Source organism: Neopelma chrysocephalum, unplaced genomic scaffold, assembly GCF_003984885.1.
Source record: "Neopelma chrysocephalum unplaced genomic scaffold, ASM398488v2 Primary Assembly neopelma1_44, whole genome shotgun sequence".
NCBI classification, from domain to species: domain Eukaryota; kingdom Metazoa; phylum Chordata; class Aves; order Passeriformes; family Pipridae; genus Neopelma; species Neopelma chrysocephalum.
In genome coordinates this window covers 10,808,841-11,097,198 of record NW_020897703.1, presented here as the reverse complement: position 1 = coordinate 11,097,198, position 288,358 = coordinate 10,808,841, and the positions used below count along the sequence as shown (strand labels likewise).

General features: G+C 37.5%; 3 protein-coding genes across 16 annotated transcripts in view; all 3 read right to left on the bottom strand.

Annotated features, from left to right (window-relative positions):
• CCDC141 (coiled-coil domain containing 141) overlaps window positions 1–1,000 on the bottom strand; it is a 79,099-nt gene extending 78,099 nt beyond the window's left edge. The window contains exon 1 of the mRNA XM_027678449.1: window positions 828–1,000. The gene's annotated coding sequence lies outside the window, so the exon portion shown is untranslated. The remainder of the gene's footprint in view (window positions 1–827) is intronic.
• Window positions 1,001–13,647: 12,647 nt separating this feature from the next.
• On the bottom strand, window positions 13,648–68,291 carry SESTD1 (SEC14 and spectrin domain containing 1). 4 transcript variants are annotated; one of them, XM_027678448.1, is made up of 20 exons: window positions 68,167–68,291; window positions 65,003–65,062; window positions 64,238–64,340; window positions 55,976–56,055; window positions 52,669–52,777; window positions 49,260–49,350; window positions 47,145–47,258; window positions 37,558–37,671; window positions 35,309–35,406; window positions 34,897–34,952; window positions 32,225–32,427; window positions 28,457–28,579; window positions 24,928–25,122; window positions 24,188–24,302; window positions 22,936–23,095; window positions 20,227–20,308; window positions 19,779–19,901; window positions 18,717–18,908; window positions 16,842–16,963; window positions 13,648–14,390 (listed from the first exon to the last, which is right to left on the bottom strand). In XM_027678448.1, the coding sequence occupies exons 4-20, from the start codon at window positions 56,028–56,030 to the stop codon at window positions 14,261–14,263; spliced, it is 2,082 nt and encodes a 693-aa protein (XP_027534249.1). In that variant the 5' UTR covers window positions 56,031–56,055; window positions 64,238–64,340; window positions 65,003–65,062; window positions 68,167–68,291; the 3' UTR covers window positions 13,648–14,260. The 4 variants fall into 4 exon arrangements, with proteins under 4 accessions (XP_027534249.1, XP_027534246.1, XP_027534247.1 ...); XM_027678445.1 differs by having other exon boundaries at window positions 32,216–32,427; window positions 68,167–68,290; XM_027678446.1 differs by lacking the exon at window positions 64,238–64,340 and having other exon boundaries at window positions 32,216–32,427.
• A 44,540-nt stretch (window positions 68,292–112,831) lies between these two features.
• ZNF385B (zinc finger protein 385B) lies at window positions 112,832–279,277 on the bottom strand. 11 transcript variants are annotated; one of them, XM_027678442.1, is made up of 10 exons: window positions 238,814–238,857; window positions 238,569–238,637; window positions 165,705–165,835; window positions 151,865–151,929; window positions 151,001–151,111; window positions 137,682–137,844; window positions 118,334–118,579; window positions 117,093–117,271; window positions 115,898–115,999; window positions 112,832–114,278 (listed from the first exon to the last, which is right to left on the bottom strand). In XM_027678442.1, exons 5-10 carry the CDS (start codon window positions 151,109–151,111, stop codon window positions 114,060–114,062), a joined length of 1,020 nt encoding a protein of 339 aa, XP_027534243.1. In that variant the 5' UTR covers window positions 151,865–151,929; window positions 165,705–165,835; window positions 238,569–238,637; window positions 238,814–238,857; the 3' UTR covers window positions 112,832–114,059. The 11 variants fall into 11 exon arrangements, with proteins under 11 accessions (XP_027534243.1, XP_027534234.1, XP_027534237.1 ...); XM_027678433.1 differs by lacking the exons at window positions 151,865–151,929; window positions 238,569–238,637; window positions 238,814–238,857 and adding exons at window positions 246,976–247,278; window positions 278,972–279,277; XM_027678436.1 differs by lacking the exons at window positions 151,865–151,929; window positions 238,569–238,637 and adding an exon at window positions 200,496–200,729 and having other exon boundaries at window positions 238,814–238,858.
• Window positions 279,278–288,358: the final 9,081 nt, after the last annotated feature.

Below are 288,358 nucleotides of genomic sequence, written 5' to 3'. Positions count from 1 at the left end.
TCAGCAGTGTATCGGAGATCAAGGAACTGGCAAACAGCTTAATATTGCAAATTCAGTGCAATGGTAACAGCAAATTCACAATTTGTTTGCTTACAAGGACAACAACATTTAAAAAAATGCACACAGTAAATCAACCTGGGAAGCAATGACAACTGAAACATTTCAGTCCACTGGTCATTAATTTTTCAGGTCCCACTCTTTCATCCCAAAGCATTCTCTTCCCTATATCCCTTTTTTTTTGGGTCTTACAGGATTTCCACCAAGTATGTATGGTATTTGTACCTAACACTTGTCAAAATAGTACCTAAATCTTTACTATTTATCAAATGATAGAAAAAGATCCACCAAATTTAACTAGGGCTTACCAACCAAATGTTATATTGCTTCAGCCTCAACTCTAATTTTAAGAAAGCTCATATAAGCTTTAAATTTAGAACTCCAGCTTCTAAATGTTATATAAACAACGACCATTCTTTCTAGCATCTGTTACTTAAAAAATTGTCTTCCTGTTCTTCACCTGGCTTACATATAAGATAAAGAGGAATTTACACTTTTCCTTAAAGTGACAGCTACTGAAAAGACTGTTAGAAGTGACTTGATGACTATTCAAATGTAAATATGATGGCAAAATAAAAATAGTGAAAAGTTGAACTGTTGAATGGGGTGAAGAAATTAAACAAAACAGAAAACAGTACACAGGTGTGAAGTGCAAAGTGATCACATCTCATTCTCTCTCAGATCCCAAGTGAAGACACAAGCATATCCTCTTAAGTCTATGGAGACTCTCCACTTAGGTTTTCTCAGAATCAGCTGGAGAACAGACTTACCCCATCATCACCCCCGGCAAAGCTCAACATTTCTGCCTCACTGGGTGTTGTCCAAAACAAATGCCTATGGAGCTCTACTCTGATGAATGCAAAAGTGAAGCTGTTCTAACAGCTCTCAGGTGGCACACATATCAGTCAGCTTGTCAACAGAGAAGACGGTGGCCCAGTGTATTCAACTCCGTCAGGAGGGCGAAGAGACATAAGAGATTTCATTAGTCCGTTTTTCAGGCTCCAGCAACAGCAGCAGCAGCAGAAAGAGAACAGTTTATTACAAAAAATTAGTATGCTCCCTTGCCCATGCATGTAAGGAAAGCCAACAGGACTTTTGTTGCTAAATTCCTTGGGAGCATTTGAAATTCCTTCCTGATGTGGTGTGTTAGCACAGTGGAGTATGCACTCTGCACCAAATATAGATGTGAGACAGGCTACTCTTTCTCCCTTTAAAGAAGGAATATTAAGATACAAATTGTAATGTACATCTAAGTCTCAAGGCAACTACAAACTGTACTGCTAATAAAGTACAGTGGCACTTTTGCCCCATGTCATTCATTTCTGTGTTTAACTTACATTTACAATTTAGCTGTATTAAGACTATTTCCCTTTAATTTTTTCAATGTTTATACATAAATATAGATGTATGTATTGAACTTGTGAAATAAAAACATAAGTTAAAAATCACACAGACTGTTCAAAGAGACAATTGAAGCAGTGTAACTGGGTTCTTAGGACCACCTTTTAAAATTGAAAAGCCTCTGTTTAGTCTTATAAAAAGCAGTCAGCCAGCAACGATGCAAACAGATCAGTATGAGTCATTCAGTTAACAGGGGACTAATTAAATGGATACAATCATGCTAACAACACTAAAACATAAAAGCCATATTGGTACTATTGTTAGGAAAAGTTGATTTAAATGGACACAAATTTCAGAAAGCTAAAATTAGAACAAGTAAAAGCTGTTATACAACCACCTTTCTACTAGCAAATTACTTTAGACCTCTGATACTGGGGAGGGTTTATCCAGAAAAGAAAAATTCAGCAGAGGAGTTGAATTTTAAATATTAGAGAACCATGAGGCTTTATAATCCTTTTTAAAAGTCATTTATCAGCAGAGTGATAAATAGCAGTGCTTTGTTTTATTATAAAAAGATACCTCCATCTTGAATAACTGCTACTTGAAGGTTCACACTGCTGAGCATTCCTTTGTATGTTGTGGTCACACATGTCCCTCTTTCAGATCATGGTACCTCAAATAGTGAGAATGTTTGAGGTCCTGCCTCTCCTTTTCAGGTAACTACTGAATTATGCAGCACACATAGGAGAAGTTAAAACCAGGAAGTATTGGCATTCCAGCCCCACCCACCCCAGCTCACTTGCCTGGAACTGGGTTGTTAAACAAATGTGTGCTCCGTCTGACACCCAGTATTATGGGAGTGCGACTACAGGGTATGAGAATACTCCCTTGCTGCTTACAGTTTAACTAACCCTTGACAAAGGATAGCATATAACACTTCGGAATTCAAGTCCTACAATTAAAAACAAAACAAACCAATCAACCAACCAAACAACCCCTCCCCCAAAAAAGACAACCAAAAAACCAAACGAAAACTACTTTTTCCCCCTCAATACTCTTTCAGCACTGAAGAACAGGGAAGATGGATTTACATGCTTCAGAACCATTGTTTGACATCCACAGCAAGAGCTCCTGCTGCTGTACAATCATCAGCAACAGGTGATTTGTTCCTTGTTCTGGGTGCTCAAACTGCATTAGATCTGAATGCTGCTGTCTGCAGTGGTGGTTCTGTGCAATAGGAGTGCTTCAAGGGACAGAAACTTGGTACCAAGAATTTATACAGATCAGCGTTCTTCACACTGCTTCCAAGGGACACTAATGAGTGAGATGTCTGCATAACAATGTGTACTACAAGACATCACAGAGGGAAACATTAGACTTAATCCTGCAGGGAGATCATCTGGAATGAATATACACTTATCCTAGTGGAAAACGTTGAGGAAATATAGCTGCAAAGTGTTTTTTTTCTAATACTGAAGTGGCTTTTCTTGTGGTCTACCACACAAAGAACCTCTCAGCTTACGAAATTGAGTGCAGGCTGCTGAGATATAATATGATCTTTAGGACAGCATCACCTTTCCTGTGTCAGAGCTGGTGGGTTTGATTTCTTCTTCCAGAATCTGAAGAGTAGGGTTTTTTCCTCCCTTCTAAGGCTTTGCCACCAGCTCCGTAGCTCTTGATTGCTGAAAAGTTGACACCTCTGACTGCTTTATGCTGCTAGGGTGGGTGGGATAGGGATGAGAGCCTGCAGCTGTTTTCTTAAGGAAGAAGTGACAGGACAAAGGAGAGATTAAATGCTCTCATTTTCATCATACAGCCTTCAGCTTTTGTTTGAAACACTACTCAGGGAGTGGCAGTGTTGTTCCAGCCTAATAATGTGCCATCGGTCACCTTACTCCAGAGTGTCCTCACAGCTGGACCTCTACCGTTCCAGGAACTATTCCTTCTCCACACAAAAATATGCAAGAATCCAAGGTGTTCTCATGCCTTTTTCCATTAGAGCACCAAACAGTATCTCGACTAGGACCATAAGAAATAGAGAACTGTCAACTTGGTGTTCTCCGCATCTGGCTCCCTTGGGCACTAGAACTGGGTATCCCACACAGTGAAAGTTGAACAGGGAGCTGCTACAGGAAGATTTCTGTCACAGCTCAAGGTCCTAAAGGAATTGATTTCAAAAAGCATATCAACCCATGCTATCAAACCAGAGATAGGTGTCACTTTTTCACACCACTGCACCCAGTGCTTTAACATCACCAGAAGCCACTCTTCCCTGAGAGATATGCATAAAAAAAATCAATATCTTTACCTGGATGTAGTAGGGAAAATCAATAAAGTGGTCTCTCAGCATGTCCTTATTGGATTTATCTGAAGATCCCAGGGACAAGGGCCCTGGATCAGCTCTGGAAGGTCCATATGCCTTTGGAGTCTCCCTTGCAGTTATCCCAGGATCTGAAAGCTCATCTTGCCAGAGCATTCCCATCTGAAAGTTGCTTCAATCTCTTTATACAGGGTACTGCAATGCTATGCCCAAGGTGAATTGTTCTGCGGTCTGCTCTGAGCAGCTTCTGGTTCTTTCACCACACAGATGCCTGATCAGTCACCTCAGGACCTCCGATTTCTCTTCTTGAAATTCAGCAGGAGACAAAAGATTTAGCTCTCACCATAGAAAAATATGTAAAATGAGAGAAAGGACAACTTAAAAAAGGATAAGAAAAAGAAGAAATTAAAATAGGGAGATGGAAGTCAAAAGACTGGAGAAGATTTTGAACCAGAAGTCTTGATGAATGATGAAAGAGAAGCTGAGAGTTGCAAGGATGAATTAGGGACTGAGGATCAACAGTAAGTGCAAAGGTACACAGGGCACTTGGCCCTTTGTAGCAAGGGAACCATGTCAGGGTATTGAAAGAGCTCTGCATGTTTCAAGATCTTGCTACTGATATGTCTATGTTAGGTGTAAGCTGAAAGGGCTTGTCGGAATGTGCCACATGCAGTAGTCAAAAATCTAATGCCAATTTAAATAATATTTAGATTTGAACTTGAGTCTTGAGTTTTATTCTAAAGACTAAATTATATGTAATAGAAGAGTGCTCAGAGCCTAACTAATATGAAATAAATTAACACAGTCAGGAGTTCACCTTAAAAGTGCAGTACTGCTGTAAAACAAATCACTGAATTGACTGTCTGTGACTTGCTGGTGGTGTTAGACCTGACAGGTACAGGTACTATCTGTGACCCTTTTACAAATACACTTTTACCATAGGCCATCAGCACCAGTGCTGATCAAGAAAATAAGCAGTTGCTCAAATGTTTCTTTCCCAAGAGATTGATCTATCACAGACTGTCCAGTAACACATTCAGAATCCATTTGTTAGGATAAAAGTCTTTTCCTGTAAATCATGGGAAAAAAATTTTTTGACCACTTTTTCCAATTTCTCAACCTACCTTCTGAAGTATCAGTCCTCCAGTGAACTCTGCAGTCAGCTCCTTTCATTAAGGATCCCCATTGCTTAATTACCTTAAACTTCACACTTGAAAATATCACCATTTTTGTTTGAGAAAACAACAAAAATTGAAGTTTAATGATACAGTGGATACAAGGTTTTCTGGTATAATCTCTTGTGATCTCACCGTGTGGAGACAAGAGGCAGGCAAGCACTATAGTTGAAATTTGCTGTCAAAACCAAAACTGCACTTGGGGACCGTCTATATGTAATGGGGTTGGGGCAGAGGAAATACCAAATCAAATACAACTATAAACTTCTTGGATTTTTAAAACTGCTCAGAGGTCATTGCTTGGTCTTTAACCTAACATAATTTCAATATTAGAATGTAGGAGACAGAGCCCTGTGGGATACAGTCTCAGACATCACTTGCCCGATGTTACGGCCTGAGAGCAGTACTGTGTCCTCACTGACAACAATAACATTGCCAGAATGCTGAGGTAAAACTCTCATAATGCAAAATAACTTCCAGATTAAGGTTCTGACTGGTCATATTAAAAATAGGCTGACATTTTTACAGCAGGTTTACAGGAGATATCATGGTGTCACTGCTGTGCAGGAGGTTTTGCTCCTGTCTGTTCTTGTCCTCTAATCTGCAAGTGACTATAAATCGGTGTTACTCTTTAGGCATGTTGGAGGCCCTGGGATAAAAAAAAAAAGAGATGTATATCAAGTAAATTTAAAATAACAGCAATGCTAATGTATTTACAAATCTTTACTGTTTCATATTTGTCTATTTTTGCCCTGGTTCTTTAAAAATCATGTAGTACATTTTACAGTACTCTTCCAATTAAAAAAAAAATCTTAGATAATTTTCTTAAGTTGCAAGATGGAATAATAAATTTTGGGGTTTTTTTACAGTTATACAGTTACTGTGGGTTTTTTATTTCATCAGCTAATTCAAGAGAAAGTTTATTTTTTAAACTATTTCACTGCTTCCATTTTTTTAACTCACAGAGCTTGAATCCAACATAAGCAATTCCAGGAGAGGGTTGAAAGATTAAAATCCACATTTCAATGAGGAATCACAGAACTTGGCCTAAATTAACAGAAACTTCTGAGTCCTCCATCTTGCTTTCATTACATGGAAGTCTTTTCAGAAGCAGAGAAACATGATGTATCTTAAGTCATCCCTTGTCAACAGAGCAGGATCTGCAGTAACTATGTTTTAGAACCTTGTTTTCAGTGTTCAAAGGGATAAAAATAGCATGCAAGAGTACTTCACGGACTGCATATTTTTTTGTCCATTTGATCTGATATTTAGTAAATATCCTGTAATTAAACTCCTTTCTCTAAGTTACTCTGACTGTGTGAATATTTCTTTTTGCAAGGTATTTGATTAGCTGCCTTCAAAGGATGAGCTTGATCTTCCAAAACATCCTTACAGCCCACCTATTGACACCACATGATTTTTATAAATATTTTCATTGTAAATGAAACTCTTAAAAGTCATCAAATGGTTTTCCATCCTTTCTTTTTTTGCTTACTACTGCTTTTCATCACCTCAGTGTTCTAAGATGACAATTATTTTAGCTGTGCTTTTTATATTCTCCAGGTGTGTGCATGATTTCCATGACTATTAATACCTCACCCATTCCTAAATATTGATGAAGTTTCCTTTCTAGCAGTGCTAGGAAGCAGAGAATGCATCTGTCATCCCCTCCCAACACACACTGGCAGTAGCAACCATTTCATCCCAGATGTAAACTCTTCTTTGGAAACAATGAAAAAACTCTTTAAAATGTCTGTTGGATCACTTGCAAAGTCTTTGATGAAATTGTTAATGAAGAAGAGAGTTTAGTGGTAGACAGGTGGATATAGCTCTAATAAAATCCAAAAGACAAAGCAATACCTTGAGAAGAGGTAACAGCTAACAGTGAACAGCAAAAAGAACTAAGTTCACATTTCTGCCACCTGCAGGAGCAATGCCTTGGCTTCTTCACATGACTGGTTCTGCAGAGGCAATGCACCGAGAAATGATGCCTGCAAATGGCAGCTACCTGACAAATTGGCCACATGCAATGAGTGGAAATAAAAAGCTAACAAGGCTCATTGAACACGTGGCTCACTGCACCCTTTTGATGCTGTTGTAAGCAAACCATTAACATAAACCCTGGCTACCTCTAACCATAATACTATGTTTCTTTGGATATGTTAGTCTTGGAGAGGAGGAAGGCCATGTTCTGAGAGGCAGTGAGTGATATAAAGCAGACACTGGATATCAAGCTCACATCATCACCACAGATATGTGGAGTAGCAGTCAAATGTGTTGAATACATTGTACAATCTTCACACTACTGAGCCGAGCTTGCAGGTATCTGCCATCCAATAGAGGCATGCAGAGCTACATACAAGGGCTCAGAAAGAGAACAGTCTGCACTTAGTACCAGTTTAGACTATGGCTTGTTCCCAAGTCTCTAAAAGTCAGGCTCACATCACACAATCATATTAAATATCAAGTAACCATGCTGTATACTTGCCTGTGGAAATATCTGAGACTCCGTGAAAACTACTTTCTTTCCTAGTAGTATAAAAATCTTAAGAAGAGAATGGAATGTTAGAAAGACACTTATCGCTTGCCCAAGACTTAAATAAATACATAAATTCTGGCACAGTACTTGAGAGAAACGTCTGGAGCTCAACAGCCCACTGAAACTCTGCAGCCTCTGATCCTGTGAGGCACAGGGATCATAAGCAATCCAGGCATGCCTGGAAATTCAGCACTGACGGTGGGAATGTGCTGTCACTTACCCAGCATCTGCCACTCTTGGTGGGAAAATGAACATGGGAAGCAGAAATCCCAAAACTGAGATGGCAACACATACACTGCAAACCAAGCATAACGTATCTGAAAATTATACCTCTGAAATTAACACATTGACCCCTTCTGCCAAAATGGAGAACATTAACAAATTAAAATCAGGGGTATAAGAAGTATTTGTTCATGCTTTGTTCTGATATAGAGTTTCTCAGCTAACAGGTCTTCCACTAGTTCCTCTAAGAGTCTGTTCTTACAGCTAAGACAAGATTCCCCCTCCATTTTATTTTCATAATTTATAGATTATTAGAATTAACATTTGGTGTAAGATCTAGGAAAGGGCTCAATACAGGTTTTTAAAGCGCAACGTATAAGCATTTATATCCATTCAAATAGAGCCAGTGATTCTCAGGATTTCACAGAAGTCTCAGGGCTATTCTACCATGTGCTGTCACAGCCTTATTCCGTGCACAATGCATATCTACACAAAACTGCCCAAGCACCTTGCCACGTGTGTTCTAAGAGCCACAGCTATCATGAAACCTTGGTTTTGTTATTTTCTAATCTACTTAACACACGTGCTGCCTTCTGACAATGACAGTATTGTAGCAGAGCTGACAAGAAGACTGGGATGTGTAATATCAGGATACTCAGAAGAGCTAAGTGTATTTATATGGTCATAAGTGGAAACCACATTTTAGAAGGCTGTGCAAAGCAGTCAGAGGTCATTTTGGCCACATATAGCCAGTGCAATGTTTTGTTATAGACGTTTGACAGATAATGTGTGGCTAAATCAGCCTTCCCAAAGAGAGCTTATTACATACTTAGTATTAGAAATCAGAGATAGTTTCATTGGGTCTACTCCGACATTTTAAGCACAGATGTATGACCTTAGTAAATCAACAGGATATATTACATAACTTAATAGTATTCCTCCACTTCACATACAAATCCAATGTGCATTAAGAGGTTTCCTGATGGGAGTTGCATCAATGGTGTCTGATGGCCATCAGCAGCTACGCATTGGTGGAAGAGCTAAAAGGCTTCCTAATATGTAAAAAATACCTATTTTAGATTGTAGAATTATTTTTTTTTAAGTGTTACAATTTTAAATTAAGTTTTTAAGTGCACTTACTTTTAAGCACATTTTGTGTGTTAGTTACCTGTGCACAAATAGATAATTTTTCCTGTAGCATTCAGTAGTCACAACACATTTGATGTTTTGATGCTGGCATTAAAATGCCAATGAAACAGCATTATTATTTAAAAACCTGGGGTTTATCTGCAATAAAAAGAATGTTGTCTATTCATTACTAAAGTAAATTATCTGCACAACTCTTGCTAACACAACCAATTGTTTCCACTTAACAACCTTCTCTCAAAATATTCAAAAATTATACTGATTCAGGTTTCCTTTGCTTTACTTTGTGCTTCAGAGTTGGAAATGTTAATCTGTCTCTTTGCTCTTTGTCCTATAAGCTGTAAATATTACTAGTACTTGGAAAATTACCTGAACTTTTCCAATTGAGCTTAAATTAAAAAAAAAAGGGATTTTACGTTTTCTTTTTAATATTTTCCAATATTTCCAATATTTTCCAATATTCCAACATATGAAATTTTAAGAAAGCATTTTTTTCTTCACCTCTCTGCTCCAAAGGGGAATTTAAAACCTGACTCAGCCTTCCTCTTGTCTCTATTATATTCCCATAATTTTTGCTGTAATAGAGATCTATGTATACTACTCAACTGACAAGAAAAGAGAAAGCTGTTACCTTAATTTTCATTCCTATTTTGAGCTTAAGTGTATCTTTAATGTTTTACATATATTAAATATTTCTTAATATATCCTGTCTCTATACATTTTTGTATCAGCATAACTAAAATTTTATAGTCACACAAGCATTTATTTTGATGAATATATTTGATTTTGATTAGTATGTTGTCTTCCAGTTTTACAGAATCAGAGGTATTCTCACGAGTTTCTTTGATGATTCACCTTCATGTTCCAAATTATTCTTGGAGTCTCAGAAAAATGGTCCTAAGCTACCATGTGTTTGGGAGATCTGTATAAAGGGACCCATTAGAAGTGGGAAACCAATCTCGTTTTGGCGCGATTATTTAGTCTTACCTGCATTTCCACACAGTAAAATCTCTACAACAAAACTACCTCCACTGAGCATCAGATGAAAAATATCTTGAAGTACTCCTTGACTCCATATCCTTGCAAAAGGTATGCAATTATGAAATTTTTAATAGAATTTTCAATTAAGATACAGCCTTGACAGGCAAAAGTACTATAATGATTTCCTCCAGTCTTTAAGTGGAGGAAACAAAAGTGGGGACAATTGTGGGAATCAATAATTTTAAAATTTTATCCCAGTGTATTTTTCTAACATTTGATTTTGATTCACAGAAATAACTCTGTAATTGCCAGTTCTGTTACATATTATGGAATTGTGGGCACACTAGAGAAGACTCAATCTACTGAAATTCAAAATGACTGTGCATTGGAACCACATGTAGTATAACTGCTTCATTATTTGCCTTTGTATCTTACTTCACTTTTCCACAAACCTAGAAAACACAACAGGTATCTCTCCAGGGACATCATTAATTAATTCCCTTGCTGGAATGATGCTTTGCAAAATTCCAGATACTCAAACAATTTTTGGCTCTGCAGTTCACATTCAGGTACTTTTGCAGCTATTACTTATGTATGGATTGTTATCCTGTACACTTAGACCAACCTTTGATTATTTTCTTTAAAATAGAACAGAAATCTAACATAAGTAAGCATTTTTACAGTCCTAACTCCCTTTTTACTGGTACAAGAATCTGGAGAGACATGAAGAATTGATTTTGGAAGTTAGGAGTCACCAAATCTTTGCTTTCATCTGTTTCTCAGCATTTTAGCTTCAATGCTCACATAATGTGCTATTACACAATTTCATCTGTACCTTTTGGGCTTCTTTTCTTCCTCCTTTTTAATAATCTCCTTATAAAGATTAAAATTATCCTGTAGAAAGAATTCAGGAAACCAGAGGTTATTGTAACACCATTATATGCCATTACTGTTGCTGAAAGCCCACAACAACCTTGCCTTGATCGTGACCTACTGACATTGTTTTTTTTTAACTGGGATGGAAAAAAACCCCTTCCCCCTATCTTTTTGTCAGCTGGCACTGATATTCTTAGGCCAGCATGATGGAATAAGAAGTGCTATACAATCCCACTGCGCACATAGCCTTTTTCCACCCACTGCTGTACCTCCAGAGTAACTTTGAATACTAAGTCAGTCAGTCACACAAAGCTATACAAGTCTCCGTGGTCCAAAACTGTTTTTTTTTTCCCCAAGAAAAATGCAACCCCATCAATCCTACTCAACACAATATGAAGTTAAGCAGTAAACAGCATCAAACATTCTTCCAGAAACTAATACAAATGCCCAAACACCTATCACCATTAAGAGTTTGTGGGTATAAGCATTTTGTATGAGTACCAGGCTGTGCAACTGATGCCCTAGCAAAGAAGAATGGCACTTACCAAGGTGATCACCTTTCCAATTCACTGTCACAAAAAGCATACTCAGAATTACGTTACTAGAAAGAGTTACAAAATACTTATCATATTTGAAACATTTCAAATACATCCAAACTTGGCTAACAGGAACTTAGAAATTCTTGGTATTCATTTCATTACCATGAACAGAATTGATTTCATCACTTCCAAGTCATCAGTTGTAATGTACCTAGGAGTATAACAACTACAATCCTTACAATCAATCCTTACCTATTCTGTTGGTATCTCCCTATCTCACACATAGCAGCACTGTATCCTGTGATTTCTGTTTAAAAAAAACCCAAACATATTTGCATCTTTTAGAACTCCCCTGTTTGAACCATTTTTGCAACCAAAAAGTGCAGAGCAAGAGCAACAGGTAGAGCCACTGCTACTGTTCACAGTAGTATGTGCACAGACAAGTAGCAACAGATTACTTGAGCACAGGTTTTTTTGGCTTTTTAGCATGTCTCTATATATCTCACTGACTTTTTGTGCTATTAAGGGTTGTACATTTCTGAAGATTCAGTAGCAAGTACAACCATAGATGACAGACTGACTAAGAGTAAAGACCAGCACAAAAATCCCTCTCTAAATTAGTTACATTCAACAGTATTCTTAACACATGATGTTTATTCCATTCTTTCAGTAAGATAGGAAGTCTCAGAGTTCATAGGAAGGATTTAGAAATGTCTGGCAGATTCATGCAACGTGACCTAGAAAACTACTTGCCATCATGCTTGATACATAAAAAATGGGCAAATTGCAAAGTGATGGTAAATAGCACTTTACCAGCCATTTGATTTCCCTAAAGGCAAGGAATTCCAGAAGGGGAAAGGAGCAAAGAGAGAGAGAGAGAAAGCTGGTATAACCCAAGGTGCTGTTTTGGAAACTCCATTAAAGACAAGAGGGTGAAACTCAAGAGTCCACTGGCCCCTAGGAATGTTGAACGACAGATAAGAGCAGCGTCAAGATTGGACTGCACACACAGAGCCAAAAATAACATCAGGGTTATTAGGGTGAGCGGTCACTAGTTCCAAGTTGTGCACACAGCTGTCACAGGAATGAGTTAGGAGCTTCTGATACTAACCTGGGTTGGCATAAGTTATTGAGCCTCTAAACAAATACCAAAGTAAAATAAAATAACCTTAGTGTTTGTAACGCTTGCTTACTCTAATATTTTAATGAGATTTTATACTGCAGACCATTACTTACTGTAAGCAGATTCAAATTAAAAATGCTGCTGAGCTGGAGACACAGTGTTTATTAGTGACTATATTAATTCACTTTTGTGTTTGAGCTTTTCATTAAATATAAGTATACTTTTCATGTTTGAGTTCCTTCTAAGTGAATTTAACTCCTCCAAATATTAGCCATAGCAACAGCAGCTTTCTCAAATGCAATAGAGCAACTAAAATAAATTTGAAAATATTATATTGAAAAAGTCTCATTATAAATAAGGTCTGTAAAACTTCAGTTGGTTTTAAACTAATATTAATGTATATTGTACCATTGCATCAAATGCAAAAAAAAAATATTGGATTTTCTCTGCCAAAATACCTCAAGAGGAAAAATACCTTTATAATTGAATTTACAGGTAAGTCATTAATTTGGAATCACTGGTTTTTTTATAGAGAAATTGCTCTATTTGAACCATCACTTTCCTCTGGGGAAAATGTAGAAAAACTAAGACAAATGAGTAAATATAATATTTGAATGACAGATCCATCAAGTAAATCTATAGAGTAATAACAATGTATGTAGGAAGAGAACATTATTTTTACTGTGAGCAAAGTATAGCGTGATAGCAACATAAAGTTCTTTAAACTTACAGTTGTTTGTTTCACACATAGTATTATAAAATGGTCAGATACCACACCATCTTCCAGTAAATCTAATATTGAATGTATCCAGATTACATCTTGAAGATTAAGAAGTTAACCGAGTAAAGCACACAGCTGATTTTGTTTCAGTCCAATTCCCTGCTCTTAGTAAATTTCATTTTATTACTAATCTTATAGTTTTAAGTTGGTTATGAACCTCATGTTTATTTTTTTCATTAGATGAAAAGCTTTAACCTCGCAGGTACTCACAGGGATATTCACATTATTCAGGATTCTCCATTCGAAGGGAAACAAAACACTTTGAAATAAAGCACAGGAGATGTGTGCCAGTCTTACACAGGAACAAAACTATTATTAATATAACACTGACTTAAGCAAATACTATCATACTTTTGTGCAAGTACTGCGATCAGAAAGGAAAAAAAATAGCATGAACTCTTGCCCCTATTAATAATAGTTCAAGAGCAGTTCCCTTATAGCTACAGTGTATTAGAGTATTTCATATGAAAATTAGACAAACTTTGTAAATATACTGGGGGAGTAATGGCTTTTACTACCATTTATCACAGACCAGAACAAATTTATATTAGATTTTAAAAAGATGATTTTTATTAAGCACAAACAGCTTTTAATACATTATCAATACAAATAGGAAAACATCTCTTTAATGGATTTCATATATCAAAGATTTGATGGGCAGGTTGCATACTGGCACAATAAAAATGACCTTTTTTTAAGTATTTCAAATTAAAATTACAGAGTTACCACTGCCTACGCTGCAGGAACTTACCTACAGTCTAGAATTACTACATCACCTGGGCATGGGGGAAGCAAAGAACTATAATTTCATAATATGGAACTTCTAACACTTTAATTAGCACCACTCAAAGCTTGCATCAGCTGTCTGACTAAGAAGCAGCTGACAGGTCAGGTAAAGCTTTACAGCAAATTTCAGTGCAAAGTTTACAGTTCCTTTTCATAAGATACTTGGAGTCTATGGTTTCATAGCATGTTAAATAATTATGGCTTGATAGATGTACAGTATTAAGATGCTGAGAACATTTACTTCAAAAAAAAGATGAGACTTGTAACGGCTGTGAAATGCATTTTAATATATTATGCCAAATTCTGTAATATGCAAACAACATGCTGGATTACAAACTTAAGTCCTATTATGAATTCATAGACAAGGGTCAGTATTAGCTCTCTGGGGTAGTGGCTTCTGGTTGTCTCAGCTGCTGCTTTTTCAGGCTAACTAGCTTCATCTTCTCTCTAATGTGTTCCGCTGCAGAAGCCATGTCACTTGGGCTCCCAAAGTACTGCTCAGACCTAAAAAAAACCACAAACCAAAAAAAGTTTTTAGCAAAAAGTATGACATATGAATATACCTGTGAATGGCACTAGAAAACACAAAACAGACAATAAAACAGCCATTTTTTCCTCTTGCAATTTAAAAGCCAACTTTAAAGGGCTTTGGGGACTCAGCGATGAGACTTGACGTCAAGTCATTGACTTGATGAATTTATTACAAATACTCAATGAGCCTTTTATACCCAAAAGATACTCTAAAAAGAAGGTTGAGAGTGGTGAGACGGGAACAGGTTGCCCAGAGAAGCCATGGATGCCCCATTCCCAGAAGTGTTCAAGGCCAAATTGGATTGGGCTCTGAGCAACCTGGTCTGGGGGAATGTGTCCCTGCACATGGCAGGGGTTTGGAACTGGGTGATCTTTAATGCCCCTTCCAACCCAAACCATTCTGTTATTTGAATAGCAGGGCACTATTCTGTATGTGCAACTAGATACTCCTCAACACTATTTTTTACCTCCCTTCTCTGGTTACCCCCCAAGTCAGTCTAACAATTTTGCATACTGTGACAATCTATGAAATCTGTCTACACATGAATTCTGAGGCTATAAAATTGCTGCACTATTGAAGGACTCTTCAAATGTTGTCAGCCACATGCTGTCAAATTATGCCATCTACCTCTCAAACTGAAAAGAACTGTGTAATTCAAATACAACAAAGAATAGCTGAAATGTTAGGGAAACAACTAACCAAACTGTCAGCAAAGGGAGGATTTGAACAGAATATGTGTTTCAGAAGAAGAGGTATCGAATCTAGTTAAAAAGTACAGAAGCTGTAAACTTTGGAAATGGTAGTAGGACAAAGAACTTTCAGACAGATGTAAGTTGATTCAGACAGGCGTAAGTGGACAGAAAAGTTAGACTTGTTTGACTAGGGAACTCCAAAGTCAGACTGCACAACTGCACATCACAGTATGGGGAGATGTTTTTCCTGACACAGATTAGAAGCCAAGAGCAGGACAGGGAACAGTGACCTGAACTTCCAAAAAGATACTGATAAAGGTCTGAAGAAGTGAACAGGTTGATGAAAACGCCCCCAAGCATTTTATGACATTTTGTATGTTCCTAAATTTATTAAACTATTTCTAATAATGAGTGAATCCTTTGCAAATTGTTTGTTAAATGCTTCAAAAATAGAATGCTTGGGAATGATGAGCAGGGGATCCGGAGATGTAGGAGAGCTAAGATACCATTTTTGAGAAGGTGCTGAAATGACAGAGGGATCAGAAATAATATTCAGGATTCAGTTAGACAGCTAAAATACAGGTGTGTATATATACCTATTGCCATAGGAGTTTTGCATTAAGACTCTAAGTGTGGCAAATGCCTTGTTTGTTTTTACTTTAATAGTCTATCTGCAAATTACATCCATTTTAATAAATAAGAGTTGCTACTGTTATCAGGTCCCTAAAATCTGCTATTCAGAAGTTCAACAAACACTTCTTGGTCTGGTTTTGGGTTGTTTTTGTTTGTTTGTTTTTCTTCATAGCTACAAAATCCTCCACTATTTTCAAACATTAAAAGGGCAGTAAAAATCACTACTAGTTCAGGCCTGAGTCCATCTTCAGGCTTAGCACTCCTTATTGAAGGAAACTACACTGCAGAAGAAATATGGTATTTTGGAAATAATATGACAATAAACTTCCATGACCAGCTTCCTGCAGATCAACTTCAGGTAACCCATAACATGGTTGCCTAATACTATCTCATAAGGTTTCAGCCTCTAATTCAAAACAGTGATTTCAAACCTCTTTCATTATGGTGCGAGATCCTACACACCCAGGGATTCATTCTATGGCTTGGTAATACTCAGGTAGAAGTTAGCTACAAGCTCAGCATAATAATGGACACATCTGTTTCATTAAACACAGAGAACTGAGTTTTATTATGGCTGAGATTCCAAATTGAATTTGCTTTTGTAGCTCAAGACAATCACCAGTTTTAAACTAGTATGAATAGCTCTTGAGGGAAGTACTGTTTTGTTTACTGATTGAATCAAATGTAAATTTGTCTTCAATATACTGGCTTAAGACTTAAGATAGATAGAATTGCAAATAAATAAATCAAAATACCATAATTCTCATCTGGTATCTTTTTTTCAGGGAGAAGAGATTGGGACTGGTCATTCTTCTGTTACTTCTACATACTGTGCTGGTGCAAAGACTGCACAAATCTAATAATCATTCAGTGTGAAAAGGTCACTACTTTAAAAAGGCAGCACATTAATACTCATTAAAAATTCTTTCCCATCTTTTTATAGAAAGCAGGCAGGTCCAATCTCCATCTTTCCAAAGACAACATGCCTACTTTTTCAATTTCAGCAATAAGCCTTCAGAATTCTTCCATATATGAGTCTATTATGAAACTTCACCAAAAACATTATTCAAAAGGCATTAGAAAAAACATTCTGCATACCCATCGGGATAAACTACAGGCACTGTTAGTCTGTCCAACAGTGATTTCCCAACTGCTTCAATTTCATCAAATTGCTCCATTTCATTAAAAGCTTCAGGCTGCTCTGGACATTCCTGCAAAATCTGTTTAAAATAAAAGTAAGAAAATACAGAATAAAGTAAACAAGGGATAGCATGTAGTTTTTTAAGTTCCATTAACTGGCAGAGTGAATGGTTTTTCAGTATCTTCACTATCACATTTACATGAGGTTAACTGACATTTTCATATAATTCAAGAAAAGAAAATATTGATTAAGCTACATTAAGACGATAGTTCAGGGAGAAAAGGTCTTGCTGGACAATATTCCAGCCACAGATATAAAATGCATAAAAATCATAACCTACATCATTAAACATACCAGACAGCCATATAAAGTGGAAAAAACACAGTTAATGAAGAGCCCCTTACAAGACATTTCAAAAGTAAAATCCTCACCTGGCACAGAATAGGTGGGACTAAAAGAGTCTGAACACAAATCCTTCCTGATGAGATTGTGACCCAATACTAGTACTTAGTACTGCTTTTTCCTTCATTTCTCCCTTTGCCATTTCTTAATATCTATGTTGTTTTGGAAAAAAGTAACAGTGTATCTTCCACACAGACTCAGTAATATGTCCCAGTAGTGCTAGGAGAATTATGTTTTTGAACATGGCTGGTTTTTTTCAGCCATCCATTTACTTTTCTTTAAATTTATGACTGCCTAAAAACAGCAATTAACTACTACAATAATGAAAGAATGCTCATAATATGGATTGTGAGAATCTACTCTTTTAGGAGTTTATGAACCACTGAAATCTAATTTGGTATCAGGTAAAATTTTTTTTAGCTGTCTCTGACAGCATAGATGATATATTTCTGCTTTTGTGAATGTCCATCAACTCCCAATGCCTGTAAAGTCAAAGTATCTTCCATTCATACAAATAAGAAATTAATAAAACCAAGGAGCATATGAATCAACTTTGAATCCATGCTCTTCTTCAATGACAGAATGAATTTATTTTACCATGTGTAAAGTTGGCTTTATTTGCAGTTACATGCAATTTTATTGTCAATATTCGAGATACATATTCTAAACTCCTTTTCTATAATGTATCCCTTCACAGAAAGAACAGTTTCTGAACAAAAAAGGCCCCACCTCTCATGACATACATTAGTGGACATTGTCTCAAATTCAGGCATTTGAAAACTCTCAACATTTTCCCCCTTCAGCAAACTGTTACTGAGTAACAACTATTACTCAGCCTCCTCTGTGGCTTCTCGCATCACCTGACTGGGCGCAGCAGTGAGACATTTGGTTACGGGAGTTTGAAAGCCATACCAAGGTAGAGGTGTGTTCAAAAGGAAGAAAGCACAGTTCAAACCCCTCCAGGTGCAAAATACAAGATGTAGAAACTAAACTGGCAAGAGTTGCCCTTATTTACACTGTGTGTGAAAAGGATACTCCATTCCAAATGCACACAGCTTGAAGGGCAATACACCTTTAACTCTCCAAAGAACTTAAAGGACGTGACAACTTCGTATTATGCAAATCAAGAAGTGTTTCTGGCTTTTAAGAATAAGGGTCTCAAAGACACAAAGAAATGGTTTATGATCAAAGTTCCCCTTTGAAGAGGGCTGCTGTTCCCTTTTTGTTAAGCAGGCCCCCCACCAATATAGGTATGTGAACAACAATGGCATTAAGTACCTGAAATTAACAGTTAGAAAAGTATGCTTGAATTCGTTTCTGCTTTTTTTTTAGATGGGGTAAAAAATACACACTGACAACTTCACTTTCCTTAAATTTTGTTTGCTTAAATTTGGGTACAAAATTTTTCTTCTTAAAAACACAACACTCACCTTTTCAGCACTTGAATGAAATGCAACAGCTGTTTCCAGCCGGTGTACTCTTTCTTCAGAAGTCACTGTAAACTGTTTCCACACTCTGTTCAGTCTTGGAAGTGTGTCCCCTGAGGACCTTGAAGTGCACCGCAAGGACTGGCACAGAACAACAGTTGCCTGCAGTAACTGCCTCCCATAATCATAAGTACTCTAAAAATTGGAGAGTATGGGAAAGAAAGTGCATGTAAAAACTCTGCACTTAACAGCAGCTAAATAAAGCAACAGCAGTCAAGTTTATGAAAGCTCTGCAATTTAGGGCCACAAAGTATACTGAACTAACCTGGTCTACTAGAAAACACTGATGAAATATGAATTAAATTGTGATGACCAAAGACTGTTTTTACTCTTATAAAAAATAAAATATCTCCTGTTGTCTGGTGTTCACACTGGCAAAAGAACAGAGCTTCCTGAAAATTTCAAATAACTGTTTGGATTTTACACAGGACATTTGATACCTATTGCCAAGATGACTGTTTCACTGGTTTCACTGTCACCACATTTGTAGTAAGCCAGCATCCAGGTGCACTATGGCACATCAGTATAACAGCAAACTACCCTCCTGTCATCGTCAGCTCTTATTCATCATTCCAGTGTAAAAGGTGCAATTAGAAAACATCACATCTGTTAATTAACAAGTCCAAATCAGATCTTCCTAAAAGCAGTCAATGACTGAAAAAGCACCTGAAAAAGGCTCAGTTTATCAAAAGTAATTTTAAAGACTGTTTGAAATATGTCTTTCACAAAAGTCAATCAATTTTGCTTGGTCTTTTGCATTGCCTATATGAAGATTAACTGAGGTACTAAACTTGCAGCATTGCTACTCTTGATAGAACTGCAAAATCTCATTAGGCCTATCACCAATTTCAGCAATCACAATTTTTTCATTAAAGCATTGAGGCAAACCACCAAGACAAGTGACAGCTGTATAATAATTGTCCATATAGATATCAATTCTATTTAGGAGATGATCTGAAACTGTACAGACCCCAGATTCCTAAAAAAAAAAATAACTCATTTCACCTGTGCAACATCAACAAATTTTCGATGTTTCTCCAGTAAAACTTTTGTTTCTTGAGCATCGTCTCCCAGTCGGATGTGTGTCTTCAGCAGAGCATCCAACAGTTCACTTAACCATTCTACTGCCTTAAAAAAAAACAGTCAAAAGAATAAAAACTAATAAATTTAAAAATTAGTCCAGAAGGGTGAGGTAACTTCAGTGCTAGTATATGCTTTTGATACAGGAAAAGTTAAATGAGCTATCACAAACTGGTAGATCGTGCATGCAATTACCAAATACACTATTTGCAGACATTGCTATAGCCTTTATTTTCACTGACATATTCCCTAAATAAAACTACATTTGAAAGTTACAAAAAAACCCAAAAACCTGTGAAATCATCAGCCCCCATAAATTAAACAAGTGAACTACAAAGACCAGAATGATGAAATTCTGTAGGCACTTTCATACCTGAGCAGCATCCTCTTCACACTTAAATAACTGTACCATCTGAAGCATCTTCAGTCGCCGCACATCCACCATATCCTCACACCTTAAACAACAGCACAGAAAGACTCACCAACACATGTATAGCAGACACAATACACTCTGAATTTGACAACGTTTTCAGTGAGAAACACTAAGATATAAGTGCCCATGAAAAGGTGACTAAAGCATTTTTGTGATGCTTACCTTGGCCAAAATATATAATACCTCACACAACAATAAGAAATATGCAATAAACAGAACAGAGCACTACAAGTCACTGAAATCATGATCCTCAAGATTCCTGATATGGCTAAGCTGAGGACAGTAACACCAGCCATAGCTACAAGATCTTGCAGCAGCATTGCAGGTTCCTTACGTTGTTCCACTGGTAAGATCTGCCACATGTGGCTAAGACAGACTTTATCCTACTGAAATTCAGATCAAAGTTGCCTTCACCCTGGCATAATTCTGAATTGCACTGTTCACTGGGGGCAAGGTTTTCTTGATTAATATGATGAGGACTGTTTAAAAGATAATACATTTTTCCATTTTTCTTTTTAGCTTACTAAGATGGTAATATCTTGCAACATCCTTTGCTACACCTGTGAGGAAGCATTTAAAAAATCTAATTCATATAAAAACTAATCCTAACTATCTAACTAATCCTAACTATCTTATTCTGAATTGAGCATATTTTGTAGTTCTTTCTCCAGTTAGAATTCAAAAAAAGTATTGAAAGTTTTTCTCTTTCCATAGTGAGAGCTAAGCTAATACATTTAGCAGAATACTTTCCACTTTTATTTCAGAGCCTACTAAATAGACAGTACAATTCACTCCTGTCCAGTGCAAATGGAATTACTAATGTCAACAACAGTCAGCTTTATAAGCAAATGCAAAAGCCTGTATGCATGATTTTTTCCAAACTAATTGCAAACATAAGCACTTCCAAAGAACAGTTTGTTAACATGCTTCATTTTGTTACACATCCTGTAATGCTTACAGAAAGGAAATGTGTTGCTCTAATAATGCAGAGCAACAGTTTATGGGTTCCAAAAGCATAACTAAAGCAGCAAAATCCCCCTGGAAGTGAGCATTATAATATATGTATATATAAATAACAAGAAATGTGCAATAGAATCTGTAAAAAAAAAAAAATAAAGTATTGTAAAAATTACTATTAAATGCTACTGAGATACTAGTCCTATTGCACTTTTTTCCTCACATACAGGCTAAAGAACCTTGTTCAATCACTCACCATCTGAAAGCTGCTTCCTACCTTTGTCTGGAAATTTTATTGACATTTTAGTCCTCTAATTGATTTCCCACAATTCTATATCCCTTCTGAGAATAGGGACCAGAATTGTGTAACACTTAAAACAGAAATGGACTACCAATCTATACAGTGACACAATGACATTTTTCTTTTAGTTTTCTATTCCTTTCCTAAGGATCCTTAGAGTTCTACTTGCTTCTTACAGTATGATTGAACACTAAAGCAATTTTTGCAAAAGTCTTCCAGTGTTTACTCTTGAGTTCACAGCTGGTTCAGAGTCCATTCCTATGTATATAGTCTTCCCTTCTCCCATGCACATTTCTTTTCTCAGTACTGAATTCCAACTGCCATTTGATTGCACAGTGACACGTCCTCTATAGCTTTTTGCAGCTGGCCCTCTAAACACAAGCACTGATCAAGCAAATAGGATTCAGAGGACGTACTGAAAACAATATTTTCTCTAGGCACTACCAAAACACACTGTTTCTTACACTAAGCTCCCTAAAAAAACAATTTATGAGTAGTAGAATTAATTTGCAAAATGAGCAATTTGACGCTCATTAGACCTTGTTGTTCCCCAGAGGTCCCTTTTTGTTCAGCCAATGCCCTCAAACTTCAGGCACTTTCTATGGACAGCATTACATTGTCTCAGGAGTTCCTGCAGTAATACTGGCAATGCCACCTAATTCTTTCACACTGTTGAGTAGAAAAAAAAGGCAGTACTATAGACAATCAAGTTCTACTACATCTTTTAAGAAAAAATAATCAATGAAATTTTGGAGGAAGAGGATTATGGCATAATCCATCCTTCTTGCAAATTCAACTCTCTTTAGTATTTCTCTCTACTGCAACTTAATCCCCCACTCCCCACTCTATCATTTTCCAAAACTCATAAAAAACAGCATTTTGAAAACTGAACTCTGTGCCTCCATTTTGTATGCTGTCTAACCCGACACGATCTCATTTGTCTTCCTATCTTCAGGAATGAAAATATCATGCTCAAAGGACATGAGGATAAACAAATCTGTGCATGATTAATACATAATATTACAGCTATCACCACTACTGTAGTCTTATAGTTCCATCTCAAACTGCTAACATATAAAACATACCTCTTGCCTCATTTTCATAATTACATATAAAACGAATGTATAATTCTTGAGCATGTACAAGTATAGGAAAGCATTCAAATACTCAGTAGCAAAATACAAAAGGTGCTTGCGTGTTAGGAATATGCTACAACAGATAAGGCAAGGAAGCTTCTGTCCCATTTAAATATACTACAAATATAAATTACAGTTGTACTGCATCCCTTAACTGAAGATAAAACAAAACAGTCTCTTTAAAACAAACAAAATTATATATAAAGTTACCTATCAACACACAAAAATCTTAATGACTAGAACTATTGATCTTACCTTTGTTTTCTAAGCTGCATATCTTCCATTACTCCTTGGATATGGTCCACATTTTCTTTGTTTTCAATGGTCACATCTTTTCCATAGGCCCATGATGCCTGATTAGATATCTGATCAAGAAGACTTTGACCTTTCTCACGCAAACCTTGCAAGCCTAAGTCTAACAAAACAAAATGAAAAAAACCAGTCAATGGTCACTCTCATAATTTTTTTCCCCCCCTCAATGGAGAGAGATAAAATGCAACAGAATCTGAGACAGAAGACTGGAAAGTGAAAAGGGCATTACTATCTGTCTTTTACTGCCCTTTCCAACTCAAGTTTGAGTGAGCATTTGTCTATACTAACAAAGAACTAAGGCTTTGCTATTTTATGACCTAGCAGATAACAATAAAAGCTCACAGCGAGTCAGCTTTTCAGCATATAAATACCTAATTAATGTCTTTCATCCACACAGTTGCATAATACGTAAAATATTTATCACTGCTAAGCAGCTGTAGCCTAAATGTTCTTTCACTGCTGACAGAAGTTACATCTGATACGGCTGATACACTTTTCTATACTGAGATTTGCCAACTCTTAAAATCTGCTGTTACATCTAATTTTTGGCAGCTCTACTATCTGTTTTCCTAAAGGAGTATCTCATTTATGCAGCAAACTGTTATATTCCAATCATTACTACTACCAGATATGATTTTGCTTCAAAGCTCGTTCTCCTACAACTCAATGAAGAACATGATCATTGCACATCTCTCCAACTGAAATATTCAATTCCATATGCTTGACAGTGTAACAACATTCAATGTGCCATTTATTAACAGATACGTTCAAAAGTACTACAAAACACTCAGTATAAGCATTCTAAAAACTGAGTGGATAAAAATCTTAATCATCAAGGGGTCAGTTCTGGAGACAAAAAGATCATCTAAGCACTATAATATCAAGACACTAAGGATGATTAATGGGGGAAAAAGTTTGTTTGCAGACAAAATGCATGACAGCGGCATATAACAAATATATTTATTAGATGTTAAACATTTAGAAGAAAACAGTTTCACATCATTTTACCGGACAGAACTACTGTATAGTACTAAAAGTAGTTCAGTGAAGCGTTATGCAACCAGGAGAGACAGATTTTTTTCCCCCCCAGCTTTTTTTGGTGATTTTTTTAAGAGGGTAGTGAGAGTACTGTTTATTCTCCTGTAATGTGCTCACTAGAATGTGTGCATCTGAAACAAATAAATATTTTGCTTACCAACACTTTTCAATTTCTCTTCCAGTAGTTTTAAAGTTTGTTGAATTGATGCTCCATCTGCTGGTGCTACATCCACACACAACATTCCTAGTAAACCATCCAATTGCTGAGACAACTAAAATGAAGAACAACACAAGTGCTAATATTTAAAAAGAAGTTTGAGCTTCAGATGGCTGGGTCTGCAATCTCCTAAATGCTCAGAAATTTGACTTTTAAGAAATTTCTCTTTTCAGCTATAAGAAAATGAAAGTCAAGATGAAAGATAAACGAGCCATCTGGTTGTAGAATTCCAAGGGCAGGCATCCCTCGACAGTGGGAGAGTGGAAAGCCAAGATTCTACTTTCTTTTTTAAGACAAGTATATGAAAGGAGTATGCCATTTTAAAACCAGAGACTATGAAAAGTACACCAAATTCCAGTTCAATTAATGCATGTACCTCTAATTAAAAAAAACCCACAAAAACAAGAGAGAGGAAAAAGCAACTTTTCAACTAGTAACACTTTTATTTAAAATGCTATTGAAAAGTAAGACATAATATAAAGTACTTACCTTCTAAAAAGGGCGGAATGGATTTACTCAGCATTTCAATTATAATAAATGATAACTTACGGCATTTTCCAAGTGACATTTTATTTCCCCTCACCTCCCTGAATTTTTTTCCAATGTATTCAACATTTACAATACTAAGGCAATAATACATTGATAGGTGAGCCCATGAAAAATGAAACAGAAGAACTTACATCCTGGGCGACGCTGTGGAATTCAAGTGCTGCTTGTAATAGATTCTGCCTGAATTCCAGCTGACTGGCCTGCCGGTAACACACATCACTCAGCTGTTGCTGCAATGCTTTCAATTCCACAAGGTCCTCCTCATCCCCTGCATTTAGAAGAGCTGCTATCTGCTGATTAAGCTCAACATAAACAGCAAACCACTCCTAGAAACACAAGAAAATGAAGCATTAAAAGTACCGAATATAATTTTATTTATTATAAATGGCATACATCCAACTGCAAACTAATAAATAATCAGATTGAAAAAAGAGTTTATTACAGGTTATACTGTTATATAATTACGAGATATCACAGAAGAAGAAACATTCCCAATTTCAAATCAACTCAAAAAAAGTGCTTAATCCATTTTAATGTATGCACTATAAAAACCTGGTGCAGGAATATGGGAAGGTTACAAGGCACGGCTACTAATCCCAGCACAAACTTCCACTCAAATTTTTACTGAACCAAAAGAAGAATTCCACCATTTTTAAACAAATTGCTAAAGCTTAAATGTCTGGTCTACTGAGACAAAAGACCTTTTGCCAAGTGATCACCTATTAAAAAAAGTTGTTGACAGGGCTGTCTAGGTGTTACTTTCAGTGACACCACTGAAAGCAGCAGTAATTTCCTTAAAACATTTGGAAAAAATACTACTGTTGACAAAGTGAAAGTAATCTCTATTTTCTGAATAAAAGAATGTCCATGTACAGAAACTTCAAAATGATCTTGTTTCTTATTTAAAGAGAGCTTTATACTACTCAATTCAAAATGTGCAGTTGTTTTTAACATGCTTTGATTACTGAATACATATATAGGAGTCAGTTATGTTGTCATGGTGGTGTATATGCAGAAGAGAATAGTTCAAATATTTAACAATTCTGAGAGATTTAAAACCAACTTGATACATCAAGATCACATTCACATCATGCATGACTGAGATGCTGGTAAAGCAAAACATGTTTGCTCAACATCTCTTATTTTGCCCTACAGTAAAGTGACCTTCAAATGCCCTAGTGCAATGCACTTCTAGTGCTATGGAACAGCACCATCTATTGGCCTACAAAATCAGATCTAATTTGTATCCTTGTCACGCTCCTATTGGGATGTTTGGAATTTTGCAAATTACGCCTTCAGCTTTTGCATCATTTATCTACAAAGCATGGAAAACAGAGTACAAATACCCATATTCTGAATTTATTTTCCTTTTACCCAAAGGAAGGAAGGAACACAGTGTGAAAAGAGCAAGGAGGGGAGGAAAAAAAAGGTAATGAAAAAGTTAAATTAGCAATCAGCAAAAAATTTAAGAGCAGAATAAATCTCTCATCTGCCCCAAAAGGGGAAACTAAGATGACATAATGTGAAAACATCTTCCATTGTCACACACGTACTATAGATATATAGATTCAATACAGTCAGTTTACACAACATAACTCTTTCACATTCAACACACAAATCCAGGCTACTGAGTGTGACAAGTCAACTATAATACGAGAAGTCAAAAAAATTATAGATTAATAATTTTTATATATAGATTAATAGTTTTTAGTTTTATTTTTTATGTTATTTTTTTATTATATATATTTTCTTTTAGGTTTTATTTTTAGCATTAAAATAAGTAAAAGAATTGCAGTAATTGATTTGGGCAAGCTATCAGTGAAATTCAGAGACCAGCAAACCACGTACAAAAATTATGGTTTTTATCCTTTCCATGGGAGAAAGTTAGGCACAACAGTATGTGACAGCTCAAAACCATGGAGAAAAGACCAATACTTGCTCAAAAACAGCAGTTCTAATGTATTGCTCATGAAGAAAAAAATCAGAAAACAAACCTCAAAAAAACCCACTTAACTACACCTCTCCCCCAAAACCAAACAAAATAAAAAAACACCCTATGGAAATTATTTTTTTCACTGTAGAGTAAATTGAAGTGAAAAAGCCTATCTTCAAGAGAAATCACACAGTTTTTCCAAGTATCTGCAAACTACTATAATCAATGATAAATAGGTGATGAAAGGAAGCAAGCATACAAATTGTCAATTCAATTATTAGGAGAGGAAAAAAGGAAAACAATGAGAGAGAACGTTTACACTCAGCTATTATGAAATGTTTAAAAATCAAAGAAAAAGGTAAAGCACACTTTTTTAGTGCTATTGGGGAAAAAATGGTTTTAATCTCCAAACAGGCATCTAAATTTAAGGTAGCGCAGTAGTCTCCCAATTACTTCTTTTGGTATTAAATAAAATATGTTTTTTCCGATTTATTTCTGCAAACTCTGCCAGCATCTGAGAACTAAGCTGTGTTCCATGTTGCCAGTGCTTTAGTGATCAGCACAGTGGAGGCTAACCTGCAAACTTCAGTGGGATTTCAAGGACTCCATGTAAAGAACAGTTCTCTGTTATAGATACCCAAGTGAAAACAAAGTATGTTCAATCTTGTTTTTTAAGTTGCAGTTTGTAGTGCCAATATGACTAAAAGATACTGACATTTATTTTTGTCAATTAAGTAGGCAAGAGATTTTGTTTTTTTTTTTTTCCAATTAGGATTTTAACTGCAAGATGTTTTATACTTCAGAAGCTACTGGTTTTCAGAGTAGAACACTGCTTGAAGAGCTTAAAGGAACAATACAGAGGAGATGGGATTTACCTGATGAAACACAGACACCTACAGTATGCAGTGCTGCATCAAGCAAGGAAACCATACTCAGTAGAGATGGAGTCAATAGAACTAGTGTAGTCTAGGGCATAGTGTTTCTCAGACTAAAGGTTTGGGCTTGTTTTTTTTCTAAATTACATCAGAAAAATTATAACTCAGTGACTATTTTCTTTGCCATGACTAAAGGGAACTTAGGAAAAGTGGACATAATTGTCGATGTCTACATCAAGAGAAGTCAGAAAAGAGGAATGGTACTGTGAGCAACACTCCCTTTGGGAGCACTGAATATTTGTAACCTAATTAATCATCTGATGCAAAGACAAAATTCTACTGAACCTTAGGAATTATTCAAAATAGAAGCAAAGGCATCAAGTCAGTATAGATACACATAGCATCTTCAAGATTTCATTATGAACATAAAGTATATCTGACATCTTGATCAATGCAAGTGCTAAGCCAGTTTCAGCTACTCGTAAACGTAGTCTAAAAAAGACAAAAATATTAAGTTATTCATCTGAGAAGTACAGGATTTCTCAGACATTTTGGTAGAGAGGAAAAAGTAAATTTACTCATCCTACTGAACATGAAAATTTAAGAACTGCTGTAACATACTAAACCTAAGAAAAATCGCAGATAGAAATTAACATTTTTCTACAATGGAAAAGAAAATAAATAATACGCAAATAGAATGACCACATTAAGTTCTTAAACTGCTCAGATAATTTCCTCTGTAACCCATAACATTGTGTACTGCACAAAGTTCCTAGATCCTCATAACCAAAATACACTGCTCATAACTGCATGAATTATTTTGATACTTGAAAAGGGTATGGGAAATCTCACACTGTGCTGACTCTCAATCTCTTCATGTTTCTGTTGCAAAGCCTGTGAAGCTCTAATGGAATCACCTATTCCCCACTGGGTTCTTAGCTGTTCTGATCCAGGTCCTTCAAGCCAATTGACTACCTGTCAATAAGATAAAGATGACAAAAATAAAATAGCAAATCAATTATGTGAAAACTGATATAAACAGAATTTTTTAATATAAGCAGAAACAAAAAAAAGTATATGTTTATGAGAAAAACAGATATTTTTTAGATCTCTGGAAGTCTTGTAGAATCCATCCACATCCTCAAAAGTTTTAAGTAGAAACTACTTTTCATTAACTTTAGCCTGTCAGCTCCATGAAAACAGTGGCAACTAGGACAAGATTTTTTCATATACACACTTCTCATTTCATATCTCTGTCAATAAAAGAGCTCAAAACACCATTTACATGAAAATGGACCTCTTGAGTTCAAACAAGATTTTTTTTTACCCAAGTGATTACAATGCACAGCTGTATTCAACCTCACACCTGAGAACTTTCTCCTTATTTTGCTGAATATATTAACAGTCAAGTACATGATATATACTTATTCCAAAATTAAATTTACATGCGAACTTAGTATTTTATATAGTTATGTCTTTCTATTTGCTCTATTCAAATAACAGAAACCTGTTACAGAGTTTTAGTGGCCACATCTCATGGAATCTGTCTTTGCAAGGTCACAGCAATACAACTCTGGACTACAGTATTGGATTTCTTTTATTATTATTTTGAAACTATTTTGTTTGATGTAAGTGTTATTCAGAGCAAAACAGTATCTCAAATTTTGGGCTCCTTACACACATTTGAATAATCAGATATCTATGGAAAAATTTCATGATAATTTTTTAAATATCTGGAAAATAGAGACAGCTGCAATGAAACCTAACGCAGAAGTCACTGATAGAATCCTTGAAGTAAGGGAATACAGGAATACCTCCACATTCTGAACCTTAATAAAAAGGCACAGGAAGTCGGCTTCCTCCCCTCAATGTGACTTTTGTTTAAACATGGATGACAAAACAGCTTCACACAGATTTTCAGGAAATACAATACAATACACAATGTAACCCCATAAACATGAAGACAAATGAAACAGGGACTAATGAGACCATTTTTCTAGTGCTGTTAAAGTACAGTGCAACAGTAATCAAGAATGATCATCATCATTACAGACAGTCACTCAATTCACCCCATCTTTCAATCATTATGTAACTGTCTGCCCACCCCCCTGCCTGCCCCCTTTCAGAGCATATATTCTTTGCTCCAAAGGCATCTTGAGCTTTCCTCACTTTAATAATTTCTAGGACAAATTAAGACTACAGTTCTAGGATAATTTTGTTTAAAGAGAAACTTCCTGTTGTGCTCAGCACCTCTGCACAGCTGCTGCTGGTTAAATATGGAACTGACCTAGAAGTGAAGGCACTCAGATGTCCCCCTGTAAGGTCAGTGTGGCCTGGAAAACTTGCATATGGAAATGACAGTTCTCATGCAAGTCTGAAACAGTGTGCAAGGCTCCTGCTTAGCAGTGCCCTCTGTGACCAAGACCACCTCCCCATTTCAAGTTTTCAGCAACTACTGCATTGCCTCTGCAACTTTAGCTTAGGACACAGCTGTTCTTGTGACAGATGCTTGAACTGAGCAGAGAAGAGTTACTACGGGACATGCAGAAAGAAGTGATGTAATTTTTCATAAAATACATTTTTAAATGGTTAATGACTAGACTCCTGCAAGGCCTCACATTAATTTTAGTTAATTAAGGTTAGAAAAATAGTAACTAACACCTCTGCCTAAGGAGGGACAAAGCTATAATTTATCATAATATACAAAGTTGCTCCCAAGCAGTGTTTAGAAAAACTGCTCATCAGAGAACATCTGAAAATCATTGTTGTCTTTACACTGCAGAATGAAAGACAAAGGAAAGGGAAACAAAACTATTGAACAGAAGCAAGAGGGGTAATTAAAAAGAGAGGGTAGGATAGTGAAGGCACAAGGGAAGAGAGGCGGCTAATGATAAGAGGCTTTGAGACAGGAATAAGAACTAAGCAGGTCACAGTAGGCAGAAGCAGCAAATAGTGAAAATGAAACAGGAACACAAAAGCAAGCCACAAGTGGTAGCAATACAAGATGCTATACAAAGAATGAAATAGGATGTAACTATAAAGAACGCTAACAGAAAATCAAAACACTAAAGAAAAAAATAACAGCAACACCAGGGAAAAACTCTCTCTCTGTATACCCATTCTAACTGAAAATACTGCAAGCACGGTATATGACAACTTCTGTTTGTTGTGTCAAAATAAATTCCATGGCATTTTGCCTCTACTGGTTTCCTGCAGTACATCATTAGCTTCTTACTTTTAGCTTTTAACTCCTTCTGTTAGCCTGATTTTCTCCTGTAAACCAAAAGGAAACGAAATAATTTTCTAAATTTAGTAAGTTTTTCCCAAATATTTGTATGCCACTTAGAAAGCTTTTAAATGCACTTTATAAAACTCATTAGTTTTCCTGTGTACTGAGACTCAGTTCACCCGCCATGTAACATCCGTAGCGTACACAGAGCAAACAGTAACTATTTCTACTACAAATATTGCAAAATGAGGCCGTCATGATAAACAAGTCTATTTAAATGCATTAACAATGTCAGTTAGCCAAAATATGTTATAAATCAGCCATCGCAACTTTAACACAGCAAAAAAAAAATCTCACCTGATTATACCCACAACTATGCTGATATGTTCTATATAGGACTATTTTAATCTCTTCTATTTTTATTATTTCCAGCTCAACATACCAGCAGATGACATTTGCTTTTTAAATTTTTTTATAATAATCTGAATTACTACAAAATGAATATTATCTCCTCAGTAGATTTGTATTTTCACTGCTAGATAACACAAAATTAACTAGGTTTTATTTATACCCATATCTGAAACGATGTGAAGTGGAAGTACTTGACTTGCACTCCTCATGCCTTAGAAATGCCAGGGTTGGAAGGTCAAAAGCAATATCTATTCCATTACATTTTGCATATTCAAACTACACAGAATCTTAAAAATACATAAATCTAATTTCAAGTGATAAACAGAAGAGGAATAAATTAATTCCATTTCCTTGATTTTCTCTACTGAGATGATGTTGAAAGTGCTAATTACATGCCTGTTTCCTAAGGACCAAACCAATTCATTATGACCTTTAATACAGAATTGATTAGGAAGTTCATATTCATTCTTGTGAGGGTATCCTTGAAATACAGAGTATAAGCACTTTAACTTAGGTTAAACTACAAAATATTAGACAAATTAAGGAATAAATAATAGCTTATGTTCAGTAACAGGAACTTGAAATGACATAGGCAGGGGAAGGTTTTCAACTCTCAAGCAAAATTCCAGTCACACTCGTAACGTTCCTCTCTTTGCCAACAGGTCAAGCATTTGCCCCTCCAACAATGCAGCCACACACTGCCACAGCATGCAGCAAAGGGACAACATGAAGGTTCTTCAGCACAATGGCAAGAGAGCACATTTAAAATAACCTCCACATATGACAACAGCCTTGGGAAAGTCACTGTGGTAGCCACAATGTAAAGCATTGAGTAAAACTAGCACACTAACATTTGAGGAGTGAAGGGAGGCACTAAGGGTTCACCTCTAATTTTTAGTTTCACAGGAAACAGTCTGTGACTTGAGCTCAAATCTCCACCTCACAGTATTCAAGAACAACTCCAAGCTTACCTGCATTACCTTCTGCTGAATCTCCTCCAGCTGTGTGCGCTTGCTTCGTTGTCTGCAAACTTCCTGGTAGCGGGTATATTGCTCTCTGAGTGAGTCTAACAGCTTCATGACCTGTGGCTGAGCAAGGAGCTCATCATCCATTGGAGACCAGGAGACCCCTCCATCTGAACCATTGAATCGACGCTGTTGTAACTCAGATAGCAACTCATGACCTTTAAGAACACGTAATGATGTGATTAATTCAGATTCAAACCCACCCCCCCCAAAATTAGTAGTAAGCATGCCTGCTTGTAAACCATCCAACAGTACATTTTTGCAGCTAACGATCTTTCATGCATTGGGCACATTTAATGATACAATTTTCATGCAGAACTCTGGTCACAGTTTGTGGGGCTGTATCAGTCATAAAGTAGAAGAAAAGAAAGGTGGTATATTTTAAATATATAAAAGAGATACTGTGATACATGCAAATTGACAATAGCATTGATTAATGTAAAGAAACAATTGTAAGCACATTCCAGAATCTTAAACAACTCTAAGTATTCTGATTCTTCAAAATGGTGAATAGCATCTGAAGTATTTCTCTCAAACAATTTATGTTCTTATATTAAATGAATGCTCTAGAAGCACTGAAAATCTGACCATATAATTTCTCTGTTGTCTTTCAGGATTTTCATAGCAAGTACAACACTTTCATAGAAAGTGTGGAGCTGAATACTATTTTTCTCAATATTTTGCTCTTACTTCTCTCACCTTTTTCTTTGTGCTCTTAAGCACCATATCAGGGTACAGGCTCCCTACACTGCAATGACTTTCATATATGCAAAAATAGTATATTTTGACTATTTAATCCTCTACTTAAACTGTTTGAAGAATGTTCTTTTTAAGTTATGATAAAAGTTTTCAGGATGTAAACACCATACTACCAGTAAACCCAGATCATCAATTTGTTCCTCAAGAGCTCAATGAACAAGTTAAAATAAATCAGTGTTTGGTCACTAAAGGTATGTTGGTGTGAAAGTGTGCCAATTCAAGATCATCAGTTCTGCACATCTTAAAATGCTAACATGCCAGTTCACTAAAAGAAAAAAATTACCACTTGAGTAATTGTAATACCTCAAGGAAAATGCAGAAGCATAAGACTCTAAATTCAACTGGTATTATTTAAACAATCAAAATGCCAAAAGCTTTGGCGATTGCAGCAAACAAGTTTAAATTACTCAGCATATATTACTGCGAAATGAAAATGTTTTAAGAATTCAAATACATTTTGCCATACTATAGAAACAAACATCTTGGATTTCATCCTTTATAATACTACACAGATAGCTGCAGAGCAAACAGACTTAAAGGCTTTTACAAGATATTACAGTTCTATTGGGATAATTTTGAAATTGTATTGTTTCAGCAGTAAAGGATTACCATTTTTCAAGGTAAAAATGTTTTTTTAAACTAAATTCTTATCAAATTCTAAGAACTATATATGTGGATTTGGAACTTGTGAAAGGAACAGTACTTGTAATTATGGAAAACAGAAGCCTTTTATCTAAACCCTCAGTTTGTTCGTATTTATCCTTAGGAGATCAAAATGTTTAACTGGGGAGGGTTGAATTTTTTTTCCACCCCTCAAAATTTCAATACAGTGAGTCTAACAGAGAAAGCTTGCGTCTTAGGAACTTCCATGATTTAATGGAAGTTATGAAACTTAGTAGCTAAAAAAAAAAGTTCATTATGCCATAATTAAGAAAACAGAGAATGCATATAAACTAATGGGCTCAGGAGCCATCTGTTTACACGAAATTGAAGTGTTGTTTGGTCCAAAAATCTTACCATTAGACAAGGACACACAATTAGGCTAAAATCCAGTGACAGTGTCTACAGACAGTTCATATTTTTAAAAACTTCAAAGACCAGAGTAAGAAACTACTGTTTCACCTTTTAAGTCAAAACAATATTATCCCACTTTTAATAAATTTTTCATAGAGGGGGCAACATAAAGCCAGTAGTTCTCTATGACAAATGCTACATGTGATCCACACATTAGTTTATAGGAGACTATAAGGTAAGAATTCTGAAACTCAGACTCCGATCACCACCTTAAATTTATGCTTTCTTATTCCAAAAAGGCACTGATTTAAAAACAAATTTCTAGTCTAAATCGAGTCTATTATACTTCATTGTCAATAGGAAATTCACCCTAAAAACAACATTTAATGCTGAATGAAGAGTCTAAGCAGCAAAAAGTCAGTATGTTGACTGTATGCTTCACTTTTCTGACTGATGATCAGTTCAGAACTAGACTGATGTAAATTGTTAGAATTGTGCAGGAAAATGCAATCTGTACTGTAACCATTTGGTGGCTACTTAGACAGATTCATTCTATAAGGCAAACATATTGACATCATCTAGATACAAAGCATTCTCAAAATTAAACATTAGTTATGGTAATATTGTAAAGATGTTAGTAGGATTGTAAAAATATGTATTTAAAAAGACACATTTGGACTTCTTCCATTTCTTAGCATCACCTTTTTTTAACCCAAAGATTACATTAAAGGATAAGCTTGTCACATTTGAAGACGGCTAAGATAATTATTGTGCCCTCTGTGCTTTCATTTGGGGCTTAAAATGAATTATGTCTCTTTACTGACCAACATTCTAGTTTTTTTGACTTACTATACCTGTCTGCAATACCGTCTCAGGATCAACTGACGGAAGGAAGTTCAAATCTATTGATCTTGAAAAAAGTAACAAACAAATTATTAAAATTTGTATTACAATAACACTAAAAACTTCAACTAAGGCTAGAACTACCTGATGGTGTTAAGAGATCAAGTTTCTTCCCTCACTCAGTGAAGTCCTCACTTTTTCAACTCATTGAATCAAAACAAAAGTGGAGCTGCATGTACTCACTAATCAAATGAGCATCCATCTACACAAAGACTCATGTATCTTGTTATCTATGTTATAAATGTTTAGAATTTCTTTACACATTTCAAAATATTTAAGGCATATAATATTTTCTGTATTACTTGGATTTCAAATGAAATTTTATAATCCAAAAGCGTTGATTTCAGAAAGTGAATCACACACCTCTCTCTCTCTTGTTGAGTTCCTTTATCACTTCCGTTGTTAATTAGAGCAAGTTCATCCAGTAAAGATGTTGATTCTTTCGTGAACTTTTCAAATACCTAAGTAGGAGGCAGGTATTAATTTAAGAAAATTTTAAGTGGCTGTATTGAAGGCATCAGTGCAAATTTATCCACTAGTTCTGTAAGTATACTTCAATTCCTACACAGTATAATTATTTCCCAACATTCAGATGGTAGGGTAGAAACCTAGTTTTGTTAAGGGAACAACTAAGAGCACTAAGATTCCTTAGGGAGATAGTGAATATAACAAAGGTGAAAAACATGAGATTTCTGCAAAGCCTGTAAGTTCTTATGGACATATTTATTCTACATCTTCATTTAATCCTTTAAGAATCAAGGCATGTTACACAAACATCTGACAGCTCACTTGAATGGATTAAAATTTTGTGAAGATTTCAGCTTCTAATCACTATTAAAATGGACTATATTGTAATGAATAAGTAAAGTAAAAAAAAAATGTATCATATCATATATAAATATTATATAGAAAGAAATACCCTCATCAGTTTCTTTGAACACAGGGGCTTCTGATTTCAGATAAGAAGGCCTGTGCAGTCAGACACTGGGTACTGTTCAGACAATTCCTATGTGCCTGACTTCTGAGGGTTGGTTTCAGCTTTGCTTTTTAACAAAACTGAGCATGATTGGGTGCCTTAAGTGACAAGCACAATAACTTCCAGGTCATTTTGGGGTTACTAAATTAATAATCAATAGCTTGCCAGTGAACCTTCCTTAACTTATCTAGGACTACTTAAAATTTCAGGAAAACCAAAAAGGATCTGAGATGGACAAGTCTTAAAAGCCAATTTATAAGAGTGGTTTATAAAATAAAATCTAAATTAATTTGCTAAAAAAGAAAAAAAATCCATAGCATGAACATGTATAAACAGTTGTAAACTACTTTTCAGCTGGTACCTTAAACAACCTTTCTGCCCACTTGTCTAGTTTCAGAATTCAGGAGTTGCAAGGATGAGATTCTTCATTAATATACAAAACAAGTGAAATAAGCCAAGAGAGGAGAGACAGGAGAAAGACATTTTCAGTTGTAGTCTGAACCAAACATAAAGCAAAAGTCCCAGAGATAGTGGAAGTACTGTTCTTATAAATTTTATGAGTGCAGGAATAGCTGAGTAGAAGCCAGATTTGTGTATATCAGACCAAAATGAAGGAGAGTGACAACATGAGATTTCCCTTCCTTCCCTTGTGTCCAGGTGTTCCCAATTTCAAGCATAGAAACAAACTGCCTTGCCCTAATCCACACACACATAAAGCCCATGCAAAGGCCAGTAGAAAAAAACCCACACATCAAGTAGATGATGCTTTCTCTGCCGTGGGTGAGAACACACAATTCACTAAGATTCAGCAAAACAGAAACAAAAGTGGTGAAAGTCCTCAGACTTTGTGAAGGGGGGAGTACTGCTGTGAGACTGGCTGCAAGGTATGTTTGAAGGCCTTAGGTAGTTGCAGTTGCAACACACTGTGGTGTATTCCTTGTCCAGGATCCCACCTGGAGATCCCAGACGAAGACACACATTTTAAGAACAGATTACATGGGAAAGGAACACACTGTTTCATTGGAAATTAAATATTGTTTTGAAAATTCTATTTAAGTAACTGAAAAGCAAGTATCCATGAAAAAAGAGTTTAAAAAGATTCTGGAGAGCTATGCACACCAACAGTTGCTTAAACAATTTGTGTCTATTAATGATTTAAGGGTGTAGTTGCTCACAGACATTTACTGCACCTCTATGTACTGGGGAAGCTGCACTGACAGAGGTTTTTGTGTAAGAGTTTAAAACCTAGCTCTTAGTCCACAGGAGCCAAGAACTACGAGATAACCTTGGAGGATATGCAGACTCCAAGTATTTTCTCTTTGTTTTGGTCTTCTCCTACAGCAGGCAATTTCCCTTTGTAGCAACTATACCATACAGTCAGGCTCTTCTAGAGTTAGTATAAGAGAGCTTCATTAAGGAACTTGTTGGTTCAACAAATTGATTAATTTAGCTTTATCATCCCTTGATGACCAGTGTTAGTTATCACAAGACTATTCATGTTAATGAACTGCACTACTACACATATGCCAATTTCTTGCACACTTAGTAGTTCCTACACAAATAAAAATTTCATGGCTCAAGAATAAGCCATTAAAAAAAACCCCAAATAACAAACCCCAAAACACAGATAACTAACCAGCCTCTTATTCAACCAGTCCATGTGATCGTAGGTGAGAGTTCCTCCAAAATCTTCTGTTAGTTGGCATGGTTCTATATATCGTGTCAGCTTGTTAGCCGATACTAAAATAACCTGCAACAATGAAATAGGTAACTTGTAAGTAATGCTTATATTTTCCTTAAGTATCTGAGAAGTTGGGTTAAGTATGTCTAGAGATACTGAGCAGATCTTTCTGTGATTCAGAGAAAGTGACCAAAATTTTTACTGTTAAATGCGTAAATGAAATATGGCTGGTGGCAGTTAACTTGGGCCTAACTCACAGGTAATTCTCATATGCAGTGTATATCTCATGCATAATCCTGTAAGAGCATCATCTCCACCACCTTGTCTATTTACAGTAGGAAAAAGAAATGTGTTTCCTGGATATCTGTTTTTCTGGTGGGAACTAATGCTTCACGATTAAGTCATACACCATGCAATCCATTTTTAGTGAATATAGTAGCAGGCTATCATCCCGCAAAGCACTTAGTATTTTTATCAATCTCTTGCAATATTTTCAATTCCAGAGGTAAGTTTGTGCCATAAAAGTGCCTGTGTTTACTGAGCAAATATGCTCAGCAAAAGTTGTATCAACCATACTCTTTCCATAAGTAGTCAAAAATTCAAATCTTAGTATGCTTAAAAGCTCGAGTCATTCACCCAGGAGACAAATCTAGCTCACCAACTACATCAGGAAATACAGCAAAACATAGGTCCACTGCTAGTCAGAAGACCAAATTCTTGCATTAATTTCTGCATTCTAAAGGCTCCTGGCTGAGGAGCCTTATTCATATAAACTCAAACGAAAAGTTGGCAGCACAGGTTGTTTCGATGTATAATGTGCTAAGCCTTGAAAACCTGTGGAAAAAAAACCAATCTCTTTGTGGAAGCAGACATATTAGCAATATATACCCAGAAAGCAAAAAAAAAAAAAAAAGGAAAGAAAATTTTGATAACCCATCAGATCATTCACATATTCTTGCAGAAGACAAGAATATGTGGTAAGAGCCAACTGGAAAGAGCCTTCTATTCCAGCTCCATGTTCCTGCAGACATTGAAACTAAAGAATTCAGAGTAGTTCCAAACAAATGGTCTATTATTGTACAGGAAAATCTTTCAGCAACATCCAAACATATCTATTGTCGTGTACTCTTAATGGTACATAGCTGCTGTAAATGGAATTAGCCTGCAGTCTCTTTAAGTAATGCCACCAACCTGCCCAAAACCCAGATGACTCTAGGTCCAAGAAAGAAGAATAAAAAAAAAAAGAAGACCTTTGTTCTTTTGGCACACATTTATATTTTAGGTAATTGTTTACATTCTCTTTCATCTTCATGAGTTCATTAAAAAAAGAAGAAAATTAATTTTGGTATGGAACTGAAGTAAATACGGCAGCTAGTCTAAAAAAAAAAAATAGCTCAAAAAAAATGGAGAGACTGCATTGAGACCACTTATTTCTAATTTTAATTGAGATCCTTCAGGAAGGAGAGTGGGCAAGGACTATGCTTTGTAAACTTGTACCAGGGAGACTTTCTTTTAAAAAAAATTTCTCTAGCAAAGCAAAACCTGCATGAAAAAATAATTTAGCAGTATGAGAAAATAATCCTCTGACAAAAGAACCCACTCAAAAATGAGATTTGGTCAAAACCAAATTTCTTTTGCACCTTATTACAAAAATCGGGAAAAAGAAAAACTTCCACCTCATTAATAAGCCTTGTTTTAACTTAAGACATTACTTCAAAACCCATTCATTCTCTAGGTTTCTTTTTTTTAAACTGTTTCTTTTTTTAAACTGTTCATTGACTGTTCACCAGGCTAACTGCAAAAATCCTATCTGAAGACGTTCCAAAAAGTAAATAAATATTTGAATTTTTAACTAGGTGGTGACAGAAGGGAAGGGTCCTGAACAGAATTTAGCTCTTGCTCTAGACCTAGACTGGTGGCAGTGCTAATTTAACATCCTTAATATGCTTTACATTAGTAAATTAGCTTTGATATTTTCTAGATGTCAGAAGTGCAATTTGCTTCCCTGAAGCTTCTGAAATAATGTTTTAATCAGCTACTACAGGTTAATATTCCATAAGGACACAGACCAATAGCCAAAGAAAACAAAAATGTTGAAAAATGGTAGATGAGATGTGCATGATGAAGAGACACTTCTTTTCAAAATCCAATAACAGTAATTGTCTTTGATCTTTTGTGAAAATAAATGTGAAATTATCACATCCTGAAAAGAATTTTCCCTTATGAACTAGCATTCCACCTTTGCCTTTGAATGTCACAGTTCAACACACGTCATTTACAGTTGTTAAAAGTAGAAATAACCCCCTGTTTGCTTGCAACTGAAATGATTTTTTGTTTTTTGGTTTTTTTTCCGAAGTCATTTTACTATGTTGACTTCAGAAAAAGAAAAAAATCTTCTTAATCCAAAGTAAAAGTCTTTAGACAGCAGATTATAGTTGGATGTTAAAATGAACAGCTTAAACTTCCCAAGGGCAAAACAAACAGATGGTAAAACAGAAAAAAAAAGTCTAATTTATTGAATCCTTAAATCTTTGCTTCCCTTCCCACTCGATCCACCCACTTCCAACAACAGTTACAGCTAATAAAGCTGACAGTGGTAGTAGGTTTCAAACATGTCCTTTTTGCTACCGCCAAAACCAGCCATAGAATCATCATCTGCACTGAGTTCTTTTTAAAACCTGGAAGGGTGGTAAAGCTCTCTTCCTTACTCTACTCGTAAAACATTGGCCTGCTAAAACATTGTGAAAGCCTTTGCAGAAATAACTCAAAACAGTGCTTCAGGAAAAGTAGAAGTGCTATATTTTTTAATAAAATCAAAAAACCTTTTTAAGAACTGCCAAATAAAAAAAAAGCACCCAAACAAACAAAAAAAACAAACAAAAAACAAAACAAAACAACCAAAACCAAAAGCCTGTACTACGAAGTCTTGTGCCTTAACTGCAAAATTCTATAGCTTATGAGTGAAAATATATGATTTTGACCCATGCAACATGTATCTTTTGTAATAAAAGTGCTTCAAATACTGTTTGCAGAAAGCTGACCTCTCTCTCTACATCATTTGCTGTTTCCTGCAATTATTTTCATTGATCATCTACAAGGAGAAAGAGACAGACGTTAAGATGAGAGAGGAATTCTGGATATTCAATAGGAAATGTAAAAGTGCCCCAAAATGTTAAATACATCCATCTGAACTTTCTTTCTTGAGGGAAGTAATGAAAGAACTCTTTAATTCAAATGTCACAGAGCTATCTGAAGACAGGGTGCTGTAAAACTTCAGTAACAAGGGGCTTTTTTTTAAGTGTGTAATATCAGAGCAGCCACACTACTGAATCAAAAAAGGAGCAGTTACTTTCCAAAAGAGAACACATGTCCCCTAAGAATACAAAATTTGAACAACTGAAATCTAAGCATATGATCATCTGAGCTAAGTAAATATCTGCATTTATCTTCACAGCTTGGTATCAATAGTAATACAGTCCACTTCTGGGATAAAAAAATTGGATAGTAATGTTCTACATCTATTATTAGAGCAAAATTTTTATACTTGGAAATAGGTACAACTACTCTGTAAGGGGACTAAATCCTATTTGTAATCTCAGGAGTCAGGTCTTAAAAATCAGATTTGGTTTAAAAGAGTAAATGGTGTTATCATTTAGGAAAACCCCATTACAATTAACTGGCATTAACACTGTAAACCTAAAAATACATTCAATTTCCCAGAACAAAAAAAGGCAGTCCTGGCAAAATAATTTATGAGAACAGAGAAAATAATGCATTACATCCACATATCTATATGGTGCATAATTTGTTGGTCTGGGTTTTGTTTGGGGTTTTTTGTTCATTTTGGGTGGGGTTTTTTTATTTTTTTTTACATGTCAAGCAACCTAATATCCAACAACCAAAAAGTTTGATGATGTTCACAATACTTTCTAAAGAATTTAAGTTCATATAGACTGAATCCTAATTGTTTTATAAAGCACAATCAAATCAATATTTGGCTTTTTTTTTTTTTTGAAGGTTAGCTGTGCTTCTTCTCCAGCAAACTCATCTGCTGGAAAAACTTCAGTATAGCCTCAACTATTCTCCTAGTGATTTTGCAAGAATAACTACGGCACTCTAAGCAACCAAACATAGCTGCCCATATATCTACTCTGACAGTGATTCATTGACAGAGAACTGTAAAGTGAAGACTTCCTCTTCCTGAGGAGAATAATCCTATTTTTTGATGCTACATACTATTTCAACCCATTTTTGAACGACTTTTTGATTAAAAACTGAGTAGCTTAAGGTGTTATTTGTTAATATGGAACACTAATTTAAACAAAGATCATTTTCTTTAATTTTACACCAAGAAACACAAATATCATGGAAATCTGGCCTACTAGAAACCCAAGAGCAGCTAGCAGAATCTAGATCAACAGAAGACAAACTGTCAACTCCACTCCCAGTCACTGCCTCCTTCACTCATGGTTTTTACCCACTCATTCACCTTTCCCTCCAGGGCTCATGATAATCAGCACATTGTCCTTTTTCCATCACAGAGAAGAGAAAATAGGCACAGATCCTGGTATTTTCCAACACACCCTTTTTTAGGACTGAATTCAGAGCATGATGTAAACGCAGGCTTACGGGCTCCAGCTCCAGAGACAATTCCCTTATTTGGCCCAGGTTTCTAAAAGAAAGGACCCATTGCCTCCAGCAGCAACAAAGATACATGCAGATGAAAAGAGAAATGCAGTTAAACATAATTTTGATAGAAGACTGGAACTCCTATATGCACTTTTGGGAAAGTCCACAAAAGCTACAAATTTTGTTGCCTCAATCTTAAAACACTATACTGAAAATGGAAAAAAATTAGGTACAACCTACAAAGTGTTATTCATTCTTCATTCTGTGGACCAATACTATGTTTATTAGCATTATTCTTAAAAGGTAAATTAGAGACCTGAGATTTTCCAGAGCAGATTCTGCAGATAACTATCATAAGAAATTTCTGACACTATTACTAGACAATTAAGAGTTGTCAGCTGCTACAGTGCAGGTGTGAAGCATTTAGAACTGCTCAGACTTTGGATTTCAGGACTATGAGGATGCTTTTGCTATAAACTCCATTTTTTTCAACTAAATCCCAGTAATCTACCACCTGGTTTTCCTTTTCTCTCTCTTTTTTTTTTTTTTTAATTCCCTTGATTTCTTATCTCCCAATCCTAAGTGAACTTTTAAGATTTTTTCCATGATTTCCACAAGGATAAGGACAGCAAGCACACTTCCTTCCTCCCTGCTCTCGACAAACTGATTTTCAAAGTACTAATCTAATACCTAAATCAGGCTCAGAGACTATTTTTCCTCCAGGTTCCTTAAATGAACGGCACACACAAAATAACCCCACCAGTTTGTCGGTAATTTTTGAATTGTGTACAAATTTGTACATTTCATCAATTTGTATGGTATGTTTTTTCTTCCAGTTATGCTAATTGTCTTCATATGAAAAGCTCATTATCAAATACAACACACTACAGCTACTAAAAGTGATTTGTTTCACATCACTATGCGGATACAATAAAAAAGCAAAAAGCAACACCTCTGAACTCTCCAAAACACAGAAATTTTTATACTAAAATCCTGTTCTTCAATCTTTTAAAACATTAACAGTATTAAGTATTGCAGTGTAATATATGCAACATTTCAGCTGAAAGATAGCCTTGTAGCAATTAAGACAACTCTCCTGTTATGTTGCATGGCACAGGACCAGATAAAACTGCTTCAATTAACAAACACATGAACTGGTTGCTAATAAAGGAGGAATAAAGTTACAAAGAAAAATTCTGCTGGAAGACAAATGGGAATTGTCCTCAGGCAGGTCCAAAACCAACAGTAATACTAACCAGAAATAAGGACATGCACTTTTACTCAGCTGAATCAGCCCACCTCTTTGTACTTATCCACCCAGTAGCCCTTTTGATCTCAGTTCCCACACTGACTTTCAGTGCTTTGCAATCCATCATCACCACATCACACTCTGAAGCAGAGGATCCCTGCCTCTGAAGAGAAAGGAAAGCACTGTTTTTAATGGCTTCATAGGGCAGTATTAACCAAGATATTAAGAACAGATAAGGTTCTATAAGGAAATAGGAAGTAGATGTAATGCCCCATTAGAAATTAGAAATCACAGTTACACAGCATTTACTCCAAATAAAATGCGATTACACCCAAGTGAATAAAAAGATTTCATATTTTCATTTCAATTTTACATCATATTTATTTCACTGGTACAAAAGCAATTCTGGATTTTCCTAATAGTTATGCAAATCTGATCCGTGATCCGAAATACAAGTTGGGCTTTGCTTTGTTTTTACTGCCAGTAATACAAAATTATGCAGCTGTAGATTTGTGCATGAGTTAGAGCCTTCCACAGCCTTAGCAGTGTCTTATCTGCACTCCTATCCAAAAGGAAAGACATAGTACTCTCTCTAATATAAATATTATTTGGAGCACAGAGAAGGTGGGTCATTTTCGCTGAAACAGTTTTCCTGATTGCAACCAAGTAATGAATAACCAGGAGAATTAATGAATAGTGAAGAACAAAGGCTTGCCTAATACTAAGGGTGAGTTTTTGACATCTGGGAAAGCACGTGATTTTTCCTACTCTTCTCAGCTTTTCCTGTCCTTTAATGAAGAATGCCATTTAAGAATATGACTTACTGAACAGAAGGAAAACCAACCAACCAACATAAACCAACAAATTGCAAGATATAAGGAAAAGCCATGCACTAGGATGGTATCACATAGTCTCTTTAGAAATATCCATAGCAACTCTATACCAAGAGCTGCTCATGGTCCAACCTCAGCTAGATGAAAAGTTGATGGCAGCCCCTCATGCAAGCAAGCAGCCTCACCCTGTTTCAGAAGGGAAACTCAAGAGCAAACACCTATCAACCAAAATGAGAATTCAGCAATTACCTGTTATATTATACATACATATGTATATATATAATTCAAACATCTGACCTGCCCATGCATCAAGCCAAGACACAAGGAGGCATCAGGAAACAAATCTCAAGTTTTCCTCCTGCCTCCTGCCTACTTTTCTTGCAAGTAGTCAAACATATTTTGATACGTTTACACAACGTGCCTCTCCTACTTTAATTACATTCTTTTTTCTAAAACTTTAGAACTATTAATTAAAGAGAATCTTAGCTCAAAATTTCAAGTCAGACAGAAATGTTTACACTTCAGTAATAAAAAAAGAGTTTAGAAACAGAAACCAAGAGGTTTAGTTACATAACTCCAGTGGTCTATGCCAACAATGCCAACATGATCATTGGCACAGAACACACTTCATAAAATTACTAAGCTTGTTAAATTAAAGAATTATCATTTAATGACTGTTAGCCAAACCTCAAAGTCAAACAAAAAATCCATTTATTATTGCAGCCATGTAAAATTATCCCTGCTTTGTTAATATATTTTCTGTAGGTTTTCTGCTTATTTGTCTAGAAATGGATTCTAGCTGAGTCATTTTGAAGAAAAACCCAAGAAGAACATTCTAGAGGACTGACTTCCAAACTAGTAATACCATCATATATACACTAACAACTGATGTATAAAATTCTTTTACACCACAACTTCAAAGATTTCCTGAACTTGTCGAAGCACTATATTTACAGATGTGCACATGGGAAAACACAGCCTAAATCAGACAGTAGAGTCTTCCAAAGAGAAGGCTTTGCCATTACTACTGCTGCTCTCTAGAATGAGGCATTTTTTTACCTTATGTCTTGAAAGAATGTGTGTGAAACTGAATATTGCAAACTTAAGTCATTTTCTAAACAGCAGCTCTTAAATCATCTTTTTGACTACAGATGGTTAGTTCAGATGCTTTTTAAATTCTCATCTTGGATGTGGCTCCAAACAATAGGCTAGTTTACAGAAGTTGGGCACCACCACACTCATGTTTTTGATTAAAGAAGCTATGACTGGGCTGCTGCTACATGCCAAACTTCAAGATGGAAACAATCTACGATCACAACTCTTTGCCAGTCTTCTTAAGGAATTCAGGTGACAGGATAGACAGACATCTGTGAAACCCGAAGTGTTTAACTGTAATGGAAGTCACAATTATCATAATTGGAACCAGTAGCAAAATTTCAGGCACTTGACTATTTTTTTACTGAGTATCTTCCTGACTACAGACTTTCAAACACCTAAGTAGCTATTCAGAGATTCTTTGGACTGCTGTGCTGAACTCAGGCTACTTTCAAACCTGTCTCTAAAAAGGTACTCAAAAATAAAATATGGTCTTCATCTATAAAATAAACAACCTGAAGGCAAACATACACAATTTCTTTACTTGTAAGATTTATAAGCAGATTATAAAAAATGAAGTAATGTAATAAAAGGAATCTTGAGGTAAATAAATAAATGAATGAATGAATGAATGAATGAATTAATTAATTAATTAATTAATGTTTGGACACCTCATTGAAAAGAGGTACCTTACCCCTTACCCCATACTCCTTCAGAGCACTTTCACTTGCAGGAATTGTTTCCAAAAATGAAGCAACCTATTCTAGGTAAAGTCTGACACAAGACTTAAAGATAGAATTCACATGAATTAACAGAATTATATCTAGACGACAGAGAATTTCTTTTTATATTACTTAGCAGTTACAAAACTTTTCAGCTGCCACGTTCCAATTCTCATTTTCCCTGAACTAAGTGTTCTGCAGGAATATTCAAGAATGTTATAATCTCACCATCAGAAAGAATTACACAGCATTGGTCAAGATGCAAAATGCTTTTCTATGAAATTTTTCACAAAGAAAACCAAAAAAAGATGCTAAGAGTTTTGTTGTACAAAACAAGTAGATATTTTAGTATGTGGTGAGCAGAGCAAGTTTGTAGTTCAAAAAAGATTAGCACACAAAATTATTGGAAAGATTGATACTACAGATAATTCTCTAAAAAACAGGGAAAATTGAGGTTTCCATTAACCTCCACAACAGAGATAACAATGGAACTGCTAACAGTGTGTAGTCTCTCGTACATACTCTGCCTCACAACTAGAACAGTATCAGCTTAGATTTGTCAAACTGAAGGGACCTATAACCTTTGTTACTAATGTAAAAGAAGTCAAAAAATGAGAGATGCATGTAGTAGCAACAAGATATTTGTCAGAATTGTTACTACTGATATAGTGATACCATACAACATATATCTCCACAGTCCATTACAGAAATCATGAAAAATTTCACACTAAACCCTGTACAACCAGTTCTTACTCAAATCATCCACAATATGTATCAAACAGCTTTATACCACTGCTGAGCAAAGAATTAAATGGCACACATTTCTAATTTGAGACCTACTTCATTTAATACTCTTATTAAAGATGGAAGAAGTTAAAAAGTCAGAGTGGTTTGTTAAGGATATCCGCAAAGTATCTGGAATAGAACTAATTTAAAGACATCTTAATTGTCATCCAATTATACAGTATTCGAGAAACAGTAATTTTGACTGAAATAGACAAAAGCTCTACATACCTCAAAGCCAAGTCTATCTTTCTCTTTCCAAAAACAGAAATGTGTAACCTTCTTATCCCAAAATTCATCTGGCTTTACTACACAAACAAGTGACACCTCAGCTGGAACAACATTCTGTAAAACAAATGAAAAAATAAGTAACACATTCAAGATTATACCTTCATTTACCGCATTTACAGTTCATCATCAATTCAAGAACTTATAAACTGCAGATAAAAATTAAAGTAAGTCTGCTGCATCTACGTCACATATTGGCTCCATCCTGCTTTGTAGCAGATTGCACTGGATTTCGTAGCAAAACTGTGTCAGAACTGAAAAGAAAATATAACCTCTTTACTTTCAGTCCTGAGGACTGACCATTAGTCCATGTTATGTTAATTTGAAAAAACATGAATTATTGGCTAGGTTTAATTTAATTTATGGCATCTTATTAAAAAAAATTGTTATTAAACCCAAGGCTTTCCACAAATGTTATTTACCATGCAGAAGGAAATCATAATCATAATGTCGGAAAAAAATCGTATATGTTGTTACCACATGACATGTCAAGATTAGAGCCTATACTTCTCTAGTATGTATTGCTTAGACTAGAATGAAAGGGCTGAATATTGACATTTCAACATATTAATTCATTACAATATCACCAGTAAAACATTTCTCAGCCTAAACCAATAATTTCATCTACTAAGCTGATTTTATACTGTCACACTGAATGTATATCAAGAAACAAGGCACCAGCTATAGCAGGAAGAGTTAAGTAATCAGAGTAGTGATATAAAGGTGATACAATCCATGAGATTTCTCTTTAAATATTTTGGTTTATTTATAAAAATGTAATTAGAAAAGTGAAATACTTCCAGCAGAGAAATCAGCACCAAAACCAAAATTAATTCTTGCACCATTTCAATGAATTTGCAAAAATTATTTACAAGTAGAAAGTATTTTGAACACAGAAGTGTTTTGGGAAACTATGTATGTTGAAGCAGAGAGGAATCTCACGTGATCTGCACAGGTGATCAGTTTACATAGAAGAATGTTCTTTATTGTTTCCTTCTCAAACTAAAGATACAGATGTGGAACTTATGTTTCTGCAGGCTCCACACTGGCAGGATGTGTGCTGAAATCAGAGCGTGGGCAAATAGCATCCTTCCCACCATCTGCAGTTGCCACCAAATGTCACCACCTCACGCTGGCTGAAGCAAAATCTCAGTCAAGACCATAATCTGAATACAGTGGATTCAAATACTGTAACTCTATTAATAGGAAAGCCATCTTAGTCAGGAATAGGTGAAAGACACCTTGAAACAGACTTCAAAACCCAGAAGCAACAATGACCCAGCAGGACAAAAAAAATAAATTTGAAATTACTTGTGTTTGACACACTTTCTGAGGCATCACCTAGCTCTGAGGAAAACTGCTCTGATAAAGAGAAATCACTTGTGCAGTAAGAAAGCCAGTAGTTCAGGTGCTCTAAGGCATTAGGAGTGCTGTATCTTGCATGTTCTTTGACCACTGAGACCAGAAAATAACCTACACTGTTCAGCAGAAACAAGACTCTATTGTAAAACCACAGTTGTGAAGAGCTAAAATAATTTTTTTAAAGAATTTATTTAATTGGAAATTGTCACATTCTTTTTCTTCTCCTCCTTTTTGTAGCGTTCAGAACATAATTTGTGATTTGAACTGTTATGCACAACAAAATCAACTATATCCTATTGCAAGGGGAACCGGGTAGTACAGCATACTGCATCAGAACCTGCTCAGCTACATTATCAGTGTGAACTGCTGCCCTGCAGACATTTCTGCTGCTCAGAGCTGGCAATGCCAGGAGCATATTTCTGTATTTTTTTTTAACTAAATTTCTGTTTTAGAAAAAGGTCTACAATTGTGTGTTCTCAGCAATAAAGAATTTGTCTCTCACTTGAGTGAGCTGTATCGTCTGCTTTTCAGAATTTCTTCCTGCACAGAACTCCGTCACAGAACCACATTTGGTTATTTTAGAAGACTATAAAATATCTATATCTCAATGAAGAAATTACTGCCTCTACAATAGCACAGTTATCGGGTTCACATCTATAAAACTCAGTCAACTACGAATGTATAAAATTTATTTACCTGTAGCATCAACACAACTGTCTTTACCACGTTCCACTGAGACTTTCTGCCATCCACTATCACAGTGAATCCCCTAGCTTTACACTTCTCACTAAAAGAAGAAAAAAAATTAGAAAAACAAAATTCATGAACAAGTGTCTTATCACAATGACTTTGGATTTCAAGCCTCATGTAAAATACAACTACATAGTTTTTCCTTATAAAAATGCTGTCTTATAAACCTTAAGTCTACTCATTCATAAAATAACTTTGAATTTTAATGCTCCAGCATGTTAATAGAAACTGCAAATTACAACTTCCAGTAGCACTGAACTGTATTTCATAATACAAGTATTTCTTTAAACTTTAGCAACTCTGAAAAGGTTTCATAACCATAAACTTCAGAAAAGCCTCAGAAAACAGATCAATTTACAGTGTTGTATGGAAGACAAAGGGATATGAGTTTTCACAAGGTTACTTCTGAATTGACACAGATTTGAGGATAGAGCTACATATCACTTGATGCATATCCAAACAGGAAACCATCTAAACATGCTTAAATTTCTTTCCTGAACAAATGAACTAGGAATTGCAGTGCACAAAAAGCCTTTACAAGACAGAGGCTTTGCATACAGATCTACAAGAAAGAGCATTTTAGACTGACACAATCTCTTTTCCTTCTAATAACATTTGAGTCTGTGTATACTGCAACAAAAAAAAACCACCAAAACAAAACAAAAAACCCAAACCAAACCAAAAAACACCACCTGCTGAAAACAGCTGCAAAGCCAAAAGTTCAAAGGTACTTCTGCTCAAACACCAAATGGGTTAAAACAGTGAAAACTTTCCTCACTCTTCTGTGCATTTCCACAAAAACCTTCCCAGCTCATTTCAAACTGAATCTGGCAGCAAGGTGCTCACAACAGCTGGACAATGTTCAATGGTGGCAGCAACCTCTGGATATCACCAACATCTGGGAAGTGTTACCTTCTCACAACCAGCACAGGAGCATCCGAAAGAGGACATGGAAGAGAGCTCGTGTTTTAGCATTAGTTACCACACAAGATATCATGCCCCAGGTTGAAATTTCTGTGTTTGGCAAAGTTATAAGTAACTAAAAAAAGGCACCTTATTGTCTATTTAGGAAAAAATAATTACAAAGTTGGCTGCCAGTCCATGAATGCTTTTGGTTTTAAGGAACCTCTAAGACAACACCCAAGATTTTTCTGGAAGCAGTCTGAACATTCAGGCTTCATGACTGTAATGTTTAATCAGAATCAACTCAAAAGGCACATTAACACTGCTTTTAAGAACAAGATGAATAGTGTTACTACAGCATCGTGACTTCCTTAGGCTCACTGGAATCTAGCAGTATTAGCATCTGCTCTTCTCTACTACTAAACCTATTAAAAAACCCTAGAAATCAACAAAACATACAACCAGCCACATTCAGAAGTGAGCTACCACTTTTGAAAAGTTCAGCCAATACAAACATAAATGTCTGTATGCAAGTTAGAATAATAAAAACAAAAAAAAGGCTTGGTGATTTGAGCCACAATACAGAGGATACAACAAAGGAAGCAAACTTTGGTAGACATAGACAACAGCATAACATTGCCACTTTTGTTCTTCTTCAGTTCTAAAGAGGACACTTCAGAATCTGAGAATTTTAAAATAGCATCAAAGAAAGGCATAGAAGTAGACTTCAACACCAGGAATAAGTTGTCTGAAGTTTCAGAATGGCTTTACACACACGCTCCAAAGAAATTCTTCCCACGACAGTTTAAGCAGTTACGCTCCTCAAATTTTGGATGCAGCCAGCCATCAACACCAGAACACAGATCTCAAACCAGTTACAGTTACAATGTACATCACACACAACTGAATTAAAAGGTTACCTTACACATAGAACTTGGGGGAAAAAGTAGCATTAATGTTTCCTGGACGGCTATCTGAACTTGGGGCAACATCCCTCCTTCACCCCTCCTTTTTTCAAACATGGTTCTTTCCAGAACAAAAAAGGCAAGTGCTTGGGCCAAAAGGTTTGCATTTCCCATTGAAGAACAACATGCAAACCAAAACAATGACTTTTCCATACTGCCACCATAAAAGGGAGGTCATTTTTTCCACAACTGACAAACAGAACGTTAAATGTGGGAACACTGACTTCATTTTCAAACAGATTTCCCAGTTTCTACTGAGTACAAAGAGTACTTTGGTTCAGTTTTTTAGACAGTTATTGTTACACTAATATATGTAAAGACATACATCAGGATGAGACTGTGGAATAATTAATGCTTACTAGAAGAAGAATGCCTACATCTGTTCCACAAATATGGCCAAGCCCTTAAGTCAATGAGATGACTTGTGTGGATGACCATTTGGTATTTTCATCACTTTACAAAAGACAACAAAGCTGCCTGAAAAACCCTAAAACTTCCACAACTAAAATATTGTGCAATATACCCACATACCTATTGATGTTTTTATTTTTAAGTAATCTAAATTTATTTTTTGCTTCGCTCTCACCAGTCAGAATTTTTTAAAGTCTTAAGTAAAAAAATCCTTTAATTGTGTTTTAAAACCATTTATAGATTACACTAAGCAAAGAACACTGAACAGTCTTTAGTTATGCCATTGTTGCTCTGTTTCCAGAAGAGAAATTTAAAGGGATACAAAAACAAGCATTTATCCAAGAGGTTTCTTTCCTTTTTAAATCAGTGGCACAAGAGAACAAAACAAAGTTATGATAAAGATCAATCTCTGGATCTTAAGAAAAAAAAGAAATGCAGGTAACTAAGCCAGGACCAAAACCTGTCTCTATAAGCTTGCAGTGTCACATGCACAGAACTTATTCAACAATGATTTTACAGAAAGGTATGATAACAGGGTACTCAAGTCGTCATTCAGCACATTTAAGCAGTATTTTAATTTTAAACATTTAAGTTGATCACTAACTTCAGTAAGACTGTGTATTTTTAGACAGTGCACACTGAAGCACTACAAGCTACAAAGATTAGGCACATAACAAAGAAAGAGGAGGAAGCTATTTTACTTTCAGCAATGTTACCTTTGCAAATTTAGGTGTTTGACTGGAATGGCTCATTAATTTACTTTGTAATTTAAGTGCATTGTCATTAAAAAGAAATTATGAAAGCTATCCCAAGAAAGGAGGATAGAAATACACAAGATAAAACAAACAAACAAAAAAGCCAGATGTACAGAATGAAAGGACAAAGGCAAGCCTTAGTACATATCTCTTAGCTCACCGGGATGTATATTTTTGATTCAGTCAGACAGCATCACATTCTAGACAAACATGTATGTAAAATTAATTTGGTATTGAAAAGCAAATGAAAATTTAAAAAAAATTAGAAAGATCCTGTCCACCACTGGAAGAAAAAGCAACTCTGAATGCCTTTTAAATCACCTTGGTATACTCAGAAGATAGTCCAGTGTGACACTCAGCTCATCCATACTTGTCTGTTCAAGGCATAATGGAATTGTCAGAATGAGGCCACTTCTTCTGTCCTTCCCTCCTATTTCAGAACGAGAAAGTAATTAGAAAGTTAATGTGATGACTTTAAGGTAAAATAAATACTTTTTAGTTAAGTAGTCTCAAAATACATCACAAAAACAATCCTTAAAGTTGCTGTGAAAATCTCAACTGACATTTCACCTCTCAGTTGTGGGGATTCATTCACCAGATTGATATTTAAGACATCACCAACACTTCAAAGCATAGCCCACATCCACAGCTGTCACAGTTTTTCATCTAATACTTTCAATATAAACAACACAAACCAAGTGTTCCAGAAGCATTATTTTTGTATCTCCAGATTATGTTGTTAAAAAGGATCTCCTAGACCTTCTACACTACCAGCCCATCAGAAACCCGGTCAGATTCCAAGGTGAACATGTACCCAAAAGCTCCAGCTGGAGCTCCTGGAAACACTGACAACACAAAGGAGGATTTTGTACCACACAGGCTGCCCATGGCAGGTACTCAAAATTGGTAATTCAGTCATCAAACACATAACTATTTCTAGACCTACTTACAAACAAGTAACAGTCATCTTTTTAAGGAAAAATAGTTCCAACCAGTTGCCTTAATCTTTGACATGCATTTCCAAACCTTTCTGGTAAAAGTTACACAAACAATATTGGCAACAGTAAGTTTTAATACATTATCCATTTTATTAAGGAAATAAAACAACCACAACACATTTAAGCACATGTAGGAGTCAGTTACTAAACAATCTTCTCCATAATTTAGAAAAGCTGTACAAAGATAACTATACTCACAGGTTTATTCGGGATGAAAAAGAAGGAAAGTAAATTTCCATAACCCAAGAAAGAACATCTTTATTCTCAAATTGTTAAATTCACATTGTTAAAGTAATTAAATCATGCTTTTGCTTCATAAAAGTTCTTGAATAATGGTAGAACTGAAGTTCTATCTAATCAGTAAGAACAACTTTTTACAGAACAGTAATAGCTGTGCAGAAATAAGACAAACCACATGAGCACAGTAATGCTTGCAAGATGCATACACATACATTGACATAATTTGATAAGAATTCTCCCCATCCATGAGATGCAGGCAAGATAAGGAACAAACACTGTTTACACAACATACGTTGGACACTTAACTGGGAGAGAATTTTTGTTGGAAAACAGCAACACACTTTTTAGTAACTGTATTTCTAAACAGAAGAATTAAAGAGTGGTGATGTGTGAGAAAGGACAAATGGACAGATGCTTTCTGCAGAAATTAAGAGGATGTCTCAGTTTAAAGCAACAATTATTTTATTATAGATTGTTCACCCTTCTCTGTTTCTGAATGGCAGAAAGCCTGAAAATTGGAGTGAAGAAGCAGAGAAAAGGAAGGAAAAATACTTGGATTTAAACAGCATTTGCTGAACTGACTAAACAAAACACAACTCAAACCCCCAAAAATATAATCTCTTGACATTTCACGAAAAGACCATAACAATTATCGAAATTATTAGTTCCTTACAAGTCATCTTGTGTAACAACTGACAGGTTTTCCCTCAGCTTGTAAATGTTGCTACACTGAAAATACTTTTAAGTTAAGGAAAAGAACTTAGAGCATCACAAAAAAACCCCAAAATAATTTTGCACCGAAGTGGTTGTTCAAGGTTTTTTGCTGAGTTAGTAGCTTGCCTCTTTTCCCCTGCTATTTGTAATGACCTACCAGCAAGAAACCTACACAGTCATGGATTCTAAATCTGAGGAGACACTGCTCCATTAGAAACCACTGTTTTGCTTCCAGAAAAAGGCAGGATCGATATTATTTGTACAATTTACCTCAAAAATGCCAAGAGATTTCAGCATATAAGCACTGCAGTATGCCTTCCTAAAATATTATTTTTCTGATGATATGTTTCTAATCATTAGTATGTTTTTACTATATGGAGTAAAACTCATTTAAAGAGACATGATGAACTGATTTCTCTGTCAAGTTCCTTTACTTAAACTGAGGAACACTAAAAAAAAACCTAGTGCATGAATCTTTACCATTCATTACATTAAAGCATCCATTAATACCAACCAATTCCAAAAAGGTCAAACCTACTTAGAAATATGTAGGTTCAGAAAGGTTCCTAAACATTTAAAATGCACTCAATAAATTACTTTCCACTAAGAATGTTTGTATTTCAAAACGGATCAGGCAGATTTAATTGCAAATTGAAAATGCACTCTAGGTAGTGAAAACTTCCCCTTGCAGTAGGGAAATGCTGAACAGCCACCATACTACACATCTGCTGTTCCTGTGGAAGACACTCCCCACTGTCCCAGGCTTTAATGTGAATTGAGTTTTAGGGGTTTCCTTATTTGTTTTTAAACAGGAATTGTTTGATTTGCAATTGCTGGGAACAGCAGGCAAATTCAAAGCAAAACATTCTATCAACAAAAAACAGGTTTCACTTCTCAAGTGACTGGAGCCGGCTAAACTAGACTAATTAAAAAAATAAACTAAAATAAACTAAACCAGAAGAACATTTAAGGCAACACTTCAATTTGTGAAGTTGACAAGTGTTCTGCAAGCTACCTACCAACACTAAATGAGACCATCAAACACCAAGAACAAACACAGCTATCTATGACAGCAGTAAAACCAGAGAATGTCATTCATCATTTCAAGTATTCCCTTCCTTTTTGTTATTGGTATGGGGAGAAGAAAGTTACCTTCAAACTATGATTCAAGAAGTTTTAATAAATACAAGGATAATTACAGTGCATAATTACTTTCCTGAATTAACTACTTGGCAATAATCAAACTGTTGCAATGCATGGTTAATTCTGCTTCCACATGTTTCTATGTTGGAGAAAAGACGGGTAAAAAGGAAGGAAAAATTTTCTAAAGAAAATCCCAAAAATATTCACTCTGTATTTCTAAAACCACATTAAAAAAAAAACAGAAAGCATTATTTTTGGATGTTTGCTAAATTATCACTCTTTTATATATGGACTGACTTCTTGTCAACAACTTTTTGGGTTGAGTTACAGGCTACAGCAAAACCAAGTCCTAAATGCCAACAGCAATAGCTTGGCTACTAGATTAAAAAGTTTCGGAGATTCTTTTGAATGTGACAAAGCACTAACCGACAATATATTTCCGTTAAATACATCCAGCAAATACAAATAACCAATTTAAATATACCATCCAAATTACGCAGGGAGGAACCAGCTGAGGAAAACTGAAATCGTACCTGAAAGAAAAGCCAATTTCTTCTTCAGAATGGGTAATATTACTGAAGCTTCCATTCTACTTCAGGTAATTTTCACAGCTCTGAAACACGAGAAGTTAAAGTTGTCAAGCATGGGAAATCAAATGCAGTGTTTCACTACAGTGAGCAGTGGACACAACACTTTTGTACTTTTCTGAAGGAAGCACAGAACATTGTAACCAAAATCCAAAGTATTGTAAAAACTTAAGAAAAAACATTATCATATGCCTTTATCCATGCAAATAATCAGTTAAACATTTCTTTCTCCTCACTGGGGGGGAACAAAGAATCCAATCACAGAAACCAATGCAGAATCTCAACCAAGGACACCAAGATAATTTATACAGAAGTCCCATTTCCCAGTCTTATTAAACTGCAATTCATTTACAAGTAGATCATCTGTTTGCTCATTCAGATGTAAAATAAGTGCAAATAAGACTGCACTTTTGCACAGTCTCTCTTATATTACCAAGAATATAATAATTCTCTAAATATGTTATGCTACATGTATGTCAGGACACTGTCATTATCTTGCCCTTAGCAGGTCTTCATTTGAAGAAAAACATCGAACAGTCTGAATAACCATGTTTAACCTATACCTGGAAATGCTTCTGCTCCTTCTGCCTCCTTCCTACCCTCATGCCATTTTTATTGCATTGTGAACAGCAATTTACTGTGATTAAGCTTCTGTGTTTCATTGACAAACCCATAGGATGCTTGAACTGCAACCTCCTCTTCCAGCCTACACAAAGTAGCAACTGGCATCTGCTTGTAACTTTGAGTTCATACTTGCACAAATCAATCCACTTAATTAAAAAACCTAATTCTGCACAAAAATACAATTCCAAGATATGCACCAGTATCCAGTCAAAATAAAAAACAGATCAAGTTGGTTTTTTTTCTTTCATTCCAGATGCAGGGCTTCAGACTGCAACCTAGAGTTCTCCATCTGGATACTTCAGCATTCATGCACACAAATAGAACGTTTTTTTCCTGGCATGGGAGAAGTTAACTGAATCAAAACTATAAATGATCTAGGAGAAAAAAAACCCAATAAACTCAGAGAAATCAAAATAGAGAGCCTGAGATAAAACAGAATAGTTATTCATTTTCATGTTAAAACAATGAGCTTCATTACAAACAAAAAAAAAGAATTATTATTATATTATTATAAAACAGAAAAAAAACATTTCAACAACTTTTTACTGTCTCTTCCTGTTCCAATGTGTAATGTGTCACAATATTCACGCCAAACTCTTACCTCAAAGTCTCCATATTTGTCATTTTTGCCAATTATATAAATTCACATTTGAAATGTTACAGAAGGAAACAAACAAATTTCGGTTCTTTCAGGAAACTGAGTCCCAAGACAGCCTGCACTTCAAACAATTACTCAGAAAAGCATCCTATTAAAGCTATCTTTATGCTTTGAACAAAAATTTGTATGTTATTTGTTGCATAAATCACAAAATTCAAGAATTACTCAGGCAATCATTTCTGTCTCTCAAACCACTCAGTGTAAGCTATTAAACTTTGGCAGGACTTCTTTTTTATTTTTATTTTTTTTAGATGTGGAAAGTGTACCTGAATGATTTTTCCCTCTCCTCCCCAAGTTATATTAAAAAATTATTACAAATGCCTCTTTATTATAATCAAGGAGTAAAGTTCAAACCTACACACACTTTATCTTCATACTTTCTCATATGAACAAAAGTTTGCATCAACTTACTGACTCTGGGGAGATGTTTCCTTGCGATTCTGAAAAGACCTATTTGTTTAATGTGAAAGCACTGCCTGGCTTTCTGCCACAGTAGTGGCACTGTCCATGGACCAAAATAGTTCTTTTATTCAGTATTTCCTGGAACCAAATGAAGCATTCTGTTCAGAGTGGAGGGAGGTGAGTCAGAGCAATTACAACAATTGCTGATCAGTCCAAACACCGGGCCTTTGTTCCAGAAACTCTTAAATTTTACAATTACCTCTCTTCTGTGAAAGCTCTGTTGGGATTCATCTAGAAGAAAACTCACCAGAGCAGGCTATAAGAACATACCAGAAAAAAAATCTTCATGTTTAAAAAACAAGTTGAGCATCCTTCTCCATTTAACACTCCAGAGAATCTCAGGATGAATTAAACAAAATGTCTTTTTTAAATGTTGGAAAGTGAAACAATTTCAAGACAGCTGGCATCTATTTTCCACTGGGAGCTATCAAAAGGTACACTGCTTAAAAGCAGATCCCAGTGTATTTAGACCTACAAATAATATGTAAAGACTTTGATTTGTTTGGAGGAAGACAAAATGACAGGCTCTTAAAACTGTCCATCAAGCTCTCAATTTAGCACGAGGAAAGAATGATTTGCTGCTCAAAGTTGTACCACTGTTTAGCTGAAAGAAACAGATTCAGTGTCTATTCATTAATAAAAAACCCATTTGGACTCATTACATAGAAAAAAGCTACAGAAGAAAAACAAGCACTGAAGAAAACAGATTTCACTTGAGGAAAGTGAAATTCTTCAGAAGTTGCATTTTATCACTTCCAAAGTCATAACTTTTATATCCTGGAATTTTACAGATACAAAACAAATTAAAGAGGTTAAATTCGTTTGCTGAATTTCAGCAACTGCCCACCTGCAGCCTACTTTGCCAATTAAAATGCCAAATGCCAAACTATAAACCTTGTAGTTCTTTCATTTAACGTGTTTCCTGCATACACACTGAAGAACCTCACTGGACTTGTTTAGAACTACCTAACCTTTCTGTTTTTTTAATCAGTATAGTAATGCCAGTCCCCAACAATGCATTCATTCTTTTGAGAATTTCCACAGAAAGGTGGCAACACTAAATTCACATAATATTTGTATTTCAAACCTAAATATCTGAAAGATGTTCCAATGAAATAGAAAACTCTTCCAATCCCCTTGACAAGTAGAAACTAATACTACTTACAGAGAAAATTCTCTTAAATATTTAGACGAAAAATGTATATATTAAGGAGGGGATGGGAGGTTGGGAAGACAGTAAACAAATAGTTTAAAAAATTACAGAACAGGTAAAAAGACAAACGATATTTCAGGCTGCACTCCAATGTGAAATCAAATTGTAACTTGGTAGGCTGCATCCTCTGCCATTTCTAGGTTCTGGAAAGACCGTAAAGTGCATTGTTTTACTCCATGAAGTCTAAAATTTCAGAAGTTCATTAAAAAAAAAATCCACAAAATTCACACACAATAAGAACTATGAGTAACTTATCATAAAAGAGCAGAATTTCTGATGAATGAACAATATCATCTGCATTTTGTGCTACCCATCCTTAATGTCATTTCATTAAAAAAGAATAAGAACCAATGTCCAGACTCTGTTTAAAACCATTCTAAAAGTCTATTAAAGACAGAGGGCAGAGGGACAAGTTGACAGACTCCCACTGACTGGACGGCTGGAAGTAAGATGTCAGACAAAAGCTGCCCAGCAAGTAACAGGTGTTTTCTTTCTAAGCAGCCCAGTGGAAACCACTTATCAAAAATGATCAAAACAAATTCAGGCTTAATGAGAATTAATATTAACATGTTTATTCATATTCATTAGACCTGAAACATTTAATACTCTCAGTACATGGTGCAAGGTCTTTAAATGGGTTAGACTGTTCATGAGCATCTGTTACAAGTTTCAGAGAACGAGTACTTTCTTCATTCCCTTATCATGTATCACACAAAACTGTGTAGCTGGTCTGCTAACCACAGGACTAAAAGTAAGAAAAAAAATCTGGTTTCTATTCGCTGTTCTGCTATGAAATATACATGTGGCTTTCAGCAAGTCATTTATCCTTTTTAGTCTCCATTCAGTCCCTCCATCTAATTCTCTTTTTACAAGAGTATTGTGATGTTTAATTCATTAATGTTTTTGAAGACTTGAGAGATTAGAAGGAGCTCCACAAATCTGCCTATAAATAACCAAGCAGCAGATGGGCAGCTACATTCAAAACTGTAGCAGCTTGCAAGTCCAGGCACAAACAATAGCACAAATAACAATAGACATTCTGAAGTACAAGGGAAAAAAAAGCCTCAAATCATACAGGATGAAAATACTTTTTCTTTTAAAATCAACTTCTGAATTGCAGATCTTCAGAATTAACAACTTCACTCTCTGAAGCCATCATGCAGGCTTTTTCAGGTGCTAACTTCAACCCACAAAGCCCTACTCCACTCTTTCCCTGGATCAGCTTAAAACAAGTTCATCTGTCCCACACAGAAATAAAACCCATGTGTGAAAGACAGAGAAAGCTGAATATTACAATTACTTCTGTAGATTATTATTTCACCTTCCTTTAAAATTACATTAAAGGATGTCATCTCTCCCATAGTTAAGCTGCACTAAGAGAAAATACAAACAAAGGTGTCTCCAGGGCTGATGTCCCAGAGTAACTTATGAAACACAAACCTCCCCCAAAAAATAGGAAAAGGCTGTAAATATTCATTAGTTAATGCTGTCTTCAATTAAAAAGCACATGAAACTGAGCTACTCAGCTGGACAGTTTCAAAATAATAATAAAACATGACAGATGAATATCAGCTTATGTACTCAAATGCAGTGTTTGACTTTTACTCTAACATATTATGAACAGCAGTAATAAATATTTAACATTAGAGCCCTTTAAGACCTCAGGAGAAAAGGTAACTCCAGATATTTAGGGAAGATCAAATTAAACTTTTTGCCTTTTCAACCACTTTTGTATTTTTTTTTTTTTTTACTATCTGTGAAAACTATCCATAAAAAAAGCATACTGGAGTTTTATGTCTGATTTTGAAGTTGTACACAATTAAAATATTCCTGATCTTCTATAACCTGCTAATTCACACTAAAGTATTAAGAAAATAAAAACCATAGACTCAGTAGATTTCATGAGTATGTAAGCTAGTTTAAAGCAAAATGCAACCACACAATGTCATTTCCATTACACATACACAGTTAGTGTAACTCAGTAACTTGCTATGGCAGTTGAATGGACAGATTGAAAATGTGCTCTGATTTGGGTTAAAGCTGGGGTTAACAGTGTGCTAGGCCATGATCCAAAAGCACATTGGCACGGCCATGCCAAATTTAAGCTTGGAAAAATTCCAATTCTTCTGCCCCATTTTCACCTGAAGGTTCAAGTCTTACCTTAAAATAGGCTTTATCTTTTAACTGTAATTAACAATAGAATTTGAAAGAGCTGTCTGTTAACTACTTCCTCTATTTAACCCATCTTTCCTATTTGTTTCCCACCCTTTTTTCAACTCCTCAACATTCTGTGAAAAGTGAAATAAAAAGATGAGCAACAAAAAAGTGATGAACGATATAATGAATAGCAAACCAGCAAATGGAGAACAGGTGAGTAAGAGGTTATGCCATCCGAGAAGAAAAAGACATCCTGCACCTGAGTTTTAACTTTGATCTCAGTCAACTATTCATTTCACAGAATGGCAGAGCTCTTCCTTAGACTTCAAGCAAAAGCCAGAGGGAAAGAAAAGAAGAGAAGGAAGAGTACCAAGCACAGAAAAAAATATAACTATGGATGTACAATAACATCTGCATGTACAGCTGTGAAACACAATACCAACACCTCAGTCTTTCCATACAACAAGGTCAACCACAGGATACTGTGCAGCAATTAGCACACTTCAAAGAACAGCATTCCTTGGATTCACAGGCCATGTTCACAGAGAGCAGGCTTGCTCCAACCCAAAGAAATACATGCAGACGTTCATAATGATGCTACAACAGGTGACATACAAAATGATAGCTTGCTAAAGTTTTCTACCCTTTCCAGCCTCAGTCCAAGCCAAACGCACATGGTCTATGTTAAGTTACAGCAGCTTTCAGGCTTCTTTAATCCAGAATAGTAGAGAAAATAAGTCACAGGTTTTGGATGCATCTCCATATTCCCTTTTCTGTCATATTTACAGTGAGAGACACCATATTTACCCTCCTGCAGAACCCTACCGCTTGCCCTTGTAGGGTGTTACACAGGCAACAGAAGACCAATCTACCCTCCCTCCCTTGCAACAAGCAGTGGAACCAGCAGAAGCTGCAGTCATCTGGTATAGTCCCAACTCATTTAACACTATCAAGTTACCACAGAATACACAAAATGATGAAATTTGAGAGGCTGCTTCTTCCACCACTTTCTACATAGCAACAGGTCAATTGAAATGCTGTGTTCAAAGCATGGGTGAGACATTTGTTCTTCTTTGTCACACTTGCCTAAGACCTATTAAAAAAAAAATCTTATGCTTACCTCTTAAAATTTTACTTAGTCAAAAGTCATGTGGAAATAATACAGAAATCAAACAGATTGCAAATTAACCCACAGAAATAGTTTTTGAGTCATAGGTTGCGGAGAAGAAAAATAAGCAACAAATAGTAAAATCCAACTATATACTCCTCTTCTAGTTCCCTCTATTCAAACAAACAAACAAACAAACAAACGCACCAAAACAAACAAATAAGTCTTAAATGCTTGCAAAAATGAATATCTTATCACCAGTTCTTTAAGAAACTGTCCAAAACCAGTTTGTGATGAGAGATCAGAGAGCTCTTCTGCCTTCAGTACTTCATAAAAAGAACTAAGGCAGCAGGAGGAATGAGACTGGACAGTCCAGGCCATAAGCAGCCAAGTCAAAAGACGAAGTCAAAGAAAAACAGCTGTACTGATGAGTACAACTGCTGGCAGTCTGGAGCAAATGAAAACACACTTTCCTCTGGGGTGCAAGATTAGAACTTCTTGTTCCTTTTATAACACTTATATAAGAAAACAATCTACAGCTTCATAACAATACACGTATTCGGCATTGGCTACAAGTGCATATGGCTCAGGGCCATGGGAGTCACATCTCAGCTCAGCATAGTGACACTCAATTGAACAGAAGCAAAAAGAAATGCTGCTTTAAACTGAAAGCCATCTTGAGTGGCAGGAGTATGAAAGGATAAGGTATTTTTGGATAAGAAAAGTAAGGTGTAGACAAAAGTGTAGCAGACACAAAAGCAGTCCTCCTCTAGGTGGAGAAAACTGACACAAAATAAGAAGAAAACAAACAACGGACTAATAAAAAGACTATTTATAAATCTCTAAAACTTTGGGTTTGATACATGACCAAACTATTTCCAGCTCAAGAGTAAGATTTTGTGTGGACCTTGAAACATCCTGAGCAATTTCCTCTGCATCAAAAAATCAAATATATCACAGTTGTGTGTTGCCTCCTCCTCAATGCACAAGGTAGACACAATGAGGATAATAATAAAAACTCCTTCATAAGGAATAAATAAATAACTTGAGAATTTTGTTAATGTTAACCAAACATGAAAGTACAAGAGATTGAAATATATCAGATCTGGTACATAAATATCTTGTTCATATTTTTAAGTTTCTAAATGTTTCAGAAATACATTAATTCACTAATTTGCTTTTTACAAAGCAAAAATCATTATCTGAGCTGTCCTTAAACTAGTGTGTGCAAGAGAAATAAATCTTGCCTTCACTTTGACGGATGTCTTCAGTTTTTTTACTCAGGATAAAAATTCTGAACATTTCAACTGCAAATCACAAATTGGCCACAGCAACCACCTGCAGTAACCACAGCACCTCTCCCTCTCTCCTACCCCCTCAAAATAAAACATGTAGTATTCCACTACCAAAAAATAAACAAATAAATGGTCACATGCTTCAGAGAACGTAAAAATCAAGCTTTCTAAACTGCTACCTGCAGCATCCTGCACAGATGCAACACTTACACACTTTTCAGTTATACTATTTTCTAGGGTCAAATTAGAATGCAAAATGAAAGAATTAGCAAACAGAATGCCAGCAGAAAGAAAACAGACAAGCTCCATTGCGGGTATACTGATTAGAAAGAAAGGATAACTTTTACCAACACCAATAAGTAGACAACCCTTGGCAACTTTCATCTATGCATTATGTGTCCATCCTGATCCTTTCCCTCAAGAATGGGATTTTCTCAAGTTTGGCCACAGATATCATTTAGTGAACAAAACATTAAGTTAATATCAAATTCATTTGTCTTAGTCTTTCAATACAATTTTTCTTGGCCTTACTTGGTCTGGTCAACACTTATCCTTCATGATACCTCTCTAAGAGCACATCTCAAATACAACTCTGCCAACATGATAGGTGTTTATCTTGGCTCTAAATTCTCATGTGCCTACTACATCTACCTCCCCTGAATCATTGATTCTGCAAAGCCCTAAGTCATACCTTCATCTCCTCTTAACTATTGTAATTTCCTTCTTAATGGGTTCTTTATGTCTCAGCATTCCAAACTTCAGCTTGTCCAAAATGCAGCAGTTCATCTTCTCACCTGGAAACAGGAAAACAACACTCCAGATTGATTTTAACTTGCTTCCTTGTTTAGAGTCTGCTGTAATGTTATCCTCACTTCAAAAATCTCTCACTCTTAGTCTAAAGAGTAAAAAGCTTTTCCAATGCATTTTTGTATTTGCTCAATGAACGTGCTCAAGTCTCTCATTTATCTTCCAACACAAGCTTATCAACACTATCAGAGCAGCAACAATTACCTCCACGCTTTTAAAACTTCTTTCCTTCCTCTTACCCACAACCACAGAACCCTCTTAAAATTAGAATTCACTTATTTCCAGTCTTATGCTTAAGCATCCTCTAATATATTTACAGACACTCCTCTCTTTGTGAGACACCAACACCGCACAAGACACAGTAACACAGGCTGCACTGAGGGCTGCACAAACTATGTAACATAACTCCAGCTTTGGTTATGTTATAGCGCCTTTTATAGATTTTTTTAAAAGTCACAAAATGAAAACAAAGTAAAGCAAGTAACTTAATGAAGGCATAAGATAAAACCTAAATAAGTTTTTACAAAACCAACTGCAAAAATATTGTTCTATGTAGTCTATTCACCAGTGTCAAAGCTTCATAAGGACCAAATACAAAGAAATGAAAATTGTAGAGATCTCATTTTTGGAAGAGATTTATCTTACTTACCATTGGTACTGGAATGCAATGTCTGTTAGGGTTACAAGTTTGAGTTCCAGATCCCAGATTCTGCAAATTCAAATGAAAAAGTATTTGACCATATTTTTAGATTTTAATATTCAATCTAAGACTTTATTTCCTTGGAGGCTGAAACAAGGGTTTCTTACAGAGCTACATGATAGGGGAGTCAACATTTCTATTATATATTCATAAATACTTGTACACTAGGCATTTGAGTTTAGTGGGACAGCAGGAATCCAATACTTCCTACCAAAACATATGGTAGACATCAACATTGTTTACAATTAGCAGGCAATGCTCCTGAGGCAGCACCGGAAGCAGCGGGAAAGTAACAAGAACCAGAATCCTTGCAGTCTGCTTTCAATCAGAGGTAACCTATACAGAGTTTTAGGCTAAATTGAAAATCCAACAATGCTAGTGGGTTTTCTTGTGAAGAGGAAGAAGGTATTCCTACAAAGTTACTCACTGCTATAAAATTTAAAAAGGCAAATTATAACTTGAATAAAAAAATTTAAATAGTCCCTATTTATATTAGAAGATGCAGAATTAACATATAAGTATCAAACATTAAACCTCAGCAAATGCTTTAAGACTTGTATGAAACTTTGATCAAATTCCACCCACCAAATGAAATCCACCAACACCACCCAAGAAGTCAAAATTAGCCTATGCTGTATAACAGGTGAAGCCAAGATGACAAACACACTTCACTGGTTTTACAGTAACAGCAGTCATTACAGTAATTTAACTACCAGTAAGTTTTAAATTTTAAAAAAAATGGAAGTTTTCTAGTCAGCCTCAAAAAGACGGAGAGAAGGTAAAAGGACACACCTATGGATCAGGAACAAAAATATCAATAGCAAGTGCTCAAGACAGCTTGAGTACAGACACAGTGGAAATTCTGCAACATTATTTCTAGGGTAGGCTCTGCTTATTTTATCAGAAGCTACCTATTGAAGGTGTTCTGTATTTCCCCACCCAACCATAGTAACTGGAGAATAAAGGTGTTCCTCTTTATGTTCTATTCCTAAGGACTCTTGACAGCTATGTAGCAATGTATTAAAGTTCTTCCAGAAGTTTCTCCAGTTCCCCTTCCTACTACCACTCTCACGCAGCAGACAACCAAAACTGAGCTGAACTTCACGTGGCTCCTTTATTCTGTTGACAGAAAATAACAAAACTATGTACGCTTTTCCTGTTTACGCAAACTTTACCAAGAAATAGGAATCCACAGCCCATTTAGAATTATAGCCTACAACTCCAGCAGACATCACACCACTTTTTCTTACAAGAAATTTAAAAATACATCTATTTCTATTTCTTAACACGTATTTCTAGGAAAACTGACGTTACAGATCAACTAAATTGCAAATAAAATATCATCTACTAGCATACTACATTAGGAAAAACAGTTGGCTGAGATGATTTTACAGGATTCTTCAAGCAGCAATCTATGACATAAAGAATTGTGCAAAATCCTAAAATCCATCAGTAAAAACCACACTGTAATTCCTCCTAGTTTTGACAGGAGGTTTTCACACAACCACAGAATTATTAGAGTTGGAAGGGACCTCTGGTGATCATCTAGTTCAAACTCCCTGCCCAGGCTGGGTCACCTACAGCAGGTTACACAGGAAGGTGTCCAGGTGGATTTTGAAAATCTCCAGAGAAGGAGACACCACAATATCCCTTGGCAGCCTGTTCCAGTGCTCTGCCTTGTTGCTTTCTTCCTGATAGAGCAAAGCACAATCAGCACCTCACCAGCAAGCAGCAGGCCTCTCTAACCAAGCTTTGATTCTGTTCTGTGGTTCACCTTCCCCCTTTTCTCCGTCTTAAGTTTCTCCTTGGTACAGACAATAGCATTAGGACTATAAAAGCTCACATTCAGAAAAAGGAGAACTCCTATTAGCACAGAAATTAATCACCATCAGTAATCCTATCATGTAATAACAGTATTCATTATTTACTATACACTGAATCTTAGCAGGCGATGTCACACAATGGAGAAAAAGGGGGGAAACCCACAGTATTTCTTCATCACAGGGAATTTTAATGTGTAAACAAAGTCAAGATCTAATTGTTAGGACAATGCAGACATTGCAATACTAAAAATGGAGAGGATGTTGGTCCCCATTTCCTTTGGAATGAAGAAAGATGAGAGAACAACGGAAAAAGGCATCTATTAATACATATCTACATAAGCCTTACCAATTTTGCTCATTAAAAAACTTACAAACCAAAAAATAAAGAGCCACTCTCCACTAATTGTCTCTACTCTTGCTTCCATACACTCGCTCAAATTCTTTAAGAAAAAGGGTGCTTTAGAGCATTGCCTTCCTACAATTGCCTGGCTAAGAAGCTCTGCTCGGGAGTAGCAAGGGACACTACAATTACGGGGGGAAAAGGCAAAACTGATAGACAATAGACCTGTCAAAAATCAAAGCAAGGGTTACCACGGCTCTGAGCAACCACGGCTTCAGCAGTGAATCAGCTTCCCGACCAGGCAGCGCTTCCAGAAACCCTGGAGCGCTCGCAGCCGCGGCGGTGACACGGTCGTGACTCGTTCCCCCCCAGCCCGCCACCGGACTGACCAGTGGCCACGCACCGGGAAAATCCCCACTGCAGCCAAGCGGATCTGCGAGCGGAGAGCCGGCTCCCGCCCCCGTCTCCCTCCGGTGTGCTCCCTGTGCCCGGAGCCCTCTCCTTCCCTCTCGAGCCTGCCGTGACACCCGCGGCGGGGCCCGGCGGGAGGGGCCGCCGCCCTCTCGCGCCCGCACAAAGGCAAAAGCTCCGCCGGCGGCGGCGGCCCCTCGGGAGCCCCCCTGGGGAGCCCCCCCGCCACGTATGTAGCGGCGGCACGAACAATACCCAAACCTGTTGCGCGGGTTCCCTGGGCCGCACCGACCTCCCGTGCCCCCGGCACGGGAGCAGCCGGCGGGACCCGCCGACGGACAGCGGGCGGGGCGGGGCGGGGGGGCTGTCTTGCCGCACGGCCTGGCCACGGCCGCCCCCGGGCGGGCCGGAGCAAAGCGGAGCGCCCCGCGGCGCCACCGCCGCCGCCCGGAAACAAAGCGCGGCCAGGCCGCAGGGCCTGCGTTGCCCTGCGCGGGGCTGCGGCGAGGGCAGAGCCCCTTCCCGACACGGGTACTCACCCGGTGCGGCGCTGCGGGTGCCCGGGCTGGAAGGACGCGGGGCGGAGCCTGGACCCGCCCGCTCTACTCGGGCTGCGGTGGCTGCCCTCGGCCACTTCGCACCGCCTCACCCGCCCGGCGGCAGCCCCTGGGGACGGGGGCGGCTTCGACCCCTCCTCCGTCGGCAAGGAGACGGCGAGCGCCGGGCGCTGGCGGGCCCGCCCCCGCTCCCCTGCCCTCGGCCCAGCGCCGCCCCCGCCCCGGGCGCGGAGCCGCGGTACCGCCTGCCCGCCCCTCGCGGAGCCGGCCCGGAGCCCCGCCCCGCCGGCACACAATGCGCCCGTGCCGGCGCTGCGCCCCGCAGGCCGCGGCACCGCCCGGCCCGCGCCCCTCGCCGACGGAGGGGCCGCGGTCAGTACTCGGCGTAGGACAAGCGGGAGTCAGCCCGATGCGGAGTTTTTAGCGCTGACAGCCCTGCTAGGATAAGAGTACTCCTGCTTTGCTCTTTGGAGGTACATCCATGTGCGTGCTGAAAGCGAGTCCAGGGGCTCACAGGTGAACGCTAGCTGCTGATAGTGCCTCAGGCAGGGGTCGACTACCCGCGGGGCCACCAGTGTTTCAGCAGTCATGGAATCGCAGAATATCCAGAGTTGGAAGGGCCCCAAAAGGATCATCGAGTCCAGCTGAGCACTGACATGTATTTTGTTTCCCCTCCGATGGCCACTAATAATCCATTGTCTGTCCCAGCTCCTGGACAAGGACTCTAAAACTCTGTCATGCTAAGACTAAAATAATACAAGTAAAAATGCAGAAAGAAATTCTGTGAAGAAAGTTGGCCAGGACACTTGTCTTGCATTCAGCCTAACTGCCCTAGGACAGGTTGCTGTCAGTCTTAACTCTCCTGCTGAACACATCATTTTTAAGCTACATAATGGATCTTTTAAAAGTTGGCTTCTGCAAACTCTGTTTTAACCGTAATTTTGCTCTTGTTATTTCCAGAGCAAAGGAATATAATTTACTGAATCTCGTTCCAGATATGAAAACTGTCTCACAGAGGCTGCAACTGCTTTGTTTCTTCCCTCAAAATGGAGTTTGCAGAAATGCCTCTGTTTGCCACCTTTCCTGGTGGCTGCCCAGTCAACATCTGCTGCAGCCATCGCCCTCAGCGTCACCATCGAGGCATGCCTGTGGTACTGACCTCATCCCTGGCCTCTGCTGACTCAGAAAGCTGTCCCTCTCTCAGCAACACCACCCATTGGACATGTAAGAGGTAAAGAATCGTTATCAAAATTTCCAGATGAGGCTTATCAGCCTGCTGATGAAACATATCTTCTCTGTTGGGTCTTTCTTTCGTGGAAGAATACTTAAAACAGCAGCAGCAAAAAAAGAGAAAAAGCAAAATGACTTCCTTAACAACATGTAGAGATAAACAGCGATATATGATCTTCATCAGCTTCCCACCAAAAGTATTTGCTGTAGAGAACAAAAAAAAATGATTTTTACTTTATTAAAAGAGGAAAATTTTAGCAATATTTTAAGTGTATTCCCTAATGATTTAAGAATATACTAGATATAACTTTTAGGTCATTCTTCCACATTTATGCTTATTGCATACATGGGGGCAAAGGTAAGATAATAGAAAGAAGCTTTTGCTACTCATCAATATTTACTTGAGATCCCACAGGCTGTATCTTTGTAATCTATGAGTGTAGGACAAATAGTATTTCAGAACACTAGATAAGTGTTCTGATATCCAGCAGCAATGTCCAGCACGTGTAAAAACTCAGTGGGACTCACTGACATATATATCTCTAATCTTTAAAAGGACCAAGACTAAAATCAACAAAGGGAAAACTATGGCTGATCGTCATGCTTGAGTTTTTCTTTGTTATTTCACACTTCTAAGACCCACCCTAATACAGATATTACATTCTGTGTACCATACCTATCACACAGCCTATACAATAAAGGAAAGTGTGCCTATTTATGTTGGGTGCTTTTGTTTTGGCGTGTGGATCTCAAAATCTTCAGTACACGTGAACTCATTCATCCTAGTAAATGTTCTCATGGTTACTTTTGGGGAGGGGAGGAGAGGAGAGGAGAGGAAGAGGAAGAGGGAGAGGAGAATTCAGGCCATAAGGACATAAATCCTACTTCTCTTGTGTTTCGTGTCACAACTGGAATCTTTTCTCAATGACTGAAGAAAACTCCTCCTACGGACAGGAGGGGCAGAACTCTTGCAGTGGCTTCCATAAAACAGAGTAACCCAAAAGTCACTCTCAATTGTACTTTGGCTGGAGGTGTGCTAGTTTAAGTATCAAGATGTTGCATCAAGTTTTCTGACTTTCCTTTTCCATCTGTACTCTGCTGAATGCTTTTCCAGGACTGAATCTGACATGGTTAATTTTGTTTAAGGTCATACCATCAGTTCAGAGTTGTAGTTAATTGTCTTTTCCATGCAAACTGCCAGTAGGAACAAATCACAGTACATTTTTGTATCAAGGATCCATTTGATTAAAATGGACTTTAATACATGCTATTATTCCCCAGCAGACATGCCAGATTTGCTCAAATACAAATGAAAGTAAATAGGCTGAAAACATCCTGAGCTTTGGGAGCTGTGTTGTGTGCCAGCACAACAGAGCCTTTGTTACAGGCAGAGCAGCGCTCTCACAACACAGTTACTGCTTCCAGCTTCAGTTGCTGTACTTCTAGAAAAATCAGCCTTCAAAGAAAAACAAACAAAACGCCCATATACTTCTAGTGGACCCCAACTCATGGTGGCACTGGTGACACTGACCTCAGGTGCCACCAGGTGTGACAGTGGCCCTCCTGCACAACCCCATGGCCCTGCTACACACCTTCACTCTTGCTCCACTTGCCACTGGGCACAGGGAGATGCTGCCGGGCACAGCCTTGCACCAGGCAGGCTGGAAACCCTCCACCTGGAGTGATTTACTTTGCTGCCTTGCTTGCTATTTGCTTCCACACCTCGATGCAACAGATAGGCAATTGTTTTTACTTGTAGCATGTAAAATGATACAAGTAAAATGAATGTGAGCAGTGAAATTAGTGTAAGCCATCAATATCCAATGTATTGCCTAAAATGTAACTTGCAGAACTATCCAATTCATAAATGGTATATACAGAAAATAAGCAAATAACTATATGCAGTGGAACTAGTGTAGGCTGGCAGCAAAGAACTCTAAATAAAAACTGTAGATTGTTTTTTATGTGCAGCTTTATGATCATAATAAGATGGCATCATCATATTCACAGGTAAGCAGCAGAGGCATATACTACTTTAAAACTTTATGTGTTTGTCATACAGACAGTCATATTGGCAAAACAGTGAAAAAAGTCCCTTCTATCTTGATAAATAGTGTCAGAAGGTTTGGGAAGTGAAAGTGACAGAAAAATATAAGCATTCAGTGCACATTCAAAACATCACAGAAACAAACAAAAGATCTGCTACAGAACTCAGTGTGTGACCTACCATTCACTGGCTTCTGAAAGTAAGGCACATTCACCTGCTACTAGCATCAAGATTTGAAATGTCCTTCTAAACACAAATAGTAGGTTTTAATCCTGAACTGAAGAGTGATTGTTTCTTCTGAAACAATTACAACAAAACCTTAAATTGTGCTCTTAAAATAATCGGAAACTCGAGTCCCAAATAACACAAACCCATGAGATTGCATTTAATGACAAGCACAAGCTGAAAGCCCAGCGCTCTGAGTAGGCAGCACCTAGCAGGTTTGGAATAATCTACGTTTCACTGTACTCATACTTATCAATTGGTGTGTAAAACAAGCTTTTAAATAGCTTGGCAATAATTTTTAAGTTCTTCAGTAAATTATTAAAAAAAAAAGTCTTTGTTTTATAAAGTTTTTGTATGAGTGACATGCCTGTAATGAGAGACAGCAGTATGAAACTTTACAAGATTCTAAAGAGTCTGGGGCATTTTGTGTCTTTTTTTCATATGCTTTTTAGTGTTCAGGTAGAAACAATAAAGCATACCCTGATTTCCTCATAGCCTTCCAAGTACTAGAGGCTGTTAAATTATATGTCCCACAGCAAACTCTGCAGTGACTTTTATTACTTTGTTTAATTATTTTTTATTTTCTATAAAATACAGTCTTCATAACTTGGTCTTTCTTGTATAAAATAAAATAGAAGCCTAAAGGCTACATTCCCTGAGAAATGTTTAATAGGAAGCAAAGCTATCTGTGGTCAGTATCTTGCTGCTCAGGTTTCTTAAACGTGAAAATTTATTTCTTCTTTTGAAGGAGAAATGGTTTCTGGCTGGCAGTAGACCCTGAGCCTCCATGATACAGGGGGAATGCCTTCCTTTCTGCACAGGAAATTGGTCTACAGGGTCTGGCTTATGTGCACTTATGTGCACTAACAAAGGCATGGATCTTGAATCTATGGCTTCACTCAGAAGGTTCATGACAGCACAGTGGACATGGCCATGTCTCAGGTCATGTTTTTGGCTGCAGGGGAAGGAGATGAGAACCACTTTACCAGTCGTGTTAGGTACTTGTGCCATACCACTGAGCAGGTTTGGTGGGATGTCTACAGCCATACTGTGTTGCCTGGTGGCTCAGTCTGATCAGGGATTACTACCATGGCATTTGCTGAAGAAAAGGGAGAGCTGTACTCACCATACTAGTTATCACATGAGGCATAACAGCTCTGAAAAGACATGACTCTGAAATGCTAACTATAGAAGTAACAGAGAAAGAGCTGATAGTCACTGACATTTTGAATGACTCCTGTACAAAGCACCTAATATTCTGCTGCAACCATATTTGAAGATCCATGCTTGTTGGAATTCAAAACTCAACTATCAGCAGAAAAGGAACTAATAAAATTATGTAGCAGGCTGTGGACAACAGGAGCTGGGAGAAACTCCTTACTCTGAGGAGCTTCATCACAACACCCCTTAATATTTAGCTATGTTTGATTGTCCTATCTCTTTCAGCAACATATGGAAAGACTTTGTGATGATGATGTCAGACGATGTAGAAGCCCCTTTGTTCTCTTCCCCCCATATGGTCCTTGCTATGGGAAAATATTAACCACTTGTGTAACTGTAGCAGAGAATTGTGTAATCCTCTAGTTAGCATAATCCATTCCCTAGTTAGCATAACCTGTCCTCTTCATTAACATGTCCTGCCTCCAAGACCCTTATATTGCGTGTCGCATGTTCAATAAAAAGTCCAATTTCTACCCCCGAATTGGGATTGCTTAGTTATTGACCTCTACGCATGCTGCTTTCTTCTGCTTGCACCACAAAAAAGGAAAGAACAGGGATTTTTCTAATGAGACTTGATTACTTACTGTCTCCCTGCAACTTACTTGCTCTTTGGCCATGAAGTTTATTAGCATTAGCCTGCAGAAGAAGCTGCACTTGGTACAACCACCATTTTTGTTTACATTAGATTTGCTTTTCACTTCCAGCTTCAAAATTAACTATTAGGAAAATGTTAACATCACAAAAAGAGGTTAGATGGTAATGTATGTCAGGGATCAAGAAATGAGTGTCCTGTACTGTAGCTGTTGCTTCATGTGGTCTTAGCGAAGGGGAAGATAAAGAAAGCTTTACAATTTTTATGTGAATTCTCCATATTGTGTGATTCTAGATTCTAGCACAGTTCTGACAATGAGATGTTACTGAGCATGTTACCAAAAAAAAAAAATTGTTCTGTAGCTTTTTTCTGTGTGTCATAAGGGGGATAATTTGGAAAGAGAATTAATTGAAAGGAATTTCCCAATATTTTTTCTGTAAGAATAAATAGCAAATCTTTCTATGTTAACAAGAACTGGTCAGTTACAGACTTTAAATACATTCTCTGTATAGATTCCTCTTCATATAGCTTGGATTTCCAACTTTACAAACAGCAGCTTGCTTCAAGGGTATATACTAACACTAATCACAATCGTTAGCAACAGTGAATTGAAAGAGGATAAGAAATATGAGCTATTTTTAGAGGCAATAAGAGGCAGAGCTCTTCACTCTCAGAAAACAGCCATTTTTAGGAGTGAGTGGCTAAGCTGGTTAAAATTCTTCGCTGTATCTGCTAGAAGTTTACATTGTATCCTTTTGCACAGAAGAGAGCTTAAGTTATAAAGATTCAGTATTATATGGTGTTGAGTTACTCAGCATTCCATGTTCACTCTGAGTCAGAAATCCTCTTCAAGGCAGAGAGGATGTCATTGCGAAAAATCCAACTATTTTTCAAAAAAAAGTAATTACATCTGTAACTATAATTAAAAAGTAAAACATCTTGGAATGTGTGGAGTTTATTTCTCACTGGCTTATCTAAACTGTGGAGTACAAGCTTTACTTTAATGCAATTTGAAAGAGCAGACTCAAATATAATCAATTATGGCTATCCTTAATGTAAAATATTTCTAAAATCTGTGACAGAATGGCCAGGATTTTCAAACACATCCAAAAGCCCTGTGAGCCAAATGAGGCGACATGTTTCCAATCCACAGATGTGTTTTAAAATCCCACTCCATTGGTCCTTGTTTTATTGTTGTTTTGCATAGTTCACAACTAGTTTATAAACCTCTTCCTATATCTTTTCTGAACATGTACATCAGAAGTCCTAGGCAATCAGGCTGCAATACTTATCTTATTCATGGAGGTCACACACATTACAAATAGGTTGTTAAGGTCATTCAGACCACCTTGAGAATAAAGTACTATTTAAATGGAATTTGAATAATACTGTCTAATCCAAAGTGCTGACAATTTTCTAGTCTGAGGCAAGGATTTCTTGAGCTTTTCATCTTTACAGTATTTGGTGTTATACAATAACTGAAATTTGGATGTAACTGCTGAGTACTAAATTAGGTAGTTGGCACTTCATATTCTAGTACATGAACATAATTTCAGAACAGCTCATACTGAGAGATAGGAAAAATAGGGCAGCAATGAACAAAATCATGGAACAATTTTTACTTAATAAGGTAATACTGAAAACCTTTCATAAAAACCAAATAGTGTTGAAGAATGTTATCATGCATTGAGTTACTATACATAACAAAATTTTACATAAGATATAAATTTACATTTTTATATGTAAAAGAAAAGATAAAACTCCCTTTCCTTAGAGACTCATAGCAAATTTTATTTCAGTAAATGATCCTTTTTAAAGAAGATATTGTTAAAACTCCTCATATTCACTGTACCAGTGATCAGGTTGAAAATCCAATGTACTATGAATTAAGCTTTCAGCACTACAAACTGTAAGGAAATTTATCAAATACACATGGATAAGAGGAAAGGAATCACAGGGAGCACAGTCAGAAGCAGCTCAAATACATGTGTGCAACTCCACTTTGAGGGCATGGCAGGGGGAGAAAACATTTCTGTACTTGCATTAGGTAAGAAATTTAGTATGAATCATTTTGATTGTATACAAGTTGACTTATCCTGCAACAAATATTGATGAGTACCTTATTGCTTCAGTAGTACCTTGTGATTGTCATAACGGTTTTTAAATCTCCTTAACTTTTCAGCATAAAGAGCTAAAGTTTAGTTCTTTCTTAGTATTTAACTGGTTTAGCTTCAGAGAGGCAGGAGTTAGGTGAATTCCTTCCCACAGTCCAGTGCAGGGTATGCAGCAGCTGACTCACAACTATCACAACACCCTGTCTATACCTACCCATCAAATCTGGCCAGCTGATCTATGTGGTTTGTAGATCCTTTTGCAGTGAGCTATTCAAGCTGCTGTGTTTGTTCTCAGACTCTACGGAAAAGGAATAACTACTTGCAGTATCACGTGCTTGCATCTTTCAGAAAAACTGTGGTGGTTCTAATTCCTTTTCAGGTTTTACAAAATTGTGTTTTGAGCTGGAAGAGAAAGCAGTGTTTATACCTAAGGAAATGGCCATCTGGAGCTAGGGTTTTTTAAGTTCTGTGCTTCTTTGGTGGATGTATTGCTTGCTAAGTGATACTATTTCTGACTTTTATTGCTTACTTCTACACAGGCTCACAATTCAGGATTTTTGAAATGTTTGGTTTAACTGAATCAGAAGTATATTTGGAATATTGATATATTTGAAACAATGCAGCGAACACAGAGCTGTGAGATTGTTTTGCTTATGCATTTTGCAAGAACTCTAATAGTTTCCCATGATTTTATAAAAAATTGGTTTTCATTCATTCTTCTCCTAAACCCCTTTTTTGTAACTGTGGCTATCTTAGGTACTTTATCCATAAGTACAACACGTGTGCCCTCTAGTTATAAATAGCAACTAGAGCCAGACTACTGTTTGCCTTTTTATTCTAAAAGCAAGTATGTTGCTTATAATTTGCTGCCCTGTATTTATGAATGACTATATTGCATGAAACTTTAATAAAATAGTGAAAAAAACCCTACTGAAAGTTGGAATTCTCAGGACTGGCAAGAAAACATTTGAGTTTTCTGTATCTTGACACTGCAGCAGATTGTTCTAATGAACCTTCCTTCTTAAAATTCATGAGCATGCTAAGTGTGTACAGTCAAAAGCAGCATGTTTTTAAACCTTCCTCAGGATAAACAGGCCCCAAGCATTTTCATTGATTGCTGTACCATCCAGGCCATCTATAACCCCTTCACAGAAACACGTCCTTATGCCCCTCAGTTGTTGTCAGCAGTGCTGGTGCCAACTCTTCCCCTATAACTTCCTCAGCATCCTCACTAGCTCAAATGAAGTCCTTTTCTGAACCCAAACTTGCTGGCCTGTTTAATACCTAGAGCTTACACTTCAGTGTTGTGCCATAAGGGAAGCCAACAACCTTCTTACCTTTGCCTTCAGCTAACAGTAGACATTTCATTATGCATTTCCCTATTTATGTTTCCTCCCTATCTTTCCTTCCTACCAAACATGCTTTGCGCTTAGCTCAGTGTTCTCACTACACCCATTCTGCCTGTCTACTCATGCCTCTGTCACCCAGAAGATGTCATGTGTCTCTGCATCCTCCTACCTGCAGATAGGCTCTCCTCTGTGGGGGGTCACCCCAGCCAGAGTTTGATAAGCCCTAACTTCATTTGCACCTGCCCCTCTCTCCGCTGCCCTTTCATTGTGCATTTTTATTTGTGCAGTTACACAGTGAGCCGGGCTGGGGAAACGACTAAAATCAAAACCATCCTCTTTCCCTCTCTGCAAAGTTGGATTATCCAGCACTTTCACTGAAGGAAGTGTTCATCAAACTCTACCTTGAGTTAAAAAATAATGCCCTCCTGTTAAGTCACATGTGCCCTTCCCTCAGGCTACTCAGTCAGTCCATTTTGCCTTTCCTGGTATCAATCCTTCTCTTTAAACATTTTGCTGTTGTCCAACAAATTTGTCTAACCCAGGTTTTCTAAGGTGCTGCTGTGCCATTCTTCAAGGGCCTTCCCGCTAAGTACAACAGCAAAGTTCAGGGGCACTCCAGTATTCCAGTTTTTGAGCATGTCAGCCTCTGGCAGCATGTACAGGTTACACCTACACTGTGATATTTAGTAATACAGAAATGTTTTGACATCAACCAGAATTTGTAAGTTGCACAGACATTTCCCAGTTATATACAACTCTTTCCCTCATTCTTTTTAATTTTCAACCCAATGTAGGAAATGAAACAATTTTTTATAGAATGGGAAGACAAGCCTTTTCATAGTTCTTGTTCCACTCCTGCTAAGCCTCATCAGTACAGTTACTGCTCTCATTTCAAGGTGACTACTTACATATACAAAGTTGCTTATTTCAGTAAAATGTCAGCAGAATTAGACATGTTTTTTGCACTGGAGTGGAAATCTTGTATTCAGGTCTGTATAGGTGGACAACTACTGACTAGTAGCCCTGTTCATTTCACACATTTCTGTAGTTCCACTGGCAGAACTGAGGTCTGGACTTTAGATCACCTATAAACCATATAAGTATATGAGTGATTTAAAATCAGATTTCTAATTACCAGAAGTCTCCCGGAGTAGCACAATGAGCTTTTAGCTGCATGAAAGATGAGTCAAACTGACAAACCTGGCTTTGGATATCTCTGTTCTGTAAAGCATACGTTAGAGTCCAGACCCAAGCTGCTCTTACCAAAGGCAGTTTACTTCCCAGAGCCAGTGTACAGGATCCATCTCAGATCATAATTGAAAATGCATGTCATTTCTTTGCTTCTCCCAGGGACTAGGACACAGATATGCAATTTTCAACATTTGCAGCAGTTAATCAGCAGCAAAGCTAAGCAGAAAACAAACAAAACCCTAATGTCTTTCTGTTGTTGTAGTTGGTAAATAAAACATTGTATTTGGATTTAATTCACATTATGCTTCAAAATTTCCCCCCCCTTGAATAGATTTCAAGTTTTTCTATACTGCATATTCATTAATATCCTTATTTTTATCAGTGGTTGCCATGCATTTTTTCAATTACATTTTTAGGCTTCCCTGGCAGAGCATGCCTCCAAAAGTCATTAATAAACTACAGTATCCTGAGTCCTGAGCCACTGTACAGTCTTTTAAAAATACAATCTGCATGTCTAATTTCAGATTTAAATGCAAAAGGATAGATATTTCTCTGCTTTGCAAAAGTCTTAAAACCCTTCATTTGAGGAATCAAAACCAAAATTTCTAAAACGTGCAAAATGTTTACCATTTGTTGCAGTAAAAGGTTTTTAATTTTTAATATAATCATATTCTCATTTTTATTATTATATTAACAATAAACAACAGCAATAATAAATTTCTTATATATATATATATAAAACAGGTGTAACAAGGTTACATCCAATCATAAGGAAACTAAACCACCTATAAGATTATTTTTACAAATAAATCAATAAAGCAGCTCTGTTTATTAGTAATGGAAACAGGACGCATGCAGTTATTTTCCAAATAATTATAATCTAGGAATTATACTTTATTTTTCTATTCTAGCTACATATAAAACAGAACATGCACTTGCTTGCCAACAAATTTCACATATTTTTTCCTGGAGAGGGAAATTATTTAACAGTAGTATTGAAAGCTTAGGTGCCTGTAAGCCATACGAGTGAAAAGTCACTTTCTTTTTATTGATCTAGAGGTTTTCAGTTTTTCAGGAGGCTGCAAAAATGTTTGCACAGGAATAAAGGGAAACAACAGTTATGGTCACATTATTTATGAACTGTGTAATAAAATAAGGCTGATGTTGGCTCAACTTTCATTTTGGCATTTCTTAAAAATAGCTATACATGAGAGTACTGCACAAGCATCATGTAGTTTTTGTTTATTTGGGTTGTTTTAAAAGAAGAATAAAAGATAAGTATCTTTAAAGTAGGAAAGCTGCAGTGTTGGAACGTCGTGCACAGGAGAGAGGAAGGTGTGCTAATCAGCTTCATGTTGTATGCTCAGATCCCTCATAGAGCAGCAAAATGATAATCCTTTCCTGTGCAGCACAGGAAGATATCACTTTCAATCTGGACATCAACATGAGAAGTATAATGACAATTCAGAGCTGGTGCTCATAATCAGGAAGCTAGAGGGACTGATCTATGAGGAAATGGCATTGATTAAAATTTGCATTTCGAGCACTTTCTCGCAGAGGATCACAACTGCTGTGCTGGTGTTAGACCAGCATTTTCAAAAGCAAATGTTAAGGGGCTGCTGAGCTCCTGTGGCCTCTGGTAGTCAGCAGATTTTCTGAGCAGGTGTTTAACAAAGCCAAAGCCTGCTGAACACCCTTGTGCTAAATACTCTGGGAGGAAGTGGCGAGGATTTAGCTGAAGCACCAGACACATTACTTTTATTTGTGAAAACACTCAGGCAGCCACTTCACTTTGTTTCCAGCCAGGTGCTCCTGATTTAAAAAGCTCAAAGGCATAAATAAAGTGACAGGAGTGAAGGGTCATTAGGATTGCATAGGCACTACTAGTAATTCAGCAAACTATGTACCTTGGAACCTCCAACAGAAAAACAAATCAAAAGAAGCTCTCTGCCACTACTTCTGCCAAAACCTCAGCCAAAAAAATTGAATAAAATTTGACTGACTATGAATGGCACCACTACAGATGAAAGAATGCAGAAAGAAAGAAGTGGCTATTGAGATGTTTGGATCAAATTGGAGGAAGTTTCAATTCAAAGGGTAGTTGCATCAACCACTGGTTGCAGAATCACATCCACCCTAAAGGTACATGGAAAGAAGAATGGTGTGGACAGGGGAGATGCACGTATGTGATTAGATATAGACGTATCCACATCTCAAAATGGTGAGTGAAAGTCACTGAGAACTTTCCATGATTTTACTAAAAACTATTAGGAAGACAAACATCTATGAAAAGGATGAACTTGAGAATGACCTGAAAAAATAATTCATTTGGGGATCAGCCAGGCTTCTGACAGATTTACACTGTCCATGTCATGCTCCCATGACTTCTCCTACACTTGCTCTCCTCCCCCCACCAGTAAATACCTTCAGTTCCTCCCTGTGTTCCTCCACTTGTTACACAGAGTTGTAGTAGAAATGTTAAGACTGGGATGAGTGGAGAATTAATGGGAGTACCTGGAACAAAGGGCAGGAGAGGACATAAGGGCCCACACGTTGTTGGGACCCAGATAAGCAGGTCATCAGGATCCCAGCAGATCTTTGTGCAGCTTTTAAGCCTATCCGAGTTAGGAGACAAAGGAGAGTGAGTAAATCCTGATGACTCATAGAGACTGGAAAGGATGGAGGAACTGACTGTCAGCTTCTAAATGGTGTATAAAAGGCATATCCAAAATCAGCACATGAAGCTCATTGAGAAGATTGGAGAAACTGCAGAAAAGCTCAGCATGCAAATGCAAATCAGCTCAGCTAACAGAAGTAAGGAAATAACATCTGCTACAAAAATAGAAAGGTTTTAAAGAGCCTTTACATTGTTTTCCATGGCTTATTCAGTGCAATAAGTAATTTTTACTAGTGGAAAGGAAGACATTGCAAAGCATTATGAGGTAACCTTGGAGAAGAAGAGTTCAGCCTCAGCACACAAGCAGATCTTTGCAGTGAGATGGGTCTTTACACCCTAACATAGGATCAAGGCAGCTGTGACTAAGGCATAAGAACGTATATCAGAAGATCCAGCACAAAAAATGAATTTGTGCTGCTGCTGCTGCTGGTGAATATACATCGCTTTTATTTTGAAACAGATGCATATAGGTCATTGCTTCAGTGAAATACATACTTCAGTAATAATTTTCAAATCTCTCAGGTTCTCATAATTTAACCATTGTTAATTATTTAGCAATTATGCTGATGAAAGGTTAAAAATCATAGCAGAGGCATTTCTTCAGTCAGGGGAAGGAGAAATGGTTTAAAATTAAATCCTTGCAGTTGGTGCTTAATGGTAATGACATGCTATTTTTGTATTATTGGAAGTAACAGTTGATTACTTAGAAACTTTGGAACATTGGAAAGTGGGCTAGAAAAGTATGCTGAGCTAAATAAGAGACGAGTATTCTCTACTGTGAGATTAGAACATGGCAGAGACCTACAGAAACACAGCTTTACAAATTAATATCTTCATGACCACTGAAAACTACAATATGTTGTTTATATGTTGGGGTCCAAATGTAAAGTACGCAGAGACTACAGATAGGGGTGTTAAGAGAAACTTGACCTTTCTAAGAAATAACAAGGTATATTTTCATGTATTACTAATGCAGTAAGCCATGAATATTTAAATGAAAAATAAAAGTAAGTTAAGCCAATAATGTGTGTAGTGTCTTTTAAAAATTCTACCTGAACTACCAGTAACTTCTGTTAAGTTGAAGATTTTCTTCTCCTATTTTTGAAATGTAATATAGTTTAAAAAGCTTAACTACCAAAAGTCCTATCAGCTGTTACAAACTGCAAAAACGAAAATGCAGTCTATTGAATTTCTCCCACAAGCTCGTATCCAGGGTAGACGGGGACACCTGTATTTCATGCTTTTGTCCCCCTCTTTAAAGGAAAGTTAGAACAAATGACCCAAGCCTTATGCCTCAAAATGAGTAACTCCAGAACCTTTCAGAGCAAGAAAGCATCTCAAAGCCATCAGGGGTCTCTGTGAAGAATATTCTGTCAAACACCCACACTTAGAATGAGGAAGATGCATTATAAGCACTTTTACCAATTGCATTCCTGACCCCCAGAGGGAAGTAGGTGGGAGGAATGCTGCCTGCTCACATAAATTGATCTCAGTTGCCAATAACTTCTGGTGCCTCATTCTTGACATTATAAAATCTCCACTAAAGGAAGAGCCACTCTTTTGAGTATGGCAGAGGCATTTAACATAATGCTGCATGCTGTAAACAACTGTGAGACAATTGATGACCTTGTGCTTCTTACAAGTAGCTAGAGCATGTATTCAAGCTGTAATAAGAGGAGAGGTATCAGCACATATAATTGAAATAAGAACAAATCTGAAGATTCAGTAATGCCCTGCAGTATATGGAAGTATGTGGCAGCATGTGGGACTTCTCAAACTTTTCTGAGTATTTATTAGAACTTACTATCAAACATTAACTGAAAAATATTTCAGGAAATACCATGTTTAAGAAGATAGGGAAATACAACCCTTCTATCATGGTTTTAATGGAAGCAAAATATATGAGTTTTAAGTTTAGAAGTTTCTAATAAACACCGGTTTAAATATATACCCTGAAACTTGAAAACTAAGTGAGCTAATTATTCCCATTTGCAAATGGCAGATGAACTTAAATATTGAAACAATATTTCACTGAAGCAGGGAAGAAGAAGTGGTAAGGGAGAAAGGTAGTATTTAATGCTTGCTTTCCAGAAGTGCAAGCATATTATATATATTCCTTCTCTTTCATCTCTTGTGCTGGGCCCCAAGGCTGTTTTTCTCATCCTCTCGTAACACCTCAGTCTTGCAGGTTATGGTTGTTGGGTTGGGGGGATGTGTTACCTACGCTGCTGAGGAGGCAGAGCAAGGCCTACAGCTTCTGAAGCTCCACAGGTTCAAAGCTGATGATCATTTGCCATCTCTGCTGGTGGCTCTAGCCCCTTGCCTTGGCTGCCCTGTTGCTCCAAACGGTCTTTGCAGCTCCAAGCTCATGTGAGTAATCACTGCTGCTCTGCTACTGGCACCTGCTCCTCAGTTCCCTCTACGCTCCAGCAAGAGCCTGTAACACACAGGGCTGCACAGAGGTTTTTTGTTGTTCAAAGGGGGCTTACTAAATAGACTTTCTATCCTGCCTTGTCAGTCTACAATTTTTGCACTCCAAATCACATTTTCATGAGCTGATTTGCCCAGATGTATGCTCAGTATTGCAACTATACAATTTCACTCACTTTATGATATGCCTGCTTATTACAAAGAGAAATATCTCACCTAGTACACCAGCAGCAAACTGTGTCTCAGAGCCGCCCCTTTGTTCCCCTCCTGTCACCAGATGTTAACAGAGTCCTCCTCTTCTGGCATGAAGGCAGCTCTTCCCTTCAGGCCATAGCCATCAGGACTGCATCTGCCTAAAATGAGAGAAGATTGTAGCTGATCTTCCTGGTTCTTTCTTGAAACAGCAAAAGAAGAGATAAAAATAAATGGGCTGACTGAAACCTTATGTGAACATAAATTGTGGTGTAGATTAAGAAGTCAGTTTGGTCATAATAGTAGGCAGCACTTATCATTACGTTTTGTTGCTTTTAATGGAAACTTCTGCTCCATTTATATGAACAGGGTAATTTCTTTTAAGCTGAATTGTGTGTGTGCGTGTGTATTTCTCTGTGTATTTACAACATTCAGAGATCCAGGACGTATGTATCTGAAAAGCACCGTACCCTTCTTTTTTTGTTTGGGTTTGGGTTGGGTTTTGGGGTTTTTTGTTTGGTTTGGTTTTTTGTTGTTTGGTTGGTTGTTTTTTGTTTGTTTGTTTGTTTTTAATGTATACTGTACACCTCAAAGTTCCTCAAATTTCTGATAGATTTTTTTTAATTTCTTGTCTGCTTCTTCTCTCAGTGTTCATCAACTGTGAACACATCCCTCATTCTTACTGACGCTCAAAAACTATCACCCATTTTCACTCTAGAAACCATTCTCACTTGAGTTTGGGGTTTCTTGTGGTTTTGGCTTTGGGGGTTTTTTTGTTGTGGTATGGTTTATTTGGGGTTTTTTTGAGATACAACACCTCTAGAATCAAAACAGTTACCCATTATCTGGGAGATATTAGACTTTAGTGGCTTGTAAGTAGCACTGTTGTTCTGGGATCATCTAGAGCACATACACATGCATGTAGCAGTTTCAGGTGAGGTTTTTACATTATTGAATTTATCTGTGTAAATCTGTGCTAGAAGTCATCTTCCAAACAACAAGCTAGTAGTACCTGCTGAGAGGCTTCATGGGTGAGGTAACATACCTAAAATGGACCCCATTTAGAGGAGCACAGAAATGAATGAGCCTATAATTCAGGGGAAAATAACCCTGGACCTCTGTTATCTTACACTTGGTATCCATGTGTCTTTGAAGGTTCCCAAGCCTCCCAGATTAGCACAGCTGGCAAGCAGGAGAGCCATCAGTGTAGTCAGTAATAAAGTCCTCTTCTCCACATTCCTCACAGCTAGGTTGGAGCAGATCTAAAGTATCTTCTTGGCCCCAAATTACTGTCTAAACACAAACTGCTAGTCAGCACTTTGGAAAAGGTGCTATGTGCTGTGAGTGGCTTTTAATCTATTTCTCTCTCCCCACACATTCTATTCAAACATTTTCTATTTGTCTCACAACACATAAAGCTTGGCAGTCTTCACAGTATAGAGTGAAGCTGAACTATTTCAGATGCCCACAGGACTTCAAATATTCTCCTTGTGCTTCTGCAATGATTAATGCTTTGGAAAACACAGTCACACTGGTATGGCTGGAGCAGGCGTGCAAATACCCACATGTCTGCAGGCAGCTGTAACCGAAGGCAGAGCAGAATCACTAATGCTCTGCTGACCACAGTGCCCAATCAATAATCCATGGCAAAAGCATCACAAGCTATACAATATATCATGGGGGTTGACAGTGGTATTGCTAGCAGTGGGATCCCTCAATGCAAATCCAATTTTTAAGGATTTGGAATATTTTGAGTTTTGTTTTTCAAAGCACCTACTCGGTATCCTTACCATAAAAATTTGAAAGAGAATTTGTTGGATGCATTAATTTGGATGGCTCCATCCTCATAAAACTGTGGTTTTCCCAAAAGAGAAAATCTAGGTGAAAAATAACATGAATGTACATGTTGATGTCATTAGAAGGATTAAAAATATACATAAGATTTTCATACAGCCTACAAGGAGTAAAATCATATGTGCCTGAAAACTTGTTAAACTGCATCTGCTGAATAAAAGTATGAATTACAGAGATGTAGTTATTTTGTAAGAATCCTTCAGACTCATATATTTGTCACAAATCTGTGATTTAGTAGCAGCCAAAGACAGATGGAAGACAGAGAGAGCAACATGCTTTTGAGGGCACCTAAAGGTAGCTTTGTACCCTCAAGTTGCATTTGGGATAACATAGCAACACACCTGATTGTACGCAAAGAATTTTCCAGTTTGGTTGTGCATTCCATAATTCTAGTGGTTAATATGTTTTTATTTTCTCATTTTTGCATTTTCTCTTATTTTAATTTCTTTTCTGATACCATTCGCTATTTGTCCTTTGCAAAGCTATTTCTGTCCTCTCTGATCCAAACTTTTCCACAATCCTTTCCTTCTCTCCTATTCCTCTTTCTTTCTTTTCTCAAATTTCTTCCTTTATTATTTTCACATCTCTTCTTCCCTCATCTTATGTTTTTTATCCTTTGTTTGTTTCTTTTTTGTGCTTCTTAAGTGTCAGAGAGTTGTATGGCTACTTCTTGAGTCCCTTGAAAAATATTTCCTTCTTTGCCAGCTGCCTCTCTGCATTGGCCTCACCTACATCTCATTGCTTGGATGATAATTTATTGTTAGGTTGTAGAGAGGCCAAGCACACTGATAAATTGAACTCACATATACAAACAAAGATAACTCTGACTAGATTCTTTAGCTGTAACTGATAGTTTAACACCACACTGATGGTTTTAAGGACAGACTCCTGATAAGCACAAGAAGTCCTCCTAGACATCTCTTCTATGAGTTACCATTTGCTTGTAGTGTCCCTACAGCACTCACATTTCTTTTCTGGTAAGTGCATCATCTCTCTGAAGCTACTGGCATTTCTACAAATATATTTGCTCATGGAATGACAGCCACAGGCAATTCTGATAACACTAAATTAGCAGGAGACTGCAAATAATGTACTTGTCAAACCCCTCCCTGCTCCCTTCCTCTGAATGTTCAAGCAAGGGAATATAATTTTTCCTCCTTTACTTTTCTGTGATTTGCATTTTCATTGCTAAGTCTATTAAAATGTCCTGTTTATCTTGGACTGTGGCATCAAGTTCTTTGTACATCTTATTTCCTCCAGGAATTTCCCAGGCAAGTGTTTCCCCACTGCACCTATTTGTTAAACAAAGAAAAAAGATTTCTCTAATGCAAAAAAGTAGTGACTGTCCTCAGAAAAAGACAAAATCCTTCTGAAGAACAATTAATTTTCTGGATACAACTCAACAGAATACCATTGTGTGTGTGAACATGTGTTAGCAAGAAATAAAAGCTTCAAATCATATAAGCTATCTCCTAGCTGATTGGAATAATCAGGAAAAAAAAGCCCAGTTCAACATATCTTGAGGTTCTTATATACCATTAGTTCAAGCCCTCACCCAGGCTTTCTGGAACCACTAAACATATTCCCTGAGAGACCTTTTGAATCATTCCCTGCTTCCAAGCACTAGATTCTTGGGGCAGGGAATAGAGATTACCATTAATAGAGAAACACAGCTTCAACCCAAATACTGCTGCCAGCAATGTGTTTATGATGATACATAATACATTCCCTTAAGCTAGTGTTAGAAATAGTCCATTATTTTAATTTTTCTCTCACCAAAAAGAGCATGCAGGAGGCACATATGCTTTTACCTACCACTTCTCTGTTTGGTGTGTGGTTTTTTCATGTAGTAGCGTCCAAGAGGGCTCACAGAGAGGCTTCAGGCCCTTGGGAACACTGCCCATCCCTGTCCTTCAGTTCAGCCAATGAGGACCGTTTCAGCTCTGTTTAGCTCTGTGACAAAAGAGGCTCTCTTGGAGCTAATCCAAAATTGCTATCACGCTCTTCAGCTTCTGGAAGAAACTTCACTTTCTTTGCAGTCTTTCTGGAGAAGGACTCCAAACTGAATACTACATTGAGTTCAGTTTTGCTATTCAAACCCATTTTTAATTTGCTTCCTGTTATGATGGCTCAAGAGCATCAGTGGGGAAGGGCTGAGTTGAAAGTTGATGCAAATGAAGCTTTCTGAGGGCTGACTTTTCCCTGTGTGCCAATAACTAAGAGTAGAAAGCACTTCTCTGTGGTTTTACCCCATCAGGAATTCTGGGTAAATAGTTTATGCAGATGGGTTAGCTCCCTGCCCATTATTCTCTCTTTTAGTGAGAGATGAGAGTCATGAAGATTTGGGGCATGGGGCTTAAATGAAGTTTTATGAAATAATATTCTTCTATTTTAGAATAATACCCGTCAGAAGGAAAAACAAACAAAAAAGATTACAGGAGTTAAGATTCCCACAGCTGCATCCAAGTATTTTTTAAAATCTCATTATCCCTCCAGAGTTACCACAATGTTGACGATACTGTGCAGAGGTGCAAACTTCTTCAGCTGAATCACTGTTATCAGATCCTGTGTGCTCTGTGAAAACAAAATTTCTGTTGATTCAAGGTCAGGCAAGTTCCATCAATATTTATCTCTTACTGACTAGTCCAGAAAGTGCCTCCAAGCTGATCAACCACAGGTACTTTTGAGTGCATTCTCTTCAATTTCCTCAAACATATATAGTGCTTACTTCCCTTTCTTCGCCTCAGCATTCCCATGAGCCTGCTTCCTCAGTATCCTCCTTCCCTTGGCCTGTATCACCATTTGTGATGTCAAGAAGCAGGATGAGCTGGAGCATCCTGGGATGACAGAACATACTCTTATCCCCACATGGCTCTGCACCTTTTTTTCCACATTTCTTCAGAAAAAAATAAATATTCTGGTGATTCTGCTTAGTGTCCTTCTGCGCCATATGATTCTTTTTTAGGTCTTTCCCACCCTTAATTTTTCAATTCAGTTTTAACTCTGTGTCTTCTTCCCTTAACATAAGGCATGAGCTTTTAGTTGCAAGTGTTTCTTAAGCCCACTCATTCTAGAAATTTTCTAGCAGGGCACCAGGAATTTTTTCAGCTGTTACACTGCATATATTCTCTTTCCCACTTTACAAAAATACTGAGATTACTAGTTGCTTTACCTAATCTTATCTTTTCCAACCCACAACTTTGTAATCAAAGGTATTTGAGAAACAGCTGAACGGAGTCCAGAGGCAGGGCATATTTGATTAGGGCTGGCACTATGTAAATATAGCTGCACTCATTCTGGGCCTGATCCAGACTGAGTCTTGTGGATTTACAGGCTCAGTTCAGCCTGGTGGTGTTTGTACTATATTGTCTTGCACAATATACAGACGTATCCTCCCTCACGTAGGCAGTACTGTGACTATAGGTGTGCATAGCAGTGCTTTATTTTGACAGTAGCCTCGACTCCCTGCTTCACTTTCGGAGTTGCTTTTCTGTCACTGTCTCAATACAGTAGCCATCTTAATTTTTCTACACATTTAAAACTTGGCCTGACTGTTAGCATTCTGTTAGCATATCTGGCTCTTTTCCTTTAGGCCACTCCTAGCTGAGGTTTCTGGTCTTCTCTCCCTTCCTGCACAAGACAAGTGCTGCATAGGCTGGGACAGTCATCATTTCTTCCAGATGCAGCTGCGTAGCTCCTGCTGGGCTCCCTGACTGATGCCTATTTCTTATTCTACCTTCAGCAGTAGGGGATGATTCCTCTCGGAAATATTCTTCACTGAATTTATTAAAAATGTCGACCACCACTAACTATGAGTCATTAGAAAGGTGTACCTACACTCTAGTCTGAACCGTAGGAATTAATGGGAATATGAGTCCCCTGCTTAGCAGATTTGTCATAATGGGAACAATTTTAATCCCTCTTCAGCAAAACTGGATTTAAGCCAGTTTAACCAATACACAAAAGATTCTGTACCTAATTAGTCAGTCTTTGTAGTATTCAGACCCCAATAAATATTAATGTGATGTCCAAAAGAATGAGGTTTATGTTCCTGAATCATACACTTATTAAATCAAGATCTGACCTTTCTGGAGATTACATGGGTAAACTCCTTCACTCTCTGCAAACACAGGCAAAAATCAATCTCCTGCAAGCATGCCCTAAAAGAATTCAAATGCCACATCCTACACTTAATGGACACATTTGATTAAACTGAAGACAAAAAGACAAAATAAATAGAACTGTCCTAACCTAGATACAATACATTAAGTATTAACAAAATATCCAAAATATGCCATCTATTAGTTTTGAATAATGTCAACAATTACAACTCTTCTGTTCTTCCTACATTAAGAGAACAGTCTATCTATATATAATTGCTGCTAAAAATCTACATTAAAACCCTGCTGCAGGTACAAAATAACACACATCTAAATTAGTAAATGCTAAAATGAAATTTATCAGTAGAGCAATCATTCACTGTCATATATGCATTCTGTTATATTCCTCCCAAATTAACGATCAATAGGATTTTAACTCTTACACTTCACATGCAGTTCTCTTACACAGAGGAGCAACTGGTAACAGAGATAGGTTTTGTCCCTCATGTGGATCAGTCAGTAAACTGCACTATACCATCCTGTCTGCTAAGACGTGACATGAACAGGCAAAACTCGCTTGGTGAGGAGATTCCTGACTACCAAGAATGCAAGGAGGTCTGCAATGCTCAGGGAAATGAATTCAGAAAGGACTACTGTGACACTTGAATAACATGCACACTACCTGTGAGGGGCCATGCAAATGAATCAAGAGCTTTCATTTTGCCATGAGACCCACCTACATTATGTTCCCATAAAACTTTGGCTAAAGTGGAGTGGTGCTGTACTGATGAAAGCAAAGAGAACCTTGCTAGCCTTCATGGGCAGAAATTTTAGAGCTTGGCCAGTGATAAGATTAATGATCTACCCAGAAATATCTACAGCAGCTGATAGAAATCAGAGGCCACGATCTTGCAAATTCTGGCCTACCCTATTTTAGCATGATTATGCTGTGAAGGAAGTCCCACCTCAGGTGCCGCCGGGTGTGACAAGACTGCCTGTATGTCATACCCGATGTGCATGTAAATCTCTGGGACAAGTAGTCCCAGATGCTGTTAAAATAATCCATTTGAGAATAATGCATTCCTCACAAAAACTTTCTACCATCAGCTGACGCAATGTATACATGGCTGCAAAAATTTGCATAATCCATCTTTTATCAGGCTATCATTACTTCAGTATCATTTTTATTTTGCTGAAAGACTTTTTTTACTTAAAAAGAAAGACCACCATAGTAAGCAGATATGCCTATTACACATCTGCAGCAATACTCTCTTCAGTTACTTAGCAACCAGTAAGAATTAAAAAAAGAAATCATGTAAAGGAAGAGAAAAATTGGAAGCAAATTGAGTTAAATAAAAAAAAGCAAATACCATATTAACATTCAATGTGCATAAATACATGGGCCTGACTTTGCTGCATGCACCAGCAACTGTTGCACAGTGTTAAATCAGCCTCTACTATTAAAATCAAAGCTCAATCTAACTTAGATTTGAAGATGTGCTATCTACCATCTTATTACTACATCCTCTTCTCTGTTTCGTATTACATCAGAAAGACACAAAAAATGAAGAATACTATGTTGACCAAAAGTTTGTGTAGGTGAGTATCATCCCTGGCACTGAGAAGAGAAAGCAATCTCATCTGGAACAATTTACAGGGAGTGAAATTCTGCTCCCTGTATTCAATAAGAATCACCACAAATATTCGTGGGCCTTCTGCAGGATCGGAAACTTGGCTGCTGCAGAAGAAAGCACAGAGGCACGTCTGCTGGCCAAAGGGTTTCATGCACACTCTTAAAATCTGCTCAGATGGACAGACACATCATCTCCTTCTCCCTTGACTGGATCGCTCTCCTAACTCAAGGATCGCTACCAGCTCAGGCAGCATTTAAAGGTTTCTTTGATTCACAGTAAGAGGTGGGGATTTAACGTGTGTTCTGGCATGGAACAAACATAACAAAATTTCCATATGTTGACCAATCATACATAGCTTTTTGACCTGACTTTTATAATTTAGGAAGGAACGAATCATATTCTGAAGGAAATTACAGTCTTAACTACTAAAAGTAATGATGCTATGAATAATCACTTAGATTCTCAGCAGAAGGTAATTATGTTTATGGTAATTTGCAAAATTTAGCACTGCGGTTTTCTTTATAAGACAGTAGTGTTCCATCAGGATGCCATTATATATATTACCTTCCAAGGCAAGAAGAGTCTTAAGTATAAAATATCAGAGACCAATATTCATTTCTGTACTTAATTATTACATTATTTTTATGATACATTTCAGAAAAGTGCTGGCAGTTACAATTCATTGATCATTTTCTATGGAATCAAATGCATCAAAATGAAAAAATTAGTATTTCATTTCATGTTTTCCACTAAAATACTCTCTTGAAAATAGAACTCACAAACTTACTGGGCTTTGTTTTCATATTTTCATATCTGCAGCTAAAAGCAGTTCAGGACAAAACATCCCTCAAAAACTCTCTTTTAATTTAATTTCTTTCCCAAAACCTTGGAACAAAAGTCCAAAGGGCTCTCCCCAATGTTTGATGTGGTGCAATTCTGCCACCATCATATTCTGCATTTCTATAAAACAAGTTTTTTCTTGTCAAATGCAAGAGAGAAATAAAAGGGTCTTTTTCAAGTACCAAAGAGAGAAAAAAAGTAAGGTCAAAACGGGTTCTGAGCTGGGCTTCTCTTGGTCTAAAATTTCACTTAAGCATCAGCCACTTTAAAGGGAAGCTTGTCCCCATAGAAAGGTTAGGAAATATCTTATTTTGACTGATGTTGAACAGTGTAAGAGTCGTCTTCACCTCAGGTCTGTGCAACCAGTCTGATTTGTATGTTCCTTTGCACTTGACAGAAGAAACCCTCTCCACTAAGTTGCTGCTGCTAACAAGTACCCAGCATCAATGTCTGCTTGCTGCTCCTATCCCAGTCTGTCACTGCCAAAAGAGGGTCTCATTGCCTTTGGACTTTAAAAATTACAGATTCCTCCACAGTTTGTCTTGGAGAGCATGGAGTGCCGTACAAAGTTTCACTGAAGTGGAAAGTTGTGATTTACAGTAAGCAGAGGAATGGAACAGGACTGCAAAAGCTTAGATGAAAATATGAGCATTTTAAGAGGTTGAGATGAGTATAAATGCATAATCATCTCTTCATTCAGTCTTTTAAACACTGCAAGAATTGTCACTGAGGTAGTGTAGGTGTGGAAGGCTGCCTGCATATTCTCTATAGCAATGGCAAACATGAAAGTATTACTATCAGACTGAACAGAGCAGGTCGAGTCCTTCATAATAGGCACAGGTAGCTGACAGATTGACTTTCAGTGATCATCTCATTCCTATAAACCTCTAGCCACTTGAACGAGAGATCTTTCTTATGATTGCATTTTTATTTAAATCATGCATTTGCTACCCTTCCTACATAATCATATGAAGGTTTTTTACAGAATTTCTGTTTTGCCTTTTGTTACTTGCAGCTGGATTAATGTTTATAAAAATCCTGAAAGGTCTGAAATTGAACTACATTTAATTCCAAGAAAATAGAAATAGGCCTCCATATAAACAAGTAAATAAAATACCAGCATCCTAGTGGAAAACAGGTGCTCTCCCTGGACTACTGAAGCACAGAGGATGATTTGAGTTCCAGGCTGGTATTCTGCCAGTCATGTTTAAAGCCAAGACTACCCGCAGCTGGTTTTTCTCACATTCTTTAGAGAGAATTCATTATCTCTTTTTCACATCTACTCCAAACCTTTAATTAAGACAAGGATACAATACATTGTTAGACTTTCCTACTTTAGACTTAACTCTTCCTCTTCAGTGATTCATCATGTTAGTGAGATTTGCTTATAGAGCATATAACTCAGAGTGCAGCTTTTCTGTGCAATTAGCTGAGCAGGTTGACCTCTGTCGTCAGGAAGGGATGAAAATTACCTTCAAAACAGCCGGCCAGATTCATAGTTACTTATAGCCATACAGAGGTGGCAATGCCACACTGCAGGGAAAATGGGACAAAGTGAGAGTCCTTCTTTTGCTCAAGAGGGCAGAGGGAGGTACCACCTGTACTAACTCCTGCTTGGTAGAAAATTTATTTGCTGGTGAACTTGACGACCTCTAATGGTACTCAGGATTGCAGCAGAGCAAGAAAGCAGACTGAACAGTGAAACCTCTACTGACTTGTTTGGACCCCTCTGAAAAAAAGCCTCTATGGGACCCTCAGGAAGAACACAGACCTTCAAACCTATCACCTAGACAAACATCTGTAGGCAAGTAGCAGACAAAGCTAATTTCTAGACTTGCAGCAAAACAGTCTCCCTCAGTCAAGCCGAGCTATTTTTGTGCTATTCAGTTGTGAAATAAAAAAAAGGCAAGATAAGCAAACGACATTACATCCTGGTAAGCGTTAATTACCAACTAAATGTATAAAAATTCCATAGAGTTTTTCTACCCAGGTATATTACATTCAACAATAAGGATGTGATTTCAACTTCATTAAATCAAGAAAAGGGAAATTGCATATCAATTATCACAATGAGAGATGTGTCCTAACAGCTTGACTTGGACCAAAACCCAGACAATAACTACTTCCCAAAGAACCAGCATAAGGACACATAAGCAGTATTATGAGATGTCTTATTTCAAACCAACCCTGACTACACTTCAAGCCAGAAGAGTCTACAGGAAAGGACTTCTCTCATGGCACAGAGGCTTAGGCAGGGTTCCACTCACAGAAACGCCCATTTTAAGTTTTACTTTGCAAAAATTCTTTAGCCAAGAATGACTTTTCCTCTTTATGTAGACACCAAACCAGTCAAGTCAATACTTATAAAGAAATACAAGTCAATAAAGTCCTGCTCTTTATCCCTCTGTTCAAATGATCTATACAGAAAATAATATTACTACTTCTGTGCATTTTCAGTATGATCATGGTCAGCGAGAATAATACTTTCAAAGACGAAATGAAAGCATCAGGGTTATTTTTTCCTTCTCAGGCCTGAGTGGCAACTTTCCTGCTTTTCTATAGCAATGCCATGAGGTACACAAAAAGCAAACTGACAACATACCACTACTGTCTGTGAAAAACGCTACAGTGATCAAACCATATTATTCTGCTGGAGGCAATGTGCCTGAGTGAATGTTAGGTGACCTCATGTCAGTTAAATGCAAAGAAGCACAACTCATTTCACTATTCATCAAATATATATTATACAAATGGGAAAGCTCTACCTGGCTCAATAAAGATCCATCCATCTCTAGAGCTAATTATGTTCTTGGTGGAAAACTATTCTACTCTGGTACCTCTCAAGGCTCCTACCTGTAAGTGAAGGGCCATTTGGAGAGATGGCAGGGGAACAGCAGAGGATCTGGTCTTCCTAAAATCACTAATTGAGATAAATCTGATTGTGTAGTCTAATCCCAATCGTGAAAGATGAAAGAGCCTCTTCAGAACTAAAAAAGAAAAAAAAAAAGGAAAATTGTAAATGCTAAAATCGTTCGCAGTTTCAGAGTGGGGAAGGCATATTTCGGGAAGAGTGAATAAGGATTCAGAAAGAGGGCATGATGTTGGAAATCCAACTCTTTACTATTTTGTATCTTAAAAAGCACAATGCTAGAAAGCTTGGTGAGCAGGCACTGTAAGCAAGTGCATGTAAAGTGCTGAGTCAGACTAAAAATCTACACAGGCTAAAGACCTGAACGATTATGGATAAAGACCAAGAGTGAATGACAACTAAGAACAGATGGAACCAATTCCAATCAGTGGAAAAGGATGATAAGATTTGATGACTCTGGAAGTGGTAGGAAGAATCCCAACAGCTGGATGGGCAAAATCTGTGGAAGAAAGATGCGAGCATGGTAGAGTAATTACACAGAGTGTCATTACTATTATTATCTATTATCCTCTATTCTTTTTCCAATTCATTTCCCTCCAGAGGCCCAAAGGTTGTTTCTTACATCAACTTATGTGTTGATGTAAGCTGTATGTTTTCTGGGACAGGATCATCTTTTCTGTGTGAAAGCAATAATGAGCACAGTGGAGGCCTAATTGCTGACTCAGGCCACTTGAAATAAATATACTACTAAGAAATATTGTGGGGGAGATTGAGGAGTGATTCAGCCTAGCATAGAAAAGCTGATGCTTCAGCCTCACACAGAAGTTTTGCTTTCCCAACACTACAATAAAAGTAAGAAGGCTTGCTAGGTTGGCATTTAAACTGTTTACAACTATTTTCTTACACTGTTTGTGTTTAATGTAAGACACTACATTTCTTGTCTGTTAAGATTGATTCATGTCAGTAGATTTGAAGTAGCATCTTTTGACCTTGGAGGAGAGGCTGAAATGCTTTGTTACAGGCACACAGAGCCATCTTCTTACCTGAAGTTATTTTAGCTGCAATTATTTCCTATGAAGAGGAGAGCTGAAGACTCATAAGGTTAGGTTCTGATGGCCAGATATGATTATTTCTTTTAAAAGTTAAATTGCATGAAAAATACGCTCCTAGGGCTTTGAAAAAGTAAAGTGTCAGGCAAAAGCTGTTTTCAATCAACTCCTCTTGCCCGGCACAATAATTTTCACAGTATGTGTGACAAACATTGCATTTTGCAAAGAGCCTGTAACTTCTGGAAAGCCTTTGGTATAGAGCTGGGTGAAGATCACTGCTGAACCCCGTGGCTTACTTAGAAATATGTCAACTCCAGCAGCTACTTTTCTAGTATCAGGTATTCTAAGCTTTGCTGTTGGTATTCAAAGGATAGGTAGTAAGTCCTGTGTTCAAGATAGCCTTTTTGGTCAGTACAAAAACTGTATAAAATAAATTTCTTTTCTTTGCAAGACTGACACTTAAAAAGACTTCATGATTTAGTTCAGAACCATTCCATTTAGTGGTCTAACTATTTAAGTCTTCCACAGTGGATGAATCACAAATGCTGAAACCTAGCTTAGTTTCAATTTTACTATTGTGATGGGCACCTGTATTAAGCAATGTATAAACAAAAGAATTCAAGTGACTATACATCATAAATATTTATTTCCAAATTTATCTTTCCCTATCCATCAGACAGACCTGGGACTGAGGATGAAGAATGTATTTGTGACAAACCCTTCTAGCAGCTGCAAAATGAGCAATGGGAACATATTGGGTTCGTTATTAATTTAGAGGTAGCAGGAAAGTGAGACTGAGTTTCTTAAAATTGTGCCCCAGCGGCTTTCCTGACACATTCACAACATGAGATAGACAGCTGTTCTCATCTTTTCTGCAGACAAAATAAAGATGACTTTTCATATCAGTGCAACTTCTTTTTCAGTTAACAAGCTGTCCCTCTAAGTCAAGAGCTGCCCTCAATGGTCATCTGTAATCTGACATCAATTCTGTGCTACCAGGTATCTGGCAGGATAAAGAACAGAAAGTTTGAGAGAAGTTGGTGGCTCTGCCAGGCTACTGGTCTTGGAAAAGCACTTCACAGCTGTTGGTGTTAACTCTTGAATTACTGGTATTTTCCAGGAAAAAAAAAAAGTGAATCCTTGATGGAAATACATTTATGTAACAGGAAAGCCACAAGCCGCCATTGTAATTCGAGCAGTTTATACCATATAATCTTTCACACTGGGAGCTTCTGAGAAAAAAACAGCAAATATGCCACTCATCACTCTTGGTTTCTACTTTTTGCTGTGGTGTATTTTTAACAGCATTAATTATTGTTTGGCTCTTGTACTTGAAATGTTCTCTATGAGTCAGGCTAAAAGTTAATACACGTTAAATAATAATACAGAAGCAGCCAATTAGTAAAAATGCATCCAAGTACTGTGCAATGCAACCATATGAGCAGCTGATACAGGACTTTTGATGTAATTACTGGGGCTTAGATGTCAAATTATTGAACAAATCAGTAAATCAATGAACTGTGCATTTACAGATTATTAAAACCGAGAGTGGTGAGGGATCTCAAGGTATCAGTCAACACAAAAATGAGTCTGCAGTGAGTCATTTTTGGCAAAAGTTTGCTGAGAGATTGTGAAATCTCCTCTGTTGTAGGTTTTAAGAACAAAGCCTTGACAATCTGTGCCAATGCTTACTCACTCAAACCATGAGAATTTTTTCCTAACATCTAATTTAATTCTGCCTCAAATTTAAGCTCATTGCCTCTTCTGCTAGCCTCAGTTAACACGAAGAACAGGTTGGTTTATTATTTTTTGCTGGAGCCTTTCACAGATTTGGCATACAAGCAGATGTTGCATGGGGTCTGATGAGGTCTGCACCCTTCCCTTACCCCACACTGCCCAAATCGCTGCTCTTACAGCTCCTATCGGGGCTGCAGTGGCTCTGAATGGGGGGCTGCGCCACCTCCAGGAATGTAAGTAAATAGCTGGTTCAATCCTGAGGGCAAACGTATCTCTGCATATCCAATTCCTGCTATTTAAGCCAAGACAGGGGCTATCATTTATCTCATAGATGAGGGTGCAAAAATCCAGAATTGCTGTCACTGAGTCTTAATAAGATATCGGCCTTACATATAACTTCTTTAAATTAGAAATACATACTTAATTCACTCCTTGTGAGCACAAATAACTAACTCTTGCTTTAGCTTGGACAAAGACTTCACTTGCATATTGTGAGAATATTAATCACAGAATCATGCTGATTTGGAAGGGACCCACTAGGATTATGAAGTCCAACTCTTAGCGCTGCACAGGACCATCCCCAAGAGTCACACCATGTATTTCTTCTTCTGCTTGACCTATTTAAATCATATAATTATAAAAAAAATGCACATAAGCAGGACTGATATGTTATTCAACCTTGGGGAAAAAATTAAATGAGATAAAAAGTTCCAAACTGAGATTTTAAAGTTCAGGATATTGTCCCAACAGTAAAGAAATTACTGAGAGTTTGTTGGAGGAAGAAGCTTTTGGAAGTTCTCTGCTTGCTTTATTTTCTGGCTTAGACACCTGAAACTGAAATAGTTGCTGACCTTTAACTGTGATATTGCGAAGTGAAAATGAGGACATTGTGATAGGAAAATGGAGCTATGTGTGTCATTGTGTACAAATCACTAACACCGGTGCCCTCAGATAATTGACTAGTCAGGAAATTTTCAGAGACTTAAAACAAAGAGAAACCCAACTATTTAATTTCACTGTTTCTCTGTGAAGTGTAAGCTATTACATTTTTTAAATGAATGTTCAACTGACTGCGGAATCTCCAACTGGTAATTTAGTTGTGCCCTCAGAAATAACTCTAGCAGGCTGAATGCAGCCCCAGCGCTTCCATTGCATGACATACAGAGGGAGATGAGAAGGATAATATGAACGGCAGGGTTGCCACAGCCTTCTTTTCTATGTACACATCTCCCTATCTACATTAGCAGACATCACATGGGAACTGAAAGCTAAACTGAAGCTCCTTAAGTGATTTCAGGTCTGTATCCATAAAGCAAACAGAAGATAGCACATAAACACACAACACAGAACAGCTAAAAGCAAGGTGCTGAAAACTGTTAGAGTGAAAGGAATTGTTGTGGGAGGTAGGGTAGATATCTGGAGAACTTTGGAGGTCTGTAACAGTGATGACAGACTTCTCTCAGTAACTCATCTGCAAAGGTACAGGAGGATTATGTCTGAAGAATGAAACAAAAGAAAAAGCACTAAACCCTTTCTTCAGTGCTTGTACCAGAGGACAAGAAATGTTGACATTTAACTTCAATAGCCTCGCAGATCCCGCTTAGCAATAGAGTATATAAAAGGGTAATATCTTCAAACAGCCTACCCACAGCTCATGGAAAGTACCTGGGGGGGCTTATGGCTTCTTCCCTGGCCACTGTGGCAGGTTGCAAATAATGCTGAGCTGGGGAGGGCTGCCCTGGGCAGGCTCCCTTCTCCCTGCTACAAGGTGTTTAAAGGCAAACCCCAAAACATCTCCTCTGAAAAGAGATTATTCCACATCAAATTCACTTGACAAATGTTTATCTGGAACACAGGTATTTATTACCCTGAAGATTGTGTTCTCGGTTACTTCACATGAACAATGGTGGAAGTCACTTGAATGGTATCCAAGGAGACAACTTCACTGAACTAAACTAATTAATCTTCTTTTATTGCTGCTTACAGTTGTTTTTAAGCAGGCAACAACTGGTCCCGTAGAGCCCATTATGGCTGCTCCATACTTTATAAAGATATGTAATACCTTTATCAGAGCTGGTTTTGCTTCTTCAAATAATGTTGTTAAGCTTCTCCATTTCATTCATAACACATTGTTTTCCACTTTTTGCTGTCAGCCTCTAGTTCACATTAGCTCCCCATGGATCTCATTTTTCTTTACTTACAATAGCATGGATATCACCCATATGTGATTCTATTTCTGATGCATTATTCCAATTTTGCCACCAGGTGTCATCAAAAGGCACACCAGGACCGCAGCTTGTGCTTCCTGAAGGATTAGGGGAACTCGGTGGGGGATCATTAACTGCCAGTAAACTGACACAGTAGTAAGGGGGCCGGCCACACTTCTGATTTTCCCATGGTTTTCTTTGTTTAGCTAGACTTTGCATTACAGCAACAAGATGCAACAACACACTCCAGATGTTTGCACCGTGATAGGTGACACCAGCTTACCTTTGGTTTCACTAAGAGTTATTCCAAAATCTGCCGGGATTTACAGTCCTCATAAGCATGCCCAGAGAAAGTCTTTCTCCTTGTGTCTGGCCTTCAAGGCTTTTCAACCAGCCATTGGAGCTCCCAATTGCACAAGATCTACAAGACAAAAGAAAACACACAAATTGGAGAGGCATCAGATAGGACACATTCATTCCAGGGTTCCACTTAAAAGATGTTTACTCCCTCCTCTCCTTCTGGTAGGTTGTGAAGCAATTTTTTTTTCCAAGCAAATGGAGCTCTTCATCTTCGTTTTTCATTTCTCCCTCCCCAGACTTTTATTTTTTCAACAAAAAAATGTTTAACACTCTTTCTACCTATCACATTCTAACTGCCCATTTCTGTAGGCTGTCACTTGGCTAGCTCTCCATTTCGACATTCATTTACTGCATGGGGAATTTCTTTCTTTTCATCTGGACCAGAAGCTTGAATAAATTACGGTGTTCCCTGGGGCTGTTAATCAGATCCCCGATACAAAGATGGTGAAGTGTACAAATAACCTTGCCCTCAATTCACTAGGCAGCCAGGCACTGTAGGACTTGTTGTTTGCATGGAAAAAAAGTAAACCCAGCCACGGTGTGCCAAGGTGGCAGAACCACCGGACACGGTCAGGCAGCACCTGCGGGTCAGCCGTGGTTGTGGCCCCATGGACTGTGCCGTGCTGGCAGCGCCCTGCAGCCCATCACTGCCAGCTCTGCCTTGAGGGTTTCAGTTTACCTGGCACCAAACTGAACACCAGACTGGTGTGTCATGAGAGCCAAACTAAGGGAGAGCATCCCTTCTTCATTTTCTTAGAAATCATCTATTAGCAAATTACAGAAAGCAAGTTGCAGTAAGAAAAGAACCAGCATGACGAAAGTTTGTAGTATCTTTCAGAAAGGCAAGTCAGCTCCTCTACACAAATAAATTACTTTCCAAGTTTGTTATTTTGTTTCAGTTCATGCAACATTTTTATTGATTTATCATTCCTGCAAGGTCTAGTTTTTGGATTTTTACCTTTTGAGGTGGTTTAATTGGACTGGATGCTGCCCAATGCCTTTTAGCTCAGCTGGCTTCTGGCTGAGCCAGCACAGGATCCTGCTTCCTTCTGGGATTTAAGGAAAGCAACCCTGTGTCTTCATTTGCAGTCATTTTTATCTAAGGTTAATAGCAAGGCCTCCGTCACTCAATCTCTTTGGGGGTAGAAAGAAAACTGATTAAACAAGGATAAAGAGAATTTAGAAAACCTCTACTTTCTGTGCTCTTGATGCCCAGAATTGGTACAGAGGAAGGAAGCGCAGCAGGGAGTAAGGGTCAGTACTGAGAATGTTAAGAAGTCTGGGAAACCCTGGCTTATGCCTTTGTCTTGCGTGAGATGGCTACTTACATTCTTCATAGAATTCCACAAACTGAATTTCCTGCTAAATAGAACCCCTAGATTTCACACAGGATGGGTTATTATTAATATCCCATCAATTTGACCCAGATTCTGTACACTGTGAAGTGCCACATTTAAATCTAACTTCTGAAGAAAAAAAATTGAATTAAAAAATCAATCACTGGGCAATTTCATATTCAGTTCATTTAAGGTCAGGTTATTGCTGTCTCAGAGAACAAGAAGTTTTCTTAATGGACCAAATTCAGAAGTGATGTGAAATTAGGCATAATTACATACTGGCTAATGAGTCTAAACTGGCATATAGAATACACATTGAGAGGTATGTACCCATTTACATCCTCTTTGACTCACTTATTACTTGGACAAGAAGACAAGGGGCAGGAATTGCCACCACGGGCTTTGGATGGTTTAAAAGATCATAGCTGAAGCAGACGAGTACCTGCTTTCTTCCTGCATGAGCAGGCACTAAAGGCCAGGACTCGGCAGAGGGATCACAGGTTGCTTCCCATGGGTATTTCTGCTGATATGCAGGAGCTGCTGCACTAGATGTGATCTGCTGTGGGTGACTGACTTGCAATCCATATGGTACCATTTCAACCATTCTGCACTTTCCTAGAGCTCTAGGGAAAGCCCTAATCCAGGGTGAAACCCAATGTGTTCAACTTGCTTCAAATTTGAGTCTTCTTCAATTGTCAACTCTGAGTTATGTTTGGAATTTCTGTAGAAAATGTCATATTCCAATTAGAGACGTTCTTTGATCTAACATCTAATTGGTTCTCCATCTGAAGGTGCTTTGGGCTTCCATTTATTTTTTCAAACAGTCATAATTTCATTCAGCAGAACATTTTCAACAGAATTTCGTAGTGCTATGAAGCCCAAAGATTTTCTAACAGGATCATGGTCTATGCATCTCCATTGTTCAGAGATCATAGCTAAGCGTAGTTTGGTTCTAGAGTAAGATATATAATTCCAGACTTAAGGCTTTGAGTCTTTGGTTTTGGGGTTTTTTCTTTTATATGTAGTTTATGGGCTCTAATTAGATATAAAAGTATTTGCCTTTAAAAAAGGATCACTCATATTTTTTTATAGCATGATAGATGTCAGTTAAGGTTAGGGTTTTAATAGGTCTTTTCACGAGTAGAATTTTATTGTATACTGTATTTTTAAATGTCTTGTTACATTCAGTGGCAAACAACTTTATGGACTTCAAGCAATAAAATGTGAAGTAATTAATTACTTTAGGAAAGTAATCTGCAAAGTGCTCTAGAAAGGTATCTTCTTTCAATTATATATTTCTGACTAGTCTGTGTTTTTAGGGAAGCAATGTTAGTACAACTGGCTCTCCTAATTAAATTCTTGCACATGCAACATACTGAAAACATAGCCGTGGTAGACTCAGTTTTACAGAAATGCAGAACTTCTACAACTCAAAGCTGTAGTTCTACAAGGAAAAAAAGAAAGCTATTCACAAGTTTAACTGCACTCATCTTAAAATAACAGCATCTGGCCATAAGAAAATCCATCTATCCTATTACTTCCTTTACTCTGAGATGCAGAGTCAATCAAATATCCCTAGTGCAACTCAACAGAGAGTTACACTTTTATTCCTAGTTTTGCATTTCGAGGTAGCATGAAGCATTAGAAATAATTACAGATTGTTAGTCTTTATCTGCGTATCAAGTCAGAATTTCTAACATATAGATACTTGGTTTTCTTTTCAACAGGCATGTCTATGGGAAGAGCACAGCTGGTGAGACTGCTGCAGTGGTGTTGCAAGTATTTGGCTCATCTGAGACTTACTGAATTTAGGGGTGCAGTTCTTTCCCATTTCCTTCATTCCTGGGTGAGTGAAGAAAACAAATTTCCTTAGATGAAACTCCTTTATGAAGAAGTTCTATGACACTTTTGTCGACTGTATTTTTCCTTCAGCAGGAGACCAAGCAAAGGAGGACAGAGGCCATGTGAGAACATGGGACTGAGCTGTGTACTTCAGTCACTAGGCTTCTTGGGCAGCCAAGGCTGTATATCTGAGTGCAGGCCTTGGGCAGATCAATAACAGAAGGAATCTTTAAAAACACCATTCATTACAAAATCAGATTCTACCTATTTAAAAAGCTTGAAAAGTTCTTTTAATTTAACTGTCTCTTGAGAATATTAAAAATTATTTTCAGTACATTAAAATACATTAGAAAAAAGGAAAACCAAGAAAGATTATCAATGTGAAGTTTTCAGGCAACACTAAGTTATGTTTTATTTTCATTTTGTTTCTTTTCTTTTTTTTAATTTTCCTTAAATCAACCTGAAAGCTTCTTAGGAGACTGAATATTTCTATTATAAACCTACATTCAGCTGCTCCAGGTGTGACAAGCTCTACCGAGGTTTTCTTGGGTCCATTGTTGTTCTCCTGCTATGAAGTCTCTGTGGGAATTTAGAAATGCTTGGCATCAGCTCTCAATTCCTTACAATGGCTACAGAGAGATTCCTTTGGAGCTCCATATTTACCCTCTATACTTGCAATCAGTGCCAAGAAGAAATACATTTCTCCTGTGGAATGGCAGTGTTAATTTTTTGGCTTCTTTATCCTCTAAAGAGACTCTAGTCAGATTCTTGTTATTCCAACATTTAACTCTGAAAATTGAGTTCCAACTTTGTTCATTTACTTGTTTTAATGCTTATAGGAATAAGAAGATCCTTCCCAGGACATAGGGGAAAAAAATCCCTCCATCTGCAGTATTTGTAGACCGATTATCATGCCTTCTTAACAGTACACAGAAATAAGAAAATTAGTCAAACTGGTCTACTGTTATGAGATGTGTCAGATACAAATAACTTTAAAATTTGGTTTTTTCTCTTTACAATACCTCTCCATACTTTGTAGAGATTAGCTTATAAATGGTCCCAGGTCCTCTACCACACCAAGGTAGCCCCACCTGTGGGCTGAATGCAGCAGAATCACAAGCTGCAGGATAAGTGCCAGAGATCAAAGAAGCCAAGCATTCAAGATTCCCAAAAGCTATGGCTGGGGGACTCAGCTGTTCGAAGAGAATGGCGTCACTGTTCATCTTTGCTGTTATAAGGCAAAGAAAAGAACTGTGGTGTGATCTCTAATTTACTTTCTTAGCTGTTCCCTTTAATAATAGATAATGGGAGAGAGGCTGACTTCCCATCAGACAGGGGCCTAGCAGCCTGTTTCACAGACTGCTTTGATTCAGTCCTGGTAGAACTGCCTGTGTTTTCCTCTTTTCCAAGAATCACTAGCTGGTTTTAAGGTCCTGGTATTTCTTTCCATCAGCACACAATATAAAAAACTCCCTTTGTCTCAACTGCATGTGAAAGAGATGCTCACAGAATTGAAAATGTTCTTATTTTAAATGAAACTAGAAAGCAAGTGGGTGATCTGTTGAAATGCATCATTGTGGGAACTGCTTGTTGAAAGCATGCAGCCAAGCTTTGAGGGAAGGTGGGAACAATCACTGCTATCTCCCTTCCAAATAACAAGCAAAAAAAGTTTGATGATGTTCATGTTCTCTATCTGTCACGATAAGACAATTCCTTTGACAATGTGGTGAAATATATTTCTAAAATGAAAGAGGATGATCATAATTTTTTTTATTCATGTTTTCTCAAAAGAAACCTTATTTGCTATCTGGAGTCCATGTCTATTGACCTTACTCTCTGGAAACCTCTAAGTATATTTTGGAAGAATCAGATAATTTAAGATGTGATCCAACTAGGAATAAATTTTCCACACAGTATGTTTTAAGGGTTGTCTGGTCATGTCAGTTGAGGTTCCATTAGTCTTAAAGTTCTACTTTCATTATCAGTGTTCTATGTTATTACAGAAGTATGGAGTTGAATGTCTGCTTTAGAGTAAATACATGCAATGATCATATGAATAGAAAGAAATAACAATCACCACCCAAGTTTCTCCATCACTTTCTGGTATTTCCTTGACTTGGAATATTTGCCCTGGAGATGTTGACAGTAAATGTAAATACGTCTTGTAGAAAATGAATAGGACTACTGAGCTTACTGCACATCAGAGCTTTTTCAAGACACAGAATAAAATTTGGCAGTTAAAACTGTAGCCCTAGCAAAGAAAATGAAAAAAAAAAAGTGTTTTAGTGTGCAAATATATTTTGTAGGTGACAGAAAAAGAGATGCCAGTAGAATGGGTTAGAGTAGGCAAGTGAAGTTCCTGGCACTGAATGCTTCCTCAACAATCCACTTCATGAGATCTATCAAGCATCTATCAAACAGCTTCTTAGTTTAAGTCTTCAGTTAAATATTCTGTAATTGACAACATGGAAGTGCATTTCAAATCACATCTTAATTCTTGTTCACTCACAATGTAAAGAGAAACAGACAGTCTAAAAACCCACCTTTGTAAATATACTTTCCTCCTTAAATGCCTGTGAGTGCACTGTACCTCTCAGTAGCTCACACACCATCATAGTGCAGGGAGAGCTCCCTCTTCTCTTGCAGCACACCTTGCCCACTCTCATATTGCTGCCTCCTCTCTGTACTGGTGGAGCATCATCCTAGCACACAGCAAGCCATCACAATGTTTTATATTTAAATATAAAGCATGTCAAATTTCCATTCATTCCCTTGGAAAAAAGACATGAGTAATGGCAGGCAACATATGTAGGGAGTTAAGTATTTTCAGAAAGAGACTAAAACTGTTTAATCGGTTTTTTCCCATGACAGAGGACTGCAGAGCATGGCCAGCTCTGATGATTTAAAAGGCACCAGAGCATTCCCAGCACTCAGTCTCAGGAAGGGAACAGCGAGTCATAACTTTAAAATTAACTTTTGCATTTGAAAATGTGGATGTAATTTTTATCACCCTCTACATTTGAACCAGTCTGATGCCTTTGCTGCTGATCAGTATCTCCCATACTAAATCATTTACAGAGAGCAACCCCTGAAGCAGATTTATGAGCCTGCTGCCCTGTCTTGCACCACAAAAGGTACACGTGGTAGAAAGTATCTATGTTTGTATTGTCTCTCACCCCTCATGTATTCCAAAGATGGGTAGCAGAGAAGGGGGAGAACATAACTGAAGTCTGTTTAGCATCAGCAAGGAACTGGAATCTGGGATTTATGGATTTTTTCTGTCCCAGGTAAAAAGCATTTCCTAATGAAGTCCAAACTGGTGTCAGATACTGTGTTCCTGTTCCCATCTCCCTTTCCTTGGGGCCTGAATAATTCATCAGGAAACACTCACCTGTGAAAGTCACAGGTAAATCTCATACTGGAGGGTTCTTCTATGTGAACTCTGATTGCCTCTGCACTGGGGGAGGGAGGCAGGAAGCCAAGACACAAGAAATGTGTATGGGAAGGAGTGAGGCATAGAATTGAGACACACTGGAGGATTAACTTTTCCAGATATGGAAGGGGATTACTGTAGCCCTGGACTCATGTGCAGATAGACAACAAGAGACAGATCTCTTGTCTCTCTGGTGAAAGTCAGACATTCTGCAGGAAAGGAAGTTAAAACCCAGCATAGAACATATTACAAGGCACGTGTGTGGCCTCCATAGCATGGCTACACTGCGAACAGTGCTGTTCTGCAGGGTGGGTGGACTGTGTTCTGAATAGGAACATAACTCCCATCAGAGGTTATACAGGCAGAAAAGAGCAAAGATGGAGCCAGTGCATTTGTTCTCATATAAACTAATCTCCCACTATTTCCTTTGCCCTGTTGGGCAATGGGTATGCTCACACTATTCAACCATGAGAGCCTCAGAGCAGCTCCAGTGAAGTCAAGCAGTAAAGATCCACTTTTCACTCAGCCTTTGCAGAAAACGTTAGAGAACATTTTAAAATTCAAATTGCATGTGAAAATCTGATTTGGCACAGTTCAACGTGAAAATTAGTTTTGAATGAAGCTACCACCTGCCTTCCTGAGGAGATAATATATCCCAAAAAGGAAGTGTTTGCAGGCATCACTGACCCTCTAAGGCAAGCATCAGAGGTGCCTGAAAATGTGCATAGTGTAGTCAAGGTTGACAGAACTTAGACAGATAAAATAATAAGGGTTGTGGTTATGTTTTCCCCTATTCTTAGGATTTCTTATGTGCTAAAATCTGACATCACAAAATTTCATGCCAGTTTTACTCTTCCTGCAGTGGTGGTGGTTCTTTTTTGGGGTGGGGGTGGGAGGTGGGTTTTTGCTGCTGTGAGATTTAGGAAAGATGTTGAAGGTGGACTGTTTGGTAACTTTATAGTTTAGAGAGTTGCTTTCAAGTTCAAGGGCAGAATTGAAAAATCTCACCAGCACTTGGCTGGAAAATGAAGACAGAGTTAACTCAGGGGATGGAGAAGGGAGCTGACATCTTAAATGGATGAGAACTGATTCTTAAGAGGCTGATAGAGGGCTTGAGAAACAAGTGGCATGGTTTAATGTGGTCACACATAGAGACCTCCTGAAGGAAATACAAAATCCTGGGAAAAGAAAATGGAAATTTTTCCTGATGGACATGAGCCGTGTTTGGATCTGGAGCTCCAGAGAGAGTGCTCATTGCTTGAAGTATCTTAAAAGTTGTAGCTCAGATTTAGTACTCTGACAGCACCAACTGGCTGCTGTGCATGTTGGGCATTTAAATCTGCTGAAATTACATCGTATATCTAAAGCACAAACCGCAGTTTTTGCAAAAGAAGCCTGTGTGCCGTGGCTGTTCCTTGCCTAGGAAAATAGCTCACAGTAGCTAATATCTCCTAACAAATGTGTTTTTCAGCACCACTACAGTCAAATGCTTTCATGTAAGACTGATGTATTTGTTTTAGCAAAACTTGCCAAGGCCTGAAACACATCACATTTCAATTACTGCAAGGTCCTTTTTCTGGCCTGAAAAATACAGCCTCAGCCCCTCCGAAATCCAGTATTACAGTATACATAATTTCCCCTTTCCTGCCACTTTGACTTTCTCACCTTTCCAGATAAATCCTCCTTTTAGTTCTCCTTCTTCAGCCTATTGCAGGTAAGATGCTTGTCTTCATTTTTTCAGGCTTAGCAGGTGCCCACCATCTTGTGAATCATCAGTCAGTATTTAGTGCTGCAAAGTTTCCATCAGCTGCTAATTGCCCTGTAGCACAACGATTACTTTTGATTTTTCAGCAGAAGACCTTGTTATCTTTTAGAATTATTGACTCGTTTAAGATGACAGGTCTTCTGGAGGTCACCTAGTCCAGTCTACTGCTCAAAGCATTTGGAGTTGGACTAGGTTGCTCACATAGCCCCATCTAAGAGTTTCCACAAGGGTGGATATTGCAATAACCTTCCTGTGCAACCTGCTCCAGGGATTACTCACTATTACTTCAAACCCTTTTTTTCTTATGTACAGTCAGAATATTCTTCTGCCTGCCTCCTCTCATCCTCTCATGGTGCTTCTCTGAGAAACATTTACCTCTCTTCCCTGTGATGCCAGGTCAGACACTTGAGGACAGTGGCCAGAACTGCCACAGCCTTCTCTGGGCTCAACACACCCACCTCACTTTCCTGAATACACCATGCTGGTTTCATGACCCCCTCTTGGCCTTCTCCCAGACTTGCTCCAATTTGTCAGTGTCTCTCTCATGCCAGAGGCCCCAAGCTGGACACATTCCTCCAGGTGCAGCCACGTAGAGTGGGTTTATGTGTCCCTTAACCTGCTGCCCGTGGTTCTGCTAACACAGCACCGTATTCACCTCAGTTCAGCTGCCACAAGGGCGCACTGCAGACTCGTGCTCCATCTGTCCACCACAAACTCTGGGTGCCCCCATTCTGCCTGGACCCTTTCCCGCAGAGCTGCTTGCTGGTGTGTGGCCATACTGCAAGGGGGGCTCCTTCCTCAGCTCCTTTCCCTGGCACCTGAGTCCTATCAGGTTCCTGTCAAACCAGGTCACCAGCTTGTCGACATCCATCCATAGGGCAGCCTTACCCTCCAGCACACCAGTGGAAAAGCGGGACCCTGGTTTCGCACTCACACCTGTGTACTTCCCAAGGGTTCTCCGCCCCACTGTCCAGCTTCCCAAGGGCTCTCTGCCCCACTGCACAGGTCACCAGGGAGCGCGTTTGGTGTCACTGGCCCCAGGACAGTCCTTGACTGGCTGTCACAGGCTGCCAGTGGCTGCCCAGTGCTTGGAGCTTGGTAACCCAGGAACTCCTACAGCCACTTTATAGCCACCCACCTAGACTTTGCTGCACACATTTGCTTGCTGGGATCCTGGGAGAGCTGGTGTTGGAAACCTTACCAAAGCCAGTCTAAGGGCACCTGGCTCCCCTCGGCTGCGTAGACAGGCCCCTCATGGCAGAGAGGTTATGCCTGGGCCACTCAGACATTATTTTGCCTTTTATAAACCTGTGTTGGTCAATCCCAATCACTTACTTGTTTTCACGTGCCCAGATCCTCATTCTTGACATTTTGGAAGACAGGCACAAAGTTGTCCTTTTCCCTGTCCTGGGATACCTCCCTCAGGTGCAGCCTTTAAAAGGCAAAAGTCTTAGTTTGGCCTCTTCCACTTCTGGTGCTCAGTAGGCATCCAGCATGCAGCACAGTACTCTATCAATACACATAAATACAGATATGAAACTAAAAGAAATAGAAACATTTCTAAAATGTTACTTTAATAATAAAACATTGTAATATCTAAGAATTCTAGACATGCAAAAAAAAAAATAGCTTTACCTGAAATGCTGGTCATTCCAATAAATACTTAAGAATGCCGAAGTTGGCACTTGAGACAAGAGTGTTAAGGAAAAAAAAACATTTTAAAAAATTACTAGCCATAGTAAGAAAATCATCATGATCACTGTCACCAGAAGGTGACAGCTGTGGAGATTTAATGTCCAACCAAGCATGAATGAATAGGGCAGTACCTCACTTACTCAAGGTGAAAGGTTCAAAAGATATACCTTAAGGCTCACTGGGTTATTGCCAGATCCATAAAGACAGGGAAACATTTCCTGCAGTTTAAAACAACCATGCTCTATTTTTTTCAGACAAATGTGACAAATTCTTTTGCAAAACTTTTCTGAGCATAAAATTTGTAGTTCAAGTTCACATTTTAAGGAAGTAAAATAAGGTAAATAATTTTTAATGAAAAAGTCTCTTTCTTAAAGGAACTGTCTATTAGTTTATCAGCAGATGGACCCAGTGTAACATTATTGAAGGAGTGCAAGAAGTGATGTCAACTGGGCAATGCGCATGCTAGCTCCTGTCTTCTTCCTTCTGCCGTCTGACCAAAACTAGAGGGAAGAGTTTTATTATCATTTTGACCTGCAGAAAGGAGAGGGAGACACACTAGTATCCTAGTATGCAATGGTTATAGAAGATCTTATTGCTATTATTTTTCTTTTTAACAAAGCAATCTATACAAATCATCCACCTGTAGAGACTAGTGGACCACATCTCTGTTTGATAACCCTTCATGAAAATCTTTTGCAATACAGGGATCATGATCCAGTCACATGTACCAGAAGAAGGTTCCTGGTGTGATCTGGTCTGGATCCTTCTTTTTCTGCTACAGAAAGATGGCAGTGCCAGGTGATAATCCTTATAGCTTCTGACTTCTCATACAGGAACAACTTGCAGCTCAGAGTGCAGTGAACAGACCTAGAATAATACACATACAAGAGGATGTGATCCTGTTACTTTAACCTTATTACCTTAGTGGTTTGCACATTTTATACCTTTATTCAAAAGGCTAACACTGCAAATAATTGTATTTCATTACTCTTTCTCTGTTACAACGAATGCATAAATTTCATAGCCACCTGTCTGTAATGATATAACACCTCAGGAGAAAATATCCTAACATTATAAAAAAACACCTGATGGTCTTTGTGTATGATACAAATTTTCTTTCCCATGTAGAGCTCATTTTTAAAATGAGAGGGTTTGCCATTTATCCTGTAATTATCATCTCAAATGCCCAGTCCCGCATGTTGCAGACAAAACTTTGGTGGCAAACAGAATTACAGTACACAAAATGTAAGTTAGCACAGCCGAGAGTACAAAGACTTGAATATGAATCTTAACATGAGTCTTTCTTGGCTCATAATCAGAGTCTTCTAGCTCCTTGTATTTCATAGATTAATTTCTTTCATTGCTGACTGACATAATACATTCTTTCACCCTTACTGACCCAAATAGAAAGATGCTCTTCGAAATAATCAGCTGTCCAAGAAATCTACACACCCCTGGCTGATCCCCTCCTTAGTACAGGTTTTCTGTATATTATACAGGAACACTTTCAATTGCAGAAACTTGCAATTGCTTGAAATGTCTCATAATCAACAGTAGGTTATAAAAAGCAGGCAAAATAGTGGTTCAACACATAGACAACTCTGGTTTCCCAAGGAACCAGTTAAAATACACAGTTCTGTAAAACTTCATGTTGGACAGAAACAGGCTTCTCATGGAATTAACTCCTCTGAAGGTAGCTGAGCAGTTCAATCTGACTTCCTACAAAATCAGACACAAACAGATGCACATGGCAGAGTGTCTACCCATACTACATGTCGTAATTCTCACAGTTCACAAGTTTAATACAAAGGTAGCTGCTTTCCCAGAGGATGCTAAAAGCCTGGACTCCCTTATCTGCCCCTTGGTAGATGATTCTCCAGCAAATTATCCTCGTTGACAGCTCCACAGAATAGCAGTAATTGGGCAGAATTACACTTGCAGAAAATGGTCTTTAATAAGCTACTATGGGGCTACTATGTTGGTCTGTAAAATCTCTATTATAAAGTTTCTGAAGTTATTTTCCTTGGCCTTTGTGGATTTGTAATGGCCCTGTTGGCTTTGTATTAACCCTGATAGCCTTACAGTTGAGTCTTTTTACTCTTGTATTTTTTACTTTTCACTTTGTATTAACAAAGAAAAGACTTTTGAAGAATACATCAAGCTTTTCAGCAGTGAAAAATAGATAATTTCAAAGCTTTCCCAAACACTTCCCTTTAAAAGCCTGCTGCTGCATCAAGCAGCTGCTTACTTTGCCCATGTTTCAGAGCAAGTCCTGGCTCTAAAGTGACCTGCTTCCAGTCTCAGATATGCCCAGGCTGGTTTTAAAGTTAATCCTTAAGCTCCATTAGTGACAGCATAACCACGGTGTAGCATTTCAGTGGTGCAATAATAAAATCATAATCACGCACCTGTCTCTGCTGCTTCTTCCTCCAAATCTTTGATGTGGTGAATGTTTACAGTCTTGCTGCAAAAAAGCCCCAGTAAATGTTATTACAGGCTGTAGTGAGGAAAAGACATTAAAACACATGGGAAGCAAAAACAGGTTCTGTAATTATATTTTATTGCAACTCCAATGCTTTGTCTGCTCCTGAAGACTCCTTTAGCTAAATTTGTTTCAGACTTCTTTTCTGTACCAATTAAAAAAGACAATAAGCATGTACAGTTTTCTTATTATTTTATTGAAAAGGTACATTTAAAAAAATACACAGACATTTTACTATTATGGATTGCTGATAAAGATGCTCTAAAAGTTAATTCTCTTCTTATTTTTCTTTCTTCCACCTGTTGTCCCCATTATCACATAATGACTTCAGTCTGAGTACTGTGTATTGATTCACCTTTATAAAAGGGTTGGGGAGGTAAGAAGATAGGTGGGGCATTACTGCAACATATTCAGTAAACAGAGAATATGATTAATTATAAATATTTTATGTTCTGTACATTATTGCATTAGGGAGCCACAATGTTATGCAGCATCGTTTCAAAGGAAACTAGTTAGAAATGAAGAAAAAAGGATATTTAGGTACAAATACATGGATCCATTGTCTTCTTGAACAATGCATGTGAGCTGTGGCAATGTGCAGTTGAAAAGCTTTTTTTTTCTCTTTAAACATTGCTTAGCAACACCAGTGAGGAAACAACAAAAATAAGTTAAATGAAAGTAGCAAACAAGTAGTAATCTTAACTCTATGTTATATGGCTTTCTATTTTCGATTTCTCTAAATCAAGTGTGACACAAAAGAAATAATTAAAAGCTTCAGCGCTGCATTGCTTTCAAACATTTGCACAGAAACTAAAAATGTTAAAATCAGACATGTGATACATCTTTAATACTACACAAGGTACACCAGTACTGGGGCCTAGGACAGCACACAATCCCTGTCAACAAGAACACATGGAAAAAAATGGATGCAATTCTTTTTTGAGATGTTTATCCATGATCTAGCATTTGGTTCATCTACCTTTTTTCCATATAAGATTGTAACCCATTGGTTTTCAGAGAAGTATTTACATAGGTGCGAGTGAGGAAGACCCTAGTTTTCAAGTCTGTCAGGAAAATATTTTATGTTCCTTGATTCCAAGGTGCATCGTATACATTAAAAAAAAAAGAAAAGAAAAAACATGAATAGATAAGCAAACGAGCAATTTAATTTTTAAGCAAATCACACTATTTTGATTAAAAAAATAGAGACAGAAAGAGACTGAGAGAGTTGTCTAGACTCCAAAATGCACTGCCATCAATGATGGATTTTATGATGTGGTTGGATGAGGTGTCCTTCTGGATGGCATTGCAAAAGAGAAACACATTTTAAAATCTCGACCCCTTTGCTGCTTTCCTTTTACCCTTTGTACTGGCCATAGTTATCTCTTTTTTACATCAATAAATTAGTACGGTGCAAAAAGTATGGAGGCAGGCGTCGCCCGGATGGGCCCATGGGCTGGCCTCAGGAGAGCTGGTGGTATTGCTGGTGCCTGGAACAGGGATGCAGAGGGCCGGGGAGGAAGGGACAGAGCTGATGAAACAGCTGCAGCTGCAGCAAGAGGAGATGAGAGGAAAGCAGGTGCCAGCGGCTTAATCATGTCCTTCTGGAATGCAAGTTTTGCCTGGAATAAAACGCACACAAAAAAAGCAATGTAAATACAGTTCTCCCCATGCCTACTTTTACATGAGGGAAAAAGTGAACTCTGACAGAGCACGCTGTGGCTTTTCACAGAAGCCTCATGTCAGCTGCTCAGAAATGCTACCTACATTGTCCTCTTACTCCTAAGGCAATTAAAGCAACCAAATCCTATATGTAAAGACACATAAATCTTGTGAGTCTAGAGACGGTCACACTGATGTTTAGAAGGAAGCATGATTTGCAAGTGAACAACTTTATATAAATTATAACTGTGCATGAAATATTAAAAAAAAACATGATTGAGACTTACATATCAAAAGTCAAATTTTCCACTTGCAAAAATGAATTATAGAAAAGTAGAGTGGTCAAGATTGGAAGCTGGTATTAGTCCAGTCAGCTTTTCACCTGACACTGCAGATCTGCTCTATTCAAAGTAGAAATATTTTTTAAGATCAATACCATAAAGAATTTTTCCTGAAATAATTATTACTCAGTTTATGACCTACAATCATTCCTGGTGCTTGTGGTGAAACAGATAACCAGAAATATATACACTGCGGTCTCACTGAAAATGGTTTGCACCATAATCACGTTTGTGGGGGCAAAGATACTCATGTCCTTCCTTATAACTGGTGGTCTCTTCTTATGCAATAGATTATAAAATTATGTATTACACAAGTGAAGATTAGCGTGTGCAGAACCTATTGAATGGAAAAACTTAGAGAAAAGCCGACAGTATTTTCATTTGCCTCTACACAATTACAAAGACATATTAATATTTCAGCTTTTAAAAGCTTTTCATATGCTTCCTCTTGCACACATACATCTCATCTCTCTCTTCCTGACCTATAAATTGTTTTTGTGCCATAGGTGGCAAGCACTTTTCTCTAATGAATAAAGTACAGGCTTTATTTACGAGCAAATAAACATATAAACTGTGCTGTGCTAAAGCCAGCCTGAACCCTGGCTGCAGCTGACTGGCAGAGCCAGCTTGTGGGATTCCTGGAAATGCAGGCGGGTGTGAAAGGGATTGGCTAGGGGCACAGAGACAGGACAGGTGTTTTGATAGCCAGTGACAGACACAGCCTGAACATACAGATAGGCAATCAATTCTCCTAAATACCTGATGACTCTTTTGCACCAACTAATACATCCACACAGCACTCTGTTTTGCTGTATGAAGAGAATGAACTTTAGTATTTTTATATCTTAACATCTTATATCCTTTTCCCTGACTGCATCCATCATAACTGAGAGTTATCTCAGGTGTGCAGAAAGACAGAGTATATCCATTGCTGTTTTCAAGAAGTGCACTAGCCCAGCAGAGCTGATACCTTTCCACAGGGTACATGGTTCATTCCCCATTCTGCTGATTATTCCCTTCTTCCTAGCAGTAAATAACACTCACAGTGCTGTCTGCATACCTTTGACTGGGCAGACAGAATACATAACTATCTTCAAATCTGATCCCTGTGCAGACTCAGCCTGCGGGGGAAGAGAGGCTGCGGAAGCGTCAGGTCTGTCATGTTCCTGTCTCTGTGCGGTGGGAGTCCCCAAGGTCACAAATTCACACAGACAGTGAGGAGAAATAAAAATACTTACTGCTAAAATACTTGGGTTGCGCTGCAGTTTGTTGTAAGGACTATATTTAGGTTTCATAGGCTTTCCTGCAACTCTGTCCTTATGCCTTCGGCTGGAAATGTGCTGAAATAAATATCCTCACATTTAATTAGTTGTTTAAACATTTCTCGGTTTTGGGTTTGAAATTGATTTATCAGCAGGATATGCCTAAGCCCCTGTTTGTAAGATAAAGTAGGTTCTTCAGAGAGAGCAAAGATAAGTTTTGCTAAATTAAACATAACAATTTGAAGCACATCAAATAGAGAATTAGAAACTAATCAAATACAGCGTATTTTGTGATCCGAGAGAGACTGCAAATTATCGGTATTTTTGTTAGTATCTCCTTTTTCCACTTGAGGAGCTTCAAATCAGGCAGAGCTGTAAGCACTAGGTCATAGGGATATTCAGAAGTAGGAGGTAAATTTCCATCCTGCACATGCTGTTCAGTTGCATAAATAATTCAATATTAGCTGAAGGAAGAACCATTACCCAGGGATATGTCTACACCATGCAATTTAATGTTATCTTAGAGCTAACTAAAAAACAGGGAATGAGAGGACACATCCACACAACACAGCACCATCCAGTTAGAGATTCCCATTTGGATATCAGCAACACTACGTCTGTACGAGCACAGCACTGAACCCGGGGCTAATTGACTCAGAGAAGAGCTGCATGTTCATACAGCTACACTGTTAATGATAACATTGTTCTACACAATTCAAACGTATCTATAGTATTACCCTCCTGTTGACTGTCCCCAACAAATAGATCTGAGTCACATTTTTCCTCTCACATAGCATTAAAAAGTATTCCAGCAGACTGAAACAGCACTGAAGGAGGAATTCAGGGAATCTCAACCCAGAATTTCTTATATGTGAGAGACTAAAGTTCAAATCTCTCTTGAACCACAGCAAACTTTTAAATGAGATTTCCTATGTTATTCATTAATACTGACACCTCTGCTTTATGACTGTCAAGCCCATTTTTCCCAGCTGAAACAATTAGCTGAACTTGACCTGTGATGAACTATTTAGAAATAGTTATGGGATGACAGATAAGAAATAGTAAGTCCACTTAGTATTCACCAAAACATCTTCACGTAGCCCTACATCCCACCTACAATATTGCAATACAGTTAAAACCAATAAAGTAGCTCCAGATACATGCAAACTACCTGTTTAAGTTGAATTTCTGAATTAACATGGACATCACAGATTTCACAATGAAACGTCTTGTTCTGCAGTCCCGACCCTTTGCTGCCATTCTGCACCTTCAGCCGGGATCCAGGCCTAGGGTAAGACTTGATGGGACCAGCACCGTTCCGAGCCTCAACCATGGTCTTGTGCTTGGATCCTAATGGGCAAGAAGATGCAGGTGAGCTCACAATCAGCAGCATAAAAACACGTCCATCAGCCTTGGGACTTTGCAATACATTTATCTTCAAGACAAAATGGTTAAAGTCACCACAGATTGGGACTAATTATCACTCTGTTTTTGTTCAGAGTAATTCCCACTTCCATGATTTAAAGACAAGCCAGAAGGGTTTGTGCAAAAAGCAGACATACTGGACCACTGCCATGCTGTTTGGGGGCAGTGTGTGACTGTATGGCCAAAGTGTTTGCTGCTTATTCTTCTGCCACAATTCATATAGCCGGTGAATCACAAAAAAGGGTATTAGCCTACAGCAGGACAGGAACCACAGCAATCACTCAAAACGTGCCTAGGAAGAGTAATACTTCAATAAATATCCTCTGATTTGGAAGAAATGGCTGCTTTGTCCATTTCAAGAACAGATTACAGCTGTAAAGCCAGCTTCAATGGTTTGTTAACAAGCTTTACATCACCAGCACACCATCAACACACACAGCAGACAGAGCACAATAGGGATTGCTGCTTGTGGCCTATTAAAGGGAGCATATCTAATCTTCAATCATCAGAAGGTTCTAGGACATCTTGGAAATCTAATGAGCCCATCCTGAAATTACCAAAAATATGAATTAACAATAATTACTATAAGTTGTACCAGCAAAATAACAGATACCAGTGATAGTGAGATGAAATATGACAGAGAGGGAGAACAGACATTTTAGAAGCCTTAGTGTTACAGAAACCACTATGATCATACTGTGATCCTCACTGGGGAGGTGTGACGGAATCTGATTAGGTAACATGAACTGTAAGGATTTTGTCCACTAAAAACATATAGAGTACATGAAAGACAGTCAAAAATATTAGAGAGTGCTTTAATAGAATATCAAACACCACACTTGAAATTGTCATTAACGAAACTGGTTTTGTAACTTGACATTGTAAGTTTTAACTAAAAGATTCTTCAGTGAAGTGTGGCTATGAGCTTATTACACTGAATTTTAAAAATTTTAACACACAACTGACTTGTACCATACGGATACTCACCTGTATTGTGGGCTTCTAGTTGTGAAAGGGAATTCACAGCCACTTTGCATAATGAACAGTAAAGTAGTTTTTTGGCTTTCTCCTCTTCTGACTCAGTAACTGTGTTAGCAGCTCCATTCGTGCTCTTGGTGGATGAGGCAGGTGCTGAAGGTGCCACTGCTGCCACTCCAGGTTTGGGAAGAAAAGGACCCGCTTCTGTATTGGACTGCTGACTTGCACTATTGGGTTTTGCTTTCCCTTTATCTTCTAAAAGAAGCAAAATACATATGTAATAATATGCCACAAACAAAAAAATCATACAGTAATAGTCCTGTGGATTTAGTGAACCTAACACAACAGGGGCCTAATTAATTTCATTTATAAAAGAAAGCAGCCCCTTTGTGTAATCTGACCAAAGGGGTGATTTTCCTGTTTTTAAGGTTACCAGTGAATACTAATGACTTCAAAAAATTCATGCCACTGCTGTTGCTGTCATGCTGTAGGTATTGCCAGTTGAAAGAAGCCCAAGAAAGCCCAAAGGCAGACAGGGTTAGGGACTGGACAGCACTCAGAAAAACATGCAAGGCTTTGCACTGGGGATTACAAAAATATTTCTCAAGAACAATATATTTGTCTTTTGAAGGGCTCAAGTTTCTCAAAGTCACTGGGAGGACACTGACAGGCTCCAGCACCATTTTGACATGATATCCCTCATTTCAGTTACAGGAATTGATTATGGTAACTACACGACACACATGAACATGGCTGCTAATATTTTTAAATTTTTCCAAGAACAATTCCCCATATATCTGTAGATCAGATGGCTTCATGTGCCTTCAATGCATTCCTGTATCACTTCACAAGCATGAGTCAATCATCTGTGTCCTATGAGACAAGCAGGTATTACTTCATTTTGCAGATGGCAATCACAAAGCAAGAGATTAAATGTCCCAACTGTGCCTAAAGAGGAACTTTGTGCCAGAGCCAGTACTCAAATGCTCCCTACAAGTGCTGCCTACAAGAGCTCATTGCATTTTAAGCTATTCAATTGCAGGCCTTGTGACCATAAGCTGTATTAGCTGCCAGTAGGAAAACAAGCTCCACCTATAAAAAACATGGGATGGGAGGGGAACAGTGCAGTGGTGATGGTATGAACAACCCTGGCAAAATGGACAAGAGAAATGATTGAGTTGTCACTCTGAACAACAGGAATCAAATTTTATTATCTAAGCAAGTACATCATCTACATAAGAGCAACCTCTTAAAAACTACTTATATCCCATTTGAAACCCCTAGCATAGTTAAACTGTCTTAAAAAACTAGGTTCTATTTTGAGCATTTATTTTTAAACATGGACCCTTGCACTTTATGTTTACAGCTACAAGACTATGTTTTAACATGATTCTGTGTATCAGGCCAATGTTGCTACCAAGAATTCTGAAAACAGGATTTTACCCACTCAAACAAACACTTGAGAGCGTGTATGATCTATGAACAGCCATTCTGAAACTAAAACCCACAGTTGTTGGCATATTTCCCAGAAGAGCATTGTAGTACATCAATTTTAGATTGTTATAAATGAGGAGAGAAAAAATTCTAATAAAACAACTATTATTTTTTAAAATAGCAATAAAAATACTTTGAAATTACACAATATGAACAGTACTAAACATTGAAAATGGTCAAGTACAAAGACTACGATTAGGACCAAATTAATGTTAAAACCAGATTCTGAAGGTATTTTGATGGATAAAGTATGACAAAAGAAACTGATGTTAAATTGTACTTCATAGGCTATTCAATTTTAAAGTCTCTATAGTAATACGTCACATCTGCAAAAATCTAGAACACTTTATGTGAGCCATGAGTCTTCATAAAGTACAGTTTTAATAAATAGCATTTGCTAGCATTTTAAATTAAAGAGTTTTCAATATGGAAAATTCTCAGAGGTGCTAATATCTACAAATGAAACACACTGAACAGTTGCCATTTGCAAATTCACATTACAGAAAAATAGACTTCTTGTTGTTGTTGTATGCAATATTACGCCAGACTGCAAAAGGCATAACACCAGGACATATGCAAACCTGAGTAGAATAAAGGAACGTGCCTCAGTATTTTGCATTTCAGGTCTTAAAAGAAAAATACACCTGCAGAACTGCAAGCTGTATGCTAATATATACCAACTACACTTCTAGTTTGGGTTTGGATTTTTTTGTTGTTTCCCATATATTTTTTTTAATGTAAGCATAAAAACTCAGTGCTTTTGAAGCATCTCCTAGAGGTAGAAGTCATCTCCTGCAGTGAGTGAGGGAGTGGGTGGCAGGGGGCAGCAGGAACAGCAGCTGACGGGCGCAGGGTGGACCCCTGGCCTCAGAGACACCCCCGTGCTGCGAGCACATGCTCACACTCCTGCCTGCAGCCCCTGCCCACACTGTTCTCACTGACCACAACAAGGGGGAGCAGATTTGTATTTCTTTGTTTTGCCATCGAGTGTCTGCAGAGTGAGATCCCAAGACACAGAAGAAGATTCATTTTACGCAGGCCACCAATTACCATCACAGACTGATGGTTTTCCAATGTTGAATTTAACAGCTGATCAAAAAATTACAGATTTCACTTCTCACCTAGCTGGCCACCAGCTGATGTAGTATGTAGAGTTTTATATTCCCTAGATTTACAGTGTTTTCACTATTTATAATACAAAACAATTCTAGAGTGTAACAAACTAACAAGAAACTTCCAGAAAACTAGAGATAAGTTACCAGCATCCAGCTGGGCTCAATTCTGCCAGTTTCGCAGCTTTTGGAAAGAGCCATCATTTGGAAAGCTTCCTGAAGCAAATAAGCTCTTCATCGATGGGGATGTATAAGGAGAGAAATACGCCCCTCTATGAATTAATGTTTCCTTCCACCATTCTAAATGTTTAATGCAGAACATCTTCAAAGATCATAATTGTAAGGTTATTATACAGTTTAACTCCCACAGAAAGTACACAGAGCTAAGTGCATATTTGTCACTGCAGTGGGGCCAGAACTGGGTTTTCCTGGCTTCTAAAATCAGAAAATTGCACTTCTCCAAATGGGCTTTTGATAACAGCTTATTGTTTTCAATCCACAGAATTCAAAACACCATTACTTACAGTTTTATGTGTGAGACAGAAATGCCAAGTATTCAATCGTGCAAAGCACAGGAAATGCAAATTGCATGCATATACAGACCACAAATAAGATTATTCTTTTTCTTTCTACTTATAGCACAGAGCTAATAAATAATATCTGCACTCAGAAATCAAAAAATTTAACTGTTAATGGCTGCATGCCATATTTCCAAACAATAATCACCTTATAAAATACATGTGGATGGTGAAATACAGCTGTAGGATTATTGTCCTCTTGTTATTTCTGAAGGCAAGTATTATTGAGATAGGCTCAAACTTGCTCTGATCTCCACCTGGGCTGAGACTAACAGAGCCAGAGCCCAAATGAGTGCAGAAGTGAGTCCATCCTGCCTCGGACCACTGACACAGCAGCTTCTGCTGCACGAGCACAGCTGGAAGTATTAGACCATGGCAATAGAAGCCTCTTCCCTGAAAGCAGTAGCTGTGATTCAATCTGCATCAGGTCAGGTTGAAATGCTCACATCAAAACTCACATGCAAGAGGTTAATTTAAAATCTAATTTGTACTGTATCTGACTATGTTCCTTTTCCATTTAAAACCCCACATTTCATCTGTGTTAAATTCTTTTCTTTAAATTAAGTCTTCCTTTTCTTCAAGACTCCAGAAAAGTAAATTGATGACTCAGGTTCTTACTGAAGCCTGAATTTATTTTGAAGCAGAGCCCAGGGAAAAAAACTAAAGCAAGCTAATTAAGTATTGCTTTGGGCTCAGTAATATCATGCTTTTGTCACCCATTACATTGTTTTAATTCTGCTTTGAAGTTGTTTTCATGTATTTCTGCTTGTTTGACTCGTGCTTGTGTCAGCTCCATGTTAAAATTCAATCTGACCAGTCACTTTGACTATATGTACCAAGGTCAGGATACTGCACGATAACACCTGACAGGTTCAAATCTACAAGTTCTACCTCCCAAAAGAAGACCAGCTGGACTGACTTACCAACCTTTGCAGGTCACACGACTCTCACTACAGTTGCTATGGCACAATTCATAGGACCTACCTATTAATGCTGAAGTCCTAGTCCAGTTAAGTGAAGGGGTCTTACTTCCTAGCCCAAAAAGGGGCAAAAATGTTATTGTAAAACTTCTTCCCTCTGACAGTCAACCTCCATCTCCTCTATTCAATTATTTTCTTTCCTGGCAAAAAACTGAATATGAGCATTCTGCTTCAGCTCATAGTCCAGTGATCAATGCAAGCCATGAAGAAAATAAATAGATATTTTTTAATCTTACTAAACATTTCATTAAGCAGTTTGGTTTATAAAGCATCTTTAAGAGAGTGTACTTATTTTACTTTGTGATTTGCGTTAAGTGTTTACAATTTTATAATATATATATATTTGCATGTTATAAATATATATTTTACAATTATCTCGTACCATACTAAAATGTGCCTTTAGGTATTGATTTCTATAGCTAAGAAATAGACCTTTTGGAGTGAGAGTGATGATTTGGTGCCTGTTAGGAAGAAATTCTAATTTGGACTTCCTGACAATATCATACATGCTATTTTCAACAAAAAAAGTTACTTAAAATTCAGATCCCTAACTCAGAATCTACATTCTTGATAAAAATAAAAACAATGAGAATTCTAAATCTCATTAATAAATCTAGAATGTGAGTGGAACAAGTTTTTCTATATCAATAATATCCATTGCTACTAACACCCCACAACATGCCTATCTGCACAGTTATCACTTTGCAATAAACTTCTGTTCCACAACAGCTTATTCAAATAGCAGTTGGAATTAAAAGATTATCCAAGGTACACATGATACGTGATACACTTGCAAGAATCCTTTCCAATACATATTCTAAAATCTTTTAGATATGAAGTTCTGCTACGATCCTAATAACCCTTACAAAACTATTGTGTAAATTTTCTGCCAGTATATAATAAATAAATAAACTTGCTCTTACTGTAACAGTAACAGAAGAAATAACATTTCAATTACTGAAAATATTGTGTGTGTATCTGCATGTGATGAAAAGTATAGCTTTGCACCTGCCTGCTTCTCTTCTCCACCAGAAACTGGGACTATTGCCCACGACTTGTGCTGAAAGCTGAGCATGCAGACAGTAAAGGATCCTGGGATAGAGAACAGCTGCCCAGCACAGCCCTGATTGCGATGGAGGAGGCTCCCCACCAGGAAGGGACCATGCCATGCTTATCACCACCCACCGCCAGGCTCCAGCTTCCCACCTTTCCTTGTGCCAGGTCCTTTTCTGCATCCCCCAGCTTCAGGCACTGAATGGCAGCCGTACACAAAGTACAGCAAAAGGGCAGCACATACACTGCAAAGTGGCCATGGCTGCTCTATAGCCCTACACTGAGGCTCTTTTGAGAGATTTGCTCATTTGCCATCCTAGATATAGAAATCTGGTTTTATATTTTTTTTCCTGTTCACACAACAGAACACATTGCCAAGTTAGAAGAGAGCATAATGGACAAATTATTTTTGGCAGTAAGATATTTATTATTCTCCATCTCAGAGGTAAGGAAGTAGTAAACACTTTTGCTTCTTTTCTTCTTGAAAAACATGAAGGAAAGAGCCATGCAATTTTCAGTGCAATTTCCAACCTAAACCAGCCACATAATTTTGTTGCTGTGCTAGGGAAACACAGCAACAAAATAATTTACTGTGTAACTCAATCACAGCATGGTCATCAAGGCTATACAACTGGTGAGCAGAAATGATGCACAGTTAGGTGAAAAGCCTTTGTTTCAATCAGCCTTGTTTATGCTGGTATGTTACAATACCACATCACTACTGAAAGAACTTTTTAAAAACATGAGCAACCTGATGATTCTGAACACTTTCAATTACTTCTGACTCTGTCACTTCCTATGGTAACTAAAACCAAAAGTGATTTCTGAAAGGAGACATTTGTGTTTTACTTATGCGATACTGAAAGTGTGGTGTGAAGATTGTCTTATGATAGCCTGGAGTTCATTTAAGTTGTGCTACAGGGACCTACTATTAGTTTGAAGTGTTGATTTTAGAGAGTAAAACAAACATATCTCCAAAACCAGTAAAGCTGTGAGTAAAACAAATTTTCAGGTTCTCCCTATAATTTCAACAGCTCCAAATATGCCTGTGAATATTGGGCTGCATTAAACAACCTTTGAAGCCCACAGTGGTTACAGAATGGGACAAGGAAATCAATGAGATTGCCAGCCGATTGTATTATATGCTCTTTCCCTGATCAACTGTGTGGGAAAGGTAAAATCAGTTGCATTAATTACAGTGGTAGACAATCCAAGACATTTTGATGAAAAGCTTATCACTGTAGCTAAACTGGCATCAATAAACACAAAGTAAAAGTGTGTCTATTGAAAAATAAAATTCTCAGTTTAAATTTAACATGTTAAATGCTTGGCACATCTGACACAAATCTAAAAAGTGACACATTTCCCACTACATTCTTTTTCCTACACTTCTTTATGACGATGCTGAAGAGAGGCGAGTTACCTGATATTACTCAAATGTAGTGTTTGACCTCTCTGTTCTAAGCTTTCTGCACACAAAACAAGAAGGTGGCCCCCAGACCAAGTGATGTTCAGTTTAAGAGCAGAGATGACAGCTGCAGACAGACAGGTATGAAATCACCAAGAGACAGAACAACTAACACAGGCACTGGTGTGGCAGTCAAACTTCTCACAGGTTTTTTTCTGTTTTTCAGTCCATCACAGTGAAAGAGAAATTTTCAGAGTTGAGAATAACAGAAGGAAGTTTGGCAGCTAATTGCAGAGCACTCTTCACAAATAGGCCCAGGAAAAGCAGGAAGCTGTTTTGGAAGCTGTTTTTAATGGTTGATGGGTGGTAGGTGCAAGACAGCATTTTGAAATATATTACAGAAGACATACAAAGGTATGGAGAGCTTTGAAAGTGAAGGACATAAATTTGGAGGGCAAAAATCAGTAGCTTTACCTGTACCACAGAAATATTGTAACAAAATTTGCAGCATTCAAAACAAAAACATTAAAAGTAGAGAGATCACAGTCAAAGAGGTCACAAGCCTGGTTGAATGTAATTAAGGCAGACAATAAGAAACCAAAACAAAATAAAATCAAGGTGGGGAAAACTTATTTAGTCCCAGTGTACTTGTAGTACTGCCTAACCAAACCTTAGGATCTACCACAGGTCTGGGGATAGAGAACATCCTCAAGTCATTATACTGGAAACAATAGCTGCTATACATCTCTTTGCCCTGTAATAAGATATGGAGGGAGAAGATGATCAATGAGTGAATTAATAAGATGACATGAAGGGCCTCCTTCAATCTATTAGCAGAAAAGCTACTGAATAGAAAGTCAGACAATAGCTCCAGTAAGAAAAGCAAGTTGCAAAATGTTGTTCTTCACAGAAAGTCATATCTTATTCTGGTTCACACTACTATAGAGGAATAAAGCCCACACACAATTACTTCTTCTTCTTATGAAGAAGATGAACACTATGAGTAATATATGGCATAAAGACAATAGCAGGAGAGCAATTAAGTCATTAATGGTCACAACCTTTACAGCATTTTAAGTACTTTGGCCTGCATCTCAGCATCACTTAAAAAAGCCCCAACAAAACAAATAACAAAGAGCACTAGGTTATTTCTTGACACTCATTAAGACAGAGTTAGGTAACTTTGATAAGGTATTTTAAAATCTTTTTTGTTTTATCTCCACCCTTGCTGAATAATAAGACTCTAAAATACCTACTTTCTCACCAGTTGTGCAGTCTACTGAGAAATGAGGCTGAAAAACCCGTAGGGCTCTGTTCTAGAAAAATTCCACTGCAAACCTACATTCAAATCAGACAGCACAGTGTATCTATTAACCCTTTGGTTACCTTTAGTTTTTGCAAAATTTTTTTTCTTGTACTTCAGGTTGTGCGAAAAACAGCTAAGTTTTACATAATGAAATAAATCTGTTGGTCACATTCTAAAGAGAACTAATTTTCTCTCTATACCAAGATGAAAAACAAACGGAAACTATAAATATAAAGCTTTTCATCTCAAACACAAATGTGCCCTGAAGTAAGCTACAACATATTTTCTCAAGATACTGAAGCTACATCAGGAAATGTCTGGATGGCTGTGCAATAATAGGTGAACTCGGTAGCTAGACTGATTATTTGATTAACTGCATCACTACTCTCCAACAGGCTGAGCCAAAGCTATCTTTTTTTCACTTCAGAAGTATTGCTTGTATGGCTATGGTACAGCAGTGATGTTGACAATTTTTTAGCTATTTTATTTCTGATCTGGTGTACCAAAGACTCTTACAAAGGAAGTTGTGTTTTTTTCAGAGTACAAAAATGTTTGTAACTGATCAGACTAAAGATGCAATGTTACAAAGGTTTGCAATTTTGAATGGTTTTAATTTTTATGAAAGTGGATTGATGAGAATTAGAAAATATTCAGAAGTACACATAGTTCTGCAAGTGTGAAACCTTGCCCTGCAAAATCTATTTCTGTACCTATTTGTACACCTTCCTGAACTGTGAACGCCTGCTGCTCCAATTACCAGAGTGTCCGAGATGATCCTGCTGTATTGCCTATGATTTTTAATCAATTCCTTGCACAGTTTGAGATTCTTAGGGGATTGGTTTAGGTTGGTTAGCTGGTGTTTTAGATCAGTTTTACAGACCAAGATCAAGAAAAATCTGTATGCACTCACCAGGGTGGAAGAAAAAAAAACAACAAAAAAAAGGTATTTGGGCATGCACATAAAAAGCATATAGCAAAATAACTATGCAAAAATTGTTATGTATCGACAAAGGGCATTCACATTTCAAAAAGCCTCTTATTTAATATTTCAACACAATGCAATTTCTCTGTGCAAAAGCAATTTTTGCACTGTTAGCCAAAATGCAGGAGTGTATGTAGTATGTCTGGAGAAAACAAACTAACTTCTAACACTCACTTAAGGCAATTTGTGTAGTGTCTCCATGTCACCTGCTTGTCTTCAACGATTTTTTACAGAATGCAGGTTATCTCAGACTTGTCTTTTCCTCATGTGAAAAGAGATTATTACAAGTCCCAGCTTCTCCATCCCCTCCCCCCCACCTCCCACCCCAGGTTTTAGACTTAATAGGGTGAACAGATAACTGTGGTGAATGCAGCATGATACTTCCAGAGAAAATCAACTTGTCTACAAACACCAATACAGAGCAATTTCCTAGTGTATAGTACCAACATCTACTTTCTCAGTGACACACTGATAGGTTGAGAAAACTCTCACTAGAAGTTTGTTCATAAAACTCATCAAGATCAGTAGCACTACGGTGCTGGCAACTGAAAACAAAGTGGATCTAAAACACAGCTAGCAAGTGTGAATGCTAATTCAAAGATTATCCATAAAGTGAGATCACCCAAAAGCCTAGTCTTCCTGGGTCCCGTTGCTAGGTAAATTTACTTTCATCTTTTCCGAGCTATGCCAGTCTGTTTCGGCTGAAATGGGAAAATCTGCAAGTTGGAAAATTATAATACAGTGTGGGCCAAGCTTGAAATACAGTATAAGATCTGCTATTACAAAATGTGACTCTCCTCTGGGTAAAAGTAAATTATTTTTGCTAGTTATACACTTATCTTTTTCTGACACCAGACATCTATTATTTTGAAAATATTTTATAGTCGCATACCAGACTCTGCTACATTTTTTTTAGAGGTCCTGGAACGCAAACTGTCTATACTATTGCACTGTCTTTTAAACTTTTTAATAATGCAGGAATGCATAGAAAAATAACTTTCAACAAACATACTGTATTCTGCCCAGACATCCTTCACTTCTATGTAGTCTTGGTTCATCTTCTCAACTATAAAAATAACATTGGTTCATCCATTTATGAATCTGAAATACGTTACTAGAAACACATTTCACTTGCTGTTTGTACAAAACAAAAAACTTAAAACTCTACCCACAGATGCTGAAGTGTGTTGGAACTCAATACAAAATTTATGGGTCTCTGAATAATAGAGTCAAGGAGAACTGACAAACTGTAGGCAAGTACAGTCTCATGGGCTGAACTACTTACTCAGTACTTGCCCAAGCAGAACTGCCACTGAAGTCAGCTATGAAACACTCATCTTCATTTCAGTTAAATGACATCTATAATTGTGCATTCTCCCCAACTTCTGTAGAAGGTTTGCCCGAGGACTGTGAGTATTCAGACATGCCCTCAAGATTTGACAAATAAATTGCATTTCAAATATAACTTGTCTAACAAACATCAAAATATTTTCACTCTCCTTGAAAACAAGTAATAAGGAAATAATGAGTAGCCTAATGTTTGTATAAATAATTTTTATACTATAAGAAATGTAGGATATTTCTGCCTTCACTGATGGGAGGGAGGAGGTAGAGAAAAGGAAGTAAAGTCAAGCCCAGGAAGGTGGCGGGGGGGGAGGTGTTCTTTTTTAATATTTGGGTTTACCTCTCATTATCCTACTCTGATTTGATTGGTATTAAATTCAATTAACTTCCCCAAGTCAAGTTTGTTTTGTCTGTGACAATAATGTATGAGTGGTCTCTCCCTGTCCTTATCTCAACTCATGAGTCTTTTGATGTATTTTCTCTCCTCTGTCCAGGAGGAGGCAAATTATAGAGAAGCTTTGGTGGGTACCTGGCTTCCAGTCAAGGTCAACCTACCACAACATTCTCCTTAAAAAGGTAAAAAAATAGAATATATATCCCTTTTAGGGGCAAAATCAAAGCATCCTGAAGCAATAGCAGTGGGTCTGACCTATTCTCTTACATTTGGACACTAAATTCACGCCAAGGCTCTGAGAAAAGGAGAAAACCTAATTTTTGCAGACTCGACACAGCCTTTAACTTTGGCACAACTGGACAGAGATAAAACTTTATTTATTCAACCATCAATTGTATGAGTCATCATCAGAATCCTGTTATTTATTATCTGATAACAGTGAAAAATACATGTCTGGCCTCAGTAGAACTGCCTTATTTCTTTGCTTTAATGGATTTTTTAAAAGTATTAAGTACAGATAAAGCTATCTCTCCCAGGCTTGTTAAAAAAAAATCAACAGAACCAGCACATGTCTTTTTAGGAAAATTTCCATTCTAGTCGATTTAAAGGGCTAATTTCAGTCCTACATAAGTAAAGAGGATTTCCATTGATCTGGCTTTCTTACTCATCTAAAAACAAAACTACAGTTTGGTTCTCAAAGTAAATGTTTCTTAGGCAAATAATACTGCCATTCAGCATCAAAATAATAACTACCTAAAAGTGAAAAAAGGGCATATTTTATTTCTCTCATTTGCAATTTTTACAAAATCTCATTAACTCTCATTTTTTAGGACACTTCTGGATCATCTTCCTCCCTAACAGAAAACTGCAAAGCAGATAAGTGATACTGGTATATCACAGTCTCAACTCTTTTTTTGCCAGATGTTTCTTTTTTTGTCCCATTTTCTCCCCTTCTCTATTTCCTTACCTGAAGACTCAAGAACCCTTATGTTTTACTCAATGATGAATAAAGAATGATGTGATACATACTAGTTCTGATAGTGCCACCTCTCTGGTATTATGTCCTCTATGGAAATATACATACATACACACATTTGCTAGTAATTTTTGTTATTTCATATTCATCTTATTATCATTCCATTATCATCATCCTATTAAAAGAAATCCTCTTTGGATATTCAATATCATTAACAGAACAAACAAGAAAAATAGATTCCTGATTTCACAATACAAAAGAGGTGCTGAAAAATTCAATGTAGATAAATGGATTCTTTAAATGACCACATACATCTAGCTGAAAAAAACCAAAGAAAACCAGTAGCTGAGAGCATCCCTGGCCCTGCTCCCACTGTCCAGCAACAGCAGTGGAGTCAATCTTGCTTGGCCAAATACCTATCTTTACCTCTCCCCCCAAAAAACCAAAACTTTGTATAATTTTATGGATGCTAATAAAAAATGCTAGAGACTCAAGTTCTAAAAACTTGAATAAGTAAGAGTAATAGAGGCATATAGTTCTAATGATACAGGACATGTGAATGCACCGGCATCCAAAAGAGTCTTATTTCATCATACAATGTATTTTGATCCAAAGCTTATGTTTACTTTATAGCAGGAAAAGAAAAGCTTACCATTCCTTCAAAACAAAATCCTGCTTGCATGCATTTCTGATTGATATAATAACTGAAGAGAGAAAAGATTGACCTTTTCCAATTTGAACAGGAATTGCAATAGCTCATCAATGTAATTGTGTCAGCTGCAGAGTTTATTCTTCAGTTAATGGCACCTATCACCAACTTGCAGTAGAGGTGCAGAAATTGAAACGTGCTTGTTAGCATTATGACAGACAGACCAAAGATTTCCAGGAGCTCCCGGAGTTTATCAGCACCAAAATGTGCAGTATGACTGCTCTTCCATTCAGGTTGTAAGACACACATGGAAAGATGAATCTTGAATATCCACTTTTGAAAAGTATCAACAGTAAGACTGAAAGGGAAGAAAGTGTTTAAAGATCCAACCTATTATAATGATTTCCTGTTAATAGACTTTGACTTGATAATTTTTCTTCTGGCTAACCTTTCATCCTAAGAGTATAAACCAAACAGCAACTTCCTGAAACAGCTGCTGAAATTACCTACCAGAAAATGCCCAGAAGCTACCTACTATTTAATCAAATACAGGCATTACATGTGCCACAGATGTAAATACACACATGGTACTTGGAACAGTGTATCTGTGGTGAATTTATGAGCATTTATTAATCATATTTTATATTATCAACTATAAAGGCACTGTGGTCAAACAGCAAACCCTATACTGTGACTTTACCTCTATTTTGGGGGCAGAGTTTCAACAGACAGCAATATAGAGTGATCTTCATATGGCTGTGAAACACTGAATGAAAAGGGAACAAAACTTACGATCCTCAGAGCATGTAATGAAAAATGCCCTTGAAATGACTCTCTGTGGTAGCTGACTCAGATTGAATTTACTACTTAGTTGACCGTAAACTAATACCTTTATCTAACAGAAATGTGCCTGTGCTTAGCAGGCACTATCTGAATACACATAAACACAGATGCATGGTTATTTTATAGAGTATAACTTCAGCAGAATTCTTTATGTAAGCAAAAATGTGAAGAACTGATGAGGCTCATCAGTAGCTTTTGACGAAGGCTAGACATAAGCACAAGCGTCTTTCAAGGGCATAAGACAGAACTCCTAAACAGGGCACTGGGTATAGCAAGCCAAACACCTCGTCGTGTTCCTCTCCTAGAGCCTCTCCCTATCCCTGCTCCACCCTCAAAACTGACACCTTTGTCACAACATATTTTGAGGTCTGGAGGACTTTGGTACATTATATAGAATGAAAAAATTGAAGAATAATTGCCTAAAAAAAACCCTAAACTTTGAGGTTCTTATAATGGTATCTGTATGACAAATAACCTAGAATTTCCCAGAACAGGTAAGACCACAGGTTAGCTGTGGAACCTCTGTGTCTCTGGCTCTTAGTTACTTTTGAAGGATTATCTAAAAAACAGTTTATTAGAACTATGTAAACAAGTAATTCTTTTAAAATGAGTGGAAAACAAGGTGTCAAATGGAAACAAATGTTAAGGTGAAAAGGGATTTTGTTAAGAGATTGGTATCATCGTTAGGATTACTCCAACTAGAGAGATGGATATGGAAAAGTTTAGAATTTAAGCATTGGCAGAAAACTTTCTAAAATAAGCAATGAAAACAAGATGACTAAGGGAGTGTCCTCACAGTGGACTTGTGAAATACAAACTGAGCCCTTCCCTGGGACATCACACATCATTGGCAGTTGATGAATAAACAGCATTGGCAATTAGGATGCTGGAGAAATCCAACTCATCATACGCTTCCCGAGCAAATGTGATTCAACACGTTGCATGCTCCTTCAGGAGTAAAAGGAAAACCCACTCAGTTTTGTTGGCAAAACATCCACAGAAAGCCCTTGATGAACTAAAACCCACAGACAAGACCTCAAGATCAACTTTTCTAAGTCTGCTAAAGCTTGGAGTTGCCAGTCCTGTCTAATAGGCCAACTAATTACCATATGTCTACATGACATCAAGTGGCATTTATCAGGTCCATCAATATCTCTAGGTTATTTTCAAACCATGAGCTAGCTCACTCAGTGTCAGATACTGTACCACACTCCAGCACCACAGTGTTCCTCGGAACAACCTCCAGTTAGCTTTAGTTACACAGCTGTAAAGATTGGAATAACTCTTACAGGATCTGCTTAGGATCAAGAAGCCGGCAAAAAGTTTCCAGGCCCGTCCCTTTCCTGCCATCCTTGTCACACACACCAGGTGAAGACAGGACTGCTCATATGATGAAGTATCATCACCATGACCCTGTGCGCTGCTTGTTGAGCTGCCTTGGAACAGTGCTACAGAATGAAGCAGTAGCATGAAGGGTCAGGATTTGAAACAGGTTCTAGTATTTGGCCTAGTTAGGAGGGTAATGTTGCCTGTTCCTGTACCAGCTGAAAAAAAGGGGGTTTCATAGAGCATCCAAAGGGTCTATCTGTACCTATAAGTCCCAAGAAACAGAGCCTTCTGCTCTTATTTGAACAAGGACTGAACTGGAAATGCCCATACCTATCATTTCACAAACAGGCAGAGGGCAGATAGAGCATTCAGTGAATGGATCAAAGACAGAAAAAAAAAACCCTTTTATAATCTGAAGTATGGTTTTGACTCTTGAGTAGTTTAAAAGTCAGAGTTACTTCCTGATTTTCATATCAAAGCAAAATGCAAAAAAGGTGATACCACATCATCTGTCTGCTTCATTTTGAACTATTTATTTTGATTTGGAAGTATGATCAAAGAATTCCTCTTTGCTTGATAAGTAAACAGTGATACTTAAATCCATTTATTATCATATGCATTCCTAAAGGACTCATCACTGCAAGCACCTAGACTATGCTAACCTGGGATCACAGACACCATCTTCTATTGCACTTTCAGAGCTATATTTAAACCACACTTTAAATATTCTAAACTACGCTATGTACTGGTTATTAGCCCTGCCTTTTTCTAAAGCAATGCCATATACATACATATACTTCTGTATAGCCATCCAGAAAATTCTGGGCTTCCACAGTGAGGGAAGGGAATCTTTGCCACTGTACTGAGTTTGCATGGCTAAGCTTTGGTAGTGGGAGGGCTACAGGAGTGGCTTCTGTGAGAAGCTGCTAGAAACTTCCCTTATGTTTGACAGAGCTCAACCCATGAACCTTAGGTTATATATTCTCTCCCCTGCCCAGCTGAGGAGGGGAGTGACAGAGTGGCTTTGGGGGGCACTTGGCATCCAGCCCACCAGGATCCAGAATGCACCATCATCCAGGATCAACCGACCACAGATCCACAGGAAAGAGCAGCTCCCAGTGCTCTTAACATAGCTGTTCTGTAACCACATCTCAAGGCAGCTACAAAAAAAGCTTGCAGTGTCACAGTAGTGATTTTCTAGCATATGAAATTGCTTTATAGGCATCAGCAGACTTTTCCTGTGTGGTTTGAGAAACTGTGTGGGAGACATATTATGTAAGGGTCCCCTATGGCCACCTTTAATCTGCAAATACCCATCAGGACAAGCAGAGATGACCCAACAAGAAGTGGGGTAACAACAACCTTTTCACATAATCTGTGGCATTTTCTTCCTGTCTGCAGAGCGAAGGGGATAGGATGGTGGTATTTACAATTACCAACAAACAAGTATTTTCTAAATAGCAAAGAGTTGTGAACTTTGAAAACAAGATCACATAGTAGCCTAACCACATTAGAATGCAAAACTTGTGCAATTCAACCCATCAATATCCACTTACCTGAGGGTTCAGCCACCTGTACCACTCCTGTGCAATGCTTTATCGTTACATATTTCCTGATGGCAAATTTAAAAATGCCATTTCCAAGTCAAACTGTATTATTAACATTAGCAGGGAAGATCACTCTCTCACAATGTGGGCATTGTCATGCTCAGATCAAGTCCCACAGTCACCCCTTTCCATTTGGCTGAGGTAATTTTTGTCTGCAGGAAACTACGTTCTTCTGGAAACATCTCAAAAGACCTTAAAAATTAATATAACTCTCATAGCTCTACCAGCAGTCACATTTCTCAAGCTGAAAAGAACAGCTGTAGAGAGACCACTGCATCAAAATTTTTGAAAGATAAGAACTGGGTTTTGCCTTTGATGGATTCCTCATACAAGCTGAGCTAACAACTATTTTTTCTGCAAGTTCTATGGTGGTGACTTCTGACCAGTAATCGTTTTGGATCTCATGCTATGTCTGACCCACAGAACCCACACGGCTCTGTAGCAAACTTAACTTCACATTTTAGTTCAATATATAAGAACTGTTATGTCTGGAGAGCTCCAAATCATTCATCGTTACCTCACTCAAAACGGCAGCACATCAAAGTCATGCTTGTTGTGTTCTTTATTAGCAGATTTAAATAAGAGAATAGTAATTGCAGTTTTATCAGTTTACTATAATATTTCCTACCCATTCTGCACTAATACCCATGGAAGTACAGCAGATAAAAAAAGAACACAAGAACTTAAAACTGTCTTCTCTGTTTAGTTTCTTTCTACTCTTCCATACACAAGAAAAGGACAGCAGAAATTATTTAGTGCTTGATGACCATGTCTCAGGAAATCTCCAGAGTACAGTGGCTAAACGACAGCTCCACAAGTGGTGGAGTTAAATTCCCTTCCTTAATTTCATTTATCTTATGCACTTCTAATGCAATTTTTTCAGACTTATACCACACTTACACACTTTTAAATCCTCTGCCCTGAAGGCAGAGTCCCTGGCCATTCAGCAGGCCAAGCAAAACGGCAGCATCTTTCAGGATGGACCATAAGTTAGGGCTTCTCTTTCACTTATGTGCCAATTTTCATCAAACTTATAGGACCTTCATTAAAATCTCTTAATGTCTTTTTTTTCTTTTCTTTTGACACTAGGCAATATAGTCAAAGTTGTGAAGACAGAGCCATAGAAAACAAAGACAAGGATAGATGATTTTACTGTAAGTCTCATTTCCTCTGGAAATCAGGATAAAAAAACAAGACTCCAAATACACACATGAACTGAAACTCTCAGTATTAAATATCTTTTAAGGAAAATGAAAATATTCCTGAACAGTTAATACATTGTAATAATCCATTTCTCAGAGAATGAAAGCTGTATTAAAATATTCAGAAAAAAATTGCATCAGTTAATTTGCTTCAAGGCAAAAAACCCAAAATCCCACCAATTCCCAGAAGAAACATAACGATTGCTCTTGTTGCAAAAAGCATTGTGTTAAGCAGCTAAACATACCTTAAAGAATAGATGAACAATAGCCTCTGTAAGGGAAAGTGCAGTTGAACAAAATTATGGTTTGTTTCAAGTCCACAGTCTGGTAAAACCCCCAGTCTTAAAGCCATTCCCCACCTCTGTGACCAACTTTCCCTACATATACAGAGAATTTGCTGTTCCAGGTTCAAGTTTTTTTCCTTCCAAACATCCCTCTGTAATCTCCTGTACAGCAGTAACAGGCTCTGAGGAGCCTCCTCTCCACAGAGAATCCCACTGTTCTCCCAATGGGAAGAAAGTGCTTAACTAAACTGCCACTGTGATTAATTTTTAGTGTAGAAACACTTGCAGTGGTAAAATCCAACAGACACAGATGGTAATCTGTCTAATTAGTACAGAGCAATTAATAGCATAAAACAATACACTGTCAAAGCAGGGGAATTAAAAAAAAAAATCAAGAGAAGGTTCCCCTTCTGATTGGTTATATTATTTTATCAAAAACTGAATGTAGATTTTAGATACATTGCACAGAAAAGAAAAAAATTAATTCAATTCAGAATTCAAAGTTAGGCAAAGGAAACATGAGACAGCTCCAGACAGATGATGGAGTTTGTAAAAAGATGATGAAACTTTTGTTACTTGGACCTTAACCTTTGGCATAGGAGAGGGACACCATTAAACAACTACGTTATCACAGACACACTCAACATGTTAAATCCTTTAAAGTTTTAATTGATATCTTAAGCAGCTGACTGAGTTCTCACCATGTACACCTGGAGCAGTAAGCTATTTTAACCGAAGATATTTTTTCAGAGAGTAAAATACTTATGAAATATTTTAAATCTTTTTCCATTCAACAGTCCACCTTATATTTAGATCAATGGTAGTTTGTTACTGTTTAATAGTAGCATGGCTTGTTCACCTGAAGATGCTCCTTGGATTTATGTTATCTCTCTCAAACCTAAAATGTGATTTGGTAGGTAAATCAAGGCAAAATTTGGGACCCGTTGTCATTGCTAAGGACCCAGAGATAATTTTGATGCAGGATGACAAATAATCACTGATACTTTTTTTGAGTTGGTTTGTGGGTTTTTTTGTGTGTGTGTGCATGTCAAAAAATGTCATTCACCTCATGGCACCTGAGTCAAGATCAGGTCTGGTGAAGAGGATACTAAATGGCTACCAAGGCAGAAGCAAATCTTTCAGCAGCAGTCTGCTGAACTGACAGCTGGGTAACCCCTCTCCTGGACAACACGTAACAGTATTTCAGATTGTCAGTGAGTTCATGAAATTCTCCTGTTTCATTCAGTAATACAACACTGACAGAGCAGAGACTCAAGCAATTCCACTGCTATTAGTGTTGCTGATCTTCCTCAGTTTACTAATCTGGAGGGGGAGGAGAGGAGGAGTAAGAAAAAAGAAGTGATGGTGAAGCACTAATGAGCTGTGAAAGTCAGGAAATACCCAAGCCACAAGGTTTCACATTTCTGTAGGTGTGTTTCCCTATTCAAGCAATATTATTCTCTTCAGAAAAGAAAAATTTCTTACAAAGGTGTCTTGAACTTTAGCTAAATATATACATCTCAGACAACCCTCCACCCAATCCATCCATAACTATTATCATATGAACAACATCCATACTTTAAAAGAGTAAATTTGACAGGTTTTTTAAAAATAGACTTTAGTATTCAGGGGCACCAGATGTTTCACAGATATGAAAAGCACTTTGATAATATCAAAACAAATTCTGTACAAGAAAGCACAGTATATACTTCGGAAAAGACAAGTCATGGATCACTATCATGCAACCAAATTCTCTCACACAAACACAAAAAAAGGAGAAAGTAAAGAATGTATAGAACAAAAAGTTTTCATTGACCTGATTTGTCAGAGATGTTGGCTGTGACTGGCGTGGTGGAGCAGCTTGGGCTAGCCTTTGCGCTGTCCTTGGAAGAACCAACTTTGGGTTTATTTTTCGTTGCCTCTAGTGCTTTGACCTTCTTGGCATGTTTACTTCCTTTGTAGTGGGCCTCGGCCTGGCTCTACAAAGGAGAACAAATCAGGCTCACTTTTTTCTGTACTTGTATATAATACAATGGATGACAAGGCAGAAAAGTGACACTTTCAATAGTAGGCACCATTATATTCCACCTAAAAAAATTTAACAGATTTATCCTAACAGTTTTCCTGGATGTAAGTTCTTATATATTCAAATAATAGGATTTTAATGAAAGTTGCATGTTTTCAGCAACTTGGAAAAAGAGGCTTTGAGATTACATAAAGCTCTGTCACCCCAATGTAATTCTTTTCTTCCTTGGTGCTTAAAGATTTAAAGCACTATACAAATGTAAACACATCCAATTCAGAAAGATGCTACTCGATTTTCATGTATTATTCCTTAGACTTTATTGCTTGTAGTTAGAAAGATGTACCATGCTGTGACAAGATTAAATAATCCATTTTTCTTTCTGTTTGATCTAGTACAAATGTCATAAAGTATTTTCATCTTTACACTAGCAGCAATTGAAACTTGAAAAATTATGACTTCAAGAAAGAAGGGTTAAAATGAAAAAACACCACAGCTGTAAACTTCAGTAGACCCAAGTACAGCACAGAAAACTAAATATTTATCAGCCTTCATTGCTTTATAAATTGCTGTGAATATTTTTTATTAAAGACTAAGAAAATTGGAACCTTAAGGACAGGGAGGAGAGGAGCTTGTTTTAATTATTATTTATTTTGGTTGAAGTGCTTTACATATAACGTACTCTTCATAATCTGGTCAAACAGAACAGTAGAAAAATGTATTGAGATGCAACGTTTACTTCACCGTTGTCTTAAAACTATCTTCAGAAACTTGGTCAGTGTTTTTGAAGTTGCTAGGCTAAAGCTAGACACATAAATAAATGCCCATTTTTTCAGTGGTTTTGAGTTCCCTTTATCATTCCTGACTCTATATAATCAGTGACCTTGACAAATCAGACTACTTTGTTTGGAGCAAAACTAAGGAACTACATGCTTAATACGAACTCTAGAGCCTGGAAATTTCAGCTAATGAATTTAAATGTTTTTCTTGACTTTTTAATAAATGAATTTACCAAATAATGGGTAAGAAACAAACCTATCCAAAACAGTCTATTTTCATAACATTGTACTATTCAGCAATAGTTTTGCATTATTAATATTTCCAAACACAGTTTAAAAAAAAAATATTTCAGATATACCACTAGGTGCCTCTATTGAAGGTTATATATTAACTAAAGAAGTTAATATTGTCGTTTACTTAAAATTAAAACACTCAGAGAAAGCATGCTTCATGTAACCACATCTTGGCACCTGGCATATAAAAACATCAGTGCAAGTAAACTTTTATTATGTTCATGCAAAAACACATTGATTCTCTCTCTTCAATTGATTAGGACTATTTTATTTAGTTCACTGTGTTAAATGAAGCGAGCCATGAAACAAGTCACATGCTTTTTATAAAGAGCAACTAGAACAACTAAGATGCTTGAATTCCATAAAGAGTGCTGCCATAATGAGGAAAATTGCTTTAAGATCAGCAGAAGTAGGCATTACAATACAGTCACCTTGGGACAGCATGTAATAACAGCTTTATCATATGGTAGAGTGGAAGTGAAGAGTAGAAACAGCTGGACCAGACAAGAGAATAGAGAGCATGTTGGAGTCCTCACACAAGTTATAAAACTGATGGAGAACTGTTGCTAAAATAGAGGAGTGAAGTTCTTATACAACAAAGCTTCTTATTGCAATTACACACCCCATGAAACACTGTGCTTTCCACCTCAAAAGGATAGTGTACATGATGCTGTGGCTGCATCTTTACTTTTATTTCAGTTAGCAAGCATTCAGTAAGAAAGGCTGCCAGAATAGTTTTACATTGAATTCCTTTGAAATTGAGATATTTTTAAAAAACTTTATTACAAAACCAGTAGAGTTTACTCATCAATTACTATTAAACTTTTTATTGATTTTAAAACCTTTGAAATATTAACACGCATACAAAACACAATTTAAGGATTATAAAGAAACAACTAATGAGCTGTACCACTAGTACTATGTGCACTACTTAAAGGGACACTTGTCAACTTCTGAGTTGGACCTCTTCAGCTCTGAATGTGGGCAGAGGAGCACAGTTCTGTTTGCGCCCTGTTATGTCAATGGGTCTTATGCAGGCACAGCAGTCTTGCCCTGTCTCTTTCCACCTTTGCTGGGTTTTGTCCATTTCTCTTAGGCTTTGCTGTTGCTAAATGATGCACTTGAAGGTCATGTTTTCCATCACCAAAATTAAATAAACTATTCAAACATTACAGTGTACAAAAAGTGAAGCTAAAAATTGAGGTGTATATATACCCTTTCCATTCCAATACTTTTAAATTTAAATAATACCAAGTATAAGATTTTTCACTCAAGCATCCTCAAGTTGATGATGTCCCTTTAAATATTTGAACTCTATGCACTGCGCATATGTTTGCTGTCGATAGGATCATATGCTGCCTGAGGCCAAAGCTATAACATAAGAGACATAAATGCACTCAAGAGAAAGACTTAGTAAGTCAATTCCTTGATAATAAGCCTTTCTGCTGATATTTGCAATAATAATGCCTGCAATATCAGTAATAACCTACTACAGTCTTTGATTCCCTTCATTCAATCCTTCATATAGTGTATATGAGACCTGTTGAGAACAAACAAGTCCAGGCAGAATTAAAATTCAGATTTCCATAAACACAAGCAAAGCTTCATGGAAACATGGTCAATGGACTCACTTTTTATTTAAGTTTTGTAATTATTATAATCTCTTAAATTCATAGTTGTACATTATAAGGTCAAAAAGTATTGCTATGACCATCTAAGTAGGGTTTTTGAAAATGCCAGCCCTTTCCAATACTGTTCAAGCTAGCCCATATGCCTTTGAAGGGAAAAAAAGCAATTGTCCAGTTTTGGTTTGAAAGTAGCTATGGATGTAAAATCTACCTTTGGAAAATGATTTCGCTGCTTCACTTTGTCAGTTAAGTACATAATATTTGTGCAATTTGTAGAAATTGAAACTATTTGTATAGTTTCAATTCCAGGGGCTGGATTTTGTTAAATCTTTGAATTTTAGGTGCTTTCAACTCCTCTCTGTTCTGTGAGTAGAAATGCAGATACTCTTTTTAAGCATGAAGCTGGAGGACTGTTCCTTGAGGTGTTGAAGCAATGTTTTCTACCCACATAAGCTCTATTTTCTAGTCCTTTCAGATACACCTGAAGTTCAGAGTTTGCTTTTTATCTATTGTGGGATAAATAATTTGATTCGGCTGCCTTTTGGTAACTGAAATGCAGTGTCCCTGCATTACATAAGCCTCTGGAGTTTTGTGGAGTCACAGGAAGCAAAATAAAAAAGGGCAGCTGAGGAAATCTGACATTAGAATGTAAGTTCTGGTTATTACTGGTACCAACTGTTCTGATTGTTAATTTCCTGATCATTACTAACCCTAATTTCATAAAATATTTGCACAAGTACCACATTAAATGCAAAAATATTTGACCCTGAGATTAGCTCAGTTGGTTAGAGACTGGTACTAATAACACCAAGATTCAATCCATTCACCTAAGAGTCGGAATTTGATGATCTTTGGGGGTCCCTTCCAACTCAGAATATTCTATGATACTTGTTCCAAGTCCCCCTTAAAACTTAACTGGTGACACAAATACAGCAATAGAGCACAGTTTATGAGCTTTGTAGAATACATGATTGAAATACTAAACATATCTTTAAAATAAGCCATGACATATAAAATTTTCACTTTTAGTTAAGGCAAGAAGCTGAACATTTATTTTCATTTGCTCTGATAATCCAGGGGAAGTTCTGTACACGAAGGGTTCAAAAGTCATGTGCATAAAAAATAATTTACCAGTTTTAATATAAAATCCCAATAAAATATAAAATGAAATTAAGAGTAAATCTCTTAGGGATGCAATATTTTAAATGGATGTTGAAATGTACTTTTTGATCATCATTAAGCATAACTAATGCATGCAAATTCTGTATCAGTAAAACAATATTTGAGAAAATAAAAAAGTTAGGAAAAGCCAAAATGAAGAAATCTCTCTGTACTCATGTACTATGATTTTAATGGTGCAATACTTGATTCCGGTGTATATGGCTGCATTTACTGTAGGGTTTAATACACTCTACAGTAAAATAATTTAACTCTCCCAAAATTCAATATTATTTAAATATTTAATTTTTTATTTCAAAAATATTAAGTTAAATTTATTGCTTACATAGTCAATATTAAATGTCATAGATGAACTAACATTATTACAATTTTTAAACAAAATGCATACTTCATTAAGGAGGACACTTTTGAAAAAGTGAAATAAAATATTTCTATCAAAGAACTCACCAACTGAAAGGAAAATCTTATTTTCACATGGTTCTAAAACTGACTGTGGTCTACTAACTTGATACACATACATTGTACATTTTAAAATAGAAACCCCTTACTTATTAGGCAGCCCAGAAAGTTGTCAAGTACTGACTACTAAGATTCAATAAACAGGAAAAGCTTTAAGCTGCTATAAATGTGATACTATATATCAGAATGCAAAAAATACCTTTGTACTGACAGGCAAAATTCCACACAAGTGTTCATGCATTTGTCTGGTATTACTTTTTGATCAACAGGATGAATATTTTATTACACTAAAAATATGTCTACATCTCTGTAAGATCAATGAAAAGCTGTATTTTAAATTAAGTTGCAAATAATAATATAATTGACAGACAGATAATTATGCAATTTTCTCCCATAATTTTTCAAATTTCTACACCTTAAAATGGTGGCAGGACTCCCATTCTCTCTTTAAGCAAGATTTTTAGTTCCATTCCCAGTCTTTTAGTATTAATTAAAAACCCCCATCAATCAAAGCTTATGAACTTGGTTTTTTTTAATTTTTAAGAAAGCCTCTAGGTTATAAGGATTAATGACTTGGTTGTAAGAAAGAACAACTTTTTCCACTCTTAAAAACAATCCAAATGTTGTATTTTATTTAAAATCTTAATTTAATTGCTACTTTCAACTACAAATTATTAAGTTTAAAATCTAAGAATCAGGATGTTAAACTCTGAGACTACATATAATACATATACAATACCCTTATATACTAGAGTGCATCTAATAAGAGATCAGCAATTCAAATCATCTTCTACATGTAAATATGGTTTTGAAAACAAATGTGCATATTGTTAGCATATTATAATGCTTAGAACAACCTCAGTAGCTTTACTTGCCTAAAGTTAAATATACGTATACATATGCATAGTTAGATAGATACAGATAACCAGGAAAACATACACATCATATGGATTCATTGATAGCAGTATTACCTTTAATAAAACTCTGAAATAAAGGCCAGACTGTAGTACAAAGGATATCAGAATATTACCCCTGTCAGGAACGATGACTGACAGTATATTTGAAACCAGAACTATTCATTTTGACAGTTCACAAGTGACTGAGTTTTAGAATCTACTTGGTGTGTGAATGTCTAATTAACTGAATTTATTACTATACAAAGAGATTAAATATTAAGCTATGCAAGGTTTGACTAAGTCTAAAGGTTCAGTGCATGTGTGTGTGAGACTGAGATTTTTTACAGGTTTCTTCAAGATCAACTGAAGTAGCCCTTCAATAGGTCTTCATGGAAATAAAACAATTGTAACAACAACTCTTTGGCTAAATGTTTGAATCTGGTATCACATTATTCAGTCTGGCAATTAACATATAAATTAAATACATGTAGAGCTGCATGGCTTTAAGAAGGATAAGTACAGAAATAAAGGGAGAATTTGAAGTATCCATGTGGGAAATCTGGGTTCACGCCTTAAGCTGTGCAATGCTAGGTGAGTGCCACAACTAAATGGAAGTGAACGTGGTGGTCTGTAGCTTCTATTCCTTCTCACTTGCTACTGCACCTTTTTAAAGCAGGAATTCTACCCTGGATGGGAAGTATTCTCAACAGCAATTTTATCTCTAACATGTTGCTTAGTGAAGTGGTAGAACCACTATCCCTGGAAGCATTAAAAAACCATCCGGGTGTGGCACTTGGGGATATGGTTTAGTGATGAACACGGTGGTGTCGGGTTAACGGTTGGACTTGATTATCTTAGAGGTCTTTCCCAACCTTAATCATAGATTCTATTATTCTATCTCAAATACTAAATTCATTTGGTGTCAATACAGAGGTGATCTCTAATGAAAAATATTCTGTTGAAAATACCACAAAAGCTTCTGCCAGTAAGAGTTCAACCACATAGAAAATTTACAACTGAAAGACTGAACAGATAATAATCCTGAAAACTTCTATTCTGTAACAGAGTAACTATAAAGATTAATTTTTCCTGCATACCATAAAAAAGTTTTACATGAATTCCAGTTAAAAAATAACATGTCATAAATATAGTCATAACTTACACTGTAGAAAGACCACCTCTCAACACCTGCGTTCCTGCCCACTTTTATACACCAAGCTGATTACAATAACAGTGGTCCTGTTAGAGAAAGCAACTAAGTGTGCAAGATAGGAGGAACAGAGAGGTATTTATGTTTATAACCTACTAGCATTTATATTCACAGCAGATCTTAAACTATAAAGCTCCCTTTCTAAATAGTAAGATGTCTACCAAATGTTTGATCACACAGTTTACCTGTTAGAACCATACTGTAAGAGTATGCATATTTATTTGACTGTATAAATTAAGAATTTAGACTAGAATCATAACTCTCATAAAAATTACATGAAATTATAAATTAGGAAGTAGTGCTGAAAAATATAGTTATATCTCATTTCTTATTAATAATAGATGTAATTCAAGAAATCTGCAAAACTGGACTCTTCATACATTTTTTACACCAAAGCTATGCATTGTTTTTTCAATTCAGTCCTTATGAATTTCTAAAAACTAATTGCTCAAAATAGCAAGGCAGATTACTATTGAAATGAACAAAGAAAGCCCAAAAAGCTGTAAAGATCAGCCATGTTGTAAGAAATCGACTCATATTTTAAATACCTTACCAAACTTAGCTAAAAGCTCTGTTAAATAGCTGTTATTTGAACAGAACTTTCATCATGTTATAACCCTGTACCCTATAATCATGCAATATTTCTGTCATGTTGGAGCTAACAACTTTCATCATTTTGTCAGTTCTGTCTACAAAACAGCAAATTACCTTCACAAGTTCCTGAGATTTATGCTTTTAATTACCTCCTCTCCACTTCACTACCCTCCATACCCAAAGAATCAATATAGTCTTATTTATAAGGAAAATGTAAAACGTTTGACAAAAGACAATGACAGTTCTGTAGATTTTTATTTGATGCTATTGATTATTTTGTTTATTATCTTTTTGACAGCATGAGTGATTAATTGAAATTTGCAAAGTCAACTTTTTGTAATACTTGCCTAAACTTCAAGAATTTGCCATCTGGCTTTTTAAAATGATGGTCTATCATCACATCATTTTTATTAGCTTTAAATGCATTCAACAATAAGATGACCTTCAGCATCTCTTAATGCCAAACTGTTACATCTGCTTTTCCTTATCTGCCTACAAGGTGTTCTCTCTTGATTTTTGAGTCTATGGAAGTGATACCAAAAGCAGAATTGACTTGTAGTCTTTAACCACAGAGCAACACACTGTGCAAACACAAGTTTATTTCAATGAAATTACATCCTATTAACAAGATGGTACCTACCAGGCCCTACCAGTCAAAGACCTTTCTATAAGAAACAGAAAGCATGCAGAAGGAAGCAGATACTTATTTTAGACATGATCAACAGACGACAAAATCTGTTTTCAAAACAAGCCGACTACCAAAAATCAGAACAATAACACATATGGACTGCTGGCATAATATATTTGCATGTTTGGACTATAGAGAAGTCTGTCTGCTGAGAAAAGGGACTGGTTCAGCACTGACATCATTGTCTAGTGCCCAAGCTCCAAAAACTCTGTGGACTATCAATAGAATCACAGAATCATTTGGGTTGGAAAGGACCTATAAGATTGAGTTCAATCATTAACTCTGCACTTCCATGTTCACCGCTGAAATGCCCCTAAGCCCCACATCTACACATCTTTTACATATCTTCAGGGATAGTGACTCTACTACTTCCCTGGGCAGTCTGTTCCAATGTTTGAAAACTTTCTTTGGTGAAAAAATTTTTCCTAATATCCAATCTAAGCCTCCCCTGGCACAACTCAAGGCCATTTTCTCTCATCCTATTGCTTGCTACCTGGGAGAAGAGACTGACACTCACCTTGTTACAACTTCCTTCCAGGCAGGCATAGAGTGAGATAAGGTCTCCCCTGAGCCTCCTTTTCTCCAGGCTAAACAACCCCAGAAACCTCCATAGTAAACAATAAAATATAAATAACAAGGGAGAAAAGCAGAGAAACTACTTGAACACAAGATGATGATTCACAGATACAGAGAAAAGAGCAATTCTGCAGAAGCCAAACAGGTATCCTTGCAACCAAAATTCACTTTTCTCTGATGGCTGCAAGCTACAGTGTCAGATGCCATAACAGAACAGACATCTCTGGGACAGTCTGACCAAAGCTCCACAGCTGCTGGAAGACTTGTTGCAACACAGCAGCAGTTGAAAATGCTCCATATTCATCTGGTGGCCAGAAGGAATGAGAAAGAATGAGCCAAGAGAAAGAGGGATAGAAAACAGCCATTTTTCCCCTTGCCCTCTTGCTACTGGACCCTCTTACTGATATCATTAGGATTCGGCAAACTCCCTGTTGTGGTCTACAAATGGTATTCTCCAATTTACTACTCTGGCTAAAACCACACACTGCTTCCCCTCCACCCTCCAACTGAAGGCATAAAAGGCAGAGATCGTGGGTTGAGATAAGAACAATTTACTGGAAACATCAATGAAATCAGAAAATGAACAGTAACAGCAATGATATTAATAACAAAAGGAGTAAGAAAAAGAAACGATTTATGTAGGTTATAAGGACAACTTCAGTTTGGTTTTACTTCACAGAGATGGCATTTTATTTTTCTGTTTCTCAAGACTTTGGATCATCTATACTTGTCCTAGTTAGAACAGCTGGGACCAATTCATCACTGGATGGGTGTAACCCAAACCTGTGTATTCTATAGCCTTCCATGCCATTTCCCAGAAACTGTTATCAATAGAGCATTTACACCCTCTGTCCAGAGCAGCCTGACTCCTCAGGCTATAAACTAGGTGTTAAGAGACCTGCAAGATAGGAAGATGTTCCTGTCCTCACACCCTTTTGTGGAATTCCCCGCCCTGAGCAAAGGACTGAGCATTCCTGCCTGAACTGGAGAATATATAAACTTGGAGTTTTGGAACCTTTTTACCACTCGTGGGATCCAGAGGAAGACTGCAGCTCACCGCTCTCAACCAGACTGAGACCACCACCCTCAACTGGACTGCAATCACCACTTTTGACCAGACTGCAACAGCTCTCCCACCAGCAGGTTTTTCCCCTCTCCCTTTACTTTGGACTCGGGGGGGCCCAAGGAACACCACTTTGTTCATGCCCCAGGGTGCTGGGTTATACATTTGGGTTTTGTGGGTTAAAACCAATTGTTTGTCTGTATAATCGTACTTATTGTATTATTTTATTAAATTTTTATTCTGACTTATAATCTCTCTTTTGAGTTGAGTTCATTTCCCCTGCTGGTTAACTTTTAAACCAGCACAATACTATACTATACTACACTATACTACAGTTTCTTTGAAAGTTGAAATCGGAAGGGGTGCTCAAACTAGCTGTGCCAGAATTTATTAGCAGAAAAATACAACTTGACCAAATTGCAGCTAAAGAACTTTAGAAAAGGACAGATAGAGTGTTACAGTGAATGCCTGGGAGTATGAGTCAAAACCCATCATTTCTTTTTTGGAAAAGGCTAGACATATCAGCCTAAAACTAGACCAAATTTAGGATCTGTAGACAAAGGTTTTAAAAGTACAGAAGACTTGGAGGAAACAGTTAGGAAACACTGCTCAAATTATAATATGGTAGAAAAAAAATGGCATCATCCTAGCAACTTTATTTTTCAAAATACAGAAGGTATCACTTCAATATAAGTTACTCCCACATTCAAGGCAACCTATTTTAAAATTTCCTTCCACCCCTGATATCAGATTCTCTCTTCCTGCAGATATCTGTAGATCCCTGCCTCCGAATCTGATGGCAGAACACACTCACCAAAGCTAAACCTGCAGAGCTAAACATAAGCAAAAGAAACCTGAAACCTTTGCAACTTACTGCATTAATTTAGAGGGGGGTTTGACAAATATAAATTGACTAGTCTGATTTATTTTTTTTTGTCTATTGATCCAGATCAGTGACTGTCCATAGCACGAGGAAAAGATTGAAGGCAAAGAAACCAATTTTATTCTCACAGATGAATATCCACTGGTCTGTATGCTACTCATGCAATACATAAAACAGTACTAGAATCAGGTCAGAGTCCTCAAATACCATGCAAATGAAATTCATTTGGGAGAAAAAAAGTAAAAAAAAAAAAACCAACAAAAAACCAAAACTATTTAATAGCTTACTTTTGTCATTTTTATTTAATTTACTTGCATAATTTAGGTCAAAGGAAGTTCAAAGAAATGAAATACCTATCAACAACAAGAAGTATGTCAGCCTTGTAGAGCTAGAAGAAACTGCAAGTGTAAAGTGGCTGTGCTACAAATCTCATTCTGCAACGTGCTATGTTGAAGCTTTAATGCAAGTTAAGACAATTTGATGCCACTCAAAAGGCATTTAATAACTTTGTGACATTCTTAAGATGCCACATCATAGAACCGATTCTCTGAAAGATTCAGCAATTACAAGGTTCACACATATCTGACTTCCTTTTTCCTCAGTCAGCAAACACAGGATGGATTGTAAAACCATCCCACCCACTAAGCATAATTTCACACTATAAAGGAACCAAAAAGAAAACTACAAGCAAAGAGTCCACATTTTTGTTTCTGTGAAGGAGTTTTAACAAGCTAAGAAAGAACTACAATAGTCTGCAGAGCTTAGTTGGAACCCCATGAGTATTACCTCAGTCAAATTATAACAGTGCAGATGACGAGGTATGTATGTCTGTGTATATAGGTGAGAATAATATCCAAATAAAATAAGATCTCACTCTTTCAGAGAAGGCAACACGTGCTCATATAAATAATTCTTAAGATCAAATGACTGAACCTGGACGAAAGATTTAAAATCTTATAAAAAGCTACTCAGGAGAGGCTGAATAATCCAATGAATGGCTAGATAGCTTTTATAATACTATATATACTACACTATGAAGACTCATTTTTCAAATATTCCTGTACATCGTGGTTATGAAATATTTGTGAAACTTAGATTTATATTTAAGTATCTTCTGGTATTACTAACACTGCTATAACCTTCGCGCATTCTAAAACCAAATTTCCATGTTGTTTATTAATGTTCTGGTAAATTAAACTGCTGTGGAAAGTAAGGAGCTGCATTTCAGCACAGTCATGGTGCTTCATCCTTTCTTAAAAACTATTCGTTACAAAAGGATCATGATATTTTCTAGCAACTGTAACTGAGTATATTGATCACATTTAGAAAGAGCATGACACCGTATTGAATATACCCAGCCCAGAAGAAGCAACGTGCCTATAATTGGCTCCGCTTTTGTGGTGCCACTGTGAAAGCAGAATATGATATGCACTCTTTGTTCTACTTTGTAAGGCTAGATAGGAAAAATTGCTTGGTTGACAGATGCATGAAATGCTATAACATTTCAGCTGTATTTCTTTGTTTGTTTATTTCAAGCCACTCAGTTGTGATTCAGTTTTTCTGCCTGAAGTGCTGTTTGTCCACCTGAATGTCAGTGCAGACAGAGCGACTCCTCTAGGGACAGGACCCATCATCAGAGGGACCCTGACCTCAGGAGGAGAGGGAAGAGCAGGGACAGGCTGAACTGCCTCCCTGGTGATGTAGTAACATCCAGCTCAGGAGCAAGATTCAGATCCAGGAAGTCCTATTTTAAAAACTTTTATTGCTTCCTTGATTTAATCAGTAAAAGTAGATATCTGGACCAAGTATAAGAGCAGAAAGATTTTTTTTTTCCTTAAATCTTAACCTTAAAGAAGAAAGGCAACTAAATTTAAAATAATGACTTTTGAGATCAGTTAACTAAGCACATATTGCCACTTCAAAGAAAGTTTAATAAGCTTGTCAAAAGATGACAAATTTAGAAATCAATTTGAAGCTAAGATAGCACTGCTTCAAAATCCTTACCAGTCTAGACAAGAAAGCCAAACTGGGAAAAACACTTTACAAGACACTTTTCAAAGTGGGATGTTAAAGGTAGAGAAAACCAGGGTAATAGGTATGGGTGCTTTACTGTAAATCTCTGGGAGCACCAAGATCTTGAAGGTTTTGCAAACTAATTCTGAGACTGAAATTATTACAGAAAAGTACATATTCTTAGAGTGTCAAAGCTCTTAATTTTCTTAGACATAGTTTTCTTGAATGTCTTTAATTTTCAAGCCATTCAGGAAAAACAGTAATTGGGTATATATTTTTTAAACATATCACTCGAGGTACTCTTTTGCAATGCCTTTTTTTTTTTAACTAAACTTCAGAAAACAGTTTCCTTGAACTTTATCATACTCAAGGAGACAGCAAGAAGTGTTCATATTTATTACAAATGAAAGTTATTGGAAGAGTGAATTTATTAAGAAATCTAAAGACATATCACCAAGCATGTATGAACAACAAGAAAAAGCTGTTTCTTCAGGAAGAAGAGCAAATATGACATGGAGAACTCATTGGGAAGCTTTTCTGTCTGCTTCATCCCCTTTTTTAAAAAAACGCAACCAAGCAAGCATTTCTATTTGCAATACCTCTTGCAGGTTACTGCATCATCAAATGGTGTGTCATCAATGGACAGGGAATTGGATATCAAAGCAGACCTACTCAAGAAAATCAAGAGTCCATCCTCTATGGACTTCCACCTCTGAGTGAACAAAATACTAACCCAGCAGGCTGAGCAGAATGTAGACAGAACTGGAATGATTTATTTTGGAAAAAAGAAGTTTAGATTAATTATACCTGATGTACTAAGAAAAAAAAAAAGAAAATAGGTCATACTTACATCAGAGTTAAAGCGAAGCTGGCAGACATTACAGGAAATTACTTGTTTCTTCTTTGGGGGAATGGACACTCCAAATGTATGGTTTATGACTGCTTTTTGCACAGGATCCATCTGGAGAAAAAACAATAATCAATTTACAACTTTTCAAGACAATAAACAGTACAAAAGAAAAAAAACCCACAACTTTCTGCTGGAAGATTTTTCTTTTCTTTTTTTGAGACAAGCAGGAGAAATAAGATTCCAGCCCTCATAAAAATTAGATTTTACACAGGTTAGGGAATCCGTAGCATGCCAGAGCTTATGAAGAAAAGGCAACTTCATTGTTGCTGCCATCCCCAGGCTACTAAATAGTTCCTTCCCCAAACCTGCACATCCTCTGTGTTGCAAGGCCCCACTACCACACCTGAATTGCAAAAAGCCTCCTGAAAACCCTCCCCTATCATCTGATGATCCAAGAGACACATTATAGGAACCACTTTTGCACCCTCACAAGTCACTGTCATTTAGTTCTACGTGTTTTTCCTTCAATGATAAATATTAGCACTTATTTGGTAAAATATTCTCTCCTGGAGACATTTTTGTGAAAGGAGGTCCTTTGCAGTCTCCATTAGAAATACCACTTGCTGGGAAAAGAGGCTGCAATCCCCAAACATTTCCATGCAGAACTGATGAGTGATGGAGCCCACGGGAACGCTTAGGTTCAGAAGAACATGTAGTGAGTGTCTGTACCAGGAAAGCTACCAAGCTTCAGTAAACATTTCAACACTCTGAAAAATGTGAGATAAATGAAAACCTGAATATATTATTCCTGAATTTGACTGAACCTTTTCAGAACTCAGAACTGATTACATCTTTGCTAAATACCTGTCCGTCACCAGTTTAGAATATCCTCAGGGTCACAGAGTGCTCTGCTGTTAACACTGCAGGAGCTGGGGAATAACACAGGATGTTCAGAAAACAGAGTGTGTCGAGGCCTCAGTTAATCATAATTTGTCATTCTTTCTGATGTGACATGAATACAGATTAAAATTAATTTCCTGATGCAAAAATATTCAAATTTATTTTTCTAATTAAAAAAACCCAAAGTATCTGCTCTGGTGTAACAACTGATCCTGCTCTGAGCAGGAGGTTGGACCAGATGACCTCCGAGATCTCTTTAAACTTAAGTTATCCTATGAGCATCTGTGCAGATGTGGTCCTCCATCCTTATCTAAGATGAGAAATGAATTCTGTAGAGGAGAAGGCAAAAAATGGCAGTTTTTAACATGAGTGCTCATTCACCATTTTGTTTTAAAACCAGCTCAGAAGAAAAGAGTTGATTTGTTAAAAAGTTACATTTTTTTGACATTTCCTTTGCAGTCACAGTGATGGGGTTTTTTTCCTTTACAGTACTATTTGAAGATACCAAACCTGGATGTTTAATCTCAGGTGGCACACATCACATACTTGATGCTAAGCTGACTTACAAAAGGAAGAGACAAAAGTTAAAGCAACTGATTCATTAAAGAATTAGAACAGTAAATTAGCTGCTTCCAGACTTTCCAAACATCAGGATAAAGATTGTAATTTCCCCTTAGTACAAATTTTAAGCTTCCAGAGAAGCTTGTACTAATGAGGATTTTCTTCGCATATATGCACACACACACAAAAACAAATTCAAGAAAAACATATTGCACTGTATCTGCCAAAGAAGACATTCTCTGAATCTATTACCTAGCACTAAATGCTTAATTTTTTTTGATGATGGCTATATAGGTTTCTTGTTGAATTCATTTTAAATCAAATGCATGGCTTTGTAAATGGCATTAGTAGCAAATTTTCTGGAGAGGTGATTTAAATTTTATTAGCTTTTGCCATTAAATAGTGTATTTCACTGCCATAGGGGTACCATATTAAGACAATTACAGAGGTAAAAGCACCTCATCTAAAATAAACTACTGCATTTTTAAATGATGCAGCATTGTTACAATGAATGTGATAAATCTAAGAAAAACCTAAAATAAATATCCTTGTTTTCTTTTTCCTCTGTTTCTAGAATATAGTGACAGTCCAAAGTTTAAAAGCTTAAAACATAACAAAAAAATTCTGTTTCTGACTTGTACCATTTATTGCATTGCCCTGTGTAATATATCACAATTATACATGCAGATTAAAAGTTTTATGAGCATATAGACATGACAGTCAATACATTTATTGTATTATAAATATATAAATATATACAGTATCACATTTATAATACATGTTAAAAAATTGCTGTATTATTAGGGAATAGTTGGTTGGAGTTTTCCTTAAATGGAAGATACGTTTTACTTTTCAACCTGCTAGTAACTACTTTTCAACAATTAGTAGTTGCTAATCATTAGATCAGTTAATCTAGAAGAAAAGAGTAATGCTGAAAAGTACCTCAACCATTTGAAGTGTCTGAGATCGGTGAAAAGAAACAGCAAAAATACCACTAGCGTCTGCAGTCCCGTTTAAAAAAATAAAAAGGGAAGAAGAAGCAATGATCAATGATTCCTCTGTGCATTCCAGATAACAATCCACAGTGCCAGTGCTAGGCAAGGCAGTTCAAAACCATACAATGCAGACTACGCACAAAGTCCCAGTTTCAAACAGATGTAGCAGCACAAGGACAAAATCTACACAAATAATACAGCTCATGCTGCCTCCAGAAAGTACCACTTGGGATCCCCAGGGGACCGGTTAATGATCCTTCCAAAAACAGAGCCCTGCATGCAGTCTGGTCATGATTAGAATTCAAGAAGTGTACATTAACAATTAATAGGTTTTAAATATATCAGAAACTGGGGTGGATTACAGCATGCTGGAAAAATAAAATAGTATCTCTCTGTTAGAAGATTAATGTTGCAGAGTAAACTGATCTCAGATCATTACACAAAATTATCCTCTTCAATACAGGGAGGGAGGGAGGAAATGGAGTAGGAAAGGGGGAGAGAGTTATTTGTTGAGGTATATATTAGGAAATGACGCAGCATACTTTGCCTAGTGGGGAGCACCAGTATTTAAGAATCAGTTCTATAAAACAAAATAATAACAGAAGCCAACAGCTACCACAAATGCAAATAAAAATCTGCACTATACTGTTTATGCTACAGGGGGGATTAACAAAGCAATTCACAGTGCTCTAGTAGCCATAACTAAGTTTAACAACCTTTAAGTCTTGATCTCCTATTTCAATTGGTTTAATAAAAAGTTAAATTTAAAAACGTCTTTCCAACAAAGTAGAAGATACTATCTTTTTGCAATGAGTCTCCTTAAAATCACCCAAACTGCTGAAGTGAGCAAAGATTGAGAGAATTCAGACAGGTTTCAGCAGTAATCTGCTACTACTTCTCCTCTAGCCTGGAGAACTGATGGGTGAGAGGGGATCTTATCAATGCACACAAATATCTCAAGTGTGGTGCCCAGGCCAAGAGGCAATGGGCATAAATGGAAATACAGGACATTTCATCTGACATTTCCCAGGTAACAAATGACAGGACAAGAGGAAACGGCCTCAAGTCATACCCAGGGGAGGCTTAGGTTGGATATAAGGACCAATTTATTACAAAGGGTTATCAAGCACTGGAACAGACTACCAGGGAGGTAGTGGAGTCACCATCCCTGGAGGTATGTAAAGGATGTGCACGCGGCACTGAGGGACATGGTTTAGTGGTGGACTTCACAGTGCTGCATTAATGGTTGAACTCAATGATCTTAAGGGTCTTCTCCAAACTAAAAGATTCTATCATGCAAACAACTTTTTATTCTTGTGGGAATGCCATCGATATTCTCTGTGTATCAATTCTCCTTGAGTAACACAGAGTGTGCCCACAGAGCCTGCAGTTCTCTAAATACTGTCTCCCCACACCTCTGTCTCTATGCTTTTCACAACATTTTGGGGTTTGGAAAAAAACAGGCAGATGTAAATGGCCAACAACCAAGTCAGGAGTGCACTTCTGTCATATTCCCAGCAATTTGATTTGAAGACTTGTGCAAATGATTATTTAGAAAAAAAATAATAATTAATTTATAACATTATAGTGTTTTTACCATAATCCTGTGGTCTGAGGGTTGCTTTAATCACATTTTTTGTTGTTTAACAGGCTCTCTTAACGTACTTAGACATTTGCACAGAGTAAGAAATCTGGATCTCACTGAAATCAAGTCCAACCACACTCAGCTAGAAACCAATGATTTTTTTTTCCTTTTTAAAATTCTGAGTATATGTCTTTCCCCAATTGTAGAAAGACATAAGCATCCACTAAGAAACATTTGGACCACAGGGACTAGTATCTCCCTTCTTTTACACAAGGTTCCCAAAACACAATAAGAACATTGTACTCTGAAGGCAAATCTCACTGAATGCAACTTCTCACTGTGTTTGTCTCTCCCGGTCTGATCAATTTGGCAGCAAGCTCCAAGTTCCCTGAGGAAAAAAGTGTCTGCGATAGCTGTGACCTCCACACACTACTACTAGGCAGTGAAATCAGCCTGGAGGTATTTTAAAGCAAACCAAAAATCTTGCTGTAATTCACTTGCTAACATGCCATTGCTGAAATAAGAGTGACTGCTCAGGAAAGAGACACTTTTGGAGTCTACACTTCTACTTCATTTTTAGCACAGGACAACTAAAAGGACAACCAGAGCTGGGAACAAGCTTTTGTGTCTTAAAAGAAGTGAAACACTAATAATTTCAGCTTCCTCATTTCCCTTTTAGAGATTAAGGTTGAGTTAATTGTCTTTTTGTAAATTCCATGTTATTTCTGTTAACAGAGTGGCAGGGCTGGTGCCTTAGACCTAGGAGACCAATTTTCTATCTCCAGCCACTAGAAGTTAGATTTCTTTCCCTACATTTTTATGTCCAGTCTTATGGCATAATGCAGAGCCACTTGGTGTGCTACCCTCCTGTAGCACTTTAAAGTCAAGTTTGCACGGAAAAATGAAGAAGGGGCTGATTCTCTTTGCATGTCTGTATTCACAATCACAGAGAATACTGCAAGCGATGTCTGCAGTCATTTACAGATTTGGTTTAGGCCAGAGGGAACCATTACATCTAATTTCCTGAAAATTTTATAAAAATTTCATTCACTGAAATGCTTGAGCCCTTCCTATTACAGAGGCAAATAATTCGTGGTCAACTAAAGCCTGAGGTTTAGGGAAAAAACCCACCTCAACAGCTTGATTGAAAAGTTTTGAAATAAGCTAATTTACATCACTGTGGAAGCGATGCTTACCAAGTCTATTATAAGCCACTCAATCTAGTTGTGCTTCTCTATTCAAGGTCACCCTAACCTCAAATACCTTCTGAATAGTGCAGGCACTCACACACTGCAATCATATCAGCTCTTAACCTTTTCTTTGATAAACCAAGCTCCTTAAGCCTCTCACTATAAAAACTATGATCCATTTGGTAGCTTTTCTGTGACTCCTCAGATTTTCAGTATGCCATTGAAACACAGGTACTAGAAGTCAGAACATGTTCAAATATACTTTCCCTCTACCTGCTTAATTAGATCCTTTTTGTTTTAACAAGAAATGCATTCATCATCTTGCCTCAGCATTGACTTGGGAAGCACAGCCCTAAATCTTTACTGACATGCTCATTCATCCATCCTGTGTGCCAGCACAGGTAATTTCACCACCACACGTCCTTCTCTGTCTTAGAATGTTATCTGAGAGATAGCCCAGCCTGAGAGAGGGCTGAAATAGCACCACACTGGGAATCTTATGCTGAAGCAGAGACTGCTTTCAGGTAGGGTTTACACTCAGGAAGTCTAATTGGCAAAATGTTGTCGGAACAAGCTCAGGAGGCCAGTGATGAATCTCAGCCTTCTCAGCAGAATTTTCTTTCTCCTAAACCAGTCCAAAATCATGGTTTATACCAACATAAGCAAAATGAACAACTCAAACAAAATCAGGGGCTTCCTAATCTGTTGCTTTTCTGTCCTCCTCTGTTTTTGCACTACTCCAGCTTAAATCAAGTGACTCTGATATTAAAAATAAAAATGAAAATCTGGTAAATAACCCTAAACTATTCCTATGTCTCTTCTCTCCATATAACGTGCTATGATTAAGCACAAAGAGCAAAAGATAATTGAGAAAACACCTTTAATTATTGTTTGTTATTATTTTTCCAGTGCTGGGAATATTTCCTCTGCCATTCCTTCCCTTCATCCTTGTATATATTTATTGGCTGTTAAAAACAATTTCTGGGTTAGAAAACCATAATTAGGATAGTCTTAGAAAGAGTGTTCTGAAAATTAAATATCACTGCTGTTTTAGAAATTTTTGTGTAAAAGATTATGAAAATTTAACATTTGATTCCTGTAGAAATACTTGAACCAAAGAAAGAATTGATGAGACGTCACAGAAAAAAAATAATTCTCAGTCTGGTCTCTGCTTTTTCTAAGGCTTATTCTCAAGTGAGGATATAAATACATTAAAGGATTGAGTTTGTTATGAGAACACCAAGAATATATTTTAACTTTTATGGTAAAAATGGTCAATTTTTCTGCTCCAGACAAGACTGGAGACTTTTGAGGGTGAAATAAAGAAACAGAAAGCTGCTGAGAATGGTTTGGGATGAAAGAGAATTCCCCACCAAGAAAAGGAGGATAAGTAAAAAATAAGTATCTGAGGCTCAATGCTTTTTCTTATACTAAACTGAACCAGCTTTAAGTATTTGGCAGCTTCTTTTTTAATCCATCCTGATTACTCCTCTGCCATATTGCAATACTTTGTATCTAAAGAATGAACTTTTAGGACCATGACAGACCAAACCTGAGAAAAAGAACGAAGTGCAAACCCCGTGGTTCCGCTAATACTTACATATGACAATTTACTTTCCCTCTGTGGCTGTGCTGGCTCACAAGTTTAGCTGTACGTGAGTCATTTCACCTGAGCCTTATATTGTTTATTTGTAAAATGTAGATAAAAATATTTGCAACCTCACAAAAAGCTGACAGGTCTAAATTACATGTTATAACTCTTCAACATCATCTAATAGAAGGGGCTATATAACTGCTATTTATTATTAAAACTGCTGTTATTCAGAGCACTCAGCTGTGCTCAGCTAAAGAAAAACTACTATCATCTTGCCTCCAGATGCAGTAAAATATAAAAACATACTACAGTTTGAGACTTACTGAAAAGCAAACCAATAATGTACTTTAAGAGCAAAACTATTCTTGTTACACTACCTATTACCAACTGACAGTAAAATAATATAAATAAGTAAAATAACATGAAAAATTACCTTTCAGCAGAATCCTGCCAAAAGATTCAAGCCTTCGAGTTTGTAGTCAGAAAAGGAGCTTAGACAGCACACAGGACAAATAAGATTCCTAATCTTTACTTTCATCTTTGAGATAGTCCTTAGATATGACCCTTTTCTTCTTAAGGGTCTGCTCTAAGTTTTGAGTTTTCTTGCTCCCAGGCTGCTCAAGAACACCAAAACACAAAGATGAAGGTATACCATTACACCGACCTGCATTTCCCTTTACAGTTCTGAACTGTGCAAAGAGAGGTTAGGGACAAATTCAGAGCTTTTTGATTAATTCTGTGACCAGGAGAGAATAAAGACACAAGAAATCTAGTCTTCTGAAATGAATTAATATCATTACTTTTCACATACTGAAAAGAAATATCTAAAAAGAGGATAAATTTTAAGTGTATATATAGATTTGAATATAAACGTATAGATGGCTGAATGTGAGAAGCAAATCAGAACTGAGAATTGCATAAGTATTTCGACAGCTGTCTTCTGCTCTTCACAGTATGTAAGAAATAAAGCCTTCTTCACTTAAAAATCAATAATGATGTTTCTGATTTGGGGTTGGGTTTTTTTGTTTGTTTTGGTTGGTTTGTTTGTCATTTTTTATTTGGTTGGATGGGGGTTTTTTGGTTTTGTTTTATGTTTTTGGTCTTTTATCAATACCACATACTATAAAATCTTCAAAATGCTTTTGATTAAAAGCACTGTATTTAGATATGAATCTTTATATGATTCTTCTAATTAAGCCTATTCTGAAACTTAATGTAGTATAAAAGACTGTTGGTTTGGGGTTTTTTTTATGTTTAGAGGGGATTTTTCTTTAAATCTAAGTAAACAAGACACAAAACAAGATAGAAACTTGTCTTATCTAACAAATACACAAGCAAGAAATGGGATATGCTTTCCCTAGTGTTAACTTGGGGAAATAGCTGAAGTCTGTGGTGAAACTAGACAAGTTTAATATAGAGAAGACTGGTCTGAAAGTCACAGATCTTCAAATCAGCTTTGCTCTGTTACTTGAAATGAGCTGGTTGATGCTTCAGACCTGTGTATTGTTGGTTTTCAGGTACGCAAAAGAAAGACAAGTTTCACGCTTTGAATGTAAATTGCCATAGAGTCCCTTTAGGTTGTCATAAAATTGGCTGTAACTAGATTAAAAGACCACTAGGTATGCCCACATTCAGAAAGTATGAGTATGACAAGAACTAAATTTTAGGCACATTTTTATAATTTATTAATTAATAATTATTGCAGCAATTCTCAGTTTCTCACAGAACAATGTGACAAAGGTCTAAGGGAGGGCAGGAAAGCCAGACATGTACAGTCAAGATGCTGTAAAAGCAACCACTTCTGTATTCGTCAGACACATGGAGAAATACAGTTCTTTGAAGCTGCTCTAGAATCTTCCTTATGACAAGGCTTATAATCAAAAACTAGCAAAATCTTTGTAAGCAGAGTGGTGCAACACATGTCCCTTGTCTTAAACTACGATTCTGCAACTGCTTGCTTTGAGGGGAGATGTTTTCATCACAGTCTATTTGTAAAACATCCTTCAGTTGCCTAATGCCTAAAATATTTATGGTTAACAACCCTCTCCCTTTAAACAGCTTCCTTGTGTCAGGAATATACTACTAACTTGAAAAGAAAGCAGTTCAATGAAGATAAAGGCTTCTGAGCCTTCCTGTGCTGACTAGTAAAAGAAATAAATAATGCTGAAGTGTTGGAAAGACTAACTCCAAGCTTTCTGTAAAGACAGAGAAAAAACACATAGCCAAGGAACAGATTTTCTGGAGGACTCAGCAAATGGCAGGATTTGTACACAGAAACTGTATTTCCTTAAAGAATTTGGCTGATGACCTAATTACTTTTACACGTAATAATGGATGTTTTGCAACAATTTAGGAACCATTTTTCAAAATCCACACTGTGGATGACAGACTCCTGTAAAGTGGTAGAGAAAGGTTACTGCACCTGGGGACTTCTGTTCCTCACCAGTGCATGTCAGTGCACTTACTCCTGAGAGACAGGGTTTCCTATCTGCCTGCTGATCTGCCAACTGACAGAAGGAAGTTAATCCATCCAATTCCTCTTCGAGAAAAAATACCAGTTACTTTCTTTTATTCCCTTAATAAAAGGTAACAGGTTGACTCCTCGTGGTGTCATTTGGATGATTCTGGCTACGACTTGGAAAACACAAACTACTATATCCATAATAAATAAAAGTCAAATTGGAATGTTTTATTTAAGTGTTTGAAACAGGAATAAAAGGTAAACCTGAAGTACCTCTTGTGCCTGCATGGCTATAAAAAAGGGTATAAAACGTTTACAAGGAAAGAAATAACTTATCATTTCTTGATTAAAAAAAACAAACAACCAACAAAAATCCTCAAGCATAATATCCACCTACACTACAAAAAACCTCTCCTAAGTCAATTGCTGAAATTTCCTTTCTGTGCTGATAATGAGTGTAGAGTATGGCTTTTACAAAGCTTCACCTGCTCTCTGGAGTCAGATGGAAAGAACCAGAACAGGTCACTTCAGTTCAGCACTCCATAAAAGGGAAAAGGGGAAATCAGAGCACAAGGACAGGCTACTTAGGAAACGAGGACCATAGATAAAGGGCTGGCAACATCCTGTTGGCTGCATTTGTAATCTGCTCCTGCCATATACAATGCTGTGCTCCAGAGCATATTTTGGCAATGTAGCAGGGTGTTAAGTGGCTGAATTCAGACCCTGCTAAGGAAAGAGAAAGCTCCCAAGCCACAGTGTCCTGCCAAAGGCAGAAGAGGCACTTGGCACAGAGGGGTGAGTGAAGCCAGCGATACGAGTGCCTTGTGCTCTTATCTGCTCAACTCGGCTTCTTGCCTTGACTGATTGCTGGGCCCTTCAAATGAGAACCAGATAGGTAGCAAATAAAAATGTGGGTCATAATTGAAAATGCAGAAAAGGAAAGGGCAAATTAGTCCTTCCTGGTAGTTGTCTTGGGGGTAGGCAAAGGATATTTAGTCCAGGCAGGGTTAATGTTGGAGAAGAGTCAAAAATTTCCGACTAAATTACTACTCAGATCCTCTTCCTTTCCTGTAGCCCATTCTAGCTGGCTCACCTTCACTTGCAGATGTAAAATATTTCTGGTCCACTTCGCAAGGGGACTGAGAGAACTCTAATATAAAGAATCAGCATAAACCTACTTGAAGAGAAATAGATACTGAAGCAGTAACTAGGCCACATTAACCCGTGTGTCCTCTAAAACATGAAGGTATGAACTAGCATTTAGAAACCAATCATGGTCTAGTTCGACGGAAAATGTTTCACTAATGTGAAAGCTACAAGAGATGCTCTAATCTTTGATTACCCCTGAGGCCATAACAAACTCAGAAGGAAGCATATGAATTGCTGATTATTTTCTATGATGATAGAATCTGAGAAGTTGCTGATAATGCTTTTGTGCAGATTGACGGGTCCTTGGCTTTACCACTTCAACTAAATATGAGTCATTTAATGCTGCTCTCATTTCAGAACAAGGTAGAATATGCTGGAATTTTGAGATTTCTTTTTTTTGGGAGTATAAAATCTTCATAGGGAGATGCAGACAGTGAACATGAAGCTTGCCTTGTGCGATAAATCCTGGCTTTCAGCCACTTTAGTACATGCATCTTGATGACCTCCCATGTTGTGATCGCAAAGCATCCTTTCTTCATTCAGTACACAAGATGGATGACAGGAGACAAAGAATCACGGAGGTGTAGGGAGAGAATGGTACAGAAGGTAAAGCTGTATGGCAGAAGCCAGCAAGATTACATTATAATAAACACAATGAGGATGACAGTAATCTTAATTTTGATTTCCTCTGACTTAACTTACAGATTTTTAAATGTAATCAATATGTAAGGTGTTACCTGTTAAGAAATCCTTAAGAGTCATTTTAGTGTGCTGAAAAAGAACTCTGCTTAAACAATACTTTTTGGTACATGTCCATTCCAAATTGCAGGTACCAATTTGGAAAGTTCCTATAATGATGTCTCCTATTCTTTTATAAACAAGAACATTTTAAGTAATAACAGCTAATAATTTGATTCAAGCTCTGTGTTTCAGACAGAGGGGTATGAGTAACTGAGCAAGAGCATTTAGAACTTGATGCCAGGACAAACATGATGTCACCTTTGGATCTGCTGCTGCAGCATTTCTGAGAGAGGGTTTGTCCTTCCATGCAGCAACTCAGGTTCAGGTTCTGACAATCTGAGCATGCCTGTCCTGTTCTGACAAGAATGTTTGCTGCTGCTGTGAAAAGACCAGGAAGGACAGCACTTACAACACCTCTGCTTCATTCTGTCTTTAGAAGATCCCTTTCTGGCTGATCTGTTGAAGCTTTATTCCCCATACTGAGAAATACAGACAGGTATCCAAGGAGTTAGTGCAATCATTCCCCAATTAATTTTTCCTATATAATGAACAAGTCTTAATGAACAAAGACTAATTTAACTGGGGCATGAATTGACAATTACTACACATACATCCACAGTATATTTAGAACTATTAATGTTTTTAAGAGAAACAGAAGAGCAACAGTTGAAACTATATCCCACAATTCCATCAAGAAAATAAGATATAATTGTAAATTTCTTTTACAAAATCAGGGTCTGCTCAGTGCTTCAGTTGAAAGTACCCCATGTGGAGAGAAGCTAGTGATCAGAACACTTCCATGAACAAAATGGGAACACTGATGTTTTATCTGGAGCATCACAGATGGTTTCAGAATTGAAAACTGTCAAAATTAACTATATAAGAAAGGGTTTACCCCAGATTTTAAATATATTTCCATAAATAAGAGAAGTTCTTTTGGGAAAAAACTGTAGGGAGTGTTCCTTCAAAGATGTTTGTAGTTAATACATTTTACCTTGTTTTTTCTTTCCTGGTAGTTACTGTATTAAGCTCCCATGCAGAAACTTCTTTTTTCAGGCAGCTGATACTAAGGTAGAAACCATCTCCTGGCAAAGTTTAGAAAAATGTTCTGTATCTGACTGCCATTGAAAATGAACAGGTGGATCCAAAGAAGTTTTCTCTTCAGACCCCATTTCTTTTTGCCACTTTCAGTGAACACATGAAAGCATGAACAGCACCCTGGCAGGGTCCCCTCAGTCCTCAGAGATGAAGGGCTGCACACTAGAAGTTTTACTGTCTGCAGTCCTTGACAAGTCCTCACTTGAATGAAATGCCTAGATTGCCTAACTGATCCATAAGGCAAATGATGGCTTTTTTTGGCTCTTCTAATATTCACTTCCTGCCCAAGATAAAAGATTGTGGCACTTTAGATAATGCATGTTACACGTCAACTGGAGCTTTTGAGCTTTTATAGCTCAAAATTTTCAACAAAAATAGTTTTTAAACACTTTTACATACTTCTGCCACCACTTTAGAATGAAAAAGGAAAAAAAAATATATACAAACCTAGAAGTATACATTTGCAAAGTTTGTGCTAAGTTAGAAAGAAAGGAAGCGCATAACAGTTGGCATTCACTGTGCCTGTCAGTAGATAATCATGAATGATTTAGTTTCCAATGAGCTTTTGAAGTCCATTGTGAAAGACTCTTAGGGAAAATCAATACCTGCAAGATAAATGGCAAAGCCTGTGAATTAGAAATAGAGAAGTACTGAACCACTGTTCCTCAAAATAGATGGTTTAAGCATGCAGTGTTGGTGGTGTGTAATAGCATAATTTTATATAATTATCAAGAATTCCAAGGGAGGAAGGAGACACTGAGTTGACAATATTTGCTGATTACCCTAGGTCTCTCTTTTTTTTTTTTTATAAAATCCATAGAAGTTTGAGAGGAATGACAAGAGTGAAGGATAAACACTCCAGGAATTAGGCAAATTAAATGTAACCCAGAAAAATATAAGCTAGGCAAAATCAGTGTAAATATCCAAATTAATCTGTCTCTAGAAGCTACTGTGACTCAGAAATTCAGTAATACCACCAGTAAGCAAATAATGTTGACTAAAACTACTGCATCTCTAAAGAAAAGTTTCTCTGAACCTTAATGACCAGCTCTGTGAAAAAGATCACCTATAAAACCTGTGCAACTGAAAAGCAGACAAATCAGTAACAAATAATATTCCCACGTTTATTAGAAAGAGGATGGAAAATTAATATGAATTGCATTATGCCTAGAAGATGCAAACGACACATCGCTTTCTTAACACTGTACTGAGTTTTGGGCCTGCGCTTTAAACATACAGGGATTTTTTTTTAATCTTTTATCTCTTTGTACACATGCACATTCCCCCGTCTCCCTCATCAATGCACAACTTTCACATACATGTTTTGCAACCAATTAGTAATATTTGCTACTGTTTATAGCACGTGTTGGGCTGCTGACATGTGAAAGAAGTTGACCGATATGTCACCTCATAACCACCCCACATCACTGTGTGCTGTAGCACAAGGCCTGTCAGCAAGGTGTATTTGCAAGTCATGAAGAAAAAAGAATGCTCTTGCTGTTTTAATTTCAGACAGAAGGTTAGTCTGTGAAAGGAAACACTTGGCAGTGGCTGATCACTGTCTGGTGATGATGACAGTGCTTCCCTTTCCATTCCCCCTGCAACTACAGTGACAAGCGTGATGCTCTACAGTTCAGGTGACGGTCACATATGAACAGACTGTACTCACTGACTTGCCAGCAATGACTCAGAGCAGTTTCCTTCCTGTTGCCATTAGCCTAAACATTTAAGCTAATGATAAAGTGTGATGGCAAAAAAGCATTTTGGTAACACTCAGTGCTATTTTATGAGCTGTTAAAAAAGCCAGAACTACAGAAGAGAGTATTTTTGTTATTGCTGCTCTGATAAACATGAAGAACTACAGAAGCATTATTTTAGCAGTACTTTTTTTTAAACCAAGATGCTTTACCATAAAGCAAAAATAACAGATTCACATTTTTCACATTGGCTGGCTGTACAATTTTACACTTTAAAGTTCTAATTACACAAAATTAACAATAACCTCCAGTTGATTTACTGGCTCTATTAGACTTAGCTTGTTTCATGTCACTGGAGGATCTAGGTCTTACCTGTCTTTCCATTGCTTTTGTTTCTTCCTCTTTGACAGCACGTGGAAATACACATGCCCAGACTAACTCTCAAAATAATTCTACCGCTTCTCAAATCTCCATCATGGGATTGTTTTTCTCAATGTGCAAACACCACCTCAATAGACCAAGTTAAAAAACAATCAGCCCCATTCACAGTGCAAAGGCTGGATACCATTCCAAGCCTTTTGTACAAGGGAAAAGCAACCACGATGGCACAGACAAAAAGGGTTCCCTAGAACTGTGTCAGTGATGCACTGTTTTAAGGCAGCTTCAATACTGGATACTATAAAGAGATTGGAAAGCATACACTGAAACCAAATGTGGAAACACCTTTACTTACTGTGTTAAAATTTGGGAAGAATCCAACAGCAGAGCTGCTGTCCACAGGGAAGGACATAAAGGGTTTGATATCCAGGGAAGGCTGCATCATCAAGGTAGGTGTGCGCACAAGGGTAGGAAGTGTAGTAGTGCCTGCCAAGAGCAAACAAAACCAGGAATTCATAGTATTCTCCTTTCCACAATACACACAGTATAGTTGACACAACTGCCAAGAAAAAATAATACAGGGAGGTGATAAAGAGGCTCTGTAGGAGTTAATATCATTAAAAGAAACCTATTTACACACAGTACAGATGAGGCAGAGCACTTCCCTATGGCCATGGATACTCAGACGCTGAAGAGGAGACATATGGTATATAAATCACACTGGCAGGTAGAATAAATCCTTTCTACAGCCGAAAAATTCTTCTGTGCCAAAAAGGCCAGGATGGGTGCCCATGAAAGTCAGATGCTTTTGCAATTAATGGTTGCCTACTAAATCAGCCAGCACAGACAATACATGTAAGCTGAAATCCATAGGTTGGTTTCCAAATAGTGAGTTGCATCTTATTTTTTCCCTCTTCTGAGTAACTATCAGGTGCTGCACAAACACCGTTTCAACTAACGTGTAAAAATGCCTCTTTTACAGTGCAAGACAAATATTAGAAAACAGCCAACAATTAAATAATCAGCCAGCATACAAATGAACACAACTCTTTAACATGCAATGCAAACTAGCATTTTCTAAATTGGAGCCCAGATATTTCCCTACAAACAAAATTTTTCCAGAAATCTATATGCTGAAACTCTTTCTGTATACACTTAAGAATCACTGCCCAGCAAGATCCTGAAGGAATGGGAAGGCACAGATGTCCAAATATTCATTTTTAACTAGCTATCTGCCCTATTCACGCAATAAGTGTGCGTAGTACACAGCTTCCAGCTATGCCTGTGGGAGTATTTTTTTTTCCTGAAATTATACAAAAGATATTCAAATAAAATTTCTCTCATTGAAATAAAAAGACTCCCAAAAGACCCCAAACCTCTAAACTCGGTTTCTCCTTCCTGGGTTGAATAAATAATTCAACACCAATTGGAGCAGGTAGTGGAACACAAGTGTCCCACACCTCTAAAGGAGCATGTGTCACTCTCTGTCTCTCCTACCTTTGTCACAATTTCTTCATAACTATCTCCTTCTCCCACTCACTAGTGGCCAGGAGCTGGGAGCATAACAGGCCTCTTAGGAGTTTCCCTGGTCTCAGGCAGAGCTTGAGCTTTTTTTCCTAGAATTCATCTGAGCTTTTTTAACTTGGTCAGGAACTTGGGAGAGGGAGAGGGGAAGAGAGAGGGGGCTAAAAAGAGGGGTTTAGAAAAGAAAGCAAGCAATATTCTCTCTCTTCTGCCATCAAATCATTTCAATCTACTTGCAAAAAGTAGTAAGGCAATCCATATGGGCTGCCTGAGTACCAGTCTTCCATTAATGGATCTCCCTTTCTGCCTGTTAAGGATAAACAAAGCTGAAGGCAGAGTAGATATTTTCATCCGTTTCTTTTAACTATTCTGCCTCCATAGGCAGAATTTCAAACCCACCTCATGGTATCCAAGAGGAAAGCTAAGTTCAGAAGCCAGATGGGGCTGCATGGATTTTTTGGATGACCAAACACTTATAACTAGCCCTGAGCTCAAATTTTGTAGATGTTGGAGAGACAGTCATTTTGATCACAGCTGCAACACAGTAAATATTATATTATGGTCTAGCAGATAAATAACAGGCTATAATCTATTCTCTGTTTCTTCTATAGGAAAAACATTATGATTGCACAATGATGGGCCATTGACAGCAATGGAAAGAAAACTGTTTCACACCATCCCAAATGAGCTGCACAACTTGAAAGGAAAAATATGCTTGAGAAACTTTCCCAGAATATTTTCTCCCTTCTTCTATCCAAACACTTTCATAAATGTCAGGTTTGTTTCTGCATAAGCTCATGAAACTCATTGACAGTTGTGCCTAATTAACTGTAAGTCAAAGCTTATTCAAGTGGAGTCACAAACGACAACAAGCTAAAGGCTAACATGCCTACAGCTTCTTATTCATATCCAAAATGGAAAAGATGCATCAATAGGAAAGAAGCGTGTCAAAGTATTTATCCGAAGAAAGTATCTTCAACTGCAAAAATGATGATTATTTCTACTACTGGTTCTGAAACAGCAGATTTACATAATTTGGATTTCAGAGTTGCATTCAAAGAGGAGCTATGTTGTATTCAATTACCTAAAGCGCCATCATCAATCTAACTTCCACAAGTTTCTCTTTGAAGTTCACATGCAATTAAAGATCCGTGAAGTTAAATAAGACCTGTTTTCTCTTTACATATACATACTTCAATGAAGCTATGGTTACATATTTTAACTCAATTTTACAGAAAAACAATATAACAGAATAGACTTAAATTGTGACTGACATTTAAAAATTAGAGTTGTTAGGGTTCTGATGTTGTCTTTATTCAATGTATAGAAATCATTTGGCATAAAATCTTTAAAATTAAAAAATAATTAGCATATTCCTGAAAACAATGCAACCTTCTTTGTGCTCCTTGGGTGAGTACGGATCCTTTCACATGGAAAACACGTTTGAAATCTCTCTGTAGTTTTGCAGTCCATGGTGTTTCTGCTGCCAGAGTAATTTATGACCAGGAAACTAGGACACATTCAGAGTCCATACAGAACAGAAAACATACACACCTACCAGACTGATTGCTGAAGGCATTAATCATATGAAATTTGTTCACTTCTGTTTGCCAGTTTATTACCTCAACAATTGCCAATCAAATATCAATGACCCAGTTGGATTGAAGTTTGACTTTCAGATCCATCTCTGAAAGCCTCTGACAGAATTATCAGATGAAGGTGACCTAAACTACAAGTAGAAGCACTTCACGACAAAATCATCAAATCAAATGCAATAGGACAATTTTGCACTGGCATTGCTCCCAAAGGCCAAATAAATTCTCACAACCACAACTCCACTAAATCTGTATGCAGGCCTGAGCAAAGCAGGAATACTAACATAAGAAAGATGTTGCTGAAAATCTTCATTATCTTCATAAATTTAACAGATGTTTACTGTTTCATTAGCATTTTAATGATAGGGACAACTTCTCATGTCAAACACATTGTTTTAAACTACTTGTAAATCTTTGGAATAAAGAAAACTGAACTTTCTTGTAAATTCATTTGCTTACTTCAGCTTCATAATTATTAAACAGTATTTTATATTCATAACTTAAATTCTGACTCCCATAGTGTAAGGTAAACATATGCAGGTATTCTTCCCAAGAATGCCGAGGCAGTGGAAGGATTAAAAAAAAAAAGGTTTATTTCAGACGCAAGGACCACTTTTTCACAATGCAGAACATCAGACCTTTCAGGGGCAAAAGCCCATGCTCCACCTCCTCCTAGGCTTTTTGTATCTTCTCTCCCTCCTCCCCTACTCTCTCTGGCCCAAGGAGGCCTTGTGCATGTCTGCAAACGTGTTCGCTCTCCGCATAACAAGGCGAGAGATATCTTGCTCACAGCTTCTCCCTGCAAGTTTCTCTGAAATGCAGAAGGAAGGGAAAAAACCCATCTAACCCATTTGAAAAGGCATTTTGCAGTTTTTCTAAGTGAAACAAGTTCTAGCTTTCCATTACAAATTCTTGCGTGACTGCACCTATCCCTACAGACAGCAGGAGTCATCTACGTACTGGAAATGCAAGCTGCAGACAGACTTTGCCAAAAGGCACTGATCCTCACTGGTCCCTTTTACTCTTATCTAAGAAGAGGGGAAAAAGGGTTTTCATCTCATCAGATGATCCAAAATGTCTCATTTTATTGAAAGTTTTTCTTCCTCCTACACATATTTATCTAAAAAACAAGTCCCTGTGTAACAGGTGCTGCTCCTCTTCAACCACGTACATCTGCCTTCACATACACTGCAACCCATTGAGGTACTTACGTTTTTACAGAAGTTATGAAAGGTGGTAATCTTTACCCAACTTTAATCTATCTCTAACAAATAGATTAAGCAGTGAAAGTGGTATTTTTGGGGAGCACTTAGAAAGTCTTGCATCTGCCACTCCTGCCGCAAGACATGTCCCCAGGGCCAGTAAGATGAGCCTTATTCAGGTGCCAGAAAGGGGGCAGACAACACAGGGTCTTGAAGAATCTCTGCCAACAATCCCCCCACAGCTCTTTTGCAGCTTCACAGGAAAAACTACCAAGACTGCAGTTTTGGCAGAGACAATCACAATTAACTCTGGTCATAGTTAACAGTCACTGATCCTCTTTTTCAAGAGTGGTGACAAGTTCAGTCAAAGCAATTTCTCTGTACCTCCTGAAAACTATTTGTGACAGTACTACTTCTATGATTTTGTCCCCAACTGCTTTTCTTTGCCACTGAAAAACACAAAAAAAAGGTGTAATGTCTGCTCATTAACTCCTCTGATTTTCGTCAGTATTAGATCATTACACAAAAAAACCCAATTCCATCACAAAACTTACTCATCTAAAACACATTTTGTGAACGATTTCAGCTTAAGGAAATGAATTACCTTCCAGACTTGAATGCCTGCTCTTCCAAAGTCTCCATTAAAGGCAACTATAGAGAAATCTGAAACCATACTCAAGTCCCTCCATTTTTTCTATTTCCTAAAAGATGTTACTACAATGTTTAAATCCTCCCATCCAAGGAAGCAATTCACACTCAGAGCAAGAACAGTGGAAGAGTAACTGAAGCACTATCAGGACTGAATAAAAGTACTCTGTGTACAAATTTCTGTGAACCAGACAATCTACATCTACCTCAGATTGCACATGGTTGCATTTGTTTTAACTTGTGCTATGGAGAGTATTTGGGAAAATTTCAAAGGGACATTGAGATATTCACACCCACCACTATTTATGTGCATTACACTGAAAGTTTTCATTTTATTGACAGGCTGTGTTGCCTTTTTTCATCCCTGAATTGCCTGACCACTTTCAGCTACAAGGAACCTTTATTTTCTACAGCAATGTTGAGTAGTCTGATCCAGCCACAGAACAGTAGCAACACAACGGATATGACGGATAAGTTCTGGGCTTTCTTCTCCCTTGACCCTTTCAGAAGTGTTTTTTTTCAGACACTGCTTGAGCCAACACTATGCCTTTGAGGGTGGATGACAAATTGCCCCTTTTTTGTGCATATTGGCTGAATTAGTTATGGGCTGCAACCAGAGTGTGCACAGCCCTGCCTTCACACTGCCATCTCCATTACAGCGCTTTCCTTCAGAGCTCCAGAAGGTGGAAGCAGCTCCCTGGAAGGATCCTGAGACAATTCTGCATGCATTCATCTATGAGCTTTTTCTGGGACCCTACAGTTTCTGTACAGTTTATTAATTTGCCAGTCAAAATTTTGAACATTGTCAGAAATATTTACTTCAGCATGTGGCTCAAAAATCCAGTTTATAAACAGTTTAGAGCCAGAGGTAGTACCTAGGGCTTTCATACCGCATAAAAATCTCTTCAGCTCTATTGACTATGACTTGCAAAAAACCCCCAAAACCCCCACCATCGCTAAAAAACCCCAACTTGCACAAGAATCTCCTACACTTGGTTATATGGAGCTTTACGGGAAGATAGCCACAAAAAAATATGTTTATAAAAAAACTCCACCTAACTACACCATAAAAAATGAATAGGGTTTCCTCCCCTTTTATCTGATGCCCCCATTGCATCAAGACCCAGATGTATCTGCTTCCATCACGTTTTTTTTTCCCCATACGTGACAGGTAAAAACCCATCACTTGCAAGTCACTACATTTTGTTGTTTAGGCATTTGACACTAACCCCAGAGATATTTCACAATGTTTAATATCAGCCTTTTTTCCTTTTCAGTATGATCAGGATTTAGAAATTTTCTAATTTAATTTTTTTACTTACACGGGTATTAGAGGGTGTCATCTGTTTCTGTTTATGCCTAAGATAAACTGATAAAAATCAGTTAAGTGCAAGTAAAATACTTCAGAGTTTCTGAACAGCAGGTGTTGATATCAAAACGCTTAAGGAAAAAATCTACTCTAGAAGTATCCCATTAATAATACTCATAGATGTGAATATTAACATATTCGCCCCTCTAAAATAAAAAAACGTTAATAAATACAGCATTTTAGTAGATTTCTTCATGTTTCACTCTGCAGAACCAACATTTCTTCCTTATAATATGGTGGCATGATAAGAGACTTATGGCACTCATAGGGATTCCAGTCTGTCAAAAGAAGTCATGGAAGGATAAGACCATTACTTCAACAAATTTTCCCAAATGGTGAATTAACATAATCCTAAGAGATAACCTACTATCCAGGCAACTTATTTTTTAAAATAACTTGAAGCAGAAGCCCAGCATATATGAGACATGGCACAGCCCCTGTCTCACACAGTAGACAATAGGAAAAATGCTAACAAATTCTCTGCCCCTGGGCACCACACAAACTAACACACTAATGAATGTGGGTGCAGCTCCTTTGGGAGTTGATATGATTACCACCACAGCTACTGATACACGTCTTTCAAAACTTGGAGGTGTACTCATAAACCTTATTAAGATATCAATGGAACAGTCAGACCTTCCATTGGCTTATTAATGAATTAAAATAGCACAAAACACACACATCCATTCGTTTTGGCATATCAAAAACAGGTAAATCCTCAAAAGACGTGCTGGTTGTCTTTTTTTTCCCCCAGAAGCTACAAGGAAAGGCAACAGTAACTGGTGTAGAAGTTACAGCTACTCAACAGCACAAAGGAAGAATCCCTCTGCGGAACACTCAGAAGGCAAGTGATAAGAAAGCACTGGTCCAGGTCCAGCCTTCCATAGCAACATATGGACACAAAATTATATGCCAAATATCTTGCTCTCCATTCAGAGTTTATTTTTTCAGTAGATATTTCAGCAAGCCCAGAGGCATTTGATGCAACTTCACTGCAACGTACAGATTATAGACGTATTGTACAGTTTAAGCTCTTCACACTCAAGAATGACTTATCCAAAAAATATGGCAGATTATGAAAATAATTATCTCCCTACAAATTAAAACATTATTTCAAGTATGCTTGAACATGAAGTTAATATTTTCATTATTATCCATAGAGAAATGAATGTTCTAGAAAGGTCTACTAACAGAATTCCATAATCTCCTTTTGTATAAAACCAGATACCGTGAAATGAGGTATTTCTATTTTTCAAATACATGTAGGATTCAACCAAATAGGTCAACACCAAAAATAAACTGAAATCAGTTGCTGCTGAAATGAATGGAAGCTCAATCCAAAAAGTCAACCATCACTTACTTACCTAATACTGATAATTATTTATAACTCATTTACAATAAGAAAACTAGTATAGCTATATATTGCATGTATTTCACATAAGAATTCTAAAAATAAAAACATAAACCTACTTGTTCTTACAAGTCAGCATATCTTCATTAGATCAGATCCTTCCTCACTGAAATATTTGGTGCTGATTTGGAATTACTTTAACTTCCATTATTTGTTAATATTTCTCTACCTAGCTAATTGTTTTCTACCTCCAATGCCTTATGACTGAAGGATGTTAATTTAAAAAAAAAGTCAACTAAGTAGACTATAGATCACAAATATTAGGCATATACTTGATATATATATAGTCAACTGATATTGAATACCTCTGCTACGATAATATTATTATTTTGAATATTAATATTTAAAAGAAATGTGTCAATATTTATTGCCTTAATCTCTACATTTAGTATATCAAAATCATGTAGGTGGACAAATAATGATGTCCACCAGGGAGGGGGGAGGGTGAGGAGCAGGAGGGTAGAGACACAGCAGTAGGAAACTGAAATTTCAGTATTTTAGAGAAAAATACATTAGAAAATTAATCAAGAAAATTCTCATTCTCTTTGCAGTTGTACTGCCTTTCTAACAGTTTGCAATAAAAACAGGAATCCCCATAGGTTTTGTATAGAAGATACCAGAACAGATGAAGTGGGAAGAGAAGTCCAGTAATTAGAAGTGGAACAGATTATCTTGCCTTTTCTGTAAATAATTGCCTGATCACAACATTTGGAAGAGCCCTGGATTTGCAGAACATGTGACTCACACTCCTGTCCTCTTTCTCATCTATTTTGTGTTCTTGCAGCTGAGAAAGGACTTGCACACCTGCACAACCAACAGTTGAGATTTTACAGCTATTGTGCTACACTGTTCCACACATTTTTTTCAGTATTTCTATTCCCAAATCAAGTGACCTCCAGAAGTACTATACTAGTATAAAAGCATGTTTGTTAGCACTGGCTCCTTGTCAAGTCTAAGCAATTAAATAAATTATGGAACATCCTTTACTATATTTAGAAGAAATATGTTGGCTGCAGTACAACTGCAATTTGCTATTATCTATAGATAGTATGGAAGTATTAGTCATTAGTTTCTTAAAAGAGATAATTCTCTAGACTTCTAAAGCAACGAAGACTATTTGTTTGACTGCGAAAGACTGCTGTGTTACAGCTAAACACCATCGAGCTCAGTAAGTTGGATTTTATTCTAATAAAACAATAATAACTATTAATAACCCTAACCCTAACCCTGCCTGCATTTAGGTCAGCTGGAGTTTTGCAGTCTATTCCTGTTTCTTTTTCTCAGAATCTCTTGGCTGGCTCAAGCTTCTCCCTCTGACTGAGTGAGCAGCTCTGCTCCCTGCTCTGTTCTTATCTGCTTCTAGGAAACACTGCTTTGGAGTTGTTTTCACTTTGAAGTTTTCCAAGTATGACAGCAAAAACAGCTGCATTTTTTCAGCTCTTTATTCTCTTGCCATCTGGACTAATGGAGATCTTTCTGAAATCCTTAGGATCCTTTTTCTTGATTTACTTAAACCAGTTCACCCCCTGCCTTGCCTTTTCCCTCTACCAATAAAAAGGCACAGTAAGAGAAGGCATTTGCTTTTCTGCTTTTTTCAGTCACCCTTAACTGAAAACATGACATCACCTAATGCCTACTGAAGTCATTATCTTGTCCAGAGCATGGTGCAACTTCTTGAACAGTCTCCATTTTTCTCCTCAGTGCACATTCTTAAGTGCTGCGCATCAAGCATGTGAGTGTCCCAGGATGAAGCACTGCACTCCCTTCCCTCTTGGTTCAGGATTCTGACTTAAGACAAGTTTTCTTACAAACTGAAGCTTCACTGATAAAAGAAAAACAGAGCAAAAAAGCCCACTTTACATAACCTTGAAAGTTTCACAATTTTGAAGAAGGGATTTAGTTGCAGTTAGCTTTTTAGAGAGTCTTATCACTTCAACTCTCATATAACCTGATGTTTCTCAGAATCCATCGCTTATTCTGAATTCTGTCACCACTGAGCTCATCATCTAACCCTCACTGAGTCTCAGCATAGACTTTCATTCAGGAGGTACTGAGCTGCTATCCATTAAAACCAAACTAGTCTGTCACTGGGAACGCTCTGGGTGATGGTTTTGTTATTAGTCAGTCAAAACCATTATACTTAACTTTTAAATTTGGGTGATTTATGTCTGCAGTTGTCTTCTTGCTCCTTATTCCGCTTCAATATGCCAGCCCACTAGCTCAGCAATGCTACACACAAAGGTAACAGAGGTCTAGACACATATGCACCCTCACAGATGTGTCTAATCACTTAACCACATTAGACGATTTCCAATGCTCATAAAAGTCATCGTAGCTCAGAGAATTTCATGCCTCATTTGCTTTTCCCACATAATACACAATCTCCTCTAAATAATACAGTTACCCAAGTTGCTTTTATTTTGGTAAGTTCTTCTATTGGTATCACTCCCTAAATATCCTTCAGATAATAGATTGCAACAACACCTAATTTAGGTTGTTTAAAATGGTCTCAAAATATCAGCAATGGAAATCCAGATCTCCACTGAATGAAATCCATTTTCCTTCCAATGACAATATTCAAATTTTCAGAAATTTCAAAAGAAGTTTGAACATTCAGTCCACCCCTTTTCTATCCAAAAAGTCACAATACCAGTCACGATCTTCTCCTTACTTGCTATCTTTTCCATAGCTAAGTACATGCTTTTAGAAGAAACACAACCTCTCTGTTTAGAAATAAAAAACTATGAGACAGGGAAGCCAGGCAGATTTAAAAATCTTCATAATATAGTCCATGTAGCCTACATTCCACGTGGAATTTAACTGCTCTGCCACGGCATAGGGCATGCAGCATACAAGCACCTGTCCAAAAGAAATCAAACATGTAAAAGTTTGCTCTAACTGCTGCCCCTAACTAAAGTCACATGAACATCTTCATAGGATATCTTGGAGGATTTCAACTTTCTCCTAATCAGATGCCATACAACATCTTTTTTTCAGAGCCCACACTCTCTGAATAGCCACAGCAAGGGATGACTCGGAGCTCTGTTTCTCAAGCTTGACAAGTTACCAGAGCACTCTGTACCACTGTACCAGGAAACACAAAAAGTGCAGAGACCTCACCCTACGCAAGAAAGTAGGAGCCAGACTCAGCACTTCTTATCAACTAAAAATACAAATAAAGGTACTTTAACCTGCCAGCAAAAAGAGCACAAGAGTTGCCTTTCCGACAAAAGTTCTTAAGGCCATTTACAAATGGAAGACAGACACTACAAGTTCACCGGTGCCTTACAATATTCAGAAGCTGCATAAGTTTTTGCTGTGACCACACAATCACGAATCATTTTAGCAAACCAAAAGCATAATGAAACACAGACCATGTAGTTCCATAAAGGCTTCCCACTATTAAACAATGTCACGATGCTTACCTTAGTCCCTAAGGTTATAATCCACCTCCCCTGCAGCACTTAAACACAGCTTAAGGCTTAGAAGTAAATAACTCTTTCATTTCAACAAGGTGCTTTCGTGACTTTGGGTGCTATGGGACAGCAAGCAACCAGCAAGTCTGAACAAATCTGGACTATTGTAATTGTGTGCTTAGCTTTAATTATCCTTGAGAAGAGTACACCATGTGTCTAAAATGTGGCCCCTGATTCTTGGGGCTGTCCTGTGCAGGGCCAGGAGTTGGACTTTAATGATCCTTGTGGGTTCCTTCCTACTCAGAATAATCTGTGATTTTGTGATTTTAGAGGGGTTTTCAACTTCACCCCAGAGGGAGGGTAGCCTGCTATTGACATCACCAGATCAAATGTAATCTAAAATACTGATAAAACTCTATTTCAGTGGAATTTTCTTAGAATTAAACTTAAAAGGGTTACTTGCTAGCTGGCTGCTGTAGAGCTGCATTTTAGGTAACTTCTGGGGAAAAAACCAAAAAACAAAAAATGAGAAGAAATGGTGTCTGCTTGAATTTTTTGAAGAGTTCATAAGAGGACCTCAGAGCACAGGGTTACTGACAGCATGGGGTTATGACATTCAGAAGATCAAAGTCCATGAATCTCAGCTCTCCTGAATTAAGCTGTACTGCTTTACTTATTCTCAAAGTCAGCGCTGATGAATAAGTAAGAACTTGAAAACTTACAGAACTATAACATATGCTATCAACCCTCTATTATTCAGGGAGAATGAAGACAATAGATTTCAAATTAACAGATCTGTTAGCACAGATAGCCACATTTGTGATGTTACTGAACATTAATTAAACACTTGTATCTGACTAGAAACCTTATTCTACTTTTGGGAACCACAGTGCACCAGCCCTTTTGATGCTGTTTTCAAAGAATGCATGGCGTGAACTTCAGCAATTCTACTCTCAGTTACATTCAGAAAGAGAGAAGAAAAAACGAAAGAAATATGTAGCAGAATATTTCTGTTAAATTGAACTGACATCGGACGAAAGGGGAAATTTTTTTAACAAAACATTCAAACTGACTTTTAACAGGATTTTTTTAAAAAAGTCACCTCTAGTTTCCCAGAGACTAATTAATATCACTTTAATATGATTTATTGCACAAATTAAATGTAATCAAACAGTATACTGAAAATAAAGGCAAATAAACAGAAGGTGAGAGTCAATGTAAAAAAAGAATGAAAGCATTTTTAAGATACATGCCATGCAGCCTGCATCTACTTTCCATTACGACACCTGACACCAGGAGCAGGCTGAGCGTCCCTGCCACCCCGACACTTCCCTTGAGGGAGCACAGGGAGTCAGACCAGTTGTAAACAAACTGGCACAAGCCAACAGAAGAGAAACTTTCCTTCAACCAGACCAGGTTGAGCTGATGTCATGGCTGTGAAATAGAGAGTACCAGGATGGGGGCAGCTGAAAGGAAAAATTTTGTGAGCACTGATGTTTCGTATTCTCATCCAGACTCACCTGAACTAACCTGCATCTTTCATGCAGATGAATTTCATGCCTGCCACACTGTGTTTCTGGTTATGTCTCAGGACAGTATCTGTTCAAATTGACAACATGGTAGTGTTAACTTGAGTTCACCTTATGAACAGAGAAATCCTGTCCTGCATTCACAGAATAGTGATTCCTATTTGTGCTGTACTACAGTCAGTTCCTGTTCTCTTTTGTATACTTTGGCATAATTCATTTGTCCTGTTCTTCAAAGAGAAGACCATCTATTAGTTCTTAAAGTCAGTCTGTTCATTCTTCTCTTTTAAAATTACTGTGATCCCATCAGCTCTCTCATTGCTCTTCACAAGTGGCAACAGATCTGATATTTTCATCCATTCAGGTATCCTTGCATCGCATTTGTCAGAGCCAGTGCTTTGAAGATTCTAGTTCATAGAGACACTGACCCGTTCTTACAGGGTCAGAGTAATAACATCTTTGTTATTTATATGGATGACTGTCACATTAACACAATTTGATCTTTCTAACCAAAAGTAGTGCAAAAATGGCACCATGCAACCCAAACTTCTTGGCTTCCTCAGACTTTCACAGAATAACAATCCACCTTTTTATCTGGTAGTCTCTAAGTATTGTAAGTGCACTAACAGAAAGATTCCTTAAAGTCTGATGCTTATTTCAGTCTCATTTTTCCTACAGATTCACATTACTCTTTTTTCATCACTCTTAGCAATTTAAACTACTTTCCATTTCCTACCTGTACCTACAATTCTTGTGCTTGAGTCCATAAGAATTTTATAGTTTAGTCAAATTATCCTTGCCACACTTCCTAACTTGCCTCTGCCATGGGAAAGTTTGCTGTTGTACTCTTATTAGGGTTTCTTTAGAGGAACATACAAGCCTTTACAGTATGCTTGATAAAAACGATATCCTGATAAGGGTACCTTACAGAAAAAAATCCACTGAATCCTCTTTTCAAAATTACTTTCACTACTGGTTGTTTGGTGCATTACCATGTAGCAACATTTTGCTGCAAACTTAAAAATCAGACAAGATGGCTATTCTGCCATCTTTTTTCTAATAAAAAGCAACTCCTCCTCACATCTAATAAATTTGCTTTGCATTATCTCAAAAATAAGTGTAAGATTTCACTCTAATTTTAAAAGCAATAATGAGTACTTAATATTCAGTATTCTAAATGCTAGTTTAAAGACAAATCTAAGCAGCATACATGCTCCACCTTGCCTTCTGGAACAGGCAGATACACTTCCCTCACCCTTTCACTTTCTAAATCCCTGATTATATACTATGGTAAATAACTAAGCCTAAAATTCTGAGTAGTGAGAAAGAAGCAACGAACACTTCACCTTTTTTTTTTCTCCTCTGTTCTGATTCCTGATTTAAGAATGTGCCCAAATTCCCAATCACTGGGCTTTAAATTATTGTTTTAAAAAATTCTTAAATCTCAAGAGTACTACACACATTTAACCTAACTTCACACTTAGCAATAGGCAAGGCTGTAGTAAGAGAGGCTTTTCTGACTGAAAGGCAATGCCAATTTTACAGGAAGTATATGGTTTGAAATGTGACTTCCTATATCTAAACAATTCACAACTTAATAATGATAGTTGAAACTATGTAATTCAAAGAAAGGATGTTTTCATTGTGTGAAGTGCAAAGAAACTGGCAAAAGGCATCAAGGAGGAAAAATACTGCTCATGCAAAGGCATGGCTTCCTCCCCCTAGTGATGTTTCTAGTAGCTATAATTCCACTTACTGCAACAGGGAGAGCAAAAACCCTGAAATGCACCCAGAATATTGAGGAGAGAATTATTTGTGGACGATTTTGAAATCACAGATGAAGGCATTCGATGAGTATACTTTTAGACATAAAGAAATCTTAAAAAGACTCTATAATATACCTCTGCTTTTCCCTGTTAATTGGTTTATTTGTGAAACCAAGGGAAGCAAGATTGGTTTTATAAACTTACAACAGGGAGGTACAATGTGTGATGTACAAAACTCCAGCAAAAACTTGGATCTATTACCCTGGTGCAAATCTGCCAGGATTCCTTTTAAGTTGACAGAATCACAAGGATTAGCAGCAGTACAAGTGTGAAATTTGGCTGATTAACTTCAGCAGGAGGAGGACTGTGTAGAAGCAGCAGCTGCCAGGTCAGACACTATAGCTAACCTTTCTCAAAGCAAAGCAATAGTAAGAGGATGATACCAAGGTATTTGTTGTCAGTTGCACTCATTTTGATACTACATCAACAGAAATTGCTACATGCTCTTTGTTGACTAATAGTTCTCAAACTGCTGCACAAAGAAACTTGGGGAGGACTTGAAATGTACAAACACTGAATGGGAACAGGGGAACAACTACGACATTACACAGATAGCAGCACTTGTAGGAGGAGGAACGCAGCAAGCAAGTCATGCAGGATGACTTGTGGTGCAGGAACAGCACTGCAGGTTACCCGCTCCTCTGTTTATTACCACATATACTGGACAACACTTTACAGCTCTCCGTCCATTTCTATGCAGATGTCTGTATTATAACATCTTGCATAAGTATCTGCTACAGAAGCATACTAAATTTGGCAAGAGACGGTTGCAAAGATAGGGATGAAAGACCATCTCCTTAGTTAAGGTCAAGGCTTATACGTTCTGGTGGATACACCAGACACAGTTTCATGTTAAGCATGCATTCCAGAATGGGTTTAAAATAGGACACATTTCCCCAAAATTCAGTCTTTCAGAGTGAAACCATGCCCCAAAATACACGCACTGCCGTTATAACCTAAGGATTCTAACCAAAGTCCCTAATTCAGGAGCTGAAGTTCCTTAAGCACCTGATTACGTAGGCAGCTCTGAACTTGCATTTTGCAGTTGCAGTTCAATCACCAACAGGAGCCCACATTTTTTTAACGTGGTCACTTTCAAGAGACAGCATAAGTGATCTCCCTCCACTTCACTGGCAGTACCTATACCCTTGGAACTTCTGTGTCCTTTTTCCAGAATTTTCAACACAGTGCTATGGAAGTATTCGATATAAGAGTCTGGGTGAAACTTCTCCATTGCTACAGTATATGCCTGTCAGCACAGGAGATCAGACAACTGAACTTACCATTAACTTGCTTTTATGGACTTTTATCAGGAAAATGCATGATGACCTTAGCTGGTTCCAAAGGAGAAGATTCTTAGGCATTTGAAAAAGTGTAGTCAGAGTGGAGGAAATACAAGAAAAAGTCCATTTGCCAGTAGTAGAATGTTTAGATTGATGAGGAAAATGTAACTTATTCTAAATCTACTTCAAAGATCTGACACGTATTAAGTTTTGGGTTTGTTTTTTGTTTGGTTTTTTTGTTTAAGTTCCATTTCACAATAAGTTTTGCAAAGACAGTTTTTAATCTTACATCTTTCTACCAACACAGAAATTCAGGCTTGTACAACTCCTTTTCACCAAGACGTGAAATTCAAACATCTTCTATTAAACACTTCTAAAAGTTACACTAAAAAATAAAAGTCGTACAAAGTGAAATTTAATCCTCAGATGTCTTTTCTATTATTAAAGAATGGAAATGTATGTCACATATTTCAAATGCTTTATGGAATGCACATGTGAATTGAGTACCATGACTGACACTTCAATTAAAAAAAAAAAAAAAAATAGGTATGTCTTTAGACAACACTGGAGTCAGAATAGAAAATAACCATAAACGTTTTCCTTTTTTTCCCCACATTTAGCATCACTGATTGCAACAAAGGACTCCAGAAGAGCAATCTTTCAACATGAAAAAAAATAGAGGAAATATTTCTTCCACACAAACTGAGAAGCAGTCATCCTGTGGCATGAGATCTCAGCAGCAGCACAGTATTTAATTCTTGGTATGCATGATGAAGGATATGAAAAATTAACTTAAAATGGGAATAAGAGGAAATCACAAGAGCAACTGGATTCTAGTGTGGCAAGCATTAGAAAACCAGCTAATTTGAGATTGTAAATTTCTGTGCCTACAAGAACAGTGGTTTGGACAAGATGATCATTGCCCAGTATTTCTATTTGTGTATGTACATATTCAAATAAAACAGTGGGGAAAATCTGTAAATCAATCTAAAACTACCTGGTCTTTATATATTGGGCTAGTTATAGATTGATAAATCCCTCCATCAGGCAGTGGTGCAGAGCTAAAAAGACTTAGACAAAAACTACAGAAAATAAAAAAATACCTGGACATTTTGTCTGAAAAATCTTCAGTGCCCTTGGTCATGCAGTGAGAAATATGAAAAAAGGCATAAATAGTAAAAACGTTTGATGTGTTTCCAAATAGCATTTGAGGTGCAAGAATGAGGGATTGACCTGCCAGAGTAGCAACTAAGGTGAAGGAGGAAAAAGCCTGTTTAATAGAAGCCTAATAACCTGGCCACAGCATGAGGGACAAATCTCAAAGTATTAATGTATCCCTTACATGAAGGAAGGACTTATCAGTCCCTCTCTGATAAACCTTATTGTGTTGAGCAGTAGGTATCTTTTAACTGGAAAAGGATTTACAGATTGAAAAGAGACTGAGGTAAAGCAAGCTCTGGGAAGTCTAGGAAATATAAAAAGTTAAATATGGACACTCTTGGAACAATACATGACAGATGTAGAGGCAAGAAGAGGTACAGGTATTTAAAAGACTTCTGAGGTGAAGAATTCAGAAAGGTCTGGAGAATAGAGAGAACTGAAATTAAAAGATATAAGTGAGAAAAACAGGTCTGAACATTTTGAGGAAGCTTCTTGACATCAAGATTATTCTGGGTGATATTTAATGTTCACGGTGGCAGCCTTTTTTACCTGAACCAAACTGCGGAAATAATCTCTCAGGGGAATTTGAGATTGTCAATCACACCTGTATTTGTATCAAGAGTGAATAAAATGGTGCTGTATATACAAGAGAAGCAATTCCACACTGACGAGGAGAGGATCAGATGACCAGCAATGGGTACCATGATTTGCAATAGGGTATTTATAGTCAAACTTTCATTTTATGAAATACAAACTAGGCCTTGTTTGATTTCAAAGAGGCTATATCTTCCACAAAGAATTTTATCATTTTGGTCAAGAGATCAATTAAAAAAAAAATCATCAGAGGCAAACAAAACCACAAACATATGCTACAAGCTAATTTTAGCCATGTTCCCAGAGCAGTGTATTTTATCGGGTCCATTCTACAGCACAAAACTAGGTCCTTCCCCCACAAAGTTGTCAAAAGCTTAACATTATAACATAGAAATAGCTCAATATTTCTTTGTATAGAGTAGTAAAAGGCTTTAGTTTAAGAAATAAGATCACTTATTACTGTCTGAAATTTCCATTTTTATTTTCTAATGGCACTTGCAGTTTTTTGCATTTGAAGTGCAGAAAACAATATAAACACTAACAAAATTACTCTGGAATTATGTACCTATTCCTGCAGAGAAGTAAAGCAGAAAAACTTTTTATGCTTCTGTCAAATTTGGTTGTTGACAATTGAACAGTTCAGTAGTTCTCAATACAGCAGCAGTTGCAAATTCTGGGAAAAGAAGGTTGCTAAGATTCCCTCCCATCCTGCAAGTGGAATTTTCCACTTTATATAAATACTATTTTTGTCAAAGCATTTTCTACAGAGTCATGATACCACTGCACATGAAATGGAAAGTTCCACAGCTGTAATGAAACTGGGCACTTTTGTTCAGGGTACACTTTTATTTTCATATTAAGGACAAACATGCATCATAGTCAAGAGCAGTGTTGCTAATCTTTGCAGTAAATACAAAATTTACAATTTTATTCCTCAATATCAGTGGTATCTGATTTTAAATGCTAATTTTCCATAATGCATTCCTAGCAAAGTTCATGATAAAACACCCTGAGCACAGCTGCTAGGTGCCATGCCCCTTACACCTACTGTAAGAGTTTGCTTGCATGGAAAGCACTGTGAGCTGAATCAACAAAAAGCAGAAAGAGCCTTCATTTAGGGGCATTAGGATTTGTGCAAGTTGCAACAAAGCAAGATATTTATCAAAGGATTTATATTTACTTTTTCTACAGTGAAGGCAACTTTCAGCCATTATTACCGGACACATCAAAACATTTGATTAAAAGCTGATCACTGAATCATGGAAAGTAAGGACAGCCAATCTCAAATCACCCAATCCATCTACATGAAATAGAACAAGAATTCTACCTTAAATCTACAGTGTCAGTCAAACTCCACATTATTTGAAAATTGCTTTACCATAAATAGCACTCAGAACAGAGGGACAATAAGTAAAGGTAAGTGAAAAGCTGGCAGGAGAAGGAAAAAAAAACACTGCTCGTGGTTCCGTGGAATTTGGCGTATTTTCTGTATATGTGTGTATCTCAAAAAGAAAATCACATCTTTGAACAGATCTACTGACTAGAAACTACAAAAATTCCTAATACATCTCATAGTTAAAAGAAGGGTATGGAAAATTATGCAATATTTGCAGAGTAAATAGCAAATAATGGCAAGTGTCAAGAACTTGCTCATAGTCTGGAACTTTAATTACTTGAGAGAAAATTACTTGAGAGGAAAATAACTAGATAGATCCTAGTTGTTAATTGTGCAAACTAATTGATGGAGTTATAACAATTTCAAAGTTCATCCTTCAACAGCAACTAGATGTTGAAAGAACTGTTCTGTCTAATACTGGTGAGAACAATTTAGACATATGGCCCACCTTTCCCTGAAGGTCTGGAATCCCACTGCTTCAAGTTTCACTTATAATGGAAATTTTACAATTACAAAAGTATAAACACATACTTGCCTTGCAAAGAAAATTGTCACTGGTGCTAAATCACAGCAAAAAAAGAATTGTACATAAATTTCAGTTGTCAGAAGAGTTTATAGGGCTGGACTTAAGGGCACTAATAGCTTTGCTTGTAGGTTGAACAACTTCGGCAATCAGTGACATTTAACACACACAACTTGTCAGAAGGGAAACTCTTCCCAAAAGATTCAAATAAAGGGAAGAGGACCGAAATAGGATATAAAATTTCACTGATTGAGTGAGCAGATTTGATTCCCCAGAATCAAGCCTGAGAGGATACTGACTTAAGCAGGCACTGCTCAGTTTGAGGTCAGTCTGGAGTTACCTGGTGGCCTTCAGTGACATGCAGTCACATTTGGCACTATTACATATGTACCTGTCCTCAGGAGAGCACATAGGTACAGAGAAGCCTTCAGCACTTGTATTATAACCACTGTGCAAAAAGGAGCCTGTTAGTCTCAAGTGCTGCTGTTAGCCTGTCTCTCATGAAAAAAATAAATTCATTTCATTAAGTGACCTGGCAACTACAGTCCCACACTTCCAGTGACCCGTACCAATTAACCTCATCAAGAACATTTATTTGCCCAGGTTTGTTTCAGTCTCATATACATTTCCACTATTCTTTCTTCTTTTAGTGCTTTACAGATAGTTGAATATATCTGACAAGTGAATGCGTAGGTTAAAAGTAAATATGACAGAAATCTTGATATTTGTGAATTTCTCTGCAGTGCCTTTCAGCTGACAGTCAAGCACGTACAGTTTTCTCAGCTGCTTGTCCTGACATCACACCAATGTGCTGGCGGCAGAATTGCTAAGAGTATGCAAGATAAGTAACTATTCCCCATCTGACTGGTATCTGTCCTCAGCACCACGTGCCTACTGGTGTTGGTAACTCTCACAGCACAGCAGGAGACCCTGCCTTGAGGGGCCCCACCCCACCCACGGCGGCTTGTTGTCCCGAGAACCTGCTCCTGTAAACATCACACATTTCATCATTGAAGCTTAACACAAAATAAGTTCAAGCACTGATCTGGAAGACACCCCTTGCAGAGAGCCACATGAGTGCTTTCCACAAAGAGCTTCCTGAAGCAGTCCATATTTTGAAAGGTACATGTTTGAATAAGCTTTAAAAAAATATAGGAGAAAACATCCAAGACAAAAATGTCATTAGTTCATTCAAACTAATACTGAACTTTTCACAGGACAGCTATGAAGCTGTTAACACCAAGTAATAAATAGCTTGTAGGAGTGCTATTTGAAATGTTCCAATGTTAATCAGAGCAGTGGCTGCATCGCTCCCTTAAGTAGATCTGCTCTCAAACTGTACAGCAGAAGATGTCGTAAGCAAACAAAGGAATAAATGCTATAAGATCTCAGCTTAAGTTTTGTCACACAAGTCAACATATGAAAGGTTGGAGATGATGTAGGTTAGAATTTCAGTTTCACTAAGAGTTTTAAGTCTAATTAATTGGGAGTGTCAATAACTCTCTTATTTTATTCGAATTACATGCATTCTTTGGGTTCATCTACAGACTTTGAAAACCAAAAGACTGCTCAGAAAGCTTTTATATCTGAAAGAAATTAAAATAAAAATGAAAATTAACTTTCATCAAGAAGTGGATGTGTTTCATAGTGCAAGCATCTAAATTATTAGAATAAAACAAATACACTAACGTTATCTTCATTAAGGAAGGACCCATGGATCTATGAGTAACCAAAGACCACATGGGTATCTGTCCAGTTCTCTGAAGTCTAAAACAGACATCAGATGGTACCCTGTGCTGTTGTCAGTGAATGAAGCTGTTCTGTTTGCCAGCATTAAGAGAGGGTTTGTGTGATGCTGTCAAGTCAGACTCTGAAGAACAACTGGTTGCACTTTCCATTTCCATCTTTCTCATAGAAGAGAAAAGCCTTCTTTGATAACAGACAGTTCAAACACTCGAGAACCTCATATTCAATAAATGAGGTGACACTTTTACAAAATACGGAGCACTAACATGATACATTAACTGGAGAAAGTGGCACTCCAATTCAGTTAATTTAAGATTACAAAAGGTGTCTTGGTACACGCTGCACTGACAGCATGCATACATACATATTAAGAGGCAGAATTCCCACAGTACATCCAGCACCAACAGTTCATATAGATTTGTCAAATATCAGACACTAATTACTTAAAATAATAGTTTTATTTTCCTTAAATAATCTGTAACTACTTTTAAGAATGAATTGCCTCATTTAGCATGTCTCAACTACATAAAACCTACTATAATTCCTATTCTCCCTGCTTTAACATCAATCATCCTTTTTTGAAATTTTTCTCTCATAGTTGGTTTCCAGCACTAGTCTCAGCAGCGTTCAGTCTGATTTTTCTCACAGCTTTTTCCCCATTAATTACTTTCAATTTTACATGTCAGTAAAATATCCAAACCCCTGGCCACCATGGGATTGATATCTAAACCTAATGATAATTCCTCCCAAACCGATTTTGATTTTATTATTTGTAAGAAAAGCACTGCCCTTTCTTTGTTAACATATTTCCTTTTCAGATGAGCACCAAAGCCAGATGAGAACTTTAATTTTTATCCCCTTTAGGAATGGATCCCACTTTTCTAAAGCAACTCTTGTTCTCTGTTCCATCAAGAAACTGAGAAAAAAGCTTGAGCTCCTCTCCAGGTGGCACATACATACAAGGAGCTCTTCACTTTTCATGCAATTCATTCCATTAGAGATGGTGAACTACAGTTTCCTGTTGAATTTTAAAGCAGTACCTCATGTATAATTTATAAAAGCTGCCAATTGTATCAACCTTACTTTTTCCGGTATATTTTCTGCTTCAAAATGTCCCGTGCTGTTATTCTACAGCCATAAGTGCAGTATCTATTACTGGCTCTAAGTGACATTGCACTGGCATCCATTTTGTTGCTATCAACAGTCACTTGAACATTACAAATTTTCTGGCTGACAACATCACCTACTGCTTTGTTGTTACACTTAAAGTAGCCATGGAGACAAAAGAACAGCTGAAAAGCAATTTTAATGCTTGAGAAATGGTTATTCTTTAGTAATTGGATGGTACTTGTCGGTATGGAATCTAGGGGTTTAATGGAAGTTATTTTATATAGTAAGTTTTGAATCAAAGCCTTGCTCAAAAATAAAGACAAATACAAAAGAGAGTTGTGTTTCCTCCTGCCCATCCTAGTTCTGCTGGCAACGAACAGAGGGAGAGGAGACTGTCTCCCTGCTGTGGCACAAGAAATAAACACAGCAGAAGTTGACTCCAGTCCCATATCCTGGATACAATCATCGCACCAAGATGCTTACCTTATTATCTCTTCATATTTGCAAAAACACTCAAAGTGGGAAGGAATAAGGAAGTTCCATGCTTCATCTTCTTCACCAAGTAAAGTGCTTCACCACCTCAAGTAAAGTGCTGCTCCAATGATAGGAACACAACACAACTTTGGAAAAAAATTGAGGATCCTCTCCTTGAACTTTTTCCTCTAGCCACACAGATCTGTTTTCTCTCTAGTATAACCCTTCCTACATAGACTATGTGCAGAAGTTCAGACTAACAGCTGAATCCCACTGCTCTCTGCTCATAATCCATTAACTCACATTACAGTGTAACTTGCAACTGATGGGAATTGAGGGCACTCAGCCCTGGGATACTTGGCACCTTTCAGATTCCAGTCCTAGATGTTTAAATCCTTCCATGTTCCCACAGCTCCTGCTCCTGACTGGACAGAACATGTGGGATCAAAGTAAGTATTACATTTTCTATCTTAAATTCTGTTGTTGGTGAGTTAGAGAATTTATAAAGATGATTATAAATAGCAGATTATCCCTGGTTTGGTACAAACAAAATGCAGTAAAGCAGAGTCTTGTCCTGCAAAGCCAACTAGCAGACAAAGCATGCAGCTGTCAGGGACAGCTGAAGGAATATTTTCCTATCCAAGAGCCTTCCCCTCACCCTCCACTTGACACTGCTGCCTTGCTCCCAGCACCTTATTGGCAGCATGAACACAAAACCTATCCCCATGGGCTGCTGCCTGATCCTCCCCCAGCAGCAGGAGCAGCTTTAACTCCTTAATTTAATGCCCCATGAGCAGCCCCTGACTTGTCTGTTCCCATGAGGCAAGATAATACAGTCAGGAGGAAATGTTCTAGCAAGACAGCAAGTGAAAGGGGATAAGGGACAAGAGGGAAAGGAAGACTGAGAAAGATGATTCTTCCTCCTCCTCACCAGACTTCCCTGCTGAAAGACTCCTGCATGCCCTTTTCCACTCACTGAATTGTCTCGCCCCGCTGCCTTTGCTCCCCACAGCCCTGACATCCCACTTGAGACTCCTTTTACCTCTACAGCAGCCTCTTGCAAACCCTCAGCTTTCAACAACCTGGCCTCTATGCCAAAATACATTTTGTTGACACTTCAGAAAGAACACTTCACACCGAAGATTATGATCTTTTACTCACATTGGACAAAATCTGCTTTTGCTAAGAAGCCTTGAATTGACTTTGGAGCTCACACAGAAGCAAAAATATTAAATGTTAATATACGAAAGAACAGGCAGGCTGGAACAGCGGAGGTCTGTTCCTCTAGCTTGGAAGTTTCCAGCTGAGTGAGAACATTCTAATGATAAACTGAAATTAAAAACAGATTGATTCTAATTTTACAAATTCAGTGATCTATAGCAAAGGTACTTAAAGTGGAAATAAAATTCTTTTTTGTTCTTTTGAGCAAATACTTTTCCATGGCTTGAGGGAGAAGAGAGACAATGATGAAAAAAAGTTTTTATTACAAGTATTTAATTCAGCACCTCAGACATCACTCATCTACAGTTACTAAAGGACATTAGGCAAACAATCATAACAAACAACAAGAGTGGGAATATTTTATCAAAATATTAATCAAATATTTCCTCAAATTTTCAATTTCATCGAAAAGAGGGCATGACAATATTTTAAATAAGGTACTTCCCCACTCTCATGAGTTTCATTATTCCAACCTCAGCTTTGCCTCAGCAGGTCCTGCTCCAGACTTTTTCAATCACACAGAGATTGCACAGCTTAAGCAAATGACCTGGGCAGATGCCCAGCAAGACAGGAGCTCATTTCAAAAAGAGAGAATGCTCTTCTCTCACAGAGTCTTATTCAGAGGCATCAACAGCCTCTAACAGGAATGCCTGACAATAGCACACAACATCCCCATTGGAAGAGCATCCATCGGGGCAGTGGAAGGCTAGGACTTGGGCACCACCCCACCAATACTGCAGCAACCGCTGGATTCGGGGAGCCTGAGCCAACACACTGATCTCCAGCTACAGACAGAAAAATGCAGTCTGGCACATCCCCTCTGACAGATTGCCAAGTCCAATTCAACATCTCTCAAAGATGGGCATGAAGGGAAAAGACAAATCTGCGAACAAAATCAAGTTTCTGATCTTTGTGCCCCCATAGTCACAGAATCACAGAATATGCCAAGTTGGAAGGGACCCACAAGGATCATTGAGTCCAACCCTTAGCCCTGCACAGGACCATCCCCAGGAGTCACACCATGTGCCTGAGAGTATCATTCAAACCCTTCTTGAACTCTGTCATGCTTGGTGCTGTGACCACTTCCCTGGGGAGCCTGTTCCAGTGCCCAATCACCCTCTGGGTGAAGAACCTTTTTCTAATATCCAATCAAACCTCCCCTGACACAACTTCAGGCCATTTTCTCGGGTCCTGTCACTGGTCACCACAGAGAAGAGATCAGTGCCTGCCCCTCCTCTTCCCCTCACGAGGAAGTTGTAACTGCAATGAGGTCTCCACTCGGTCAAGCCTGAGTGGAAGGGAAAGAAGTCCACACACAATGAAATGAGGTAAAACTCAAAGGGAAAAGGAAAACAGTTGAGTGGCAGCCTCAGACTCAGTCCCAATGACATTTTTATCAAATATGGTTGGAATTGCTCCCACCCTGGGAGAGAAGAATCTCCTCTGAAACACACTAAAAAAAAGATGTGATGGGGCAGGAAATAAAAGGCTTCAATTTAAAAGGTTATGGAAAGATCATTTTATAGGGGAAAGACTTTTGGAAAAGAATTTTCAATGGAAAAGATCTCAGATGAAACTCAAAAAGAAATAATGCAAGAAACTGATAACATCAAGGACAAGTTGTATTTGAAGATTAACATATATTCAGAAAATATGAGGAATATGAAAGGGTGTGCATTTAAAACTTAACAGCTAGTCACACAAAATTGTGAGATGCACAGTACTGGCATCCAGTTTAATTCATTTAAGGAAACCTGATTACAACCCAGACATACAACTTCCTCAGACAAAATATGAGTCTATCTTTCATGTGACAGGATTAAAAAAAAAATAATGCCTTGAAATAATTATAAAGAAGAACAGTATCTAGATAAACTGAGGGTGAAGGAGTAGGGTACCCAGAATACACAAGTGCAAAGGAAGAACTGCATTTAAGACAAAGGGTAAATAGAGTTCAAACAAAATTTTAGAAGGTATCTAATCAAATTATGAAAAATTATGCAGAAACTGGTAAACACACCCACAGATTATCTAGCAACTTCTAGCAATAAACACAAAACCCAGAGACTTAACTGGTTTAGCTTGCTATACTAGCTTTATACTTCCTAGCTGCACTTTAGTCAGTGAGAAAAGGACTTCCTTGGTGTGAAGGCACAGATGCAGGAAGCCTTTCCCTCAAGAAGTTTGGCAGAGAGAAGCTGCTGCTCAGAGCAAAGGGCTCTGGACAGAGCATGGCAAAGCTGTTACAGCCACCATGTAATGTCATTGTAATAGCTCAAATTAAGAAACTTTGCTGCCTTTCCAATAAGTCCATCTTTCAGCTTTTTGATCCTTTTGGTGTGAACAACTGTTCCGGATGCAATTTAATAGGAGTTTGTGTAATTTTGCAGAGGTCACTATCAGATGAATCATTATTTACATTCATGTTTTCATTGGGAAGACCTTAGGGTATCATGGTTTTAAAATTCTGATGAAAGGCCTTAAAATTCCCCCTGGATTTGTATTCTCAATTGATGGAATTATATAATTTTTTAAGCACAGAATGACTCACAACTGGATACAAAATACTGACTTCATAGAAACTTTGTTATGCTTCCTAATATTTCTTATACTTTCCCTGTTCTAAGGGTCTAGGATTTCAATCCCTGATGTCTGGATTTACAACAAACAATTCCTCTCTTTCCAACAGAAGTCTTTGCTTTGTTTAATTTGAAAAAGCAAATACGATGCTGAGATCCTCATTTTTGTTAGACTTGCATAACTACTTCTCGAAGTACTTCTCAAACAGCTGTAACAGAAGGATTTCCCAAATCTTACAACTAGCCCTCCAACTATTAGCAAAATAAATCCCTAGGTTTATGGACTTAGCATGTTAAATGTATCTGGATGGATCTTTCCTATTTAGACCAAGTACTAGAAAGTTCTAATGTTTGTTCTGTGGTTAGTTTTTCTGTAATCAGCTCACCTTCCCAGTCCACAAAAACTGCTCATTCCTTTTAACTCAAAGAGCTATTCAGATCCTGGTAATGCATTATTGAAACATTAAGACTATTAGTAGCCTCTTAAGTATCACACCATAGTATAGGAAGTCTTTACTTTTAATTTAATTGGCTTCATAAAGAGAAGAAAAAGGGTTATTTAGCTGGTTTTGTTTGCTTGTTTCACTATTATTAAGCTGTAATAGGACCCCATCCGTTTCATTATCTGATATTATTTCTCAATGGCCAAACTTGAACAGTGACTCAAAAAGTAAAATGATACTGCTCTTAATGTCCCAAGAGCAGACTGCTAAAACAGTAAAGTGATACCATTTACAGCTGCTGGAAGTAAGCATTTGGCTTAAAGACCTTTCATGTAATGAAATGTGTTTCAAAGCACCACACATGCACAGAGTATGCCACTAAAAGTAGCTCCAAGGTTACTGCACACAAAGGAACAGCAACAACCAAATAGCAGAATACCCAATGTCATCTTTATGAACCTGGTGACCAGGACAGAACCACTGACTAACTCCACTGCAGGGAAAGCCCTGCTTGAAAGGTATCTGTGAGTTAACTTGATATAGACAATTCGAAATAAACATTGTAATGAGGTTGTTAAGACCCTTAGACACAACCACAGAACACCATTCCTGCTGCTATTGCTAAGATTAATTTGAAAGCAAATTAATATCTGAACCCCTCACTGCACCACAAATGTTTGAGGCATAAATACTGCAAGCTAAGTGTGTCCCTTAGTTTGATACACTGGGGTTATAGTTAGGAACGATAAGATGGAAGAAATGAATGGTATTCTAAAGGTTTAATATTGGGAAAACCAATATCCAAAGCATTCTATTCAATAAGGCAAACGGAAAGCCAGGAAGACCAAATAGCTTAGGACTTTTAAAGGAAGATCAGAAAGTAATGAAATAACTGAGTGCAGCCTATTTTCATGTGTTCAATATCAGTTTCATTTGTTTTTCAATAGTACTTTAATATTAAAACTTATAAAATGTATTTTTAATGTGATAATTATGATAATTTAAAAATCTAAAGAGCACAGCACCGGAGAGTAATCATATAGTCTCTAACAGTGCTGATCTTAAAGTATACCTTTACTATTGAGTATGCTCAGTGAAAAGCTGATTAATTTTGTTCAATAGCTGGAGTTCTATTTAATCAGAAATGCACATCACTCCCCATGGACTCCTTTGCACTCAAGATGCAGAACTAAAATGAAAATGTCCCCCCTTCTAAGACTTCTCTTTCATTTAAATTGGACAAAGACCAGATTTTGTGGATTGCTGAACCTATTTCTCACATATGGTCTTGTCCATTAGATTAATTTCACCAGCCTCAGAGGAACCACACAAGTAAAAAATAAAGACTGAGCAAGCCAGCCACGGCACTTTGAGCTGAAGCATGTGCCTGTGACAGTGTGACCTACAGCACATTATGCACTGATAGGCAGTGGAGATGGTGATCAGCCCTTTGTTTAAAAGCATGTCAGAAATACAATATACCACTTCAGAGGCCGACTCCTCATTCCAGTGCACCAAGCAGCAAAGTTTCCAAGAAAAACAGAATTACAAGATAAAAATTTAAAGGTAAAGAACAATATTCAGAAGGAACCTTGTAAAACCTGGTCACTCAGCTTTATAGCTTAGCACATGCCATAAGCTATAAAAAGACTGGAAAAGAGAGATGGACACCCTACTCCCAGTATTCTCTACATCTTTTACTGGCTGAACAGCTACTCTTTCAGTGCCATCAAAATCACATAAGCACATAAATTGCTTTTTCAGTTAAACCATAGGATTGAATCTACCCTTATTTCTCAATCTTTTCAAAAGCTTTAAACACTTTGAATTACTCTCTTTTCATGTGCTTTCTTGTTCTGCTGTGCTACTACTTGTCATTTCAGGAAGTTGGTGCTAGCTTTTCAAGGACCATTTCAGAACTGTTTTTTAGACCTATTATTGACATTTCTACCTCTTTCAGCTGTACCACCACACCATCATGACAGACAGATACAATATATGGTATCTCAAGTCCCTAAAGAGCAATTGTTAATATAAAAAAAACCTGATTAATTTTTACACTGGAGACCAAGCACATTAATCAACCTAATAGCAAGGCCTGGAAGCATTGTCAAACACTACTAAGATTACGAATTAGCCACCTTTTGAGAATTCTTCTAATTTGGTATCTACACTGAAGACATGAGCTACCAAAAAAAACCCAAAAAACCCCCCAAAAAAACCCTAAAAAAGCCAAGGAATTTAGCCAAAACTGTATCTTTACACATCTTTATTTTAAAGTAATCATTGGATATTGCTTTATAAATACCGGTGGCTGACTCATTAGCCTCTTGCTGTAACTGTTGCATTCTGCCCTTTAAGTCTAGTTTCATGAAGGCCTCCTGGTATGTCAGCAAGAACTACTTTCCTAAGAACACAGTAGGACTGTATCCCTAAGTAATCTTAAGCAACATAAAAGTAATTTAATTCTCCAGAGCCTGCAATAGTTATAATTCTATTTTTAAATTTACATATTATATACAAGGATATATTATAATTTGGCTTATTTACAAGAATAAACAAAAAGTACTCTAAATTGAACACAACAGAAGTATATGACAAGTTTAGGGTTTTCAGGGGGCAGTGTTTTGTTTTGGGGTTTTAATTGTATTAGCCTTTTCTCAATCAATCAAAACAGACTCTTCTATAGGCTTAAGGAGCACACCATTCCAATTTGTTAAGCAATACTGTGGTTTTGTGTAATAAGGCAAAAGGTAGGACTGCGTGCTTTACTGAGCAAGAACAAGAAATACAGGTAAGAAGAAGCAAGATACGGTGAGACAAACTTGGGCATTCTTTTGCATTGAGCAAATGTCTTGACATTTAACAATGCATGTATTGTTGTACAGTGACAAAGGGGAAAAGTTCAAAAAGAAATTTTTTGTCCTCTATTCTGAAAGCTCTGTCTTTCCTCAGATTCGTCATAAAAATATAGAAAGAACAATCTGATTCTCAAGTTATCAACTTCATTTTAGCACAAAGCACAGCATCACCAAGGACATACATTTTAGTTACTGTGTAAATACCTGCTAAAATCAGAGGAAAAGATTAAAAATCACTTCCTAAGTAGTAGTTTAGCTACATATGAAAGTCTCTCTTTTTATACTAGTACCACACAAGCACACTCATACAGGCAGGGTGCTAAAAAAGAAAGCAATATCAAATGAAGATCCAGATGGCCAGCAGGTGGGCTTTGAAAATAACATACAGCAAGTACCCTGTGTTAATGCTGGTGAGATGCTTCATCACTTGTGGATAACTGCACTTATCGCTGTTGTACCAGTCATTACCTCTTCAAACAAAGCAATCTACTTTATCAGGGAACACTGGACATTGGTTTGGATTTATGCCTGTAGGGTGTATGTAAGTTCTTTGGGGAACACTGCCCTTTGAAACGTGAAAGACATTTCTCTTTGGTAATAACTGTTAATGAAATTACCTAATAAAACAGATTTCAATCACTAAGACTACAAAATTAAATTTGGTTTCATAGTATAAGCTGAACTTCACTGTCTGGGTTGCATTACTACAATAAGCAACAGGTTTGCACACTACATCTTATTGCAAGACCACATTCCTCAGTAACTTTTAATTTGTCAGTCTATTAGTTGAAGTATTTCTTGCCTACTTTAAATTTTTATTATTGTTTTAAATTGCAAGTCATTTCTGCAAATAGCTATTATGAGTAACTTCAGGGCATATACGCTTGAATGAAGAAAAACCCAATTAAGGTTACCTGATGCTATCCACTCTGAAGAATTCTTAAAATTTTGAGGGAATTTCTGATATTTTCATAGACTGTTCATATATGGAAGAATCTCCTAAGCCTATCCACCTAATCTTGGACTTATTAATGTACTCTTCTTAAGTGTTGCAAATCATCAGTCCTTATCCTCAGAGAGATTTCAACAACTTATGAGAAACTTTGATGAGCCTGTGAAAGGAGCATGCTATGTCTAAAGCTCATGCCGTACCTGCCACCTACACACACCTGGTCTCCTACAACACTAGAGCAGTGAAAAAGACAGGCAGGGTAAAAGAGCAAAATGTCTGCTCTCAAAACCAAAACATTTAGCACAGTCTCAATACTCCAGCTCCCTTCCAATGCACAAGTTTCCTCCAGGGGTATGAGGACAGGTAGGTCTTTCTGTCAACCACTCTTTGCAGGTAGCATATGTGACTAACCACAGAACGTAGGGAAAAACAATATTTTCCTGAATCCTCACAGGAAGGATATTGAAAAAGTTCCTGAAACTTTTTGCTTCAATTGAAAACTGCCCACTTTTATTGTCAGATAATACTATTAGCCCTGTAGATCAGACAATAACAAGAAACAATAAGTATAATGTCCCTGTCACCTCTTGTCCCTTTCTGGTTGCACTGAGGTCAACGCATTCTTGCTTCCCTTTACTTATTTGCCCACAGTGAGGAAAATTCTCCCTAAAAGCACACAAGACAAACAAACAAACATGACAGCAAACAATCAGAGAAAGATATAAGTTAATCATACAGAAAGAAACTCCTTATCTATTGCAAAGCAAGCTGTATCAGGATCAGATTTTTCCTCCACTAATCTTCTTTAGAGTCTCACCAAAACACTACTGAAAGTAGTTTTCTGGGATCAAAATCCCAGAAATTAAAGCAGGAGAAAACTGTTCCAAATATAACATACTTAAAAACAATCCCTTGTTTTAATTGCACAACTCCAAACATTGGCCAACAAGGTTCCGCAGAATTCAAGCCAAACCCATCCCCAACTGTACAGGTCTTACTAGAAAGAAAGTTGTTGTTCACATAGATCCTACCTTCTTTTACCAGTTAAACCAAGTTTCGTAGGTGAGAGTGCTGCTTGTCTCCATGTTCTTTACTCTATTGATTGTTGTGTAAATATTAGGCTTCCTGCTTGTGGAGAAACTACTGCAAAGTTTCTTTCAGTTCTGTATGCACATTTCAAACTTGTGCATGGTTTAGAACAAGGAAGTTTATGTAATGTTCCTGAGAAAGTGCAGTACATCATGGCTCATTTTAATTCAGGTATGAATACATGACACAGATGAATTCACAAAACACTCCTTTCATCTGAAATTTAAGTAGTAACCCTTTTTCCCCTGAAGGTTTAAGCAGCTTTAAGTGATGAAATGATTATATTTTCCTGTTTCTTTAAAGCAGTTCTGGATAGAAACAGCTTAGGACAAATCTTTCCTGAATTTATTCAAATACGAATACACCATCAACCATAAGGATATTTGAATAAGTCATTCCAAAAGATCTCAATGTTCTCTCAGCTATAGAATACAATCATTTTAAACTTTGCTCAAAGCATTTTAGTATTACAGCACATAAAACCATTTTTTCCCCAAAGGCCAAATTTTCAAGTATTGACCAACCCCAAATATCTGTTTGCAAAATCAAGAAATCTGTACATGCATCTGGAATATTCACCTATGTAAATGCAAACCTTTGACATAAATTTTATTGGCATGCTGTTCATTACCAGTGCCCACCACAGAAATTCTTTCTTACCTGTAAAGCTGATTTCATCTTTCCTTTTTAAATTACTATCTTTAGGAGATATCATTGGGAAAGTGATGGCAGGGTACCTCTGTACTTATGGACTACCCTTCTTTACCCAGGCACTTACTACAAATTCAGAGTCCTGTTCGAATACCCCCTTTCCAGGACCCCTTCTGACCCCCACTGCTGCCTCTTGTCCCTATGACTCAGAGCCCTGTGCCTGCTTCCTGGAAAGCAGGGTCACGGGCAGTCACTGCCACCAGCAAGGTCTGGAAGTTTTTCCTCATCTGCCAGCATTTGTGTTGCTCAGCTCTTGCCAAAATTTGTACCATACTTGGTGCACAAGTTTCTAAGTTTTATTGGGTTTCCCATCTCAGCAGATTGTCTCTCTTAGTGTAACAGAGCTGCAAGTTCTGCATAAAGCAGTTTTGATGGGTTAAAACTGGGATTTTTTTGGTTGAGTTTGGCAGGTTTGGTTTTACTTTGGTTGGTTAGATTCTTCTTTTTGCTTTGTTTGTTTGTTTTTGTCAGGTTTTTTCCACTTTCTGAATAGACAGAATTTTCTTTTTTGTTTTCATCGCATTGCAACTGTCTCCAAAGGCTTGATACCAATTTTTGGACTCTGGTTTCTCTCTCTCAGCTTGTAAACCATTTTGCAGGATCGTGCCAGCTTGACTTGCTATCTGCTAGCCAAGAGCTGCAGACAGATGATGCCTGGCCAGCATGGACTGCCCATTGCCTATGCCATGTTCCCTAGGAGCCAGGAACAGCCCAAGATTTTCAGGCTGTATGCACTGCCCAGTAGCCATTTGCTGCAGACAATGCACAACAGAGTGGCCCATTGCGTGGGTTGTCAGATGAACCACACTGGAAAATGAAAGACAAATGTGAATCTAAGCATTACCATGATAATGGCAGCACAGGGAAATTATGCCTAGTGATGTTTAACAAAGCATCCTGAAGGCAGCATGGAAGGTGTGGACTGCTCCAACTTCAGATAGAATTAATATTTCTAAGTACGGATTGCTGCAATCAAGTAAGTGAGAAACAGGAACAACCAAGTCACCAGATTTCTTTCAGGCTTCTCTGTTAAAACCTTCTACAACATTTATTTCTGTGCAGCACAGCAAATTATTATGGTGACTATATCTGAACATACAAAATGACAAAGAGAATCAAAGTCTAGAAAAATCAGAAAGTATTTCCCTACCAAAAAGAACACAGCACCCAAGGTGTAAAATTATGATCACCAAACAAAACATAGAAACAGTGACACAGACACATATAAGGAGAGAACAGAACAAGGGATAAAAGCTTATGAAGTAGCTCTATTCGCAGTCCTGGAGCACATACAAACATGCAATCTAATTTGCTGAAATCTAATTCATTCAGCTAGACTAAGCTAAATACTGCACTAATCACTAATCTAAAACTCTGCTTTACAAAAACACCTCTCCAGGCCACTTGCTTGTCTTTAGAAAGTTAAATAAGGTGACAGTAACCAAAAATTATGGTCAGTGGATACACATCAGTTTTAGTTAAAAAAAAGAGAGAGAAAAACATAGTAATTTTAAAAGCAATGGAATCCTATGAAATGGAATTTACCACAGCCCAAGGATGATCATACTTATATATAGCAGAAAGTATTTTATAACATTCAATTCATAGCAAATGAGCACTCTATTATTATTTATTTCATCATCTGAAAAAAATACCAATGACATTCCTCCAGTTAAGGTTGCCTTGCATGAAAAAAAAACGTAATTAAAAATGTTTTCTCCAAGCTAATCATTTAAATATAAACAGAGAGCATTTATGTTTTTGACCTAGCAAGGCATCCTAAGAGGAACTTTTTGAATGCATCATGCACACTTTCAACATTGCAGCTAAGCAATATACAGTATAATCTGCAACACATTAACATTTCAGAAGCTTAAAAATTTGAAGTTGTTCTTTAAAATGCACATGAAAGCATTCCCTGTTTCAAATGCTACTACTGTTTATGCTTATTGAAATTATTACATAACATAATATCAGTCAACAGGATTTAGCAGCAAAATGATAAAAGGAAATTAAAGACATATAATAATCCCACATTAATTTTTTACAGTGAACCATCAGTATGTTCACAAATAAGAAAAATTTATTTTCATATTTAAGAAATATATTCTTCCAATGGGCTTACTAACAAGAAGCTTTATTTATAGCCTTCCTTCTGAAAATGTCCATCTGAGCAAGGAAAAAAAAGATAAAGTTCAAATGCTGATTTTGGCATTTGTATTTCTCTGTCGCAGTTTACCTAAAGATAAAAAGTATCTAAAAAAAACCAGATCACAGTCACCTACAGCACTAATACTTCCTAATTTGACTGCTCAGTTCCTAAACTACAGCATATGAGCACAGCATTCACTAATGGATTGCTATTAAAAATAAATCAGCTAAACAGTGCCTGTATTTCTCCTTCCCTACAGCTGGAGCAAGCATACAGCGTTCTACTATGCAGCTAGTTGAAAGACAGATTCCAACCTCCACATGGAATTACTTACCCAAAAGCATGTTTCTCTTCTACAGTTAGTTCAGCAGAATAGAAAATTCTGCACAATAGATCTAGCAAAGGGAATGTTCTCACAAGCTCCTTTTTGACTTGGTGCAAGGTCTGAGTTTGAACTCGAGCTGCTTAGAAATATGTCTTGTCCCATAAAGCTACTTCACTCCTATTGGTGAATGATACCTCTCCAGGCTATGCAGAAGTGATGCAAACAGGCGGTAGCTTGTGCCACCTTAACTTGAGGTAACAAAACCATAAAAAAAAAGAGAAAGTCATCCATTCACAGAAAGTCTAACATATTTTAATTTATCTGTCCTGAAATTGGTTTTAAACTAGTTGTCTGTCTTGGACCAAGAGAAATACTCCCCACAGAATTAATATAGTGTATCAGGGAAAATCTAAATGGTAGGCTAAATTTAAGTTTTGCAAAAGTAAGTGCCCCATCTTTCCACAATGCTTGATTTCATCACAGCTGTATTTGCTCTGATACAAAAGACTTTTTTTAAAGACATACAAATAGGGAGATAGTTTGGGACTTTTTATTTAGCTCAAAAGTCACCTACAAGACCAAACTGGACGTGGAATAAAAACATTTGGAATGCTACTGCTACCATGTCAAGTACCTATGGTCCACTAAAATCTACCACAGACTATTTGCTCAAAATTTAAATTAACTTCCCTATGAAGAGAAAAAAGGCCCATAATCTGAAAGCTTCTAACTGAAAGAGGAACCTTTCTAACCTGCAGCCCCTCACTTTGGGATGTGGTGTGTCAGTATGCCACAACTGGGGTCTGCACAGAACTTCTGACTCTAACAGAATTTTTTCAAGCACATCCTAGTAAGGATACTTGATAGAAAGAGTTTTATTTAGGGAAAAAAAAAAATACATCCAGGATCATTAGGAACAGATTTTTATCTGATGAAGTTTGCAGTTATGTCAGATAATTCCTCATGGAGAACTAAAGATTAGTAATCTATATCATTCTTCCACTTTAGTGCTTTGTGTTAAATATATAGAGTTAACACTTACTTGATCTCCTAATTTGTTTCTTACAAAAGTGAAGGGATGAGAGGATGGGTAAAAGACAACACTGAAAAGTAAACTAGTTTGAACAAATTTCCACATATCTAGAATTACTAGACAATTTTTTTGTGACAAGGTTAATTTTGTACCCAGTCTTGAATAAAGCATATTGTTCCAGTGACAACACTCTTCTCTTGTATGTGCTTGTTGGTTACTCAAAACAGCACACATGAAACTTTAGCTTAATCTTATTTTATTCTACAACCTCCTACTCCTCCCTTCCACTAAAGGGGGATTACTCTGATAATTCCCTGCCAACATGACTTGGCAGCAATTACATAACTTTGTTACATGTCCTGAAATATTTGGTACTCTTGTTAAGAGTCTCCTTCTTAAAAAAAAATAAAAAAATAAAAAAAAGGAGGGGTGTGGGCATTGGTAACAGTGGAAAAAATGAATCAGCTTTGAAATAAAAAGGCAAATAAAAATGAAACCCAATTAAAAATAAATCTCTGATTTTTAAAGCAAATCTTGGAAGATGTGACTCATTCTCATTGCACACTTGGGATTGGCAACACCAAACTTCTATGAAACTTTATTTGGGTTTTATATAGGGTCTGATGACTTCACAAGATGACTAGTATTCTCAATAAATACTACGTTGTCTCATGCTGATAATAATATTAATAATTGTATGTTCTGTGAGGACTGAAGGAATTTATTTTTTTTAAATTTCTCTATTAACTGCAGAAGTGTCTCACACGGTCCATAAACAGTAGTAGGTTTATGCATTGCAGCAAGACAAAACAGCAAGCATTGTATCTCCCTCAAACCGGGAGGCATACTTCCCTCATTCCCGCCGCTTGCTCAATGATTGTAACGTCTCTTTGTTGGCAATGTTGGATAGTTCCTGGCTAAAACCATTACAGTGCACTAGCATGCTCAGTTTTACCCATTTATCTAGTTCAACGCACTGTAGATCCTTTCTATTTCCCTCTCAACAGCATATAATATCCTGTCTCACAGAAGACCAGACTCTTGTTGCAGCAGAAGGCCTTAGAACACACTAATCACTGATTTAATATTTTAGTCTGCCATCTAGCTCATATCTAAAGTGGGATCTCCAGTGCACAAACAGTCGCAGTTTTAATTCCTCCCCCTCTCTTTAAAACAACTGCTAACTCCCACCTACTCGACTAACACCCACTGTCCCAAGATTTTGGAGATACCTTACTTCCATGTTTGTCCAAGAAGGCCTCTTCAGAGATCCATAAGAGCACAGAATGCCCCTTCACACTACTAGCATGATGGTCTTTCTAGGTATGAGGGCACGCAATGCACTTGTGCAAGCACAAAACAGAGGTGCTGTGGGTGAGGAGGACAGCAGGGTGACAGCACCTCCTGTTGGAACACTAGTCTGAGGTGATCATGCAGCTCCTGCATTATAGATGGTGCTGAAGAGCTGAAGAAGTCACAAGGGTAAGGACAGGTGGCTGGAAGAAACAGTGGAATACAGAAGAGGAAGGTGGTGGATGGGAAAGGCTTACAGACAGTAATACATATGAGAAGAAAGTAACGAAAGGGCAAATGTTATTATAACAGAAGGAGAGATGAAAAGGAAGCAAAAACATTAAGATGAAAGTGGAACAAGGAACAAGGCAAGGAACAATGGTAAATTAAACATAGAAGTGAATGCATTTTTTTCCAAGAAGCTATCAGGTGCTGACCTTCCAGAATAATACAGAGTGGTACAATGTTCACTGTGTCATACCTACCACCACACGTCTAAATAAGGGGAGGAGAGAGAGCACAAAAGCAGGCACACTAGAACCACAGAGCAATGAGAAAGGAAAGACCTCTTGAAGAGATTATCTGAAGGCAAATGCACTCAGATCTCATTCACAAGCAGCTCCTGTAGTCAAAGAAAGAAAAGCTGACATACAGCTCAACTGCTAAAATGCTGAGATTGTGGCTTTTTTTTCATGTTTTAAATTTCCCGCCCTCCCCGTATATTCTCTCTTGTATCTGGAGGCTGGAGAAGCGACATTTTGAGCACTTGTAATACGTTATTTACTATCTCTAGCTAACAACTTCTAATAACAAACTGAAGTCAGCCAGAATTCATCAACTTTACAAAAAACACAGTGTTTACACTTAGATCCTTTCTACGTTCATGCTCTCCTCCCACATTGCTTTGATATAAGTAACTCTCCCTAGTAGACTGAGGTATGACATGCTTATATTTTGGCTGATGTTTAGAAACTTGGAGAATTGTACTGTTTGGATGTCACTGAAGAAAAATGGACTGTGTATGTAGATGTGGTGTATTTTCAGCTTGACCAGTAAGAAAAATCATCTTTCCAAGAAGTCCAAAATTTAGCAGTTTGGACTTCTGTAGAGATTAGTGTCAAACAACAATAATAGCATTCTACTGTCAAATTCATAAAAGGCTTCTCCGCACAGCCATGCTTGGATCCTTTAGGTTTTGTCCTTTGCTTTTTGTGCACAAACAACTCTAGAAAACAAATAAGCTACATCTGGTAAAAACATAAAGTTAAGAAAAAGACAAAATTTAGTAGCCAAGGTTTGACCTTATTGTTATTGTACTACCCATCGTGATTCTCAATCCTCAGCTTTTCTCACTAAATATTTTTGCATATATGTTGTAACAGTAGCATTTTGCTGCTTAAAATCGCAGCTAGAACGAAGATCACTAATATCTCTATGAATTTATAATGATATATGTAATATCACACTAATGAACTACAAGCACCCTCCAAGACATTGACTTAAACCAATGACCACTAAGTGAAAGACCTTTTTTCAATAAAAAACACAACTACCCTCCCTACCTCTTGTCATAAAGGATCAGCACCAGTAATCCAAATTTTATGAAGCGCAGGCACTGCCAAATCCCACACTTTACTTCTAAAATTCAAGGCAGTAATCAAAGCCAAGGTGAGGTAACTTTGTCAGGAGAATACTGAAGCCCCTGAACACATGTCAAACATGCTGGGGAATCTGCTGGCCACACTTGAGTGGTATTTTAATACAAAATACTTAATATAATCCCTAAGAATCATCCCAGTTTGAAGGAGAAAAACAAGTTAGAAGTGAGGTAGAACAACCTGATCCTACTATACAGGCACACAGGAACAGGCAAAAGATGTGGTCAAGCATATGATCAGTGAGTAACAGTCAAATCCCTTTCTCAGTAGATAAATTTCACAAGATATGACAAACTCCCAGAGCTTTCCAGAAATTTCTCAGAACAGAAGAGCATTGAATCAAAGCAGTTCAGTTATTCTCCTCAGAGTCTTTTACGCTTATCAAGTTAATTACAGAGAATTGTAATACATACAGACACAGATTCAAAGCAGAGGCAAGCAACTGTAGTCTCCCAAACTCTTAAATCATAACCCCCACCAGCACATAAGCACATATATGTATTACACCTCTTCTTTTTCCTGTCATCCAGCCTCACTGTTAAGTTTTGCTCTAAGAGGATTTTGAAAAGCAACATTTCATTCTGCCCCAGTTTATGGATAAGGCATATCTCTCAAGGTAAACATGTACTTGAAATGCATATAAAAGAACTATTAGAAACTACCAGCTCATGTTACTTGTGCTTACATGAAGCAAATTCCTCTTATTGCCACTTGCCTGTATATCTACACACAGATGCATCAAACTTACACGCATATATTCACATGGGCCTAAATATCCCATTAAACTTAGCACTCTGTATTCTGTTGCATGCCAAATGAAATAATAAAACAGTATTCCTGTTCCAGTTTATGGTATTCAGAAAAAGAAAACATAATTATATCATTACATTCTAGCTCCTTAGATCTTAGTTTTGCTCTTTGGTGTGACACTATCATGAGAGGTGACCTACATTGCACCCACAAAGATGACATTTTAACTTAAACAACTCCCCCCAGGACACAGGTGAGATGACAAATGTATTCCCCTTTTATGGAGCACATACTTAGCAACCAGATGTCATGCCGTTTAAGACATGCACCTTTGTCATTGTAAAGGATGGGGCAGCTGTAAGAACTTAGTGTCAGTTTAATTCTCCCCCTGAACAGGGATCTTCAAAGACAAAGTCTTAAATCTTTCTGCAGCCTCAAGGACCACAACAGGTCCTACAGGTATGCAGTCTTCAATGTCCTAACAAATATCAAAGGCATGACACGCCAGCTATAAATGCACAGCAAAACCTATTTTTGTTCAAGCCATTAATCACCATTGCCCCAACTCACTTGCTATTTTGATCCAAGAATTTGTCATTATAAGGTCTAGATGACAGCAAGTGTTTTAGGATTCATCCCGGTGAGTAGCTACTTCACTGCAGTTGGAAAAAAGAGAACAACCACCTTACTTTTCTGTTTTCTCCAAACACTGGAGAATAGGAATGTTTTGCAGGCAGTATATCAGACACCTTTAACCCTTTCTCTTTATCGTGAGCACAGATTCTGGAAGACTCATAACTTTTCAGTTCTAAACACCATTTTCATTGCATTTCTATATAGCCTTCACATAAATTTATAATTGAAAAAATGATATATTTGGAAATGGCAAAAGCTTAACAAACATATATATACATATATATATCTTTGCCAGCTTTTGCTTCCAAAATACATGTACATTTGTCATAATATTAATGACAAAAAGTTCCTAAATAATGTGAACAATGGGAAATCAGAGAGCTTAAGCAGCTGCAAGCTTGTCTAAAAAATATATAAAAGATCCCTGATTATTTCTGACTATATGTATTACAGTAATGGTGAGAGGTGTCAAATGACATCAAGCTCCACAGTACCAAGAGCTCTACAAACACAAGTTAAGAAAGAATCCTTGACCTAGAAGATTATAGTTCAAGTAAGCAATACCAGAAAGAGATACATATGGCAAGTACATCAAGTTTTATGTAAAGTAAATTAAACCATCTGTGAATTTCCTGAAGTTAAAAAGAAAGTATGTAATATGTCCTGCTTCATAATGACAAATCTTCTCTACTAAGCATGTTCTATTCTGATCATCTTTCTTAGTTCAGACATCTTAACTGGAGCTGAAAAACTGTTATTCCATCAGAACAGATAAATCCCAGTGACATTACTCCTGAAATATAAATCTCTTTTTTTTTTGAAAGTCATGACAGACCATTAAAAAAATCCAAACACACAAAAAAATCCCTCAAAAGCTCAACAGTCCAGTGCCATTTGCAAAGCACTTTGTCACTGAGGAAGAGGCAACACTCATGCTCCAGAAATTCCCCAATTCTAGTGCAAAGTATTGCATGGTCAGGCTAGGGAAACTTTTGGGCTTAAACAGAAGCATAAGTGATTTCAGGGAAAAAGGGAAGAGGAAACAGGAGCAGAGGACACAGATTCAGGCTGCTGAAAGAACTGTCTACAGCTTGGGCAGGGGAGCACATTGTGGCATATGTTTATACTAGTAAGAGCTACTGTCTGATTTCTAAGGAAAGTATTTGACTTCAATGTCAGGAATACCTTGAAATCCACTCTTTTGACACCAGAAGTATGAAAATACAATAAAGGCTGTGAGAGAGGAGCAATAAAAAGTTCCACATAGATAACTTTTTTTTTAAATTGGCATGCTTCTCTCTGTTGTTAAGGGATAATAGGCATTAGCAAGTCATCAATTCAAATGACATAAATGGAAGCAGAGTAGGTCACAGTCACAAAAATGTTAGATTAATGATATAAAAATGAGAAAGGCATTAGCAACAACATGAAAAAGCAACTTTAAGACAGCCTTCTGAGACATTATTTAGTTTGAAAACATATTCAAATCCCTCAAATGAATAAAAGCCTCAGGAACTGATTAAAAAAAAAATAAAAGCCAACACCAAACGTACATACTCTTTGCAAGGACTAATATCCAAAAAGTTTGAACATAGGCAGGAAGCATCAAGACAGTTTTACTTTTATGGCTCCAGAAAATGGAGCCCTAAGAAATAAGTGACACATCCAGGTATATCATAATATGGGCTGACATCTCAAACTTCATTAATCCCCTATTTTAAGAGCCATCTCATAAAAATTATTCCTTTATCCTTCTCCCTAGTGTGTTTCAGAACAAATTTCTAAATTAGAAACAGCAACATAGAAAAGACAAAAAACATCTGATGAACTGATTTGTTTCATTTTCCTTTTTAAGGAGATAATGATACATTGATCAATTGAAGCTCACATTTTTGGCAGGACAAGCCTTTTTTTAAATAGTACTCAGAGTTGATGACAACACCGAGCTAGCGACTTGTTAAAATTTGTCCTAGTGATGACCCCAAATTACCTTCTGATGTCTGAGTTTTCGGTTATGAAAAGAGTAGCATCCTGATGCAAGAAGAAACAGGAAAAGAAACTAAACCATATCAAGAAACACCATCCCTGCCTCACAGGCTTGCTAATAAGGGAGATCTTACTGGCAGACTTATCCGAGATATTAATACCTCTTTCTATTCATATTTTAACTTGGTACATCCCCCACCATCCTTCTCCCTCCCTGAATGGATATTCTCATTTAATGGCAGGGCACAACAGGAAGCTCCTACAGATGAAATCACTTCTTATAAAACACAGGGCTGGAAGCCTGTACAGCCTAGCTGTAAGCCAGGGGTTTCAACTGGACTCAAGTATAAAACAGTGTTCAACCAGAGCCATAAAACTGAGGCTGAGGAAAGTCTCCTGCCTTCGGGGGCTGAGTTGCTTAACTGGCACAATCCAAGAAACATGATTTATACCCACACTCTGTAAATGTGAAGTGAGATGTCTGTTCTTCTGTGGACTGTGTATTGGCTCCAGTCTTCTCCCACACAGCCTCTTCAAGTTGGAGAGGAATTGCACATTCTCCAGGCTGCTTACCCTTCAATCCTTCCTCTGTTTACCACTTTCTCTCAGTTTTTCTTTTCTTGGTCTTTCCATCTATCCTTTCTCTATTTGATTCACACTCCACTGTGCATAATAACTATGATCATACGGCCTCTCTTCTTTTGTTGTTTCTTCTTGCACGCCGAATCCTTTTCATTTTTGGTGCTGCTTGAGTTAGCAGCTGGGGGTTTTTCAGTTGGTTGTTTTGTCGTTGTTTTGTTTTTTGTTTTTCATTTTCCCCTCCCCCCAGGTTTGTACAATATCTAATCCTGGAGTCTCTGTTTCAGTATTTCTGCAAAACATCAGATCCATGACACCCACTTCAGAGCCAGCTGTAAAGAAAGTACACTCTTGCATCACCGTAACTGTTGCAGACCATGGAAAGGAAGAAAGCTGTAAGGAATGGAACCACCCAGCACACAAGAATCCTCGTTAGGGTTATTTTGGACATGGAAGATGCATGTGAGAAGCTGATCCAGGGCTCTGCGCTGCAGGCTTGTTTCTGTGGTCAGGCAGTTGAATTCCAGTGTAGTAGGGCACAGTCTGCTATAATAAATTTCTTCTGAAGCAGATGAATGTAGTTACTCTACAACAAGATCAGTCTCTCAGAGCATGGTGAGAAGTAGTAGCTCGTTTTTATTTCAGCCTTAGGTGTGAAAGCCAATTAAACTGCCTAAGTGACAGAAGACACAGGGTTAATTTTTCTTGGCAGCCAGCCTTCTCTTTCTACAAAGTCATCAAATTGTGTACATGGGCCTTGCAGAGATGGCATGTGTTCAGACACATCAGAATTAGAAGCAGATTTACACCTGTTAAAATCAATCCCTAAAGGTTTGCAGGTTCACAGATGCACACAGTCATTCAAATATTTCTGAGACTCCATAAGTATTTATATCTACTATAAACATAAGCATATGCTCCCAAAGCTGTGTGTGAACAAGTGCAAGATATACAGAAGCTTGGATGAAAATTTCCAGGCACTGGATAGAAGGAAAACAATCCACCCCAACTCCAGGAACAGTGCTGCAGCAGTGGCTTCACTCTCAGACCTCCACCTATACCATTTGGATGGAAAATTCCATCAGTTCGCTCTGCAGCTTCCAAAGCTAGCAGTTCTAAAAGCATCACAGGAATTGTGTAGGTTATGTTGCTACAGCTCAAAAATCACAGTGACATCTCAGATCAATTACTTCATCTTGAAATATTAACTCTGAACCGTGTTATATTTTATAAGCATTCCTTACAGGTTATATTTGCAATGTATACATGACATCCTCTACTTCTCAATCTGGATAAAATACTAATTTTGAAATTTGAACCTCTAAGATTCTTATCTGATACCTTAGCTGCCTTTTATCACATGCATTTAGGTATGTATTTCCTTCAGGGCATTTGAGATGTACCAGTTTTATCCCTTCGGGACAACTTGCTCACATAGGACATCCTTTCTTTAACAGTGTACTCAGTCAGCTAATCCGAGTTCTCTGAAGATACTTAAAGCTCTGAGAGCATTAAGTAAGGTCATTCCAGGCATCTGCTATGAATTTTGAAGCAACCTAATTTAATTAATAGTAGATTGAAGTAATTTGGATTTGTTCAATCAGAATGGCATGTATTTTCACTGATTTTTTTGAGACAAATTTGTTTGAGCTTCAACAGATTCATAGCACTGCAGTGTGCCACCTTTTTGGCAAAGTACCAACATACTGCACTGCATGACAGAATACAGATTTATGCCCATAAAAACATAAATGAGTTTTTAATTGTCATACAGAAAACAGATAAGCTTCACAATGTACTTTTTTTAAACAGACGTGCATGGGCATTTTTCATTTAAAAATCTTATTGAAATTAGGTTATTTTAATTGCATTCTTAACTAAATAAAAATATCAGAAGTGTAAAGCCATTTGACTAAGCCTAATCTGATGATTATTCCTGAGGGCTATTTCACTATTATCTGCCACTCAACCCAGTTTCCCAAAGCACTGAGCCTCTGAAATTGTACAGAAGCCAAAAGAAACTGCAGATACTGTGTCCTTGGGAAACTAGGCCAGCTGTCTTTCTGGGACTTGCAATTCTTCAGCTTCACCTCAGTTTAAGTCTGAGAAACCCTTAAAAGAAATCACAACCCAAGCTCTCTTTAAATGACTGGTACGGAACCATGACTGCAATCACACCTGCTTACAGAGTACTAATTCAGTCTGCCCTGATAAGCTGGTTTCCTTAAAAAAATACAGGCAAGACCTACTCCAGTGAACGAGGCTTACATCTGTCCTGCTTGCAAGACAGATTTTATTAAGCAAGCCAGTTCACTAGGGAACCTTTGTGCATTGGTACACAATGGAACACGAATAACAAGCATTCTGCAACAGATGAACTAAAAGCAGCTGAATGAGATGAACTCTGCAGTACAGCCAGTATCCCCTTTAGCCACTGAGCATTTTGGCAACTAATAGCACTTAAACATGATTTAATGGAAATCAGAAACTATTTACTTTGTCTTTTAAACACATAAAAGTTTTTTTTATGCTTTCCTTGAAAAAGTACTCTGGATAAATCAAAACTTCATCTCAAGGTTTGTCATCTCTGCCACTGTACCAAATTATTCCCAAGTCCCTCACTTTTCAGAGTTATGTCTGGCCTCCTGGGCTCAGTAAAAAAAAAAAGTGGTGGACATCACTCAATATTTTCCAGTTTAATAAAATCATAATAGTTGTATTCTTAAATAGAAAGCTGAAAGTTTAGAAAAGCAGTTTTAATTGACTTAAGCAAAAGACCACTTTCTGTAAATGAGTCAGTTTTTGAAGTCTGTTCATTCTGACAGCTGTAGAATCATACTAAACATCTGGGAAAGGTAAGTTATATCATAATGACTATCAATATATTTAAAATTACAATAAGATCACTTCTATGTCTCCTTTAGCAACAAATTATATAATAAATTGATTGTATAAATAAAGTATTAAATTACATAAATGACATCATTCCCTTCCCTCCTCTGAGGCAGCTTCAGAGCACACAGAGGTTGGCCGATCCAGGTCTGGGGTGAGGGGGCAGGGAATTGGAAAGGGAGCAGAGGGGAAGTGCTTTGAGCGGATCATGGTTGTTCTCCGACTTGCGGGTGGGAGTGCAGGGCTGTCCCATGTGAAACATCGCAGGTGTGCAACGCGCCTGCCACTTGTGGTGTCACAGTGGGAGAAGAATAATCGTCAGGGTGGAAAGTGGGTTCTTTTAGATTGATGGGGACCCCAGCCAGGCTGGGGTCTTGAAAGGCACCCTAGCCTTGACAGGTATGGGGGCCTGAACGGTTGGTCAGCTGATTTATTTGTTTGTCTATTTACCTATTTACTTTTGGCTCACCTGCGGCTACTGCCCAGGTTCGGCATGTTCTGGATATATTTTCTCTGCTCTGCTACATCCTGAAAGGGTGGGCAGGACTAAGGGCTGCTCCTGGTTGTCCCCTTATGATGGTATTTAGGTAGGTCTTAGTAAAGTAGGAATTGAAGGACTTACCCAAATCGTTCTAACAGGTAAGTAGCCTATGTACCCCCCCCCCATGTGGTTGCGAGCTATGCTGGCGAGGGTTCATGCCCTCGGTAGGGTCGCCCATGCCAGACAGGTCAAAACCATAGGACCAGATTCACTTCATTCTTGGGCAGGATGAGCTCATTAGCCTTCCGGCAGTCATCCTAGGAGAAGGACAACTCTCATACCAAACCCGGGCAGATGGAGCTCGCTTAGCCCTGGAAGGCCATCCATCTAAGAGAAGGTCACTCTAATCAAACCTACGTCCTGAGGACCTCGCTGCCACCGTCCAAGCTTGCTCGGCCCTGGCAGATGAACCTCAGGATTAAAGGGTGGGTTCAGTTCCGCGCATACTGCATCTCACCTAAAAAATCCATTGCGCAGGCTTGAAGGCTTTACCCACATGCAAAAAGTCCTGCAGCGACGGGCGAGGGTCGAAACGGTAGGTGAAAGGTGCACTGGGAGCCGCAGACTCAACCCTGCATGCAGGCGGTTCAGGATATTGGTCATTTGAGACTGACGGAGATGAGAGTCTCTTGGGGCAGCACCCTGAACGACCAAGCAGCCTTTTCAAGGACAGCACTGCTTGCTCCACTCGGAGAGGGGCCTAGAAAAGGTGGCCTAAACAAAGCTCATCTCCACCTTCACCCGGTTGGTTAACCGCAGACCGACGGGCATCTTCTTCCAATGCGGTCGCACAAAGAGCAAAAGACAAAGGCATGCACCTGCCTCCAAAGGTGTACCTAAATTAACTCTAGCATGCTGGAACATCAGAACCATGCTCAATTCTGCGGACAGCGGACGTCCTGTGCGTCGCTCTGCCCTAATTGCCCATGAGCTGGCCCGTCTCAACATCGACATAGCTGCTCTCAGTGAAGTTCGCCTTCATGAGGAAGGCAGCCTCAGAGAACACGGTGCCGGTTACACTCTCTTTTGGTCAGGTAAGTCCAGAACCGAAAAACATCTCTCTGGTGTCGGCTTCATGATCAAAAACTCTATTGTCCCTAAACTCGAAAATCTGCCGACAGGTCACTCTGATCGCATTATCTCCCTACGCCTTCCACTAAATAACAACCAACACGTTGTCATCTTCAGCATATATGCCCCAACTCTCCAAACTGACCCTGCTGAAAAAGATAAATTTTACTCTGACCTGCGCTGCCTTACCCAAAAGGTACCAGCAGATGATAAGATCATTATCCTTGGTGATTTCAACGCCAGAGTAGGCAAAAATTTTGAAGCATGGAAAGGCATATTAGGCAAGCATGGTGTTGGAAACTGCAATGATAATGGTCGACTTCTGCTAGAATTCTGCGCGGAGCAACAGTTTACCATTACCAACACTATCTTTCAGCAGAAAGATAGCCTAAAGACAACCTGGATGCACCCCAGATCTAAGCATTGGCACCTCATTGATTATGTCTTGGTGCGACGGAGAGACGTCCGCGATGTCCTCCATACCCGCGTGATGCCCAGCGCAGAATGTCAAACAGACCATCGGCTTGTGCGCTGTAAACTCAATTTCAATCTCAAATTCAAACCCAAAAAGGGCAGTATCCCAAGGAGAAGACTCCAAGTTAACGATCTCCAATCAGCCACAGTAAGAGAAAGATTCCAGGCAAACCTTCAAACTAAGCTTGATAACCATTCCACAGATCCTGCAGATTCCTCTCCTGAAGCAATTTGGCACCATATTAAAAGCTGCATCCTGCAATCCTCCGAAGAATCCTTAGGGTTCTCCCTCAAGAAGAACAAAGACTGGTTTGATGATAACAATCATGAAATCCAGGAATTGTTGAGGAAGAAGAGAACCGCCCACCAAGCACACCTTGCACTGCCATCCTGTCCCGCAAGAAAAGTAGCCTTTCGTCTTGCATGCAGCAAACTCCAACAGAAACTCCGTGACATCCAGAACAAGTGGTGGACCGATCTAGCTGCAAAAGCTCAACTTTGTGCAGATACAGGGGACCACAAAGGATTCTATGAGGCCCTCAAAACAGCATACGGGCCTACATACCAAATCCATAGCCCACTACTCAGTGCAGATGGTCAAACGCTCCTGACAGATAAAACCTCCATACTGAATAGATGGTCTGAACACTTTCAGACTCTTTTTAGTACCAACCGTGTAGTCCAAGACTCAGCAATTCAGTCCATCACACAACGACCGGTGAAATACGAATTGGATACTGCCCCCACTTTAGGAGAAACCCTCAAGGCCATACAGCAGGTGAAAATTGGCAAGGCAGCTGGGGTTGATGGAATTCCACCTGAAGTCTGGAAACATGGGGGCCTTGCACTCCATGCTAAATTTCATGAGCTTGTGGTGCGCTGCTGGGAACTAGGTGAACTACCTTCAGACCTTCGTGATGCAGTCATCATCACCTTGTATAAGAAGAAAGGTACTAAATCAGACTGCTCAAATTACCGTGGTATTACTCTGCTCTCCATTGCTGGCAAAATCTTGGCAAGAATACTCCTGAACAGACTAATTCCCGCTATAGCAGAAGAAATTCTACCTGAATCTCAGTGTGGCTTCAGAGCCAACAGGAGCACCACAGACATGATATTTGTTCTCAGACAACTGCAAGAGAAGTGTAGGGAACAGAACAAAGGTCTCTTTGTAACCTTTGTCGACCTCACCAAGGCTTTCGATACTGTGAGCAGAAAAGGTCTTTGGCAGATTTTGGAACGTTTGGGTTGTCCCCCCAAGTTCCTTAAAATGATCACCTCACTTCATGAAGATCAGCATGGCCAAGTCAGATATGGCAACACACTTTCTGAGCCCTTTCTAATAAAGAACGGCGTGAAACAAGGCTGCGTTCTCGCTCCTACCTTATTCACAATCTTTTTCAGTATGATGCTCCAAAGGGCCACGGCAGACCTCGATGATCAGGACGGTATCTACATTCGATATCGTACTGATGGAAGCCTATTCAACCTAAGGCGACTGAAGGCCCACACTAAGACCCTGAACCATCTTGTCCGGGAGCTGCTTTATGCTGATGACGCCGCCCTTGTCGCTCACACAGAAGCAGCCCTGCAGCGTTTAACATCCTGCTTTGCAGATGCTGCTGAGCTCTTTGGGCTGGAAGTCAGCTTAAAGAAGACAGAAGTTCTCCATCAACCTGCACCTCAGGAAGTCCTCCATCATCCCCACATCACCATCGGCCAATCAGAACTCAAATCAGTCCAACAGTTTAATTACTTAGGCAGCCTCATCTCCTCAGATGGTAAGATTGACGGGGAGATAGACAATAGGTTAGCGAAGGCATATAGTGCTTTTGGAAAACTCCATAAAAGAGTATGGCGTAATAAACACTTGAAGAAAGGTACCAAGATCAGTGTCTACAGAGCCATAGTGCTGTCTACTCTTTTATATGGTTCCGAAACATGGGTCATCTACCGCCACCACCTGCGTCTCCTAGAACGCTTCCATCAACGCTGCCTCCGTACAATCCTGAACATCCACTGGTCAGATTATGTGACCAATACATCTGTTCTTGAACAGGCAGCAATCACAAGTATTGAAGCCATGCTACTGAGAACGCAACTGCGCTGGGCAGGGCACGTCTCCAGGATGAAGGACCACCGCCTCCCTAAGATCCTGCTCTATGGTGAACTTGCCTCCGGCTGCCGCAAGAGAGGAGCTCCGAAGAAAAGATACAAGGACTCCCTGAAGCAACAACTCAGCCTTGGGCATATTGATCACCATAACTGGTCTACTCTGGCCTCTAACCGGGAGGCCTGGAGACAGTCCATTTATAACGCCGCTGATACTTTTGAGAAAGCACGCAGGATCACTCTTGAGGAGAAAAGACAACGCAGAAAGAATCGAGCCTTGCAGAATATACCATCTAAGGAGTCTTTCTGCTGTGTCTTTTGCAACCGGACTTGCCTTTCCCGTATTGGCCTTTTTAGCCACCAACGCGCTTGCAAGAATAGTGGGTAGAGCCCTTCCCAAATCTTCGTTCGCGAAGCCTAGCCATGACATGACATGACATGACAGGAAATCCATTTCTGTATTAAAATAAAATTATTACACATATCATCAAGGTTTGGAAAGGTGAATATAAAATGGCAATTTCATGTCTTCATATGCTGAAACATAAGGGGAAACACACAAAAAAATCCACTGTAATTTGTCAGGTTTTACTTTCTATCATATAATATTGACAAGAAAGTACTCTTGTATTATAACTAGCTGTGCTAGCACTTCACATTGTATGCTCTGTGCTCGTCTTCCTCAGACAAAGTACTTTTTGCAGCAGAATAGACAGTAATACTCACCTGGGAATGGCCTCATTACCACTCTGCATAAGACTAGTGTCTTATTATGACACATAGTCTTTAGTTTTAGAAACAGAAGATCAAAACCCAAATCTTTTACTCATCTTGTAGCTCCCATTTTTGTATTGTCTATCCAGAAGAAATCTAACTCACCAGAAAAAAGCTATTATCAATTTTCAGTATACTGCACTATTCTGACATGAGCTCTTTCCTCTTCCCTACCTTACTTAATGTGAACTTCATTATGCAGTATCAGTTACTGTTTTACTTAAATCATTTCCTCTCTGTTACATGTTAAGATAAAGCAACATCATAAAAAGACAGACCATAATAAAATCACAATCGACTCTCCAAGACGCCTACAATTGGGTTTACCTCTTTACTGTGCAGCTGAGAGCTAGCACTGGCACTTAAATAACCAAAAAAAAAAAAAGGCATAAAAAAAGACTTGTGCTAGAAGATACTGCTTCAGGAAATGAGAGACTAGCTCACTAATACAAGAATCTACCTTAAAACACAGACATAGCTGGCTGCTCAGAAATTAACCAAGTGGGTACTGCTAAGACGTTCAGAAAAAGAACTCTACTCAGTAACATATAAGAGGTCAAGTGTTTACTTGTTAACATTGTTAAAACAGAGCTTTAATACTGCTCACAATAAACAGAAATTTTATAGAGAAGCCTCTACACTTATCATTAAGCTTACTGGAATTAAACCAAAAATAACTAAAAATACAAGCCCTTTTTCCCCTTTATACCCTCTATAAGTTTGCTGGTTGTTTTCCTTTTTGTTCCTTGCCTGTGTAAAGCAGAGGACATGCTTAGGCATGCTTAACCACCTTGCTGAAGAGAATACTAATGTGTGATTTCCCAAGAGCAGACTTATTTGCATAATTTAAATCCATATCCAATAAAGAGCAATGCTCAAACCTAATTTTACTTTTTCATATATATTCTATATAATTATGTATTAGTAGGAGGAGTTTCTGGGTTTTTTTCCTCTCTCTTACTTTTTAGTAAGAACAAAATGCTTTACACTTTAACATAATTTCCCCTCATCTTGATTGACTTAAGAAGCTTTCCACTAGGAAAGCCAAACAAAAAAGGTAATTAAATATGGTAATTACAGCTCTGGTCCTCTTTGTCAGTTACAAGTTTGGGAATCAGAGCTGCTTTTGCTTAATAAAGTGGCTGCAGAATTAAAAACTTGCTCATCTAACATCACATCTTTCAAAGGTTTAAGGGTAAAATATTTAAGAAAGTTTTCCCATAACAGCCACTGGCAAAAATCTTAATTATGCTGAAACTGTGAGATCTATTTTGTCTTTTTTTTTTTTTTAATCATGAATCTTCATTCAGATCCAGTTGTTTGGAAAATTGCAATTACATTATCCCTTGATGCCTCTTGATCTTATGCAGACTGCTCTCATAGTTAACATTTATGAGAGAGCAACAAGCTCTTAATCTATAAAACACTGAGCATCCAAGTTTTAAAAACATTATGTATGGAGGTGAAGTTCACTATGCCATCTGGGAATGAAAATCAGGAGGTATCTTAGCATTAGCTACGTGAAATGCTGCATACTTTCTTTTATGTCTGGATTTACAGAAGCTGTGACAATTTTAAAATCAATTAATGATCTGGCACAAAAGATGATCCTCAGATGATGCTGTAGCCCTGCTTTCCCAAAAGAACAGCTTCCTCACTAGATGCATGTATCCACAGATATGCATAAACATATGCTGCCTTAGAAGCCACACCATGAGTGTCACAGTGAGAAACTGCCTAGCTTTTATATCAGTTAAATCCAACTTGTTTTTCCCCCATCCTCATCATACTGCAGCTTCAGAATTTCTATCAGGCAATTTCTATCATAAGGATGCCAGCTGTAATTCTAGATGACTTCCAAATAAGAGAAATACATAATTTAACACAGATGAACTACATTTCAGTTTTGTCTAGATTACACAATGTTTTCACTGACTCTACACCCATACAAATTAAAGTACATATTAAAGATTTAGAGAATGAACAAAATCTTAAGAGTCTATCTTTCAGCTCTACACTATTTTTCTTTCTCCTTGACTGGAGACAAACAGGACTGTCCTGCAAACTCTTCAGTTGAGTTTAGAAACCATTAACTCAACCTGCAGGGTCATCAAGATAAGAATAAAATCAATAGGATTGTCCTTCTGGGCTCTTTTCAGATATGGATAAATCATCTCTACAGCACAGCCTTACATACTGGCTCATTTTTAATCAAATATTTACCCTGGTTGCAATGTAATTTCTGGTATGCTTTGTAAGGTATCAGTGTTCTGGTTTTGACTATGCACCACTTCATGCATCTGGTGGGACCATACTGCTATAAGACCATGCTCAGTATACATAACATCCCAATCAAGCCTGGGTGATGCACAGCTTGCTGATGAGAATGGAAAAATAATGCTCAAATAATGGAAGACAGCATCTGGATATTATAGGTATGACCAACAATTATAAGTCAGAATGAAAATCTACATTAGGCTTCACATTAATTCATTAAACACAGATATTGAATTCCCTTGAACTGCAGCCAGTGAGGAGCCCTACTGCATACCTGAAGGAAAGGATGCACTCTGAACACCACCAAAACTTGCACGTATGAACTAGTGGTGGGAGAGCTCTCCTCAGACAATGATGAGCACTTATGTTTAGATGTGGAACAGTAACTTTCAAGGCTCTTTGCAAATCAAGCTCTCTACCCCCCTTTGTCAATCCTTCTGCCACTAGCGTGAGCATCAACTGATTAATTTCTCACCTGTAGATCACCTTAGGGCACCCCTGACAGGGGAAATTTCTGTCTAATGGTCACCCTGTTTACCATCATAAACCTTTTAAGGATTATTTTAAAGAAACTGTCACCTCCCAGTAGCTAGGTAGATGGTTCATGAGGGAATTAATAATTAACCAATTAAAACTGTACAGCTTGTGAAAAGGCAACAGTGCTATGTATCAAAGCTATACAAACATCAGATGTTTTCTAAATAACCTTCTTTATTTTGGCCTGTAACCATGTTCCTTCCTTATACCTGTGATTCCATACTTCCTGAGCCTGGTTTTAAAGCATGCTGTAAGTCAGTACTGTCTTGTGCCCTCTACCACAACACAACTCTGACTGCCCAAAAGCAAAAATGACACACAATGTTTTTATAACAGGATATTAAAGTTATTGCCATGAACATAAGATATCAAAAGTAAGAATCCGGAAAAAAATTAAGACAATTTAAGAGAAACAGTCAGATGTATGACCTTTGCATTATTTATCTCAAAGTTGTTTGTTGTGTTTTTACTTTGAGGATTCCTCCCATCCTTTCCCACCCCTAGCATATAATCTGCAAAAAGGGTGTGCCTGGTTAATTTAATCTCATTTACCTAAATGCTTGTAAAAGAATTCAGAAAATGTGCTAAACAATGTATACCAATGGTCTCTGGACATTCAAATTAAATCACAGAATAAAGCATATGAATAAATTTCCATTATATACATTCCTGTATAAACAAAATGTGATAAAAGCAACAGTCATGTTTTATGCAGGAAGAAACTGCAAGGGGAAAAATCCCCCAAAACCCATTTGAACACCACAGAAATTGTATAAAAGATTGTGTTACGAATTTGTTTCATAAATAATTATTGAAGTAATTCAGCTATTTGTTCCGATTCAGAGAGACATGCACATATTACATACGCTGTCTGGGGAAAATGGCAAACCTATGATTTCTGAAACTCTCAATCTTAGAGTTATCAATATGTTAAATGAATGGAAATATCCTACTGATATTTGTACCTCAAACGTAGGTGATAATTAAGTAGATTAACACTATACAGAACCTTTTAGCTCCCAAGTAGTAAACTACTAAAAAACACTGCAACAGAATATCATGAACTACTCACATCTTTAACACAAATTGCCTGGATATGACCTTTAACTAAAAAACCCTATAATTTTAAAAGATTATTCCATACCACGATAATAGGTGTAGTACACCAATTTTAATCTGGATTCATGTGTCATAGACTTTTTTAGGAATAACAGCAAAGAAAGTTTCTAAATGCTATGTAATTCTCATCAGCCATGCCTTATCTGACTACATTAATATTACAGAAATAATGAGTTAAATTTCATATCATAATTATAAAGCCAGCAAATTTTCATTAACTAAATGAAATCCCCCTCAAAAAGGTGCACCTAGTATTGTAAGGATTCAAGGCTTTATAAATGTTTGTAGTTCAAAGGAACAGGGGGCAAAAAGCTGTTTCTCTAACAAATGTATAGTTTTAATAAATGTGAATGCTATTTATTGATAAAAGAGGCTGACTAGGAAATAGTCTAGAAAGTGTGGAAACAATTTCTCACACTGTAGATTTTGGTGTATCTTTTCGTAGGTGCAATGATAAAAGCAGCATGCAGCATTGCTACACACTTCACTCATATCAATCAGAGCAAACACAACACTTGTTATTTCAATATAAAATTCAAACTTCAGCACTGAAGTTCCATTCTTTCTTTTGAAAATTATTCAATGTAATAAGATTGGATACACTGAGGATAAACAAACCTTTAGGTTTAGAAACCAATTAGGCAATAAAAGCTAAAAGTTTTGTCACCTCATTTCAAAACTGGAATGTGACTGAAGAGAGAAAATATTGCCTAGACTATAGTGCCAATACATTTAGACACTAATACAAGTCAAGGTTTGTTAAATATTAAAAATCAAAAATCTTTTATGTTCCTGTAGAAATTCAGTCTACTACTTTAGCCTTTATTTATTTAAGCAACTGTGGTTAATAAAAATAAATAGAATCTAGAAACATATTAAGTCATTTTCCTTCAACTATGTAGAGCTTAATCATATCAGTACCTCTTCATGTGGTTATTGATGGCAGCATGTTTCGGTGATATTGCATGTCAGAGCATTACTCAAAACAGCATAAGCAGTCTATCAAAGAAAGCAACTCATACAAACTCTCACAAATCAAGAGAATTAGCTAACTGATGTTGGTACTACCAAGCATGACAAATTGAACACACCAAATTTTCCACATCTTACTGAGAATTTGCCAATAAAAACTGGAGTCCCACACTTTGCTCACAGAATTTGTTTCAGTGTTTGATCTTGCTCTGATGTAGAACCCCAGTGGTACCTGGTACCAGTGAAGCTCCAGAGCACATGACATTGCACTGGTGTTCTTGGTAAACTCACTGAAGAAAAACCCATATTTAATCACAAATCTTCAGGACAGTTACTTAAAAACTTAATTTTAAGTTCTCAAGTGCTCTGTTGGATTGCAAACAACACCTTGCCAGACTAAGTCCTTGCTGAAACCCAAATGTATCCCAATGTCTTTAATCACTAAGCTGTTAGGCATAAAATGAACTATCACACAAGTTTACCTTGAGTTTTCCTGGTTTCTTTAATTTTAATATCCATATTGTTGATATGAATCTTCAAAAGGTTTTCAGTGAATCTGTTTTTTACCCCAACTGTAACTTGAAGCACAGCAATTAGAACAAAAAAATCAAAGAAGCATATTGCATGTTAACAGATGAAACGCAAGAAACTCAGGAGTTTTTAAACACATATGGTAAGCCAACATGCCCTGTGGCATCACATTTATCAGATAAGATTATCATATTAGTAGCTATTGTAGTCTATCACAAGTGAATATACCAGTTGACTCAAAATTCAGGACCCAATTCAACCATAATGTTTTCCACAGGTGTTTGAAGACAGTCCAGTCTGGCCAAAAGTAGAAGTTTCAAGCTCTTTAACTCAATTCTTCGCAGACTACCATCTTGAAAAGGGAAATCTGGAGTATAAACTGTTGAAATTACTTGAAACAGTAGAAACTGTTTCAAGACTCTACTGGATAAAAGAGAGCCACAGAAACCTTCCAAGAGGTATGCTCAGTAGAAATCACATTAGCAACAGGCAGTTCTGCAAACCTCTCAGAAATCTCAGAGGCTGAAATGCAGGATTCTAGATGTGGGGCATGACGATTTCAGGCAAGTTCACCTCAGAGAGACAGAATTTAGAAACTAATTAACAATGGCAGTTTGTTCTTGTCTAAACACTTAGTTGTGCACAATACTTTTGTATGATAAATGCAGTGATTCAGCTCGGGGTTCGTGAAGGGCAACTTGATCACAGCTACACTGAAACTTGCATCACAGATCTAATTTCGCAAGTGGTGATTCTTTGCTAAGATCAGTTGCTAAATTGAGAAAATAATTGAGGAACAGTGAATATCTGAAGGCAACTATACGGGACATGTTCAAAATACAAACAAGCTATGCAAACAAGAGCAGCTTATCTTTAATAAACTCAGAACAGTAGTACGCCCTGTAAAGGGACTAAGTACGAGCAATGCCAGCAGAGCATGCATGCTTATCACGTGCACACCCTTAAACAGATACTGCTGGGCTGAGCTTGACGATATATACCAGAAAAAACATTTGAGGGATAGACACCAACACCTACCATGGATGCAAATTGACCTACCTAGCTTCTATTTTCAACGCTATGGTGCTTAACTGCTACATTTGAGAAGGACAAAAGAAAAGAAAAAAACAGTTTGTTTGTGAACAATGCAGAATGTTAAAATACCTATTCAAAATAATTCATCTAGACAGAAAATTCAACTCACAGGACTGGATATACAGGTTTCATTTGGCAGCATGGGAAACCCAGGGTTATCATCTAGGTACAGGTCATTTCACATAAGGAGAGAAATTTTGCAGTCTACTGCATTTGAACAGATGTGGAAAACCTTTATCTAACATACTAAACAATGAAGGCAGTCACTTCCTTTACAAATGCAGCTAAGGACCATCCTAGTTCTTCAGCATAAAAAGACACCACAAAAATGATCAGCAATATCCATTACCACAGCTGAAGCCATCTTCGTTCACAAGGAATATTATCTGGAAGGAGTTTTTCTAATGGCATATGAGTCTGAACCTCTGCCAAGGTGCTGACAACCACAGCCAAGTCATCATTCTCAGTTGACAAAAGTGGAAGTGATTTCAGTGGTTGACGAGGGCCATAAATTTTACAAGGCTGAAAAAACCAAACAACCCAAAACCACCACAATGCCACAAGCACAAGACGCAGACACACTTCACTCAAATTTGTTATACCTAAGGCCCCCACACTAAAATACATTCTATACCTTTATGGTTTTATTACTTAAAATCTTCGTTGCAATTTCCTCCTGTACGTAGGAGGGAAGAACTGCAAATAAAAAAATTCTCCAAATACCTCCAAGTAATTCTAAGGTCATTGGCTGTGACAGTGATAAGGAGCATATAATGCCATATTGTAATTTTATGCACGCTTGTTTAGCTTACATATGAACAACCAAAAAATAGCTATCAAACAATTCTTCTTGGTGGGTAGACAAATAAAATTATAGCTTTATCTATGGCTACAACATACAATTGGAAAACAAACCTGCTTATTTTGAGGTTACCCTAGAAAAGCATCATTATTTGTGGGAGTCAAAAGTTTGGGCTTTTGACTTTCAAAACACTTCCAGATGTTCCTCCAGAAATTTTAATTTTTTTATTAGTTTATGCTAATGTTACAAAAATATTGCCATATTTTTAAACAGCTGTAATTAAGATGCCACAATATTTTATGAAAGACATCCAGGTATTGCAAGTCTCTCAGTGACTTCAACTAGCTTTTCTTTTCCACTCTAGTTGGATTCTGTGGTCCTGAATTCCACATATCCCAAAGCACATTTCCTCTCCTTAGGCATAACAGGAAATAAACCGAAATAAGAACCAAATAATTTATGCTGTCATCATGAATACACACTAAATTAATTGCAATCCACTGAAATAATTTATCACTGCTTAGATGACAAGTATAGCACTTCGCCCACCTCAGTTTTGTACTCTGGAATCATCTTTAGTTATTTTATAATTCTACATGTGTACATACTACATAGAAGCATATATGTCCCTGTAAAAGATTATAAAATGAAACACAGCTGATTTTACCCATTAGACAAAAGACTAATAACCAAATCATTCTGAAAAAAAAATCATGTTTTGAATAAGTATTAGTAACAGATAAAGTCATTTTATCCTTAAAAGTCTAGTTATGAAGAAATGGGCCTTGAATCAGTTCCACATGCCCATAAAACTGCATGCAGAACTTGATTTTTTTTACATTTCTGTTCTGTAATGCTGTACTGTGCTTATTTTGAGTATCTCCTTGGGATATGTTCTTGTAGCCAGTTATTTCCCTGAGTTACATTCATGTACTTTAAGTGTTTTCACTCTCAGACATTGCTTAGAATTTACTTCCCTTTTCTGCTTTTTTCATTATTGAAGTGTTTAAAAGCATTTCAGAAGTTTCCTGAGACAGAATCTTTACCTCCTCCTATAAAAATAGCAGGGGTTTTTCTTATCCTTTTGCTTTCTATATGACCTCAATCTCTTAACTTTTGGAACAACTGTGTTCCTCTTAGAACTGTTTGGATTTTATTTTCTTTTGGTTTATGAAATTTATTAAGTGTGAAATATTTTATTGCCTTATTTACTGGCTTCAGTGTCCCATTCTGGGAAAGCAGGCAGATCAGCTACAGTCACCCCTAAAGACAACAATATTAATGACTCCAGCTGATGTTCCTACTTTTCCAGCCAATGGAAATGTGAGCACTGTTCCTGCAAGCAGCATGTTTCCTGAAGCACAGTCTCAGCTCACTCCAAGTGCTCACCACCTGGAGTGATGCCAGACATATACACTGGCCTGTTCCAGAAAATCACAGAAGACTACACTCCATTGCTTACCAAAGAAAAAGAAGTAATTTATATTTTTCCTAAGCAGAACTACTCGACATAAAGCCTAAATTTCCTTCACCCAGCAATATGAAATTGGTCATTCAATTACCAAATAAAGAATTGAAAAGAGAATTTATGCAACAAATATCTAAGACTAAGAAATTCAATCTTCTCCCTTAGGCACAGATAAATAAGTGGCAAATTTGAAGAAAAACATCCTGCTATTACCTCCTTCCAATTACTGTGCCATCCCAGACATGCCATGTAGGCCCATCAGTGGTTGCTCCAACTTCCTTGACAATCTATTGTAGATACTTACATTGTAGTTATCTATGATAAATTAAATATTTATTTAACACCATCCCAACATGTCCAGATCCAAACATAGTTTAACAGCATTTGACAGATGAAAAGAATGAATAGGCAGCGTACAAGGACACTGATTATGGCGAGCAGCTTACAAATCCGTGTTAAAAACTCCACATTTATGCAATTGCATGTTTATATTTCTATTGAAGTATAACAAATTTAGCAGGGATAAAATTTGGATTCCCTGTATTTAACACTGAGGACCTGGTACTGGGTTGCTGAAAACCTGGGCTTGTGCACCACAACCTGAGTTAGGGATTTAGGAGGTCTTTGATCTCTTCCTATCTCCTTCTTCATAGCTTGCCAGACTCATTTTCTGAGGGTGGTTCATTGATTCATTCTTTCTTTTCAAAAGCAAGTGCCCTCATGGCTGAGCTTTACTTGCAAGAAACTAGCAACTTGTATAAGGAAAACTACCAAATTTTTATAGCTGTCTCATTAACATATCGGCTATATCATGTTTACCCCAATTAAAAACAAAAGGACAACCCTGATGAAACCAAAGACTTTCCTACAGGAACACACAGATTTAATATAAGGCAAAACAGACTGATCTTCAGGAAGCCATTATGCTTGCTCCTGTTCATATATTATAATATTATATATTAAAATATATATTATATATTTTTCTACTATGATATAATCAAGGGTTACCAAAACAAGCATTCACTTTCATGAGAAACATCAAGAAAATCATTTGAGCTTAGCAGAGTGATATTTTCTAGATAATCCTATCCTTCCCATTTGCTCTACTGTCTTCATTCCCTATGTTTCAAAGCAGACTTAAAAATTTTGGGGATAAGTCTTTTCCTAATTCTGTACAAGGCTAGCACAATAGAACTCTTAAGACATATCTGCAATACAATTAATCATTCATTTAATTACTATAATATAAAAGACAAGAAGCTCTAAGGACAATGCCTCTCATTTGTAAAGATGATCATGACTAATCCTATGCCAAGACGAGGCTGAAGATTTCTTTTAAAAACAACTGCAAACCACAGCATAATCTAAAATCTAGTTTAAAATTTCTTTTTGCTACAAGGCTATATTGAACAATTACGTGATTTTTTTCATCATGAAATCAAGGCTTAGAGTACCTATGAATGTAAGATTCCCTTATTGGGCATTCATTCCAGGCAGGTATTTTTCATTACAATTCAGTATATCAATTCTTCTTTCTTTTTTTTTTTAAGTAATTTTATTAAGCCTTCATGCTCCACATCCCCTCCAATTCTTATTACCATTTTTATACCCTATGGTGAGGCTGACAAGAAGCAGTGTAGATTTGACAACCAGAAGCACAGGAATCTAGCAAGAAATTACTATGCAAATGTGTCTGGGAGAAGATAATATTAATAAGTATTTGCTGATGGGCCTTTTACTCCAGTAGGTGGCACATTTATAATGAAAACTTAACAGTAGTTTAAACCAAAGATCAGAAACCTCAGATGTACACGTCTCTGATGGATAACAAAAGAGGAAAAACACTTCCAAGTGTTGTCATTTTAGAGAAACCAATCCAAGCTCACTAAATTAGATGAAAATATTTTCCTTTCAACTTCTCACGTTCTATAAATGTTTCATTTACCAAAAAAAAGAAGTCTCTTTGCTCAGCAGTTACTAGCAACTTCTGTAAAATAAGGTCCACAAAAAATAACAGTTATTTATTAAAAAAAATCTCAAACCTTTATACACATTAGTTAACTTTGCAGCTAAAGGAACATAAGTCACAGGAAAGCACACCACCTTTTTACTTTGCTGTAGAGAAAAATCAATTATAAACTCTGACTCTAAAAGAAAAAAATCTAAGAGAAAGGGAGAAAATAATACCATATGATTACATAAAATTTCAACTAAAAGAACGTAAGATGATGTTTCAGAAAAAATAAGTAACTGACCTGAGGTAACAACTTTAGTAGGGGGAAGTAGAGGGAAAGCTTACACAGCAGGAAAAAAAGCAGAGGATTCAGGAGTAACCAGCCTTCCCAGACATTCAGTGATGCGCTGAACAGAAGAACTCTACTTCTGTTTTAGTTTGAGCATTCCCACTTCAGATACTGCTACAATATAATCTATAATCTTCTTTATTCAAACCATGCTGTGACTTTCAGTTCTTAAAAAAAAAAACCCAAAAACCAAATTGTAACATTTTTGGATTTATTCATGGATAACACTCTCACAATCCTGAATACAGGTACACATATGGATCAGGAGCTATTCCAACACAGAAGTGAGAGGAGCTTAGATAAAGGTCAAGTTTCAAGCAAATTGCAGAAATAAATTCAAAACAATACTTAAATCCATAGAGCTTTTTCACTTCCACTTCTGTGGAAGAAAGTTAAGCATCAAAAAAGAAAAAAAAAAGCCATACTCTGGCAGCACACTCTTTGCAGTCAGAACACAAGCTTGCAAGGTATTAGAAAGATTAGTATTATGTATTAGTCACAGGCTTAAGAGCAAGCCTGTTAACAGTACATCTTGTCAAGACAGTTTTGTGGAACTAAACTATAAGCATTTTACCATAAGTAAAATGCTAAAACAGGAAGGAATTGGTTGACCAAATAAATTAGTATGCTGTGCTTTTCACTCTTTCCACAAACTACAGAAAGAAGTCTTTGTGAATAGATGGATGTAAGTGCTGAGGACATGCTCCAAAGGAGTTAAAAACATCCCAAGGATAATAGTCTGAATATAACACTGTATGATATTGTCTCTAAACAGTACCAATGAAGTGGAAAAAACACAATAGCTAATAAGCATGCCTGCCAGATACTAGTACGAGTGTACTGAAAAATATACAGACTCAACAAAATTATTTACATGGTTAGATTACAGATATTCTTGTCCCAAAACTTAGGTAAAACTGTAAGGAAACATCTTGTCAGGTAAATCATATACGTAGTGTCTTTACAAGCTGATTAGGAAATAGAAGATTTTGTATTCCCCATTTTCTACATCTTCACTGAAGGTATGCTTTAGATAAATGAAAGTCTTTGAAACTAATCCAAGAAAATTAGGTGACATGATAAGTACACATTATGTAAAGAAAATCAGAGTAAAACTATGCCAATCCAATCTCTTCATAGGTATTAAGCTAATTTAAGATAATATGTTTTTAAAGAATTGCTAAAATACCTTGAGTGGCAAAGTTCACTGCACATCCCAGATGGTACCAGCAGCAGACACACAGCTGCCACATAGCTGCCTTTCAGTATTTAAAATACAGTTTTAGAAATGGAGGTCAGCCTCCACAGAGGAGTAAAGCAAGCAGTCCATACCATAAGCAAGGAATGTGACCTGGAAAATGACTCTCGTTTCACAAGTACTAAGAGAAAATCTTCATTCTGCCAGCTGAAAATAATTGGAGGAGAGGAAAAGACAGCAGAGGTCCAGAAAAATCTTGACAAGTTTCGGTATCACGCTTCTAACTTGAATCAAAGAAAGAGAACTTTATGAACTTGGACCTGTCTGAAAGAGTATTTGTTACAGTTAAGAGTATGTTGTGCAGACTTTAAAAACCAGGACCCAACAGTCCACTATCAAGGAGGCAAAGTTGCTGTTCTCATTCATCACAGAGTCACTGAGGCCACAGATGCAAATCACGTTATTAAAAAAGTAACACATAACCTTTGCAAATGTTACACAATCTCTGTTTGTAATTGCACACATAATACAAACTGTGCTGGACTTCAAATCAAGATTCCTTGCCATTTTAAAGTGAGAATATATCTAATAATAGGGGTTCCTTAACAGTAGGGAAGAAAAGGCTCATAATTAGAAAATTCAAATTGGCAGTTAGATGCAGTTCTTAACTGCAAAAGTAAAGGTTTATTTAAACAGTTCAACAGTGTAACAAGTAAATTCATCACGTCCTGAAGTCTTTAAATTGAACTTGGACGTGTCTCTAAATAATGTGTTCTAGTTTAATTGCAGCAAACACTGGTATATTTAGTAAAGCAATTTCTTCTACTAAAGGAATTAATGCTTGAGATTATTTTGTCCAGTATTGTAGAAGAGATAAGGCTTGGTGATTCCTTTAGTCCTCACAGTCTATAAACCCCCGTGGATGCACTGATTCTGCATCTTTATACCAGAAGTGTCAGACTAGACCATACATAGCTTACAAATTTGTTGACTTCCAAATTTCTTGGTAACAAGTTTGCTTTGATTAGTGTAACAATAATATTTTTCTCATTATTTTCAGTTAATTGGTAGATGTCCCTTCAGACTTCACTTTGCTCTGGCAGCTGATTGCTCCACACCCCTACAGTCATGTTCCACTAGCATTCAGCAACAAGATCAAAGGGAAAAGAAGAAAGGAAGGAAAAAAAAAGTTTCTACAAGGTTATGGTTCCTTAAAGACTCCTCCACTGTGTGTCTGCACTGTTACTGGTTGTTGTTCTAACAGCTATGTAACTTCTGAAACCTTGAGTTTGCATAACAATTTCTACTGACCCTAGAACTCTATTAGAGGGAGGCAATAAACAACATGTTAATGCAATAGATGGCCTAGAAAATAATATAGTGAGTAAAGGGATTTCAATCTCAGGATAAGTAGCATATTTACAGTAGCACATCAGTTTCTTGCAGTTTATCATCACTCAGTTGCCTACTAAAAGCTGCTATTTCAACACATTTTAGGATATGTAATTTCCAGCTACATGTTTTTGACCACTCAAGACAGAGTAAAACCTGCCATTTTTAATCCAGATTCCATGCACGCTCCCTGTCTTTTACATGGGCACCTCATCCAGTCTTTCTCAATTCCTAATGTTTTTCCAGCAGTATGCATTTGCCACAGAGGGATCACTGTTGATCAAACAAGGCACATGCTCTGTCAGAGGGGCTGGATCAGCTCCCTCTGCACAGGGCACAGCTGTCGGTTCTGGGAATGATAACCCTGTGTACGGGATGGATGAGACTGAGCAGTCGAACAGACTGCTAATCTGCAACCAGCAGAAACAACACACTCCTGCTCTCTGCTCTGTAGATACTCAATTAATGAATGACAATTTCTGTGATTAGGATTCTTATCTTGGTTATTTAAAGCAGTTAAAACAATTTTGATTCATTGCATCAACCTCGCAAAGGGATGACTTGAAGCAGCCAGGGTAGTGTGTTCACAATCTGTCAAAGCAACACCAGGCTTTCAAATGAGGAAAGCAGTATAAAGCAGAAACACTTTAAAAGTATAGATAGCCTTATTTGCCCAATTCATCCACTGATTTCAAGTCTGGATAATCACAACAAGCAAAACTGTAAAAAGATGAAAAGATAACTGTATTTAGTCTAAGACAGAAAGTATGTGTCTGTCATTCCATCACCTCCCAAGAATTTAAGCAAAAAATAAGCATGTTATGATTGCAAACATATCCTGTCTTGGCCAGGCTGGATGTCCACTACAATAGTGTGCAGACAGGATCATTGTCCACTAAAACCTGCTCTCTCCTCTTGGTATTGGAGTCTTGACATAAAATGCTATTGAAATCTATAATTTCAGTTTCAAACAGGTCTTTAAATTTCAGTGATGGTTGGTATTCAAGGTATTCAATAAATTAACAGCCCTTCAAATATATTTCTTGTATAAACAAGGCCACTACTCACCATCAGTAATTAAAGAACTAACAAAGCATCTCTTCAAAGAGGCTTCAGGAAAGGTGGCTGGAACCTTTACTTGAAACAATAATGAAAATCAAATAATATGACAAATATTATTTATAAATCTACTTTTAGCCTTTTGGTTTTTTATTTAATAACATGCCTGTTATACATAAAATGGACTTCTGATGAAAAAATTTACTTTGGTATATTAAATTGTGTTTCTAAACACAGATAAAAAGACAAAGTATACCATATTTATTCAAATAGCAGTCTTTTGTTAATACTTAATTAACATATGTACATTTCTTCAGAATTGTACACTTCCTTAATTTTTCTCCACAAGATTTCTTACATTTCAAAAAATTTTTTAAACTAAAAGCAGAACAGAACCTCCAAAATACACTACAGAATTCATGCTGCCTAATCATTTGCCCCTTCAGTTGGGATCAACTTCAATTCCAGTTTACAAGCACAGCTGATGGGGGGCGAAACCCTATGATGCTTCAGCATCCCCCACCTTTTGGGACAGAGTACTGCACCACTGCACACTTCTCAGTAGCTTTATGTTCAGCAGACAGGAAAACAAGGGAATTGATCAAAATAGCAGCCAGAAAGTAAAAATCAGAACAAAAAATTATCAAAATCCAGTGCGCATCTCCTCAATTTTTTTTTAGGCCTATCCCCCAAAAATATGTGTTACTTTTAGTGTTGATTTAACACAACCGTTTTTAGGATGGAATTTTCAATTGCCAGAAATTGTATTTGCTTCTGCTCCAATTCAAACTCCTATTGATGAACAATACCCAACCTGTGAACACCTACACAAATGTTTTACCTTAGGTGCATGATTAATCATTACTAAAGTCTCAGATAAAGCACTTGTGAGGGTAGCTGGCCCTCGAAAAGTCTGGAACACCCTGACTCTAGCCATGCCACTGTTTTATTTCATGCATCAGGATGCAACAATGCCTTCTGCTCACAAATTCTTTCCTCTTATTTTAATTTACTTCTTGAGTTCATTGGTACATCATTTTTAAGCACCAAACCAAATCTCTCCCTCTTCACCACCAAGCCTATTAATATCTTTCCAACAAGTGAGCATGTGCATGAAAGAGCAGGGGGAGCAGCCATATGTTTAAGTTGCAGAGCACCTTCAGAGCATGGAAATCCCCAGGAGCTTTTATCCATTACTGCACTATCTCATTCTTGTGCTATTTCTCAGAAGACTCCTTTAAACCTGGGCTTGATCAATTAATAAATATCATGTTGTGAACAACATGAGTCTTGCATAAAAGCTGGTCAAACTATCTGACAGATGTTAACAAATCAAGGATCTGTTTTATAAATTTTAAATTATATAGCCTTGCTTAGGAAATCAAATATGAAATCACATCAATTCAAAGATTTGTTCATAATTGCTGAATAGCTGGATACACATTCCAGACTAATTTTTCAATAAATTATACTTTTCTCATGTTTACTACTTCTTTGCTAGTGGGTATTCGGGTATACTTACAAGCAACAGCCTGTTCCTGTCTCTAATGAATTCATTAACAAAACAACATGAAACACTTTAAATACCAAAAAATGACTATTTGCAACAAAAATCTTCTAAAATTTGACAATTTATAAAGTATTTAAGTAAAAAGTTTTGTCACCCAAATAATCACGGGTATTTTCTTGCAAGGCATGTATAGGTTACAGATTTAATGAATTAGTTGCTGATAAATTATTACTTTATTGATTTGGATTTTAAGCTTCATTGATTTTCCAGTTTTTTCTCAACTACAGAATATCAACAGCATAGATACCATGCAGTAACAATAAACATCCAGAGCAGAAGTCTAGTACACAATTATCAGAACAATGTCAGTTTAAATATTTTTTCGCAAAGGCAACCTGAAGTAATTTGTAAAACAAAGCTGTTTGTTTTGAGGAAGGATGAAAGAAAAAAAAAAAGAATTTCCCCTTGAAGGACAAATACTCATTAGAGAGGATGAAGTATTAAAATGAGCAAGTGTTTGCAACTGACAAACAAAATAAAAGGACAACAATATTTTTACTTGTTTCTGCCAGATTCGTCCTTGTTTCTGTCAATAGTTACCAAGAACAAATGTGGTACTACACTACTTTCATATAAGCATTCTTTATAATTATGTTTCAAAAAAAACTTCAGGAGTTTTCACAAAGATTTAATCCCCAGCAAGTAATATTCTGGTGTTCCAGCTTTGAATCTTCTGAAAGTCTGTGCCCTGCTCAGCAGCCAAAGTGACTGAAAAGTTTAAATCTTATTTTCAAAAATAACCTGGGTTCACAGGTGCCAAGTGCTGTTCATGTTTGCTTAAAAAGAGGTTGCTACAATGATTACTTAATAGATCGATTTTTACTATTCAACCTTACTAGAAATGCATCAGGCTTAAATGGTACCACTAACAAAGCTGGCCACAATACACTAATTGCAATTCCTAACAATAACCTTCAGTTCTTTCCAACTAGTCTGCTTTTTCTTGATGAAGTGATTTCTGTGACTCTTTATCCAGATGTGCCACTCTAAAGCCTATAAATCTTCCTCACCTCTTTATTTTCTGTATGTTCCATTTAAGTTTGGTCAGCTGATTAAAAAAAGCCTCTCTTTCTGCTCACATTTAAATGCTCAGTCACAAAACATTTCAGGATGTCATCAATGCAAATACTCCAGTTTGAGCAAGAGGAGATGCAAATATGTGAAAATTTTGAATCCAGTTTGAGAAGAAAGACAAACAATTTTAAGAACTTCCCACATGGATTTCTTACCTCCCCTTCCTCTCTCCACCCCCTACTATGAAATATCCTAAAGAAATAAAATAGAGGCCCCTGGGTGGAAGTTACAAACTTCCAGGAGCTATGTTCTGACTTCTGCCTTTACAGAATGCTTGAAGCAAGTAAAAGTGAAACTTGCACACCAGAGACCTGCTCTGTCTCTTCCTCTAGCTCAGCAAAGGTATAAACAGTACCAATGTCAACAGCTAACAAAACCAAAACCTCCAAAACTGAACATATCACAATAACCTCGGAAGTCCCTTGACTTGGAAACATCCTTTAAGCACCCTGACAGAGGTGATCTGAACACAGATTTTATACACCATCCAGAGCAACCACAGTAAACTAACAAGTGGTGTCACCAAATCCATCATGCCAGAAATTCCCGCCCAAAGTCTGACAGTTTCACAAGTTCCCTACTGGGAAAAGCTTTGTCCACTGAGCTTTCAGTGTCATATCCTTTCCCTAAATTAGCTCCTATAACACACTATATGAATTTTAAAATCTGTCCTCAAAGAAGCTGTATTTCTCTTTTCACAGAGTATTAAAAAGACTTCATCTCATCCCAAGATCTGCATTGCCCAATCACAGACAAAAGACATTTTAGTGTAGGTCTTGAACTTATGCAAGGCCAAAGAATTTAGCCTTTCATCTGCCAGGGCTGCTGGTGTCAATACAAAAGCACCCTCCTTACACCTGTAGAGATGAAAAAGTACACAGGTTTCCTCACTTCCAAATAAAAAATAATTTTAAAAAATCCTTACAGGAACAAAAAGCATATGTGAAATAGGAAAGTTAGTTAATTTTCCCTTCAAAGTCATGTTATGAGCACTGCTCAGAATCCAACAGAACAGAAAGCGTATTAAAAAAAAAGGATATAATTTCTTGGCTGAACATTCTGGGTGAGACCTCCAGAACACCTCTGGCTCTTTAACTTAGAGACAGGGAAAAGCTTCAGCAATAGGACTTCCACAGTGAAATACAGTTCTCAGTGTACTCAGCTTCTCTGGCAGGATTCATCAGTGACCTTCACTAAAAAAAAAAGCAAATTCAAGATTTCCACAAAGACCTTGGCTAGACTTGGATCTGAAAGTCAAGTGATCAACATGGAATTACTCACAAACTACCACTTCCCCAGTATTTTTTTTCCATTTAGCTTACAGTGTCCTCTTCTCCTTCGGAATCTCCTTGTAAAGTAACCTTGGTAGTAGGGAGGCTGCTGCCCCCAAACACTCTCAAAGTGCAAAAGATCACCATACATTAACACTGATGTCCTCTAAATGATGCCTTAAGGTCTATCTGGTTTTTTGATTTTTCTAATTTTTATAAGCTTTATAAGTAGTTATATAGTAGAAGTAGATTTAGAAGCAGCAGCATTTCATTCCCTTACCCTTAGCACAGAAACTCTCCAACCCTATTACCCCATTCTATGCTCCCCATATCAATTCTACCCCCTGAATTCCAGTAGAAATGTTTAGTCTCTCTTTAAGACAGGCCTATTCTGTTTAGAAAACACTTGTACCTTGGCCTAAACCGCAGAGTACAGTCAAACTCTGGGTAACTATGTGCCCCCTGTACCCTGAAGAAGATGAAGATTGACAAAGAGAGGGTCTCAGAGACCCCAGCGCCAATTCCCAAGGGGTGTAATCGAGGGTGGATCAGGGCAAAAGCCATGGGGTGGAAACATCCGGGATTGGACAGACAATATTATAAATTGTAACATCTGAACAGAGGGACTTACGCGCGTCTTGTAATCTTATGCTTAGGCACAAATTAAAACCCTTTCCTTACCTCACCTTCGAAACTAAATTGTCTCGGGGTTTTTTTCTCCCTGAATTTTCTTTTAGGTATCAAAAGGAGAAGAAATTAAAATTATGGTGCCACGTGATAACTGACAATCTAATATAGAAATGGCTATAGAATGGATACAGAAAGAGTAAAGCTCCATACCAGGAAGTGGTTTTGTCCAGCATAACAAACACACCAGATCTTGCCTCTCACTTTAACTGCCAATGTGAAATGGCAGGAGGGAAAATACACAGCAAGAAAGACTTGGAAGAGGATGCAAGATCTTTGAAGCTGAAAGCACCTAGCAAACAACATCATCTAAAGATGATCACAAAGAACTAACCAGACTGAAATGTGACAATCAGAATTCATAGAGATAAAAAGCATGGATAAAAAGAATCCCCAAAAGAATAAAAGGACAAAGAAAGGCATTCCAGCTCAAGTACTTAGAGAAATAAAACATGTTTTATATGTCATGGTAGTGACATGTCACACACTGTTTTCCAAATGTTCATAATAGTATTTTCAGCCTGGTAGCCTTTAAACACACACTGAAGAACAGCAAGAAAATGTATTCAAAGGTCCTAAAATGACAGCAATATACTTTTTTAAAGCTGTCAGTCTGCACCTACTGTGTGATTACAGGAGGATCCAAACAACATGGCTTCAAAAAAGTAGCTTTGTTGGTGATATTCTGATGCACCTTCCAAGCACCTGTGACAAAAGGCAGTAGTCTCCATAGATTCTACTTCTCTTTCTCCTCCATGATGATGCAATAATGAAAGACTGGTACACCAGTTTACATTTGCTTTTTAAGTAAAATTCTGGAAGCTATGACCTGCAGCTGCTTCTTTTCCCAGAAAGGCATATCAGTAGCTGATCAGGATCTCTCCTCAGCTCTTAACAGAAGAAACACCACCAGATCCAGAGCCCACTACATCTTCCACACAAAATGCAGTGTCAAATTTTGCCCCTTGCAGACAGAACTGAGCAAGGAAGCAGATCATTAAAAGTGGTTATTACAGGATCAAGTCAGAATTGTGATGTCCTACATTAAAAGCAAAGCAATTTTAAATTGCCTACTATATGAGAGAGATTAAGGTAGGCTGGACATAGTAACACAAGTGAAGCCTAATAGTGCACAATGTTAACCACCTTAATCTTTCATTAAACATAGCTGCTAGTGAGGGAGCAGTCAGAAATCTGGCAGAGTTAAAAAAATAACAAAACTATTCCAAGAACAAAACACAGGTAAGAAAGTTGGCTTATCAGTTTATGAGTTATATGTATTAAAGACCGTTTTACAAAGTTATTTACAAATAACTTATTTTGACGTCTATAGATTTTAAGAAAGAGCAAAGTTTGCAATGTGTTCTAAAGTTGCTATCTAAAAATTCTCTCTCCTGAATGTTTAGGGTGGTTCATGTACATTTTTCAAGTGTATTTTATCCTTGATCATTAAATAAGCATATAGAGCAAATTAGCATCAACAGAGAGCAATTTTCCATGTTATAACCTCCCCCCAAACTCATGAAGTGTAAAAAAGTGACAATGAATTTAATAATTTTCTGCGATGAATGACAAATGTTATCTGAAAGACTACAACAAACTAACTCCAAAATGCTATCAGAAATGTCAGTAGTTAGCTCATTGGGGAGGACTTTATTAGCATCTCCTTAGGATACCCTCAACAAACTGCATTTTTGTTGGGATTTTTTGGAGGTGGAGGGGTGTTGTTTTGGATTTTGTTTGTTTGTCTTTATCTCTAAAGAACACCTTAGCAGAAGCTATCAGCTTTGACAGAACACCAAAATTCTGGCACTGAACCATAAATTGACCATTACCATAAAAAGAACTGCTAAACGAGAAGCTATGTGCTCAGTATAAAACTAATTTCATGCTTTCAAAAGCACACAGTGGCTTCTAGCAAGATAGTGGCCCTGGGACTTGCAAAGACAGATTGGCTAATACAAATGGTGTGTGCTCCTGATGCAGTCTGCTTAGCCAAGCTTTACATGTACTGGCAGTAAATGGAAATTCTCGAATCTTCTGTCAAACAAATACACACTTATCTATAACTTTGGAGCTGAAAGCTATAAAACAGCTGCCTCATAAATATATTTAGCAGGAAAAAGCATGAGCTGTCCTAGTTCCTCATAAAAAAAACCAAAAAAAACCACAGCAGTCTTTACATAGTAAGCACAGACATTTCTACAGCAAGAAAGAAAAACATTTAAATAATATTTTTCAACATTTTTCCCTATTTTATTAAAAAAAAATATTACTGTCAGCATACGCAAATATAATCATAGCAGGTCTCACCTCACAAACTAAACATATTAGCAGAACAGCAATGCTTAATAAGTAACTCAGCTGAACTAATTTTTTGTGTTCTGCTATAGGTGAAATTCTCAATAAAAAAAACCTTTTTTTAAACACATAGGTACAAAGTCTGTTTAGTTTATGATAATGCTCCTTTCAAGCTTAAAGACTGACTACTAGAACTTCACGGACTACCTTTAACACACTATCTGTTCCCTTAAATAAAACTTGCTGCACTAAATCTCAAATTTAACTGGTTAGGGAGAAGCGACACTAATTTTATACCCCTCTCAAAGCAAGCTGTCAGTGCAAATGAATTACTGGAAGCTATCCTGGGCATGACAGGTCATAACTTTTAATATTAACAATGACAGACATATCTAAGATGTCAAATCCAGCATACAATTTATTTCATTCTTTACTTAGTTTATCTGGAGAATCCGACAGCTCTTGTGTTTCACACGTCACTGTAACTACACTTTGAGAATTAACAAGCCAGAATGCAAGTTATGGTAAGAGATATTTAGTCACACTGCTAATAAGATTCTTTTTACAACAATAACACAGCATCACTAACATTCAAAAAATATTTAAAATGCATAGGAAGTCACCTACTGGAAAGATGCCCTCTGCAAACAGCAAGCAAGGAAAGGGAGCTTGCCACATATTTAGTTACTTTTTATACTGAAATAAGAAGAGAAGAAAAAGATGCATTACATGCATTGCCATTTTTGTTACCCTTTCCACTGGAATAACTAAAACAGAAATGACATGCACACAGAAATAATGCCAAACATGTAACACTTAATGTCGTAGCACAAAGCAATTCAGTGAAGTTTAATAATAAAAAAGAGACTCACCTCTACTGGGAAGTCCACTCCACATTATGGCAATACTATTTATGCAGGTTAAACAGCAACCAAGTTACATAAACAAAACTTCCAATATGTGACCAATATGATCTATGGTGCTACAGAGTCTTGGCTCCAGCCCTGATCATCTGTGTGACAGTACACTGTTATACCAGTGCAGCCTCAAACCTTCCCAGATGCCGGCTTATTGCATTGCTCATTGAAAATCCTTCACACGCTGGCAACATTTTAGGGAAGGACAAGCACGCTCTGAGTCATTTGTAAAGAAAGCAAAGCAATTTCAGTTCTGTATCTTCATGCGTACCGAAACACAGAGCACTGTCAAAGTAGAAGTCTGCGTGAATTTATGCTGAGAATCAGGCAACCCAAGCCGTCATTATCAATGCATGGAATCAGCCACAGTGTTCAAATTCAAACAAACCACAAAAAAATAAAAGAATATGATTATGAAAGGCTCTACAGATTCAGCTCCAAACCACACAGAATGAGGAATCATCTATCTAGACTGTGTAAATGTTAAAAATAGCTCTGTCTTTCCTACAATGAGCACAAGACAGAGGAGAATCAGCAGCCTGTATTGTGATGAGGTTCGTGATTAGGAAAAAAAAAATCCAGCAGTAAAAATTAATTACTTCTTACAGTTTTTTAAAATAAGATTAATTCACAATTATGCAAATGAACAAATAAGTACTTTTTAACCACATAACTGACAAACTCTATTCTACATTAAAAAATAGGATATTAAATAGAAGAATAAATATTTGGATGAAAAAATTCAGAATACTGACCCAGCTAAGACCTGTATGGTCTACCAGATTAAGTACCTGCACAAAAAAACCACCAAAAAACAAACAAACAAAACCAACAAAAAAAACCAAAACCCAAACAAACAAAAAAAAAACCCACTAAAAGCATGACACTACATGAAGAAATGCCTTTGTCTTTAAAAAAAAAAAAACAGTAATTTTTTATTACTTACTATGAAAAACGTCCATGGCTTAATAAATTCATGCTCTTCCTACTCCCACACAGACTTCTCACTCTGTAAATCTTTTTGTCTTTTTAGGTACTTCATAGGCTTTCTTTCCCAAAAAAAGGTAAGAGGGCATGTGTCACTGTGCATACTCACACAGAGAGACACGCAGAATAAGAATCAGATGTAATCATAACTAGGTTTAGTTTAACATGGTGGTTTTTATAATAATACCTGTACAGTTTTCCAAATATACTGCTGTGTCATGAGACAACTATGAAAGAAATTTTGACAGGATCTGATCCCAGATGGGGAAACTCACCATACAGAGACAATATCAGTTTTTCCTTTTGTGAGATAAAAATAATAAACAAATCTGACTTTATTATTTTAATTTTTCAGTAGTTTTAATATAGAAATCATGATTACAAATGCACATGAATAAAAAAGTCTGCATTTATAGATTCATTTTCATCTCAGCTGTCTATCTACACCCATAAACTATGGATCACATCCTTCCATGAGACAGTGAAGAAATCCTTGCAGCAACATGAACTCAACTGATTTCAGAAGCTCTCCAGGTCATTTCCCAAACTGTTTAAATGACAAGGGAGATGCTCCAACCAGAGCAGAAGTTGTATCATTACCACTCCTGCAGCCATTCTCAGCTTGAAACTATGGCTGGTGAGCAGCTGTATTTTTGGTCCTAAACTCTAGAACATCTGAGTATCTGATGTCTTAAATGCTGGTTCTTTACCACAGCATAACTGCCCTTAAAGTGAGATTAAACTCTCCAGGAAGGAATTTTGCTACAAGAATATATTTATGCAAAGTAGTGGCAAAGAATGCCAAATGTATTAGCCAATTTTATTTTGAAATCCTTTCACACTTCACCCAAAGTACCACCCCCATAAACAACTTTTTTTCCATGCTAGTCATGTACTGTTTGTTTGCTTACAAATGTCATTCATGTGCTCTCCAACAAGTGGAGGCTACAAATGAATAATTGGTTTGATAGCCTTTACCAAATTCAGAAAAGTTAGGGTTTTCTATTTGCCATTAGGGAACTTTTGAATGTTTTGCTCTAATGCAACTTACCAATTACTTAAAAACAACCAACCTCAGTGAAACCGTAATTTTCCCATCTTTTTTCCTGAAGACTACCAGTGAGTGCACATATCATCTACTTACTATTTTTATTAATTTTACCATTACTTTTCTCAGTGCAGCTACTCAAACACAGAACCAAGTATTATGGATACAGTGTGTAATAACTGACAAATAAGAAAACAACTTCAATATCAGCTCTGGCCCTTGATATTAACTCTCATCATCAACATTCTGTAAGGAGTACCAAGCACATCAAAATATAACAAATCCCCTTAATTTCAGAGCAGCTAATCATGATCCTGATGGGTCCCTTATGAACTCGGCATACTGTATGATTCTATCATGACTTCTGTGAAAGAAAAATAGCCATCACTTATAAATACATTTCATATTGTAAGAAAACTGCTAACTTATGTAGCATCACCTATTTCTTACGTAAAAGGGGGAAGAGACTCAAATGACACAAAGAACGTGGTACCATCTACCAAATCCAATCCTGTTCAACAAACCACTGAATAAGAAAAGAAGTCAACATACCCTGTAGATAGAAGTGAAATACTAATAGTTTCTCAATAGCCCTCTAAGCTAAGTTGCATTCCATGCACATAACTCTTTTTGTCATCATTGGTATTATACTGCAGAATGTAACAGTTTTGCTTTTTAGCAAAGGAGTCTAATCTTTTACAAAAGAAAAAGGGATTTTACTTAGAGTAGAATAGCAAAGTGTGGAGCAGCCTCCCTCTCTAGGGGGTAAAGAGAGGGGAAGTGACGAGGACTTGCTCCACTTTGTGCCCTCACAACAGTGCCTTGAAACTGCTTTCCAAAAGCTTGGGCTGTAGGCAGCAGACATGGAGGGCAGAACAAGTGCTGACCTAAAAGCTTAAGGTTTTGGCATAACACAAAAAAAAAAGAGTAAGACCACAGTGCTTTCTACTATCTTTCTTCTCCTCTTCTCTACAGACTTATGCACTAATTCTATAGCTATGCATGCACACATTTAATAGGACTCAGCTCACAAACTTTTTCAAGATACTTTTGATTGCTGCTTACCCTCCCTCTGAGCACGTGGTAGAACAGTTCATAAAGATCTGCAATAAAAATCAGATTATTCTTGTTCTGGTTTTAGATTAATGAAAGACAAACATTGAGAAGGAATTGAGGACCTAGATTAAAGTAAGAAAAAATTCTGTCCTCCATCACATTGGCACAAAGCAGTCTTAGATGACAACTAAGCTACCTGTCAGAAAGCTAGTCTTGGACCAGTTAAGGATTCAAACTTATATACAAAGACCTGCACTTAGGATTAGATTCTTCTTTCAATAACCAAGGAAAAGTTCCACTGAAATCAGAGCAATGCACTGCAGTTTTGTTCTGTTACGACCACCCATCATTTAATCCTGCACTGACCTAGTCATCTGGCAAGCTAATTTCTTTTAAAAGAAATTCAATTTCATTTAAAAAAAAGTCTTCCTTGTACGCACAAGGCCAAAAGTGGGGATGTAGATTTAAAGCTATCTGGAATATTTTCAGTATAATTTCTCAACATCTACCAACAGTCATTTTTACCTTTTGGCTGAAGACACTATTCACACTTTCTATCTCTATATATTTAATTTAGAAAGCTAATATGCAAGTTAGGTATACAGTCTATGGATCCTATGAAATATAATTTTGAGCTATCAATTGTAAGCCTCCCTGCCTCTACTGACTTGATAGGATGCCTAGACTTCCAAATGGTATTATTATATGGCATTGCACAAGGAGGCAAAGAAGTTCTAACTTCTATTGCCAAAAGGGAAAGAAACCTTGCCTTCTCTGTTCTCCCTCATTCTCCTCCCGTGCCCAAGACTACTGTTTTACCTTCTCCATTCCACTACCAGGCCCTTTTTGAGACCTGATTTAATTCACAAACACAAACGAAATCTAGTCATTTATTTATTTATTTATTTATTTGGCTATATTAACAAATCCCTGGCTGTCATTGCTGTGAACCAGATCACACAACTGTGTGTTTATTATCTCCCAGGAAATCATCCTGTAATTTTTTCCTCAGTACTGCAGGGTTAATACATTAACTTGTAGGACTGTTCCCTACAAAGAATGATATTGGGTACTGCATTTCCAAAACTGTCCTGCAAGGTCAGAGATTGCAAGAGCAAAAACACAGTGCTGCTACTACAACGCACTGACATCCCAATCACACCTCCAGCCAGACCTCCAGCAAGACCTTCACACTGGCATTAAGGAGTGCCACCTGGGCCCTAAAGCACATCTGGTCTTTAAAATAGCCCAGGACCCAGGAAAAAGTGATTCTGCTGTGCCCACTTGTAAATTTGGACACCTTATGTAGCAAAAATGTACCCGTTTCCAGGATCTGTAAAATTTGGACTTCAATAGGTTATTTCTAGTCCACTTAAAACTACACCAACCGTTCCCATGTTAGCATGGGGGCAAAGGAGAGAGAATCAGGAGATTCACTAGGAGATACCAGGGAACAAACAAAGAGAATTCGTGGAGCAAAATCGGTGTCACCTCCAAAGGAGAACTGGGAGGAATAAAACGAAGTCATCCACAAAATGGTCCACATATATTTGCATATATCTGCAAACCACTCGCAGTTATCCCTATCAATAGCTCAGTTAACAAACGAGGCTCAATCGAGCCCCAGAGGCAGCAGCCACGGCTCGTCGCTCCATGGCCCGGGCTGCAGCACCATCTCGTGGAAGCCTTGCGATCCCGCACTCCCGCTGCCTTGCCAGCCTCCAAAATACTGCCTCCCTCCTGTCTTCATTTCCTGAACAATTAACTCATTAGCTGTCTCTCAGCAGAAGGGAAGCGAGCAGTCTTGATTTAGCAATTAGCCAAGTTCGTACCACACTCTCCAAAGTGGTTCCGGCCCCTCTGAGGAGCGGATACTTGAGCCCTTGTTTTTAGCTGTGGCAAGTGGGGTTTCAGGTACCCCACACAGCTGTGACCTGCTCCACGAGATTGCCGCTTCAGGCTCCAGCAAGACCTGCTGATGAAAAGTTTTAAACAAGCTCACTCCAAAATACATTTCCCCAAGGTTGCAGGAAACTATCCTTTATTTTCCTTTTTCCTTATAGGAAATAACTGAAAAAAAATTACCAATTTAAGCTGCAAAAGCAAACACACCTTCTCTCTTACGTTCCTTTTTTTTCTGGCAACAGCCTGTCCATACATCACTTATGCCTGTCACAAGTGTAGGGATGATCCCTGGAAATGGCATTGCTGACAAACTTCAGCCTGAGCTGCAGTAAGACATGATGCATATGACTGGTAATGAACAATCGCTAACATAAGCAATAGTGAAGGCTTTAACACCATGTGCAATATACTGTGTAAGTAGAATACTCTTTTTCAAACACATAATTTTCAACACCAATGTAAAGAAAAGGAGGAGTTCAATGAATGGATCGAATCACCAAAGTCGCCTGATGTAGTCAATTAATTTCTTGGGTTTGGCAACATAAAGGAAAGCAGCTCTAGAACTTTATTTTACTTGCTGTGAAGTAATTTAAATTGCATGTAGAGATACAATAGAAGGGCTTCTGTATTTCAGTAATCATGTAGTGAGCCAAAATAAACTAAAAATAGAGTAAGTTTTTCAGAAAAATATGTTGCTAAACATCTTTTTAAATCCTGTGACCATTGTACTCTTACTCTAAATATAGAGAAGTAACTTTAAACTTATCTCTAAAGAGATATTTAGACTTTAACTATATTAAAGCCCCTCATCTATACACTGTAGAGTATTATTGCCAGGACCTGCCATTATCAAATCTTAATAAAGGTCAACCCACGACACACTCCAATAGTGGTACAACAATGACTGTTACCAATTACTGAAAGTTACGAGCAACAAATTGAGGTTATAGCTGTAAAACATAGTGGAAGTCAAAAATTAAAAGGATATTTTATAACAACCTGGGGCCACCTGTCCCAGAGAGGACCTCCAAAAAGAATGAATATGAAAATACGTCTCATGACTCCTTTGTGTTCATCTCCATTTAGAAAAAAGTCCACCAAGAGTCAAGGAGTCTAGTGTCAGGGATGGTGCACAGACCAATTCTGTCACACAGGATCAAGACAGTTCTGGCAGGTCTGTAATCCTGGTTTCTGTACTGTCAATGAAAATTTAGTCATGTGTATTTTACAGTTACCTTATCTTCCAGTGGGAATATTATTAATTTCACATTCATTTTATGAACACAGAGGAAAACTCCAACCTTACATTAGCAGGAACATTTGCAAAAAGTTTCCTGAGGTGTGCTGAGCTTTTCACTTATTGGTTTGTTAAAAGGGTAGGTAGTTATAACAGTGAAGTATGAGAGGGGCTATTACTTCCTTGGTATGTAGAATAAAGTCTGTTCACTGGTGAGGTGAGATTAATATAACTGTTCTCTTACCATCTACACAATTACCTCTGTTCACAATGGTAGCTCAAGAAATGGGGAAGGAAGAATTCCATTACAAGCGGTAATAACACTCCAGAAGACATGGATTAAAACTGAGCCTGGATAATGTCAATTTATAAGAAAATTACTTTCTACTTATTTTTGTAAGGTGTTCTTTGAGAACTACATTTCAGTAAATCTTGTTCTCCTACTAGTTCTTAAGCAGTATATTAAATCGTCTACACAATCATAATAATAAACTGTTTATGCAAGGCATTTCTTTCTTTTAAATGCTATGAGCACACCATCCTTCAGCTATGAAGAAAACAGAATGCCTATTTCAACATGCACTGGATAGACCAGCGTAACTAGGACATAACTAGGATATAGTCTACTATAGAGATCGGTGAACAAAGCACAAAGAATTTCAAGTGAATGTCAAGTCCTAAGCTATACAGTAACTCCAAAGCATGTGCTTCAGCAAACACAAACGTATTCTGAGCATCAAAGCTTTCTTTAAGCAGTGGTGCCAGAGCATCAGCTGTGATCCCCAGGAATGAGAGGAAAGACATCAGATGAGGAGGTTCAGCTACCAAAAAGCAACAAAAATATATAACGCAAACATTGAAAATGTTTTCTATCAGCACACAGATCAATCTTAATTAATCTATTTTAAGAATGCACACAATTAATTGATCTAGATGTTATTCAACAGGAATTTAATCTTATGGACCACAGGTTTTACGCTAGTGATACCCTTACACTACTTAGTTCTAAATCAAACAAAACAATACTACAGACATCAAAATAAGTCAAATTCAGTTAACAAGAATCAAAATCAGAAATAACAAAAAGCTAATTCCTTTAATGCAGTTTGACTGTTTCTATACAAAACAAAAGAACCCAAGGCAAATGCCCTCATGTGGCTAATAATAATTAAAAAATCTTTAATACAATTCAGAAAACTCTTATATGAAGATTTGAGATCTGTTATATTTTTCTCAGAATAGCTATGTGAAATAAAATAAATAAATAAATAAAGCCCAGAAAAACACATTATGTGCTTTTTCTCTTTACATTATGCATGCTAAATGCATTTTGACCAAGCATTTGGGACCTTTGTTTTGCCCAGTAAGTAAATGGTCTTATTTTAAATTACTTCTCACTTAGAGGTCTTTTCCAACCTAAATGATTCCATGAATAAGAGTAATTAAAACCCTGGCAACTGAAAGTAAGAATAATGAAAGGGCCAAGCCTGTAAATTCCAGCTCTCCTCCTCCTCCATCTTCCTACTACTAGATTTCTTTTAAAAAGTTTCTCCTCTACACACAGCATCTCTCCAGAACATTATTTTGGGAACAAAAGCAGGTGACAAAATTTGTAACTATTTGGATCCACAACAGTTACTTTTAAATAGACCATATCTCAGGGTACAACACAGTAATTAATCACACATTAGTGCAATATTGCCTCAATACAACTGGCCTCACAGGAAGAGAAATACGCCAACAATTCTGAACATGGTAAAATATTATTAACTACTAGTATTAATCTATATTAAGTTTAATGCTTTTGTTGGGTGGGGAAGGTAGATCTTAAAAGCTTCCTCAGAATTCTGGACCAAAATCCAACATCTCAAACTAATTATGTACCTGTGCTTGTACTTGCAAACAAAGTGCCAGGAGCTGTACTTGTAGGGAGTTTTCCATTATTGAGCTGCTTCACTCTTTTCAGGTGAGACTTCCCATTGTAATGAACTTGAGCTTGAGCTGCAGAGTTCAGCTGTATATTGCACACTTCGCAGAAGGAAAACAGTATCTTCTTTTTTTCTTTACTTAATTGATAATCCTGTCTGTCGTTCCTCAGTCCTTTTTCTTCCAAGACCCGCAGAACAGCTGGTTGATTCATAATCCCATCTTCAAAGACGTGGTCAGGAGTTAATGGACGCTTCATACCTATAGAGCAAAGAGACTAAAGTGTTACTAGAAGACAACTAATTCTTACTATTAAAACTGCATTTTCTTTTTTAAAATGCTACACAGCACGAGCCAAAGACCAGTTCTAACAAATAAGCTTCCAAATTGCAGAGGTGTTGCTTAATATAGAAATACATGCATTTTTGACACACCAGAGCTCAGAAATAATAAGTTGGCAATATATCACAGTCTGTGCACAGCATCTTGCAACAACTCATTATTTTGTTCTGCAAGCTCTCTATTTTAAAGCAGATTTATTACTGCATCTCTAGCAGAGGTTAAGATTATTTTCAAATACATTTCTTCCACTTTACTAAACACTGGTTCCAGAGCTCTTTACTTTCCAGTGCCCATAGCAGTACCCACTGCCTCAAATACAACTATTCAGCAAAAAGGATGCCAACAAGAGACGTTACGGAAACAGTGGAAGACAGCAGACTGTTTTAATGAGACTAATGAATGCTTTCCACTTTTACATATACCCAAATCTTCAGCCTTCATACAAGCATTGTATATTATCTATAGGAGTCCATCAATACCTTCACAATTCAAACTATTGTACAGAGAAACACCAGCTAGAAGTTAGTTTTGTGGGAGCTACATGAATACATGGTAAATGACAGTCCCTGAACAACAATCCAAGAGCCTGAAATATTAACTTACCCTAGAGAATAAAAACGTCATTGTGACAAATGAATCAAGCTGCAAAAAGAACAGTTTTATATAAATGTGGGGAAGGTGTGTATTCCATTTAAGGTGTGCTGCTAAACCTGCAGATAAGAAAAGGTGGGGAGGAGAGGGGAGGCACGGCTCTTTATAAAGGGGTCCAGGGTAACTCATATAGAAAATATTTCTGTTTTCTTAGATATACAACTTGCTGTCTACACTTTATTCTTTTCTTCTACTACCCAAATACTCTGGAGGGCCAAAGGCTGTCTCAGGGAGCTGTGCAGAAGAGCAGCTCTTGCCAGGCAAGAGTGCACACATATTCAGCTTTCAAAAGCAAAAGCCTTCAAACACAAGGTCCCTTTTTCAGCCTGGGAACCAGAGCAGCACAGAACTTTGTGTACACCTACCGCACTGTTAGGCAGGAACAATGAGAGACACAAACAATGAAACCACAAGCAGTGCTAGCAATCCTCCCCAAAACAACTGTAGTATTCACAAGCAACACTAGAATACTCCTCTCATTATCCAGGTAAGTATTTTACCATGATAAAGTCTGCTTGGTTCTCTGGCACAGGTATGTAAATGGAGAACACTTCAGAAATAAGTTCAAGTCATTTATACGGTGGGATAGAGCATCTCATCACATTCCTAATTCTAGCTCATGTTTAACATTTTAGTATTTGTACAGATTCCCCCTCAAATACAATTCACTGACCAAGTATTCTGAGTTCATAGTTATGTATTTGTTTCATACACCTGACAGCTCTGTCGTCAAATAAACAAAAAAATATAAACAATGCATTAAGATATACATCACATCAAATAAAAATAATTATTAAAAATAATTGTAGAGTACAGGTACCTAATTGCTTTTAAAAACAAAATACTGGTGATCCTGAAAACCTAGGCTAGAGACTGCCACACTAAATCATTTAAGCTTAAGTATCATATTTCAAGGCCAGCAACCAAGATCCTTGACTCAGCTGAGCTAAGATGACATTTTCATCTGAAAATTTAATCTGCTTAGGGCTTTGGTATTTGTTACTTTTTAATGTATTTTTATACCATAAACAACCTCCCCTACTGCCTTTGTTTTCTGTAAATTTTTATTTCAACAGCACTGTTATAGGTTTTATTCTCTGAAGTAAAAGATTTTGAAACAAAAGTATTTTCATATTACATGATTTTACAAGTTGTACATACAAACATAATTATATAATGATAAAATAGGTAACATTAAAGAATCCTGCCTTGTCAGAAACCTCTTAAGTTTGACTGCAGAAAGAAACTAATTCAAAATATAATTCAGTAATTAATTCAATTATCTAAAAGTTCTTAATGAAACTCAGTTGATTTGGATACATTTAAAATTGGCAGAGGCAAACATATGCATTAGGAAGCTGTGTGGACCAGAGGGCAGACTGCTGGAGCAGACAGCTGCTGTTGAGTACCTGAAACAGCACCAAAGCCTTTCCAAGGGGGCTTATTTTGGAAAGCACCAGCCTAGTACTGCATTAGCACATTATCACTGCAGCATGAGATACAGACACTCCTGGACCGCATGATTTGGTTCTGCCAAAGGAAAGAAACCTTGGTAAAGTCTGAGACTGTTCAAATATGAACTAAAGCAGGGTAAGTGTGGAAAATAGAACATCTGCCTCAAAAGTGTACTCCTGACGTCACCACAATTGTTTTTAGTACAGACACACCCAGAAGGAACAACTGAGCGCAGCAAGGACTCACACACTGCGCCTGCACCCTTAGGCATCCCAGCTGCCAGTCTAGAAAGGAAATTAACCTTCAAACAAATAAAAAGAAATCGCTGCCCAAGTTTCATTTTTGTTTTAACAAACAAAATAATTATAAACTCACTTCTACTACAAAGTGCTGTCTTAGTTGCATACACAGGACAAAGGAGTCCTTGAAACAATCTCTTGCTAGTAATTTAAGAATTAAAAAAACCTGAGCTGAAATTTTAAAATAACCCTCGTTGCCTAAAGCTCTGCATCTAAATTAAAAGGTGGCCTGATTATAAGCAGCAATGGCTTCCCAACAATTGATGGGAGCAGCAGATGCAAAGCATGTCTGAAAAAATACCTACCCTGGGCATAGGAGGGCTTGCGGCAACATACTCTGACTGGTCCAACCCTGGGGAGAACCTGTACGTGCAGCCAGAGACCCAACCGTGCCAGCCCTCAGAAGTCTGCCTGTTCCTACAGAGAAATCCCAGCCCTCATCTTCCTGGGATCTGGAGACCTGAACATTTGGTAAAGCAAATGATTTGTGTTGAAAAGCTTTGTTCAGTCCCTTCTACAGGTTTTTTTAACAGAAAACGTTGGTGGCAAACATGCACCGAGATTTTAAAGTATGCCCATCTTGCACACAGTAATACAGCTTTTACTATAACCGATCGCTTCTTGTGGTGTATGTATTTGTTCAAAAAATAAAAATGTTATTGCATGCAAGGAAAGTTTCCATTATTTTCAAAATTTTCTCTCCTTCCTTTCTTCTTTGAAGTTTAGGTTGGAAAAGTATACCTTTGAAAATCTCCACTGAAATGTCCTGGTTCTAGAATATACAGAACAAGTACAGTTCTGCACTGAGTCAGTGTTAAGAATCTTACCATGAATGTGGTTTATCTTGTACAAGGTAACCTTTCTTTAGAAGGCTATGTGAATGCTTTAAACTTTTATGAAAAAACTTGTATGTACATGTTAAACTGTAATTGAAAAAAACCAAACCAACCAACCAACAAACAAAAAACCCACAAACCAAAATGCTTGAGCTTTTTCTTATTCTCTCAAATTTATGCAAGCAAACATCTGTCAAGTGTCTTTTTCTTTCAAAAAGAGCTTTTCGCTGCAGATAAATTTTGAAGAGTTCTGGATGATACTTGTTCTCAGTCGCCAGGAGTGAGATATGAAACAGGGCCATTTCATCCTGCAGGTTCACACATAGCTCAATAACGTTATCATGTAACAGAAGCAGCTACTTGAGACTACAGTCAGTGAACTGAGAATAAAGAGAAGTTACACGATCATTATATTCTGCAAAACCAAAAAGTAATTTAGAGTAATAGTTATAGATCAGATTGTGAAGTATTTAGAAGTAGATTTAAGACTAAAAACAATAACGTGAGTTCATTAAAAGGGAGAAAGGATAGAAAGCATCATATGGACAAAATACAGTTGATCAATCCTGCAAGCTCACACTTCTGTATAACCTGAATGCAGCACAGTGTAAGCCAAGTCTTGGCAGTAGCTCATACATAACAATATCCACAAATTAAAATGTCCCATACAAAAAGGACACGATTCTGTGAATCACACTGCAGTGACACACACAGTACACAGGTAATGCTATATCACTGTAGCTGTATTTACTCAATGACTAAGAGGATTAGACCCAATTAAAAATTGAAAGGTGAGAATGTGAAAACAAGGGGAAAAAAGCAGGAAACACAGAAGAGCATCCACATATCCAGCTGAAATGATCCAGAAAAATGTAAGCCTGTAGAGGGATTTTATGCCATATCGGTCTTTCTCTTGCAAAAGTAAGTTCTGATTCAAACCAGATATACTCATTTTTATTCTGATCAAAATCGTAAGAGGAAGCAATGCAAGCATAAGACCTTTTCAGGTATTTGATAAGCTGTGACCAGACTAAACAGGCTGTCCCCCCATCACATTTCCTCCCCAGTACACAGAACTGATCTATCTGAATAGATTCTGCAAACAACACTAGAACAAGAATAAGTTAGTGATTTATGACACCACATTAAAATTCTTAGGTGTCATGAGATACCCAGGATTTTGGAAACCACATCTTCTCAGCCTCTTCCAGCTGGCAAAGAAATCTAAGCGTGGATATCTTTGTACTTGAAGCTCAAGGAAATTAGCCTTTCAATTTGGCTAATTTACTTTTAAACAGAGTTGTGCTTTCAGAGGAGCTGCAAAGAAGTATTATACATGGTACACTGCTGTAGGTGAGAATGTGCAAATCTTTACTCAAAGGAAATAAGCTTTGATTATCCTGATGAATTTGCGATGGTTACACAATGCATTCTTTTCTTGAGTGCTGGTCTAAACTTTTGCAATGCACATTCCTAGTTAGCTGATACTTCAAAGAACCACGATGCTGGAAATGTTATTAGACTGCCTTTCCTCTGTGGATCTTTACCAGGTAAGCAAAATAAAAACTGTATTTTAACAACTTGCATATGAGCAAGAAGAATTTTCTCCTTTAGCCTTTGGAAATAGTCAAAATGAGTTACAGAAGACATAGGAACAAATATAAAAATCAACTGGCTTTCTAGATTGTTACATTTCCAAAAAGGTTCGTTCAGACATCTGGAGGGGGAGGAGAGAAAAAGTGCTGTACTCCTCTTAAGCAACTCCTATGGAGAAAAAGTATCTATGCAGCTGGACTAGTGAAGTCTGCAGGCATGCCTTAAGAGCTGTAGCCTCGCACTGGAACAAGTATGATTCCCTAGTTCCTCATATCTCTATCATAAAACACTTATGCACACCCTTCTCCCCCCACCCCCAAAAAAGAAAGGAGAGGAAAAAAAAACCAGAGGAAACAACCAGCTTGAATACCTCCAGAGCATTATTTAAAAGAAACTAAAAGAAACTCCCTAGAGCTGCTTTTCAGAAGTCTTATGACCTTTCTTACATTTTTAGGCAGTATTTCCCAAACATAGATAAACTATCAAGAGACATATGGTTTGCACCATCTGGGCAACAAGTTCTATTGGGATACTGTGGTGAACAGCATATGCATAGTGCCTTGTGTGCAGTATCCTACAGTGTTAAAAAAGCACTAGAGACTATTTTGAAGCCAACCTTGAAAAATCCCCCATATGTTTAAGGGACCTGTTTCTTTCAGAAGATGTGTTCCCCTTTCTTTCAGTACAAACTAAAACAGAGAAATGCCATGTTTAATCTTCATCTTGTTCTGAAATTCCTCAAGGAGGCATCATATTCAGCAACACCTCTACCTGTCAAACTATTTATTACCCACCCATACACATTTGATGAACTCTTTGTTATGTCTTTCATCTCTGCTCCCAAAATACATGAAATGTTTTAATTCAAAGTTACAGTAAAAACCGTATGGTTCAGGAAAGTAAACACATTTTTATTCTTTAGGACAGGTAAAGAATAATCAGTCAGTCATGCTATACTGACCAAACCAGGCTAAGTAATTTTTTAGCTTTTATTTTGCTGCTAGTTTATCAATACAAAGAGGAATAGAAAATCAGCTTGCTATCACTGTGCATGAAAAGTTTTGAATGGTGTAGTATGACAAATGGCTGACAGCCTCTTCACTAACACATTTTAGAGTATTTAACATTTGAAGGAGACTCTAAACTATAAAAACAGATGGTTGTTTCACAACACAAACATTAGCTGTTCAGTACAAGGTAATTCAGAAAACTGAAAACATTCAAGTAGCTAGTATTTTGCTTTGCTTTACACTAGCCTCGAAATTTTCCATGTTAAAGAAACCTAAAATTAGACCTACTGTATAAGACTGTGAGCTCAGCTAAACTGGAGTAAATAAAATCACTCTCAACATAGATTATCACTGACTCCGGTTGCACGTGCCAATGTTCATAGCTCTGATTATAAGGTCCTTTCCTGCCTCCATACTTACAGATTTCTGGCATTCTTAATATTAACAAGAATACAAGAATCTATTTACACATCAACCTATTTGCCAAAGAGATAGATCCTCACCTGACATATCAGACTGCTGCCAAGCAGGTTAATCAAGTTTGGAGTCCAGACAGCTATCTTGGATTATACTTCAAGAGGAACAGATAGTTTTCCAGAATTATCATAATATGATTTTGCTTGATGAACCATTTGACAAGTTGGTGCCTTCTACTCAGCAGTCTGTCATTAAGCCACTACTTACCACCAGTGAACTGGCACTCTAAGTACTCTTAGCTAATTGTAGAAGAATATCTAAATGCCCAAGGTGTCCAACGCATGGCTTTTTATATCATTTTAGACATTTGTCCTCCCCTACACATACATAAGCCTATTAGAGACAACAGACCTTCCAGAAAAATGGCACTCAGCTCCCTTAGCTTTATCTATCATCAAGTCTGTTGAATAAATCCACGCAACATGCCCAATATCCACACTTGCTACCCCTAGTATGCTATCTGCAGCATATTCAGTCGTGTACCACATGCTCCAGTCTGTGTTCTAGTGTCCTCATTAAAAAAAAAAAAAGTCCATTTCATACCAACCATCACTGATTGTCAGTATCTGGTCATATTTACATCCTATTTCATCCAGGAACTCTAGTTTTCTGTTAAAGACCTAAATCCCAAATATGCTGTGTTTCTAAAGCAACACCCAGGAAGAAGAAAAACAAAAAAACCAAACCACACCTCAAAAATAGACAGACTTAAATGAGTTCTTTGTTGGAAAAAGGCAGGATTAAAACATCACACATGCCAAAATGCCAAGCAGACACCAAAAAAAGAGTTAAAAAATAGATAGGATACTTTTAATAGGTTGAACATGTGAAAATTACAAAGCATTTTAACAGCAAATCCTCAAAATTTTAAAAAGCTAAATTTTTCAAAGTAGAAAGGAGCAAAGTGAGTTTTCTTATGTGCATTCCCAATTTTACCCATTTTCACAATCTGCTTCCTTGAGACCAGGGAACCGTCTATAAATAAATTGAATTATACTGCTTCTAAGATAATTTTCTAAGACTATTTCTTAAATCTCTAGAGTTCTACAAAGTTTCCAGACTGGGATTTTTACTTTTATCTTTCAAAATATTAGATCCAAATATGCTTTTAAATCAAAGGATTCCTTGTATTTCTCCATAGAAAACCATTAAATAACACAAAACTTTAATTAGATGGATCTTCAGCAGATTTTACAACTTAGAAGGGCTGAAAATAGACTTATAAAGGGAAAATACTGTAGAGAATATAGTTTGAACCTGCCTTTAACAATAAAAGGACTACAAAAAATAGAGTTTTTTAAAAAACAAATTATTTTTCTACATTTAAGAATAATCTCTTAAAACATAAGATAAGCTAAGACCAACCGCTTAGCAAATGGGTTTTAACTGGAGAAGTGGTTCAAGATGTAATATACTTCTAGTGAAGCATCTATTTTAATTTTAAAAAAAAAAACAACAAACCCTGTTCAGGGCATGAACTTGTACAAATAAAGACCAAAACCCACTGACATAACGTGAGGTTCCTCCGGGGTATTTGTACGTAGCTATTGTTTTATCTTGCTTGAGCATAATCACATTTGAAGAGTAAAAAATCTTTAGTTGGTCTCAGGAAGCAAAAATCATTTCCTACCTTTCTTAAAAATATCAAGAATTCACCTGAGCATAAAAGGAAGTCACAACAGAAAGTCAGACCCGGTAGACAGCTGTCTTGTTCATAAGTCTGACAATAGTAGGAGATGAATATAAGTTGCACTGGAAACCATTAGTTCAGGGTAAAGCCTGGTAATGCTGTGAAAGTGCTCTTGGATACAAGAACAAGAAGTTTGAGGATTGTGTGAAAATAATAGCTGGGCATGAACAAAGAACTAGCTACATTCAGAAACAGTATGAAATCCAGATATATCAGCTTGATGGGCAGCACTAAGAATATAAAGAACAGAAAACTGCAAGCACAATCAGTGGCAGTCAATGTCACTCCTAAAGTGCTCCTAAAAAGATGGTCCCCAATTAGTCATTTGTAAGAGGCTCTCAATGTCCATGTAAACTACTGATTCTCTTTTGGAACAGAGGAGATATTGAAACCAATGTTCCCTTATAGTACAAACATAAAGGGACATCACACCTGCTTTCTGTTATTAACTGCTTAAGATCTATGATCCAGTTATAAGAGAATCATCCAACTGGTAGTGACAGCCCATAAGAATAGGCAAGTGCCTCACCTAGTTTGAAGCCACCTGCAGGAACCGACGAGGTTAAAGTGAGCATTGACCTGAATTTAACCTTTCATTTCTCCTCTTTTCCTTGTTTAAAGGAACCACGACTAAGTATATTTTGTTCTAATAATGAATTCAGAGAGTCCTCTGGTGAAGTTGAAGATACAGCCACTCCCTAATTCCTCCTGCCCATACAGAGACCTGCACAGACCCCTCCTAAACTCGAGCTGCCACTCACCTCAAGCTTGAAGTGACTGTTGCCTGCAAAATCCATTCTGAATACCTGTCTTATTCCATCAAAAAATACACCCTTCCATTCATTAAAAAAAAAAAAAAGAGCCAGCTTTTTGCTAGTTTTGCTGACATTTTACACCCTGATCCAGAAATATGCATTTGCTTTCATGCTGTAAATAATCCACGCTGCTCTCCCCTCAATTATGAGCCCATTAGAGTGAGTGCATTTGCTCATACAAATTTGGCCGACAAACGCTTCTCATTTCTGTGCATTCCAGCCAGTGCAACCATACTATTGCATTAATCTAATTTGGCTTTTATAAACTTTTAGACATAAAATGTAAAGGTTAGAGTTAAGCTGGACAGTAGTACCTGAATTAAGAATTCATGTGAGAGGTTGTTTGGGTTTCTTCCCTTTTATTATTAATTTGTATAAAATCAGTATACTATTTGCATATCATACTTAATAAGAAAAAAACACTTGAAGATACTCAGCATCCCAAAACATTCATACCAGAGGTCCACTGGCAATTCCAACAGCATTAAACTGCATAAACATTTTTAAGCCCTGCACTTTTATAGATATTCTACACCAACTATCCTGGAAGCCCTGAAGAAATAAATAGTCAAGTCAGCTTGTAGATGGCACTTCATTAAACTATTGTTTCATACAGCTCTGAGGTCCCCAACATAAGAAGGACACGAACCTGGTGGAGAAAGTCCAGAGGAGGGTCACAAGATGATTAGAAGACTGGAACACCTTTCCTATGATACCAGGCTAAGAAAGTTGGGGTTGTTCAGCCTGGAGAAGTCTCCGGGGAGACCTTACAGCACCTTCCAGCATCTTAAGGGGCTATGAAAGAGCTGGAGAGGGGCTTTTCACAAGGGCATGGAGTGATAGGACAAGGGGAAATGGCTTCAAACTGAAAGAGGGTAGGTCTAGATTAGATAATAGGAAGAATTATTCACTATGAGGATGGTGAGCCATTGGAACAGGTTGCCCAAAGAAGTGGTGGATTTCCCATTCCTGGAATTGTTCAAGGTCAGATTGGATGGGGCCCTGAGCAACCCAGACTAGTGGAAAGTTCCCCTGTCTGTGGCAGTGAATTTGGAACTAGATGAACTTTAAGGTCACTTCCAACCCAAACCGTTCTGTCATTCTACGATACCTGTTTCGGCAGGTACACAGATCAGCTAAGTGTGAATGCTTTAACACAAACAAAAATGGATGTTCTAACTGCAGTAGGAATCAAATTGCATGATAGATGCACAGATTTCTTCCTTTCAAAGATATTTGTGCGTGATACAACTCAGAGTTTCTTACAAGACCAGCTTCACTGTCTAAAATACTCTAAATAAAGGACCTGCCACAAGAATGGCAAGCAACCCTTTCAAACAAAACTAGTCTAAATAGTGTTTCTCAAAGCACTTATGTTTGGGAGAGAGGCTTAGTGCATAGAGCCAGGAACAGAGAGGAGAAGGGAAGTGGTCTGTGGGTATCCTCATGGTTCAGTGTTCTGTCTGTGCATCCCCACTACGGGACAAGGGAAAACAGAAGTAGAAGAGATGGGTATTTCCATTCCTGCATCTGGAACAAAACTATGGGGTATTCTTTTGCAAGCAATTTTACACCTTTGTCTCCAAATTGTCTCCTCCCTTTCCCCATCAGCTCACTGTCAAAGCAAGGGCACATTTCACAGCATGCATTTGTGCTTACTATCAGCATCAGGTATAACCCAATATAAGGCATCTAAATATCACTGCTGGCACAGTACCTCAGAGAAGAATTTTTTTTAGCACAAAAGCACTGAGAAAGACTAAAGATCTGCCAAAACAAGAGCCATTCAAGTTTACCACCAAAATGAACAAACTATAGAGGAATCACCTTACACCTACCCATGTTACAGAGGTGGACCCAAGGCACACAATTCAGCTTTTGCTGATTACTGCATAAAGTGAGTTTCTCATGGTGGTGACTGCATACCAACTGCCATGTTAACGAGGAGTATCTTCCTTCAGACATTTACAAACATCAGAATGCTTATTCATGACAGTCCCACATATCATCTGCCATCCCAGATGGTGACTGGTGGGATGCTGATTTTGTCCTAAGGCAGTTACCACCCACCAAGATAGTATATGCAGGGCTAAACAAAAAGCATGGACCATCTGCTGTCAAGTTTATAAGATTTGTTGAGACCTACTAGGTTAGTTTAGGTTTATTTTAAAATCAAACAAATTAGAAGGCTGTAGCTCTCTAAATGCCCAGTAAAAGAAGGGTAAATTGCACTGTAAAAGACATGCAGTCAATCAAGAACAAGCTACACTGTTCTGCTGGGCCCACCTAACACCCTGAGAGCAGCTAAGGATTCTCACTGTGATCAGTGGCAAAAGGCACATCCAGCCCACGAGCTCAGAGGGAACTTGAGACCACAAAGCAAGATGAAATTCTGCAGAACCTACAGTTTTCCTTGACCTGAAAAAAAATTTTCAGAATTTTCTTTCTTGCTGAGAGGATGTTTTTTTTCTGCCTCCTTATCTTGCAATATATCTACTGCTATAATTTTGATAGCTGGTCTCCATATTAATTCTAGCCCACCCCAATTCTTTTCCTACTTCTGTGTCTGTAGAGTCTTCTTACCCTCCTGCTCATACTATATATACATAAAAAGTCAATTGAAAAGCAGAACTAGTGTGATATCTTCTGAGTGCCTCACAAACAGCATAAACTCCCTCTTACTTGCTTCATCTGTCATATCCATTTATAGATGGTTAATAGAAAATACAGTGAATTCTCCAATCCAGACTATTAAGCACTCAAACTATACAAAATAATTGTACACATTCTTTTAAAGTCATCTGACTAAATTTCTTTTTGTACACTGATAAATATCCAAAACAAGCAGAGAAAATAGAAAAATACATCCACAGGAGCACTTTTCCAAACTTTTTTTAAATCACCAAGTACATGAAAACTTTTCAATGAGGCAGGGAATTTACCTTGCACAACTGTAAAGGTTACATCAATGTTTCTGCATGGGGGGGGAAAGTATTGCTTAAGATCAACTCTCATGAAGTAAAATTTCAAAACATGGTCAAATTGCCTTTACATCATAAATATCAGAAAAACAGGATACAAAGGAGAGAGATCATGAAGGGCTGTACTGCACAGTAATGAGAGACAGGGGTTGCAAAGGTCTCTGCAGAGGCCCTACACTGTAAGAGTCCCTGGTGCTACAGGCCACACCAACACAGCTGCATCAGCAAAGATCCTCCTGGAAGCCCAGCAGCAAATGCTGAAGATGCCTCCAGCCAGCACAAGTGCATCACCTCCTCCAGCATTCATACCACGAAGGGCAGAGGCAGGGCAGAGGAACAGAATACACCAGTCACCTGCAAATGACAGCTTAGCTCCTAAGAAAAAGCAGGGACTAACTAAAGAAAGAAAATCTGGGAAAGTACATGCAAAGAGAAGGATTCCTTTCTCCCCTCACAAGCAACCAGAGGCAATATGGGGCATGACGTAGAGCTTCTCCACTCTCCTTAAGCACGTTTCCTTACTATTCTTTAAATGAGTCAGCAAAATTGCGCGCTGGTTTTGGCTGGGGTAGAGTTTACTTTCTTCACAGTGGCTGGTATGGGGCTTTGGTTTGCATTTGTGCTGATCACAGGGTTGATAGTATAGAGATGTTTTTGCTATTTCAGCACAAATCCAAAACACAGCCACTGTGAAGAAAGTAAACTCTACTCCAGCCAAAACCAGAACAAACTGTTGGTTGTTTTTAAGTCATCCCAGACAGCTTCCTCTACTGCAGAGACCACAAAAACTAATCTATGAATCCTAGTGCAGCTATCTGCAGAACACATGGGTTTATCAAATGGCCATGTAATCATAAATGTATTTAAAACTCAATATTACAATAAATTTATTTAAGACAAAAAGATCTGACAAAATTATACATGTCACAGTTAGTCTTGTACTGCCATCCTGCATAAAACTGGCATTTCCTTAGGAATATAACCATTATTCCACCTTTCATTTTACAACTATGACTCTGAAGCCTTCACAGACATTCAAGCATACTGCTTCTATAAAAAGTAAAAAACCATGTCATTTTGCAAAGGGATAAACTTTTGATGAAGGCAGTCACACTGAAAATTGCCCGTTAATCTCCTATGAATAAATATAACCCCCAGAAAGATGAAAATGTGTGCAGAATATATATTCTTTGCACTTGAAAATGCTGAGATACACAACAAGAAGCTTTTACTTCAGCATTTTCAGCTGAAGTTATCCCTCAGAAGCCCACTTTACTCTCATAAGATATTCTTCTCCAGTCATTCACTATTCAAAGCCCTTTGCAACTTTAAGATTGCAATAAAGCTGACTTTTATACCTTATTTCAGTAGAGCTCCCTCCCGTGTCAGAGTTGTCACATTCCTTGGATACATTTGGTGGTTTTCAAATTCCTAAACATTTTATTAATAAAGAAATAATAAAAAAACCACATTCCTTTTGCAATAATCAGACAGTTGACCTCATAACGCAAAACATTCTTGTGATAAACAACTCCTCTCATAAATTCTCCAGTTAATGAAGATCTTGCTCTGTCACACTGGCTTACCTAGTTGGCCTGTGCTCAAGTTATACTTCACTGAATAGCTGGTAACTGAACACAATTTCTGCTAAAACACAATTTTAAACACACTTACTGCCTTAAAGGACCCAGCAGGTTGAATAGGCCTCGTGTGCTGACATCACAAACATGAGATTTTGAAACATGAAACATTTAGAAAGGTTCACTTAGGAAGAAACAATTTATCAATCTGATGTCACTTTTGCTTATAACGCTCCTCTCACCAATTCAAGGCTGCTAGCTCTCAGAATTGTATCTTGAAGTATTAGGCATTTTTCTTAAGCCTGGGTCATGCAGTCAAAAATCCCCAGGATCTCTAGCTTTTTAAATACCCTTCTAATCCTTGAAGAGCTGACTGAAAACATGAACCCTAAAGAGAACTAAAGAGAAACCAATTTCAATGTCTTCTAGATCTGATAAGATTTTTGAATGTTCAGAGCTGACAATGTTTAGGCAGAAGCATAAATATTCTTTCAGCCACACACTTGAACAAGTTCTGGACTGCTGCTTTGCTTTATCACTGTAAGAATCTTAAGACTTAAAACAAAAGACCTTTAAGTCCTCATGTACTTCAACCAGGACAAACCCTGAATAATCAGGCGTGTATTTGGTCATAGAAGGTTTTCCAGGGTGATCTCCAGCCAACTAAACGCTGGCTGCTAGTTTAGTTTCTTTTCTCTGCTGTGTGCAGTCCATAAATGCATCAGAAGGCAGGTGTTTTCTCTTCCCCCATATTCCCACAACCTCCCCCTTTTCAGAAGGGCATATAGTGACAGAACACACGGTAATGGCTTCAAACTGAAAGAGTGTAGTTTACTCTGGAACAAGTTGCCCAGACAAGTTTTGGATGCCCTATTCCTGGCAGTATTCAAGGCCAAGTTGGATGGGGCTTTGAGCAACCTCATCTAGGGGAAGGTGTCCCTGCCCATGGCAGGGTTTGAACTAGATGACCTTTAAGGTCCCCTCCAACCCAAACCAATCTATGATTATATGGTTCCTTTAGCCTTTATTTTCCAAGACTGAGGAAGTCTCCCCATAACAAAACAGGATCTCCTTTTCCCTGACCAGAACCCTTCTCTACACCCATCTCAGCTGGAACTGATCACGAGCAGTAATCAAATCAGCTTCCGGAATACCAGATGGAGACTCATCAGTTTTGCAGTTGCAGCGTTAATGCTTCCTTATCCCTGAAAAGCAGGAAGGTTAGGAATCACTAGTTCATTTTACAAAATACTTCTAAACCATATACAAGTCAATTTTTTTATTTGTTTAATCATGCTTCATTAGTCATAGCAATTAAGTGAGAGTTCTCAGCTATTGTAATTCATTCTGTTTATGCTAAATGGCCTATTCAATCAGTAACCCAAACTGTCAATTAAATGTCACTTTATTGTTTTTAAATATTTATCAGTCCTTAGCTAAAAAATGAACCAAAAAAGCCCACTTCAACTGTCAGCAGAAACAGACTGTCATCTGCCATAGCAGACCACACAGGAAAGCAAGTAGAGTTCAAAGATATCACAAAATATCCTTACAAAGGAATGGATATTAAGGACTTAGTTTCCAGAAGAAATTTCCAAATATATATAGCTAAAAATTTTCCAATTACATTTTCTAATTCCCTGTGTAAAATCCTGGTTTGTAGCCAAAGTTTTCAAAATGTTATTTTCAGAAATTCAATAGTCATTAAACAGCATCAAGAGCATCTGTTTCAGCACTGTCAAACAGGTATCAAAAATGGACAAACTCAAAACCTAAGAACTCAGAATTTTACAGAAGCAACTTTCAAAGTGTTTTTTGTTTGTTTCTGTTTAACATTTAAAGACTTTTCCATAAATTCAGGGCAGGAATCAAACTGAGAAGTGAGGTAGCAGCTTTGGTTTTCAAACACTTTTAACTAATAAGGTCTTTCAATATGGAGATTCTTTGTGAACCAGGCTGATACTGTGACAGTCTCCACAATCCTGCTCATGTTTTGAACTTGGGCATGGCTCGGGTGGCAGCTGTAGCTGTGCTAGAAATGATCAACAAATATTCTTCAGGAAATGGGGCTGTATCCTAATCCCCACTCTCCTCCTTTGAGATATGAAAAATATCTCCTAAAAAATAAGCAAAAAACCACAAAACACAACAAAAAAAAAAGCAATAGGGAGAAAGAAGCATCTTTAAGGCTATCTCTCTAGCTCAGTGCAACCACAGACACTATAGTAGAACCTTCAGCCAGTATTACTATATCCCAGCATCGATCCATCTTAATCTTGTTCTCTAAAGATATTCAAGGTTTATAGTGGATCATGAAAAATTCTTAGGAGGAACTCATGGAACAATCACCATTTGCATTTTATTGAGTTTCTCACTGCATACTTGTGGCTCAGCCTTACATTCCTCACACTGCAAAATTTCCAAAAGATGACTGGTACAAAGAAGGGGAGGAATCTCATTCCCACTACCTTTGGATTTGATTTGCCCAGTTTCATTAACTCCAATAACCAAAAAATTCACACAGGTAATCATCTAACGATTAACCACAATCAAAATTTCAAAAACTGTAAGACATGTTTAGTCTGTCAACACAAGAAACAGGATAGAGTAACCTGTTAAATTTTATCTCCTATACTAACTTTGGACAGACCAAAGTTCTTGCGCAACTGCTTGAGCAAATATAATACGTGACACCATTATTTTCCATTGCTTCTGCTGGGCCAAGCATATACATACAAAACATATGCACACATGTAAAACATATTCTGGGCTCCTTGTCAGATTCTCTCGCTTTACCCTTTCCATGAAGTAGTAGTAGTTATCCAAATGCATACGCATACTTAAATAGTTTTAACTCTCGAGATAGCACCTGCAGTATATTTACCATTTACTGGAAGTCTCTTTTATCCAGCTTTTCAGGGAGAAAATTATTATGTTTTAATAACTAAGAAGTATCTATTACATTTATAAGAAAACAAATAAAAATAATAGGCTCCAAAACCAAGCAGAGGTAGGTCATACATTTTTTGTCATGATTTTCTAAAGGCATTTCTGCAACATAACTGCATTCAAGGTCTCCTTTCATCACGCAGTGACCAATATCCTCCCAATTTTGCAAAGGTCTTAATCAATAACTTTTTTACCAGGCAAAGTTTTTCTAACTGAATTTTGAAAATACAAAGGAGAAGTTCCATAGTTACTAACATTTCCTACAGCATTAGGTGTGTCTACATCAAAAGGACAAAACATGACCTAGGCACTAATGACTCCATTTTTGCTATCAAAACAATCAGTAGGTATAGCACACAGGCAGATCTAATGCCTGCTCTTGGCAGCAGGGTATATCTTATCTAGATTATCTGAATAAATCCTGAATAACAACAGAGGAATGGTTTTATCATGAACATTTTTTAGATACAAAGACAAATAAGATGAAACAGTATAATTTTGAAAGACTTTATTTTTCCTGTGTCTGACTACTTGGACTGTAAACAATAATTAAGGACCACTTCATATGGTCTCTTGTTGACCTTCCAAAATCAAATAGAGAGATGGACCAGCAAACCACAAAGTTAAATTACTTTTTTTCTCAGACATTCATCTGATTCCATTAATGAACGTGCTTATTTCAGGGTAAGTACAAATTTTCGGGGAAAACTTAACCTGAAACTTTCCAGCCAAAATTCTTATTGCAGTAGCAACCCCAGCACTGAAGTCATTAATAAATACAGATAAATACAGCCTGCCTACATTTTTCATTTTGCATCCTAAACAATGTTACACTGCAGTCCTAAAGAGCTGCCACTCCTCGCTCTCAGGCTATTATAAATTAATTGTTATGCAATGCAATTTCCATTTTTATACTACATATAGGCACTGAAATAAAACACACTACACAAATTCACATAATTTATTATCAGTGATAAGCATTTACTTGCCATTCTTAGGCATTAACAGTAAGTATTCTGGAAACAAGTTCATATGGAATACCAGTTATCCAGTTTGCCTTTATTTTTTTAAAATACTTAACTAGATTTCATACTATGTTCATAAGAGACATGAACAAGGAAGAACATCAGCTGAATTTCCTAAACCAAGTCACATTAACAATTTACCTCAGCATATTGCAGAATACTGAAATAAAAACACTGCAATTTCTTCAATGCGCACAAAAATCACAGTGAACTCACTAACTGAAAGTAGATTAGAAATATAATCAAAGCAAGCTGTGTGGAATAGCTATATTCTACATAGGAATAATGAATTATATTTCAGATTAATTCTTGTGCAAGAGAAATAGGAACAAATAAATCGGTGTACTAAAAGTCTGTCAATGAGTGAACTCATTTGGGAACTACAGCTGTTGCGCTTTAGAGATTTGGATTAAAATCCATCATTATCTTTCTGTTAATACTCTTTCATCGACCAATCAGCAGTCATATGGTGTTTACCAACCCTGGTCACTTAACCCACTTGAATGGCCTTTGTGCTATAATTTGTACTTCAATGCAATCAGATTACTTCTAATCTAAATGATTTGTGTCCTTTATGGGACAGATGAACACTAATCCCAAGGTTCCTAAAACATAGCAAGCCTAAACAGTGCCAGTACTGGCATCTACTGTTTGCCATTTAATAAAATATTCCATTCAAGTTGGGAAATACTTGATTTGATCATACTGACCCTGCCTTTAAATAGTAATTTCAAATTTCTTATACAAACAAAGAAGAAAGATTTGTCAGCAAAACTAGCAGCAAATAGCCAATTTACTAATACACAGATATTACTGTTTGATCAAATTATTTCACAGGAAAAATTATTTATTCTTTAAAATAAGACTGAGCAAAGAGGAACGTTTTAAAAGTCATTTTTCAGTAAGTAGTTACACATTGTAACAGCTCACAGTTCTCAGTTACGAATTTTAAAATCTGCCTCTTAAGAATGGTTTTCCAAGGATTCAGCACTTAAAGTGTCCTCAGTCGTTCCTGTTCTTCAGTTAATCTTCGCTTGGAAGAAACTGCACTACAGCATGAGTCTAGCACCTAATTACATTTAGCAGTAATATGCTTAGGCTCTGATTTCACAAATGCTTCTGCACAGGTGGATCAGTGAGCATGCAGTAGTCTCCCTAGAAAATGAGGGACCCAAATAAATGCAAATACAGTTGCATGATTGGAGCCGAGTACATCAATATATCTGTATCACAAAAAATGTCAGAGTTGGGAACAGAAACAATTGAATAGTTCAGTAATAATAGTGAGTCTGCAAACACCTTTCTATATAAAGGTCTTACCAGTGTCACCTTTTTATATTCACCAACATATATATTTCTTACATAGAAAAATGCCAATTCCCTACAAAACATACCACTTTGTAAAATATAACTGATTATATCCCAAGTTAAGCTAGTACAAGCTTACTGAGAATTGGATAAAACATTACCAAATGAAATGAAGATGTTGGATGATTTTAATAGCATCTGTAGCTATTAACTTACACAAATAGAAACATGCTTACTTAAAATACCTCAACATGGGTGCTTATATTTCATATTAAGTAAAGGTCTTTCTACTTTAGGTCATCAGCTAGGAAAAAGTCCACTTTCTTAAGGTACCCTCATTCACATGCAGCACTGCTCTCAGTTGGTGTCCTCAGCCTACCTTATAGTGATGCCTGAGCTTACACACACACAGAGAATCAGGAATCACAACTGTCACAATAGAGACACATGCCTGTCACATAAACATTTAAAAAGCCTCCATCCAGATTTGAGAGGAGTGAGGCATATCACCTTACATAGCAGCACATAGGGCATGAGGGGGATTGCACTATGAAGTTTGCCATTCTGTCAGTTAATACTTCCAGGATTATTCAGTGAATGCCATGTCTACTCCTTACTCTGTAAATGGCCCTTCTGATGTTCCTTGTACTTTGAGCAAGACCCCAATTATACATTACATAACATCTTCCTTGAAAGGTCTAACAGAAACTACAGCTTGTTTGAAAAGTTGCAACCATTTCAGAAATGCTGGGAAAGCTGCTGTAATTCACTTCTGGAATTACAACTTAACACATCACCAAATACAGAGGACTGATCTACCTTTCCAAGAGCAGTAATCTTCGCTTTTCACTAATTTCTAAAGTTCTACCACAACCTCACAAGGTTGCATATTTCCTTGAATACTGTATTTCTGTTTAACTGCAAACATGAAGTAAGCACAAACTGCAATTGTAAAGTGGCAAAGCAAAGTTTCTCTTCTACAGACATTTAAAAAAACGATGAGAGCCCAAAAGCCAGGGATTCAAATGCAACAATGACTCACACAACCCACTTGCCCAATTAGACCCACTGCCAGTGCTTAGAGAACACTTGGAAGAAGGGATGTTGTTATTTTTTCCCCAGATACCTAAAAACACCTGGCAATAGCAAAACATTACCACCTGTGAACCCCAGAATTTATGTCAGAAACCATCCCTCCCATCATGGGAGCAGGTAACCGTCTTCACTTACAAACTCAGTAGTTCATGTGTAATCTAAAACCATACCACACACTTCTTTCCAGATTCATAGCAGCAAGTCCAAACTTCACAAGGCAGGGTGGGGGGGTGAAGATGGATCTACAAACTACAAATCTCTCAGGGCAAACCACAACCCTCAGATGAGAGCCAGGAAAGACTCTAGCCTTTGTGGCTCCATAGAGACATGACCGCAGACTAAATAAGGAATGGTCACTTCCTGGAATATGTAGGAAAATGGCTGTAGATCACAACAGATTCAGAAATAAATGTGTGTGTTTCTGTCCCACACAGGTGCCAGAAACATACCTGCACTGTTACTGCACTTTTGGCAGAAGGTGGTAATTCTTTAAGCTATGCAGCTACACAGTAAAATAAAAAGGATCTCTCATTCCAGTCCTTGTATTTCAGATGGCTCCCCACAGTAATTCCTGAAAGCTGCTGCCCCAACTAGAAATCAAATTATTTCTGGAGATACAAACAAGGTTGAAGTCAGCTCATTTCTCTGATATTCCTAATTTTTTTTCCCTTTTCCCTTCCAGAAGACATGCTTAGACCACTTAAACTATTAAGAATCCAGAATTAACTAATTTGACTTTACAGTATTGTAATTAAATATATCAGAACCACCATATTGAAGATGCTGTAATGACAAATATCCCAAAACTAACAGAAACATAACTAGAGAAACTTCAAGTGTAAGAGTAATCCAGCAAAAAATTACCTCTTCTTCAAAAAACTTACATAAACAGTCAAAGTAGCCATTTGGAAAAAACCTCCCCAAAACCCTTTAACTACGAAAAACAGTTGGGTAAGGATTTTACAGCCTGTTATTGAAATTAAATCATGCTGGAACACTATTTCTCTAGTATCAAGAAAAGGTTAGATTCCAAATATGTCAAACAGCTGCATTAAACTAAGTTTGAGCAAGAAAGATTACATCTGCATTTCTTTTCTTACCTGCTATTTTTATGCTTTATGAAAGAGCCACATTCCCTCCTCACTCCAATGAATCGTGTATGTGACAAGGAAGCAAACAACCACAAGTCACAGCAACATGGACTTTTACATCCTTGCCATAATAAATGAGAAGATGCTTATGGCTGCTTCTCCTCCAGCACACCATTTACAAAGCTACAGGAAACCATTACACAACTAGAGGTGTGAGCCCACTCTGGCTTTCCGCTTCATTAAGTCATATATCACTTTTACATAGGAGTCATGGAGCTATAAATCACGTGAGACAGAATGAGAGCTAATTAAAGAGTCAGGTAAGCATAAAATTTTGCATTGTTGCATATCAGACAACTCTAAAGTTGGCCATATTTTGTATAATATATTGTAAAATATTAAAAGACATTTCAAGTAGATAGGTATTTTCTCTAAGAGCTGAGCATTACTATCTGAAAAATATCAATATTTAATTTCCTGGCAGGGAAGCACCATGAAACCCTGACTCACCCTTTCTTTCTTTTTAATAAGAGACCATTCTGCCTTGCACACATGTGCTGCAGTGCAGTCTTGTATACAGTCTTTGAACTTAGTCAATTCTTTTCTAATTAGAACAAACCCCTATGCTTCTGAAGACAGACATTCACGACCCAAGAAATCTCTATATGTTCTACAAGTGTACCTAAATTTAGCAGTTAAACTTAAGTGCTAAACTTCAGGCTATTTACAGAATTCCTTTGTCAATAAGATAATCCTCACTTGAGAAAAAACAATCTTTTTACTTATACCAGATTTCTCAGTCAATGCAATTATGTCTTAAAAAGATCTTCATTGAAGGGTTAGAAGTAAATTTGATGCAGGCATGTTAACTGAAATATATATATATATATATATATATATCACAACCCAAGAGGGCTTTTAAGTATGCATAATATTACTGTGATACTGAGAGTATACATAAGTAGGTGAGAAACTTTTTACACCAAGGCACTATAAAAATAAAACACAAGGATGATCCTCTAAGTCCAAGAACTTTTTCTCTAAAGGATTTTTAGTTATGGATACCTGTAAAATTTTTATTCCTTCTTTTAAGTGATCTAATAATTGGAGCTACTGAAGCAATTCAAACACAAGAAAATGAATCTCAAAGTAATTATTACCTATATTCATTTTTTCAAAATATACATAGTCATCAGTCTCAATGTGTAACTGCAAGGAATAGTCAAGTGCATATGATGGTCTTATACTCCATTTTCCTATCTGTAGTTTCCCACTAAATACCTTAAAACAAGGAAGAACAAATATTTTTCCACTCTAAACGTATACATAACTTTGACAATTAAGATTTTTAAAGAGCATTCTTCTTTTTTTCTACTGAAGGAAAAAAAGAAGGGTATGTGAAATTTTTAAAAATACACTTTTATTTCAGGCTTCACTGACCGGAAAAGGGGCTCAAAATCATTTTTATTAAAAATGGGGCAGCATCCATATTTTACTAAGGTATTTCAAGAAACCCAGTGAGTTGCTGGCCACTCTTGTAATTTCTTGAGCTAAGCTGTAATCAGGAAGGGGGACATGGATCAAATACACAACTAAGTCAAATACTAAGCTCACCAAGGCAACACAGGGGTCAAGAAATCAGAATAGCCAAGAAATATAGCTGCTGAAGGAAAGGCCAAAAGACCAAGACATTAAATCTGCCTCAGGGGACTACAAAGAGGAAGGTGTAGAGGATGGTTAGAAGCAGCAAGGACCAGGCAGGGTTGTCTGCAGTCAGCCCACAAAAGCCACAGCTCACTACTCCCCTGCAACCTGAAAAATTCAAAGCAATCTTGAGGAAGTTTTAAATCTTCACACTATCCTACTAATTCCGAGAAGCATTTGGCAGTACTCTGATAAGTGAATTAAGTTCTGCCTATGGCTTTATGGAAAAACATGAAATACAAATCCTAGTAACAAGCATTTTAGAAGAGATTATGACAATTCTTTAAAAAAACCAGCAATGCTCACTTTTGGAAACTAGTCCATTTGGAAATGCAAGCTAAAATGACCCCTTTAAACAACATAAAATACTTCTGCAGCCCAAACTCAGCTACTTCAACCTTATAAGAAATTTTAAAATAAATCAGCTTTTTGCAACAAATTGACATAAAAGGAATTTGAGACTTCTCATAAGATGGAAGAAGCCACACAACAATAATTGACAGGAATAGATTCAAGAATATATGTACTTAGTAAAAAAGTACACAATCAGAAACAGTCACAGTGTCACACTGATTCACAAAATGTGATCTGCAGCTCTTTAAAAACAAGAGCTGCTCCATCATGTTAATATTACAAACATATTTTTATGGTAGTAGCATACAACAGCAAATCTGCCAAGCCCCCCATGCTCAGTATGAAATGTGATGTTGACTTCTAACTCTCCATGACAGTTCCCACAGTCATCACAACCACATGGTAAAACAACCTCCGATCAGCTGCATACAGCATGAGGCAGGAAGTGGCCATGGTGCTGCGTGTAGAGATTACAAACCCCACACGCTCCTGTCAGCCACAGACTCCTTCAGTCCTTCCGTGTCATGGCATCTGGGGTTTAACACCAGCATGTACTTCCTTTCTTTCTTCTAAACATTCGCCAAATCAGGTTAGTATAAATCTTTTCCTTTGAACGAGAAGGAAGTTTTCCTATCCTTGCTCAAGATCTAGATGTCCACTGTACGGATGGAGAAAAAAAAATTCACATCCTGTCTTACAAAACTATGATACAGAAACTTGATTAATATTCTAATTTACAGTTAAGAAAAAAGGTGAAAAGCTTCTCAGAACTACAAATAACACTTAAGAGAGGTCCTTTAAGGGCATGATTTTTCCAGATCTTTTACACTGCAACAACAAGCCACCACCCAAGTTCTATGCAGAAATATTGGCTAATGCAAAATCACTCAAAGAGTTAAAAACAAGCGTTACTCCATTCCTGGTTTGTCTACCTCTCATTACCCTATCCTATTTGAGTTACATGATACATTGTAATTATGAGGGGACAATTGAGACTCAACAAATTTACAGAGTTAATATATGGCATTGCAACATAGCTGACAATTCAGCCAAATTATGAAGTTGACAACATAATCAGATTTTGACATTAGTTCTGTCAACATTTGTTATTACTGATCAGCAACACACATTTATCTGATACTTGCTAAAGTTTGTAAAGTTCCATTGTCTGGTTTCTCAAGCTGTTTTTGTAACATTCACGAGTTGGTGAGATTAACCCACATACTGAGGAGAGAAAGAATTTCCTTGAAATGTTTTCACAAACCCATTTGAAAGAGAAGGAAAATGCAGTGTAGGTGGCTCTTGTCTAGGAATTTCACTTGTTCCAGAGCATCTGTAACCTGCCTGCAGTAAAGAAGGGGTCCCTGAGTATAGTGGATTTAGTCTTATTCAAATCGAGATCAGCAAAAATCATAGAAACGCAGCATCATTAAGGTTGGAAAAGACCTTCAAGATCATCAAGTCCAACCTTTGACCACACACCACCTTGTCAACTAAACCATAGCACTAAGTGCCATGTCCAGTTGTTTCTTGAACACCTCCAGGGATGCTTACTCCATCACTTCCCTGGGCAGCCCGTTCCAGTGCTTAACCAACCTTTCAGTGAAGACATTCTCCCCGATGTCCAATCTGAACCTCCTCTGGCACAGCTTGAGGTCAATTCCTCTTGTCCTGACAGTAGTTGTCTGGGAGAAAAGGACCATCCCCACCTCCCTTCACATAGTTGTAGAGAGCAATAAGGTCACCCCTGAGCCTCCTTTGCTCCAGGCTAAACAACCCCAGCTTCCTCCACTGCTCCTCATAGGACTTACTCTCTAAAGCTCCAGGACTGTCAGATACTTCTAAAAAGAGTCATTTCCATCCTCAAAATTTATGTTATATATATACAAACAATATATATTCATTTTCAGCAGTTTAAGTCTATATAGAATAAGGCAATAGCACCAAATATCCCTACCCATATGTTACAGTACTTAATAATGTTCATATTACTTACGGGACTTAGGAATGTCGTAACCCCATTGTGGCTGTCAAACTTGACAATAAGATTCTGCTGCTTCTGATGTCACCTGCCTAAAAGAATGTGCTGAAGTTCTTCAAAGTGGGATCTAACAATACCTGAGCAAGTACCAGTGAAACACAAAGCACATCAAGCCTCTAACACTATGCCACACAGTAGCACGGAATTTATTTCTTTAGTCACTACATAAGCTCAAGAAGGCAGGCTCTTGTTTTGACCATTTGAAAAGCTCTCACTGATGAAAAATTCAAGATTTACCATGATTCCTTAGGGCAGATTAGCTTGCTTTTTTACAAAACCCAAGTAATAGGCTCTTTAAATTACAAGATCGTATTTTCCCTCTCCTCACAGAGGAGAGTAGTCAAGACAAAAAATGTAAGTCATAAGAACAGCTACCTCCCGAAAAAAACCCCTGTGTCCTTTGCTGTAGAAGTTGGAAGAAAAGCAGGAGACTGCAAGAGAAAAAGATTCTCTCAAGGTTAAGGCATTTAAATGCTGCAGTGCAGAATCTATCCACAACCTGGGCTCTACCACAGAGCTGCGAGTAATGCTGGGCAAGTTGCTTAAATCAGTCCTTCCACAATCACTAATTGCATACACCTTTCCTGGAAGCCTAACTCGATAACTGCAAAGTCTAGTTGATAGAAGCACTGAATGCTCATGCTGCTATGCAAGACAACAGAAGCTCAGCTGTGAGAACGCACTGCATTGTTCGAAGTGTTGACATACCAGTCCCCACTACTCAAACTGAGCATCCGACATTGCTGAAGACCCATTTCTGCACTGAAGTTTCCCCCTACATGAGGAGAATGCCATTTATTCATATTACAAAGATTATTTTTTTTACTGTTGTTGAAGCATACATTACCTATCCTGTGCACGAAGCCTGATGAGAGTCTTACAAGAAAAAGCAAAACAAAACAAAAATTACTCTTAATTATACACACCAACAAGCTCAGCTGTAGTTGTAAAGGCAACACTTTCTGGCATTTCATAATTTTCAAATTCCTAACTGCAACTTTTAGTGCTGTTTGAGGTCTATAATATGGGTATTCTTGTTTCTCTGATTAACAAGAAACCCAGATAAGCATCAAACATGGTACTGACTATGCACAGGTCCCACAATCTACCAAATATGCATGTCTGGCATAGAGTGCACCTGCATTGCAGATAACAGACCGCACAAGTAGACAAAGGCAGAATCTTTTTCCATAAGCTTTGATGCAGACTTATAAGGGGTTTTCTTGATTGTAACATGTATTAAATAATCTCATTTTAAAAGAAAAATGCAGTGCACCTAGGCACTTATGTGCATTCACAACTTAAAGGCAAAGATTTACCATCCTAATATTATCAGGTGGCCAAAGGAAGAAAGACTATGTAATTTTATTTTTTTTTGTCATATTCAGTCATGCAAAGAAAGAGACTAGCTACTCCTCTGCTAGCTTTTATTAGCATTTTCATTATAAAATCCTATTAGGATGTTCCAATATCTTCTTTGAAAATCTTGCTGCACAGGGCAGAGTAAGAGCTTTTAGAGTGTTTACTTAATATCTCACCCAAACTCATCTTCTGTGGAATACGCCTTGATAATGAGTCTCTGCTCATTTTTTTTTTCTAGCTTAGGAAAACAAGGTTCTTTTTAAAGCTCAAAATTATGATAGATACAAATAAACACTGTAAGGTATAAATGACATGCAAATCACATGAAACTTCCCCCCTCCCTCTTCTCCCACTTTAATGCATACTATGCTAACAGGGCCTGTCACATCACTGATCCTTAAACTAATTAATCTTTGAAATTATATCAAATTATAATAGGACTAAGGAGACCTGAAAGTCTACTCTATTTAGATGGGATGTACTGAGAAGTGTCAAATTAAAACAAAACAGCCTGTGTTATTAAACAAAACCTCCTACCATATGTTTAACTTTCTGGTACCTGCACAAGTATTTATAGAGAGCACAACAGGGCCTACAGCCATAACCATTTATGCTATAAACTCATTAGATCTTACAAGTTCAGTAACACTGAAAAGTGTTAAAGATTCAGCAGGGGACATCCTCTGCTGGGAATCAGCACTACACCAGCCACCGTGAAACAACTCGATTAGGAACCACTCAGTATGAGACCACACTGGTTGTAGAATGGCAACATATTGGCTGCTGTGATGCACCAAAAGCCTCATAAAACTTAAAAATACCATGGCACAGAAACAAACAAACAAACAAAAAACATACACACACATACAAAAACACAACAAAAACCCAAATCAAAACACCAAACCAAAAAAAACCCTAAAAAAGTTCTTTTTGAAGTCACAATATAATTCAAGTTTCACCTCAAGTTAATTTTATTTTGCTCTCCTGACATCATCACTATCATTTCAGTTACTGTTCTTCAGTGACTGTAGTAAGTAGTTACACAGTCTTCCTTTATACACAAGACCTACCTCAGTCTTAAGGATCACCTTCCCTGCCACGCAGGGGCAAGTAATGGATACTATAACAGAGCACACTGGCTTTAAGTTTTGTGGTTTGTTTTCAAGTGGAGACTTTGTGAGACATCTCTCGGAGTGAATCAGTGTGCTCTAGGAGACAAGATTATCCTACCTCACATGCAGAATGACTGACTTAGCTGCAGGTGTGCACCAAGTTCTCCATACTTTCAGTACTGGCATGACTGCACCTAACAGTTTGCCAGTAGAAAGCCAAGAGTAATGAAACGCTGTCCAGTTTATTTCAAAATCATAGCATTTTACCAATACCACAACCCATCATCCTGTCACACAGTAAAATCACCAGGGAAAGGTCTAGAAAACGAGGAACCAAGACAGTTATGCAGAGCCTGCATTCTGCTGCAGACGAAAACGCTTTTCACCTGTTTGTAAACTGAAACCTATTTAATGCTATCTCTCTGTTCAAGGCAAACCTACAACATTTTAAAACCTGTGAAACACTTAAACAAAAAGCTATGTAATCAAAAAGGTAGGTATATAAAGTGAGGAAAGAAGGACTTCAGCTGTCTAAAGCTTCTGCTTGTACTCATGTTTAGCTATTGCCCTCTTAAATTCCTTATTATAATCAAACAAAATCCTCATTTTGTTATCAAACATTATAAATGTTTGACAACAAAAAAAGTTGTTGTCAATAAACGAAATTTTATTGAATAATTTCACTGAGGAATGAAGCATTAAGAGTGTTTTCCTAACAGCCTAACTTGCTCATATTCAAATAATCCTCAATAGTGTAAACCGCACAGTTCTAACATGCCTAAATGTGTATTTGCACCACCTGTCATTAAAAGATCTGTCTGGCAGTTCAGCAGGAGCAAATTGTTAAGGTACCAATATTGATAAGCAAAGGACTGGGACTGCACTGATATAGTTAGATTGGTTTACAAGGCTTCTATTTTTACAAGCCTTGGAAGCTCAGGTTGTCTAATGAATTTTTAACATGTCAATTAATATGTTTATAGAAAGCAACATCAACTTTAGCAAATATATAAGAAAAATCACAGTTGCATGCAAAATGTACAACATGTTAAGACTAAGCTTCACATTTGAGAAATTCAAAAGAATTATTGCAAATGATCTGAGAAAAACAATCACTTAGGAAATAAAAATGTGAAAGTTCATGGGCATGATCCACCACTCTTCGAAATATTAGCTCAACTTCATGAAATGTGAGGTATTACAGGACATAAAAAAAAGGCTTTACTCATGGCAGAGTAAGACCCTCACCTCCTATCACTAAAAGACACATTATACCAAACCAAATTACCAAATATTTTGTTATTTTTACCAAAATAATATTGATGCCATAAATAAAGCAATGCTTACTTAATAATATGTGTTTCTAATGAATGTAACTGTATTAGAGTACTAGCTACTGTTTTGCAGCACTTTCTCCAACAACACAGAATGATGTCAAAGGACTGCATGGTGCAGATATGATTTTTGTCATAATTACCCTGCTCACTCTGTGCATTACATAAAATCAGAAAACATACTAATTTTGTGGAAAAAAAAATTAAAAAAATCCTTAGGACACAAATTTCCAAAATGTCTTAAATGTTTTGTTTTAAAAACACTGGCCTTTTTTAAATAATGAAAACCATAAACTTCCTATTGTAAGATTATGCATCTTTGTGAAACTGCAGTAAAAAGAGAAATTTTACATTTCAAAAGAACCTGTATATTTTGCACTTGTGGGCAAAATGACAACAGAAAATAGCCCTTCAACCAACATTTGAGCTGCATTTGTAGTTAGGCAAGCAGAGCATGTGGTGAAAATCTAGGAACCTATGCAGCTAGAGGGTTATTACCATCACACAGGAGAGTGAAGTTCCTGTAATTCCTTTAACTCTCTGTGCATTCATCAGCCTGAGGATAAAAGATATAAGTGCATTCTACAGATTTGGGTAAATTTCCCCTTTGTTAGCTGGAATATTATGACATTTAACATCTGCCTCTACATTCGCTGCATCAGAGATGATTCAGGATCACATAAGATACAATATTCACACTTGTATCTTAATGGGTGATATATATTAAGTACCACAATTTTCAAATGTAAGGCAAAAGTTATAGAAACAAAATATTTACCTGATATAAGTTGTCATTCAAGGAATTCCAAAGGGTTTAAAGCATAACACAAAGTGATAGCAAAATTTCAGAAAGCAAGCTATTCAGATTGCAAAGTCATCTTTTCTTCCCATTAACTACAGATGACCTAAGCTTTGCAGTGTATTTCAGTACACTAGAGAGAACCTTGCACTCCACTTCCATACTCAGTTACATCCCAACACAGCCTGATGAATGCTTCAAGATTGGAGACTACCACAGCTGTACCATATGCTTATTTTGAAAGCAATGTGGATGCCCCATTTCATAAATTCTCAAACTCTTAAGAGCAAATATTCTCAAACCACAATCCCTTGTGGTAACCTGAAGAGAAAAAACTGCAACAACTGTAAAGCATCTGTTATGTTTTATGCAGTAATCCTCATTGCTGTTCAAAATCTTAGGACTTCCAGAGCTAATTAACTAACAAGCCTACACTCCCCCAAAAGATTATCTTCCACAAGGCTTTTTCCTGCTTTTATACCACCTTATCCCTGAGCAACTGTACTCAAGAAGGAAGATACGCTCTCAATTAAAACTTAGCTGAGAAATGCAAATGATAAAAAAAAAAAAAACAAAAAAAAAACAAAAAAAACAAAAAAACAAAACATGCAGACAGTGAAAAACAGTTGGTTAAGAGAAATTGGTGCTGAGGTACGTTGATCTGTTGTGAGAATGTGTGCAGTGCAGAGGGAGCACAGAGCGATGGACAGCTCCCGCTAGTGCGGGAAGAGGCAAAAACAACACAGTATCTTGACACCTGCTAGTTTTTGTTAATACTGCTAAATTTAAGCAAGCATCCATTACATAATTAATTGGGGAAAAATATACAAGAACTTGGTAACTTGGTGAAAATATCATGTCAGAGGATTGTTTCCTTTCTAATTTCTTACTTCCTTATGGATTATTAAACCAAGCACTTGAAAGAAACATTAGTAATGTGATCAATTTCACAACACCCAGCTTATTTCTGCTTTCAGGGTTCACACAAGCCTATCAATTCCCATTCACTGGAAAAGGTGTGAGGTACAGAAAACCCATCTGGCAAGATCGAACACCAGAAAAAAGTTTGCAACTATGGAGGAACGCCTTAGAAACAAAGCAGAAGAAAAACCTCATCCCTCTAAACCATCTACTGATCTGGTCAGTTGAAAGGAGTAGCAAAATTACTTCTTTGTGAAAGGAGATGTGGCATAACCCATTCCAACCAGTCTAGTGTCAGCTCTGGACTACGCAAAGAGATGCCTTCTTCCCCTTTTCAGAACTGCAATAACAGGGCAGGGGGTGCCTGCATCCACGGCTGAGCACAATGCTGCCGTGAGAGGCAGAAGCTTCAAAAACACGTTCTCCCTGCATCCACCAGCCTGAGCATCTCACCAGTATCCTGCCATTGCCTCTTGTTCTGGACCTGCAGCAGCAGTGCTTTGTCTACATCTACTGCAATCACACAGATGTTTCCCCAGTGACTTCAGGTTTTTACACTACTGTTTCACATTACATTTAATTCAGACAAAACAAACATACAGGTGTATGTTGACAGCAACAGAGGACTTGTTTTGCACTTCATTTTTATACTTTGTCAAAGACATCACTAAAACAGCAGCAGAGAGTATGTGAAATAAAATTATCATCTCCCTCCTCCTACAAGTAGTAGTTAGCTGCAGTTAAATGTTTGTTTTGAAGATTTATTTAAACTTCTGAGTGCTCACAGTGCCACACTTCTCTAACTTTTCCATTTACAGACTTTTCGACTCAAACATAACAATAAAGACCTAGTGCCAAGCCCACAAGATTTAAAACCTATGAAGAGAGTTCCAAGGTTTATTCAGGAGTCAAAAATAAGAAAAAATAAACACAAGCCTTCACACAGGCATGAATATTCTGACAATTCCTCTGAAACAAGGAAATTTTGTGCCTATAGCCACAGAAAACACAATCTTGGACCTACCTCTCCTTCACATTTTGAAACAATGCCACCAGGACGCAAACTTTAACATTTTAAGTATGTCATCACCGTCCACGGGCTTGCAATGCCAAGCACTTACACTCACCATGGGTAATTAGCTCATCAAGGATGACTCCTCCATGTAGGTTAATTCCTCCTTTGCTGAAGAAATTTAACTTTCCCGAAGTCGTATGGATTTGTAACACAAGAAAGCCGAGCTCTGCTCATGCAACTATTTTTCTTAGAAGTCCCTCGGTATGCCAGGAAAGCAGCGCTCCGTCCAGCCTCGGAGCCCGGGAGAAGCAGCCCCGCACCTTTCCCACGTAACACAAATCGTTACGCAAATCCCCCGCGCTGTCGAAGCCCCTGACCTATTTCGAGAAGCGCTTTATCCCTTCTGGAAACAGACGAGGCTGCGGAGACGCCGATAAACCCCACCCACCCATCCCGCCCGGGCACGGCGGGGACCCCGCTACCTGCGGCTCCGACACCGCAAAGTTCGCCCGGCGGCGGGCGCGGAGCGGGCGGGCTGGACCAGGGGCTGCGGCTCTGGCCGCGCCCCGTGCCCGGGCATCCCCGGCGCCGTGACATTGAGCAAGGTCCCCGCCGGCACCTGCCGAGCCGCGGGGCGCCGCCCGCCCCTTACCTCGGCTGCCGCCCGGACGGGAGGAAGTAGGGACGCAGCGCGGCACCGGCTGGCGGGCGCCGCAGCCCCGCTCCGGCCGGACTGAGGCGGGCGCGTCTCAACTCCGCCACCGCCGTCCCGGCCCCTCCGTCCGTCCGTCCGTCCTTGCCCGCGCCCCCGCCCCGCCCGGCACAGGTGGGGCGCGCGCGGGCCGGGGTCGCCCCCGCGGGCGGAGCCTGCGCGCTCGCGCCGGGGGCGGGGCGGGGCCGGCGGGCCCGTGTGGGTGTCCCCGGCTGAGGGGACGCGCCCTGGGAGCGGGGGTGAAAGCGGCTCCGGGAAGGGGCCTCTGCTAGCGGAGCGTGTTTGTTTTCCCTGGGCAAACCCGAACGCGCTTACCTCAGTGTTTCCCGATCCCTCTGGGACTTCCCGTGCCAAAAGCAGCAAAGCCGAGTCCCAGAGGCAACAGCTGTCAAAAAACAACCAGCTGGAAAACCACCGTGCCTCCCGCTTTCCTTGCCCCCCTTCAGTTTCTGGTCGTCAGGGGTTTCTCTGTGTTTCCTAAATTTAAACCGCTAGCGAGACTCCCGGCCCTTTGGCTTTGCCAGCCCACCTGTGAGGGCTTCAAAACAATAACCACTGCTCGTCAGTTCTGTTTTGTCAACTGTAGTAAACTGTATCCCAAATATAATCATTACGCTAGAAGACAGCAGGTTTTAAGAGAAAAATATTTTTTTCAAAAAGATTCTGAATGTACTTAAGAGAAAAATAGTAATCTAAATGGCAGAAACATTAAAATCAATGCAAACTTAAGTATAAGCATTTTTATAGCATCAGTCGAATATTTCTCCTATAGAATGTGATGCAAACAGGGGAAATCCTACAGTACTTAATTTGCTATTCCCCTGCAGAAAGGAAAACAAGAACATTTAACACTGGAGAAAAACTTCTTGCTTTACTTTCATTTCAACTTTTGGAGAAGAGCAGTGCTACTTAATACTATTAAGAATTGCATCATACCTTGTTTACAGTTTTATGTTCAATAAGTTCTTTTAAAGTTCGGGACAGGAAATTTTGAGAGTTTGAATTAATCATCCCATAAAAACATGAATATAGCCCTTCTTCTGATGCTTAACCTACCACAAACTTCATGCTCAGAAGAAATATGAACTCTAAGGTATCACCAAGTTTTGTTGAAAGATTTGCTGGTCTCCTACAGAGAGAAAGAGAAGAAGAAAACAGGACACGTTTCTTTTTCCCCACAAGTCCTGAGTTTTTCTGAACTTGTAGCAGCAGAATAGATGGCATGGTAGGAAAAATCCACTACTGAAACTGGGAACATTAGACCAATGGTAGAGGATTTTGAATGTACGCAACTCCTTCAGTAACTCACCAAAAAACAAAGAAAAAAAATTACCGAGGCTGACAGGATTTGGGATCAATCAGACATCAAACTGATTATCTTCAAAAGGAACATCTATGTGTGATTGCGCATTAGCAATATCCAATATTTTCATATTTGATTATTTTTTGTCTATCTTTTAGCGCTTTTCAAGACAAACTAGAACAATGGTATCCAAAATACCTTCAGAAAGCTCAAAATATCTCTGAGGACTGGAAAAAATAATCAGCTATTTTTCTCTCCATATCCAGCTGTTAAAGTCCTATTGTTAAGAACTAAGAATGTTATATTCAGGCAATATTATTTTCCTACCTAAGCAGCTGTTGTAGTTGCCATAGAGATGTTATTCAATCTCAAATTGAAAGGTGGTCTACAAATGACCATGCACCATATTTGCCATTAAGATGAAAATGTTTAAGAACCCCTGTGAATACTATAACATTCTTCAGAACAAATACACGTTCTGTTCTGAGTAGGCTCATTAATTACTTTTTACCCCCCAAAAAAGAAAAAAAAAATCAGTGAATGCTAACCATCAGCTTCCAACAGAGAGACGTAACGGCAGCTAGATAATCGTATATGGTTTTGAACACTTGATGTCAAAGTATGTCTTGGATCTGTCTTTGAAAAACCTGTTCTCATCAGAAACAATAGCATTTAACCCATAATTGTAAACACTTTTATGATGCACTGCAGTTAAGTCTTCCACTGTGCAACTCAACATGCTTGACTCCAGCTACCTATCAAATCCTGTGGTCTAGAAAATGGTATAGGGGTGAAAGGTGGAAAATTTTAAATGCCTTGTGATCTGTATTATCAAAGGATCATATTTCATCTCTACCAAATGCTGAAAGCACACTAGAAGTTATGAAATTATAGAATTGTTGTAGAATATCAAAAGAACTGTAAAAGTGGTGTGACCAACAGAAAGACCTTATAAGGAAGTAACAGGTCTGTAAATTCAAAGGAACCTCACGGAAAGCAGAGGCTGCTAGTTGCTGCATTTCCACTGAAAATCTGCATAAATCAACACTTAAAAGCAGACAGAGGTGGGATCCTACCCTGAGTAAAGTAAGAATATGTAGAGTAGGAAGAAGACATGCTGAGTGTGAATTAGAATTGCATTTTATCATTTCAGTTTTTTCAGAACTTTAAATTTGGCTCTACCTAAACAAACTTAGATGGCTTTAGTTTTCTAAAACATCTGTCACTGAACATAGGTTCCGTGTGACATGAATTTTGTCACTGAAAGAAATAGATCCATGCAGAATGGTGCATACAAACAAACCTCTTAGTGATGCCTGCAACCCAAAATCAGCTTTGGATGTCCAAGAGCCGAGAAGTTTTTTCTACCAAAGGGAATTGTAATATTACAACATTTTGCATCACATTATGAGGAGAGGTCACCACTGGGAGGCCTCAAGAAACCCTCACAGACATGATTCATCCTGCAAGAGACATAGTGCAAGAAATCTCTTTCTCTGTCCCTAGAAAACAAGGAAACTGCTGAGTTCTCCACAATAAGCTATTTTTCTAGCATATATGGAAGACCTGCCACTTATTTTGAGAAAGTCTTCCTTTATTTGACTGTTGTACTTTTTTAAGAATTAAGGCTCAATAATGTTTTATTATCATCCATTTCAAAAATAAGCTGCCTCTAAGCACCACAGGGCATTTGAGGCATGACTGTAGGCTTTTTGTTTGTTTGTTTGTAGTCTATACAAAATATGAAATTAGTGTCCTAATGCTCCAAATGTTGATTTGCCTTTTTCGTGATCCCATACGGCCAATAATGCAAGGAATAACAACAAGAATAAATAGTTTCAAGGCATGTTACACAGGTGTCCCTCTGTGGAAATAAACCTAAGTGTTTCCAGTACTCCTTTCACCTGGCTTCTCCAGTAGCACCTATTAAATGTTAGCCTTGTTGAGAAGTGTTTTGGTAAAAGACATTTCAGAAATTGGGAGACCAGATGTAGACACAGAAACAGCGGGTAGAGTAACTTCAATATTTCCCCTCCATTAAGTACCAATACTTCCTATAATAAGAGATGATTCTAAGTGATTACCTCAACATGTCTTCTTTCCCAGGGTAGTTGGCCCAGATTCTCTAAACTCATATTTGCTTGATTTTAACTGAATAGGGGCAGCCTTCGGTGTTTGCTTTGCACTCTACGCATTCTAAGACAGTAACAGCCTTGTCACCATGAGATGAGAAAAAACTTGAAAGGTGTTTTGGTTTGGTTTGTTTTTTTTCCCTGAAAAGATCCACTCATTTCCATGTCTTCAAAATTAAGGCCTGATAAACAGAGTTTTAATAAAACACAGCTTAAAATTAACCAATTACTTACATGCATGGAAAAATGGGGGAAAGAAAGTCCCTCTGATGATTGAAGTATGATTTTTCATGCCTGAATCCATGTCCCTGTCCCTAATCAAATTGAGATTTCTCACAACATTGCTTCCAAAGACTTTGTAAGAGTTTTTCCCACTGGTATGCAGTTCCTTGTTTGTCACCTGTTCAATGTTGGGGGGTTTTTTTACAATAAAGGAGTTCTTTAGAGTTGTTTCTGGATCAAGTAATATTTTCTAAGATTTTTGTAACTTCATTGATTTTCTTACTCAATTTAAAATTCACAGCTGTATGCATGTCTTGAGTTTCGGTTCCTCTAAGGGAATCTGACATTTTATAACCAGATATCTTATGTGCCTGTACATTTTCTAGCTTCCCTGTTACTGCCTCTGGGGAAACAATCCCAGATTAAGCAGATCTCCATCTGCTTCCCATGCAGAAACAGACAAAGGAACTACTTAGCCACCCTGCTACTTGCTAACCAATCTATCTTTATTTTTTAAATGGGGCAATGATTGATTTTTTTGTTCTTTTTTTTTACCTTGCATCTATATTTGATGGAGTTCTTGTTACTTGAGATGCTTTTTGCAATTTGCTATTAACTGTTTACTGCTCTCTATTTTTTTCCATAGACTTCCAGTTTCCTGGAGTTTTTACAGTGTGTCTAAGTGTTCCACTTGTCTTATTAATGGCTCAAAGTTACCCCTTTTTTAAAGTTGTGTCTGCTAGCTATAGCTAGAATGCTCAGTATCAGATGGGGACGGTGCCTGCACATTATCGGCATTATTTCAAATTATTTGATAAGTTCTTTTTATGAATATACTTTATGAGCTATCTGCCAACCATTCAGTCTTACATAACTATGCTATTTGTACTGTGTGACAGGTCCATGATAGCATTTCCATTTCCTGATTGCATGTTGAGAAAAATTACATGGATTTAAACTTTAGGCTGTTTGGCACAAGGAAGTCTCTTTATTATCTGTCTACATCATGCTCAAAAAACCACATCTCTAAGTCATAATTAGAGTTGTATGTGCACTTTCAATATAAATAACAAATGGATTAATCAGATACACATATTAATGCTTCTTCCTAAATTTGCTGTCATTTATATACTCACAGTTATTTTCAAAAATATTTGTGAACATGTTTGTTTTATACTAAGTAAAAAAAAAATTAAAAGTTGCAGTCAGCAATAAATATTTTGGGTTTATGAAATTATTGTTGCCTGTATTTCATTACTTTCTCAGCTATGTTAAATGTTTTTATTTTTTTCAGGATGTCCTTGCTTCTGAGAAACTGAAGCAGAAAAAGTGATCTAAGGAAAAACATATGACATCTTTCCAAGCACTTGAAAAGCTGCTAAACCGTTCCTTTCAGTCACAATCTGTTCTAAGAATGAGAGTTCACTGGTACATATTAAGACTGCTCAGTGTTATCCTGTCCCTTGAGAATATCAGCTTCACAGATAACATGGAGGACTATTTCTCTGTATAACTAATTTACTATGGATACTGGAAACATTAGAGATTTTGTAATTTAGAAGATAAATAATTCAAAAACAGACAGGGAAAATCTTTGCAAAAGAGTGTAAGATTTTTAAAATTCTATTTCAGTCCAAGGAATAAGATAATTCCTAGATAGGAAAGAACAATTGGGTAGAGAAAGCATGTTAGTAAAATAGAACCTAAGAAGTTGAAAACTGGCAGAGAGAACATCTGAAAACCTCCTGGTAAAGTACCCAGGTAGGCTAGCCAGATGGCATGCTATTTGTTTTCACTACTTCATTTAACATAGAAACAAAGTGTTCTTCAACTGAAAACCAAAACCAATTAGAATATTTCCTTCCCTCAGTGTTACTAAACCAGAGTCCATTAAAAATCACCAGGTTTTTCCAGGTAAGAACTATGCAGTATCTCTTCTGCAGTACAGGTGAAAAGTCAATCACCTCCTGAGTTCTCATCTGTTTTTAAAAATAATACTACCTGCACAGCATAGGAGATGAGGAACTGTGAAAAGGGTAGTATAAGACATTTGAATTAATGAATTTGTTATTTGGTGTCACTGAGTAAAAAGGATGATGTATCACATATGCTTATATATTGAAAATTTTTCTATTAATATAAAAGTAGTGCAACTACCTACGATTCCACGAAAATCTGATTTGAAAAGGTCATTCTTTGTCTAAGGATGGTCTCTTCTCCAAGGGATTTATCACTTCAAGGAGAGGCAAGAAGCCAGGCATATGCAGCATAATTTTGCCACTTTTCCCCAATGGAAAACTATGAAATACAAAATCCAATATAAGTGCTAGTGGTTTAGAGCATATGGGAAACTAGTAATCTTCTGTCTTGGGTTGTGGATTGAAGAATGTACCAAGGATAAGCATAATCTTTTATTTTTCACATAGCCAGAGCTTACCTTGTAAAAGTTAGTGTGGAGTAAAGCAAGAAGGGTGGTGGTGGAAGACAGACTTTTCTTTACAACAGCCTCAGGACCTTCTCTGGAAAATGAGAATAAAAGAAAGTATTACAAAAATGCATTGTGTCCTGGATTGCAAGTACTTGAATGAATACTATTCAGTGTGAAATCTCAATGCATCATCCAGAATCATAAAATAAATAATAGTCCTTCTAATTAATCCCCAAGGGGAATTACTCTAATGACAGCAAGAATAGGATTTGATTCCAACTGCAGCTCTCTCTTAAACGAGTGCAGATTTGGCAACACAGGTGACACTACTTAGCTGAGCTGGTACAGCATGCCATAAAAGTCTATGTATGGAAGCAGACACATCCATTAGATGCTTTATGCTGGTATTGCAGCATGTTCCAGTATAGGAAGGCAGTACAAGAGCATTTCTATACCAGGATATATGTATACACATCAGCTTTACTGGTACAAAGATCCAAACTAAGAGTTTGTGCTAGCATTACCTGTGTTCATGCACACGGTGCACCATACTATCCTTTCTGAAAATTTACAAGTAATTGGCTACTGGTTGGTTTGGTTTTTTCCCCCCACCAGCAAACACACAGCATATCAAGACTTCTCTCTCATGTAGAACTTTTCTTTTTCCATATTAAAGCTTCTTTTTTTCCCCTTTTCCTTTTTTTATCAAAAGATAGCTCTTGCAGAAAAATACAGGACAAAATGCAAACCAACTTAAATAGTTACATCCATACAAAATCCAAATGGAGACCAGTTCTAAGAATATTTAAAGGACAAGCTGCAGCTGTGCTTGTTTAATTTCAGCAGAAATGTGAGAAATTGCATCAATAGGGTGGATGTCTCTTGACACACTGAATGAGTCATATGAATCAGTCTACAGGGCACAGTAATTGGACACCTCCAAGAGCAGCCTTGTGCCATAGGAACAGCACAGAAAGAGAAACAAAATATGAACAAGAACAAAAATTAGATTATTCTGATTTCCTACTTTCATGGGGGTTTTTTACCTGCATACATATATTCATTTAAGTGGCAGAAAGTTAATTCTGCTTAACTAGTAGGAGGGATCGATATATTATGTGGGCATACCATTTTTAAAATACACAGGGATTTCATGCATAGTGTTGAGACTGAGTTGTTCTATTGGTTAAAGAGTAATATTGTGATTACTGAACTTTAGTTGGCCGATAACACAGTAGAGTAACTTTGGGAAGCTTAAGACGTCTTACTCATTTTAAAGATTAATTTTAATATGCAGCTTTGTAATTACATTATATACTTTAAAGACCTAACACAATGTATAATTAAATCGCTGCTTATTAAACATACAACACCACAGCCTTACAAAATTACAGCCCTAGAATTACCATATTTGCCACTAAGGTCCACAACAATTTTTAAACATTGATTCTTTCCTTAGATTATATGGATGGATCCTGTGTAAAATTATAGTAGGAGATTAATGGAAATTATATCAACACTTCAATTCTATACCTGATTTTCTTGGGGTTTATAGCTCAACTGAAAAAATAGTTGGTTTTTTTTCAGCACATTTTCATTCATTCTTTTACTCGCTCATTCTGTAGAAAAAAGACAGCAATAGATGCAGCTTAATTATATACTAAACAGACCAAAAGCTGCTTCCATGTGATTACACAGTCCCAGAAAAAGAACAGTCACTAAAATAGTATCCACCAAACCAAACTGCATCTGGTGTAACCACAGAAAAGCAAATCAAGCCTCATGTGCAATGTAAAATGTGCACTACCGTTGGATCTGCCTTCTCTCTCAGAGGAGGCTTAGCATGGCCAGAAAAAGCGTAGCTTCAGCACTGGCAAAAGAAAAAGCAGAATGGGAGGCTCTCAAATCTCAGAAGAGAATTGCTTAGGCTACAGTTGCAAAAAAAAGGCTGTACCTAGTCCTGTCCTGGTGGGTTTCTTACCGTGCCAAGCCCCTCACAGAGCAACAGCTTCTTCAGAGCAGAGGGAAGGTGGTCTCTGTAAGACCCCTCCCATAACTTAGCCAGACATGGGGCTGAGCCAGGATCTCTGCAGGACAGACAGGCCTGAGGCACTCTTTATAAGCTGTGCCAGGCACTGTGCTTCCTCAGCACTAGTGAAAAATATATCAGGATATTTCTACTTCATGAAGCCTCTGTTGGCTGTAGAACAAGTTTCTCTCCTGGGTGTTGTGAGTACCAGCAACAGGCTGTAAGGAAGTACAACAGCAGTCCCAGGGGTAACAATAAGGTAGAGAGATCTCTGTGGGCTTTTTACGGTCTAGTATAGGTTTTGGAGGATGTGCACATTTTGCTACCAGATTTACTGCCTGTGCCAGAAAGGGGAAAGAAATTCCCCCTGAGCTCCTACCATGTCCATTTGATAGAAGCTCCAAGGAGAACACTAATGAGTATTCTGCGCTCCACATAGATAATAGAATGCTTCAGTGTGCAGATGCACATTTATCTACAAAACAACAAATGCAGTTTATATATTAGGGAGCTTTTATCAAAGTTGGGCCACTCTGTAATTATGCTGAGAAATGAATTGGATGCAATTTGAATGATTTAAGCTAAATGAGCTATTAACCTACAGGATCTTTCACCAAATGATTCATGCGCATTCAGTCTTTCCCTTTTCCCTCTCACTTCATTATAAAGGTGA

Coding starts and splice junctions, on each gene's coding strand:
- ZNF385B (XM_027678433.1), bottom strand. CDS start 247,276: ATGAAGCGTCCATTAACTCCTGACCACGTCTTTGAAGATGGGATTATG. Junction 165,836..246,975: donor GTTTGCAAGTACAAGCACAG/GTACATAATTAG, acceptor TGCTCTTGGCAG/GCACTACTACACTTCCTACC. Junction 137,845..151,000: donor AGCTTCGCTTTAACTCTGAT/GTAAGTATGACC, acceptor TCTCCTTTGTAG/AGCCAGGCCGAGGCCCACTA.
- SESTD1 (XM_027678446.1), bottom strand. CDS start 56,030: ATGGAAGCTTCAGTAATATTACCCATTCTGAAGAAGAAATTGGCTTTT. Junction 47,259..49,259: donor CAGTTGTGTTGATGCTACAG/GTAAATAAATTT, acceptor TTTGTTTTACAG/AATGTTGTTCCAGCTGAGGT. Junction 25,123..28,456: donor AGATTGAGAGTCAGCACAGT/GTGAGATTTCCC, acceptor TTGTGTTTCTAG/GAGTGGTTTGCTGTTTATGT.